This window comes from Argopecten irradians, chromosome 2, assembly GCF_041381155.1.
Source record: "Argopecten irradians isolate NY chromosome 2, Ai_NY, whole genome shotgun sequence".
In the NCBI taxonomy this organism is placed as follows: domain Eukaryota; kingdom Metazoa; phylum Mollusca; class Bivalvia; order Pectinida; family Pectinidae; genus Argopecten; species Argopecten irradians.
The window spans coordinates 2,870,773-3,159,130 of record NC_091135.1 but is presented as its reverse complement, the minus strand read 5'-3'; the positions used below and the strand labels follow the sequence as shown (position 1 = coordinate 3,159,130).

General features: G+C 35.4%; 10 protein-coding genes and 3 long non-coding RNA genes across 17 annotated transcripts; 7 read left to right on the top strand and 6 right to left on the bottom strand.

Moving 5' to 3' along the window:
• Window positions 1-13,794: 13,794 nt before the first annotated feature.
• On the bottom strand, window positions 13,795-40,810 carry LOC138314151 (asparagine-rich protein-like). Of its 2 annotated transcripts, none has more exons than XM_069254327.1 (5): window positions 40,555-40,810; window positions 38,544-38,717; window positions 21,162-21,410; window positions 15,280-15,426; window positions 13,795-13,980 (listed from the first exon to the last, which is right to left on the bottom strand). In XM_069254327.1, exons 2-5 carry the CDS (start codon window positions 38,665-38,667, stop codon window positions 13,955-13,957), a joined length of 546 nt encoding a protein of 181 aa, XP_069110428.1. In that variant the 5' UTR covers window positions 38,668-38,717; window positions 40,555-40,810; the 3' UTR covers window positions 13,795-13,954. The 2 variants fall into 2 exon arrangements, with proteins under 2 accessions (XP_069110428.1, XP_069110427.1); XM_069254326.1 differs by having other exon boundaries at window positions 15,259-15,426; window positions 40,555-40,802.
• A 794-nt stretch (window positions 40,811-41,604) lies between these two features.
• LOC138314150 (uncharacterized) lies at window positions 41,605-48,316 on the top strand. Its single transcript, XM_069254325.1, has 4 exons — window positions 41,605-43,543; window positions 44,359-45,169; window positions 46,070-46,186; window positions 47,887-48,316. Exons 2-4 carry the CDS (start codon window positions 45,052-45,054, stop codon window positions 48,087-48,089), a joined length of 438 nt encoding a protein of 145 aa, XP_069110426.1. The 5' UTR covers window positions 41,605-43,543; window positions 44,359-45,051; the 3' UTR covers window positions 48,090-48,316.
• A 5,837-nt stretch (window positions 48,317-54,153) lies between these two features.
• LOC138314149 (dipeptidase 1-like) lies at window positions 54,154-67,759 on the bottom strand. The gene is made up of 11 exons (XM_069254324.1): window positions 67,616-67,759; window positions 64,049-64,313; window positions 63,405-63,585; window positions 63,037-63,169; window positions 62,180-62,330; window positions 61,546-61,609; window positions 60,483-60,659; window positions 59,716-59,812; window positions 58,909-58,984; window positions 56,036-56,171; window positions 54,154-55,865 (listed from the first exon to the last, which is right to left on the bottom strand). The coding sequence occupies exons 2-11, from the start codon at window positions 64,291-64,293 to the stop codon at window positions 55,773-55,775; spliced, it is 1,353 nt and encodes a 450-aa protein (XP_069110425.1). The 5' UTR covers window positions 64,294-64,313; window positions 67,616-67,759; the 3' UTR covers window positions 54,154-55,772.
• A 24,038-nt stretch (window positions 67,760-91,797) lies between these two features.
• On the bottom strand, window positions 91,798-93,644 carry LOC138314148 (uncharacterized). Its single transcript, XR_011207341.1, has 3 exons — window positions 93,506-93,644; window positions 93,065-93,133; window positions 91,798-92,415 (listed from the first exon to the last, which is right to left on the bottom strand). It is a non-coding gene; the product is annotated as an uncharacterized lncRNA (long non-coding RNA).
• A 3,920-nt stretch (window positions 93,645-97,564) lies between these two features.
• On the top strand, window positions 97,565-121,019 carry LOC138314145 (uncharacterized). Of its 2 annotated transcripts, none has more exons than XM_069254323.1 (5): window positions 97,565-97,772; window positions 115,829-116,444; window positions 117,235-117,307; window positions 118,495-118,643; window positions 119,198-121,019. In XM_069254323.1, the coding sequence occupies exons 2-5, from the start codon at window positions 116,010-116,012 to the stop codon at window positions 119,330-119,332; spliced, it is 792 nt and encodes a 263-aa protein (XP_069110424.1). In that variant the 5' UTR covers window positions 97,565-97,772; window positions 115,829-116,009; the 3' UTR covers window positions 119,333-121,019. The 2 variants fall into 2 exon arrangements, with proteins under 2 accessions (XP_069110424.1, XP_069110423.1); XM_069254322.1 differs by lacking the exon at window positions 97,565-97,772 and adding an exon at window positions 108,864-109,153.
• On the bottom strand, window positions 103,325-114,008 carry LOC138314147 (uncharacterized). Of its 2 annotated transcripts, none has more exons than XR_011207340.1 (4): window positions 113,858-114,008; window positions 106,378-106,431; window positions 104,801-104,949; window positions 103,325-104,477 (listed from the first exon to the last, which is right to left on the bottom strand). It is a non-coding gene; the product is annotated as an uncharacterized lncRNA (long non-coding RNA). The 2 variants fall into 2 exon arrangements; XR_011207339.1 differs by lacking the exon at window positions 106,378-106,431 and adding an exon at window positions 105,352-105,416.
• Window positions 121,020-140,254: 19,235 nt separating the features above from the next.
• Window positions 140,255-160,728, top strand: LOC138314144 (tRNA-dihydrouridine(47) synthase [NAD(P)(+)]-like). Of its 2 annotated transcripts, XM_069254320.1 has the most exons (13): window positions 140,255-140,381; window positions 141,495-141,632; window positions 142,893-142,978; window positions 144,937-145,667; window positions 146,206-146,247; window positions 146,928-147,080; window positions 147,457-147,573; window positions 149,723-149,899; window positions 151,466-151,562; window positions 153,927-154,002; window positions 157,677-157,865; window positions 158,353-158,481; window positions 159,554-160,728. In XM_069254320.1, the coding sequence occupies exons 2-13, from the start codon at window positions 141,502-141,504 to the stop codon at window positions 159,624-159,626; spliced, it is 2,001 nt and encodes a 666-aa protein (XP_069110421.1). In that variant the 5' UTR covers window positions 140,255-140,381; window positions 141,495-141,501; the 3' UTR covers window positions 159,627-160,728. The 2 variants fall into 2 exon arrangements, with proteins under 2 accessions (XP_069110421.1, XP_069110422.1); XM_069254321.1 differs by lacking the exon at window positions 149,723-149,899.
• Window positions 160,729-172,477: 11,749 nt separating this feature from the next.
• Window positions 172,478-180,160, top strand: LOC138314142 (uncharacterized). The gene is made up of 4 exons (XM_069254319.1): window positions 172,478-172,656; window positions 173,734-174,356; window positions 175,562-175,675; window positions 176,985-180,160. Exons 1-4 carry the CDS (start codon window positions 172,636-172,638, stop codon window positions 177,145-177,147), a joined length of 921 nt encoding a protein of 306 aa, XP_069110420.1. The 5' UTR covers window positions 172,478-172,635; the 3' UTR covers window positions 177,148-180,160.
• LOC138314143 (uncharacterized) lies at window positions 179,965-195,707 on the bottom strand. The gene is made up of 3 exons (XR_011207338.1): window positions 195,317-195,707; window positions 182,355-182,457; window positions 179,965-181,156 (listed from the first exon to the last, which is right to left on the bottom strand). It is a non-coding gene; the product is annotated as an uncharacterized lncRNA (long non-coding RNA).
• Window positions 195,708-197,831: 2,124 nt separating this feature from the next.
• Window positions 197,832-198,803, top strand: LOC138313534 (golgin subfamily A member 6-like protein 24). Its single transcript, XM_069253932.1, has one exon. It carries the CDS (start codon window positions 197,832-197,834, stop codon window positions 198,801-198,803), a length of 972 nt encoding a protein of 323 aa, XP_069110033.1.
• A 10,880-nt stretch (window positions 198,804-209,683) lies between these two features.
• LOC138313526 (solute carrier family 28 member 3-like) lies at window positions 209,684-260,466 on the top strand. The gene is made up of 7 exons (XM_069253926.1): window positions 209,684-209,823; window positions 212,891-213,026; window positions 215,774-216,135; window positions 216,270-216,423; window positions 216,596-216,787; window positions 235,769-235,810; window positions 260,284-260,466. The coding sequence occupies exons 2-7, from the start codon at window positions 212,895-212,897 to the stop codon at window positions 260,464-260,466; spliced, it is 1,065 nt and encodes a 354-aa protein (XP_069110027.1). The 5' UTR covers window positions 209,684-209,823; window positions 212,891-212,894.
• A 7,906-nt stretch (window positions 260,467-268,372) lies between these two features.
• LOC138314139 (beta-crystallin B2-like) lies at window positions 268,373-271,571 on the bottom strand. The gene is made up of 5 exons (XM_069254315.1): window positions 271,409-271,571; window positions 270,478-270,596; window positions 270,013-270,124; window positions 268,996-269,138; window positions 268,373-268,680 (listed from the first exon to the last, which is right to left on the bottom strand). Exons 1-5 carry the CDS (start codon window positions 271,436-271,438, stop codon window positions 268,542-268,544), a joined length of 543 nt encoding a protein of 180 aa, XP_069110416.1. The 5' UTR covers window positions 271,439-271,571; the 3' UTR covers window positions 268,373-268,541.
• A 6,394-nt stretch (window positions 271,572-277,965) lies between these two features.
• On the top strand, window positions 277,966-281,612 carry LOC138314140 (beta-crystallin B2-like). Its single transcript, XM_069254317.1, has 5 exons — window positions 277,966-278,082; window positions 278,823-278,941; window positions 279,295-279,406; window positions 280,849-280,991; window positions 281,300-281,612. Exons 1-5 carry the CDS (start codon window positions 278,053-278,055, stop codon window positions 281,433-281,435), a joined length of 540 nt encoding a protein of 179 aa, XP_069110418.1. The 5' UTR covers window positions 277,966-278,052; the 3' UTR covers window positions 281,436-281,612.
• The last annotated feature ends 6,746 nt before the right edge of the window (window positions 281,613-288,358 follow it).

Sequence of the window (288,358 nt, the reverse complement as noted above, 5' to 3'; positions counted from 1 at the left end):
ATCAATTACCGGAAAAGGTACAAAATATGGATCTCAAGCTGTTTAGAATATTATATCATTACAAACGATATGAAAGTAATGTCCATGACTTTTTATTGTTACTTACCATCGTGAATGCTAAAACAGGTTTCCAGCGAGTTGAAAGTTGTTAATTTAAATCTAATTTGAGTTTCCCACAATTTGCATGTTTATAATTCCAATTTTTAACTAATATAAAGACCAAATAAAATTTCACGATGGATTGTTTCAACCTTTTATATGGTTAAAATGATGTAAACATATTTATCGTGCTGTGTACTGTCAACCACGATAAAGTGATAATAAGTATCGAAAAGATGATAGGTATCGTTGGTGATTATAAGGATCGGTAAGGTGATAGTGAGTATCGGTGGTGACAATAACTTAATAAGTATCGATGGTGACAATACATGTAAGTATCGGTGGTGACAATAACTTAATAAGTATCGGTGGTGACAATAACTTAATAAGTATCGGTGGTGACAATAACTTAATAAGTATCGGTGGTGACAATAACTTAATAAGTATCGGTGGTGACAATAACGGTTAATAAGTATCGGTGGTGACAATAACTTAATAAGTATCGGTGGTGACAATAACTTAATAAGTATCGGTGGTGACATGACAATAAACTTAATAAGTATCGGTGGTGACAATAACTTAATAAGTATCGTGGTGACATAACTTAATAAGTATCGGTGGTGACAATAACTTAATAAGTATCGTGGTGACTAAAGCGTGGATAATAAGTATCGGTGGTGACAATAAGTATCGGTGGTGACAATAACTTAATAAGTATCGGTGGCGATAATAAGTATCGGTGGTGACAATAACTTAATAAGTATCGGTGGTGACAATAACTTAATAAGTATCGGTGGTGACAATAACTTAATAAGTATCGGTGGTGACAATAACTTAATAAGTATCGGTGGTGACAATAACTTAATAAGTATCGGTGGCGATAATAAGTATCGTTGGCGAAATAACTTAATAAGTATCGGTGGCGATAATAAGTATCGTTGGCGATAATAATTAATAAGTATCGGTGGCGATAATAAGTATCGTTGGCGATAATAAATTAATAAGTATCGGTGGCGATAATAAGTATCGGTGGTGACAATAACTTAATAAGTATCGGTGGCGATAATAAGTATCGGTGGTGACAATAACTTAATAAGTATCGGTGGTGACAATAACTTAATAAGTATCGGTGGCGATAATAAGTATCGGTGGTGACAATAACTTAATAAGTATCGGTGGTGACAATAACTTAATAAGTATCGGTGGCGATAATAAGTATCGGTGGTGACAATAACTTAATAAGTATCGGTGGTGACAATAACTTAATAAGTATCGGTGGCGATAATAAGTATCGGTGGTGACAATAACTTAATAAGTATCGGTGGCGATAATAAGTATCGGTGGTGACAATAACTTAATAAGTATCGGTGGCGATAATAAGTATCGGTGGCGATAATAAGTATCGGTTGTGATAAGTATCGGTTAGGTTACAATAGGTATCGGTGATGCTATTAAGTACCGATGGTGATGATAAGTATCGATGATGTGACAATCAATGTCGGTAAGGTGATAATAAGTATCGATGGTGATATTAAGTATCGGTGGTGATAACAAGTACCGGTAAGGTGATAAGTATCGATGAGGTGACAATAAGTATCGATGGTGATTATAAGTATCGGTTGTGATGAAAAGTATCGATGGTGAAAAAAGGATCGGTAAGGTTATAATAAGTATTGGTGGTGCTATTAAGTATCGTCAGTGATAAAAAGTATCAGTAAGGTTATATTAAGTATCTATGGTGCTAATAAGTATCGGTGAGGTGAATTTAAGTATCGATGATGATTATAAGTATCGGTGATAATAAGTATCGGTGATAATAAGTATCGGTGATAATAAGTATCGGTGGCGATAATAAGTATCGTTGGTACTAATAAGTATCGGTTAGGTTGCAATAGGTATCGGTGATGCTATTAAGTACCGATGATGATGATAAGTACCGATGGTGATGATAAGTATCGATGATGTGACAATAAATGTCGGTAAGGTGATAATAAGTATCGGTGGCGATAATAAGTATCGGTTAGGTTACAATAGGTATCGGTGATGCTATTAAGTACCGATGGTGATGATAAGTATCGATGATGTGACAATAAATGTCGGTAAGGTGATAATAAGTATCGGTGGTGATAATAAGTAAAGGTGTTGATAACAAGTATCGATTGTGACAATAAGTATCGATGGTGACAATAGGTATCGGTGGTGACAATAAGTATCGGTGGTGATAAAAAGTATCGGTGGTGAAAATAAGTATCGATGGTGATAACAAGTATCGATGGTGAAAATAAGTATCGGTGGTGATAATAAGTATCGGTGGTGATAAAAAGTATCGGTGGTGAAAATAAGTATCGATGGTGAAAATAAGTATCGGTGGTGATAAAAAGTGACAGTGGTGATAATAAGTGTCGATGAGGTGATAATAAGTATCGGTAAGGTGATTATATATATCGATTCTAAATATCGTGATCTAGTTATTAGAAGTTCATTTATTTAATGTACATATGGTATAATCTTTTAGAGTTATCTTGGAATTATATTAGATAACGTAATAAAATGATATTTCATATTTCAATAATAGTTTATTTCTTTATTTTTCGTTTTGATTTTGCAATCGGGAGTGAAAGTGCAACAGACAATTTTTGATGAATAATATGTGCTTGATTTATCTTAATTGTGGTCGAAAAAAGATATTTATTTAGCAGTGTATTGAATTTATTATATTTTCCTTTATCAGCTTTTTGAGTCTTAAACATGCGTGTGTAAATGTAGATTTGTGGATTAGTATGGTGTGTTGAAAAACGTTGGCAAATTGGAAGAAATAGGAGGTATAAGAAGTATTCGTCATTTACAGGTTCTCAATTATAGATTGACCAATTGCCGCTCGTTCTGGTCCAGTTGTATATCACTTGCTTGATTAGAAAACCTTATAACTGTACATATTATGTTTAAACAGAAATAAAATATTATTGATACAATTGGAAATATGCGAATATTTATGCCAAGCATTAAGATTTTGTTGTTTTTGTCATTTAATTTAGCGAAGTGACGTGACAGTGACAGGCGGTAAATTTAGAATACCGCAAAACAAGTACACATACAATATATATATATATATATAAGCCTACATCGCTTTTTACATAATAGAACATAATATCGATGCAAAATAATAGCAAAATAAGCAGGTAACATAAATAATATTCTTATATAAATTCGAAAGTTGAAAGCGGAATGTGGTGTGTTGTTGTAAACTATCATTATCAATGTATTCAAATAGTTGCATGAAATAAAACTTTATTAAATTGCTGGAATGTTTTGATTTGTATTGTCGCTTCAATGTTATTATCCTTTTTAATAGATATATTCATTGTTTCGTCTAAAATATGGATTTAATGTATTTATAGTTGCTTACCATAAAAACATAAAAAAAATCCAGATACATGTATTTGGTTACCATGACAACTCCTTCGAGTCTTAAAGGACATAACAGACGTTTGGGTACGGTGACATCTTCCTCGATTTACGGTAACCATGACATCTCACTCTAGTGTTAAAGAGAGATATGACAACTCAAAAATTTAAACTAAAAATTAAATCTACAATCATCTATATCAGCATTTCCTGTTGATCCGACGCCAAACGGCAACAGCTAAATAAACTTCGCCGCTAATGCCATAGTAAACATTTCGGAATGTCACTTTACTGAAATTGGTCAAAACTTGATTAATGCCCCTCTTGAAATTTCAACATCAAGGCAAACTTGAAGAAGCCATGACGAAGAAGTTTTCGGGAAACAGGGAAATGAAAGTACAAAATTAAAAACGGATTGCAGAAATCAAACACTAAAACAAAAAGCGATTGAGAAGAGTGTTGGTTTTCGGCAAAACTAAAGGAATAAAATTGAAAGTGAATTTCTGTAATTTATCTACGCTAAGAAGGAATGAAATCCATCCACACTGGACAGCTGTAGACTGCGGGCCAGGGGAAGTAACTCGCTTCTCATCTTTAAATAGAAGACAAACACAAAATTCAACACGAACATCTTACATTGCAAAACAGTGTCTCCAAAAAAAATCTTTTACGCCTAAATGCACTGAGACTTGATACTTAATGTTACCTAATCTATCAATATTATGTAATGTAATATGAATGGCAGAAGTTGGTCAGGGCTTCAACATGGAATTTAATAAACAGTAAATATAGGAATAGATACTGGGATCAGTAAATTCAAAAAAATAAAATTTGCTTTATACAATTAAAATTACATGACCTTTACCAGTATTTTATGTTGCTGCTGAGTGAAACACCGCCAAATGACAACATTGAATGTTGTCACCGCCAACGGAAATGCTTTGCAGTCAGGCCAATTCCCCTTCAAATGCACAAATTTCTCACAAATTAAGTGTAATGTCAAACTAAAGCCATGTCCAAATTGGTATTTTAATTGGTAAAACACAAATGTACCATACCAATTACATGTAATGTTGTGAACGAAAACAGAAATATTTTGCATCCAGGACAATTTCAAGTAAAATGCCCAAATTGAAGATATTTTCGCTACCGAGGCAAAGTAATATCCAAACTAGCATTAAAAATGGTAAAATAAAAATACAAATAAGTGAAAAAAATACTTTAAGGAAGGACAGATGTCAAGATGAGCCAATTGCTCTACTAGAAGCGTAACAAAACAAATTCAAAAAATGTTACGTCAATTACATAAAAAACGACATCAACTCAACCAAACTTTGGGTGAATAAGGGTGACTACAAATAATTAACCAGGCAACTCCTCCTCCTTAAAGTACAAATCAAGTGCAGTAAAGTCAAAACAAAATAACAAATATATTAGTAACAAAATATTAAAAAAAAATAATTTTCCTGACCTCAAGCCACCAAACCAACACCAATTCAACAAAAGAAGGAAAAATATATTTTCTGTTCTAGTTAAAAATGTTTTCAAACCTTGCCATAGGCGATAGAGAAACAGATCACCTAACTCCATAGAGTGCATATAAATCTATTTCAATCCAATAGCTGATATATCAAACATATGGTAATCCATGACTTGTGCCAAACTGATAACAAACAAAACCATCTATTCATTTGGTAAGAAGAGAAGATAATTACACTCTTTCCCTGACTGTTGTTTTATGAACAAAGCGAGCTAGATTTACAAAGCCTATGACAATAACGATTATTATTACATTGTGGGTCAATAATGTATGACTTAATTCACTTTTCTGAACAACAATTAACTCACCAACCTGTAAAAAACATAGTAACCACGGACAACAGAACTGAAAAATAATTTTTGAGACCACCTACAAAAACGGGTGATATCCTCAACTGACCTAACAGCGCTGGTGAAATACAAGCGACCATCATCACTCTTTCGAGTTCTGTTTTAAAGCAGTTCTACAAATAATTACATCATACCTATTTTCACCTACTAGTTCATACTAGCCTTCAAACATTCTCTCATTTCAAATATATTCTTTTTGTCGTTTTCGGTGTTGTCTATTTCATTAAAGCATTGATCATGATATCACTACTTTTAAATTTCATAAGGGTTTTTTCTATGCAAATTGTGTAATCCACGTATAGCGATTCTCAGAAAAGTTTTACAAAAGCAATCATGTTTTTGTCATATCCCGATGAAATTATCAATGCTTATATGTTTTTATTCTTTGATGAAACAAAATACGTTCTGATATATGACTTATGGTTTATATGCAATTCGTGATCTATCAATTTGTAAGCAATTATTCCCGATCTATAAATTGATACCCATCAATCTGATTGGTCTGCGCTCTAGGCTATTTGATAATTTGCTAGTCATGTCTAGAAGTCTTTTGAGCTACAATATTGCAGCTATGTTTCAACATTCTCGATTGGATTTTGTCCTTTTAAAGGCTTTTGAAATTCCAAGTTCGAAAGTAAATTGGGATTGATCATTTTGGAGAGTCGCAAAAGTTATTTGTTTAACATTAATACTACGCTATAATCATCGCCTTATGGAATGTTCAATAAGAATAAATTGAATGTTAAATTTCATAACGCGGGTCGTTGAAGTAGATTACACAGGGACAAGTCATTTACGGCAATAAACATAAAATTTCTTGTTATTTTTATATATATATATTTTTTAGAAACGTAGTGTGTCTTTAAATGATCCGATTCGAACCAAGAACAACCTGGTATGGCCAAGTAGAGGTAGAACGTAAAGGGAGACAACATATATATGTATATGCTTCTTACATCTTCTCCACATGACTATACACCCTGCATATGTACAGTTACGTCAGTGTATGACACGCCGTTTTGTCATAAAATACACATAATACTTAAAGTATTAGAAACAAAAGAGATTCATATTTAGTAATTTAACCTGGCAACTGTCATTATAACTAAATGCCATGCATTATAAATATAGACAGAGAAGTAAGAGGCGATCTTCGTTTTGTTTCCCGTTGAATATCATATTTATTTTATTGTCAGGGATTCATAAGTGAGACTTATAAGTCATTGGTTAAGATAAATTGATTATTTAGACATATAAAAATCATAATATCCTAATACGTTTGTGAAGTAACTTTAGAATGTATTTCTTCGTTTGTGTGGTAACTACAAAATCTAATGTAAAAGCTTTTCTGTGTCATTTTAAATGTACACCACACGAATATAAACTTTCACATAATCGTTTTCCTGGTGGATAGTACAGCTGAAACAAGGAATTTTTTTATGTCGAGGCTCGATTTAAGAGTCAATATTTTCGAGTTTCCAGTAAACTTTTTCGGGTTTCGAGTCAACATTTTTGAGTTGTAAAAGTTTCTAGTTCACGTTAACGAGTTTAAAGTTACACTTATATTTTGTTGATATATGATAATTTACTTATTATTATTTTCATGGAGTCTAACACATTGTTCTAGGCTATCGTGATACCATTTACTCCCTCAATATAGACAAAATGTGACGTCATAGGTGCCAGAACACTTGCTTTTAATAATCTAATGAGTCGCAATGATTTAATTGTAATGCAAAATTTGCTATGGAATAAAATACTTGATATTTTTAGTATACTGCACTGAAAATGATAAACAAATCCCATTGACAAAGTAACCAGCGCTTTGAAGCGAAATATGATTGAATAAAAATCTATTTCGTAATAGTTAATGTAAGTAACTCTCCCGGTATATAGCCTTAAAATAACCCAATAAAGATTGAGAATTTTGCTCACGCAGTGATTGGCAGTTTGTTAAGTTCAAACGTCGTCTGATTACAATTTCTTTCGTACCAATAGGTGTAAACTGGCTGTCGGTCAATACACTCACGTCGCCTGACGTTACAGCGTTAACAAAATTACGATTATCTCTATTTAAACATTTTACTTTAAGAGATGTAAACAACGGGATTTGCCTATAAAAATATCACGTAATTATCATTCATGGAGAAATGACATGCATTTTTTTCGAATTCATTTGAAAATGGCGTAATATCATAGAGATAAAATTACAATAAAACGTCGAAGTATAACGAGATCACAAAATGCTGTAAAACCATCGGCAAGCCTCGGGTTTTATTTTTAAAAAATCGGGTAGAATATCACTATCTTTCATATCCACATAAGATAGAGTAAGAATATGGCATTATTTTATTATGTTTAATATAATAGACTATGTAACAACAACATTTATTAAAAATAACGTGAACATCGGATTAAAATGATGAACACATACTTTGCCATTCGAAACTCAAAAATGTTACTCAAAACTTAATAACAAAAAGACCCTCTCATTTGAAACAGAGAAGTAATTTCTAACTACATTTTTTACGTTAACGGAGGGCTGCGGTTGCTGAATTGTTAAAATGTCTCGACATATTACCACCAGCCCTCCACCTTCTGTGCTCAAGTTCGAATCCGTTTGATTAATGAGATTAGAATTTGATTAATAAGTAAATTAAATTATTTGTTTGTTCAGAAGGAATATTATATCTTCTGACCTTTAATAATTAAAGTTCATTGTCGCACACTATATTTACCGCATACCAGACATATCTGCACACTTGTTCCCATTTTTTTATAGATTATCAGCATGGGGATAAATTGGTGTAATATAAATAGTATCGAAGGACGTCACGTGCAGCGTGTAAACAAGGACACGGGTCATTAAGGAAGTACACTCTTGACCTTAGAGCTCAAACGTTCACATACAAAGAAAAAATCTACAGTTAGGAGTAACATACGATGGCCCATATCAGCCGACATGGCAACTGTTTTACTAAACTGTAGTTGTACACACATTTGTGGTGATTGTCATGGCAACTGCTTTAGTAAAAAGCACTTGCCAACGAGTTTTGTCATTTTACTCGTTTGGCAACTGCTTTACTAGAGTAACTGTTTTGTCATCCTTACGCGTGGCCCATATCAGCCGTATTGGCGAGTGTCTGGCTTTTGAGACAATTAACATTCCACGCCGATATCTAACCGAGTTTGACGCTGTACACGTGTACTGATTAAATGACCTTTGAAACCAAAACGATATTTTACGACACTTTTCTTGGTAGAATCATTGGTAGGTAACGCAATCTGTGGCTAATGTTGACGTTTGAATGAAAATAGGCTTTCAGTGAAGTAACTCAATATATTATAAAAAAACCATACTCATGTTTATTCATCTTTAATAATATTAGGTATTATGTAAAAATTTGGGTTTTCCCTAGGTAGGGGCATATAATGAGAGATTTAGGTGAGTTGAATGCCTGCATTAAATTAGCTTCCCTCCTAGACTGGCAACCAGTCCCTAGTATATTGGGAAAAAATCACTGAAATTTGGCTCGTTTTTTTGGTCTCTACTAAATATACATGTCTGATTAAGTTTCAAACGAAGGAGAGATAATCTAGCTATTATTTAATTGTCCCTATCCTAGGGCTGTAACCTCTCCCCATCCGGCTCTCAAAATTAGTTTACCGTTAATTACCGTACAATAACTTTTTACCATCTATGGCTATGTTATTTGAATATAACTTTAATCGCCTTTGTCTTGTGTCGTAAAGTATCGTTTTGGTTTCAAACGTCATTTAATCAGCACACCTGTACGGCATCAAACTCGGCTTGATATCGGCGTGGAATGTTAATTGTCTCAAAAGCCAGACACTCGCCAATACGGCTGATATGGGCCACGCGTAAGGATGACAAAACAGTTACTCTAGTAAAGCAGTTGCCAAACGAGTAAAATGACAAAACTCGTTGGCAAGTGCTTTTTACTAAAGCAGTTGCCATGACAATCACCACAAATGTGTGTACAACTACAGTTTAGTAAAGCAGTTGCCATGTCGGCTGATATGGGCCATCGTAGTAACAGGACTAAAGTATACGGTGATGGTGGAGTACATGGGTCTGTTAAAGACAGATTGAACAGTGATTGAACTATGGCTACAATAGGGGTAAGTAGACATTGATTTACCTATTTACACGATGTTTTTTATTTTAATGCATGTAATTCAAAGGATGTTTTCTTACTTTTGATTCTGATATATAAAAGAAGTGAGAAATTGAATTTCGCCATACAAATGATGCGCATTCTATATACACATCGGTGATTAAATTACTAAAAAGTAAGATTTATAATTAAAATGCAAAGTTTAAAGTCTATTTACACATCGGTGATTAAATTACTAAAAAGTAAGATTTATAATTAAAATGCAAAGTTTAAAAGTTAAGACAAATCTAATAATTATCATGGAATTCAAATCCTTTTTATTACAGCCAAAGAGTTCGATTTTTTTTCTGATTATTCTAACGAGCCAAGCGAATTAGAAAGTCGTGTTTTGTTTAACTAAATTGACACCTTATCACATAATCAACAAAAACGTTAAGGGTTAATATTACTTGACCCGTTAGAACACAATAAAACTTCTCAAGTTTCATATGCAGACACACTTTCAACCTTTGTTGTGTATATCGTATTTTGGGTAAATTGGACCCATTTTACCATTATTTCACAGAAAGCACAAATTTTGTAAATCACTGTTTAGTTAATGCAGCCTTTGATTTATAAGTGACCGATAATTCACCTTTTTATATTTTCTGAAGCTATGACTGAAGCTGTCTTATCACATACCACACTCATTACATATTCACAACGTTTGTATCCTCTGATTCCAAGATGATCAACAAAACGTCTACATTATTGTTAATGCTACGGAATTCAATAATTTCAAACCAGATATATTTCGAGTACAATTATATGTTTTGTGATATGTCTGTATGATACTAAACTTTGAGTTATCACCCTTAGATATGTAATCATATTGATGAATTATGGACTAAATCTGTGTGTCAAAGGAAAGTTGTGACACGTAATCTGTATTGAGTAAAAGACACAAAAAAAACAAAAAAAAACAACCTGAAGTCAAGACCTAGTTACATTGTTATGATATATTTCTGCCGTATATAATCATAAATATGTATGTATTATGTTTACATGTGTAGAATGTGTGGCTACATATATTCATTCCGAAGCTTTCAATTAACACCGAACCACCTTTATTCTATATCTTATCTTGTTTCTTAGCTGGTGGTACTGGCAAGTGTGCTTGTCGTCGCCGTCTCCAGCCAGACCTACACTTGTGATAATAATCCCTTCAACAATGGCTGCACTATCCCGCTGAATCTCGATATCCCGTTTAGAAATTCCTTCCTTCCGGCCTGTAGACGTCACGATATCTGCTACAAATGTGTATGTATATATATGCATGTTCTTCATATGTTGGACGGTGGTATGCCCAAACCCGCAGTAGTTATATAAATAGGGTCTAATTTTCACGATACTATCGTTTCTACTCGCGATTTCGCGAGAAATTGAACTGTGAAGCAGGAACTAGAGGACTCCGTTGGAAAAGTTACGTAACTATCATGTGTCGAGTTTATGTCCAATGAGCAATGTAACACACACATGTATATTTACACTTGCTATGCTTGGTCACTATACGCTAATACTAGCCGATTTTGTTTACCATAACTGCATGGTAACATTGAACTTTGAACTTGCGTAAGAAAATGTTCTATGCAACGTAAAAGGACTACTTTTTTAAACAAACACATGGCTTTGTTTACATTTTGATGCAACATTACGTGTATATTGTTGTTTTTCATAGAATTTTGGAAAAATGTAAACAATAAATACATGTTTTATATTTATATATGATTCAAACAATTTTTAAATTAACAATTGTATAAAGAAACGGAAAAATATCCCGACCGGGGCGACGTGCTTTCATTTTTGTTAAAAATGATGGGTGTCAAATGTAAACATTACCTCTGTGTCTGTGTTCGTCATACGATCGAGTCTTTTGGGTGGACGGGCGTGAGACCTTCTGATAGAGGTCAGTTATAAACATATCCTCTTGTCTTTGTTCTTTGAGAATTTAATCATGTGTATTATAAAACATGCACCGCTAGTAATCCACGTGTTGACAGTTACGCGTCACCACAAATACATTGTATCCATCGAACACAAGTGAAGTTGTTCCATCTATAGCCTAGATGGCGATGGATATAAGCGTAGATTATATAATCACATGGCTCAGAAGGATGTAATATCGTCAAGTCAGACGACAATCTCAAACAAATTTAGCTACTTGAACACTGGTGTTTTGACAACTTCGGAAAACTCCACTATGTAAGCGTGCGTCAGCCTCGCCTCGCTGCACAATAACGGTCACCGAGTTCACACATGTGGCCGAGAACAAATACTTTATGTTATTACGCTATATATGAACTTTTTGCAAAATTTAATACCTACTTAAAGTTCTGATCTGATTAAATAAAATTATCTCTGAAATTTACTTTGTTTGTCATGTTTATTTTACACTAAAATATTGAACTTTTTTTTGTCGTCGCGGATGAATAATTCTACCTTACGTGCAGCGTCATCATTCGCTGTTCAATTGAGTAAGCTCCTCCCACTTTTGACCGACTTTTATTGAATAATTACGTCACTTTCAAATGACGATTTTATTGCATAAAATATAAATAAAAAATCGTGTGAGTGTAAATATAGGGATTGGATTTCGTTTTTATGTTAACCATGCTTGTATGGAGCAATTCCTCTAAGAATATATTCAATATGGGGCGCTAACGCGCCCCATAGAATATATTCTTAGAGGAATTGCTCCATACAAGCATGGTTAACATAAAAACGAAATCCGATCCCTATATAGTAACCAATAGTTTCAATGAATTAAGGACAAAAAACATAGAACATCTGTTATATTTCTTTTTAAATAAGTTTGGAAACTAAAACTATGATTGTGTACACACTTTTGTTGGCGTTCACGCACAAGTCTTAGGGACGATTTATGTCAATATATATGCTTGTTTTAGAATTTTCTAGAAATATCTTGTTATGTTTTCATTCCTTATATACCCGAGAAATTTAATTTACATATATCATGAAAAATCACTGTGAAAAAAGCATGTGTTTTTGTCAGTTTTCTTTTTACTGACCTACTGAATCCTACTAGGGAAGGGAAAACGACTGCAGGTGTTATTATTATTGTCATTATCATTCTATCTGTCAACGTATAACACCAACATTTGTTTGGAGATTGATTAAAGTACAAATTTTATCAAAAGAAGAGACACACAAATGGCTTGGAGAATTAGGTTTTTTCTTGATATTTATTTATTTATCATTGACACAGTGAGGAGATTGAGTAAGAGTTATATACTATATAGCCCTTTGTTAGGCACATAATGCTCTCTTCTCGTTTCGCCCCATAATGCTAGCATATTCTATATCTGACAAACTGACCACTTTATGTTTAAGAAAAAAGGAATGAAAAATAACATAATTTTATAGCATGTTTAGACGCTAAACATAACATTAAAAAAACATGTACATATAAAGTTCTACATGCAAAAAGTATTTCGTTCCAGGGCAACCATCCACGCCATCGGAGACCCGATCCAAGGGAGACATGTGACCGTATCTTTCGCCGAAACATGTACGCAATCTGCCGTCGACGGAGCTTTTTCCGAAGACTGACCTGCGAATTCAACGCTCGCATATTCTATTCCGGGGTCCGTGCTCTTGGATTCGGGCGAATGAAATCTGAAGATCGCGTTCCCAGTTTTTGTACGCAGAGTTGGGTATATTCATGTCTGCAGTGATGTTTGATCGGCTAAAGACATGATCAATTTCTCTATCGACAATACATTATCTTTTTAAGCATGAACCATAATTCCAATATGTGTGTGTTTTTATTGGTGTACTTTGTATCGTATATTACACCATGCAATAGCTCTCAGTTTTATTCGATGCTTTTTTCTGTTGACTATTTCATTTTCATTTTAACAATTAGCTGTCTCTGTGTTTGATATTTATGGAGGCATATCTCTAGAAACTTTTCATTTTTGCCGAAATAAATATTTTGCCTGATCACATGTAGACTTATTTGAATACGTAGGTTGATGTTTCATGAAAAATAAGATGTCGACTTATCGTTGTAGTTTTAGAGAGATCATTAGTAGTGATATACCACCATAGCCATAGAGCCAACAACTTTGGTTCCTTTCCTTGGATATACCTCGTGCATAGTTAAAGAAAGACGTAGACAAGTCATATCTAGTAGGCTGGTGAAACGGACTGATTAGATGGTCTGAGTGAGGGACATAATATTTATAACAAAACAGAACTAGATATTGAGTTAATGGTTTAATAAACATGAACACCAATGGGTATATGGTAGATTTTTACACAGTGCGATATGGTAGCCATCCTGAATAGACACGTATTCCAGGCTCTCTCTTACCGCTGTTATTTTCTCGTTATAATAATACGTCAATGAGTACACAACACTAGGACTGCAAATTAAAAATTGATCCTGAAAAAGAAACACATATAAGTAAACAAGTGTTACTAAAATAAATAGATAATATTCCTCGTTTCTGGGCTGGAAGCTTTGGTATATCATACATGTAGTTTTACACCTCACGAGATTCTGTTTTGTTTGTTTTTTTCAAAACAAATGCTTTCCCGTCAGAACGTTAAATGATATAATCTGATTGGTCAATATTGAGTAAAAATATTAAAAGTGTTATTTATTTACACTAGGGTGTAACACATATATATTTTTACCTTAAAAACTGAATACTTCAATATTATATAAGTGTTCTTGGTTTTAAATAAGAATAGTACAGAACATATGCTGATATAAAGCTTTAACGGTAAGTAGTGGTAGCTAAACAGGAGTTCTAAAAGACAAATAACAGTAACATATTATGTACTATTGAAAATGATTATTTGAATACATCACAGTTTAAACATAACTAGAGTTATACCTGATCAATAGTAGCTATGGAGGAGTAGACACGTGAACATTATAACGAGATTCTAATGAGAAATAAATAGTAACAAATGTCTTGTTGACAAATGGTCACATTAACAAAAGTTTAAAGTGGCGATTGACAATTTTATAATAAGATGTAACCCGCGAAAATGTGATATAATAGTGAGGTTTAAGAAAACTCAATGTCATTTTAACAAAGTTTTTTTTTTATGTTAACACATTGTAACAGTATAAAAGATTCGCTGTAAAATGCTGGCAATATAATAACAATAAGAGTATGCATGGTTATATGACTACTAAGAGGTTTGGTCGTTAATAGACTTATGGAAGGGACAATAACGGGAAACGGAAACTATTGGCCGGAGATAGAAACTTACAGGGATATATTACGAACGCTATTGGCCGGAGATAGAAACTTACAGGGATATGTTACGGAAACTATTGGCCGGAGATAGAAACTTACAGGGATATATTACGGACACTATAGGCCGGAGATAGAAACTTACAGGGATATATTACGGACGCTATTGGCCGGAGATAGAAACATACAGGGATATATTACGAACGCTATTGGCCGGAGATAGAAACATACAGGGATATATTACGGACGCTATTAGCCGGAGATTGAAACTAACAGGGATATATTACGGACGCTATTGGCATGAGAGAGAAACATACAGGGATATATTACGGACGCTATTGGTCGGAGTTAGAAACTTACAGGGATATATTACGGACGCTATTGGCCGGAGAGAGAAACATACAGGGATATAATATGGACGCTATTGGTCGGAGATAGAACTGAGATCTTACCATCCACCCAGGTACGCTTACTTTGGCCAAACTCGCTATGGATGTCACAGCGACACGACGCCTTATTGTAGACCGTCCCAGGGGCGCACTTCATCGTCACCCAGCGTCCGACCGCGTACTGCTGGTAATATCTTGGGCCGTCGGGGGATGTCTTCATTCCAGTACATTCTGGTGACAAACAATGTATTAACTCTTATGGATTATCTATGTCTATATGTATAAAGATATTTTATTCGATTTATTATAATATAATAGTTAGCCTTTTTTTCAAAATTGACAAACATTACATTGCACAGTCCTATAAAGTTATATGTGCCATACTTGTCGTACTGACCAATCCGGTCTTTTTATATATGATTTACCACAGTCAACATGTTGATATTTATAATCCTTACAATGCACAGGTTTTACATTTACACGAACAAATAATATCTCAAAATGATATTGTTCAGTACTGCCAAAATCACCATATCTACATCTACAGCGTAGTGAAATGATACCATACGGTCAGACCATGAACACATTTTCTTTTCTGCAGTGTAGTGCTAGAAGTATTTGCAAAGTTACTTTTTCATGTATATCTTAATTTTATTTAGGCATAAAAACAAGAAAATTTACAATGTATAAATTCTGCACTGTAACTAATGTTTGTAAGACATCATATATATTTTCTGTCCATTTTTTATAACTTTTTAGAACCCTAATCTTTTGTAGTTTTATGTACTGATGAGATTATATTAAAATGTTCGCCTAGTTATGTATGGTACATATAACTTTACACAATATTACGACATACTTGGTCGTGAATACAAAGTCTTCAATTTCTCTATGTGGCACAGACCTCTGTACATATGCAATTTAGTAAACAATCACATGTGTATTAGATATAACAACATGCATCATTTGTATATATATTATTAGGAACAAACTTATTCCGTGCTAATCATGTTAATGAAAGGCTTGTTTCCAAGAGAGCTACATCTGGACACAAATTTATCTCACAGTTATCTTTCTTGAACCTTGCTATTACCCAAATCATGTTATACTCGACTGATTTCTGTCGTGAGATTTATCTCCTCTATATTAGAGGACTTCAACTACGCCGACTAGTAACGAGGCACGGAAACGTTTAAAGTGATAACAAAACCTAGAAGTCAAACTAGTTAACGAAGTATGGAGACACATATGAAGATATGTGTACTGCAGCAAGACAAACTAGTTAACGAGGTATGGAGACACATCAAGACAAACTAGTTAACGTGGTATGGAGACACATCAAGACCTGTGTACTGCAGCAAGACAAACTAGTTAACGAGGTATGGAGACACACATCAAGACCTGTGTACTGCAGCAAGACAAACTAGTTAACGTGGTATGGAGACACATCAAGACCTGTGTACTGCAGCAAGACAAACTAGTTAACGTGGTATGGAGACACACATCAAGACCTGTGTACTGCAGCAAGACAAAGTAAATAACGTGGTATGGAGACACACATCAAGACCTGTGTACTGCAGCAAGACAAACTAGTTAACGTGTATGGGACAGACAAACAAACTAGTTAACGTGGTATGGAGACACATCAAGACCTGTGTACTACAGCAAGACAAACTAGTTAACGTGGTATGGAGAAACACATCAAGACCTGTGTACTACAGCAAGACAAACTAGTTAACGTGGTATGGAGACACATCAAGACCTGTGTACTGCAGCAAGACAAACTAGATAACGTGGGTATGGAGACACATCAAGACCTGTGTACTGCAGCAAGACAAACTAGTTAACGAGGTATGGAGACACACATCAAGACCTGTGTACTGCAGCAAGACAAACTAGATAACGTGGGATGGAGACACACATCAAGACCTGTGTACTGCAGCAAGACAAACTAGTTAACGTGGTATGGAGACACATCAAGACCTGTGTACTACAGCAAGACAAACTAGTTAACGTGGTATGGAGACACATCAAGACCTGTGTACTGCAGCAAGACAAACTAGTTAACGTGGTATGGAGACACATCAAGACCTGTGTACTGCAGCAAGACAAACTAGTTAACGTGGTATGGAGACACATCAAGACCTGTGTACTGCAGCAAGACAAACTAGTTAACGTGGTATGGAGACACACATCAAGACCTGTGTACTGCAGCAAGACAAACTAGTTAACGTGGTATGGGGAAACACATCAAGACCTGTGTACTGCAGCAAGACAAACTAGTTAACGTGGTATGGAGACACATCAAGACCTGTGTACTGCAGCAAGACAAACTAGTTAACGTGGTATGGAGACACATCAAGACCTGTGTACTGCAGCAAGACAAACTAGTTAACGTGGTATGGAGAAACACATCAAGACCTGTGTACTGCAGCAAGACAAACTAGTTAACGTGGTATGGAGACACATCAAGACCTGTGTACTGCAGCAAGACAAACTAGTTAACGTGGTATGGAGACACATCAAGACCTGTGTACTGCAGCAAGACAAACTAGTTAACGTGGTATGGAGACACACATCAAGACCTGTGTACTACAGCAAGACAAACTAGTTAACGTGGTATGGAGACACACATCAAGACCTGTGTACTGCAGCAAGACAAACTAGTTAACGTGGTATGGGGACACACATCAAGACCTGTGTACTGCAGCAAGACAAACTAGTTAACGTGGTATGGAGACACATCAAGACCTGTGTACTGCAGCAAGACAAACTAGTTAACGTGGTATGGAGACACACATCAAGACCTGTGTACTGCAGCAAGACAAACTAGTTAACGTGGTATGGAGACACATCAAGACCTGTGTACTGCAGCAAGACAAACTAGTTAACGTGGTATGGAGACACACATCAAGACCTGTGTACTGTAGCAAGACAAAGTAAATAACGTGGTATGGAGACACACATCAAGACCTGTGTACTGCAGCAAGACAAACTAGTTAACGTGGTATGGAGACACATCAAGACCTGTGTACTGCAGCAAGACAAACTAGTTAACGAGGTATGGAGACACATCAAGACCTGTGTATTGCAGCAAGACAAAGTAAATAACGTGTTATGGAGACACATCAAGACCTGTGTATACTGCAGCAAGACAAATAGTTAACGTGGTATGGAGACACATCAAGACCTGTGTACTGTAGCAAGACAAACTAGTTAACGTGGTATGGAGACACATCAAGACCTGTGTACTGCAGCAAGACAAACTAGTTAACGTGGTATGGAGACACATCAAGACCTGTGTACTGCAGCAAGACAAACTAGTTAACGTGGTATGGAGACACATCAAGACCTGTGTACTGCAGCAAGACAAACTAGTTAACGTGGTATGGAGACACATCAAGACCTGTGTACTGCAGCAAGACAAACTAGTTAACGTGGTATGGAGACACATCAAGACCTGTGTACTGCAGCAAGACAAACTAGTTAACGTGGTATGGAGACACATCAAGACCTGTGTACTGCAGCAAGACAAACTAGTTAACGTGGTATGGAGACACATCAAGACCTGTGTACTGCAGCAAGACAAACTAGTTAACGTGGTATGGAGACACACATCAAGACCTGTGTACTGCAGCAAGACAAACTAGTTAACGTGGTATGGAGACACATCAAGACCTGTGTACTGCAGCAAGACAAACTAGTTAACGTGGTATGGAGACACATCAAGACCTGTGTACTGCAGCAAGACAAACTAGTTAACGTGGTATGGAGACACACATCAAGACCTGTGTACTGCAGCAAGACAAACTAGTTAACGTGGTATGGAGACACATCAAGACCTGTGTACTGCAGCAAGACAAACTAGTTAACGTGGTATGGAGACACATCAAGACCTGTGTACTGCAGCAAGACAAACTAGTTAACGTGGTATGGAGACACACATCAAGACCTGTGTACTGCAGCAAGACAAACTAGTTAACGTGGTATGGAGACACATCAAGACCTGTGTACTGCAGCAAGACAAACTAGTTAACGTGGTATGGAGACACATCAAGACCTGTGTACTGCAGCAAGACAAACTAGTTAAACGTGGTATGGAGACACATCAAGACCTGTGTACTGCAGCAAGACAAACTAGTTAACGTGGTATGGAGACACATCAAGACCTGTGTACTGCAGCAAGACAAACTAGTTAACGTGGTATGGAGACACATCAAGACCTGTGTACTGCAGCAAGACAAACTAGTTAACGTGGTATGGAGACACACATCAAGACCTGTGTACTGCAGCAAGACAAACTAGTTAACGTGGTATGGAGACACATCAAGACCTGTGTACTGCAGCAAGACAAACTAGTTAACGTGGTATGGAGACACATCAAGACCTGTGTACTGCAGCAAGACAAACTAGTTAACGTGGTATGGAGACACATCAAGACCTGTGTACTGCAGCAAGACAAACTAGTTAACGTGGTATGGAGACACATCAAGACCTGTGTACTGCAGCAAGACAAACTAGTTAACGTGGTATGGAGACACATCAAGACCTGTGTACTGCAGCAAGACAAAGTAAATAACGTGTTATGGAGACACATCAAGACCTGTGTACTGCAGCAAGACAAACTAGTTAACGAGGTATGGAGACACATCAAGACCTGTGTACTGCAGCAAGACAAACTAGTAACGTGGTATGGAGACACATCAAGACCTGTGTACTGCAGCAAGACAAACTAGTTAACGTGGTATGGAGACACATCAAGACCTGTGTACTGCAGCAAGACAAACTAGTTAACGTGGTATGGAGACACATCAAGACCTGTGTACTGCAGCAAGACAAACTAGTTAACGTGGTATGGAGACACATCAAGACCTGTGTACTGCAGCAAGACAAACTAGTTAACGTGGTATGGAGACACATCAAGACCTGTGTACTGCAGCAAGACAAACTAGTTAACGTGGTATGGAGACACATCAAGACCTGTGTACTGCAGCAAGACAAACTAGTTAACGTGGTATGGAGACACATCAAGACCTGTGTACTGCAGCAAGACAAAACTAGTTAACGTGGTATGGAGACACATCAAGACCTGTGTACTACAGCAAGACAAACTAGTTAACGTGGTATGGAGACACATCAAGACCTGTGTACTGCAGCAAGACAAACTAGTTAACGTGGTATGGAGACACACATCAAGACCTGTGTACTGCAGCAAGACAAACTAGTTAACGTGGTATTGGAGACGTCAAGACCTGTGTACTGCAGCAAGACAAACTATTAACGTGGTATGGAGACACATCAAGACCTGTGTACTACAGCAAGACAAACTAATTAACGTGGTATGGAGATGGTGTACAATGGAGACAATCAAGACCTGTGTACTGCAGCAAGACAAACTAGTTAACGTGGTATGGAGACACATCAAGACCTGTGTACTGCAGCAAGACAAACTAGTTAACGTGGTATGGAGACACATCAAGACCTGTGTACTGCAGCAAGACAAACTAGTGAACGGGGTATGGAGACACATCAAGACCTGTGTACTGCAGCAAGACAAACTAGTTAACGTGGTATGGGGACACATCAAGACCTGTATACTGTAGGAAGACACGCTAGTTAACGAGGGTTATGATGCAGAATCTCCACAAGAAAACAATTCGTCTAAGCACTCTCAAATATCGAATTGAGGTGTGGTCCTTGTAGAAAATGTGGGTATTTCAAACATTGGTTAAAAAACTAGAGGAGGAACAATTTCAATAATTCTGCAGGAAAGGTATTCTTAGTTGGATTTCGTATAACATACAATCAAAGTGGAATGTTGCTTGTTTAGCTTTTGTATGTCTTTTTTGTTTAATCTTATTTTCAACATTGACAAAATCTCCTCACGATACAATTAGTTATTGTGACTTTCAATGATGTAGAACTAATGAGGAATTAATGATAAATATACTCTGTGGAAGACTAACCGTCAGGAGGGAAGGCGCATGCGCAGTCAACTTCACTGAAAATCAATCTGTCAGGGCATTTTCGTTCAAATCGTTTCCCAAATGATTCCCTGTGGTAGTACATGTTGGGACTCTCGTGTCGCTCCAGGGGACAGTTTCCATAGTTCCCGATGTTGTTGATGTTATTGATGTTGTCCATTGTATCGATGGTATTTGTGTCAAAGATATTGTTGCTATTGTCGATGTTTGTGAGAAGAGGAGCGTTGATAACTGGATTGAGAACAAGGAGAGTTTTAGTTAATATATGACTATACCAATACAATAGAAGGAAACAAAACAACGAAGTATAACGAAGTCATCATCGACATTAGCATTTGTCTTCATTAAATATTAACAGAACATATAGTGGAATGGAGACTTCTGAAATATCAAAGGGTGGGTCCAGATGCCTGGACGCATTTTCTATCTGATCGACAACTTTAACATATCAACGGTCTTATCACACTTTTCCCATCTATTTTAAAACGGAGATTCGAAAACCATACAAGAAGCCTGTATAAGTTTGGTAAGTAAATCATTGTTGCAGTCTTTGCATGTAAACTTTGACAACTGACATTTCTATGGCCACATAAGGAAGTTGTTTTTGCAGCTTTATACCTTAATTTCTACAGTAGAGATGTAAAATGGAGAAAATGCTGTAAACAGATACGATTTCGCGCATATGAATCTCTATTGCTGAATGTTCCACCAAATTTGATAACTAGTCACCGACTAATTTCAGTCCGGCTTAAATTTTGCCCTTTCTATTTCAGAAATCGCTCTCGAAAAGCCAATAGACCCCATACCATCATCGTCGTTCGGTATGTTTATATTGAGTGAATATGTTGTAACTAATTATAAAGATAATACAATTTCACGTAGCCAGGCCAAGTTTAAATTGTGATACCTTTGACCCCATCCTATAACAATACAATAGTACCGTAATACCTACACTGTGTACCCTCTTGTCCTTCCATCTTGTTATAACAATACAATAGTACCGTAATACCTACACTGTGTACCCTCTTGTCCTTCCATCTTGTTATAACAATACAATAGTACCGTAATACCTACACTGTGTACCCTCTTGTCCTTCCATCCTATAACAATACAATAGTACCGTAATACCTACGCTGTGTACCCTCTTGTTCTTCCATCCTATAACAATACAATAGTACCGTAATACCTACACTGTGTACCCTCTTGTACTTCCATCTATAACAATACAATAGTACCGTAATACCTACACTGTGTACCCTCTTGTCCTTCCATCCTTATAACAATACAATAGTACCGTAATACCTACACTGTGTACCCTCTTGTCCTTCCATCTTGTATAACAATACAATAGTACCGTAATACCTACACTGTGTACCCTCTTGTCCTTCCATCTTGTTATAACAATACAATAGTACCGTAATACCTACACTGTGTACCCTCTTGTCCTTCCATCTTGTTATAAACAATACAATAGTACCGTAATACCTACACTGTGTACCCTCTTGTCCCTTCCATCTTGTTATAACAATACAATAGTACCGTAATACCTACACTGTGTACCCTCTTGTCCTTCCATCTTGTTATAACAATACAATAGTACCGTAATACCTACACTGTGTACCCTCTTGTCCTTCCATCCCTGTTATAACAATACAATAGTACCGTAATACCTACACTGTGTACCCTCTTGTCCTTCCATCTTGTTATAACAATACAATAGTACCGTAATACCTACACTGTGTACCCTCTTGTCCTTCCATCTTGTTATAACAATACAATAGTACCGTAATACCTACACTGTGTACCCTCTTGTCCTTCCATCTTGTTATAACAATACAATAGTACCGTAATACCTACACTGTGTACCCTCTTGTCCTTCCATCTTGTTATAACAATACAATAGTACCGTAATACCTACACTGTGTACCCTCTTGTCCTTCCATCTTGTTATAACAATACAATAGTACCGTAATACCTACACTGTGTACCCTCTTGTCCCTTCCATCTTGTTATAACAATAACAATAGTACCGTAATACCTACACTGTGTACCCTCTTGTCCTTCCATCTTGTTATAACAATACAATAGTACCGTAATACCTACACTGTGTACCCTCTTGTCCCTTCCATCTTGTTATAACAATACAATAGTACCGTAATACCTACACTGTGTACCCTCTTGTCCTTCCATCTTGTTATAACAATACAATAGTACCGTAATACCTACACTGTGTACCCTCTTGTCCTTCCATCTTGTTATAACAATACAATAGTACCGTAATACCTACACTGTGTACCCTCTTGTCCTTCCATCATTTGTTATAACAATACAATAGTACCGTAATACCTACACTGTGTACCCTCTTGTCCTTCCATCATGTTATAACAATACAATAGTACCGTAATACCTACACTGTGTAATCTTGTCCTTCCATCTTGTTATAACAATACAATAGTACCGTAATACCTACACTGTGTACCCTCTTGTCCTTCCATCTTGTTATAACAATACAATAGTACCGTAATACCTACACTGTGTACCCTCTTGTCCTTCCATCCTTTGTTATAACAATACAATAGTACCGTAATACCTACACTGTGTACCCTCTTGTCCTTCCATCTTGTTATAACAATACAATAGTACCGTAATACCTACACTGTGTACCCTCTTGTCCTTCCATCTTGTTATAACAATACAATAGTACCGTAATACCTACACTGTGTACCCTCTTGTCCTTCCATCTTGTTATAACAATACAATAGTACCGTAATACCTACACTGTGTACCCTCTTGTCCTTCCATCTTGTTATAACAATACAATAGTACCGTAATACCTACACTGTGTACCCTCTTGTCCTACCATTCCATTTTGTTATAACAATACAATAGTACCGTAATACCTACACTGTGTACCCTCTTGTCCTTCCATCTTGTTTATAACAATACAATAGTACCGTAATACCTACACTGTGTACCCTCTTGTCCTTCCATCTTGTTATAACAATACAATAGTACCGTAATACCTACACTGTGTACCCTCTTGTCCTCCATCTTGTTATAACAATACAATAGTACCGTAATACCTACACTGTGTACCCTCTTGTCCTTCCATCTTGTTATAACAATACAATAGTACCGTAATACCTACACTGTGTACCCTCTTGTCCTTCCATCTTGTTATAACAATACAATAGTACCGTAATACCTACACTGTGTACCCTCTTGTCCTTCCATTTTGTTATAACAATACAATAGTACCGTAATACCTACACTGTGTACCCTCTTGTCCTTCCATCCTATAACAATACAATAGTACCGTAATACCTACACTGTGTACCCTCTTGTCCTTCCATCTTGTTATAACAATACAATAGTACCGTAATACCTACACTGTGTACCCTCTTGTCCTTCCATCTTGTTATAACAATACAATAGTACCGTAATACCTACACTGTGTACCCTCTTGTCCTTCCATCTTGTTATAACAATACAATAGTACCGTAATACCTACACTGTGTACCCTCTTGTCCTTCCATCTTGTTATAACAATACAATAGTACCGTAATACCTACACTGTGTACCCTCTTGTCCTTCCATCTTGTTATAACAATACAATAGTACCGTAATACCTACACTGTGTACCCTCTTGTCCTTCCATCTTGTTATAACAATACAATAGTACCGTAATACCTACACTGTGTACCCTCTTGTCCTTCCATCTTGTTATAACAATACAATAGTACCGTAATACCTACACTGTGTACCCTCTTGTCCTTCCATCCTATAACAATACAATAGTACCGTAATACCTACACTGTGTACCCTCTTGTCCTTCCATCCATGTTATAACAATACAATAGTACCGTAATACCTACACTGTGTACCCTCTTGTCCTTCCATCTTTGTTATAACAATACAATAGTACCGTAATACCTACACTGTGTACCCTCTTGTCCTTCCATCTTTGTTATAACAATACAATAGTACCGTAATACCTACACTGTGTACCCTCTTGTCCTCCATCTTGTTATAACAATACAATAGTACCGTAATACCTACACTGTGTACCCTCTTGTCCTTCCATCTTGTTATAACAATACAATAGTACCGTAATACCTACACTGTGTACCCTCTTGTCCTTCCATCTTGTTATAACAATACAATAGTACCGTAATACCTACACTGTGTACCCTCTTGTCCTTCCATCTTGTTATAACAATACAATAGTACCGTAATACCTACACTGTGTACCCTCTTGTCCTTCCATCTTGTCCTTCCATCCTATAACAATACAATAGTACCGTAATACCTACACTGTGTACCCTCTTGTCCCTCCATCTTGTTATAACAATACAATAGTACCGTAATACCTACACTGTGTACCCTCTTGTCCTTCCATCTTGTTATAACAATACAATAGTACCGTAATACCTACACTGTGTACCCTCTTGTCCTTCCATCTTGTTATAACAATACAATAGTACCGTAATACCTACACTGTGTACCCTCTTGTCCTTCCATCTTGTTATAACAATACAATAGTACCGTAATACCTACACTGTGTACCCTCTTGTCCTTCCATCCTATAACAATACAATAGTACCGTAATACCTACACTGTGTACCCTCTTGTCCTTCCATCTTGTTATAACAATACAATAGTACCGTAATACCTACACTGTGTACCCTCTTGTCCTTCCATCCTATAACAATACAATAGTACCGTAATACCTACACTGTGTACCCTCTTGTCCTTCCATCTTGTTATAACAATACAATAGTACCGTAATACCTACACTGTGTACCCTCTTGTCCTTCCATCTTGTTATAACAATACAATAGTACCGTAATACCTACACTGTGTACCCTCTTGTCCTTCCATCTTGTTATAACAATACAATAGTACCGTAATACCTACACTGTGTACCCTCTTGTCCTTCCATCTTGTTATAACAATACAATAGTACCGTAATACCTACACTGTGTACCCTCTTGTCCTTCCATCTTGTTATAACAATACAATAGTACCGTAATACCTACACTGTGTACCCTCTTGTCCTTCCATCTTGTTATAACAATACAATAGTACCGTAATACCTACACTGTGTACCCTCTTGTCCTTCCATCTTGTTATAACAATACAATAGTACCGTAATACCTACACTGTGTACCCTCTTGTCCTTCCATCTTGTTATAACAATACAATAGTACCGTAATACCTACACTGTGTACCCTCTTGTCCTTCCATCTTATAACAATACAATAGTACCGTAATACCTACACTGTGTACCCTCTTGTCCTTCCATCTTGTTATAACAATACAATAGTACCGTAATACCTACACTGTGTACCCTCTTGTCCTTCCATCTTGTTATAACAATACAATAGTACCGTAATACCTACACTGTGTACCCTCTTGTCCTTCCATCTTGTTATAACAATACAATAGTACCGTAATACCTACACTGTGTACCCTCTTGTCCTTCCATCTTGTTATAACAATACAATAGTACCGTAATACCTACACTGTGTACCCTCTTCTGTCCTTCCATCCTACACTGTGTACCTAACAATACAATAGTACCGTAATACCTACACTGTGTACCCTCTTGTCCTTCCATCTTGTTATAACAATACAATAGTACCGTAATACCTACACTGTGTACCCTCTTGTCCCTTCCATCTTGTTATAACAATACAATAGTACCGTAATACCTACACTGTGTACCCTCTTGTCCTTCCATCTTGTTATAACAATACAATAGTACCGTAATACCTACACTGTGTACCCTCTTGTCCTTCCATCTTGTTATAACAATACAATAGTACCGTAATACCTACACTGTGTACCCTCTTGTCCTTCCATCTTGTTATAACAATACAATAGTACCGTAATACCTACACTGTGTACCCTCTTGTCCTTCCATCTTGTTATAACAATACAATAGTACCGTAATACCTACACTGTGTACCCTCTTGTCCTTCCATCCTATAACAATACAATAGTACCGTAATACCTACACTGTGTACCCTCTTGTCCTTCCATCTTGTTATAACAATACAATAGTACCGTAATACCTACACTGTGTACCCTCTTGTCCTTCCATCTTGTTATAACAATACAATAGTACCGTAATACCTACACTGTGTACCCTCTTGTCCTTCCATCTTGTTATAACAATACAATAGTACCGTAATACCTACACTGTGTACCCTCTTGTCCCTTCCATCTTGTTATAACAATACAATAGTACCGTAATACCTACACTGTGTACCCTCTTGTCCTTCCATCTTGTAATAACAATACAATAGTACCGTAATACCTACACTGTGTACCCTCTTGTCCTTCCATCTTGTTATAACAATACAATAGTACCGTAATACCTACACTGTGTACCCTCTTGTCCTTCCATTTTGTTATAACAATACAATAGTACCGTAATACCTACACTGTGTACCCTCTTGTCCTTCCATTTTGTTATAACAATACAATAGTACCGTAATACCTACACTGTGTACCCTCTTGTCCCTCCATCTTGTTATAACAATACAATAGTACCGTAATACCTACACTGTGTACCCTCTTGTCCTTCCATCTTGTTATAACAATACAATAGTACCGTAATACCTACACTGTGTACCCTCTTGTCCTTCCATCTTGTTATAACAATACAATAGTACCGTAATACCTACACTGTGTACCCTCTTGTCCTTCCATCTTGTTATAACAATACAATAGTACCGTAATACCTACACTGTGTACCCTCTTGTCCCTCCATCTTGTTATAACAATACAATAGTACCGTAATACCTACACTGTGTACCCTCTTGTCCTTCCATCTTGTTATAACAATACAATAGTACCGTAATACCTACACTGTGTACCCTCTTGTCCCACATTCCATCTTGTTATAACAATACAATAGTACCGTAATACCTACACTGTGTACCCTCTTGTCCTTCCATCTTGTTATAAACAATACAATAGTACCGTAATACCTACACTGTGTACCCTCTTGTCCTTCCATCTTGTTATAACAATACAATAGTACCGTAATACCTACACTGTGTACCCTCTTGTCCTTCCATCTTGTTATAACAATACAATAGTACCGTAATACCTACACTGTGTACCCTCTTGTCCTTCCATCCTATAACAATACAATAGTACCGTAATACCTACACTGTGTACCCTCTTGTCCTTCCATCTTGTTATAACAATACAATAGTACCGTAATACCTACACTGTGTACCCTCTTGTCCCTCCATCTTGTTATAACAATACAATAGTACCGTAATACCTACACTGTGTACCCTCTTGTCCTTCCATCCTATAACAATACAATAGTACCGTAATACCTACACTGTGTACCCTCTTGTCCTTCCATCTTGTTATAACAATACAATAGTACCGTAATACCTACACTGTGTACCCTCTTGTCCTTCCATCTTGTTATAACAATACAATAGTACCGTAATACCTACACTGTGTACCCTCTTGTCCTTCCATCTTGTTATAACAATACAATAGTACCGTAATACCTACACTGTGTACCCTCTTGTCCTTCCATCTTGTTATAACAATACAATAGTACCGTAATACCTACACTGTGTACCCTCTTGTCCCTCCATCTTGTTATAACAATACAATAGTACCGTAATACCTACACTGTGTACCCTCTTGTCCTTCCATCTTGTTATAACAATACAATAGTACCGTAATACCTACACTGTGTACCCTCTTGTCCTTCCATCTTGTTATAACAATACAATAGTACCGTAATACCTACACTGTGTACCCTCTTGTCCTTCCATCTTGTTATAACAATACAATAGTACCGTAATACCTACACTGTGTACCCTCTTGTCCTTCCATCTTGTTATAACAATACAATAGTACCGTAATACCTACACTGTGTACCCTCTTGTCCTTCCATCTTGTTATAACAATACAATAGTACCGTAATACCTACACTGTGTACCCTCTTGTCCTTCCATCTTGTTATAACAATACAATAGTACCGTAATACCTACACTGTGTACCCTCTTGTCCTTCCATCTTGTTATAACAATACAATAGTACCGTAATACCTACACTGTGTACCCTCTTGTCCTTCCATCTTGTTATAACAATACAATAGTACCGTAATACCTACACTGTGTACCCTCTTGTCCTTCCATCTTGTTATAACAATACAATAGTACCGTAATACCTACACTGTGTACCCTCTTGTCCTTCCATCTTGTTATAACAATACAATAGTACCGTAATACCTACACTGTGTACCCTCTTGTCCTTCCATCTTGTTATAACAATACAATAGTACCGTAATACCTACACTGTGTACCCTCTTGTCCTTCCATCTTGTTATAACAATACAATAGTACCGTAATACCTACACTGTGTACCCTCTTGTCCTTCCATCTTGTTATAACAATACAATAGTACCGTAATACCTACACTGTGTACCCTCTTGTCCTTCCATCTTGTTATAACAATACAATAGTACCGTAATACCTACACTGTGTACCCTCTTGTCCTTCCATCTTGTTATAACAATACAATAGTACCGTAATACCTACACTGTGTACCCTCTGTCCTTCCATCTTGTTATAACAATACAATAGTACCGTAATACCTACACTGTGTACCCTCTTGTCCTTCCATCTTGTTATAACAATACAATAGTACCGTAATACCTACACTGTGTACCCTCTTGTCCTCCATCTTGTATAACAATACAATAGTACCGTAATACTACACTGTGTACCCTCTTGTCCTTCCATCTTGTTATAACAATACAATAGTACCGTAATACCTACACTGTGTACCCTCTTGTCCTTCCATCTTGTTATAACAATACAATAGTACCGTAATACCTACACTGTGTACCCTCTTGTCCTTCCATCTTGTTATAACAATACAATAGTACCGTTAATACCTACACTGTGTACCCTCTTGTCCTTCCATCTTGTGTACCGTAATACCTACACTGTGTACCCTCTTGTCCTTCCATCTTGTTATAACAATACAATAGTACCGTAATACCTACACTGTGTACCCTCTTGTCCTTCCATCTTGTTATAACAATACAATAGTACCGTAATACCTACACTGTGTACCCTCTGTCCTCCATCTTGTTATAACAATACAATAGTACCGTAATACCTACACTGTGTACCCTCTTGTCCTTCCATCTTGTTATAACAATACAATAGTACCGTAATACCTACACTGTGTACCCTCTTGTCCTTCCATCTTGTTATAACAATACAATAGTACCGTAATACCTACACTGTGTACCCTCTTGTCCTTCCATCTTGTTATAACAATACAATAGTACCGTAATACCTACACTGTGTACCCTCTTGTCCTTCATCTTGTTATAACAATACAATAGTACCGTAATACCTACACTGTGTACCCTCTTGTCCTTCCATCTTGTTATAACAATACAATAGTACCGTAATACCTACACTGTGTACCCTCTTGTCCTTCCATCTTGTTATAACAATACAATAGTACCGTAATACCTACACTGTGTACCCTCTTGTCCTTCCATCTTGTTATAACAATACAATAGTACCGTAATACCTACACTGTGTACCCTCTTGTCCTTCCATCTTGTTATAACAATACAATAGTACCGTAATACCTACACTGTGTACCCTCTTGTCCTTCCATCTTGTTATAACAATACAATAGTACCGTAATACCTACACTGTGTACCCTCTTGTCCTTCCATCCTCTGTTATAACAATACAATAGTACCGTAATACCTACACTGTGTACCCTCTTGTCCTCCATCTTGTTATAACAATTAGTACCGTTCCTACACTCCCTCTTGTCCTTCCATCTTGTTAAAACAATACAATAGTACCGTAATACCTACACTGTGTACCCTCTTGTCCTTCCATCTTGTTATAACAATACAATAGTACCGTAATACCTACACTGTGTACCCTCTTGTCCTTCCATCTTGTTATAACAATACAATAGTACCGTAATACCTACACTGTGTACCCTCTTGTCCTCCATCTTGTTATAACAATACAATAGTACCGTAATACCTACACTGTGTACCCTCTTGTCCTTCCATCTTGTTATAACAATACAATAGTACCGTAATACCTACACTGTGTACCCTCTTGTCCTTCCATCTTGTTATAACAATACAATAGTACCGTAATACCTACACTGTGTACCCTCTTGTCCCTCCATCTTGTTATAACAATACAATAGTACCGTAATACCTACACTACACTGTGTACCCTCTTGTCCTTAACATACAATAGTACAATACAATAGTACCGTAATACCTACACTGTGTACCTAACTTGTCCCTCGTTCCATCTTCTGTTATAACAATACAATAGTACCGTAATACCTACACTGTGTACCCTCTTGTCCTTCCATCCTATAACAATACAATAGTACCGTAATACCTACACTGTGTACCCTCTTGTCCTTCCATCTTGTTATAACAATACAATAGTACCGTAATACCTACACTGTGTACCCTCTTGTCCTTCCATCTTGTTATAACAATACAATAGTACCGTAATACCTACACTGTGTACCCTCTTGTCCTTCCATCTTGTTATAACAATACAATAGTACCGTAATACCTACACTGTGTACCCTCTTGTCCTTCCATCTTGTTATAACAATACAATAGTACCGTAATACCTACACTGTGTACCCTCTTGTCCTTCCATCTTGTTATAACAATACAATAGTACCGTAATACCTACACTGTGTACCCTCTTGTCCTTCCATCTTGTTATAACAATACAATAGTACCGTAATACCTACACTGTGTACCCTCTTGTCCTTCCATCTTGTTATAACAATACAATAGTACCGTAATACCTACACTGTGTACCCTCTTGTCCTTCCATCTTGTTATAACAATACAATAGTACCGTAATACCTACACTGTGTACCCTCTTGTCCTTCCATCTTGTTATAACAATACAATAGTACCGTAATACCTACACTGTGTACCCTCTTGTCCTTCCATCTTGTTATAACAATACAATAGTACCGTAATACCTACACTGTGTACCCTCTTGTCCTTCCATCTTGTTATAACAATACAATAGTACCGTAATACCTACACTGTGTACCCTCTTGTCCTTCCATCCTTGTTAACAATACAATAGTACCGTAATACCTACACTGTGTACCCTCTTGTCCTTCCATCTTGTTATAACAATACAATAGTACCGTAATACCTACACTGTGTACCCTCTTGTCCTTCCATCTTGTTATAACAATACAATAGTACCGTAATACCTACACTGTGTACCCTCTTGTCCTTCCATCTTGTTATAACAATACAATAGTACCGTAATACCTACACTGTGTACCCTCTTGTCCTTCCATCTTGTTATAACAATACAATAGTACCGTAATACCTACACTGTGTACCCTCTTGTCCTTCCATCTTGTTATAACAATACAATAGTACCTAATACCTACACTGTGTACCCTCTTGTCCTTCCATCTTGTTATAACAATACAATAGTACCGTAATACCTACACTGTGTACCCTCTTGTCCTTCCATCTTGTTATAACAATACAATAGTACCGTAATACCTACACTGTGTACCCTCTTGTCCTTCCATCTTGTTATAACAATACAATAGTACCGTAATACCTACACTGTGTACCCTCTTGTCCTTCCATCTTGTTATAACAATACAATAGTACCGTAATACCTACACTGTGTACCCTCTTGTCCTTCCATCTTGTTATAACAATACAATAGTACCGTAATACCTACACTGTGTACCCTCTTGTCCTTCCATCTTGTTATAACAATACAATAGTACCGTAATACCTACACTGTGTACCCTCTTGTCCCTCTTGTCCTTCCATCTTGTTATAACAATACAATAGTACCGTAATACCTACACTGTGTACCCTCTTGTCCTTCCATCTCCTATTAACAATACAATAGTACCGTAATACCTACACTGTGTACCCTCTTGTCCTTCCATCTTGTTATAACAATACAATAGTACCGTAATACCTACACTGTGTACCCTCTTGTCCTTCCATCTTGTTATAACAATACAATAGTACCGTAATACCTACACTGTGTACCCTCTTGTCCTTCCATCTTGTTATAACAATACAATAGTACCGTAATACCTACACTGTGTACCCTCTTGTCCTTCCATCTTGTTATAACAATACAATAGTACCGTAATACCTACACTGTGTACCCTCTTGTCCTTCCATCTTGTTATAACAATACAATAGTACCGTAATACCTACACTGTGTACCCTCTTGTCCTTCCATCTTGTTATAACAATACAATAGTACCGTAATACCTACACTGTGTACCCTCTTGTCCTTCCATCTTGTTATAACAATACAATAGTACCGTAATACCTACACTGTGTACCCTCTTGTCCTTCCATCTTGTTATAACAATACAATAGTACCGTAATACCTACACTGTGTACCCTCTTGTCCTTCCATCTTGTTATAACAATACAATAGTACCGTAATACCTACACTGTGTACCCTCTTGTCCTTCCATCTTGTTATAACAATACAATAGTACCGTAATACCTACACTGTGTACCCTCTTGTACACCACATGTCCTTCCATCTTGTTATAACAATACAATAGTACCGTAATACCTACACTGTGTACCCTCTTGTCCTTCCATCTTGTTATAACAATACAATAGTACCGTAATACCTACACTGTGTACCCTCTTGTCCTTCCATCTTGTTATAACAATACAATAGTACCGTAATACCTACACTGTGTACCCTCTTGTCCTTCCATCTTGTTATAACAATACAATAGTACCGTAATACCTACACTGTGTACCCTCTTGTCCTTCCATCTTGTTATAACAATACAATAGTACCGTAATACCTACACTGTGTACCCTCTTGTCCTTCCATCTTGTTATAACAATACAATAGTACCGTAATACCTACACTGTGTACCCTCTTGTCCCTCCATCTTGTTATAACAATACAATAGTACCGTAATACCTACACTGTGTACCCTCTTGTCCCTCCATCTTGTTATAACAATACAATAGTACCGTAATACCTACACTGTGTACCCTCTTGTCCTTCCATCTTGTTATAACAATACAATAGTACCGTAATACCTACACTGTGTACCCTCTTGTCCTTCCATCCTATAACAATACAATAGTACCGTAATACCTACACTGTGTACCCTCTTGTCCTTCCATCTTGTTATAACAATACAATAGTACCGTAATACCTACACTGTGTACCCTCTTGTCCTTCCATCTTGTTATAACAATACAATAGTACCGTAATACCTACACTGTGTACCCTCTTGTCCTTCCATCTTGTTATAACAATACAATAGTACCGTAATACCTACACTGTGTACCCTCTTGTCCTTCCATCTTGTTATAACAATACAATAGTACCGTAATACCTACACTGTGTACCCTCTTGTCCTTCCATCTTGTTATAACAATACAATAGTACCGTAATACCTACACTGTGTACCCTCTTGTCCTTCCATCTTGTTATAACAATACAATAGTACCGTAATACCTACACTGTGTACCCTCTTGTCCTTCCATCTTGTTATAACAATACAATAGTACCGTAATACCTACACTGTGTACCCTCTTGTCCTTCCATCTTGTTATAACAATACAATAGTACCGTAATACCTACACTGTGTACCCTCTTGTCCTTCCATCTTGTTATAACAATACAATAGTACCGTAATACCTACACTGTGTACCCTCTTGTCCTTCCATCTTGTTATAACAATACAATAGTACCGTAATACCTACACTGTGTACCCTCTTGTCCTTCCATCTTGTTATAACAATACAATAGTACCGTAATACCTACACTGTGTACCCTCTTGTCCTTCCATCTTGTTATAACAATACAATAGTACCGTAATACCTACACTGTGTACCCTCTTGTCCTTCCATCTTGTTATAACAATACAATAGTACCGTAATAATGTGTACCCTATCTTACAATACAATAGTACCGTAATACCTACACTGTGTACCCTCTTGTCCTTCCATCTTGTTATAACAATACAATAGTACCGTAATACCTACACTGTGTACCCTCTTGTCCTTCCATCTTGTTATAACAATACAATAGTACCGTAATACCTACACTGTGTACCCTCTTGTCCTTCCATCTTGTTATAACAATACAATAGTACCGTAATACCTACACTGTGTACCCTCTTGTCCTTCCATCTTGTTATAACAATACAATAGTACCGTAATACCTACACTGTGTACCCTCTTGTCCTTCCATCTTGTTATAACAATACAATAGTACCGTAATACCTACACTGTGTACCCTCTTGTCTCCATCTTTAACTACAATAGTACCGTAACTACCTTGTCCCTTTAACAATACAATAGTACCGTAATACCTACACTGTGTACCCTCTTGTCCTTCCATCTTGTTATAACAATACAATAGTACCGTAATACCTACACTGTGTACCCTCTTGTCCTTCCATCTTGTTATAACAATACAATAGTACCGTAATACCTACACTGTGTACCCTCTTGTCCTTCCATCTTGTTATAACAATACAATAGTACCGTAATACCTACACTGTGTACCCTCTTGTCCTTCCATCTTGTTATAACAATACAATAGTACCGTAATACCTACACTGTGTACCCTCTTGTCCTTCCATCCTTATAACAATACAATAGTACCGTAATACCTACACTGTGTACCCTCTTGTCCTTCCATCTTGTTATAACAATACAATAGTACCGTAATACCTACACTGTGTACCCTCTTGTCCTTCCATCTTGTTATAACAATACAATAGTACCGTAATACCTACACTGTGTACCCTCTTGTCCTTCCATCTTGTTATAACAATACAATAGTACCGTAATACCTACACTGTGTACCCTCTTGTCCTTCCATCTTGTTATAACAATACAATAGTACCGTAATACCTACACTGTGTACCCTCTTGTCCTTCCATCTTGTTATAACAATACAATAGTACCGTAATACCTACACTGTGTACCCTCTTGTCCTTCCATCTTGTTATAACAATACAATAGTACCGTAATACCTACACTGTGTACCCTCTTGTCCTTCCATCTTGTTATAACAATACAATAGTACCGTAATACCTACACTGTGTACCCTCTTGTCCTTCCATCTTGTTATAACAATACAATAGTACCGTAATACCTACACTGTGTACCCTCTTGTCCTTCCATCTTGTTATAACAATACAATAGTACCGTAATACCTACACTGTGTACCCTCTTGTCCTTCCATCTTGTTATAACAATACAATAGTACCGTAATACCTACACTGTGTACCCTCTTGTCCTTCCATCTTGTTATAACAATACAATAGTACCGTAATACCTACACTGTGTACCCTCTTGTCCTTCCATCTTGTTATAACAATACAATAGTACCGTAATACCTACACTGTGTACCCTCTTGTCACCACATGTCCTTCCATCTTGTTATAACAATACAATAGTACCGTAATACCTACACTGTGTACCCTCTTGTCCTTCCATCCTGTTATATAACAATACAATAGTACCGTAATACCTACACTGTGTACCCTCTTGTCCTTCCATCTTGTTATAACAATACAATAGTACCGTAATACCTACACTGTGTACCCTCTTGTCCTTCCATCTTGTTATAACAATACAATAGTACCGTAATACCTACACTGTGTACCCTCTTGTCCTTCCATCTTGTTATAACAATACAATAGTACCGTAATACCTACACTGTGTACCCTCTTGTCCTTCCATCCTATAACAATACAATAGTACCGTAATACCTACACTGTGTACCCTCTTGTCCTTCCATCTTGTTATAACAATACAATAGTACCGTAATACCTACACTGTGTACCCTCTTGTCCTTCCATCTTGTTATAACAATACAATAGTACCGTAATACCTACACTGTGTACCCTCTTGTCCTTCCATCTTGTTATAACAATACAATAGTACCGTAATACCTACACTGTGTACCCTCTTGTCCTTCCATTTTGTTATAACAATACAATAGTACCGTAATACCTACACTGTGTACCCTCTTGTCCTTCCATCTTGTTATAACAATACAATAGTACCGTAATACCTACACTGTGTACCCTCTTGTCCTTCCATCTTGTTATAACAATACAATAGTACCGTAATACCTACACTGTGTACCCTCTTGTCCTTCCATCTTGTTATAACAATACAATAGTACCGTAATACCTACACTGTGTACCCTCTTGTCCTTCCATCTTGTTATAACAATACAATAGTACCGTAATACCTACACTGTGTACCCTCTTGTCCTTCCATCTTGTTATAACAATACAATAGTACCGTAATACCTACACTGTGTACCCTCTTGTCCTTCCATCCTATAACAATACAATAGTACCGTAATACCTACACTGTGTACCCTCTTGTCCTTCCATCTTGTTATAACAATACAATAGTACCGTAATACCTACACTGTGTACCCTCTTGTCCTTCCATCCTATAACAATACAATAGTACCGTAATACCTACACTGTGTACCCTCTTGTCCTTCCATCCTATAACAATACAATAGTACCGTAATACCTACACTGTGTACCCTCTTGTCCTTCCATCTTGTTATAACAATACAATAGTACCGTAATACCTACACTGTGTACCCTCTTGTCCTTCCATCTTGTTATAACAATACAATAGTACCGTAATACCTACACTGTGTACCCTCTTGTCCTTCCATCTTGTTATAACAATACAATAGTACCGTAATACCTACACTGTGTACCCTCTTGTCCTTCCATCTTGTTATAACAATACAATAGTACCGTAATACCTACACTGTGTACCCTCTTGTCCTTCCATCTTGTTATAACAATACAATAGTACCGTAATACCTACACTGTGTACCCTCTTGTCCTTCCATCTTGTTATAACAATACAATAGTACCGTAATACCTACACTGTGTACCCTCTTGTCCTTCCATCTTGTTATAACAATACATACAATAGTACCGTAAATACCTACACTGTGTACCCTCTTGTCCTTCCATCTTGTATAACAATACAATAGTACCGTAATACCTACACTGTGTACCCTCTTGTCCCTCCATCTTGTTATAACAATACAATAGTACCGTAATACCTACACTGTGTACCCTCTTGTCCTTCCATCTTGTTATAACAATACAATAGTACCGTAATACCTACACTGTGTACCCTCTTGTCCTTCCATCTTGTTATAACAATACAATAGTACCGTAATACCTACACTGTGTACCCTCTTGTCCCTCCATCTTGTTATAACAATACAATAGTACCGTAATACCTACACTGTGTACCCTCTTGTCCTTCCATCTTGTTAAACGGCCATCTGGCCTGGGCCTGTTCTAGTCCTGCTGTCAGACTCGCCACAGACAGCCAAAGCAGTACGTAGAGTTCAAGAGACAACGTCATGGCATCAACGTGGCACAAGTGTGAAAAGATACTGTTTCGAGCAAATATCGCTGTTAAAAATAGACAAAGAAATATAATAATGCAAAAGACACGTATACATTATAATGTCCCTATGACATATGTGTAGTTTCGTATGTGTAGTTTATTATATGAAGTAACCACCATAGATTTGATATGTTTTAATCAGAGTAAATTTCCTCGTTTCTTTATCAAACATAAATACTAAACATCGACCTCCTATAACAATGTATAATCCGATGAAAATTATCGAAAAATAAGAGAATGTATAACAGCGATGATTAAGAGTTTTGATGTCGCATTGTTCATTTTGTGCTATGAGCATGATTTAACAAACGCCTTATCTAATATAAAAGGACCTGTGGCTGGGTATCATAAATAAAGACATCGGGATCGGCGATGATGTAAGTTTACAAGGGCAAGGTCATCATTAAAATGGATTTACCGAATCAATTTGGGTCATATATATAGTGCTTCATCAATGCAATAAATATATAGCCTACTATCCCACAGCATGACATTGATCTGTATCACAAACAAAAATTAGTTCAACAATATTTTATCACAAAATAGTACCAATTGGGGTCAAAGTTGTTCTGCGATATCCTAACATTAAAGCAGTTTTATAAATTATACAAAATGGTTTGACCACAAAATAGCATTTGGGTTATAAATAGATCTAAAAGTGATTCCACAATACATACATATATATATATATGTATCCTGAAACATGGTATTAAAGTCAATGATATTCACCATATCAGCAATGTCGATATATAATAATCAAATATTCCTTGATACGATATCGAGTGGATAAAACTGTACTTCAATACATTATCACAGCTATTATCATACTGTTCTCTATCGAAGTGGTTCTCTTATGTGAAGCGTTCTACAATGTAATACGCGCGGTTCATTTATAAATAGCAGTCAACGATTTGACCATCTGTCCAAGGAGACAACAGACGGATGTACATTGAGTTTTTGATAAATAGCAACACTCCTCACTACAAGCGTTATCGGCAGTAGGGATAGCGACATCCTTTATAATCTATTGGTTACTAACACTGTCGTTATATCCATCCCTGAACCCATGGCAAAACTGAAGTGATAGTCAGATATCCTTGCTACTGAAAACATTTTGGCGATATGCATTGTGTTATTTTATCCGCACTGATTTGACGATACTTATATGTAAGAACGTAATTTACTCTGTAAAACAAACTGTCTGTCGGATGTTTTAGAGGATGCAATACATATATAGCTCACATTGTCATAACCGGCTTTTGCCTCGGTAACTATAGTGATAAAGACATGATCATTATAATATGATATACCACTAGTAAATTGCTACTTTAGACAAAACTGTCATGCTTAAAACATATGTGTCCAAAAGATATATGATATTTATGTCTTGATGATCGAAAATGAAATCATTCTATAGGTTTTTTGTTTGTTTTTGTTTTTTAAAATTCCAAACAATATTAAGATATGAATATTTTGAAATCATGATTCATATAAGTTTTAAATAATGGTTGCTGTTTTCCTTATTTTATTATGAAAAGGATAGTTGAGTGTCTGTATCCAATGAGGCCAACAGAAACTTTAAATATATGATTTTAATGAGAATGGTGAACAAACAAGGATCTCTAAAAATACAAATAAGTGATTTTCTTCCATGAATTTGGCGTTACTTATAACATACATGGAGATAGTGTTAATAAATAATTAACATCGCTTGGGGCGCACGGGATTAGTAACACTTTTTACCCACCTTTTACACTCTCATTATTTAGGTTCCGAGAACTGAACGTGTTAGAAACACGTGTCTAATTAAATAGGCCCTAGAGTGAAAATGTTTAAACTTACCAGAAAGGAAATCCCTAGTCCATATATCAGAGTGAAAAACGAGTCATGATTCTTGACTAACTATAGGTGATGGCGAAAGACCCTTTTTCCGCGGTCACGATGTTTGATGGATGACCAGCTTGACCGTAAGTGGACAGGTTGGCTGTGACGACGATCGGCCGGAACAAAAAACTAGCGCACGTATTGTCAGGTGTAAACACTAGACATATTTCTGTAATTGGTTCCTAAGGTGGAGTCGAACATCTAACACGATGTTACTCATATAACCAATCAAAATATACCAATTACACACTTCAAACCAATCAAAATAAAGGTAACACACGGGATTTTGTTTACAGCTTTTTTATTCATTAATGAATATATCTGGTGTAGGTGTAATGGGCTATATCTATGCACGTTCGGCATAGATGCACATCGGTGCCTACTACAATAAATAAGAAATAAACGCCGTACGCTGACGAAGTAGCTGTATATATATTACGTGACCTGGCTGTGATCTGGGGTCAGGAGTACGGTTATAACTGGCACCTTATCTCTATAAATCATAATTACACGACTTCCCATACCTACTCGATATACGTACATAATATACAAATGTACGAAGACTGTCTTATGGACAGAAGTGTCACTTCCGAATCGCTCGCTAGTATGACGGAGACATATACACACCGCATTACTAATCTAGTTATATTCCAAATCATCAAAGCATACATACCTGGAATCTCTATAATAGCTTGTTCTCCTTTGGTCAGTCCACTCATGTATATTAGAAGCCAATCATGAATATTAAATTGAGGTTATGACAAATAAAATATCTGTATCTTTAATGTAGACACTATATATAAATACTATCAATGGATTCTCATTATTTATATATTATAAATCATTTTGAACTATGGAATTTTAAATGAATCTACCATATTGATATTGTTCTTACTGTTTTATAAACATCTACTTTACTTAGGAACTATATAATATTTCATATTTAATCAATTGAAACATGTATATTAATATATTACGTTGAGTAAAAATAAAGTATAGTAGTAAAGGTATAATAAAAGTATGAATATGAAATCGTATTATCGGGTATTTTTGCGGTTTTTTTCGAGACTTGAACTAAAACGATGGAATTAAATCTGAGCAAATTCATATTTTCGATATGTGGCTTTAACGATGTATATGACTTATTAATTTCTAAACATTTCGGGATCAAATTTTCTTCGAGTTTTGATCGGCAAAATGTCTACAATATCATACCTGCGAAGATTCATTGAGCTTTTCTCTTTGTACGTCAGTTGATAACTAAATGGTCAACACAGATTCGAGGAGATGATACCAGACCATTTCAACAAAGGTATTATTTTTAATGAAGATAACATGAATTGGGATGGAATATTCACATAATTATTCGAATCCTATTTTAAATAATGTGAAAGTTTGACTGAATATTATTCATTGTTTACATTGATATCTCTATGAATAATAATATCAGCATTTGTAGATCTTGGCACATCAGAAACATGATCAATTATACCAACACACCAGATGAATACTTTGATGTGGTATGAAGAGCGTAGAAAACTAAGTAGTAAGAAGGTACTAGAATAGGTACTGAAACAGTCACGCTACAGAAAAGTGACTTAAAGATGAACAGGGACTGGATTTACATGTAACACCATAATCAATGAGGTAAAATATATTTGTGTCTGATTTAACTTAAAGTAGCAGGAAGTAGATTTGTTTGAAACTTTGACTTCTCTTTTAATGTATAACAATTTTATTTTATTTCTAACAAAGTTAGCTGCAGTGACCACTGTTTAAAATTACTCGTTCCCAGCCTATCGTGGTACATGTAACCCTATATAATTTATTACATAGGGTCACGCTTGTTCTACTTCATTTCAAAACTTCATATGCAAATTCTATTTATGGTAACACGTTGGTTTTATCAATTTTTAAATGAGCTGTCGGAAAATATTCATCTTTTTGATACTCATTTATAGACAGATTTACGTTACTTAGCACGTATTTTTAGAATGTAACCTATTTCTTTTCCATTATTTCTCTACAGCTATTTTAATTGCACAAGCTTGTGAGTTACATTGCGTGGTTTTATTTTAATGATATTGATTCATTTTGTGAAAAGGAAGTACATGTACTACGTAGAAGAAAGGACAGATACAAACGTTATTATTTCAAACTAGAATAAACATTACGCCCGTTTCACCTACCGCTAGGGGGCGCTTGGTTCGCGCCTTTGATGCAGCTGAGATTGTTAATCACTTCGGATGATGCGTTTGACCTTGGCTTATCTTATCCTATCGTACCACCGCAAGCTTCACCTCGTAAAAAATCAACTCTGTTTCAAGCATTCCAATGATGTTAGAAGGTTGAGAGTCCTCATCTGTAACTATGGGGAAAGTACCCCAGGCATGCAGGTCACAAAGTTATATCACACCGGCGTAGTCAACACGAGTGAGGATGCTAAACAAATACCGATTTAGAGATGAGTATCTACAAAATCTGAATTTGCATATATTACAGAGTTATCTGACCTTGCGGGCAGGTATTGATTCTGACGTCATGTGTTTACGAGCGTAACGTCATACGTTTCGGAGAAAAAAACTAACCGACGTGAATAGCGCCCACAAAATAATGACGTAACAATCGATGCCTACCAACAAGGAAGCTAATTATGTAATATGCAAAACGGAATACGTGACGTCACAATTTTCAGAGAAAACAACGTAATTATCGCTAACAAAATAGTGACGTCACAATGGATACCTACCCTTACTGGAGGTAACTCTGTAATATGTAAGACCAATCGGGAACCTTCGGCACTTTCTGTAAACGAGAAAGCCCGAGGAGTTCCGATTGATTCAAGACAGCGCATGTCCTTATTTCTCTTTCCAAACGGAAACATATAGCTTCGGCTAAAAACCTGGAAAATGTAATAGCGTAGATTGGGGAGTACATTTACATTAAGGTAGACCGTCCCTTCTGGTTTCCTCTCATGGATTTCGTTCATTTTTTGATATTTTGATTTTAAGTATACCCTGATCACAAAAACCGCATAAAAATCATATGTCACCGGGTTAATTTTTCTTCCAGGGTTGCTTAAAGATATGTACAAATGACTTATTAATCCGGATTTTAAGGATTTTTAAATAAATAATATTTCCTCCCTGTAGCATCCGTTAACATATAAATAATATACCTGTAACATGTTCATACCTTCAGTAGGTGATATAGAATTCATTACTATATCCAATAAGCTGGGTTTTCCACAATAAAACGAAATATCGTTATTTTAAAATTAAGTCCGGACCCAATTTTAGTGAAAAGTTGCATAAAAATAGTAATATTTTCTTTTTTTTCTGAAAAAAATGATCTCAGGAAAAATCGATTTTTTAGAATTTCCATGAAGACTGGCTTATTTGCAATACGAAAAGCCAATAAAAAGTATACCTCACCGCATTATTTTTCAAATTATGACCGATTTGCTTCCTACAACCCCTTAAATTTTGGTCTGAAAATGTTAAAAAAATAGGCGAATCTGTAGCACTTTTCAACGTTTTATGTTATTCATCTACCCTTGTTAGTTTTTACCGATTTGCACACCTTTATATTTATACACTTCAAGTAAACACTCGAAAAGGTTCTAGACGAAATACTTGCTCGAATGCCGATTTAAGAAGCGAGTTGTAATAGGTGGGTACGGAGAAATAAAATACGTTTGCCGGGATTCGGATAGCGACGTAACAAACGTATGACGTCACAGAAGGGACGGTCTACGTTAAGAATATATTAAGAGTTATGAAATCGATGAAATAAGACAGTTTGTTTCGGTTAGTAGTGATGTCGGTTTTTTATTTTTTAGATTTTGCTGATTGTTATCGAAATATTAATTATATTACTATTTCCGACCTTGTTTCACCGCAAACAGTTGTCTTTAATACGAAAATTTCCCATGTCATCGTTAATGCTATTAATTTATGTTTTCTTTTCTTACCAGAGAGCCGACTATTCCATGGGCATATCACGTATCGTTATGATAACATTGTCGCATGTTCGTATCATGGGTAATGTCGCCCCTTCTCCCCGCGTTGCACTAAAAGATAGAACCCCACTAAACGTCTCCTCTCCACGTTGTACTAAAACAATGCAATCAAAGTTTTTATAGAAAAGTTGAATTCTAAGAATTGCTCCACGTTCCTTCTTAATCTATAAAAAGTTTAACAAATATGCAGCGTGTGCTGTTATTTCCAACTAAAACCAATTTAATTGAAATGGTGTCGTCGTGTCGCTTATTGCGATAGGTATTGTTTGGCTGTTTTTGTACTAGAACAAATTTTAAATGGCAAAACACAAAATGAACTATCATCTAAATTAGATAACCGATAGGCAACTCTTCTACTCACATCCCACAACAATACAATTATTAATATCAGGAGTTAAAACCTAACGAATATGGAGAAAAATTTGCACTAAAATATGTGGGTGTTGCTCTCCAATAATTTGTGGCCTGTTTTGGAGACCACGTCGTGTTACCATAGAGGATATATAAAGGCTGACGATCAGATTTGTTATAAAACAACAGACACCTTGAAAGGTAAGTGGGCTAATACTCATTTTCAGTATCTACTTCTTGTGGTTATGTTCCAATTTCCATATTTAGATCCGACGGTTTTAGTGGTTCGATAAGTAATCACGAACTTCCTTGTTAGACTTTCTAAAAGGTAACATTGTACACATCTGGAAAATTAGAAATTGGTTATTATCGACCAACATCATTGTAAGGTTTTGTTCAGTCATAGGCTGTTTTGAATTATGAAAGCCTTTTCATGAAATAATCAGAAATCCAAATGGTTATGCTCTATATATGTCTGGTTATAATGCAATCAGAATACGCTTCGCTTGATGTTGTAACTGTTTATTTCTAATTTTAGAATTAATACAGTTTCTTACCACATATGTGATATCAATTGAAATATAGATAAAACGTATACTGTAGGCATAGATTGTGTAAAACATTTTCAAAATATTACAGTTCAAATAACTTGTTTACATTTGTACAAATAGTTTTAGTGTATTTTTTGTCCATGCACTGTTATATGTAACCGTGTTAGATATTGATTATTCAACGGTAGTCTTTCGTATTTCATTTTACCACATAACTAACTGACCAAGTCATACAGCTATGTCATAAACACTATTATTACGGCGTCCACCTGTCTTACATTGTAGTGACGGAACCATCGGATCTCGCCTCTCATACCGACAAACTGTAGGGAGCGTTAACATTGGGTCATTATTTCAATAATATCAGTTGATCAATAAAACATTACAGCCATTGATATGTAAAATGGAAAGGCAAGTGCATATAAAAGTACTGAACGTGTTTGTTTTTTTATGCGATGGATAAGTAATTCTGATCTCTATAGAGATAAAAGATGTTTGTTTGTTCTGAAATATAACTCTCAAATGATTGGTGTATTATTTTCCCCAACAGAAAACATGAGATCCTTATTGGTCCTTTTGGTTACTATGGTAGCCATGGTGCTAGTGACGCAAGCACAGAATGTACCCGTCCAACCATTCAATGCAGTCGCCCCCAAGCCCTCCAAAGGTAAGACATATTTCGTTATCAGGGATCATTTTTTTATAGTAAAAAAATTGGTTAAATATAAATTGGCGAAGTCCGAGAACATTTAAAAAAAAAAAACCGGTCGATTCAATGCAAACACACAAGGACAAGTATATAGTGTATCAAAATGAACATTGCATATCTACAAACCGGACCGATATTTCATTTGAATGGTTTTGTTATGGTGTTACCTTTGAAACACTCCGTGGCCGCTAATAAACGCATATTTTTACATACGAAAGAAGGACGAAATATTCTGTAGAATTATATCCTGCACACTTGACACATTCAAAATACGGGAATAAAAAATAATAATAAAAATATTTATGTCCTAATCATAATATACGTAATAGAAAAAGTTTTGTGTCTTTTTTATGACAAATGAATATTTATGTTTCCGAACGACTAATTAGGAATTCTTTATACTCCATATCCTGTTTAAATGTGTCGTTTTCTGCCATTCTAACGGATCTAAGTTACTTCCAATAGTTTCACTACGTAATTACATTGTGACGGTAGCTTAATAGACTATTGGGGTTAGATAATATTTATAGTTGGCTATGATAGGTGACGGTAATTTAAGGGATTATTCGGGTTCGATATGTAATTCCATAGATGGCTATAATAGGTGAATGACCTATGACCCTTACATGATGAGACGGTAGCTTATATAATTAGTAGACTATTGGGGTTTGGTATAATTCCATAGTTGGCTATGATAGGTGAATGACCTACTAATCTTTCATGATGTGAACACGTTAAAAATCAATATTTTAATTTAATTGTTTAACATTGCGAATGCGAACTTCACAAAAGTCTGTAAATATCGAAAGTATAAAATGTAGAGAGGTGGAAAAATATGTAAAACACTCTAAATACTTTTTCTTTGCCAAAAATACAACAAGTAACAGACCATACAACGTTAAATAGATTATTATTATTACATTAATGGAACGAGAATGAATGAATTCAAATAAGATAATTTACATATTCACCAACAACGACGAACCATCCCTAGTCCCGCTTACTGGCTCTTGACAGCTTTCACTTATGCACAGGCAAAATGTCTTTAAGTACATTTAGGTCAATTACAGGTAACTTTTTTGCACTTGTTACATTTACCTGAAGAGAGTAAGTAATTTAAATTTAAATTGACATAACATATATAAAATGTATGTGATTTTGATATGAATTCACATTAAGTGTAATTGACCTGACATTGATCCTGAAGTTCTTTCATGTAAAATTCATGTAGTTTGTGGGTGGAATTCATTTGAGTGCCAGGTCATGATATTTCTCAGTTTCAGTTGAAAACATTTGCAATTATTTTTCAATTTTTAGTTACATTTTTGTTGGTGTTTTCAAGCCTACTAATGTGCTTGATCAATACTGTGTGTTTGTATCCATATTTAAACTGCTAATAACACTAAAATTACAATCTATCAACGAAATAGACTCTATTCTATCTCGATTTGAACCAACGTTCTGAATATATCAGCTGAAATAGCTAATCATACATAAGGGGCGTGTCTTTAGTTTAGAGACAGAATAAGATGATGATAGTAAACATGAAAGCTCTCTTTTCACAAATCTGTGTTTAAATTGTTGATACAAAATTTGTCTGATAATTAATGGTTTTCAGTATTAAAACGAACATGCGACACTATTTTTCTCTACGTCAGATTATTGGCCTGGACCAGGTGCACTACCACCTCGACCGTTTATGAACTTTCGGCCTGGAATGAGAATGCCTCCGTTCATGATGCCCAGGAAACCTCAGAAAGGAATGTTTGGAGGAAACAACCTTCTCCCAATGATGATGGCTACAAATATGATTGATGAGGATATGTTACCATTCATGTTCATGTCAGGAATGGGTAAATAAACCACGGCGGATTGGAATACCAGCGTCTTTTCCGTGTGATCTGCATCAAATGGTGTACAGTAGTAAATACAGCAACTCTCCCATTGATGGACTTGCTTCGACATGTTTGGAAATTTGTGAGGAAGGCAGCGATTGACCTGATCAGCAAGTTATAAATAACATCATGGACTTTGTTTGTATGGTTTATGCTATTTTCGGTTGTTATAAATAAAGACCTTTTATATGAATTCATATTCTATCTTAATTAGCACCGCAATGGGACACACCAATCTAACAATGTCGGTTGATTTCCAACTTGTGTGGAAACATAAAATTATTGGATACAGTAATGTAAAGATCAAATTAAAATATTATACAGAGAAATAGTTCACGCTGGATATATGTATATAACTAATCTTAGTACTTCTTTTAGACATTTTATAATACTTATTTAGTTGTCGATAGTGATATAAATAAAATCAAGAATATTCTTTTATCAAAAATAAAAATAAAAATCTTAACTATTATATCGAAATCAAGAAATGTCACGGAAAATGATCAACAACAAAATGCTTAGGTAAAATAATAAAAGCTAAAATGATAATTGTAATTTATCAATTCATAAAATAAACATGTTTGAAAGAGGTTGTACATGTTAAAATCGCTTGACGGCAAAAATGAAATGATGTGACGTCAGTATTGGTCGGTGATGAGATGACGGTAGTATTGGTCGGTGATGAAATGACGGTAGTATTGGTGGGTGATGAAATGACGGTAGTATTGGTGGGTGATGAGATGGCGTGACAACAGTATTGGTGGGTGATGAAATGACGGTAGTATTGGTGGGTGATGAAATGACGGTAGTATTGGTGGGTGATGAGATGGCGTGACAACAGTATTGGTGGGTGATAAAATAACGTGACGGCAATATTGGTGGGTGATGAGATGACGTGACGGCAGTATTGTGGGGGTAATGAGATGACGTAACAGCAGTATTGGTGGGTGATGAGATGGTCTGACGGCAGTACTAATGGGTGATGATATCACGTGACGGCACTATTGATGGGTGATGAAATGATTTGACGGCAATATTGGCGGGTGATGAGATGGCATGACGTCAGTATTGTTGGGTGATGAGATGACGTAACAGCAGTATTGGCGGGTGATGAGATGACGTGACGTCAGTATTGGCGGGTGATGAGATGACGTGACGTCAGTATTGTTGGGTGATGAGATGACGTGACGTCAGTATTGGCGGGTAATGAGATGACGGCAGTATTGGTGGTGATGAGATGACGGCACGTCAGTATTGTTGGGTGATGAGATGACGTGACGTCAGTATTGGCGGGTGATGAGATGACGTGACGGCAGTATTGTTGGGTGATGAGATGACGTGACGTCAGTATTGCTGGTGATGAGATGACGTGACGTCAGTATTGGTGGTGATTGGATGGCGTGACGTCAGTATTGCTGGTGATGAGATGACGGCAGTATTGGTAGTGATGAGATGACGGCAGTATTGGTGGTGATGAGATGACGTGACGTCAGTATTGGCGGGTGATGAGATGACGTGACGGCAGTATTGTTGGGTGATGAGATGACGTGACGTCAGTATTGCTGGTGATGAGATGACGGCAGTATTGGTAGTGATGAGATGACGGCAGTATTGGTGGTGATGAGATGACGTGACGTCAGTATTGTTGGGTGATGAGATGACGTGACGTCAGTATTGGCGGATGATGAGATGACGTGACGGCAGTATTGTTGGGTGATGAGATGACGTGACGTCAGTATTGGTGGTGATGAGATGACGTGACGTCAGTGTTGTTGGGTGATGAGATGACGTGACGTCAGTATTGTTGGGTGATGATATGACGTGACGTCAGTATTGGTGGTGATGAGATGACGTGACGTCAGTATTGTTGGGTGATGAGATGACGTGACGTCAGTATTGGCTGGTGATGAGATGACGTGACGTCAGTATTGTTGGGTGATGAGATGACGTGACGTCAGTCTTGTTGGGTGATGAGATGACGTGACGTCAGTATTGGCGGGTGATGAGATGACGTGACGTCAGTATTGTTGGGTGATGAGATGACGGCAGTATTGGTGGTGATGAGATGACGGCAGTATTGGTGGTGATGAGATGACGTAACAGCAGTATTGATGGGCGATGAGATGGTCTGACGGCAGTACTAATGGGTGATGATACATATGTATCACGTGACGGCACTATTGATGGGCGATGAAATGATTTGACGGCAGCATTGGCGGGTGATGAGATGGCATGACGTCAGTATTGTTGGGTGATGAGATGACGTAACAGCAGTATTGGCGGATGATGAGATGACGTGACGTCAGTATTGGCGGGTGATGAGATGACGTGACATCAGTATTGTTGGGTGATGAGACGACGTGACGTCATTATTGGCGGGTGATGAGATGACGGTAGTATTGGTGGTGATGAAATGACGTGACGGCAGTGTTGTTGGGTGATGAGATGACGTGACGTCAGTATTGCTGGTGATCAGGCCCCGATTTCTCGAAACAAAAGTGCAGGCTTAAGTCATAACTTAAGTTTTTCTCCTTATGTAACTTATATGAATACTTTAGACTTAAGTCAGTTTTTAACTTAAGTTTGTTTCGAGAAATCGGGGCCTGATGACGTGACGTCAGTATTGGTGGTGATTAGATGGCGTGACGTCAGTATTGGTGGTGATGAGATGACGTCAGTATTGGTGGTGATGAGATGACGGCAGTATTAGTGGTGATGAGGTGACGTGACGTCAGTATTGTTGGGTGATGCGATGACGTGACGTCAGTATTTACGGGTGATGAGATGACGTGACGGCAGTATTGTTGGGTGATGAGATAACGTAACAGCAGTATTGCTGGTGATGAGATGACGGCAGTATTGGTGGTGATGAGATGACGTGACGTCAGTATTGTTGGGTGATGAGATGACGTGACGTCAGTATTGGTGGTGATGAGATGACGTGACGGCAGTATTGGTGGTGATGAGATGACGTGACGTCAGTATTGTTGGGTGATGAGATGACGTGACGTCAGTATTGGCGGGTGATGAGATGACGTGACGTCAGTATTGTTGGGTGATGAGATGACGGCAGTATTGGTGGTGATGAGATGACGGCAGTATTGGTGGTGATGAGATGACGTAACAGCAGTATTGATGGGCGATGAGATGGTCTGACGGCAGTACTAATGGGTGATGATACATATGTATCACGTGACGGCACTATTGATGGGCGATGAAATGATTTGACGGCAGTATTGGCGGGTGATGAGATGGCATGACGTCAGTATTTTTGGGTGATGAGATGACGTAACAGCAGTATTGGCGGATGATGAGATGACGTGACGTCAGTATTGGCGGGTGATGAGATGACGTGACGTCAGTATTGTTGGGTGATGAGATGACGTGACGTCATTATTGGCGGGTGATGAGATGACGGTAGTATTGGTGGTGATGAAATGACGTGACGGCAGTATTGTTGGGTGATGAGATGACGTGACGTCAGTATTGCTGGTGATCAGATGACGTGACGTCAGTATTGGTGGTGATTAGATGGCGTGACGTCAGTATTGGTGGTGATGAGATGACGTCAGTATTGGTGGTGATGAGATGACGGCAGTATTAGTGGTGATGAGGTGACGTGACGTCAGTATTGTTGGGTGATGCGATGACGTGACGTCAGTATTTACGGGTGATGAGATGACGTGACGGCAGTATTGTTGGGTGATGAGATAACGTAACAGCAGTATTGCTGGTGATGAGATGACGGCAGTATTGGTGGTGATGAGATGACGTGACGTCAGTATTGTTGGGTGATGAGATGACGTGACGACAGTATTGGTGGTGATGAGATGACGTGACGGCAGTATTGGTGGTGATGAGATGACGTGACGGCAGTATTGGTGGGTGATGAGATGACGTGACGGCAGTATTGCTGACGTCAGCGTATTTTGTGAGTGTTGTGATTGGTGGGATTTATGGAACTGTCATGAGTAAAATGACGTCATTTGTTATTTACGAAGGAACCCAGGTGGTATTAGTGTTCCTTTCCTTCGCCATTCTAGCATTAAGTATGACATATTCGTCTTCCGGTGGTATTTGGGTAGTGGCTTCACTTTTTGGATTTCTTTAATCTGTCATATTCCCTTTAACACTGGCATCGACAAATACTACCTTTGTGAAAATCACAGGTAAAATTTCATCCATCTTTTTCACTTCTACAATGGCAGGAAGTGTTACAAATCCCCTTTTACTTGGCTATGTATTGACCAAAGTCTCAAAAATGTGGTTTTGCTACTTCTTCCTTTTTGAATCTTTTCTTTTATTTAAATACTACATGATATGGTGTTTTCATGTTTTTTAGTCGAAGGATATTTTTCACAGAAATTACTTTTCGCGGTATTTACAACCCATGAGATGCAAATAGGAACCGTATGCGGGAATAAGTTTGTTTTAGTACTTTATTTATGGACTCGGTAAATATGGTACTATATCATATAAGTTGTAAGTGTAAGTATAGGTGTATAGGTTAAAGAACATTATATAGTTAACATTAAACATATATCTAGATCCAAATATATCTAAGTTTAAAATTCAATGGTATTGACTGTTGAGACATTATTGATACATCCACTATGTAAAACAGAATAATATCATCACTTGCAGTGTACGCTCAAATCCTTTTGTATAGGTTTAATATTAAAATGTCTGGATGAACGAACATGTCTGTGTAGATGCTAGCTTTAGAATGACTGCAATTGTTACTTTATAGTTACAAATATCAATGTGAAAATGTGAGATGAAATGGTTAGCCACGACTTATTGGATTGACCATGCTTTCTCATTTTACTGTACTGTAGACGTAAATATCATGATTTCGACAGTGAATTCATTTTTTAAGCTTTTATTTGACTTTGTAAAAACTAAAACCTTTGTATTTTAAGTACTGTAATTCTCAAAATGTTAGTATTTTTATGGTTAATATCAAATTAAAGGTTCTTATAGAATCGTGAGTATGCCAATTACGGCACACATTACTTATGGTCTCACTGGTTAACGTAACTATTTAATTTGGTGTCGATGTCATGAACAAGGAGCTCCGATGTACACATTTACAGCGACATTAAGTTTCATGAATTAAACAATTTTTGATCGGATGAAAGATATTGGTAAAGCATATTATGGTGTTATATTAATAATTATAGTATGTGTTTCCACAGATAAATTGACATGTTGAATAAAACAATGTAAGATATATCCTTGTGTATAACATATTACATTTAGCTACATAAAATCCATAAATTGATATGCAATGGAGATTAAGTATGTCTTAGATCACTGAACAATACGTTTAACCAATTCCATATCCTCTCAGATGGACTTACAATTGTGATTTTGGGCAATCAGATGCTATAAAAATGTCGTGAACTATAACAATGGTTCATGCACTGTGTTGTTAAAACCGATAACGAATGACATTTTCAAACTTAATTTAAACAAGATAATTAATCTTTGGATACTTAAATTAGCCTTACAAGTACTTAATTTAGCTGTTATTATAATAACTTCAAATTAACTTTTTTAACTTATAGGTTTATGTATTAAACGTGTTATTGAATATTAGAATGTGTGAAACGGCATTGTCTCCCTTCTTCTTATTTTATACAAGAGTTATCTCCCATACAGTGTATATCATAAAAATTCCAATTTAATTTATAATATAAAATATTTATTTTGAACGAATGTGAATGACTGAGAGGTATAAACGTGTAAGTGCTGTTTATATCTGCAATAAAATGAGAGTGTTAAACAGTAAATAACCAAGTATGGAAAACATTGTGAGAAAAAGGGAAATATCTTGTTATTTGCATAATTTATTTAATAACATTTTTTTGTGTTTTTAGACATTGAACAATGTCTGTTTTAACGTTACGGAATACACGGGTCAATTCATATTATCGAAAGGTGATTATAGAATCCGTTAAAACTCTTGCAAGGAGTGAAAAAGTCATTAGTACCCGAATAGAATTTCATTGACAAGTCAACGTAGTGTAATTGTTTGATGGTTTAATATCAGATTAGGGGGTCACAAATAGATGTGTCCAAACCTAGGTTACATGTATGTAGGTAAAAAGTCAATGGTCAAAACTACAAAATACATCAGTATATCGAGTGTAGCAATTCAATGTCTTTACTTAAAACTGTTCTGCTAACCATGTGATATTTTTACACAGGTTGCAATGCATTAGTATATCGAGTGTAGCAATTCAATGTCTTTACTTATAACTGTATATGTAAGTGTATACTTACTTAGTGCTTATACGGTAGTTGCAATTCAGCATATTTGTTGGTAGCCAACATGTAATCTTATACTTTCTTTCACATTCAAATATAATTCAATAAATGATAGTATTTCTGAAACTTTTATATCTATCTCTTTTTTTATTTTATTTATATCATTATTTTTTGCCTTGTGTTCTCCTTTTTCTTGATATATATTATCTTACTTTTTTGTTTTGTTAGTACCATGCACATATTTTGTTTTCTTATTTGTTCATGTGACTCTTTGTTTACGGAGATATGAATGAATCAAACAACGGATTTCTGAATAAAATCAGTAAAACCATATATTGAAACGCGTTTTTGTCTCGATTCAGAAAAAAACCCAATACTCAATGATGAATTCCTTTCCAATGTCAGAGGGTTATAACACAATCCGTGTAATAATTGCATACACAAGTACAGTAACACATTTGTCATGATAGAATGAAATAATAATACAAAAATACAAATATGATACTACAGGTATACTAAAGCAATATTCTGTTACTAGATTGAACATATAGTTGACATGAAGCCCATCCTGAAGGAAGATAAATAGAATGGCGCCCGTAAGTTGTTTTTATTCTGGATTTAATTCGGATAGTAATAATTACATTGATTTCAAATCTAAGGATTATATCATGTTAAAAATGATAAAGTACAAAATTGTTACAAAATATAAACATATTAATGAACTTTGTTATTCCCCATTTCATTGATAGATGTTATAAATACACATTAATACTGATACATAATAAGAACATTTACACAGAAGTTAGTACAAAATTAACTCGTGTCATCTAATGCATATACATAAAGCTGAAAAGTAAAAATCAGTCATAATAGTCTAAATATTGTCATTGGCTTTGTTGTTCATTTTAGTTAGCAAACAAAATTTATTACATAACCCGATGAAATTAAAAAAAATAGTGACTTACTTTTTTTCAACTATTTGAAAAAAAAATTACGTTTAAAAGTACGATTCCATAGCTTTCCATTAAATTATTTTTTTTTCAAATCAAGACCCAACGTCGACGTTTTCGCGCCATTCTCGGATTTTTTCTTCATAGAGGTATGAAGAAAAAGAGTCGACCAATCAGAAAGTAGGATTTTGTATATGAACAAACTATTTTTAAGAAAAACTAATTATAGAAATGTTATTCTTCACATTGCACAATTGTTGTTATAGTTTGTCACTTTCGGAAGATTTTGCAATAATTTGATTGACATATATCAAATCACTTCTATAAGTGTGGATTCAAAAGTTAGAGTTTATTATCGGAAAACAAGTGTTGTTCGAAAATAACAGTCGGTTGTCTTAATCTCACAATTCCAGCCTACAGTTTTTCCTAGAAGCTAGAGGTACAATTATGTGCCTGTATGTAAGCTTCATCATTCAATATGTCTTCGTACGGTGACATGTTTGATTTGTTCCGTTTGACCTGCAGGAAAAAAAAAAGAGAAAAAATAGTGATTTTTGATTCACATACAAATCTATTAGGAACCTGATCCAAATCCTCTTTTATCATTTACAAATGACGAAGTTTCGACAGGAAGAGGTACAAATGCTTATTTCTGAATACAAATTGACAAACCAGGAGCAGACACTTACCTCTTCTACATCTCTAAACACCCTTAAGAAGTTCTGGCCAGTCACTTTCTGCAACTCCTCTATCGACCAGTTTCGTTTGTGCAGTTCTGCTATTATGATGGGGTAGGTAGATACGTCCTCCAGTGTCAACGGCATCCTATAGTTAGGGCAATCAGTTAAGGTCAATGGTGCAGATGTCAGATGTAAGAGTTACTTCCCTTTACTTACTCTCCTATATTTTTTATTGTAACTTATTAATATCATATGGATTTCCGACCTGTTCATGATGGTGACATTGTTCAGAGTTATTGCTCTGATAAAAGATTAAAGACCCCAATCTTGTAGGCTAATATATTTATATGACTATGATTTCAATAATATAACCCTATCTTTTCACATGTATATACTTTTACATACTTTTACTTTCAAATACATTTACTGTGCATGCATGCAATAGTGACGGTCATTCAAGTATGTTATACGGTAGTCAATCCGCCCAAACATACAAACGCAAAATTGGTTTGTTGAGAATGAGACTTTAATGTTTAACAAAATCACATGTATATGTAGAATTTTCTAGTAAAAATGTGATAACAATTACCAATATTGCTGTATGTGATCAGCATAGTAATGTTAATTAGTGCATCTTACTATAATGGTTTAATACTTACAAAAGACCACCACCGTATCCTGCCTTTATTATAATTCAAAACTTATGAAGGAACACTATCGCAGTTTCACCTTACTATACTTACGAAGGAACAACATTATAGTCTAACCCTACTATACTTACGATGGAACAACATTATAGTCAAACCCTACTATACTTACGAATGAACACCATCGGAGTCTAACCCTACTATACTTACGAATGAACACCATCGGAGTCTAACCCTACTATACTTACGAAGGAACAACATTATAGTCTAACCCTACTATACTTACGAAGGAACAACATTATAGTCTAACCCTACTATACTTACGAAGGAACAACATTATAGTCAAACCCTACTATACTTACGAAGGAACAACATTATAGTCTAACCCTACTGTACTTACGAAGGAACAACATTATAGTCAAACCCTACTATACTTACGAAGGAACAACATTATAGTCTAACCCTACTATACTTACGAAGGAACAACAACATTATAGTCTAACCCTACTATACTTACAAAGGACCAACATTATAGTCTAACCCTACTATACTTACGAAGGAACAACATTATAGTTTAACCCTACTATACTTACGAAGGAACAACATTATAGTTTAACCCTACTATACTTACACGAAGGAACAACATTATAGTCTAACCCTACTATACTTACAAAGGACCAACATTATAGTCTAACTCTACTATACTTACGAAGGAACAACATTATAGTCTAACCCTACTATACTTACGAAGGAACATTATCGTAGTCTCACCCTACTGTACTAACAAAGGAACAACATTATAGTCTAACCCTACTATACTTACGAAGGAACAACATTATAGTCTAACCCTACTATACTTACGAAGGAACAACATTATAGTCTAACCCTACTATACTTACGAAGGAACAACATTATAGTCTAACCCTACTATACTTACGAAGGAACAACATTATAGTCTAACCCTACTATACTTACGAAGGAACAACATTATAGTCTAACCCTACTATACTTACGAAGGAACAACATTATAGTCTAACCCTACTATACTTACGAAGGAACAACATTATAGTCTAACCCTACTATACTTACGAAGGAACAACATTATAGTCTAACCCTACTATACTTACGAAGGAACAACATTATAGTCTAACCCTACTATACTTACGAAGGAACAACATTATAGTCTAACCCTACTATACTTACGAAGGAACAACATTATTGTCTAACCCTACTATACTTACGAAGGAACACTATCGTAGTCTAACCCTACTATACTTACGAAGGAACAACATTATTGTCTAACCCTACTATACTTACAAAGGAACAACATTATAGTCTAACCCTACTATACTTACGAAGGAACAACATTATAGTCTAACCCTACTATACTTACTATTCTGTACTTACAAAGGAACAACATTATAGTCTAACCCTACTATACTTACAAAGGAACAACATTATAGTCAAACCCTACTATACTTACGAAGGAACAACATTATAGTCTAACCCTACTATACTTACGAAGGAACAACATTATAGTCTAACCCTACTATACTTACGAAGGAACAACATTATTGTCTAACCCTACTATACTTACGAAGGAACAACATTATAGTCTAACCCTACTATACTTACGAAGGAACAACATTATAGTCTAACCCTACTATACTTACGAAGAAACACTATCGTAGTCTAACCCTACTATACTTACGAAGGAACAACATTATAGTCTAACCCTACTATACTTACGAAGGAACAACATTATAGTCTAACCCTACTATACTTACGAAGGAACAACATTATAGTCTAACCCTACTATACTTACGAAGGAACAACATTATAGTCTAACCCTACTATACTTACGAAGGAACAACATCGTAGTCTAACCCTACTATACTTACGAAGGAACAACATTATAGTCAAACCCTACTATACTTACGAAGGAACAACATTATAGTCTAACCCTACTATACTTACGAAGGAACAACATTATAGTCTAACCCTACTATACTTACGAAGGAACAACATTATAGTACTATACTTACGAAGGAACAACATTATAGTCTAACCCTACTATACTTACGAAGGAACAACATTATAGTCTAACCCTACTATACTTACGAAGGAACACTATCGTAGTCTAACCCTACTATACTTACGAAGGAACAACATTATAGTCTAACCCTACTATAATTACGAAGTAACACCATTATAGTCTAGCCCTACTTTACTTACGATGGAACACCATCGTAGTCTGCGCCTACTGCGACATGGTCAATACCGATGAGATTCTTCACATAGTCAAAATGATCTATAACCAAACAATACCATTAAACAGATATATATTTTTTTCATATTCCTAGTGATATTGCTATGACATATTCTGTATTCACTTTTGATTTCAAATCGATACCGTGTAATTGTGATCTAACCAATGTAAGTTAATTAAAATAAGACTTGTAATTCCGCTCCACTACGATGCTACGTTACGCTTCAATACAATATCTAACAATGCTCCGTTCGGGGTCACCTCAGCATGACCCATGGCCTAGAATCGGAACATATCTGGACGTACTGTTAGCCATTTATATTTCCGACTGAATGAACCCGTCCGAAGATTCCGTAGGCGACACGCTGATTGGGGTCATGCTGAGGTGATCCTGAACGGGCATTGTTAGATCTTGTATTGGAGCGTAACAATTTCCATGTGATTGGCCTACTACTCCCTCAGCTATGGCTATAAGGTTGTACCTAAGGAGACCAGTAGTATTATTGTTTTAGGCTAGCATGTGGATTGTGATTAACATAACAGCACTGATATGATACATTTAAGCCCTCGCCAGTAGACTCAATTTTATATTTCGATGCAATATTTTTCTAAGCCAATACAACAAACCATAAACTTTCATTCTGTAATGTGACGCTGCTCAGATATAAATGCTTAAATAATTTAAATTTAGTTGTATGTTCGTAGTAAACAAATATATATAATATAACAAAATTGTGAACAATTAAAATATGTATATGTGAAATGCTTCTTACCTGCTACTTGTCCCACAGTCGTAGTATTGGCATGGTCGTCGGTACATTGAATGTAGCCCGTGTAAAAGTTGATCATAATGATGCCGCCATTTTGTTTCTGAAAATCAGATAAATAGAGGTTAGTTATTGTTGGATATGGAATTTATTTCATGCGAATGACTTTCTTTTAAGTTACAAAAGACGAAACTTAAACGAGCGTCTTTAGTACAATGTATCTGTAAAAACAACTTCTATATCCAACAATTCCGATTTGTGTGACCTGTTACTACCACACCTAAATCATGTATAAGAAGACCAGATTCACATGGATGTTTTTTCATGGCCAATTCAAATAAAGTGTAGTGATATCTGCATAAGCAAAAAGATACTCATTAACATTCAAAAATCTTTATAGTAGCTTTGATAACGAATCTTATTGATTTTGAATAACTATTCCATGCATTTCTACTTACTGAATCGATATTTATATAGGTATTTTAACAATAAGCTACGCGTCGTCGAACTACATGCGGGCATCTTTATGGCAAAGTGACTTTTAACTCGCCAAATAATCATCAAACCATTGTAACCAAGTTCAAGCCAAGCATATGCATATCAGTGAATGATATATAAAGTTCGCTCGCTTGTGTTGTATACGTCTGTTTGGTTGTCGTTTCATCCATCTAGCTAATTGTCCGTCTTGCACAATTTAATATCTAATTCGGTGAATCATTATTTAGGTAGCTATTGGACCCTTTGTTTGGTGGTCAGATGTATCTAAAACTTACGAGAAGCAAGAGCACATCATCCTGGACATTTCTGTAGTGGTTACAAAGAGTGAACACTGAGGAGTGACTGAAGATGACGGGGGCCTCCGATGTCAGTATTGCGTCCTTCATAGTCTGATAGGACACGTGGGACACATCTATAATCATCCCCAGCCTATTCATCTCGTGGACCACGGTCTACAAATATCACATTGGATCAAAATCACAGATAAAAGCAGTACAACCATTTTCTTATAGTTTTAAGAAAAATAAAGTTTAACAATAATGATCATAATATTAAATGGTACATCTATGGTATGGACAAATGCAATATTACCTGTGAAACACCATGTTAATAAGGAAGTCATTTAACTGTTTTGCGGTGTGGCGTAGTGAGAGTAAACTACGGTTTGGTTTATAGGGGAAAATAAGAGGACTCGCGTTAAGAAAATGATCGTTTAATTCATCTATTTAAAATGTTAGGTCAACTGAAAACCTCCTATTAATAATAGACAGTACGTCATAATTGTTAAGATATTTTATTCGATTCCATTGTCCATGGATGTATCAAGTTATATTTGCATTTTGGGATTAAATGCACATTAGATACTGTAACAATTGTCAACAATTCAAAAAAATATGTAGATCCAGCGAAAAGTTGAAGCGACTGATATCTTTTCTTTATTTTCCACGTCATCAATTAAATATTCTGGACCAACTAACCGTTTTATTAGATTAATCGCTATTTCAACAACAGTATCAAAATAGTTCATTTATGTCGTGTTTACTGGGTTGATTAATTACTGGCCCGTTTTTGTTTGGGGTCGTTTGACTAAGTCTCCAATAGTTTATATACGAAGATATCCTAAATGACTTAGCCTTCTATAGAGACCTTTTCTAAAGATATTTCGCTTATCGATACATTATGATTTATAAACTGTCACTGACATCCAATACCTTTATACCCTCCATTTTGTCTGGACGCTGAACCCATTTTTTTATACAAAGTTCATTTCGTTTGCCGAGTTCTGATAATAAAAGCACGAATGATAAAAATGTTTGATATGCAGATTGATGACCTTACCCTGCCGAAATCTGTTAACCCCGTCGATACTCCACCATTTAGGTCAGCCTTGTAGTTGTCGGCCCTGACAAAAATATAAAATGTTATTATAATCTAGACCATGGAAAACTAAGTGTTTCCTTTGTACCATATATGACCTAGCTTGCTTTCATAATTGTATTAAATGTGATTTTTCTAAAGGAATATTACTAAAGCATTGATTTGTAGTTGACATATGAGAAATTTATATCTTAGATTCCACATAATTCTGTGTTTATTTAAAAAGCGTACTGAGGCATGTTCTCCTGCCAACCTAAATTCGAACTATTTTAACTTGACATCAACTGACTTTTTCGTTGAACACATTTGGTATCTTCATTTAAAATATGTCAAGAAAGGTGCACCGTGTTCGTGTGATTAAAGACAAGTGCAATGATTAAATTAATATAGTTATGCAGTACAATTCAAAAATATTTTAGGCATCAAACATCTATTACATAATAATTTTTCCATGCATAATCGTCATTTATTATTGCTATTTACTACACTTTAATAAACATACATATATATATCTATACGTGTAGCTTAAACTAATAATTTAATACCGAAAATTGGTAACCATTCACGTGACAGATACATGTACGTAATCGCTTACCAGTCATTGTCACAGCTGTGGGTCAAGGTCATATAGCGAACACCAACTCTATAATACATCCGGAGAACTCCGAGTGTATTTCCGATAGTGTGCCCCCCTTCCAGACCAATCAGACTCGAGATTTTGCCGTCATCAAATGTCGTTTCAATATCTACAATAATAAGTATAATGTGTTTTCGTTATAAATGATAAACCATTTTATTGATTAACTGTCTCCACTTGAGCATTTGTATTTAGATATTAAACCGTTGGCTACTGTTCATTCAACTCCCAATTTCAATTTAATTAAATATCAAACAATGACTTATTGTTATATGAACTTTTGATCAGTTAGACCATAAGAGACCCCCACTACCTTTCCGGAGCAAAATTAAAAAGCTTCCTGAAAATATTAACAACATAAAAATACATATCGATGACCTAAGATGAGGTTAATATAAGCTCTTAGCTTGTTTTCCCATCCTAGCTGTCTGTATGTATTGGTGTATATGTATGTATATATTTGAATAAAATATTGTTTAAACTAAGATTAGGTAACAACACCAGACAAATGCAAGATTTCCTGCGTTATATGTGATGACTGTCAAAATTTATTTCGCTGTTTTGCCGTCTAGCGTAGTAATAGTCAAATACCGCGTGGTATTTAGGACGACGGCAGGAAACATAGGAGGACCCGCGTTATAAAAGTTGACATTTTATTCATCTTAATTATTTTTTTCCCGAAGATGATGATGAGTGTAATATCAACGGTAAGTTAATAACTTTTGTAACTTTACAAAATTTTCGGTCTCATTTTACGTTCCCATTTTAAAAATTAAAGTCGGTAAGGTAGTGGGTCTTTAACGACACTAACTTACCGTGTGCAGTCAAAGCCAGTGTAAACGTTTCTGGGTATTTTGCAGTAAACTTGTGAATAACATCTACCTGGTCAAAGCCTTGTCTAACTGCATCCTTACCCGTGGCACTACAGGACACGAAAGCCGCCCACCACTAAAAACACACAATTTTTTTTCCTTAAAAGCATGCAATTCATTCCCTACACAAAATGCCACGTTTTATATGTAATGTTTAGTATCCAAAAGGATGAAGGCCTTAGTCATCTTCCAGTAACCTTGGTATATCGGATACCAGACACAAGATATATCGTACTTACCACGGGCCATATAAGTCATCTTCCAGTAACCCTGGTATATCGGATACTTGAAACAAGATATCTCGTACTTACCACGGCACCTACGCCACCTTCCCGTAACCTTGGTATATCCGTCTGCGGAGGGAGAAATGGAAACGATTCGTCTGTCATTTCCATATCTCTACGCCATTGTATCCTCGTGTCCTCATTCAGACTAACATTGTAAATGTGGTTTTTTGAAAACTGACGATACTGCCATGGCAGATCATTGTGGCTGCAATCAGAATCAAACGCAAATGATCAAAAGCATTATAAGTACATATTAATCTAGAACAAGAGAGGAGAAAAGTTAATGGTCAGACACTAGCTGGGTGTTCTGCTGGTGAAGCTTCTTTAACTACCTGACAACCGTCCCAGATCTGACACGTTACGTATCTAAACGGCGTCGCAGTTTGTTGGTATTTCAATATCAAATGGAGAAATATCAAAAACAATATTTTATACAATGTGTAAATCCAGTACAGTTAATTTCTTGTCATGAAAGATTGGATATGTGGTGTGGACTTGCTTCTTGATGATATATCAGCATGGTGTTAACAACATCAGCAGCTTTGAAAAAGTGGAACTGATTATCAATATCCTCAGAAAATTTTACAATCTTGACTTTTCTTGCGCTTCTTTTCTCTAAATTTTAGATTTATAGATGTTTATATTTGTGATCCTGTTTTTCACCTTACCCATCAATTAACACATTACTCTGCAGGAACGTTCGGGCGAATGCAATGTTTGGATCATGCGTTGGACCGGGCACAGCGGCTCGTTTGGACAAAGGTATCCCCACGGCTAAACCAATCACCAGGGCGAGCCCGCCTATGATGATCAACCCCAAAATTAGCCGGTCACGACTGCTGCCCTTTTTAAACTCTAACTTGGACGTAGTCAAACCCTGCATAGAACCCTGCATAGAATCTGCAGTCGACATTTTGAAAAACGAGTCTGAACCTGCAATTTCAGAAAATATAAATGCATTATAACAAGAAGGAGACGATTTGAGTAATTATTTTTAGCACATCATAAAACAGTTCCTTTAATTCGGTATATATACATGTAATACATGTACCTATATGTACCATCGCTATTGGATTTCACAACACTCGACCCATATAATCCTATTGGTCATTCTTTAGTATGCATGCCTTAATTCTCGTTTGATATTGCTGAATGTTGTGTTTTTCGGGGTATGTTGGATTTGCTAGTTCTCAGTACCATACGACCCGATAGGATGTTTGGTATCTAACAGTACCGCACTGTACATAATCTATTAAATACGTTATTTGGACAAACAAAGCAATTTGTTAATTTTTTATATTGTTTACATTGATTATGTGTATTTTGTATTTGAATATTTTTTTATTTATATTTTGCTCATCATTTTTCACTGACAAAATATAAATTTCGTACATTTGGTAGAACTAACGAAATCATGAAATGGAGACAGGAGAGTTGTTGGGTTTTTTTTGTCGTTAATAAACTTTAAAGTGGATCTGTTTCATGTGATTACAAATCTATGATACTTCTTTCATTAGTATGCACTTTTGTTTTCGGTTCTTTAAACATGCACTATAGTACCTTGTAATTATCTGTGTAATCAAAGTACCCGAATCACGTACAAACTAATGAAATATGTTTTGTTTATTTGTCAGTATTGTCATGTAAGTCAAGTGTTTCATTGTTGCATATATACGTCCCGAACAGGGTCATGTTGAAAACTAGATCAAAGTCTATATTATGCAACCCTAACTGAATAAAATAATTTATAATTATTCACGTATTTAATTACCATTACGTCTATATAAGGTATCAGCACCTTGGCACGATGGAACTGAAAGTTTTGCAGTTCGTTACAAATGTAGTTACGTATATTAGGACGTTCGACTCTTGCTTCATCGAAACAAAACAACAATTATCAGTAGCTTTATAATTAGACAAATGCATTTAAGGCGAATTGCAGTATGTGTTACACATCATACACGACCTTAATCTGAAAATTATATTAAAGAAATCATTGTCGATGTCTCTTTTCTCACATAGAGGACACAGGATCGTGTTGCTTATCCAAGTTCTAGTTTTGAATAAAGCGTTTGACGTAGAAGTAAGTAGGCGCGTCGACTCCTGCTATTCACCTTGACATATTTAATGACGACGGCGTCTTGTCACAAATATATTCTATTGACGAGCCGGTTTGTGTCATTTTCTTTGTGACCTAGTTTCGTGGTGACACCCAATACTGCAGCGTCGATGTAACTTTGCGGTACAATATGTGTCGGGTGCATAAACTGCTCCGAAATTTTCTAATTTGGGAATGTCTTTATCACTGACTCACGATCCTGTCGCGGCGATGGGCTTTTAGTAGTATTACTGAAATTATATCTAATATAACAAGAAAGTCGATATACACACGGAATTTTATCATTGGTGTCTTGGGTCGTTGACATGTTTTTTCACCCCTAAACTATTTGTTAATTTTCATATCAGACAGCTTTTTATGTTAGCTTTTCCGCTCCATTGCTCATGTGTGTAAGCCTATGTCATTTCTCTGTGGTGTTTGTTCATAACAAACATTAGTAGAATCAAACAGCAGACGAGTCTATTTAAATAGGACGTTATTCAACAGTTATAAACATGCATGGTACAGCATGATTATTCACTACTCAGATACCAAAAGCAATGAGTTTAATGTAAGCAGCATTTGTTGTATTGTGGTGACTTTTTGGAATCACCTAAAATATTGCTTGCATCAGCTTAGTTTCACAATATACAGTAACAATTCTTAAAATACATCATGTAGATCATGGCTATGATTAATTTAGAAAACTCGTTAATACATGTGTCGGTCTATAACACTTCAATATATACCTCATCCACCATTATATGTTATGGGGTGCGGTGTTTGGAAGTACATTATGAATCATTCAGTGAACCATTTTGGCCCAAACAATTAATTATACATTTGTTGATTTAATAGATAAATATTTCACCGAACTATAGGAAGTCATCCTATCAAAGACTTTAATACCGTTGTAAGTATAATGTTTTGATAGCACGATGGTATGTTAGGTATCAGTTTATTCTAACAATATTTGATACGTTATATGGGAGGTTACCCCCATACGATCCAGATAAATCTGGACCGTTCAGACTGTACGTAATACCGTCTCAGTATTTGCACGCGTTGTGCTAGCTTACGTCTGAGTTAGAGAGTTGTAAAACTGTGGGATGTTTGGTTTCTTTGCTTTGCTGCAACACAAAAGATAAATTCAAGAGATAATATCCATGATATCATAAATAACAACAGTATACATACATTATATTGATAGCCCCACCAATCACCAATTCACGGATTTCTAAACATTCTCGAAATTTAATGCGTCGCAAGATTATTGTTCGAGGGTTTACGTTTGTAAACACCATGTCCCTTAAATGACGTTTTTCAGGCTGATTCGCCAATAAATCTCCTCAAATTTCAAACAAATCAAGAAAAAAATTCACCTAAAATACAACAGAGCAATTATCATAATAAAATAAACCAGTGTAAACGGTTTGCTTCATCCCAGGTTAATATTTTACTAAACATTTCCATCAGCAAAGACCTATACCAAGGTGTCGCATGAGTTATTATACAACGAATAGATAGTTTCACGCCATTGAATATCACATGTACATGCAAAAAGCATAAGACGATTTAAGATTTGATAACAGTGTGTAAGTAAGTGGGAAGCATTATGAATAAATGATGAATAATGCATAAACCTAGTCTACAGCCCGGTTTGATGAATGTGTTTATCATTAACTAAAATCTAGCATTGGGTAACACTATTCAATAGGTTCATACTTTCGTTTATAACCTTGGGTTTATATAGAATGTCTTCACGAGTCCTGCGTGTACACATACGATGCACATTTCTTAGTTATTAGGACAAACGAAACTGTACAAATACACGATCTATTTCGATCTCCTTCTAATTTCAAAAGTATCATTCAAATCCAAAGACCGGACCAATGCAAACTCCCTTTTTTATTATTATTATTGCAGTTAAAATTTGGTAGTTTATACAATTAAATTCTTAGTGGCAGGATACCATTCATCTTGTAGCTAATTACAGCGAACATCCAAAAGTAGGGAAGTGTTTATGTATGAGACGATCCCGTACTTTAACATCGAGGTACACATTTGATAAACAATAATAAAATAATTCCACTATGCAAAATGCAAAACGAAAGGAAATCGAGACAAAAATATTTACCTTGCTGTGCTTCCCTGATGAGACAGTATTAAGGGTTTGTAGATACGGCCGTAACGCCTCACTGTATAGCCGTAACTGGTGGAAAGCATACACACATACACATATAAAGCTATGTTAATGGTCACAATAAGAGTGGTTATTGTACATGTTCAGCGTAGGGAACGAAAAAGACCCATTCGACATAAAGAAAAACAAAACCAGATCTACTACAATATGGCCATCGCGAGTCATACAGTACTACTACAGTATAGCGGGTGGCTTTTATGTGTTTGTGGATGAAAGATAGATTCCCGCATACCACTTTAATTTCAATTCTAATTCAATGCCTTACAATGTATACTGCGAGCTACTAGATAATTCTTATCATACCTTATTAAATATGATATGTCTCTTTATTTTCCTTTTTTTCTTTTCAAAATCATAATAAATCAAATCAATTAATTGTAACTACGTGTACTTCTTTTATAAGTTACTATTAACACAATGTGTATGTAGTATACAACTGAGAAAAAATAAAACACTTCAATAAATTTTCTGCGCAAAATGAAAATTGGGCGCAATATCCGAAATAATTAGCTTATATTTACTTGACAAAAAGATCTACACTTAGAAGGGAATTGTTTACAAACAAATGATCAGATTATGCACAGAATGTAGTACACATATTTCCGTATACAGATGTAAAGTATATTGTATATATTGTCCACATGGTCTCAGATGTCACAAACTTAATTTGGACCTAGTCGTGTCTCTCATTTATTTTGTCAACCTCGCCGTACTAAATGACATTTTATCTACTAAGTCTAATGAATAAGTCTTTTGGGATACACTTTATCACAATATAGCGTCCGAATCAAGGCCTACGGTGTAAACAATTGTGACGATGGAGTGACATCGTTATGTTGCAGCTTGTTTCTTACACCTAACATGTCATAGTTTGCCACAAATGAGGAAAAAAGACCTCCACATGCTTTTCAAATGATTTTCATGCAAAGTTTGTCGTATAAATAATGCTGAAAAATATGCCTACAGTACAGTCTCGGTTCTTTACTTTCACTTTATATACATGCACATATTGCATTACAGCGTTAATTTTGTGAAATTTTGGTATCATGATCTTATACAAGTTTTGACATATTCAGTGAAGCGTGAACATATATTTCTTCGCTGACGTGTATTGTACCATTCATGACGCCATGCTGGTTTTCCTTCTACTCCTGCTCTACCCCTGTAGGAAGTGTAGACAGTGTACACCGGCCGCGGGTGTAGCTATACTCGATTCTAGATCGGTGGGAGTTTTAGTGCAGTCAGTGTACACCGAGCGTCCGAATCTAGTCGGCTCTTTCTGACACCTTTAGAGGGTTCCGGAATACATCCATCTTATTTAGAGTTTAAGAGAGTTTCGAAACAGATACCTCTTTCATTCCATGATTTAGCTGAATCGCGAACTACGTAGCATTTATTTGCGATAAAGTTTTGGAATCTCAAGATTAACTTCGCTTCTATAAACCCTGAAGAAACCACATTCATTTGAGTTGAGCTTCATTGTACATAATTAAGTTGTTGCGTTACACATATAACACCAGAAAGTGTAATAAAATGTACAGCGAAGGTTGACGATATGCTGTACCCGGCACCTCTCACAGTTGGAGGCAGTAAGCAGTAATAATTCTGTTTCTTATATACAAATGTAACTATATATAGAAGTGAAATATTTTGGAAAAGGCATATCCGTGTAATCCTATCTGAAAATGTTATAAATCTGTGTTGTTTGTTAATTTGCTCTACCTTGGACGCTATATAAAAATTGAAGGGTTTGCGATACAACTTGCTATTTTAACATTTTCTTGACCCTATAAATGTCGCTGACATAAGTTCCCCGACACGCCGCAAAGCCGTTTATCTCTATACTTAAACAAGAAGAGGGCAATTGCAGCTTCCTGATTTTAAATAATGAGGTAGGTCACGCGAAATGGGAAACCATAAAAGTGATACTTATATTTTAAATATGTTGCTTACATATTGTGAAACTAATTACATCCAGGAAAATACCAACAATAAGCGTCCCCGAGGAAGGAGGTTATACAAGAATACCATTGTCATCAGATTATAGAGTTTCAGATATGCCTTCTTCATAACCCAATCAAAAACCAATAGTGTGATGTTATGATCATTTCTTTCTCAAACATTTAGTATGTTTTTAGAATACTGCAAAACCCTATAACTTGAACAGCAGGGGACCAGATCAATAGCTCGAGGAATACAGGGTATTCGATTCATCCGAGGTTGGTCACGATCGATCATCGATAGTCAAAGTGTACGGTCTCAAACTATGACTAACAATGCATGTCAATGACATTTTAATTACCGCAACTTTTAGCATTTTGGATTTTTCTATGAAAGTGTTTTTTGTAGTTATATCAAGTCGAAAAAATATGTATTACATAAAATAAGTGTATAGCAAATACTGGACCATGTATATAATATAATACAGTATATACATTGTATGATGCTTCCACTGTTTTTACTAATCTGTTTCAAGACTTAGCCCAACCGTCGTCTACTAAATATGAAATATATATTTAGATACATGTATGAAATGGACAGTGATTCGCTTAATTTATGCATATTTAGGATGGTTACCAAGGCAACTACAACTCTAATGATACATTACTATCACACTTATTGTATCAGGGATGTAGTGTAGATACTTTAGATTCAATAAATCAATCATAAAATTACAGGTTTATAAATTTGACGGATTTGGGGCAAACCATGTATAGTCTTTAATAAAAACGTTGAAGTATGATATTCTTTCTAACGTAGATATGAATGATATGTATATTCTATCAGCTTCTGGTATAGAGTGACATTATATATGTCACAGAAATCTCAGCAGTTATAATAGACATACCTTTAATGCAGTTCCTTCCACCTCTTGATCGTGCGATCCCATTCGGTATTTAAGTACATTTAATTCTTTGTGGAAAATATCCTCCAACTTATTCAGCTTTTTCATCACATTTTTGCTTTGTATTTAAATGTTATAAATGATCAAAGGCTGCAAATTTGATATAACACTTTCAAATACATACCTTGCACTGCAGACATTCTACTATCTACGATGAATAGTTTTAAAATCTATTTTCTGTATGAAATATCAAATGTCTCACGTACAGTGGATTTGAGGAGTCACTCAAAGAATCTACATACCTGATATACCTGATATGCGGACTTCTAGACAACATTGACTCTATTCAGGTTTCTACCATTCATAGAATTTTGTCTGATTGCGCATGTTCGATAAAATCAAAGTCATCTCCTTCAGTTTTCGTTCAATCGTCTTATTCTGAATAATTATATATCTGAAATGACAATCTATGTTAAATATTTCTTTGAATTTAAGTATTTAAAAAATATAAAGATTTTTGTTTGTCACTATGAAAACAGTTTACCAAAGTTTTTGACAAAAAACAATATTTCATTTTGGTACAGTTCATTATTAAATATATTTTATATGTTCGCTTTTTTATATCTCGTATTTATAGTTTGCAAAATTTTTGGAATTTTCACAGTGGCAGAAAAAGGATATTACCTACCTACAGTGTAGGACAGGTAAATGTCGAGAATCTTCTCTTTGGGTAGATTTCCCTGCCCCACCCTCAAGGTAAGGAAAGATCATTTTAATCCTGTGGTTGCTTCGCTACATACGAAGACTATTGCAGAAGACGTCATTATTTTTTTCATGACGCATTACATTCTCAATATTCTCAACTGATTTTTTCTTTACAATATGAGAGAAAAATAATCAAGCATTGGTTTTCAAGTGGACAGTAATACCTCAACCTTCATGGAAGATTTTGGCCGCCATCCCTCAGGTTGACCAGAAAAAATCTTTCAGTCGGGTTGACATAATCCTGTCCACTTGTCAGACCCGTATATGATTATATTAATCTACCCCTATCATACCGGCAAACGGTAGAAGGAAGAGTATTCCAGTGTTGTGCACATTCAATTTCCATCATTCATTTGATTAGCCTTTAGTCATTATGTATTCATTGATTTTTTAATATACATTTTTATTTGTATTATATAATATATGTGAATTAAGCGATATTCTCTGTCACAACAAAATCTCGTCAGCCATAATGATATGATTATACTTTATCCGGTATCCTCCTGTAGTTGAGAGGTATCTATGCATACAATGATTATAGATCATTTTATATTAAACAAAATAAAAATATGGAAAGTAGATCTATATCGCTTTGTGTTAAATGAATCTCCTCGTAGGTGAGGACACTTTATGTTATATAATAGATATTGTAAGTATGATTTTGTGAATAAAATTTGATTTAGAACTTAATAAAAATATACAAAAAGTCTCTGTGACAACCGATCTCACATAAGACAAAATCAGACCCACTGACAGTTTTTCTTTATCGTGTGTCAACGCGAGGTTCCAAAACCACGTGTGAGATCATTCGGAACTACTTTCAATAATTTAAACGTAGCCGCCTAACGACATGATAATGGAAACTATTTATAACATAACGTCAACCTGAATTAACGATGAACGCATTTCAATTCTCCAATGGCTTTTTTTGTTATTTTTTACATACACATCGTCTGGTTCACCAACATAATGGATTGAATCCATATATTTAGTAGCGCTCGGCGACATGTCAAGGCTATTTACTTTTTAGATCGAGTGACAGAAATATATTTTGTATATCTATCAAGTTCTATTAAATTACAGCTGAGCAGCAAGGTACACCTGAAGGGTCATAAAATCCTAACAAAACAGAATAAACCTCGTCACATGAATCCTTGATAGGTACACAATGTCTACAATTGCTTCATTGGGTTGTATTGGTTTCGAACCAACCATTTACTTTTAGATAAAAGAATAAGATGACCTACAGTTCTTCTGTATGAGTCAGTAGTGAATTGATGTACACCCATTTAGTATTCTCTCCTTAGCCGAGTTGTACTTTCCTTCTTTTTGATGCCAATGACACTACCATTATTTACAGCAACCGGAAGTCCAAAGTACGCGTTAGGACATCCTCGATACTTCAGGGGTTCCGATCACTTACGATCTCTACACCCCTGGACTAATTCATAGCAAAACTGGAGGCAACAGAATAAAAAGGTAACTTAGTCATTGATGTACATCAAAAGAGCCGTATATCGGTACACTGTGGTTGAATTTGTGGCTTTGATGTAAGGCGTTGGTCTCTCTGTAGTCTTCAAAGGAAATTTTTGCTACCCTGTGATTGGTCAAATGTTTTCCGCTGAGCTGCCTTCAATTTCGCTATGAGAAAGTCCAGGGGTGTTGAGATCGTAAGCGATCGGAAGCCCTGGACTATCGAGGATGGCATTAGGAGTACACTATGCCATTGTTTGAAGAAATTTTAATACATCTCCACAAGCTAGCCTTCGCTTACCAATGATGTCAACTGAGCGAATACTGAGCGAAACGTATCATTAAATAAGGCATGAACCAAACATCATTAATTTATACAATAGCTAACAGAGGAGACTATTTAAAGAACACAAGTGTTGTACTGCAATTAAAGTAAAGGCAGATTAGCGTTACATTCATATCTTAGAATCACGTTTAATGCAAATATTTAATTTCTGATCCTGACCTTTTTTCATTGTAGCCATTTTATTTATTTTTTTCTTATTTAACATAAAGTTATTTATGTGCTATATTTTGGCAAAAAAGACAAACTACACATTTTGGTCGAGGAAAATGTTCAATTATTTAAACAGTTTAGCTCTATATGTGCACGCATTATGAACGAAGACAAACATAAAAAAATATATCTTAACTTTGATGGAACCGCAATTACAACTGAAAAATTTAATTGACACATAATTATTTTAGGATGCAATTTGTTAAGTAGTATCCCATAAAAACTGGTTGGACTTTAGTTACGGACTAACTTGTTAGTGAGGGAACCCAACCCAATTGTCGTGATTTGGAAAAGTAGTTTTAGTAGGCGTGTGTAGTTTAGCATACGGTGAAATATTTTCTATGTATTTGGGAATATCATTTACAAAAATACATACACATGAGTTGTACCTCTGTCTTGAAAAACGAAACCTATTGTATAGAAAAGAATTAAACACACACAAAACCCGTACTTAGAAAGAAGAAGGAAGTAATATTCGTTTCTAATCTAAAGGCGGGTAGAAGTTGACTTGTTGTAACCGGAACAAGGACGTTGCAGTGGAGCGACTTATTCGTAAACCATTCTAAATAGTAAATAGACGTATCAGATGATTATTTCCATTACGCGGGTTGCCCTATAGTTCCCGCCATGGTACTCAATGGCGTAGGAAGATGAAACGTAATGGGTGGGGAGGGAGGGGGCAAAGGTCCTCAATATTTCGTAACAACCCCCCTCGCGCGAGAGAGGTGAGAGATACTTGATATACGTTTTTCATATATCATTACATATAATCCTTGCACACATCTATAGACAGTGGCGTCGCTAACAGGGAATTAATGAATACGCAAATTAGCGTCCGAGTTTGGGGGGTCCGGGGTATCCCCTGGAAAAATATTACGATTCAGAATAACTGAGATGAGCTTCACGATGTATTTTGTTGAATTTGCGAGCGCCGAAGGAGCGAGATTTTGGTGTTTGTGGGGTCCGGGGGTCAACCCCGGGAAAAAATTACAATCTAGAATGGCTGAGATGAGTTTTATGATGCATTTTGTTGAATTTGCGGGTGCCGAAGGCGCGAGATTTTGGTGTTTACGGGGTTCGGGGGTCACCTCGGGGAATTTTTTTTACAATTTAGAATGGTTGCGATGCGTTTTACGATGCATTTTGTTGTATTTGCGAGCACCGAAGGCGTGAGCTTTTGTTGTTCTGGGGGTCCTGGGTTCTCCCCCGGGGAAAATATTACGATTTTGAATGACTGAGATGAGTTTTACAATATATTTTGATGATTTTAAAGCGTTCTTAACACGGTAATTTTTCGATTTAAAGTTACCTGCATTTAGAAATGATAATTTTGAGTGTCGTCATATCATTATGCAACCGAGCTCGATCTGAACACACCGGATTCACACCACCGGCACATTGTTATGTAACTCAAAATAATAATAAATTAATTGTCTTGCTAAGATATATTAACAAAATAATCTTTTTAAAAGCATTTTTTGAAATAGTATAATCTCTTGATGGAAATTTTTAGTCTAGTTCGTGTGTATTGAATTTCCATTATTAAAGGTTTGAACATTACGTGCTTGAACGTTTTAGGAAACGTGCCGCGCAGCGGAAAAATTTCAAAAATGAAGTACAAAAATATGTAGGAGGACCCTTTTTTCTTTCAAATGTGCATATTTAGAACATTTTACTAGGCGAAAATGGGGGGGGGGGGGGGGGGGGCAAAAGACATGTTTGCCCCCCCCCCGTCCTTCTTCCTATGCCCCTGGTACTTATTCCACACGGTAGCTGACAATCGTTACCCCAAGAGAAATCGTCCATTTTTCGGTGTTATAACTTCATCTTAGGCCATGAATTGAACGATTCTACAAGACTTCGAAAAGCGAAAAGGAATGCCGTGTTGATATTTTTTTCAGTATCTACTGATGCCCAACGTCTTTAAAAAGTTTTAGTATATTATAAGGCTCTTTCATATGTGGATATGAAGGGTAGGGATATTCTACCCGAGGGTCACAAAATGTAGTAAAACCCGAGGCTTGCCGGTGGTTTTGAAACATTTTGTGATCCCGAGGGTAGAATATCCCTATCCTTCATATCCACTTATGAAAAAGTATTTTTCTTTCATACTTCGACGTTTTATTGCAATTTTACAACTGTAATATCCCGCAAATTTGAAATAAATTCACAGAAATCCACGGCTGAAAGTCAATTTCTCATGCATGAAAAATTACGTGATATTTTCAACAAAAATTCCGTTGTTTGCATCTTTTATAGTAAAACCAGTCAAGTTTGTGAAAAAAGTGTTAAAATTTTACCGAGTAAATAGTAATTTTGTTGACGCCGTGACGTCACGAGGCTTTATTGCATGGGTAGCCATGCATGCAATACAGCCTCTGGCGGCATGAGTGTATTGCCCTAAACCAGCCAGTATTGCACCCGTAGGTATGAAAGAAATATATATATATATGGACACCTCTATACAATTATGTGTAGCAGTATTACACATATATAGAGGTGTCCGTATATCAAGAGCTACTAGCCTCTGGTTGAGCAAACTTCACTCAGCTGTTAAATGTTCCTATCATAAATATATATAAATATATATATAAGCTTATCCTTTTGGTTATGAAGCAATATAGGACTGGACATAGAACACAGATAATAAATGATTAATAGACATGGTTTGTATTTCTATCAAACATAAAATATGAATATGCTGTTTTGCCTTTCTAAGTTTTAACATGGAAATGATCATGTTGCATAACACGCCAATTTTTGAATAATTTCATACTACCATCTATAATGTGTGATATAATCTATGTGGAATAGGATGCTTAACACCGTGCAGAGATCGTTACTTTATCTGAATAGACTTGTGACTGCGGTTTGAAAAAGAAGCCTGTCCGCCATCTCGAATTTCACTAAAAATTGAAAAAATAGTCTCAACATTAACATTTTTCAACCGAAGTAGACAAATGAGGTGTCAAAATGACAACAATAGAACAACAAATACATATCAGGACCAAAAAAACCCAATATATGTAGTGATTTCTACGCAGGAAATTAAAAAATCGGATTTAAAGCTCAAAAATGGTTTGACGCAGCAAAAAATGTTTCCCAACAGCAATCTATTATTTCTAATAGGTTTTTTGACCACTTATCAATCAGTGTAAGCAACGGAAACAACCAAAACCAATGTTAACATCGTGTAAGTTCCGGTTATGACGTCATCAAGATGGCCACCATCTCGAATTTCACTGAAAAATGAACAATAGTCAAAACATTGACATTTTTCAACTAAAGTAGACAAATGAGGTATCAAAATGACCACAATAGAACAAACAAATACATGTCAGGACCACATAATCCAATATATGTAGTGATTTGAACGCAGGAAATGAAAAAAATAATATTTTTAGCTCAAAAATAGTAATTTTCAGCATTTTTTTCATATTTGGCTTGACGCAGCAAAAATTGTTTCCCAACAACAAATTATTATTCACAATCAGTTATTTGACCTCTTATCAATCGGTTAAAACAACAACAACAAAAATATATAGAAATGCAAAAGAGAATTGTTATACCATCATTTGGTTTAGAAAACATCACCGGATGCGGCATATGATTGTTATTTTTTCCAAACCGCTAACACTACATTTTCGTGGGTGTCTTGGAATTTCCTGAATATAACATTGGCTATTGACGATTTATATCTTAACAAATTTGAATTTAAAGTTGGCTGAATATCTAAGTGGGACTTCAAAATAATCCATTTTCATATTCGAAATTTTGTAGACTAGTAGCCTCTCAAACTGAATTATTACAGCAAAAACGCTAACTAATAGCTATAGGGTATCAAATTAAAGTTCCGTAAATACCATGACACTTTTCTAAACATATTGTGTCTTTTAGAATGAGCACATCCATTGTTTATTTCCTGTGTATAACGCAAGGAAATATAAGATGGTTACTACAGTGTCACATATTTCTTAATGGTAATCATTTTCGTTGTGCGTGCTTTCTCGCCAGAGTGTCGTCTTCGACCTCGGTGACCTGATGTGACATTACATTAACCGGGTTACCATCGTGGTTCTAACTTGTCAACTATCCATGGTCAGAGTTAAGATCAGAAACATCGGCTTCAGGGATGTGGGAGCTCTTCCTTTTTCCAACGTAGTTTACCTAGATTCACATATCGTATATGATGTTCCAGACTTCCCTGGCATGATGGAAAATACACCAGATCAACATTCTGCGGAGGGTTGAATTGGTTCTCCTTAATTCGTATGAAGCACAATTCCTCATTCTTGTGAACCTCAGTGACCATAAGTGGCACAGGTGGATTCTTTGAGGTCATAAATGAGGTATGCAGTGAAGTTTCACTCTTTGCCAAGTCTGGAAAGCACTTTAGAGAACTCTCTACTGGAGAGTCTTCAATGGTCTCTTTGCGCATACACCAGATGTGACACAACCAGCACCTTCAAGGGAGTGGGAGAGAAGTCAGACCAATGAAAAAACATTTAACATTTATGCCCTCATTAATGACCTCGATGATATCACCTGTGTCATTTATGGTTGCACGAGGGTCCACAAGATTCTTCATACGAATTATGGAGTTATGTGCTAAGGAGAACCAATCCACCATTGGAAGAATGTGCATCTGGTGTAATTTCCATTATGCTGGAGAAGTCTGAAACAGCATATACGTACGATATGTTAGAATCTGAAAGAGATCCCACATCCCTGAACCTGTTGTTCCTGATATGAACTCTGGCCGTGGATGGGTCATAAAAGGCTAGAAAAACACTGGTAATGCAGTGTCACATGAGCTCATCGACATCGAAGACGTCGAATCTGGCTTTCGACGAATTGGATACTGATATCTCGAGTACTCTGATTCGGCTGCATGTACCAGCTACCAGTATGCCGTGTCTCTTCAATGGATAGGTCAATGAGGCGAGAAAGCACGCACAATGATAATGGTTATCATTGAGAACCAGTGAAAGACATATTAGTGACATTGTAGTAACCATCTGACATTTTGCTTATGCTATGCATAGGAAATAAACATTGAATGTGCTCATTTTCGAAGACACAAACGCTTTGGGAACCGTTAATGATATTAACGGAAACACAGGCTTAGCTTAGGTTACATTTGTCAGTAGGTGTTGTGTTTTTTTTGAGACGCTGCTAATCTACAAAATTGAGGGTATAACAATAATTCTTTTTTTGCATTTCTATATATTGTTGTTGTTGTTTTTGTTTTTACTGATTGATAGGAGTTTAAATAACTGAATACGAGTAATAATTTGTTGTTGGGAAAACATTTCTGCTGCGTCAAGCCAAGTATGAAAAATTTGCTGAAAAAATCACCATTTTTTGAGCTTAAAAGCTTATTTTTTTATTTTTTTCCGTACATATCACTACACATATTGGATTATTTGGTCCTGATATGTATTTGTCGTTCTATTGTGGTCATTTTGATACCACATTTGTCTACTTTAGTTGAAAAATATCAGTGTTTTGACTATTCTTCATTTTAAGTGAAATTCGAGATGGTGGCCATCTTGATGACGTCATAACCGGAACCTATACAATGTTAACATTGGTTTTTGTTGTTGTTGTTGTTTAAACTGATTGATAAAGTGGTCAAAAAACTTTTTTGAAATAATAGATTGTTGGGAAACATTTTTGCTGCGTCAAACAAAATATGAAAAATTTGCTGAAAAATCCACCATGAGCTTAATTTCCTGCGTAGAAATGATCATTGTTGCATAACACGCCAATGATTTTTGAATAATTTCATAAGGGTTCAGAAAAATATTGGTACGGAGGTTTGGGGGGGGGGGGTGCTACCATCTATAATGTGTGATATAATCTATGTGGAATAGGATGCTTAACACCGTGCAGAGATCGTTACTTTATCTGAATAGACTTGTGACTGCGGTTTGAAAAAGAAGCCTGTCGCGTTCTCGATTTGGGACAACCTGTACATATAAATGGTTTGACTGCTTGTGAGTCTGCTATTTAGCAGAAACATGTTTCTGCATTTACATATACAAAGGTTATTGTATACTTCGAGTGTCATTTGACAGGTGGATGCCAACACTACATAAAAGATAGCTTGATAATAAAACCGGTTTGCCTACTTAGTCAATTTAAACGCAGCTTTTAAAAATATTCAATGGTTAAAAACTGGGTCACGTTGAACTTCTCATATTCTTTACATAGCGCTCAATTTGACGAGTGTCGTTCACATTCAAACTACTATTACGGTTATAAGATTTTATATTTTTTTAATTTTGATCACGTGTTTTAATTAAAGGCCCACTATCTACCTTTCCCAAACAAACAAACAAAAATAAAAAAAAATATCTTTAAAACAATAATAACGACGACTGCATCAAAAACCAGTATCGCGTCGGCAACTCTATCTACAAAATCAGAGAGAAAGTATCAATATTACCTCTAGGAAAGGCAGATTTACTCCGAATGAACCACAAGCATACAGTCGAAAAATCGCAAGAAACCAAAGGTATAATGTTAAACCAAAAAATATGGTCCGTCAAAGAGGAACAACATTCATAGGAAGAAATATCAGACATTATTACGCGGAAACAAACCAAGCCAAGGACAGAGATACAAAATGAACTAATTGTAACATCTCAAAAAGAAAAACGTATCGACCACAAAACCATCAATCTATCTAACACAAATTTGAACGAAACGGAAATTTAACTTTCATAAAGGGACTCAAATATACACCAACTCCAAAATCCAATCCACAAGAACTGAAAACTGATGTCAAGGAATACACTCGAAAGTCAAAATTAAAAGAATTCGTCCACAGCAACAGCAATGAACACCACGTGGATTTGGTAAGGAATAAATCAAAGTTTAATCCAAACAAAAGTCGGAACAAAGTACTAGATTATATCTGTGAAAGTCTTGAAAAGGTCACATCTGAAGAAAATAACCTAAGAAATCAAAATTTCAAAAGTAATTTGACAAGAGAAGAAGAGAAGGCACCGAAGGACTTATCCACCAATGATAGTATAGTAATAAGGAGGCTGACAATGTCATAATGAACGCAGATTTTTATAAGATTTTTTGTTTGTTTGTTTGTTTTATTAACGTCCTATTAACAGCTATGGTCATGTAAGGACGGACTCCCATGTATGCGGTGTGTTGTGTGTATGTTGTGCGAGGTGAGTGTACTGGGAGACTGCGGTATGTTCGTGTTGTGTCTTCTTGTATAGTGGAACTATTGCCCTTTTTATAGTGCTATGTCACTGAAGACGTATTACGGAAATGTTAATGGATACACAGTTTTACAACAAAAATCAATGAAAACAACAACAAAAAAGCAATGGCCAAAATTTGTAAACTTGTGAAAGATTTTCATCACTAACGCACAATGAACAGGATTACCTAACAAATTTTACCAGAGAGAGTATTTTTACGGCCTACCAAAAAGTCATAATTCAAGCAAAATCAAAGAAGCTATTGAGTCTGAAAATGCTGTATACGTTACGTTTCCTAGCCCGGATAAACTCAAGTTCACACCAATTGTAGGAGATTCAAATTCTCCTACACAATGATTAAGTAATTTATTAGATATGCTACTAAAATCGTTGTGTACTATTTTAAAAATGCTAAGCTATATGTGCGTAATGATTTGGTTTTTTTAGCCATCATCCAGAAATATTGGATACTCACGATAACATCACAAGCGAACTTGGACTTAAAGCATCAGAATATTGGTTAGAAGCAACGGAATTTTGAAGAATAACTCATTCTCGTTCAATGAAGAATAGTATGAATAGATAAAGGGTACTGCCATGGAACAAAAATGGCGCCAACGTATGCTAAACTCATACTGGGCTACCTGGAATACCAACTTTACCAAGAAATCAGTGACTTTTGGAGCGCGGAAGCAAAAGCATTTGTTTAAAAACCATGGATTGTGTCCTAATTTGGAACATGGAAAAAGAAAAGTTCAATACGTTACTGACTTTGCTAAATACGCTGGATAAAAGTATTAAATTGACAATGGAAAACAGCTAAATATGTAAAGACATATATTTTAAGGTCGATACCTTACAATCTAGCCAGTAGAATACTGTACATGTATGTACGGACATAAGCGACGATTCCAAAAGCCAATCCCATTAAATGACTTAAAGCAATTTCTTTCATACCTAGGAGTGTAATACTTGCTGGTCTAGGACAATACACTCATGTCGCCTGAGGCTGTATTGCATGGCTACCCATTCAATAAAGCCTCGTGACGTCATGGCGACAATAAAATTTATATTTCCTCGGTAAAATTTTAACATTTTTTTCCCACAAAATTAACTGGTTTTACTATAAAAGATGCAAACAACGGAAGTTTTGTTGAAAATGTCACGTAATTTTTCATGTATGGAAAATTGACTCTCAGTCTTGGATTTCTTCGAATTTATTTCAAATGGTCTACTACTATTATTGTAAATGCAATAAAACGTTGAGGTATGAAAGAAAAAACTCTTTCATAAGTGGATATGAAGGATAGGGATATTCTACCCTCGGTATAACAAAGTGTTGCAAAACCCTAGGCAAGCCTCGGCTTTTACTACATTTTGTGACCCTCGGGTAGAATATCCCTATCCTTCATATCCACATATGAAAGAGTCTTATAATCTTACACCTCAAGGATATCAAGAACGCATTATTGAAGATGGAATCAAACGGACAACAGAACTAGATAGAACAGATCGAATCAATCCTACCCGAATGAACAACAAACAAAGAATCCGTAATAACACTGGTAACGACCACGAAATAAAAATATATCTTCTACCGGTGAACCAACATGCTTAACATGCTAAACATGATGAAACCATGGAAGTAATATTAAAGACAACTAAATATATCAACAGCAAAAGACAACCTAAAAACTTGTAAAGGCTATTATGCAAATCAAACTTTAAAGAATATACTCAACATAAGGTAAAAAAAATGTGGAGATCTGCGCTGTGGAACTTGTCAGTATCTAGTTGAAGGAGGATCATAATGTTTTAAAGGCTTCAATTCACTGTGAATGCGAATATAACTTTTGATTAAAAAATGATATACTGTATATCATGCCCAGGTTTCAACGAGTACTACATTGGAGAAAATGGTACATTAAGAGCTCAGGTTAGATTGCACAAACAGCACATTCAATCTCCAGAGTACAGGAAAATTGAATTAAGCGAAAAGTTGGACATTTGCGGAGGGAAAGAATTTAACATATTTCCTTTTGATAAACTATATTCTGAAAATTTAATTGAGAGAAGAGAAAAAAAACTGTTCAAACCTAAATTAAACAGTATTGTTTGATATAATAGGTATATTTATCTCCTATTCAGCTATGACGTCACATAGTCGCCTTGGTATGACGTCATAAATTACCGTCCAGTAACAGTGTATCTAGGCATTATAAGCATCTTAAAGATTTTAAAACGAAAGCGCTAATTGCTTATGTCTACGTATTGTTCGATGTTATTCGGATACATTTTACCGGTGAATTTATCTTTAAACAAAGAAAATCAGCTTAAAAAATATTAAATCTTAATGATCTCATTAGACCATAATAGAAAATGGCACAGCTGTATAATAAGGTTATGTAAATGCGTGTATCTTGTGACGACACTTTTTTGTGACGTCATTGATTTATTCTTGAAAAAATGATATATTTCCGGTTCACGTTGTCGTATCACCGATCACTAGGAAATTGTGGCATTGCGCGGTATTTTGTAGTACCTTATAATCATACGTAATTCATAGGAATAACAGTATAACTTGAATGTTTTTTTTTCAGAATTTGATTATTAAATTTGAGTACATCTTATAGGAGTTGATATTGGATCACTTAAAGCATTTACATAGACGCCGCTTCATGCTATGGTTCCCCGGGGTCACCATATATAATAAATGTTTAAAACAATGATTCCCCGGTTCACCTAACTTTACTTTCGTGCTTAAAAGTTTTCACTGTTTAATGCAATCAATGGTTACCAGGGGTCACCTCATTAATATATCCTTACTGTTTAATAACACAGTTCCCCAGGGTCATCGTCATGATATATACTCTTATCAATAACATGGTTCCCCAGGGTCATCACTGTGATATATACTCTTATCAATACAATGGTTCCCCAGGGTCATCGTGGTGATATATACTCTTACCAATACAATGGTTCCCCAGGGTCATCGTTGTGATATATACTCTTACCAATAACATGGTTCCCCAGGGTCATCGTTGTGATATATACTCTTACCAATACAATGGTTCCCCAGGGTCATCGTTGTGATATATACTCTTACCAATACAATGGTTCCCCAGGGTCATCGTTGTGATATATACTCTTATCAATAACATGGTTCCCAGGGTCATCATTGTGATATATACTCTTACCAATAACATGGTTCCCCAGGGTCATCGTCGTGATATATACTCTTATCAATAACATGGTTCCCCAGGGTCATCGTCGTGATATATACTCTTATCAATACCATGGTTCCCCAGGGTCATCGTCTGTGATATATATACTCTTACCAATACCATGGTTCCCCAGGGTCATCCTGTGATATATACTCTTACCAATACATGGTTCCCAGGTCATCGTCGTGATATATACTCTTATCATCAATGGTTCCCCAGGGTCATCGTTGTGATATATACTCTTATCAATACAATGGTTCCCCAGGGTCATCGTCGTGATATATACTCTTATCAATAACATGGTTCCCCAGGGTCATCGTTGTGATATATACTCTTACCAATAACATGGTTCCCCAAGGTCATCGTCGTGATGATATATACTCTTATCAATACCATGGTTCCCCAGGGTCATCGTCGTGATATATACTCTTATCAATAACATGGTTCCCCAGGGTCATCGTCGTGATATATACTCTTACCAATACAATGGTTCCCCAGGGTCATCGTTGTGATATATACTCTTATCAATACAATGGTTCCCCAGGGTCATCGTCGTGATATATACTCTATCAAATAACATGGTTCCCCAGGGTCATCGTCGTGATATATACTCTTATCAATACAATGGTTCCCCAGGGTCATCGTCGTGATATATACTCTTATCAATACCATGGTTCCCCAGGGTCATCGTCGTGATATATACTCTTATCAATACAATGGTTCCCCAGGGTCATCGTCGTGATATATACTCTTATCAATACCATGGTTCCCCAGGGTCATCGTCGTGATATATACTCTTATCAATACCATGGTTCCCCAGGGTCATCGTCGTGATATATAACTCTTATCAATACCATGGTTCCCCAGGGTCATCGTCGTGATATATACTCTATCAATACCATGGTTCCCCAGGGTCATCGTTGTGATATATACTCTTATCAATACCATGGTTCCCCAGGGTCATCGTCGTGATATATACTCTATCAATACCATGGTTCCCCAGGGTCATCGTCGTGATATATACTCTTATCAATACAATGGTTCCCCAGGGTCATCGTTGTGATATATACTCTTATCAATACCATGGTTCCCCAGGGTCATCGTTGTGATATATACTCTTATCAATACCATGGTTCCCCAGGGTCATCGTTGTGATATATACTCTTATCAATACAATGGTTCCCCAGGGTCATCGTCGTGATATATACTCTTATCAATACCATGGTTCCCCAGGGTCATCGTTGTGATATATACTCTTATCAATACCATGGTTCCCCAGGGTCATCGTGTGATATATACTCTTATCAATACCATGGTTCCCCAGGGTCATCGTTGTGATATATACTACTCTTATCAATACCATGGTTCCCCAGGGTCATCGTTGTGATATATACTCTATCAATACCATGGTTCCCCAGGGTCATCGTCGTGATATATACCCTATCAATACCATGGTTCCCCAGGGTCATCGTTGTGATATATACTCTTATCAATACAATGGTTCCCAGGGTCATCGTCGTGATATATACTCTTATCAATACCATGGTTCCCCAGGGTCATCGTCGTGATATATACTCTTATCAATACAATGGTTCCCCAGGGTCATCGTCGTGATATATACTCTTATCAATACAATGGTTCCCCAGGGTCATCGTCGTGATATATACTCTTATCAATACCATGGTTCCCCAGGGTCATCGTCGTGATATATACTCTTATCAATACAATGGTTCCCCAGGGTCATCGTCGTGATATATACTCTTATCAATACCATGGTTCCCCAGGGTCATCGTCGTGATATATACTCTTATCAATACAATGGTTCCCCAGGGTCATCGTTGTGATATATACTCTTATCAATACCATGGTTCCCCAGGGTCATCGTTGTGTGATATATACTCTATCAATACCATGGTTCCCCAGGGTCATCGTCGTGATATATACTCTTATCAATACCATGGTTCCCCAGGGTCATCGTTGTGATATATACTCTTATCAATACCATGGTTCCCCAGGGTCATCGTTGTGATATATACTCTTATCAATACCATGGTTCCCCAGGGTCATCGTCGTGATATATACTCTTATCAATACCATGGTTCCCCAGGGTCATCGCTGTGATATATACTCTTATCAATACCATGGTTCCCCAGGGTCATCGTTGTGATATATACTCTATCAATACCATGGTTCCCCAGGGTCATCGTCGTGATATATACTCTTATCAATACCATGGTTCCCCAGGGTCATCGTCGTGATATATACTCTTATCAATACCATGGTTCCCCAGGGTCATCGTTGTGATATATACTCTTATCAATACCATGGTTCCCAGGGTCATCGTTGTGATATATACTCTTATCAATACCATGGTTCCCCAGGGTCATCGTTGTGATATATACTCTTATCAATACCATGGTTCCCCAGGGTCATCGTTGTGATATATACTCTTATCAATACCATGGTTCCCCAGGGTCATCGCTGTGATATATACTCTTATCAATACCATGGTTCCCCAGGGTCATCGTCGTGATATATACTCTTATCAATACCATGGTTCCCCAGGGTCATCGTTGTGATATATACTCTATCAATACCATGGTTCCCCAGGGTCATCGTTGTGATATATACTCTTATCAATACCATGGTTCCCCAGGGTCATCGTCGTGATATATACTCTATCAATACCATGGTTCCCCAGGGTCATCGTCGTGATATATACTCTTATCAATACAATGGTTCCCCAGGGTCATCGTCGTGATATATACTCTATCAATACCATGGTTCCCCAGGGTCATCGTCGTGATATATACTCTTATCAATACCATGGTTCCCCAGGGTCATCGTCGTGATATATACTTTTATCAATACAATGGTTCCCCAGGGTCATCGTGGTGATATATACTCTTATCAATACAATGGTTCCCCAGGGTCATCGTTGTGATAATATATACTCTTATCAATACCATGGTTCCCCAGGGTCATCGTTGTGATATATACTCTTATCAATACCATGGTTCCCCAGGGTCATCGTTGTGATATATACTCTTATCAATACCATGGTTCCCCAGGGTCATCGTCGTGATATATACTCTTATCAATACCATGGTTCCCCAGGGTCATCGTTGTGATATATACTCTTATCAATACCATGGTTCCCCAGGGTCATCGTTGTGATATATACTCTTATCAATACCATGGTTCCCCAGGGTCATCGTTGTGATATATACTCTTATCAATACCATGGTTCCCCAGGGTCATCGCTGTGATATATACTCTTATCAATACCATGGTTCCCCAGGGTCATCGTTGTGATATATACTCTATCAATACCATGGTTCCCAGGGTCATCGTTGTGATATATACTCTTATCAATACCATGGTTCCCCAGGGTCATCGTTGTGATATATACTCTTATCAATACCATGGTTCCCCAGGGTCATCGTTGTGATATATACTCTTATCAATACAATGGTTCCCCAGGGTCATCGTTGTGATATATACTCTTATCAATACCATGGTTCCCCAGGGTCATCGTCGTGATATATACTCTTATCAATACCATGGTTCCCCAGGGTCATCGTCGTGATATATACTCTTACCAATAACATGGTTCCCCAGGGTCATCGTTGTGATATATACTCTATCAATACCATGGTTCCCCAGGGTCATCGTCGTGATATATACTCTTATCAATACAATGGTTCCCCTGGGTCATCGTTGTGATATATACTCTTATCAATACCATGGTTCCCCAGGGTCATCGTGGTGATATATACTCTTATCAATACCATGGTTCCCCAGGGTCATCGTCGTGATATATACTCTTATCAATACAATGGTTCCCCAGGGTCATCGTCGTGATATATACTCTTATCAATACAATGGTTCCCCAGGGTCATCGTCGTGATATATACTCTTATCAATACCATGGTTCCCCAGGGTCATCGGGTGATATATACTCTTATCAATACCATGGTTCCCCCGGGGTCATCGTTGTGATATATACTCTATCAATACCATGGTTCCCCAGGGTCATCGTTGTGATATATACTCTTATCAATACCATGGTTCCCCAGGGTCATCGTTGTGATATATACTCTTATCAATACCATGGTTCCCCAGGGTCATCGTCGTGATATATACTCTTATCAATACCATGGTTCCCCAGGGTCATCGTTGTGATATATACTCTTATCAATACCATGGTTCCCCAGGGTCATCGTCGTGATATATACTCTTATCAATACCATGGTTCCCCAGGGTCATCGTTGTGATATATACTCTTATCAATACCATGGTTCCCCAGGGTCATCGTTGTGATATATACTCTATCAATACCATGGTTCCCCAGGTCATCGTCGTGATATATACTCTTATCAATAACATGGTTCCCCAGGGTCATCGTTGTGATATATACTCTTATCAATACCATGGTTCCCCAGGGTCATCGTTGTGATATATACTCTTATCAATACCATGGTTCCCCAGGGTCATCGTTGTGATATATACTCTTATCAATACCATGGTTCCCCAGGGTCATCGTTGTGATATATACTCTTATCAATACCATGGTTCCCCAGGGTCATCGTTGTGATATATACTCTTATCAATACCATGGTTCCCCAGGGTCATCGTTGTGATATATACTCTTATCAATACCATGGTTCCCCAGGGTCATCGCTGTGATATATACTCTTATCAATACCATGGTTCCCCAGGGTCATCGTTGTGATATATACTCTATCAATACCATGGTTCCCCAGGGTCATCGCTGTGATATATACTCTTATCAATACCATGGTTCCCCAGGGTCATCGTCGTGATATATACTCTATCAATACCATGGTTCCCCAGGGTCATCGTTGTGATATATACTCTTATCAATACCATGGTTCCCCAGGGTCATCGTTGTGATATATACTCTATCAATACCATGGTTCCCCAGGGTCATCGTCGTGATATATACTCTTATCAATACCATGGTTCCCCAGGGTCATCGTTGTGATATATACTCTTATCAATACCATGGTTCCCCAGGGTCATCGCTGTGATATATACTCTTATCAATACCATGGTTCCCCAGGGTCATCGTTGTGATATATACTCTTATCAATACCATGGTTCCCCAGGGTCATCGTTGTGATATATACTCTTATCAATACCATGGTTCCCCCAGGGTCATCGTTGTGATATATACTCTTATCAATACCATGGTTCCCCAGGGTCATCGTTGTGATATATACTCTTATCAATACCATGGTTCCCCAGGGTCATCGTTGTGATATATACTCTTATCAATACCATGGTTCCCCAGGGTCATCGTTGTGATATATACTCTTATCAATACCATGGTTCCCCAGGGTCATCGTTGTGATATATACTCTTATCAATACCATGGTTCCCCAGGGTCATCGTTGTGATATATACTCTTATCAATACCAATGGTTCCCCAGGGTCATCGTTGTGATATATACTCTTATCAATACCATGGTTCCCCAGGGTCATCGTTGTGATATATACTCTTATCAATACCATGGTTCCCCAGGGTCATCGTCGTGATATATACTCTTATCAATACCATGGTTCCCCAGGGTCATCGCTGTGATATATACTCTTATCAATACCATGGTTCCCCAGGGTCATCGTTGTGATATATACTCTTATCAATACCATGGTTCCACAGGGTCATCGCTGTGATATATACTCTTATCAATACCATGGTTCCCCAGGGTCATCGTTGTGATATATACTCTTATCAATACCATGGTTCCCCAGGTCATCGTCGTGATATATACTCTTATCAATACCATGGTTCCAGGGTCATCGTGTGATATATACTCTTATCAATACCATGGTTCCACAGGGTCATCGTGTGATATATACTCTTATCAATATGGTTCCCAGGGTCATCGTGTGATATATACTCTATCAATACCATGGTTCCCAGGGTCATCGTCGTGATATATACTCTATCAATACCATGGTTCCCAGGGTCATCGTTGTGATATATACTCTATCAATACCATGTTATCAAGCTAGGTCATCGTCGTGATATATCCTCTTATCAATGCCATGGTTCCCCAGGGTCATCGCTGTGATATATACTCTTATCAATGCCATGGTTCCCCAGAGTCATCGCTGTGATATATACTCTTATCAATACCATGGTTCCCCAGGGTCATCGTTGTGATATTTACTCTATCAATACCATGGTTCACCAGGGTCATTGTTTTGATATTTACTCTATCAATACCATGATACCCCTGGGTCATCTTTTTGATAATACTTTATCAATGCCATGATTCCAATAGGTCATCGTAGTCATATACACACTCAATCAGTACTATGATTTACCTGGAGCATCGTAGTTATAGATATACTATCGGTACTATAATTGTCATGATTGTTATAAACTTTGTATATAATAGCTCCCCGGGACATCGTAGTTGACATATTGTAACAATATCACGATACCCCCGGGGAACCATCATTGTTACCCCGGGTAGTCTAATTCATTTCCAGTGACATATTCCCGGTCTGATCATAAACTTGACCTAATGATACTACTGTTATATGCAATGTGTCATCATTTGTTTTATTGGAGTGAGGACTGCCCATACCAAAAAGCACAAAAAATTATACTGATTTAGGCACAAAAAGTCATAACTTTTTAATGCTAGATTGATACCATATCTGGTTAGGGGTTCCAACCTAGCACTAAAAAGGCACCAAAAAGAAAAAAGAATTACAATCAACACATGTCATGATCATCTAATCAGTTATTTTATTACAGTAAAAAAACAACACAATTTAGGTACAATTTTACAAAGGCAGAAAATAGGCACATAAAAGGTACACTCGCCCAGTCTTAATTCAAGTACTGAATCATAGAAAAGCACAAAAAGGTATACCATAATACCCCTTAATTATGACAGTAAAAAAATCTAAAATGAACAGTAAATGTTCAACTTTTTGTGCATTTCACAATTTACTATAATTATGATATATATATGCCAGTCATAAAATACATAAACATCTATTTTAAGAAAAAATCAAAAGTGTTAGAAAAATAGAGAATGTTTGAATAACTGGAATTCACATTTCTGAAATCCATTACCATTAACTAAATAATCTGAAAAGGTAACATTTAACTGTACAATCATACCCTCTTAAAATTTGCTTGACAAATGTGTAAAATAAATGTGAAATATTTACTATTAGGAGACCTTATACGGAACCATACAAATAATCTTTAAAAGTCATTCTTACTAAAACATTGCATATATTTAAATATGATTTGATAAATAATCGTGAAAAGTAACTATTAAATATTTATAAAAATAAAAGTAAGATTTAATCATTTCAATAAATCATGTAAAATAGTTTAATAAAATCATACTCTCTTAAAATTAACTTACTTAAAATTAGTTACTGTTATTACTAGATCACCTTACAGAAACAGTAAAATAATCTTTAAAATTCATTCTTACATCGATGCACTCTTACATTACACTCCTCAATTTCATTCTTACATAAATACATTCTTAATTTACACTCTTACATTTTATTCTTACATCAATATATTCTTAGATTAAATTACACTCTTAAATTTCATTCTTACATCAATATATTCTTAAAGGTTTTTTTACATCAATATATTGTACACTGTATACACATAATTATGTATGACTTGATAATCTTGAATAGTTACTATTACATATAAATACACTTTTAAAATAAAATTCATTTATGGTCACTATGCAACACCTACTATATATTCAGCTCTCAACAAAAATTATATTTATGCACATTTTACTGGTCAATGCTTTTCTTGTGTGAAAGTACACATGTATGTTTATTTTTCTATTTATTTATTTTTAATCATTTTTGTCAAATGAATATTCTTTTTTATTTTTACTTTAAATTGTTTAGAAAGAAAATATCTGATATAATTACTATAACTAATACTACACAACTTTTATCTATAATATATATGACAGATATGCATTCCTATTTTTATATATAGCTTTACTTGTAAATCATAAGGATTTTAAACTAAAAGTTTAAGTTGAAAACTTTGTATATATAATTATAAGAACAAAAATATGGTAAATATAGTCTGACAAATCAAAAATGCTTCATATTCACATACATATAAAATACATCAGAATATATCTGCTGTCTTCTTTCTCTCCAAGCTCACCAGAACACGGATCTTCGTTGTCATAGAATACTTCACCTCTGCCACTGAGGCTTTGCCGTTCATAGCGATTTATGTATTATTAATGTTTGTTTCTTTTATCAGTGCAATTTCTCTATACATATACTCAGTCATATTAGATTGTAGGCTATAATGATGATTAGAAAAATGTGATATCATTATACATGTATATTGTTTTGCTGCATATCTAAAAAGACATTTCTTTCTTTCACTTACCAACAATTACTCCTGCAATGGTAGGGTTCATACCTTCCTTACTGTGGACCCCAGACAAGTTCCCAAGAGCAACCAACTCTGCATTCGTATAGAATACCGATATAGCGTACCGCGCTACTTGGGTTCCCTTTACTTTCTTTTGTGCCATCTTGACGTGTTTTGGGTACACATATGCACCGGTACGTGGCAAATGCTCAATCATCTACAAAAGGCAGAAAAACATTAAAGGGACAATTCAGTCTAAGAGAACATTAAAATTTGTACATATATCGGAAAAAACTAGTTCTAATGGAAATTAGATCAGTCGGTTTTACTGTGATATGCATGAAATGCCCATGATGGTGACATGTGTGTGAAATGTTCAAACTCGCTCGCTGTCCGCCATTACACATTGTGGTCAAACTTCTTGTATGCCGAACCCTGTCCCTTGCTCGTAGAGTAATGCAATTTTTGTCCAGAACTGCTCAAATCGCTCTGACGGTAGTGTGTTTACCTTGTTAGGTGAATTGTCTTGCCTAAAAATCATTTTATCACCTTCTCAGTGGTTATGTAGTTCATTTGTTTAACGTGCGTGCCTTTGACTCGGGTATGGGTACAGCGTCCATATTGTACCTGCTTAATTGTATTGATCAACGATTTGATATTTGAACGATATTAATTAAAATACTTAACAATGTCGAGGAATTTGTCAATGTTTTACGTTATATATTTCATAAGAAATGTAGAACAATACATTTATGCTATATTTGGCTTCTTGGTTATGTAAAAGAATTAGCCTGAGTGAATTGTCTCTTTAACATAATCATAATAAAATATTATTATCAAGCTTCAGAAGAGTTAACTTCATATACCTTGGTATGCTTGACTAATGGTATACATCACAGTTCCATACCTGCATTTTCATTGGTATGTGTTTTCATCTGTGAAGTCAAAATAGTCATAACTAACATTTTAAGTATCTATGTACACCATAAAAATAATACTTCAATGTTATCACTCTAAGTGAATGTCACATGGTAATGGTATCTATACTTTACATTATGGAAACGGTATTGACTTCAGTATCCATAACATGTACATGTATTGCACTAGGCAATAGAGGAAATTTGGGAAACAGTTTTTAGGCTATTCTGTATAAGTGAGTGTCTTAATTTTACTGACACCTATATTAAGATATCTCAGTAATTCGGAAATGGCCAAAGATTTGTCTGGTTCAACTACATGGTTTGATCATAAAAATGCAACTAAAGATTATTATAAGGTGACATTTAAATCGCATGTTTTAATAATACCATTGTTCTTCAATTGCTGAATTTAATCTCTAGCCTTCTTCAGCTGTGCAGAGACCTTCCGGCATCTGTTCTCGGCTTTCATTAGGTCCTCACAGAGAGACTTTACCCCATATCGGGTTCCAATGCAGGATACGTTGGAACACTGTATATTCACATAACATTAGTATTAAAATCTATATTCACATATTAAAAGATCCTCTACATCTTACTACATATTATTAAATTATCAAATTATTAACTCATTTGACTTTAAAATTATTTGTAAAGACTAAACAAAATCATTTATCTAGGTACTTACTCGACAAATGTTCAAATGACAAATGTAAAGCGACGAGATAATTTAATATCAAATTTAAGTGAACTTATATTAACATTTGCAAGTTTTTGAAATGTTCATTAGGAATGCATTGTCATTCAATAATAGTATGTCTGATGATCTGAAATGGCATATTTACATAAATAATCATACAATGTACTGTTTTGCTATGCAAAATGTAGTAATGATTGTCCAACACTGTCTGCATTGTTATATTGCATATGTTTATTCCAACTCTACAATGTTTTAAAAACAAGGAAATAAAATAAATAATATAAGTTTCGGACCAAATTAGAAAGAGATTCTTTAATTCCTACAAAAGAAGAAGGATTTTAACTGGCCTTCATGCCAGGTGAGCTAACAAGGCCATGTTATATTCTTGGTGCTTGATCTTTTCCTATCTTTAAAACTCAGTACTTATCATTCTAATATTTAATGTTTTGAAGAAGACAGTCTTTTATTGTTACTATAACTAATAACATTGTATCTGTACACAAAACTTATTACAAATGATTATGAAGTACATAACTTCATGATCTTACATCTCTCACAGATGAACTTACATCTCTCACATCATCATTTAGCACCCTGTTGACTGGATTTAGCACCCTGTTGACTGGAGTTTTCTCTTGATGTTGCCTTTGCTTTGGTGGCGTGCACATGCATGGTTGGCATCTGGCCTTAATCCTAAAAAATGTTAAATTTCAATATTAAAAAGAGATATGAAACATATGAATACTGTATAAGAAGTAATATAGACTTTTTCTAAAAATTCCTTGTGTTTCATTAAAAAAAATTCAGATAAACATCAATTGGGGGATTGAAAAGTGCACCAGTTTATTGATAAAGAATTATCGATAACAATTGTTTTTTTGTGAAAATTAACATATGAGTACCTGCTTTTTTTTCATAATAAAGGGACTGATATGTAACAATGTTTTGTAAAAACTATAGCGAAGAATGCGGGGAGTAAATATCAAAGAACTTATATTGCTTCACAGCTATATATTATTACCCATAATCTATACAGATATATATATACACGGGTATACAGATAATGTATCATATTCCTATAAAGACACTTGGCATGTCACTTCAAAGAATAGACAAGAATCCAACATGGTGATTATAATATATACGACCTTTCCTAAACCCAACTTTACTTCAGTTCACTGCCCTCTCTCATTCCCATACACCATATAAGGTATTAGATATAATTTAATTCAATTAACATACCATGGCATGTACTGGGGTGAAGAAAATCAGTGTGAGTTGGCGGAAGTACATGTACATCTGTCTGAAAGACTGCCCTGGGTCTGTTTGGTGTCTATAAAAGCAAGCAATTAATTTCATATATATATACCAGATCAATTGTTTTTGTAGTTCAGTATTGATTTTTTTTTCTAAAAGATCTGAAAAGTTTGTGAGTAATGTCTGTAGTGGCAGTAAAGATACAGATATCGCTTGATGTGGTGCAATGGTAACATTCTGAAAAGAAAGTTATTTATATAGATAATCAAAATGTGTGTCAGTATCTCCATAATAGTATATATTTTAAAATATGATAATAATAGATGAATTATTTAAGTAAGTATATAGCTACGATGACCCGGGGGCATGATGGTGTGACTATGATGCCCCGAGGGAATTGTGATATTGATAGAGTCTGTATAACTATGATGACCCTGGGGAATCGTATTATTGAAAGAGACTGTACAACTATGATGACCCCGGGGAATCGTTTTATTGATGGAATCTGTATAACTATGATGACCCTGGGGAATCGTTTTATTGATAGAGTCTGTATAACTATGATGACCCCGGGGAATCGTTTTATTGATAGAGCCTGTATAACTATGATGACCCCGGGAATCGTTTTATTGAAAGAGGCTGTATACCTATGATGACCCGGTGGAATCGTTTTATTGATAGAGTCTGTATAACTATGATGACCCTGGGGAATCGTATTATTGAAAGAGACTGTACAACTATGATGACCCCGGGGAATCGTTTTATTGATAGAGTCTGTATAACTATGATGACCCTGGGGAATCATTCTATTGATAGAGTCTGTATAACTTTGATGACCCCGGGGAATCGTTTTATTGATAGAGCCTGTATAACTATGATGACCCCGGGGAATCGTTTTATTGAAAGAGGCTGTATACCTATGATGACCCGGTGAAATCGTTTTATTGATAGAGTCTGTATAACTATGATGACCCGGGGAAATCGTATTATTGATAGAGTCTGTATAACTATGATGACCGGGGGGAATCGTTTTATTGAAAGAGTCTGTATAACTATGATGACCCTGGGGAATCATTCTATTGATAGAGTCTGTATAACTTTGATGACCCTGGGGAATCATTTTATTGATAGAGTCTGTATAACTATAATGACCCCGAGGAATCGTTTTATTGATAGAGTCTGTATAACTATGATGACCCGGTGGAATCGTATTATTGAAAGAGGCTGTATAAGTATGATGACCCGGGGAAATCGTATTATTGATAGAGTCTGTATAACTATGATGACCGGGGGGAATCGTTTTATTGAAAGAGTCTGTATAACTATGATGACCGGGGGGAATCGTTTTATTGATAGAGTCTTTATAACTATGATGATCGGGGGGAATCGTTTTATTGAAAGAGTCTGTATAACTATGATGACCGGGGGGAATCGTTTTATTGATAGAGTCTGTATAACTATGATGACCGGGGGGAATCGTTTTATTGAAAGAGTTTGTATAACTATGATGACCGGGGGAATCGTTTTATTGATAGAGTCTGTATAACTATGACCCCAGGGAATCGTATTATTGATAGAGTCTGTATAACTATGATGACCCCGGCGAATCGTTTTATTGATAGAGTCTGTATAACCACGATGACCCGGGTGAATCATGATATTGAGACTATGATGACTTGGGGAAATCATGGTAATTATATACCTATAACATATAACTACGATGACTCTTGGGAATCATGGTATTATTAGAATCTGAATAAGAACGATAACCCGGGGGAATCATGGTATTATTAGAATCTGAATAAGAACGATAACCCGGGGGAATCATGGTATTATTAGAATCTGAATAAGAACGATAACCCGGGGGAATCATGGTATTATTAGAATCTGAATAAGAACGATAACCCGGGGGAATCATGGTATTATTAGAATCTGAATAAGAACGATAACCCGGGGGAATCATGGTATTATTAGAATCTGAATAAGAACGATAACCCGGGGGAATCATGGTATTATTAGAATCTGAATAAGAACGATAACCCGGGGGAATCATGGTATTATTAGAATCTGAATAAGAACGATAACCCGGGGGAATCATGGTATTATTAGAATCTGAATAAGAACGATAACCCTGGGGAATCATGGTATTATTAGAATCTGAATAAGAACGATAACCCTGGGGAATCATGGTATTGATTGAAGTATGCATCACTATGATGACCCGAGGGAATCATAGTATCGATAGAGTATGTACATTATGTATCAATTCGATGAATATGGGGAATCTTGGTCTTGATGAATAAAAAAAGCAAAAAGTGAATTTAGTGTTATGACAGGGAAATGATGTTTAAATATGCTTAAAAATTCATTATCACTTAATTTATGAGAGTAAGCGGCAGGCGTAGAAAAGTAGGGCAGATTACATTTGTCATCCACAGTTACGATAATTAAACGATATTCATGCGCCGCATACTTAATGCCCCTGGGTCACCGAACGGCGAGAAAATTATTCTTCTGCTATCAGCACCCTCTTTCCATCGCAGTTGATTTTTCCATGAGACAAATAACAATTAGAAGTTTGTTCAATGAAGTCAAGGGCTACTTTTTAAGCGGAAGATTTCGGTAAAGTGAACAGATGTTTTTAAAGTGACTGTGGAAGCGAAAGGTTATATAATGGACCAAATTCTTTGTGTTCAGAAGGTATGTGATAATTTATTATAATTAGTATTATAATAAGTACTCAATTAATTATAATTCTACATACAGATTGAATTTACGTTTTATTTGTCTTCAAACGACTAAAAAGGGGTGTGTGTTTTAGCGTGGTTCCAATGTGCGAAGTGCAATTGTATCAGTGTGTGTATACATTGTATATAAACCTATTTTATAGTTGAAATGAATGACACCCGTATATTATTGATGACATACTTAAGTCGTTTAACTTACTGTCAAGATCAATGCTTACGGTTAATTTAGTTAATTTAATTTACGGTTGTTTTGAGGCGTTAATGGACTTCAAACAACACAGTTCATGTTTATTGTCGGAAATCATTAACGTAGTGCATGCATTATCATGTGTACCTCATGTGCTGTTCGTACCTATGATTATATGTGTATATCTAATACTTACATATTACGCATACAATCTGTATAACACACTGTATAGATATTACTCATCTCTCTAGAAATACATTTACTTTGTATGAGTTAACACAAATCTGTAAATACATGTACTATGTGTTCTCTTTCTGTGATATATAATTGAACCTGTGTTTAGAGTTGTCAGGCGTATATTTGGCTCTACAATTTAACTAATTCTATAGGCTGTTTTGGTTTTGATTTTACACTATAGATATTTTGAAAAAAATAACATCAGCTTCACGTTAGCGTTAGAAAACAATAAACATTGTTATACCCCTATAAAATAGTTCCTATATAAACTCTATTAACAAAAATGCCAACAAATGAACTGTTCCGTCGAGCGGTCCAAAGAACTGTTAAAATCGACTGTTAAAATGTGCTGTTGGACCGGAGTGACGTCACAATGGGGTATAACAAAACAGTTATCGACTGGGTTTTCGGGCAACAGATGATTTGTTGGACCCTCAAACAAACTGTTAACAGTTTGTCTTCGGGTCCAACAAATCGTCTGTTGCCCTCACCCCCAGTCAACAACTGTATACTATATGATGTTGTTCTGCTGTAAAATATGTGTCAATCTTAAATTAATGACAAAATGTATACATTCTTGTCCGAATCCTATACATTCATAATGTAATTAACATTGATATATTTCCATTGACCAACAACATAAATTAACGATTATGGAAGAACACTACAGAGACTCCAATAGAAACTTATAGCCTATAAAATCTATTTTAATTTACTTAAGGCGTTGCATACATATAGGTAACCGCATTACATTAAACCTATCTCGTATAATACTAAGGATGTTCGAACAACTGTTACATTTGCATCTGTCTTGATAATGATCAATACACATTTTGGTTGATTATTTCTAGCCTAAATCCATATACAGTAATTGAACCGATCCAATAACACTAAATGCTTACTAGGAACCGTTTTGGATATACCCCCAGTATATGTTTGTTCAGTGTAACCTTGCACATAGTAACATGCATATACATGCTTTTTGTACTTTAAAAAGACAACGTGATATAATGATAACATGTAGTGGTACTTATACGACTGACCTACATTTATCAGGAATTGCAAATACCTGTGGTCTATTATATGACATAAAGTATGTTTTCAGGGTATATGCAATACACACGGGAGGTGCAGATTTGTTGATATGAGGTTGGTAAGACTTAAATCCGTATTATTACAAAGTACACAGTACATTCTACTTCAAGTACTTAGTTTGGAACTAAATGCAGAGATAATACTCAATATAAAACACGGCAATAAGACATTGTGAAATGTTTACAAAATCTAATTTATGTACAACTTTACACTTGTGGTGGCTAGGTATAAAACATTAATGTAAACTGAAGATGAGTAAACATTCATAACTTCATCTATAAAGCAATGAAAAGGAACATTTGAATGCTTATACTAGAACATACTAAAGTGATTTGATTAGTTTGTTTAGTTTGTTAGTTATCAATGGTACAACTAAAGGTATTAGGGCAAAACTAATGCAGGAAAAATAAGGTAAGGTAATGAAATAAATATTCAGTAAAAAAGTAAACCATATATGGTCTCCAATGGCTGCTGTTTAATTTAAAATATTCTGAGCTGTAAATAAAGATTCCCCAACAAGTGGCTGTTGTTTATCATGTTTATCAAACTCGAGTTAGTAATTTTTTTAATTTCAAAAAGACATGAGATTTAGCGAGTGTCTTTTGAAAATTTGAAAATTAACTAACGAGGGCTAAGATAAAATATGTTATTCAATTAAAAAAAAGTAGATATGGTTCTTACTGAACAGATAACAGTGAAAATTGATGAAGATGAACAAATGATCCATTATATCATTAGCTAGCATTTATAGCAAGCTTACAAAGATTGAGATAAATTTGTTATGATACGTCATATTAATTAGCTAGCATTTATAGCAAGCTTACAAAGATTGAGATCAATATGTTATGATACGCCATATTAATTAGCTAGCATTTATACCAAGCTTACAAAGATTGAGATGAATTTGTTATGATACGTCATATTAATTAGCTAGCATTTATAGCAAGCTTACAAAGATTGAGATCAATTTGTTATGATACGTCATATTAATTAGCTAGCATTTATAGCAAGCTTACAAAGATTGAGATGAATTTGTTATGATACGTCATATTAATTAGCTAGCATTTATAGCAAGCTTACAAAGATTGAGATCAATTTGTTATGATACGTCATATTAATTAGCTAGCATTTATACCAAGCTTACAAAGATTGAGATGAATTTGTTATGATACGTCATATTAATTAGCTAGCATTTATAGCAAGCTTACAAAGATTGAGATCAATTTGTTATGATACGTCATATTAATTAGCTAGCATTTATAGCAAGCTTACAAAGATTGAGATCAAACAAAGATTGAGATCAATTTGTTATGATACGTCATATTAATTAGCTAGCATTTATAGCAAGCTTACAAAGATTGAGATCAATTTGTTATGATACGTCATATTAATTAGCTAGCATTTATAGCAAGCTTACAAAGATTAAGATTAATTTGTTATGATACGTCATATTAATTAGCTAGCATTTATAGAAAGCTTACAAAGATTGAGATCAATTTGTTATGATACGTCATATTAATTAGCTAGCATTTATAGCAAGCTTACAAAGATTGAGATCAATTTGTTATGATACGTCATATTAATTAGCTAGCATTTATAGCAAGCTTACAAAGATTGAGATCAATTTGTTATGATACGCCATATTAATTAGCTAGCATTTATACCAAGCTTACAAAGATTGAGATGAATTTGTTATGATACGTCATATTAATTAGCTAGCATTTATAGCAAGCTTACAAAGATTGAGATCAATTTGTTATGATACGTCATATTAATTAGCTAGCATTTATAGCAAGCTTACAAAGATTGAGATCAATTTGTTATGATACGTCATATTAATTAGCTAGCATTTATAGCAAGCTTACAAAGATTGAGATCAAACAAAGATTGAGATCAATTTGTTATGATACGTCATATTAATTAGCTAGCATTTATAGCAAGCTTACAAAGATTGAGATCAATTTGTTATGATACGTCATATTAATTAGCTAGCATTTATAGCAAGCTTACAAAGATTAAGATTAATTTGTTATGATACGTCATATTAATTAGCTAGCATTTATAGAAAGCTTACAAAGATTGAGATCAATTTGTTATGATACGTCATATTAATTAGCTAGCATTTATAGCAAGCTTACAAAGATTGAGATCAATTTGTTATGATACGTCATATTAATTAGCTAGCATTTATAGCAAGCTTACAAAGATTGAGATCAATTTGTTATGATACGCCATATTAATTAGCTAGCATTTATACCAAGCTTACAAAGATTGAGATGAATTTGTTATGATACGTCATATTAATTAGCTAGCATTTATAGCAAGCTTACAAAGATTGAGATCAATTTGTTATGATACGTCATATTAATTAGCTAGCATTTATAGCAAGCTTACAAAGATTGAGATGAATTTGTTATGATACGTCATATTAATTAGCTAGCATTTATAGCAAGCTTACAAAGATTGAGATCAATTTGTTATGATACGTCATATTAATTAGCTAGCATTTATACCAAGCTTACAAAGATTGAGATCAATTTGTTATGATACGTCATATTAATTAGCTAGCATTTATAGCAAGCTTACAAAGATTGAGATCAATTTGTTATGATACGTCATATTAATTAGCTAGCATTTATAGCAAGCTTACAAAGATTGAGATCAAACAAAGATTGAGATGAATTTGTTATGATACGTCATATTAATTAGCTAGCATTTATAGCAAGCTTACAAAGATTGAGATCAATTTGTTATGATACGTCATATTAATTAGCTAGCATTTATAGCAAGCTTACAAAGATTGAGATCAATTTGTTATGATACGTCATATTAATTAGCTAGCATTTATAGCAAGCTTACAAAGATAGAGATCAATTTGTTATGATACGTCATATTAATTAGCTAGCACTTATAGCAAGCTTATAAAGATTGAGATCAATTTGTTATGATACGCCATATTAATTAGCTAGCATTTATAGCAAGCTTACAAAGATTGAGATCAATTTGTTATGATACGTCATATTAATTAGCTAGCATTTATAGCAAGCTTACAAAGATTGAGATCAATTTGTTATGATACGTCATATTAATTAGCTTGCATTTATAGCAAGCTTACAAAGATTGAGATCAATTTGTTATGATACGTCATATTAATTAGCTAGCATTTATAGCAAGCTTACAAAGATTGAGATCAATTTGTTATGATACGTCATATTAATTAGCTAGCATTTATAGCAAGCTTACAAGAATTGAGATCAATTTGTTATGATACGTCATATTAATTAGCTAGCATTTATAGCAAGCTTACAAAGATTGAGATCAATTTGTTATGATACGTCATATTAATTAGCTAGCATTTATAGCAAGCTTACAAAGATTGAGATCAATTTGTTATGATACGTCATATTAATTAGCTAGCATTTATAGCAAGCTTACAAAGATTGAGATCAATTTGTTATGATACGTCATATTAATTAGCTAGCATTTATAGCAAGCTTACAAAGATTGAGATCAATTTGTTATGATACGTCATATTAATTAGCTAGCATTTATAGCAAGCTTACAAAGATTGAGATCAATTTGTTATGATACGTCATATTAATTAGCTAGCATTTATAGCAAGCTTACAAAGATTGAGATCAATTTGTTATGATACGTCATATTAATTAGCTAGCATTTATAGCAAGCTTACAAAGATTGAGATCAATTTGTTATGATACGTCTTATTAATTAGCTAGCATTTATAGCAAGCTTACAAAGATTGAGATCAATTTGTTATGATACGTCATATTAATTAGCTAGCATTTATAGCAAGCTTACAAAGATTGAGATCAATTTGTTATGATACGTCATATTAATTAGCTAGCATTTATAGCAAGCTTACAAAGATTGAGATCAATTTGTTATGATACGTCATATTAATTAGCTAGCATTTATAGCAAGCTTACAAAGATTGAGATCAATTTGTTATGATACGTCATATTAATTAGCTAGCATTTATAGCAAGCTTACAAAGATTGAGATCAATTTGTTATGATACGCCATATTAATTAGCTAGCATTTATAGCAAGCTTACAAAGATTAAGATCAATTTGTTATGATACGTCATATTAATTAGCTAGCATTTATAGCAAGCTTACAAAGATTGAGATCAATTTGTTATGATACGTCATATTAATTAGCTTGCATTTATAGCAAGCTTACAAAGATTGAGATCAATTTGTTATGATACGTCATATTAATTAGCTAGCATTTATAGGAAACATAGTTTACAATGATTGGAATCTGTTGGTTCATAATCATTATATGTTTTAGTTCAGCGATGGCATCCTCTTTTGAAGTGGTTTACAATTGTACTTAAGGACAGGGGAAGAACAATTCCCCATATGGATTTGGAAGAGTATGTTTTAACGCAAAATGTTTTGAAATATGTTATAACTAGATAAAGGTAAAGGTTCAAATCGATGAATTTGTAAAATATTTAATTATAATTCAATTTTGCTTGTTACGATTATTTTCATTGGCTTTAAAATTTACTTAATCAGCCCATAAAAGAAAAAATGGCGTCGCCATCTGTGACGTTGCTTCTGATTGGCTGAGATAACAGCATAATGATTTCATATACAAAAGAGTCCCAAAATGAATTTTGAGTATTGAAGAGATTATCTTTAGTAAATTGAATTATAAGGATTAATTTGAATAGATTTTTTATGTTATGGAGATATAACACAAAAATCTGAGTGTACTCTCATCATAAACAGCTTCGCGGTCCATTTAGAGTACACTCAGATTTTTGTGTTATATCTCCATAACATAAAAAATCTATTCAAGTTAATCCTTAAATATTTTATTCAAAAGTTGTACCGAAAGCGAAAGTGTCTGTTCTTTCACCATTCTTCGTCTTGAAACATGATAGTTCCTGCAAAGTTCCATCTGATTACGATTAGTCCGATTACTATGGTGTGGGTTTCAACAGTTATCTGTGAACCATGTACATGGATATTACTAAATGAAGAGGTCCCAATGGCCTGTTTCTAAACTTAGATTGCAGTCGGTATCCAGTGTTTCAATCACACGGTCGTACTGTTTCAGTACCATGCCGACCAGTTCATCCTCCGCAATGTCTCATGTAGCAGTTGCCTTCAAAATGAAATATATACATTTGTATTGAAGACGAAGTAAAGGCAGTTTTTCTAGATTTATTATTTTATTCGCTACTTTTGAAACTAACACGATTATCATATAAGAAATCATTTAAATCTGCTTTCATTATTTATATAAATTACATGGTGATATTTTTTTTTAATTCAAAATACTAATACCATCCATTACTATATAAAAGGCGATATGCTATTCGTTTATGTTTCTATCTTTTATTTTATATTATTACATGAATTGATAATTTTTATCTTGAAGTTACTGAAGTATCTTGTTTATTATATGATCATTAACTATTGCCTTACCTTCCTCACAAATTCGTCAGACCGGATAAACTCGGCCACTGATGTGCTTTTCTTCACTTGGAATGAAACCTGTGATCTGCGAAAATGAACCCTAACAAATATCCACTCTCTCCGTCTTTCTTGACAATGTCTGCCATCTAATAAACCCGCTGAAAATAAAGAGCATTCAAAAATACAATTGCATCTGTTGATGCACTGACTTTAGCATGCAAAGAAATTCAATGTGGTCAATAGTTGCTGATGTAATGATGGCTATACATAATCTTAATTCAATGTTTTAATATTTACCTTGAATATTGTTTTAACATAATTAAAATGTACATGTAAAGATCTTTGAAGACAGTGTTTTAATATTGATTTTGTTTAAATGTTAAATTATCTTGATTTAAATAAAGTATTACCATCAGGATATTTAAGGGTGAAACATATACTTAGAGTTGTATATTACATCTCATGTTAATAAATTTCATCATTTTGTACTTCATAATGGATAATATCAAATATATTTACTCATATGTGCAATGCATAATAAGTCTAAAACGAATTATTACCTTCTAAACGTTCTGTATCCATACTACTGATGTTATGTACGTATTGACCGTTATGGATACCATTCCTGTCATGGAATCGGAGTTATAACCCTCATTGTTGATAACCATACCATTCCTGTTAGCCGCACCACTCCTGTTAGCCGCACCATTCATGTTAGCCGCACCACTCCTGTTAGCCGCACCATTCATGTTAGTCGCATCATACATGTTAGTCGCACCATACATGTTATCCGCACCATACATGTTAGCCACACCATACATGTTAGCCGCACCACTCCTGTTAGCCGCACCATTCATGTTAGCCGCACCACTCCTGTTAGCCGCACCATTCATGTTAGCCGCACCATACATGTTATCCGCACCATTCATGTTAGTCGCACCATACATGTTAGTCGCACCATACATGTTAGCAGCACCATTCCTGTTAGCTGCACCATTCCTATTAGCCGCAATATTCATGTGCTCCGCACCATTCATGTTAGTCGCACCATACATGTTAGTCGCACCTTACATGTTAGTCGCACCATACATGTTAGCCGCACCATTCCTGTTAGACGCACCACTCTGTTAGCCGCACCATACATGTTAGCTGCAACATTCATGTTAGCCGCACCATCAATGTTAGCCAATACGTTCACCTCCGGTAAATAAGGTCACAGCAAAATGCATAGTAGAGTTTACCTGCAGTACTTTGAAAGTATAACCTGATACCAGTAAGTCATCCCTTGTAAATAAGGCTAAATAACTGATACATTCAAGGGTAAACACCTACCTATATAATACGTATGTTTGTAGTAGTGCGAGTAACTCCCAAGAAACTACACGCTAATGTATTTAGTCATAGTTCAGGTTGTAGTGTTTTTATTTGTATACATTGTATCTCTTGGTATGATCAAGTTTTGCTATATTTTTTTTTCTCACATAGGTTTTTTGGAAATAAGAGATCCTACCATAGCAAAATGGAGGAAAAAAACAACATATGTCTGTGTGCTCGTTTTTCAGCTATTATCACTCAAAGATACTTACATTTTGTAAGTGAGGTGTTTAATATGTATGGGTGTATGGATGGAGTAGTCGTCTCTGAAAATATAGCAGTTATGATTAATAATATTGACTTATATATTTTCTCAGAATAACAACATATGCTACCCCTACCCTTAATTTTGAGCAAAAAAATACCATTTTCAGCCATTTATGCCAAAATAAAAAAAGTTCTGGCATTAAACTGCAGTATTTTGTATATCAATAGAGAAAAGGTTGTTCTTTCTATATAAGGCAGAGAAATTGGAGGTCTGTGTGCTTACTTTTCGACCTAATTAAATATTTGTTATTTTTCAATATTTTAGAGTAAAAAATGAAAGTGCTCAATTTACAATTGAATGTGAAAACAAAGGGACAAAAGTGTATCATTTCACACGTAAAGCTTAATATTGTAATTGCCACGAACCTTGTAAAATGCAGCAAAAATAGCTCTTTGTAGCTAAAAAATACTGGCGCAGTGATGATTTTAGTAAAAACAAATGAATTTAATGAAACTTTGGTTCCACTCAGCTGCAAAGCGAAAAAAATGCACATTTTCAAAATGGCCGTAAAAATGGGTCAATTCTTAAAATCACCTTATAAAAAATCTACTAAGAATAGAAATGTTTTTTTGACAAAATTTGCGACTGACAACTTGCTTCAGATATTGATGAAATATATTTTAACATCTCCTAACTTCTTTGATCTATGTCAAAACGAGACTTCAACGGGACTGAAACCTCAGAGGTCTGTATCCCTAATTGCTTTGGAGAAGGACGAAGTATTAGCTGTGATAAACAATTAAACTATAATCTTGCCTCATTGTATTGTGTGTATAACTATAGCTAGTAACGTTTTGAATGCCTATAAAGCACGCCTTCGGTGTACTTGAACACAACTAAGTTGATAAAAGTGTGCTGTAAACACTGGTAAACAGAATGGCAAGGTTATTTGGTGACAGAAATATCTGAGGACTTGTTTTCTTGAAGTGTACAAGCTTTACAACAATTTGACAACGAGTCAAATGCAATACCAAATGATAGACTCGGGCCATGCGCATGTTTTATCGTCTTAATTACGCTCAAGTACACCTAAGAATGAAATATAGACAAAGGACGACATAGCCATTATCAGATGATAATCAGCAATAACTGAGTTACAGGAGATTATCATGAAGCAAATTACACTTCAAATAATATTTGAATTTATGTATATCAAGTCAAATATATGAAACAAGTTTTTAAATACCATTTGCTCACCAAGAGGACCAAATTTAAAAGAAAACAGCTGTATAAGTTAATAACAAAATCTCCAAGATTTAAATAGGTGTTATCACTATAATTATAATTCCCATTAGAGATATCACATATGCAAATGGATTATATCACTAAATAGTTATTTTTTAGTGAAAATGCACTCCATATATACTGCAGTATCAATTTTGAATGTTTTTATATACTTTATGACATGCATCTAATTCGTACTTTCCTCCGTAGTTTAGATAGAAATATTCGTGGTTAGTCAGTTGAACAAAGATAATAGTGATTCATAAAACATGATTCATTATTTTTATATTCAATAACATGGTTCGTTTACAAGTAGGAAAACAACAAAATTTCTGTACAGCATTTTAGTGTTATAAAATAAGAAGACAGTCATCTAACGCAATCGTATGAAATGGTTTTAACGCAAGTCTTTATGCACACCATTCAATTAACAGTATCTAAACCTGACATTCAAATACGTGATGGAACATGTACATGGTCACTCATGTGTCTGTATCAAGATTGAATCATATGTATGTGACCTAACTTAAAACATTATTTTAGTACCTTTGGCAATTATAAAAAAACAAAAGATAGGTTTTCAGTTTACACGCAGAACAGCTGAATACTTAAATCATATTAAGTTGATTCTGTCATATTTGTAATTTCAACATACTCGCAAAACAGTGTAGATAAACAGTGTAAATTACAAAGCATAGCCTCTTATTTCTTGATGATACCCGGTATAAGGAATAAAAAAACTAAAATGAGTCTAAATGCCATCAACATCAAAATACTTTATGCCGTAAATCTGCCATAAGCCATAATCTGTCAATAAAAGGCCTAATATTAGTATGTTTTTATGACATGACCTTAAGTTATCTAAATTAAAAGTATAATCGACCTTCCATAACTTATTTTAGATGATTTTGAAAAGCGGCTAGGTCTAAAAGGCAAAACAGATCAAATGTTATCCCAGTAAAAGTAAAGATAATTCTACGATTAAACCGTCATTTAGATGAAAATGATTTTGTTATTTCATTGTTTCATAAAAACGGTACTCACTACTTTAACATGTTTCATTTCTAATTGTTTTATAAAAAAAAAGAGAAATTCTAACGGTACAAGTTCTTGTTATCATTATATACACCTGATAGTCATGTAATAAACATAGCTATTTAAATAGCTACATGTATTTAGTCACTTCCGGTTTTCCTGGAAAGACAATCGAACCAAATCCTTAGAACCCGAGGTATAACTAACTTCAAGATCTTTACGAAAAAATTTCATTGTTTTCTTTATCAGGAACTTTAATATCTTTAACGAATACTTAACTGCTTTCTTTATCAGTGTTTGCTGTATAATTCATCACTTGGATACATTCACATGTCCGACGGCTAACGACGTAGTGACCGACATTTGTGGTAGTTTAGTAGCCCATGTCACAAATGTCACATTTTTTATTGACTTTCACTCAAGTATTTTATTGAATATTGGAAGAGTGTGTCTTTGTTACGGTAAGTTATTTAATGTGTAATGTTATTGATTTCAACAAAGGCTGTTTTAATAAATAAGTAACCACAAACAAATAAAGTCATTTATATATGTCATGGTTTGTATAGTACACCTCTGATGTGTCAGTCCCGTTGAAGTCTCGTTTCGACATAGATCAAAGAAGTTATGAGATTTCAAATAAAATTCATCAATATATGTAGCAAGTTTTCAGTTGCAAATTTTGTCAAAATATTACATTTCTATTCCTAGTATATTTTTTGATATTTTTTTTTTTTTTTTTTTTTTTTTTTTTTTTTTTTATAATTTTTTTATTTTTGAAATCATTTTCATTTTTACAGACAATACAGACAAAGACAATTAATTTAACATCATAAACACAAAAACAAAAGTATTTCATTTGTATCAATTTTACATGACATTCACATTTATACTTTTACACATACAAACACACACCCTCACACATATACCAAAGAGTTTACTTAAATTATTATATACATTCAAAGGTTTCCATACACCCACATTCGTTCAGACATACATGACATTTATAAGAGGTTAAGAAAGATAGGTTAGAGAGGAAAAAGTTGTATAGGAGGATAGAGTCGAGATGTGGAAATATGTATTTTTTATTTAATGGTAGAGAATTTGTTGAAAGTAATACCGGTAAGTTGTCAGGATTTAAAATTAATTATCCTTGGTTCTTAATTTATTTTCGTAAAAAGAGTTCATATATCAAATTGTATAAACGGTGTCCACTTACTCCAACTTTTTATAAATTTTGCTTTCAAAAAATCATTTTGACCATTTGATATGTGTCTGTGAATATTATAATATTCTTTTATATTTTTTGCCAATGTGTTTATATTTAAGGTTTTATGAAAACATCTTGTTCTGTAAATGTATTGTTTAATGATTAAAAGTATAACATTATCAACTGGTGCATTAAGGTTGTTAGTTGTAAGACCAAGAAGAAAGGATTGTTTGTTAATTGAAAAAGGAATATAAAGAGCATCTAAAATAGTTTCAAAGTTTTGCAATAGATTTTGTACTTCTCGACATTCCCACATTAAATGAATTATTGTTTCTCTCTCTGAATTACAGAAAGTACACATAGGGCTAGCTACTATACTATACTTAAACAATTTTGAATTGGTGGTCAGAATATAATGAGAAATACGAAACTGAAGCCATTGAAGTTTAGTGTTTTTTGTTACTTTAAAAGGAATGTTATAAATATGCCTCCACTCTTCTTCATCTAATAAAAATTCTTCTTGCCATTTCTGCTTACCTGTAGGTTCAGTTTCTGACTTATTAAGAATAGCATATAGAAATTTTGAATTTTTTATATTTGAAAAGAAAATCTGTATATTTAGGGGAACATATGGACGTATAAGTGGTAATAGATTTTGTGGCTGAGGGTTAGGCAGACGTTTACGAACAGCAGATATTAGTCCTTGAAATTGAAGGAAGTTGGTGTGTAAATTATCATATTTTTGTAAAAATTCTTCAAAAGAGTAAAAATTTATGTTTATTTGATCTTTCAGAAGATCAGCAATTGTGTGAACTCCTAATCTATACCAAGCCCTGTAGAAAACGGGTTTACCACCAACAGTTATGTTTTTGTTATGCCAGATACTTTCTGTTAAAAAGGATTTATTTTGTAAATCTTTAACTTCTTTGGAACTGTTCACTTTATACCAGGCTTTAAAAGTATCTTTCCAAAAATCATTTGTACAAAGGTTAATACATCTTAAAATATATTCACCACCAACATTTAATAGTAAATCAAAATCAATGTGTTCCTTTAAAATAGATTTCCATTTCCCTTCGCAGGTGTATAATCTCCTGATCCAACCTAATTTAAGGGAATTAATAAAAGCATTTAAATTTACCATTTTCAAGCCACCATTAAAATATTCTTGAACGATATTGGCTCTTTTAACTTTGTCTGTTTTACCATCCCATAAAAATTCAAATAAAATTGTATTTATTTCTTTTATAACCTTTTCACTTGGGTTGGGAAGAGATATGAATAAGTGGTTAAATTGAGAAATCATTAGTGATTTTATGATATGAATTTTACCAATAGGAGTCAGTTTCCTTTTTTTCCAGGAGCTGATCAGACTTTTTAGTTTAACAATTTTTTTGTCAAAATTTAGTTTTGGTATATTATCCAGATTTATATCAAAGTCAATCCCAAGTAGCGTAAATTTAGTTTTTCCCCAATTAAAGTTGAATTCCGGAAGCATCCTTTCGTTACTGTATTTCATACTACCAATCCAAATTATTTCAGTTTTGTCTACATTCATTTTTAGACCAGATATTTTTTGGAAAGAAGTTAGTTCTGTTAGAGTCTCACGAAGTGATTTCTCAGACCCATCTAATGTGAGAAAGGTATCATCAGCATATTGTGATGTGAGAATATCAAAGTTCTCTGTTATGATTCCATTTATATTCAAATTTTTTCTTAGTCGAATTGCTAATACTTCTGCGCAAAGAATAAAAATATAGGGAGCTATTGGGTCACCTTGACGACAAGATCGTTTTATATCGAAAAATTGAGAAAGATTTCCACCTTGATTAATTGCAGATGTAACATTGTTATGTAGAGTATTAAACCATCTTAAAATATCACTACCAAAGCCAAAAAAACTTAGAACTTTCCGAATGTAATTCCAAGACACGGAGTCGAATGCTTTTTCAAAATCGATCATTAGAATCATACCAGGAATATCATTATCTTCAGTGAATTTCATAATATCATACAGTAGACGTGTATTTTCACCAATATATCTCCCTGATAAAAACCCAGTTTGATCGTGACTTATAAGTTTATCTAAAACACTTCTCATTCTGTAAGAGATCACCCCAGAGGCAATTTTATATGTGATATTCAGCAAAGAGATTGGACGCCAATTTTTCAAAAAATGTCTTGGTTTATCACCTTTTGGTATGCATGTAATAATTCCTTGCCGCTGGGTTACTGATAATTCTTCCTTTGAAAAACCAAAATTTAAAGATCGAACTACAAATTTACCAATTTTGTTCCAAAAAAATTTAAAAAACTCTACTGTGAAACCATCTGATCCTGGACTTTTGTTATTCTTCATGTTTTTTAAAAAATAGCTTGCTTCTGTGAGAGTGATCTCCCCTTCTAGAGACTGTGACTCTGACTCTGTAAGTTTTGGTAGATCAGGGAAATTTAGGTAATTATCCAGATCAACATTATTTATATGTTTGTTCTCTTTATAGAGATTTTCATAAAACTGTTTGGTATTTTCCAAGATGTCTACTTGTTTATCTATTACTGTTCCATCTTCTTTTTGTATTTTGGGAATTATTTTAGAAACAAAGTTTCTATTTTCTAAGTTTAAAAAGTATCTGGTAGGTTTTTCTCCCTCTTCCTCCCACTTAACTTTAGATCTTATCACACTACCTTTTAATTTATATGACCGAATAGCTTCTAATTCTTTCTTTTTGTCTTCTATTTCTAAAATATCAGTATCTTCACTGTTTTCTAAATCTTGTATGGTCTGTATCAGTTTATTTTCTTTTAAATTTCTTTGGGTTTTTTTATGGGAAGAGAAGGAGATAGTTTTACCTCTAATGTTCATTAACAGAGTTTCCAAGAATAATTGTTCATCTATATTAAACTGTAAAATTGAATCATCTATGTCATCAATAGCATTTTGATTGTAAACAATATGGGGATTTTAACAAATGAAAATCTTTCTTTTTTCGCTTTGAGTATAGCCTAAGTTGTACCATTTTTTGCTTTAATTGTTTTTACTTATCATCACTGTGCCAGCACTGTTTGCTGTGTCGAGCTAATTTTGGCTGTAAATACTAGATTCGTGGTAATTAAAATATTTAACATATATGTGTGAAATGATACCCTTTTATCACTTTATTTTTACATTGAATGGTAAATAGCGCACGTTTCTGTTTTACTCTGAAATGTTAGAAAAAAAACCTGAAATATTTCAATGGGGCAAAAAAGTAAGCATATCGACCCCTATTTTTCTGCCAGATTTAGAAAGAGCAACCTTTTCCCTAGTATGCAAAATATTTACAAAAGTTTAATATCTGAACCTCTTCTTATGCTATTATTTTGAGAGAAAAAATCCTCATTAATCATGACTGCTAATTTCTAAAGAAGACTACATTTTCCAAAAATCTATATTAGAAAAAAAAGGTTTAATACAAGAAAGATTTTTACTTCTCAGCTAGGTACAGCCTTAAAGAGAAATTTTAGAGAAGCGAATATTCACATATATAGTTATATTAAACATATTCAACCAAGATACAAATTATCATATAAAATCATTGTTCTACATTTCGTATCAAAATTTTAAAACAAATAGATATTGACGAATTCAACATTAATGTGTTATAAAATGTAAAACTCTTATTTCGCACCGTTGAAATTCCTGATCATATAGCTCTAAACAATTAAGCTGATCTGATATGTAAGCTATACACAGAACACTATGGTATAATAAACTGAAGTTATTTTTCAAATTGTAATTATTCACTTTTTGATAATAAACGAAATTGAAGTATAATGGAACATGCTATCACTTGTATAAAGTGTCATACAAAGTCAAAATAGTAATAATAATAAAAACATCTTGTTATTAACAAGATTGTTAATGATTGTGTATGAATAGTTATTCAGACCCGATATAAGATGATTTGGAATACAATACCTTATTAGAAACGATAGTAGCAGATGTGTCAAATTTCCAAGTCCCAAACGTTCATATACTTCCAGATTTTAAGAAGAATAAATCTGCTGTCTATACACGATTACAGTCGTTATATATAATACGCATATACATGTACGTTCGGTGGTTTAAATATAGGACAATCGTGTGACATACGCAAGGCGCATTGTGTATATAATCTTAGCTATTGATTCTATATGTCCTTTATCTGTATTTAAAGCCTTTGTCAGATAGGGTGTATTACATTACCTATTGACAGTACACGGAATGACATAATTGTATTTATGTTAAATCACCGTAAACTGCTTGTTCGTGGGATCTTAATAAAATGACAAATTATGTATGTATGTATGTATGTATGTATGTATGTATGTATGTATGTATGTATGTATGTATGTATGTATGTATGTATGTATGTATGTATGTATGTATGTATGTATTTATGTATGTATGTATGTATGTATGTATGTATGTATGTATGTATGTATGTATGTATGTATGTATGTATGTATGTATGTATGTATGTATGTATGTATGTATGTATGTATGTATGTATGTATGTATGTATGTATGTATGTATGTATGTATGTATGTATGTATGTATGTATGTATGTATGTATGTATGTATGTATGTATGTATGTATGTATGTATGTATGTATGTATGTATGTATGTATGTATGTATGCATGCATGCATGCATGCATGCATGCATGCATGCATGCATGCATCTGCCATCACCTAGCGAGATATAGTCAACTGAAGTAAATAGTAAGTCGACTTGGCGAGAAAATTATGTCGACTCAACATTATATGTTTTTCGTTTTCATTAAATTATCTTATAGAAAAATGATAACTCATCAAGTGACTTGTCCCATTTTGAAATTTGGAAAGGCCATTTCAAGCGGTGGACGTATACGGCAGTATGAACGCATACATAAATATCTCGCCAAGTCGAATTATTATCTCGTCAAGTGGACGTAACTAATTATACAAGTCGACTTCATTGCATGTCACGCTATGTGATGACAAGTACCTGCTGCCATATAAAGACAGTGAAGTTGACATTGAATTGCAGCTGGAAATATATGTTATCAAGCTGCCAATGGACGGAATTAAATAACAGTGTACACATATTCTTATACACATGTAATTACTTCTTTAAAGTTCACATAGAAACCTCTCCAATATCCAATAGGTATAACCGTATCGATTTTTGTACATAATTTGAAATATTTTGAAATTGCACTACCATCACATGTATCTAATTCTAAACTCCAGTTCAAAACTGTTTACGATGTATTGAAGAGACCTGTAAAAAAGCAGAAATACCAGTCAGTGCCGTCACAATTGTCGTGCCAACGATCACATGCACAGAAGATGACTGTTCAAATGGCTCCGTTCTTGACGATAGTGAATTGGTTATTCACTATAGATGCAAAATATCTATCCATTATCTAATCATCGTTACCATGACAAATGTAAACAAAAGCACTGAACTGCATTAAGTTTGCAATCATTGGACTGGATAGCGGCATATTCAACATGAAAAACTAGCGCGCTTCATCAAATTTGTTGTTGCCTAGTTGTGATTCATTTTAAATGAAGGCGTCATTTTTAAACTATGATAGCATACCTCTGTGGAAGAAGGTACTTATGCACGCAACTAAAATCTTAGCTTTCGATAATAAAAGTAATTCTCTATTACTAAATATACGAAAATCGTAAATCGATGAGATACGTTACGGGACCATGAATAGTTATTTACAATGGAAAATGAAATATCTATATGATCGCATATATATATGTAGTTGTGCTGGGAATTAGTGAGTTATCATTTTATTGTTCATTGCTTTCTAAACTTTAAGGATTTGTGAAACCATTTATGAAGCTGTATGTGGATATATAACTGGAATTGTGAAGAATTTATGTGATTCATTTTTCTCTGTATTTCAGAATTTAGTATGTGAAGGCAAGTCTCCGATTTCACTTCAGTGGACAAAATCAGATGATATATATTTACATTTGGAATATTAATCAGTTGGATAAACAAGGAAAACCTAGTAAAATTGTGTAAATTAATTATTTCACTAATGTGTACCCCCTGAAAGCCCAATTTAAGGATTAAAACAACAAGATGAAACATGACAAAGTAAACCAAATGATAACTATTGTTTTTGCAATATGGATGTTTTACTTATGTATGTCAACCTACAAAGAGACGGTCAACAGTATGACTGTGATCAAACCAAAACCTTCCATTGTCAATTGTATGCATCCATACATGGAATATACTAACATGTCACAGAACAAAAGAATTATACAATTTTTGGATAGACGACATGTACAAAATGTCATAATTGTTTACCCTGCGCGTCTTCCTCCAAGACTGCACGTTAACAATGGAGGCCAGCGTCATGATGGAGTGTTTCCTCGCATCCTACCAGCCTATCAGACAGAAGGGGTACTGAGGGTCGTCTTTCCTGTCCATTTCCAGAATCCTGACAACCCTTATACAACTGTACGTGTTCGGATTCAAACCATCGACGGAGGTACTGGACCAATGATATCGGTGAGAAAAACGACCTAATCAAGCTGTTTAATACACAAGTTTAATCTATAGTTTATCTATAAAATCACATGACATTGTTAAGATAATACAGCATTACATTATCGTAGTCAGATATTTGTTATATTACTGATTTTGGTTAAACATATTCTGATATATTTGACCAGTAGCTGCATCATAGCCTTGTTGCTTTAATTAAGACATTATCCAGGCGAATAATGACAGTGAGTCACGCTGAAAGGATATAAGCATGACCGCTACGTATCGTTTTATTTCCCCTTCTCCGTTCTGCACGCATGTCATCGCGTTAAAACATGGTTTCCATGGTGGCAGTGCTAGGATACAGACGTCAGCCTCATTTGGACACCATTTTGCCCCTCACATCGCTGAATGGCTTTGTCTTATGAAACTGCATCCTCGAAATTCCAGGGTTTATTTTCCATGGGTTTATACAACTGTCGTGATATTAACCCCTGGCCTATGTCATAACAAACTGAAGGTTCTGTGTTTGACGGCAAACCAGTAGAAAAAGTTAGAATTTAATAACGGTACACTGTGGTGGACTGTGTGGCTTTGAAGTAGTTAGACATTACTTTCCCTGTGATCTTCAAAGGAAATTTGCCTTCTATTTTACTATTGGTAGTCCAGGGGTGGATTTTACAATAATGAAAGTAACTCCTGGGGTATCAAGGATAATATGACTGCATCATGATGATAAATATTATTGTTTATCTACCCCCAAGAAAATCAAAGTTAATATTAATTGATGTCCTTTCTACTTTCATTCTTGTAGAATGTACACTATAGGAGTGATGAAAACAACGTCAATTTGGCCCATAGCGACCATGGCGGCATGGGATATACAGGTAACATAAAATATTATTTAAGTCGTTTGAGGATACGAATTAGAATGGAATTATTTTCTCCTTTACTGAATGTGTGCCGCTAGAGGGCGCGTATGTTATCCGTGTTGATCAGGGCGACCACAATGCATAGTCAACACGTTAATTTTAAAGGTAGTTTTGAGGTATAATAGGTTAGGATATTAATGTGGTAAATGAGAAAGACGTACGCTGTAGTGAATTTCATTGTACATTATCTGTGTAATGCGGTAGTGAGGTGTGAAGTTGTTTAATATATACGTATTGTGGTATTATTCCGAATTTGCATATTACAGAGTTATCTGCACTTGCGGGTAGGTATTGATTGTGACGTCATGTGTTTGCGAGCGTAACGTCATACGTTTCGGAGAAAACGACGTGAATTGCGCTCACAAAATAATGACGTAACAATCGATACCTACCCGCAAGGGAGCTAACTCTGTAATATGCAAAGACGGAATACATGTATATGTAGTTAATAAACTCAGTCCGCGGCGTGGTCCCGCTTTTTGCAATTTACATGTTTTGTTGAGTTATTTTTGTTATTAGGCACAAATGGGTTAAAGGAGAAATACTTATCTTTCGGATGGTAAACATATCCACTTAAATATAAAAACAACCCTGCTGCAAATAAAAAATGTACGCATATGTATTTGAATTAAAAGTCAAATACACAAGAACATAATGTACAACGAATTGTAGGGTAAATCCGGTTCGTATCCAGTGTATCTATACTAGTATTTGCTTATAATATAAATTTTGAAAATCAAAATTAAATGATAACATACAGTCATGCTAATGCCCATTTTTTCAAAGTCCTATGACAAGCCAGAATAATTTCAGTGTCATAATGAAAAGAAAGTTATAGTAGCACTTGACAATCATACTGAAGTTACAAAAGCGAACTAGCAAGCCAGGTAATACGTATGGTTATGTGTATGATTGTATCCATGCATCATTGGCAAATACTTATCAAAATAAATTTAGATATTTACTGAATGCAAAACCATAAATGTAGTTTAAGATGATCCAATCCAATGACATTCAATTAAAATAAACACTTGATCCAGTGATAAGAAGTGTCTATTACTGAGTTTGTAAATCAAACGGTGTATTTGAACTGAATATCATGTAAGATAATGCATTAATAATGCGGTACGGGGATATTGCAGCAAATCAAAGAAATGGTATTAGCCGGGAAGGAAGACATATAGGTAGAATAACCGTCAGAGTTCACTGTGGTGGATCGCATATTCAGCTCAAAGTATTAATGGGCACGTCTGTCTCTGGGTTGATAGGCTCCAGAGAATTTGTGAGAAAGGTATGACCCTAATCTGTATCTATAATGATAATAGATTTAAAATGCTGCTTACAGATGGACAAATATATGAAATAAAGAAAACTCAACACATTCTTTAACGTTTTCTCCCTGTCTAGTCGTCTAGGCACGGCGAAAATGTTAAAGTCTTTATTTCATCTATATATATAATAGATATTGTTATCTATATAGTATATATACATTATTGTAAACATTCATATTTTAGCAGGAATCAGATGTCAGTATCCATACGACATTTTGCGGGATAATATGATTGAATTAATTCAATATTATGTATGTTCTTAGTGTAGCCAATACAACTTCCTTGTTCTGGATCTTACTTGTTCATGATAATCGCATTATAATTTTACAGCACCAGAATAATCACGTTTACAATGCTTTATTTCAAACATTATTTCAATTATTCAACATTTAAAAACAAAACTGATATGTGACTAAATAAATACAATCTTTATTCTTTGAAAATTTGAAAACTATTTAATGAGAAATTAGATTGCGTTTCGTCTTTTAAATGTATTTTAACTTCTTGTATCAAGGTATCTGCTAAATGGAACATACCTGAGAATGATTTGAGAGGTATGGTACTGAGACAGCAAGGCCGATTGATTGAGACCCTCGAAAATGACTGTGATCTACATCTAAGTACAGGCCACTGGGACCTCTTCATTTAACTGATTAATGTTTGTTACCGCTATTTCTCATAAAGTACTCAAAGGGTTTATCTCAAATTTTATAGGTAGGTTCCCCTAAGGCACTCGTAGTGTCATGCTGTTTTGAGACTGATCGAAAAAAACCAATATGGCTACCAGGCAGCCATCTTGGATTTTGGCAGTTGATGTTTGTTACCGCTAATTCTCAGAAAGTACCAAAGGGAGCTATCTCAAATTTCATATGTAGGTTCCCCAAGGGCACTCAGAGTGTCATGCTTATTTTGAGACTGATCGGAAAAAATATGGCCGCAAGGCAGCCATCTTGGATTTTGATAGTTGAAGTTTGTTACCGCTAATACTCAGAAAGTACTGAAGAGATCATTCTTAAATTTCATATGTAAGTTCTCCTAGAGCCATATTTGTGCATATTGTATTTAAGGACTGATCAGTTAACAAGATAGTTGAAGTTTGTTACCACTATTCCGCAGAAAGTACTGAAGGGATAATTCTCAAAAGTACATGTTGGTTCTTCTAGGGCCCTAGTTCTGCATGTTGCATTTTGAGACCGATCGGTCAACAAGATGGCCGATCACCATCTTGGATTTCGATAGTTTAAAGTTTTAAAAGCAAAAGAAAGAAGTTTTAAGCTTGAAAAACAGAAAAAAGAAGTTTGAGTTTGAAAAGCAGAAAAAATGAAGTTTCAGTTTGAAAAGCAGAGAAAAGATCCATCTTTCATTTGTCAGACATAGATCAATCTTTGGTGGGCGCCAATATACCTCTGGGATCTCTTGTTATGTTGATAAGTTTACAAGGGTTATCTCCCTTTCACAACTGATTTTCAAGAAAGAAAAATATACACAGTTACTCCCCTTTTGAAAGTAGCAATGAAGCATGAGAAGTATTCTTTCTTTGCATAAAAATCAGTTTGAATTTCGCCTTGGTTAAAAGTTATCCAATGGCTTTTACTCACACACTACCCCCTAAACTCTTCATACAATTAGAGTAAAATGTCTCTTGAATGACATAAATGTTGCTTGTTTAGTATATATCTTATCGTCAGAGATTCACTAGAAATAGTAAACTATTAGCCATCAGGACTCGGTTGTTCAAAAGATGAAAAGCGTGATCACATATTTAGTGAACTTTTCAAATGTTTTATTTTCTGCAATATCTGTGATTACACTGTATATCTTTTTTTTCAAACAAATCATTAGGTAAAAAATGTGATACACACAATTTTATACAATTTTGTCAATTTTTTTACAAGATATAGTTTTATCTTAATAAAAATTGTCCTTAAACTGTTATTAGCCCAATAACCAATAAGCCCAAACATCTTAAAGGGCGAATATAATCATATGAAATACCGAGAATCACTGTGGTGAAAACTCACAAGGAAATCTCTATCAGGCATAAATTATGCAAATGTGACAGTATTGGCTATTTTTTGTTTTTCATCAAGAATCCAAAGAGCGCATCCTTGAACAAACTTAACGCTGCTGGTTATAAAAAAGTATAATAAAAATGAATGGGGATATTATTCGGTGTCCCTGACGGCACGCTTCAGCTCGATAGCAGCATGAAGTGGGCAATGGTTTCCAATTTTTCAGGGAGACAACATGGATATAACACAGCCTCCTAAAACATTTAGACGTAACACACACAACAAACTGCATGCAGGAAAAATCTTCATTAAATTACATTAGCTGTTTAAAACTTAAAGATGCTCCACCGCTGACAGAGCAAAAATCATATTCGTCATTTGAATATTAATTGGTGTCTAATCGTGTATATATATGCCTAATTAACACAAAAAAATATATAAAATAATTTATTTCGCCTTTGGTGCATGCGCAATCAGTACTTCATTCCATATAGGATATAGTGTCACGGAATTTTTTCGGGATGCAAATAATTATTTTTGATATTTTTAACTTGAAGTAAAATTAGATGCTCCAACTTTTCAGTGGTGGTAATTGTGTAAAGTAAGTAACTTTTGTAACTGAAGAAAAATACTTAATCGTCTGCTTCTGATTTTGATAGTGAAAAAAATACCATTTGTCGGCGGTGGAGCATCTTTAATAAGACGTTAAGTCTAAAACCCGACCAATCATTTAAATCGTAATTTCAAGTCTATGACCCGTTTAGCTCTAATTTCTATTATGACTTATGCAGCAATTATGTTTTAGCTATTCTGTAATGCACTGAAAGTGTAACACGACAAACGAAATAAGGTGTTAGATATTAATTATAATGTACTTTATATTTCAAATACAATAACTCTTGACACCAAGTAAAAATTTTGGATTTAGTAGGTCAAAAAGGCCCACTCCATATATTGTACTTTGTCGTTTTGGCGACGTAGTATATATATTTGTAAGTGTTAACGAAAATCGAATTCCGATATGTCATAGCTTTTAACAAGAAAGTTTAATAAAACATGATTTGATGTAAATGACATATTTCGCTCTTGATGTGTAGAAATGTTTCAGTATCAAAATAAATTATTGTTAATTTTGTGACACCCAGCGTATAAGATCTTTTTCTTAAGATTCATTCATGAAAGAGTAGTTTTTATTTCATAAGGGATTAAAATTCCTTGGCTGACAATGAGAGTATTCATCATATAAAATATGAATATCTTTGCTTCAAATTTTCTTGCTATAAGTTCACGCGGTTGTGCCATTTAAGAATATTATGTTGGAATAAACACAAACAGTCTTACTAACATTGAGTAATTAGTAAAGGGATACTTACAATAAGCGGTATAGGTATACTCATACGTATATGTATTGGAAGACGACGATCATTATTCTTAAAATATACTAAGTATTGAATTTAAACTAGAATACGTTTTCGCGTGTCAATGAATATGTGTCATATTTTTGTTCGGACATAGCAGCTAGAGTATACAAGTCTGATTATTCAATGTGTGCTCATTTTACACAAAGAAGGACAAAACATGCATTTTTCACGTTTAAATGAACATACATGCGCTTTCTTAGCTGATTTTTGTAGACGCAGAATAAAAAATGTGGAATTTTTGTATATTAATTATGTTCGCTCCCCTTCCAGTACTATGCGTATACCGCTTATTTCAAGTATCCCGATAAAGAGGATTATTAACTTAATACACCAGAAAGATACAAAATAATAAAACTAAATTATTTGCATTTCATAAACCATAGATATATAATTTACAGAAATTCTAGTTATGTTGATTTGTTAACTATTTGCCTTTAATGTTCAGGCTCGGTCACGGTATCTAAGGTTAATGAAGTGAGGTAAATCTATATTGATTGTTGACTATACACATTTATTCCGTATTTGCATATTACAGAGTTATCTGCCCTTGCGGGTAGGTATTGATTGTGGTGTCATGTGTTTGCGAGCGTCACGTCATATTTATCGCAGAAAACGACGGGAATTGCGCCCACAAAATAATGACGTCACAATTGATACCTACCCACAAGGGAGCTAACTCTGTAATATTCAAAGACAGAATAGGCAGCTTTAAATGTGTTATTAACGAAGACTAGAACAAACTGCTTGAATGAAATGTATTGATCAACTCCACACATATTCAATATGCAATACTTGCAAAACATATTTGAATAAAAAAAAACTATATAAACCAACAAAAGTGTGTTTAATTATGAACCGAGGCAGCCTAATGTTAAAACGAACTAAGGACCAGATCATTGAATACATATCTTCTATCATACGGCATTCAATGAATATATTACGTAATGTTAACTATTGATTGAAGCGATACAGCGATTTTGTATTATCATAGGGACAGGTATACTAAACATGTTTACAGGTAAACAAACATGTCGTGTACATCATCAGGTATAATGAAGAAAACACCAGTAAGAGGTATGTAACTTATATTCATATTCATGAAAAGTTGTTGAAAATCACTATGATACCATGGCATTTCCAGCAGCAATATGATTATCATAAAATGCAATTGTGGTAGCTTTGTATTAATCATTTGGTCAGAAACAGCGAAATCAATATAGTCAAAACTTACTCTGATGGGATTATGTTCAATTCGAGTTATACGAATCTGTATTATTATTAAATCCTTCTGTACATTTCACAATAAACAAAGATTGCAAGAAAACTTCAGCTATCTGCCAGTCCTGTGTAGCAAACATACACCAAATCTAATTCAACAGCTTTGCTTGATATTTAGATATAACCATCTAACATGCATTTCTAACAAAATTACCGCTGCCCGCTATTTTAAGTTCCAGCAATACAATTTGGTATGGTTATTTAAACAGTGAAGTATCCAATGGAGGCGGTATTATTTAGTCACAAGAGACATAAGACTTTTACAAAATAGAAACATCACCATCGACTCGGTTTCAGTACATAACTATGAAATTAATCAATCGTGCGAGTTCACAAGGTAGGGGACGTTATTACAATCATTTCGCAATCGAATTTTAAATCCCAATTTTGTAAATGTAACACATATTTAAACAATTGAGAACTACTTCAGCTTAAATTGAATTGAATAATCGTTAGTATTTATGGAGATATTACACAAAACTCAAATGGACACTCATCACAAACCGCTTCGATATGCGTGTAGAGAGCACATTTACTTTTTGTGTTATATATAGTAGTAGTACATAAATTAAAACCTATTCAGTTTAGTCATATACAGGAGTCAATAGCCATTTCTTGACTTACATCTATTGCTTCAGGATACCCTGATTACCACAGTTACACTGGACACCATAATAAGGCAGAGAGGATGAATACTGTTGGCCACCTATTATTGGTCATACTAACTGTGAGTGTCATTAGTGCTGGAGTTATCCTGCGAAACCAGTTAATGCAGATGCATGTTGGTGAGTTTACGAAGGATACAGCAGGTGGTCGGCAGTATCGCGGCCCAAAAGAACTGCTCACTTTCTACTGATTACACAGATATTACCAGCGAAATAGCTGTAAAATTATCAGAATTGTTTGAAGATCAAAGTCGTCTATCAGCCAGAAAAATATGTAACGTACCAACTTTTACTATTACACAAACGAATGAGGAATTTGCTGAGTCAGACGAAGGAGGTGAGGTCGATGTTGCTTACGGTGTCTCCGTTTTTATGAGCTAAATTGAAGATATTTAATTTTGCATTTAACTCCAATAACAAAGTCTTATCATCCCAATAAAACATTATCCCTATCGTTACTAATAAATAAATAATTCGATTAAGATTTTTTTGTCCATTTTGACATATCCATAGATATAGATGCTACTTTTGTCAACATATCAAACCATGAGCTATTAAAAGTATATTAAAGAAATAAACTACTTTATTTACTTCTATATAACAAATAAAGACAAATAATACCATAACCTACATGTACTTGTCGCGTATATATTTATTTACGATACGCGATTGGATCCGTATCACACGATCATAGAGTGTTTGTACAACATTTCCCGAAATGATGAATAAATAAATGAATTAATTAATAACAGGATTGCCAAAGATCAGAATGAAATGTTCAAAATTACATTTGCTTGACCAAAATTGCAAGTTTGTATTCAATATTGATAGTTTATCATGAGTATCAACCAAAATAAAATTCCAAACTAACTTGCTTTTGTTGATTTCAGATTCTGATCGAGAGGTTACGTACGTGGATATGGTTGGTTGCGTGGTACCATGGTTATACTTGACCGGCGTGTGGATTTACCGTCTTGTCTTCGTGTTTGTAATAGGATTTTTTGTACTTGAGGAATTGCCCTCTCAATTTGGACAAGGCGATGGCCGGACGTTTATCGTAGATACAGTTTTTATATTAGTACGTGTGTTGGTTATTTCCCACATGTGCTGATGGACGTGTGTATATCACACTGTATGGCTTGGTACTTCAGTCTCGGTAAAGCCATGTCCCGTCTACTGTGGATTATAATAGTTTTCTTAGTGAATCATGGCATTTCCGAAGACATGGGTCTTTTGGTACCCGCGTATGTCGTTTTTACATTCTCAAGTATTATATGGATGTACAATGGTTTTTATCCTGGGAGAATGTTCACATAAATGACTTACATTTAAGACTCTATGTACATATATATGTATCCATATACATGTATGTAGAGTTGGAAAACTTTTTCAATAACAGAAAACCGGAGTCAAAACAAGATTCAGTGTTGAGTAAGACCATACTCAAAGTCAAACTCAGAGTACCTGTGTTTTTTTACATAATAAAGGGACTTATATGTAACAATGTTTTGTTAAAACTATAGCGAAGAATGCGGGGAGTAAATATCAAAGAACTTATATTGCTTCACAGCTATATATTATTACCCATAATCTATACAGATATATATATACACGGGTATACAGATAATGTATCATATTCCTATAAAGACACTTGGCATGTCACTTCAAAGAATAGACAAGAATCCAACATGGTGATTATAATATATACGACCTTTCCCAACTTTACGTCAGTTCACTGCCCTCTCTCCTTCCCATACAACATATAAGGTATTAGATATAATTTAATTCAATCAACATACCATGGCATGTACTGGGTGGAGAAAATCAGTGTGAGTTGGCGGAAGTACATGTACATCTGTCTGAAAGACTGCCCTGGGTCTGTTTGGTGTCTGTAAAAGCAAACAATTAATTTCATATATATATATATCAGATCAATTGTTTTTGTAGTTCAGTATTGATTTTTTTTCTAAAAGATTTGAAAAGTTTGTGAGTAATGTCTGTAGTGGCAGTAAAGATACAGATATCGCTTGATGTGGTGCAATGGTAACATTCTGAAAAAGGTTATTTATATAGATAATCAAAATGTGTGTCAGTATCTCCATACTAGTATATATTTTAAAATATGATAATAATAGATAAATTATATAAGTAAGTATATAGCTACGATGACCCGGGGGCATGATGGTGTGACTATGATGCACCGAGGGAATTGTGATATTGATAGAGTCTGAATAACTATGATGCACCGAGGGAATTGTGATATTGATAGAGTCTGAATAGCTATGATGACCCGAGGGAATTGTGATATTGATAGAGTCTGAATAGCTATGATGACCCGAGGGAATTGTGATATTGATAGAGTCTGAATAACTATGACGACCTGGGGGAATCGTATTAAAGAAAGAGTTTAATGACCCTTGGGAATCGTATTATTGAAAGAGACTGTATAACTATGATGACCCCGGGGAATCGTTTTATTGATAGAGTCTGTATAACTATGATGACCCTGGGGAATCATTTTATTGATAGAGTCTGTATAACTTTGATGACCCTGGGGAATCGTTTTATTGATAGAGTCTGTATAACTATAATGACCCCGGGGAATCGTTTTATTGATAGAGTCTGTATAACTATGATGACCCTGGGGAATCATTTTATTGAAAGAGGCTGTATAACTATGATGACCCGGTGGAATCGTTTTATTGATACAGTCTGTATAACTTTAATGACCCCGGGGAATCGTTTTATTGATAGAGTCTGTATAACTATGATGACCCCGGGGAATCGTTTTATTGATAGAGTCTGTATAACCACGATGACTCGGGGGAATCATGGTTATTATACACTTAGTACATATAACCACGATGACTCTTGGGAATCATGGTATTATTAGAATCTGAATAAGAACGATAACCCGGGGGAATCATGGTATTATTAGAATCTGAATAAGAACGATGACCCGAGGGAATCATAGTATTGATAGAGTATGTACATTATGTATCAATTCGATGAATATGGGGAATCTGGGTATTGATGAATAAAAAAAGCAAAGAGTGAGTTTAGTGTTATGACAGGGAAATGATCGCTGAATCGCTGAAATGACATCTTTGGTAAGCTTCTGGGCTTGTTTGATGTACGTTGATACCTTCTTCAACTGGTATAGTACTATACATGCGCGTACTATTGTACTACATGTTGCGTTAAAAGATGTCTATATTTGACACTTGGTAATCATTCGGTAATTCCTGTAACGTTGATTTAGTACATATACGGTACATCATGGTGACCCTATTGGGTGTTAAAAATAACCTCTCCATTTAAAATGTTAGTGGTTGTTTCACAGTTCATACACCACTATATAGTTCAGTTGACTAACTCACTAGTAGAACGATGGTCGAAATTTGGTTGGGTGGTTGACACACAATTTGTTCAGTCTGGATTTGAAGCAATTAAGCGTTGGTGATGTAACCACTTCCTCTGAAAGCGAGTTCCATGTCTTAATTACTCGATTACTGAAGAAATTTCCGGTTGAGTTTAGCCTAAATCGTTTTTGAAGTGTTTTTTCGAGTGTCCTCTAGTTGCTATACCCGTTAGTTCTTTGAACATAGTTGTTTGATCCAGAATGTCTATTTTGTTTCAAATCTTGTAGACTTCTTGATTCTAAACTTGGTAGCCCAAGTTTCTTGATACGCTCTGAATACGATAAGTTTTGAATTGATGGTATCCTTTTAGTTGCTCTTCGTTGTACGTTTTCCAGTGTAATTTTATCACGAGTCAACATTGGTGACCAGATTGTGGTTGCGTACTCCAAATGGGGACGAATTAAAGTTTTGTATAGAGTAATAAACATGGTCGGACTCATATAGGTGAAGGTGCGGAACACTATTCCCAACATCCTATTCGCTTTTAAGGCTGCTGCATTACATTGTGCTGTGAATTTGAGTTGGTTGTCAATAGTGACTCCAAGATCCTTATCCATGGTTACTCGAGAGATGGCAGTAGTGTTGCCTTGTGTTGTAGGGGTATAATTGTGGTTTCCCAGATTGTTTCCAATTTCCAAGAATTTACATTTGTCTGTGTTTAAGCACATTAACCATGTCGACGTCCAGTCACACATTTTGTTGATATCATCTGATGTGATTTTTGCTGATAGTTGGTGCCGGTTCACTGAAACAGATATCCCCAGGACTCCTTTGATCCCTGGACCTACCACCAATTTCCAAATATAAAGTGGGGAGGAATGTAGTAAAATTGCCCAGGGATGTCAAGCGTCCCGAAGACCCCTGACCGGACACTACCGGAAGTGACGTTGGGGCTCCCGCTTGAGCCCCAGTTCCAGACCTAGCCCCAACCTAAACGGACGTGTGAGTTGTTGACCACCCCTGTATTGGAGCTATTTGGAGCCAGACACAGCCCAACGATGGCCTCTACGCTTGCCGTCGAGCCCGCGACGCGGAGTAGGTGAGCCAGTCATTCAGCGGACTGTGTTACATTCAGTTTTCACAACATTGGCGACGAGGATAAACTGGTCGGGGACGACTATGTGTAAACCACGTACGATTTGGAAGTTCTCAGGAGTCTTGATATTAAGGTATTTGTACCAATTTTGTCTTTTCAATGCTATTACTGAACGAGCTTCCTTGTCAATTTCTGGATTGTGTGACGTGGTCGACTGGAGTGTTGTACCCTACTCACTGGTATATGTTTTTCTATAATGGTTTATAGATGTTCAGTACGTCCAGGCGTTCTCAATACCAATTATATTGTTTAGGAAGTCACAGTCAATGGTGTACAAATCTTCATTGATAGCTTCGTAGTCTCCTCTCTGGAAATTTAGCTTCCTCACAATGATGCTATTGTTTACCGGATTGGTGTAGCATATCATTTTAAATATGATGTTTGCCAATACTATCTAGGTACGCGATGTCTTCTATCATTTCCTCTTCATTTGTGAATATTAAGTCTAGTAGAGATGGGATTTGGTTTTCCCGAAGTCTTGTTGGTTGTCTTAGATGTTGATGCAGGAATTTGTTCCTAATATTTTCAAGAAATTTACTTGCGGGGTTGTTCGGACCTGCCATTGATATTTGAAGTTCCCAATTAATTTCCTTGTAATGAAAATCTCTTAATCTCTTCTTCAGTGCTATTCGGGCTCTTATAAATACAACATTATATGAAGGATGTCTCTGTTTTGTAGCTTCATCTAGCATTTGACATAATCTAGACAATGGTGTTCCTTAATTTGTTCTGCATTCAGATTATTGGTAATATAAATAATGGTTCCCCGCGATTCACTACTTCCGAGGTATGACGTGTACCCGTCAATGTTGTACAAAGCTGTGTCGATAGGTAACGTTGTAAACTTTGGGAAGATTTCAGTCAGGCATATGATTCCAGGTTTTTCTCTAGAAATGAGGTTTTCCAATTCAAGTATTTTGGTAGTGGTTAGAGTATCCACATTGGAGTAGTAAATTTTGATGTTTTGAATTGTTTCAGGGGGCTGTAATTTCATTGTTAACTTGTCTCCTAGTCTGTTTCCTCCCTATTGCCAGGAGGAGACATTGCTGTCATCTCTATTCATACGCCGCATACTTGATGCCCCTGGGTCACCGAACGGCGAGGAAATTATCGGTGGAGGTGATTTCGTGTACGCCGTCCCCGATACCGTACCCGATCCCCGTACCAGAAATTATGTTTATTACAGATTTCTCGACAATAAAACAAGCTGCAGTAATGATTGTGGTACGGTTAGATTTGGAATCCTTTGTACTAAAACGTATATTGTATAAACATTTTTTTTTCAAATGTCATTGCATAATTAATTTGAGAAAACGAAGCACTATGTTACCAGATATCCACTGCGTTATCTCACAAACGAGTGCAATAAATTAAGCGCAATACGGCTTATATCTGTATAATCATTTATTTGTCTTTTCAAGATCAAGTCCAATTAATTAATATTTGCTATTGGAAGTTATTACATTACTATTTATATGTTCAATATGTATGTTTGTTTCACAATTTGTCTTTGTAACTTTTTACTTTTTTTTAAAAGGATGTGAACTTTGCCGTGTACACTGTATGTCAATCTCACAGAGTAGTTTGTAAGGTACTTTAGCCAGGATCCCTGCAATTAATTGAAAATATTTTCTCTCCTATTTGACTGTATATATTAACGAAGAATTGATAATTAATTACAATATATGTTTAATTCTCAGTACTCATAACAGTGATACTGTTAGATTCTGCATTCTTCTTTTTCTGACGACATAAATAATAACATGGAATGAAATTTGTACACCGAATTAACATTTTTGTGATAATTCAATATGAAATGTGTATATTTGCTTAACATATCGTTTGTTTTGATCCCAAATTGTGCAAAATAAAAAGTTCAGATGTTCCTTTGAAGATGTATTTGTGTTTGTGTTACTTTTGTCCCTATTTATTGTCTCTAAAGCATTTTTTCTTTTGACTGAAAATACAGATTATCAAAAGATGTAACGGAAGACACAAAAAATCTGAAAACATTGATAAACCGTTTTCTATGCATATATTTTCGAAATAGAAATTCTGAAAAATCTGTAAAAAAATATATATTTACTTCTGTGGCATACTGAACTAAGAGATCATCAAAAAACCGGCTGTAAGTGTACTAGAGTTAGCTCCCGTGGTACGGATTCGGGGATCTTGAGACTGGTTGAACGCCATCGCCATGATACATGATAAAGGCAAGATTTTGCATATGCATCAACTAAATCTTTAAAATTCCTTTGCAATTTCAATCATATGTGTATAATTTATTACGAGAAAACAATAAATATCATGAAAAGTCTTTAAATAGCTAGTATGCATCAAAATTAATGAAATTTCACGGTTGATTACGGCGTACAAGAAATCACCTCTCGAAAAACGAATATTCGCAATTATTAGAAAAATAAAGAAAATTGTGCGTTGATATTTGACACAGTGATGTAAAATTGGATTCCAAATCTAACTGTACCAAAATCATTATCGTAGCGTGTTTTATTTTTACTGGTACGGGGATCGGGTACGGTATCGGTGACGGCGTACACGAAATCACCTCCACCGAAATTATCCTTCTGCGAATGGACCTTGCAAGTCGCAACGCCGTACTATATATCTAAATACGAAATATTTCCACTATTATATAATAAAAACATTATGAAAACAATTTAACATATGTCCATATTATTTATGATCAACTGCAAACTTAAAATATTTTAACCGGAACTAACAACAACATACCACTTTACGGCAATGTAATGTAGTGAAATTGCCCAGGGATGTCAAGCGTCCCAAAGACCCCTGACCGGACACTACCGTAAGTGACGTCGGGGCTCCCGCTTGAGCCCCAGTTCCAGACCTAGCCCCAACCTAAACGAACGACCACCTCTGTATTGGAGCTATTTGGAGCCATACACAGCCCAACGATGGCGTCTACGCTTGCCGTCGAGCCCGCGACGCGGAGTAGGTGAGCCAGTCATTCAGCGGACTGTGTTACATTCAGTTTTCACAACATTGGCGACGAGGATAAACTGGTCGGGGACGACTATGTGTGAACCAGGTGCGCGGTAGCACGTCGTAGTAGCACACACGTGTACCCCAAGGACTAGTATATTGCGAGTTGGTACTGTTGTTATTTGTATAGGTTTATTTTTTCATTAATATTTACAAAGCAACCATTTTTCGGCCCTGTATTTTGTATTACGGGTTTTTTTTTTGTGTGTTAAATTAATTTTGGAAGGTGAATATTTAGTGGCATCTCAGAGCGAGACTCGCACTGGGTACTTCCGCTAATAAACTTCCTGTTTCCGGTTGCTATATTCAGCTGATATTGTTTACATTTTGACATATCTGAGTGTGATTGCTGTGATACTATGATATTGTAGTATTTATTAACTTTTGTGCTCATATTTTACTGGTTGGTTTTCTAAATTGAACTAACTGTTTATGAATATACCGCAGTCTCCCGAAACACGCACCTCGCACAACATACACGCAACACAGCGCATACATGGGAGGCCGTCCTTACATGACCATAGCTGTTAATAGGACGTTAATTAATCAAACAAACAAACAAACAAATAATAAGAGAGGTGTGATATTCACATATTTCTTCTTAGAATTTCTGTCGATGTCGATAGGATTTTGACGTTATTTTATTTTTTATTTTTTTTATCAAACCATCCAGTAACACGCACCACTCACTAGGGGTAATTTTTCATTATTTATACTTGACACTGTGTTTATATTTTTTTTGTATGAAATAAAACAGTATACACTTGTATAATCTGTCGGTACCGATAGCAGTTATACTTCTATAAAGTGTTATCTTTATTTCTATTACAATTGTATTTATAATCGGGTTACGATTATAAGAATTGGATAATTTGTTTGTCGGTGTCGACATCAAAATTTCCTTACATTATCTGTGATCGGTTTCCATTAAAGACGATTACAGTTATTTTCCCCACATTTTGTCAATATAAGGAGGGGAGGAGTGTGGTGATATCATTTCAGCACTCTACTCTGTACCTTACACAGAACTCCTGGGATATTGTCTTCATTTTTGGGTTAACCTTAAATATACATATTAGTCAGCATGGCTAGAAGACCGACCCCAGTCTATCCATTACGAATCAATTTCTGTCAGGAGGAGGATTTCCATATACTTCCCCGTGTTGGTAAAAATATGGCAAAGGAGATCAGTAGGTTTAAGGACCTCTACGGCAACATTACACCGAAGTCCCTGTCACAGATACCCAATATGAAGATCACAAGGTCATTGTTTGACCTGATTGACTTTACACCAAACCCTAAACTATCTGGTCTCGATGTCGAACCAGGTATTAGAACAACATCCAAGACTTTTGCGGAGAGGGTAAATGCTGTATTAGATAGCTGGGAAAACAATGCACAGAGCAAAAGTCGAAAAGTGTTGGATGTGACAGATGAGTGTACACACAGTGACAACCTTTCATTCAGAAAATCCACCAAGCCATCCAGCAAGTACAATCTCGACAGCGAGGATAATTCATCATCACGTATGTCACACTTACGTCGACATACATCCAGACGATTCCAGTCACCTCTAGTCTCCACTAGACGGTCTCGTCGAGTGGATTCATCTCACTCAGATTCGGACTCGGACTGGGACAGATGCTATCGCTATTCGCACAGAAGGCCACGTCGGGATACGACACCATCTGGTAGCGATAGTGATGATGATGATGTTGATTATGGTCGGAGATCAACCAAATCTCGAGACTGGGATACACGCTATAGGAGCAGAAGGCCATATCGGAATATGACACCATCTGATAGCGATAGTGATGATGATGTTGATTATGGTCGGAGATCGACCAAATCTCGCAACGGGGATAAACGTTATAGGTGCAGAAGGCCACGTTGGGATACGACGCCATCTGATAGCGATAGTGATATTGATTGTGGTCGGAGATCGACCAAATCTCAGCGAAGTCTCCATCCCCCGACTTTACCTAAGGCATTGCAATTCAATGGGACCTCTGATTGGTTATTATTCAAAAAGAGGTTTACCAGATATGCGGATAATGCGGGATTGAGCAACCAAGCACGCAAAGATGCATTGTGTGGGGCCATGGCCGGTAAAGCTAGGGATTTCTACAGTGCAGTCATGAAAATGGATGACGAGATTTCCTATAGAAGACTCCTCCGTCAATTTGACTGCCGGTTTAAATCGGATGAATCACCAGAGACCGCACAGACCAAGTTTCAGCTTGCGGAGCAACGCAAAGACGAAGACCTATATGATTTGGGGGATAGGATCCTGTCACTAGCATCAAAGGCATTTCGTGATCGACCTGAAGTGTGTGTTGAGAACCAAGCAATATTCCATTTTTGCCTTGGATGTAGAGATCAAGAGGCTGGATTGTATGCAGGCATGGGTAAACATAAATCCATTGATAAGGCAATAGATGCGATGAAGCGGTACCAATGCACACATAGAAGGCAAGAGAGGCAGATGAGGGACTCTATCTCAAACAGGTACAAGACAGCATCTCGCCAGCCATGCAGCAGACAGACTAAACTTGAGGACAGCTGGTCATCTTCAACATCGTCTTCCAGTGAGGACGAAGATACTCCATATCCTTCAGCAAAAGATGTCAAATCACGACACAGCGATCTACGCCACGGTGACGTGACAAAAACTAAATTGCAGTCCTCTATGAAACCGATGACGGGTCATGAGAGATGCTTGGCTGCACCAGAGGATAAATTAACCAAAGCTAGGGATACAATGATTACCAAGATCCCTGCAATCCTCGACAAGTCAGAGCGCAATGCAAAGAATGACCGGAGTCGGTCATCTGCACCAGCAGGACAGGGTTATGGATCTGGCCAGCCCCGATATTCTAGTAAAGAATGTCCCAGTAAGATGGGACATAAACTAAAGTTATCAACAGTTGACGAGCTAAAGGTTGAAAATATTATTGTGGCTGGTTCCATGGTAGATTCCACAGGAAATGGTTCAGAGATTGACTCTAGACTCTCACTAAGTTCAAAACAGAGGTTAAAAGAACAGTTTAAGAGAATTGCAGAATATGCTGGTATCAGTGATATGTGCAGGATCAGTGTCACTCCAGAGGAGGTTGCTCCACCGGACTCGGAGGCTAAAGTACACAGCCAGACATGTCTATGCCCAAACAGTTACATACATTTTGGAGTCCCTCACATCTGAAGAAATTGGTGGGGGAGGAGATAAGGAGGTGATTATGTTTTATAGTTATAGTCCCAGACCAACTCTGATGAAATTGGTAGGGGAGGAAGTGAAGGATGTCATTATTCATAAGGACACTCGAGTGAAGGCCAGTGTGGTGGTCAGCCTACCTGATGAGGTACAGGATCGTGGAAAGGAGGTCATTATTCCTGTGGACATTCAAGGAATAGTCAGCCTTAAGGTAAATAGGCCTGAATATGTTCATGGTCGTGAAACTGTCATTCAGAGGCTGCTAGCTCTGGTGGCACCCTCTCATATGAAAACCATAAGTGCAAACCCAGAGCCGGTGTCGGTTTTATCCCTGCAGAAGGGTCCCCCACTTATGTCAGGATATCCAATGATTCTCATACAAAAGAGTCCAGCTGCACTTCTTCATGACCTAGATGGCTCATATGTCCTTGATATCGAGCCTATTGCTCCAACATACAAGAGGGACCCCCAGAGATATCTCGCCAGATTGTTGATGTCGGAATGGCAGAGCCCTATACTATGGAGGCCTCGGGACCGAGAAGGGTTGTTGAGCTGCAGTCATTTCGGCGTACTCTCTATGCTAGTTTAGCTAGGGGGTGTCCAGCTTCCCCTGACATCTCGATGGATAAGGCTTCATGTCCAAGCCCTGCCGGGGCCAAAGAACCACGAAGCCTAAATAAGGCTCACCAGGAAACTGTGTCGTATTCCCGAGGGCGGGAACACAGATCAGATCCTGCGGTAGCAGTGACCTTGGTCTTAAGACAAGGTTAGGTTCAGCAGACTGAGGGAAGACTGATCAGTTGCTATCAGAAGAGATCGCCTGAGTATCTGGGATCAAGGCCTGAACAGAACAAAGCAAAGGAGTGTTTGGAACCGTTGTCCACGCAACAAGGTAATAGGAATTGCTGTGTCCCCTTGAAAGGATCCAAGAAGGACTGCTTGGGTTTGACGGCAGCGTTAAGGCCTCAAGTGGCAATTCATGATTACCTGAATCACATCAACCAATACCGACTGATTTCTCAGGCAACAAAGGTACGAAGGAAAGCCATAATCAATGTATGTCGGACCCTGGACAAACCAATACCTGATTGGGTCATTACGGACCTGTTGAACAGTGCAAAGGCCCTAATGCACCGGCAATACCCGACGGTGACCACCACAGCTGAGCCAAATACTGCAGTACCAGAGCTCATGGAGACTTATGGGCCAACCATCTCTCAGCCAGCCCTTTTATCATCGGTACACGATGACATATGTTTCCACCCTAAATATGTTGGGGTATCACTAGAAGAGGAAATGGAAGACTATCAACCTATGACAGCCCCTTCCCTGTAGACAAGACCTGTGGTAGACTTTGGTTATCAGAAACCACATTGGTACTGGACGTAAAGGATTCCCTTGAGGCTGGTACCGCCCGAGGGTATCGGGAGAGTAGCGGTGTTCTGTAACCTTAACAACTACCCTACCAAAGTTGAGATCTCCCAGACCAACAGGGAGGGTTTCCACGGGGACGTTCGAGCCTTCCTGAATGGGCCGTTGTCATCTGAAGATAATCAATCTATCCCGAGGCTTACAAAGCAGCCAGGGTTAAAGTCTCAATTGAAGTCGGTATCGACCTAGTCGTGACTTTCCCAGATCTCCAATATAAATGGGAACGTGAACCACAGGTTAGCCAGCCCTACCAGGTTATGAGGTTGCACCTCCCGGTATTGTGTGACCCAGTTCTCCCAGGGCAGTTTGCATACCTGTACACCCTACGGTCCAGGACTGAGCTTATACTGCCAAGCCCAAAAATACAATGGCACTGCATCAGCGGAACCGGTTTGGCAGTTCATTCATTGCAGAGACGGTTCATAAATACCCACTGTAGTATGTCTGGAAGGACCAACCCTTACCATCACAATGGCACTCATTGTCGGACCCTGTGGGTCATTGCCTGGGGTCAGCTTGTCCGGGAAATGGACTTGACTTACTCCCGGGTAACTCGAGGGCACCCATGCAGTTACCCATATCTGTTGGGCTATGCCGCTCAGCGGATAGCAGAGATCCTCAGGGACCTCGACATGGAAGTCGTCCTAGGACTGACAGATGAGAACCCTTCCCATCTGTCTGACTAGGATGACTAGCGCACAACCCCGGAGACGGTGGTTCCCTGACGCCCGGAGACGGTATCAATTGGATATCTCTGGACCGATAACGGTCCAGCCAGATGTATCATCCGAACCGGTGCCGCTTCACTGAACAGATATCCCCAGGACTCCTTTGATCCCTGGACCTACCACCAATTCCCAAATATAAAGTGGGGAGGAATGTAGTTAAATTGCCCAGGGATGTCAAGCGTCCCGAAGACCCCTGACCGGACACTACCGGAAGTGACGTCGGGGCTCCCGCTGGAGCCCCAGTTCTAGACCTAGTCCCAACCTAAACGGACGTGTGAGTTGTTGACCACCCCTGTATTGGAGCTATTTGGAGCCATACACAGCCCAACGATGGCGTCTACGCTTGCCGTCGAGCCCGCGACGCGGAGTAGGTGAGCCAGTCATTCAGCGGACTGTGTTACATTCAGTTTTCACAACATTGGCGACGAGGATAAACTGGTCGGGGACGACTATGTGTGAACCACGTGCGATTTGGAAGTTCTCAGGAGTCTTGCTATTAAGGTATTTGTACCATTTTCGTCTTTTCAATGCAATTACTGCACGAGCTTCCTTGTCAATTTCTGGACTGTGTGACGTGGTCGACTGGAGTGTTGTACCCTACTCACTGGTATATGTTTTTCTACAATGGATTATAGATGTTCAGTAAAGTACGTCCAGGCGTTCTCAATACCAATTATTGTTTAGGAAGTCACAGTCAATGGTGTACAAATCTTCCTTGATAGCTTCGTAGTCTCCTCTCTGGAAATTTAGCTTCCTCACAATGATGCTATTGTTTAACGGATTGGTGTAGCATATCATTTTATATATGATACCCACATGGTCGCTTTTACCAATACTATCTAGGTACATGTACGCGATGTCTTCTATCATTTCCTCCTCATTTGTGAATATTAAGTCTAGTAGAGATGGGATTTGGTTTTCCCGAAGTCTTGTTGGTTGTCTTAGATGTTGATGCAGGAATTTGTTCCTAATATTTTCAAGAAATTTACTTGCGGGTTTTTTTCAGACCTGCCATTGATATTTGAAGTTCCCAATTAATTTCCTTGTAATTAAAATCTCTTAACAGCAATATGTGGGTTGGTTTGTTGTTGTGTATCCCATCAATAATTCTGTTCAGAAGCATGTTGTTTTCTTCAGTGCTGTTTGGGCTCCTATAAATACAACATTATATGAAGGATGTCTCTGTTTTGTAGCTTCATCTCGCATTTGACATAATCTAGACAATGGTGTTCCTTAATTTGTTCTGCATTCAGATTATTGGTAATATAAATAATGGTTCCCCGCGATTCACTACTTTCGAGGTATGACGTGTACCCGTCAATGTTGTACAAAGCTGTGTCGATAGGTAACGTTGTAAACTTTGGGACAATTTCAGTCAGGCATATGATTCCAGGTTTTTCTCTAGAAATGAGGTTTTCCAATTCAAGTATTTTGGTAGTGGTTAGAGTATCCACATTGGAGTAGTAAATTTTGATGTTTTGAATTGTTTCAGGGGGCTGTAATTTCATTGTTAACTTGTCTCCTAGTCTGTTTCCTCCCTATTGCCAGGAGGAGACATTGCTGTCATCTCTATTCATACGCCGCATACTTGATGCCCCTGGGTCACCGAACGGCGAGGAAATTATCGGTGGAGGTGATTTCGTGTACGCCGTCCCCGATACCGTACCCGATCCCCGTACCAGAAATTATGTTTATTACAGATTTCTCGACAATAAAATAAGCTGCAGTAATGATTGTGGTACGGTTAGATTTGGAATCCTTTGTACTAAAACGTATATTGTATAAATATTTTTTTTTCAAATGTCATTGCATAATTAATTTATGTTACCAGATATCCACTGCGTTATCTCACAAATGAGTGCAATAAATCAAGCGCAATATGGCTTATATTTGTATAATCATTTATTTGTCTTTTCAAGATCAAGTCCAATTAATTAATATTTGCTATTGGAAGTTATTACATTACTATTTATATGTTCAATATGTATGTTTGTTTCACAATTTGTCTTTGTAACTTTTTACTTTTTTTTAAAAGGATGTGAACTTTGCCGTGTACACTGTATGTCAATCGCACAGAGTAGTTTGTAAGGTACTTTAGCCAGGATCCCTGCAATTAATTGAAAATATTTTCTTTCCTATTTGATTGTATATATTAACGAAGAATTGATAATTAATTACAATATATGTTTAATTCTCAGTACTCATAACAGTGATACTGTTAGATTCTACATTCTTCTTTTTCTGACGACATAAATAATAACATGGAATGAAATTTGTACACCGAATTAACATTTTTGTGATAATTCAATATGAAATGTGTATATTTGCTTAACATATCGTTTGTTTTGATCCCAAATTGTGCAAAATAAAAAGTTCAGATGTTCCTTTGAAGATGTATTTGTGTTTGTGTTACTTTTGTCCCTATTTATTGTCTCTAAAGCATTTTTTCTTTTGACTGAAAATACAGATTATCAAAAGATGTAACGGAAGACACAAAAAATCTGACCACATTGATAAACCGTTTCCTTTGCATATATTTTCGAAACAGAAATTCTGAAAAAATCAGTGAACATATTTACTTCTGTGGCATACTGAACTAAGAGATCATCAAAAAACCGGCTGTAAGTGTACTAGAGTTAGCTCCCGTGGTACGGATTCGGGGAGCTTGAGACTGGTTGAACGCCATCGCCGTGATACATGATAAAGGCAAGATTTTGCAAATGCATCAACTAAATCTTTTAAATTCCTTTGCAATTATAATCATATGTGTATAATTTATTACGAGAATACAATAAATATCATGAAAAGCATTTAAATAGCTAGTTTGCATCAAAATTAATGAAATTTCACGGTTGATTACGGCGTACAAGAAATCACCTCTTGAAAAACGAATATTTGCAATTATGAGAAAAATAAAGAAAATTGTGCGTTGATATTTGACACAGGGATGTAAAATTGGATTCCAAATCTAACCGTACCACAATTATTATCGTAGCTTGTTTTATTGTCAAGTAATCTGTAATAAACATAATTCCTGGTACGGGGATCGGGTACGGTATCGGGGACGGCGTACACGAAATCACCTCCACCGAAATTATCCTTCTGCGAATGGACCTTGCAAGTCGCAAAACCGTACTATATATTTAGCTATCTAAATACGAAATATTTCTACTATTATATAATAAAAACATTATGCAAACAATTTAAAATATGTCCATATTATTTATGATCAACTGCAAACTTAAAATATTTTAACCGGAACTAACAACAACATACCACTTTACGGCAATGGAATATTGCAACCACGTTGGGAAGAGTTACACCAGATTGTCTTGTTGACGTTTTCTGCAGTTTTCTAGAGACCAAACCAGTGTCATTAGAAAAGAGGAAGGCTGCGAACGTAGGTTTAGGTCTGTATATCTGATAAGGTGTATAATCTTCAAACTTCAGAAAGGTGAAGAATCTTGGTTGTGTAACATGACTATAGACCGAATGATTCTGTCTCTTAAAATGAACCTTTTAACATTTTTATTACTTTGTATCTCTGATTTGAACATATCAATAAACAAAAATTATTTTAGAGACAGAATCATTCGGTCTAATATGACTACACTGATCCGCAGAGCTTGTAAGAAGCACAGCAGTGTGATGCGATCATTTACCGATGGAACATTGCTCAGTTTTCATGTTTTCTGTTACAATATACTGATATAGCACCCAGCGTTTTTCCTGGGTATTTTGGGAAATTGCCACCTAGTGAAAATTGGGAATTTTTGTGCGATAAAAGTAGGAAATTGGGAAAAAATTTAACGATGTTTATGGAAATTTTGGAAAAGGTAGAAATAAACAATTATCCTTCTCTAAGAATCATATAGAATGTATACTAAAATACGATGTTCAAACTTGGAATTTCCAGATTTTTTTGTTTCGTCACACAAAATACGCTTCAACTCACTGTTTTGGGAAATTTAGACATAGATTTGGGAAAAAATAACAAGAAATACAATTGGGAATGGGGCCGAATTTCGGCCCCAAATATATAGGCAGGAAAAACACTGGCACCATTCCATCTGTTAACTTATGTCATCAGTATTGCTCAAAATTCACACTTTCTTATGTCACATTTTTATGTTATTCATGCCAAAAACATGTTGCAAGTTGTTTTGTTTTTTTTGTGAGAAGAGAGGCTTTGCTATCACTTTTAACATAAATGAATATTTTTAGAATATTTCTTACTGTTCAGTGTTCATGCGATTTATTTTGGCGATCGTTAATTTTGTGATTTGCCGTCAGAAGTAACTATATTCAAATTACAAAACTGCTGAGCGAACTTTTCTTATTGGCAGAAGAAAATTGTCAACACCATAATTATTATGCACCATGAACAAAAGAAACAACTGATTTTAGAAATGAAAAGTGAAAAATGAAATAGGTGTTCAAGCAGTGTCCTGTTCGAGCACTGGTCAGGTGAGTCTACATGTAAACAGTAAAATGTACGTTTATTTGTTGAGTGTATATTTCAGCATCTTAATGATGGCCTCTGCTGAGGACGGAACTAATGCTGGTGATGCTGCCCAGGAAATGAGTCGTACATCAGCTGAAAAAGATGTCTTAGCTAGACAGATTTTAGATAGACCAGGAATCGCACAGATTAAACCTGAGTAAGACATTTTTATAAACATGTATAAATAAGAGCGCAGCTCGCATTATTTTCCTGCGATAGCAGTAGTCTGCATGTTGTCAAAGTGATTGGTAATCATTGGTACTTTCTGTGAAAAGTGACGTATATCATGAAACCAGAGGTTTAAATTGCCACTGATCATGATTCCTGTGCAATTCTCAGCTGTAGCACTCTTGATACCTGAGCTACTATTATAATTATGTACTCTCAAAAGAATTGCATGTGGAATAAAATCTTTTCACAATAATGATAAACACTTTTATTAAGAAACCAAAATGATCAAATTAAGTTAGCAAAATTAACACACTTGAAAAGTCCTGACTTAATTATTTTGCAGTCCAAAAACAAAATAAAATACTGAATCATTTAAAAAAATTCATATAGACAGTATACAATGTACGTACATGTACATGTATGTACACAAATGTACACACTTACTACACATAGTTGGGCGCAGATCTAGATCCTTCATTATATAATTGAAATGTATAATAATATGATTCATGTAAATAGCGAATATAATATTAATGTGACATTAAAAAATATAACACTATCCATGTTATTAACATTTTACGCAGGCCTGAATCTATAATATTAGAGTTTTGATTTGTATATGTACAAGATTGTGGCTGTGCTTTATAAGCTTTGCTGTAATTCATATTACATGTGATTAGATGTAATGGATATTCATACACGGTACTGTACATTATATACAAAACAATACAGTATCAATTTAATACCTGTGTTGCATAGCATCCAAAGCAAAAACCAGACAATTAAAAGATGTATGTGTATCAGGAGAGGAGAAAATATTGTGGCAATTAATACTGGCGCTCAAGCCCGGGAGGTCCAAATACTAGGAATAGCTGGATGCTGTATCAATTGAGCTATAATGTACCTGGTTGCTGATGTCCTAGTCCAATTACATCATTAATGGACTCCTTAATTCATTAAAATTTAATATCAATGTCTGGCATATACTGTATCATTTGATAATATTGATTCAGAAAAACACATTTTCTGATAATCTTAGATTAATCAAGATAGACCTCTACATGTTAATTATTACAAATGACCAATATAAAATTTGAATCAAAATGTATTTGATTATTCCTACTCAATAAGATTGAATCTGAAAGTACAATATAGCAAACAGGAAATGATGTTTTGATAGTGTTGGCTAACAGGACCTGGTATTGTCAGTGTATTTCTGTGATCAAACTGTTATTCTCCGTTTTAGGTTTCTACTGCTTGACCACAAGATTAAAATTTCAGAAGAATTTCTATCAAACAAAACAAAAGAGAAATTGGAAGCAAGCAAAGAAGGTAATAACATACATTATGTAATAGACTTTGAAACCAACAATTAGCCATAACATTTATGTTATATATGATATGGGCAATTCTTTTGATGATAAAGGATGTTACTGGGAGGAAACTTTATTTATTTAAAGAAGGTAATGGCATATAAATACTACCTGCATTAGAGGATAAATACTACCTGCATTAGAGGGTGACAGTACTAGTGCCTAGTGTCACCCTGAGGATATCACTGTTACCCGAGGCGAAGCTGAGGGTGACAGTGATATTCCGAGGGGTGACACTAGGCACTGTCACCCTCTAATGCAGGTAGTATTTATTTTATTATACCAAAAGTCTAGAAACAAAACTAGTTTTTAAGTATTTGCAATCTGTTGAAACATTTTAACTGATTTTAGCAAAAGTCGAACAGTCACCATCGGCAGTAGAATAGCATATCAGCTTCTACTCAGTAGCGCTAACTATCATTGCATTATAAAAAAAGAATACTCACAATAAACATTTAGTGAAAATTCTTGTTGTCTTGTCTCCTGCGTTTGTTTAAATCTTAACGTTTTTGTAAATCTCAATGAATTTTTATTTTGTCCCGTCGTCTGTTTACAATATTAGCAACGTCACGAAGACGCTTGAAATCGCATGTCTTCCGTTCACCTAATCACCAACGGGTTCATAAAAACCAACATATAGCGCTTTGACGGTAAGCGAAAAGATGTGAACGGAAAGCTCCATCCGTAATATGATTTTTTTTATTGATAAACAGACTTATTTGGCAAAACTATTACAAAATAATTCCAGATAAATTTGGAGCGTCGCTTCAAGAAAAAAAGATGGCGACGAAAAAAGAAACGAGTGCGCATCTTTTTCGGGCGGTTAATATTTTGCACTGTCAAAAATACACTATCACCCGTTGCTAGGGGGTTGCTACGAACGTGTCTATTGTTTCCTATTGTTCTAATGTTACCTGCCGTGTGATGTCTTGTAAAATACCAAATATCTCTCGACCAATCAGAATGCAGGATTCTCACTTGAGGTATGATAACATACATTATTAGTGGTGTTCCCATTAATCAAGTTCTTTGAGTATCGTTGGTTTGGGGTGTTTGACCAATTCAATTAATTGAGTAAGCAATTTGTAATCAAGTTTTGTTGAAATTTTCCGACATCATGATAAACGAAAGTGTATAAATAGCCGATCAGTAAAACAGGCAAGAAATGTCATTGAAAACTTGTCACAATAAATTGCTTTTGTGTGTTGTCACTCATATCATTTCAAATATCAAACGTCTAAACGATTTGAAAAGCGCATAAGCACTACGTAGTAATCTAAACGTTCAGACGAGTATGATTGTATTTGTAAAAACATTAGCGATCTGGGAACATGGCAACATTAGTAGAAGAAAGTTTGTACGATTTTCTTGAAAAATGTACATGGTCTTCAGTAGGACCAAAGAAAAAAATAATCAATTTTAATTGATCATTAATTGGTTACACAAAGCTGATGATTGATCATAAAATTTCAACTGATTCCCAACACTATACATTATAGACTTTGAAACCAACGATTGACCAGATATATGTATCTTTTTTTTTCTTGTATGATGATAATAAGATATCAAGCTGAAAACACTTATATAATAATCAGTATTTTATCGCAAACATAATAAAGCAAGTTCTGCAAATTGATATCATCTTTAAGTCATAGCAATATTTAAAGATTTGATGTTCAAATAATATTAACTTGGCAAATGTTGAAAAACTTAATCAGCTGCCTGGACTTGTATACCAAGCTCCTTTAATTTTGATTTGTCTGGATAGACTGTTTTAGTGTGGATGGGAATGAAGTGCAATGCAAGTAAAAGTAAGTTAAATTCATGTAGTTAACTTAAGAGATATTTGAGTTGTAGAAATGCTGAAACTCAAAGGCCAAAATAGAAAATAAAAAAGTTTTTGTAATTCATTTCTAGAAAAGACAGAAAATGGAGACAATGAAGGGGGCCCTCCACCAAGTAAGAGAATGAAAATGAAGCTGAAGGGAAGAAATAAAAACCGACCAGTCCATCAAAAACAGGATAGTTCTCTAAAGATGTGTCCTGCCATTCTACACGAGCAGGAATGTCGCTTTGGAGACAAGTGTAAGTTCAGCCACGATGTGAAGAAATTCATGGCTGACAAACCAGAAGATTTAGGTCCAACTTGTGTCAATTTTCAAAAATTTGGAAGGTGCCAATATGGAATATCATGTCGCTTTGGGAAAAGTCACATGACAGAAGACTTTCGTAATATTATAAATGAGAGTTTATATGCAGAAATGAAGACGAAGAAAGTAGTAAGGAATGTTCTAGACAAAGATTTGCAACATAAATTGTGGAAAAGAAAGTACAACTTTGAAAAGGCGAACAAAAACACAGCACAAATACAGAAAGAAGTTAGAGAGAGAGTTGAATTAGAAAAAGTGCAAAGAGAAGGAAAGAAACGTGTAGAATGTACAGACACAGCAGAAACAGACCATGGAAACAGTGTAGAAAAGGTGAAATCAGAAATAGGTAGTGACATAGAAAGCAAAACTGATAATCAGACAATATCTACAGAATCTGATGTACTTCTGCAAACATCAGATGGAACAAAACAGTCTGAAGCATCTGTTTGTCTCTCAGATTCTGAAGGAATTCGATTAAGGCCACAGGAAAAAAAACTGGTAAGTTGAGCATTATCTGTTTTTAGTATAATTTTTTACCTTCTTAGCTTTGTAACCTAGCTACAATACCAGAGCGTGTATAGTGTGTGTCTGCATGATTGAACTTAAAACTTTTGAATATATTCTAATATTGTACTTTGAAATTTCACACACATGTTTGTCGCATATATATATGGAAATATCTATAGAAGTTTGTAACTTGTAAAATTTTGGCTTATTAATTATAATGTGTATATAGGTTACTTGTTTATTTCTCCTGCAGATGCTAATTACAGATTTTTCTTTGCTTATTAATATGTAATAGATTACTTGTTTATTTCTCCTGATGTTAATTACAAATTTTTGTTTGCTAATTAATATGTATATAGATTACTTGTTTATATCTCCTGATGGTAATTACAGATTTTTGTTTGCTAATTAATGTGTATATAGATTACTTGTTTATATCTCCTGATGGTAATTACAGATTTTTGTTTGCTAATTAATGTGTATATAGATCTCCTGAAAGTAATTAATTACTTGTTTTTGTTCCCTACAGATTGACTTTTCCAATAAGCTGTACTTAGCACCTTTAACCACTGTGAGTATATTATGTATCATTCAGTAACTATTAGTTTACAGAGTGGGGTATTTACCACTGGTTATGAAGAAGAATATATATATAATTGGTTTGAAGTTTGGATAAATTACTATTCATGAATTTATGAATTAAAAGTAAAAGCAAATAGTGTATACTACTATAGTGTAAATTCAAAAAAAGTTGAGATACAAAATAATTTGTAGAATCTTATATTTTAACTTGATTGAAAGATTTTTGCCTGCTGGTTGAATATTGACAGTCAAAATCTTACAAATGATTTGATATCCTTGTTCATATGACAGATCCAAGTTCAATCCTTGTACGCTTATACTTGTACAAAAATGATGGAATTTCAGCTGTTTATAAGAAGCATTTTCACCATACCATCATTACAGAACATCATAATGCGTCAAAGTTCATGACATTTATGACAATGGCGTTGCATGTATTGATGACGTCATTTCATTTTCTAGCATTTGTGAGCTGTTTTTCTTTACCTTGGTAATTAAACAGTTATCTTTTCCTTGTTTAGCAACTGCATAATAACCCTAGCTATGAGATTTGATATGATCTCCGGTATTGATTTATTCAATTTTGGTTGAAAGTAAACATCTGAACCCTTGGCCGTCATTGTGTTTGCTATAATTATATATAATATGATAAATAACATGTATTGCCAGGTTGGTAACTTGCCTTTCCGTAGAATCTGTAAGGGGATGGGAGTTGATATCACGTGTTGTGAAATGGCTTTGTCAACAAACATCCTCCAAGGTCAGATGTCTGAGTGGGCACTACTGAAACGACACGAGTCTGAGGACCTTTTCGGGGTTCAGGTATGTCAAGAAAAATTTTAAAGGATTTATGCTTACAAAACTTTTATTTAAGCCCAGTGGTATAATTTATATATATGTGCCTTTTTGAAATACCGACTTTTGACTATATAGCAATGCTGTTTGGAGGGAGGTTGTTGAATTAATTGATAATCAAGGTTATAGAAATTTAAAGCAAGAATAAATATTGTACAGAACCTATTTACCTATGAAAGGAAGTTGTATCTTCTCCCTTTTCATTATTAGGGTTATCACCCTTTGATTAGGAAGTGGTACTTCTACATTTTTTGAACAGTTCATACAAATGACTTTTATTTTGTGATTAAAATCTATAAATTAATATTATATTGCCTTAAATCCTGCTGAATGTATTTGATAGATATGTGGTGCTTTCCCTGACACCTTGACTCGGTGCTGTCAGCTGATCAATGATGAGCTGTCTGTAGATTTCGTCGACCTCAACTGTGGGTGTCCCATAGACCTTGTCTTCAAAAAGGTACAATTTTAACTAGTAATGCTAGGTGTTTGATTGACAGTATTTCCAATATCAAAATAATTACCCAAATCATGCTCCACTGCTGACAAATGGTATATTTTCACTATCAAAAACAGGAGCAAGTGATTTAGTATTTTTATTCAGTTACAAAAGTTATTTACCTTACACCATTACCATCATTGAAAAGTTTGAGCTTCTAATTTTACTTTAAGTTGGCCCGAAGGGCCGGTGAGCTTATGTCATGGCGCGGCGTCCGTCGTCCGTCCGTCCGTCCGTCCGTCCGTCGTCCGTCCGTCCGTCCGTCCGTCAACATTTCCTTTAAATCGCTACTAGTCATAGAGTTCTGCATGGATTGTAACCAAATTTGGCCACAAACATCCTTGGGGGAGGGGGAACAGAACTTGTATAAATTTTGGCTCTGTCCCCCCCGGGGCAGGAGGGGCGGGGCCCAATAGGGGAAATAGAGGTAAATCCTATAAATCGCTACTTGTCCTAGAGTTCTGCATGGATTGTAACCAAATTTGACCACAAACATCCTTGGGGGAGGGGAAACAGAACTTGTATAAATTTTGGCTCTGGTCCCCTTGGGGCAGGAGGGGCAGGGCCCAATAGGGGTAATAGAGGTAAATCCTTTAAATCGTTACTTGTCCTAGAGTTCTGCATGGATTGTAACCAAAATTAGCCACAAACATCCTTGGGGGAAGGGGAACAGAACTTGTGTAAATTTTGACTCTGGTCCCCCGGGGGCAGGAGGGGCGGGGCCCAATAGGGGAAATAGAGGTAAATCCTTTAAATCGCTACTAGTCATAGAGTTCTGAATGGAATGTAACCAAATTTGGCCACAAACATCCTTGGGGGAAGGGGAACAGAACTTGTATAAATTTTGGCTCTGGTCCCCCGGGGGCAGGAGGGGCGGGGCCCAATAGGGGTAATAGAGGTAAATCCTTTAAATCGCTACTAGTCATAGAGTTCTGAATGGAATGTAACCAAATTTGGCCACAAACATCCTTGGGGGAGGGGGAACAGACCTTGTATAAATTTTGGCTCTGACCCCCCGGGGGCAGGAGGGGCGGGGCCCAATAGGGGAAATAGAGGTAAATCCTTTAAATCTCTACTTGTCCTAGAGCTCTACATGAATTGTAACCAAATTTGGCCACAAACATCCTTGGGGGAAGGGGAACAGAACTTGTATAAATTTTGGCTCTGATCCCCCAGGGGCAGGAGGGGCGGGGCCCAATAGGGGAAATAGAGGTAAATCCTTTAAATCGCTACTAGTCATAGAGTTCTGAATGGAATGTAACCAAATTTGGCCACAAACATCCTTTGGGGAAGGGGAACAGAACTTGTATAAATTTTGGCTCTGACCCCCCCGGGGGCAGGAGGGGCGGGGCCCAATAGGGGAAATAGAGGTAAATCCTTTAAATCGCTACTAGTCATAGAGTTCTGCATGGATTGTAACCAAATTTGGCCACAAACATCCTTGGGGGAAGGGGAACAGAACTTGTATAAATTTTGACTCTGGCCCCCCGAGGGCAGGACGGGTGGGGCCCAATAGGGGAAATAGAGGTAAATCCTATAAATCACTTCTTGTCCTAGAGTTTTGCTTGGATTGTGACCAAATTTGGCCATAAACATCCTTGGGGGAAGGGGAACAGAACTTGTATAAATTTTGGCTCTGACCCCCTGGGGGCGGGAGGGGTGGGGCCCAATAGGGGATTTAGAGGTTAATATTAAAATTCCTTCAGAAAAGAAACAATGAACCTGTATTCAGAACATTACTTGGCATTACAAACCAGGTGAGCGATACAGGCCCTCTGGGCCTCTTGTTACTTTAAGTTAGAAACATAAAAAAAATAATTATTTGCTTTCTCAAAAAATTCTAGGGCACTATGTCCTACATGGAATAATCGAAGTACTATTGCGCATGCACCAAAAGCAAAATAAATTAATTATATCATTTTTTGTGTTAATTAGATATATATATACATGTATATATACATGATTAAACACCAAAAATTGTTCAAATGATGAATATCATTTATGCTCTGTCAGCAATTGAGCATCTTTAATAGGAAATAATATGAGACGAAATAAAAATATTACTGATTTCATTATTCAATAAAAAAAAAAACCACCTTGTGTTTCATAGGGAGAAGGATGTGCATTGATGGGGAAAAGTAACAAGTTTGAACAGGTAGTTCGCTCCATGAAGTCTGTGCTTGATATCCCTCTTACTGTGAAAATGAGGACAGGGATATTTGACAATAAGAATATCGCCCATTACCTTATACCAAAACTTAAAAGATGGGGAGTCTCTCTCGTAACAGTGAGTATATAGATTATAGATTAAATGCTTTTATTAGCTCACCTGGCCCGAAGGGCCGGTGAGCTTATGTCATGGCGCGGCGTCCGTCGTCTGTCCGTCCGTCCGTCAACATTTCCTTTAAATCGCTACTAGTCATAGAGTTCTGCATGGATTGTAACCAAATTTGGCTACAAGCATCCTTGGGGGAGGGGGAACAGAACTTGTATAAATTTTGGCTCTAACCCCCGGGGGCAGGAGGGGCAGGGCCCAATACGGGAAATATAGGTAAATCCTTTAAATCGCTACTTGTCCTAGAGTTCTGCATGGAATGTAACCAACTTTGGCCACAAACATCCTTGGGGGAGGGGGAACAGAACTTGTATAAATTTTGGCCCTGACCCCCCGGGGGCAGGAGGGGCGGGGCCCAATAGGGGAAATAGAGGTAAATTCTTAAAATCGCTACTTGTCCTAGAGTTCTGCATGGATTGTAACCAAAATTAGCCACAAACATCATTGGGGGAAGGGGAACAGAACTTGTATATATTTAGGCTCTGATCCCCCGGGGGCAGGAGGGGCGGGGCCCAATAGGTGAAATAGAGGTAAATCCTTTAAATCGCTTCTAGTCATAGAGTTCTGCACGTATTGTAACCAAATTTGGCCACAAACATCCTTGGGGGAAGGGAAACAGAACTTGTATAAATTTTGGCTCTGATCCCCCGGGGGCAGGAGGGGCAGGGCCCAAAAGGGGGAAATAGAGGTAAATCCTTCAAATCGCAACTAGTCATAGATTTCTGCACGTATTGTAACCAAATTTGGTCACAAACACCCTGGGTGGAAGGGGAACAGAACTTGTATAAATATTTGCTCTGACACCCTGGGGGCAGGAGAGGTGGGGCCCAATAGAGGAAATAGAGGTAAATCCTTTAAATCGCTACTATTCATAGAGTTCTGCATGGAATGTAACCAAAATTGGCAACAAACATCCTTGGGGGAAGGGGAACAGAACTTGTATAAATTTTGGCTCAGGCCCCCCGGGGGCAGGATGGGTGGGGTCCAATAGGGGAAATAGAGGTAAATCCTAAAAATCGCTACTTGTCCTAGAGTTTTGCTAGGATTGTGACCAAATTTGGCCATAAACATCTTTGGGGGAAGGAGAACAGAACTTTTGCTCTGACCCCCTGGGGGCAGGAGGGGTGGGGCCCAATAGGGGACTTAGAGGTTAATATTAAAATTCCTTCAGAAAAGAAACAATGAACCTGTATTCAGAACATTACTTGGCATTACAAACCAGGTGAGCGATACAGGCCCTCTGAGCCTCTTGTTAGTAATTTTACAAAAAAATTAATGCTATAAATATAGCAAATGGACTGTCAAAGAAGTGGTGTAGCTATATAGTACATGGACTGTCAGAGAAGTGATGTAGCTATATAGTACACTGACTGTCAGAGAAGTGGTATAGCTATGTAGTACATGGACTGTCAGAGAAGTGGTATAGCTATGTAGTACATGGACTATCAGAAAAGAGGTGTAGTAACTGCATATGATACTCTTTCAATATGATCATATAAGCATAAATGCATTTCACAGATCCACGGACGGTCGAGGGAGCAAAGATACACTAGGCTTGCTGACTGGGAATACATTGATGAATGTGCCAAGCTAGGAGCTCCTATGCCAGTTTTCGGTAAATTGTGTTTTCTTCTTCAAACATTTTCATTACATAAGTGGGTTTTTTGCTCACCTGGCCCGAAGGGCCGGTGAGCTTATGTCATGGCGCGGCGTCCGTCGTCCGTCCGTCCGTCCGTCCGTTCATCCGTCCGTCAACATTTCCTTTAAATCGCTACTAGTCATAGAGTTCTGCATGGATTGTAACCAAATTTGTCCACAAACATCCTTGGGGGAAGGGGAACAGAACTTGTATAAATTTTGGCTCTGGTCCCCCAGGGGCAGGAGGGGCGGGGCCCAATAGGGGTAATAGAGGTAAATCCTTTAAATCACTACTTGTCCTAGAGTTTTGTTTGGTTTGTAACCAAAATTAGCCATAAACATCCTTGGGGGAAGGGGAACAGATCTTGTATAAATTTTGGCTCTGATCCCCCGGGGGCAGGAGGGGCGGAGCCCAATAGGTGAAATAGAGGTAAATCCTTTAAATCGCTACAAGTCATAGAGTTCTGAATGGAATGTAACCAAATTTGGCCACAAACATCCTTGGGGGAAGGGGAACAGAACTTGTATAAATTTTGGCTCTGACCCCCCGGGGGCAGGAGGGGCGGGGCCCAATAGGGGTAATAGAGGTAAATCCTTTAAATCGCTACTTGTCATAGAGCTCTGAATGGAATGTAACCAAATTTGGCCACAAACATCCTTTGAGGAAGGGGAACAGAACTTGTATAAATTTTGGCTCTAACCTCCCGGGGGCAGGAGGGGCAGGGCCCAATAGGGATAATAGAGGTAAATCCTTTAAATCGCTTCTTGTCATAGAGCTCTGAATGGAATGTAACTAAATTTGGCCACAAACATCCTTTGGGGAAGGGGAACAGAACTTGTATAAATTTTGGCTCTGGTCCCCCTGGAGCAGGAGGGGCGGGGCCCAATAGGGGAAATAGAGGTAAATCCTTTAAATCGCTACTTGTAATAGAGTTCTACATGAATTGTAACCAAATTTGGCCACAAACATCCTTGGGGGAAGGGGAACAGAACTTGTATAAATTTTGGCTCTGGTCCCCCGGGGGCAGGAGGGGCGGGGCCCAATAGGGGTAATAGAGGTAAATCCTTTAAATCGCTACTAGTCATAGAGTTCTGAATGGAATGTAACCAAATTTGGCCACAGACATCCTTTGGGGAAGGGCAACAGAATTTTTATAAATTTTGGCTCTGACCCCCCGGGGGCAGGAGGGGCGGGGCCCAATAGGGGAAATAGAGGTAAATCCTATAAATCACTTCTTGTCCTAGAGTTTTGTTTGGTTTGTGACCAAATTTGGCCATAAACATCCTTGGAAGAAGGGGAACAGAACTTGTATAAATTTTGGCTCTGACCCTCTGGGGGCGGGAGGGTTGGGGCCCAATAGGGGATTTAGAGGTTAATAATAAAATTCCTTCAGAAAAGAAACAATGAACCTGTATTCAGAACATTACTTGGCATTACAAACCAGGTGAGCGATACAGGCCCTCTGGGCCTCTTGTTGTATCTTCCATCTGCAAAATGCTTATAGGAATTAGATCATTAAAGTTGCATAATGTAAATCAATTCTATTTTGGTGTGCGATTCAATTTCATGTATTTAGTGGAGGAAAATTAATCACTGAGAAAAAGTCTGAAGAATGTTTTAATAAGTAGATCTATTCAACAATAAATGGGAATTATCTCTTGTGTTTGAAGTTTTATGTTGTATTTCTACATTTTTGAGGGAAAATTAATGATATAACATTCCATACTCAAGAGCAGATAACTCCATTTATAATATGACAAAATATATGTCAACATCCTGGTATCAATAGTATATATACCAGGCATACAATTACCTAGCTTTTTCATTACATAGGCTAAAGATGAGCAATACCAAATGTAAACAGCAGTTGTGATAACAGAAAAAGAGAACAATACCTTTGACTACATTTTTGGTGAATATATAAGCAATTATATTTCACTCCAGCTTTTGACCAATTGGAATGCAGCATTGACAGTAAAAATATAATTATGATTGTTACATCATTAGTTTTTGCATGGTTTTGTAGAAATATGTTGTTATACTCACAAAATTACGGCGTAATAATTGCAAGGGCAAATAACTCTGTAAAATACAATGGTGGAATAACCTTTGGCAGAACTAGTGGTGATGGTCTTCTATAAATGGAAGCAAGAAAAAATGTAATAAATATAATATTCCTTGTTTCTTGATGAATACCAATAATATTTCATCTTGTGAGGTGGAAACTTTCTTATTTTTCACTCATAAAAATATCAAAGTTTCAACGTGGCTCGATGAAATATACATGTAACTGGTATTCACCAAGAAAGAAGGAATATCCTGTATGTGTTTGGTTGTCAGGTAATGGTGATCTTTTATCATACGAAGACTTGGATGCCTGCCTTAAGACTAATGCGAGTGGAGGAATGGTGGCTAGGTTGGTATATAAATGTTAAAAATTCATTTTCGATTTTAATTTTTAGCTCACCTGGCCCGAAGGGCTGGTGAGCTTATATAATTATGTCATGGCGCGGCGTCCATCGTCCGTCCGTCCGTCCATCCGTCCGTCAACATTTAATTTAAATCGCTACTAGTCATAGAGTTCCGCATGGATTGTGACCAAATTTGGCCACAAACATCCTTGGGTGAAGGGGAACAGAACTTGTATAAATTTTGGCTCTGAACCTCAAGGGGCAGGAGGGGCGGGGCACAATAGGGGTAATAGAGGTAAATCCTATAAATCGCTACTTGTCCTAGAGTTCTGCATGGATTGTAACCAAATTTGGCCACAAACATCCTTGGGGGAAGGGGAACAGAACTTGTATAAATTTTGGCTCTGATCCCCCTGGGGCAGGAGGAGCGGGGCCCAATAGGGGAAATAGAGGTAAATCCTATAAATCACTACTTTGTCCTTGAGTTCTGCATGGATTGTAACCAAATTTGGCCACAAATATTCTTGGGGGAAGGGGTACAGAACTTGTATAAATTTGGCTCTGACCCCCCCGGGGGCAGGAGGGGCAGGGCCCAATAGGGGAAATAGTGGTAAATCCTTTAAATCGCTACTTGTCCTAGAGTTCTGCATGGATTATAACCAAATTTGGCCACAAGCATCCTTGGGGGAAGGGGAACAGAACTTGTATAAATTTGGCTCTGACCCCCCGGGCGCAGGATGGGCGGGGTCCAATAGGGGAAATAGAGGTAAATCCAATAATTCACTACTTGTCCTAGAGTTCCACATGGATTGTAACCAAATTTGGCCACAAACATCCTTGGAGGAAGGGGAACAGAATTGGTATAAATTTTGGCACTGACCCCCCAGGTGAAGGATGGGCGGGGTCAAATAGGGGAAATAGAGGTAAATCCTATAAATCGCTACTTGTCCTAGAGTTCTGCATGGATTGTAACCAAATTTGGCCACAAACATCCTTGGGGGAAGGGGAACAGAACTTGTATAGATTTTGGTACTGACCCCCCCCGGGAGCAGGAGGGGCGGGGCCGAATAGGGAAATAAGAGGTAAATATTCAAATTCCTTCAGAAAAGAAACAATGAACCTGTATTCAGAACATGACTTGTCTTTACAAACCAGGTGAGCGATACAGGCCCTGTGGGCCTCTTGTTTTTAATTGCTTCCTTATCTTTAGATCATTTTTAGCTCACCTGGTCCGAAGGACCAAGGTGAGCTTATGCCATACCGTGGCGTCCGGCGTCCGTCGTCCGTCGTCCGTCGTCCGTCGTCCGTCCGTCCGTCCGTCCGTCAACAATCGACTTCTTCTCCATAACCGCTGGTCGGATTTCAACAAAATTTGGCTGGTAGCATCCTTATGGGCTACTCACTGAAAATTGTACAAATGATGGGGCTGACCCCCCAGGGGCCTGAGGGGCGGGGCCAAAAGGGGTCAATTTGGCTATTTCCATATAAACGACTTCTTCTCTGAAACCAAGCATGGGATAGCACCCATAATGCAATGGTAGCATCCTTATAGGGTGGGGATTCAAAATTGTACAAATGATGGGGCTGACCCCCCGGGGGCCTGAGGGGCGGGGTCAAATGGGGTCCATTTGGCTATTTCCATATAAACGACTTCTTCTCTGAAACCAAGCATGGGATAGCACCCATAATGCAATGGTAGCATCCTTATAGGGTGGGGATTCAAAATTGTACAAATGATGGGGCTGACCCCCCGGGGGCCTGAGGGGCGGGGTCAAATGGGGTCCATTTGGCTATTTCCATATAAACGACTTCTTCTCTGAAACTAAGCATGAGATAGCACTCATAATGCAATGGTAGCATCCTTATAGGGTGGGGATTCAAAATTGTACAAATGATGGGGCTGACCCCCCGGGGGCCTGAGGGGCGGGGTCAAATGGGGTCAATTTGGCTATTTCCATATAAACGACTTCTTCTCTGAAACTAAGCATGAGATAGCACTCATAATGCAATGGTAGTATCTTTATAGGTTGGGGATTCAAAATTGTACAAATGATGTGGCTGACCCCCGGGGGGCCTGAGGGGCGGGGTCAAAAGGGTTCAATTTGGCTATTTCCATATAAACGACTTCTTCTCTGAAACCAAGCATGGGATAGCACCCATAATGCAATGGTAGCATCCTTATAGGGTGGGGATTCAAAATTGTACAAATGATGGGGCAGACCCCCGGGGGGCCTGAGGGGCGGGGTCAAATGGGGTCAATTTGGCTATTTCCATATAAACGACTTCTTCTCTGAAACTAAGCATGAGATAGCACTCATAATGCAATGGTAGTATCTTTATAGGTTGGGGATTCAAAATTGTACAAATGATGTGGCTGACCCCCCGGGGGCCTGAGGGGCGGGGTCAAAAGGGTTCAATTTGGCTATTTCCATATAAACGACTTCTTCTCTGAAACCAAGCATGGGATAGCACCCATAATGCAATGGTAGCATCCTTATAGGATGGGGATTCAAAATTGTACAAATGATGGGGCTGACCCTCAGGGGGCCTGAGGGGCGGGGTCAAAAGGGGCCAATTTGGCTATTTCCATATAAACGACTTCTTCTCTGAAACTAAGCATGGGATAGCACCCATAATGCAATGGTAGCATCCTTATAGGATGGGGATTCAAAATTGTACAAATGATAGGGCTGACCCCCCGGGGGCCTGAGGGGCGGGGTCAAAAGTGGTCAATTTCCATATAAATAACTTTTTCTCTGCAACTTAACATGGGATTACGCTCATAATGCAATGGTTACATCCTTATAGGGTTTGAATTCAAAATTTTGCAAATGATGGGGCTGACCCCCCGGGGGCCTGAAGGGTGGGGTCAAAAGGGGTCAATTTAGCTATTTCCATATAAACGACTTCTTCTCTGCAACTAAGAATGGAAGAGCACTTATAATGCAATGGTAGCATCCTTATAGGGTTGGGATTTGAAATTGTACAAATGGTAGGGCTGACCCCCGGGGCCTTAGACGGCAATAGATGCGAGGTCAAAAGGTCAATTAGGCTACTATTTTCATATAAATTACTTTGTCTCTGAACCTTTGTATTGGATAGCATATTTGTATGGTATCAATAGCATCATTGTATGGTTGTGATTCAAAATTAAACTTTGGGGGTCAATTTTGCTTATTTTTCTAATTGTCTGAGTCTTGTGATAATTACTAACAAAAAACCAGGTGAGCGATACAGGCCCTCTGGGCCTCTTGTTATTACAAAGTCATTATACTGTTTAAAAGATTTGCTTTTCGTTGACTTAATGACAATGAAAATAAACATTTTTTAATCTATATCGATTGCAAAACAAGTTAAACAGCTTATACAAATCACTTTTGATGGCCCATATGATAGTGTGCAATTAAATGCAAGGGGTGTTAGAGTGGGAGGAAACAGGAGTGCCCAGAGAAAACCCATGTGATCGGGCTGGTGCCTCCTGACCTTTTCACGTCCATGCTGGGGGTTGAACCCCGGCCGACTAGGCGAGAGGCAAATAGCTAAGCTACTACACCACATTTACAGTACACTCAAAGAGAAGTAACTGGAGAAGAACGGCCTGTCACTTGACTATAACTAGGTCCTCTATATACACACTACATAATTACAATTCTTAAACCAAATGTCATCTGGTTTTTAGGGGAGCTTTGATAAAACCTTGGATTTTCACTGAGATGAAGGAGAGACGCCATTGGGATATATCTGCCAATGAAAGATTTGATATGCTCAAGTCTTACGTCAACTTTGGGCTGGAACACTGGGGGTCTGACCTTCAAGGCGTGGAAAACACACGGAGGTTTCTGTTAGAATGGCTGTCCTTCTTATACAGGTCAGTCCCTCTTAGCTTGGTTTGGCTGTTTGATACACCACAGAGGTTTGGTTTATTTCAATTGTTACATCGTTATTTAACGTCTGAATTCATCTTTGTTGTAAGAGATTATTACATGACCATTTTGATATATCTCATCCGTTATCAGCTGTACCCAGGGTCCAGATATGTGAATAGAACTGATTTCAATAAATATAGTTTAAATGCCAATTTGCTTGCCAATCATTAAAATATATAATTATCTTCTTTATTCATCACTCTGGGTGTATGTAAAATAGCAGAATAATTCGCTAAATTCAAACTAATTTGCGATATTTACAGAGGCAGATGCGTAGAAAATGATGGTTTTAGAAGATACTTTAATTAAAAGAAGATTCCTTATTTTCAAATTCCTATCAATGAATTCAGATTATACAAACTTTCAGCAAAAATCAAATGGTAAACTGTTAAATTTAAGAGATATCTGCAAGATGAATTGAACTTGCAGGTACATACCTGTGGGGGTTCTGGACCAAGTGCCTCAGAAGATCAATGAAAGACCACCGTACTATGTTGGAAGGAATGACCTGGAAACTCTCCTGGCCAGCTCCAACTGTGGTGATTGGATCAAGATAAGGTTGGTTAAAAAAGAAGTTCATCTGGGTTAAGGTTTTATTAGTTTGACGTTCTCTTAACAGCCTTGGTCATATAAGAATGTGCCAGGTTTGTTGGTGGAGGAAGGCTGGAGTACCCAGAGGAAAACTACTGACCAGCGGACATCTTGGATTTTGGTGGTAGGAGTTTGTAACTGCCATTTCTTAAACGGTGAAATTTCCCTTTGTGCTTTCATTATTTGAAATGGAGAAAGAAAAGAAGAGAAAAGCTGAAAAAAATATTACTTTTTCTATTATCAGACATGAATCATTCTTTCGGATCTCTTGTTATTAAACAGCTACCTGTAGAACAAGTAAAATTCAAATGTATTGTTTTGTTCCAAAATTCAAGATGGTCACTTTTACCACCATCTTGAAAACACATTTTGAACTCTATAAGTTTAACCAGTGTGATTAAGCTGAAACTTAGCTGAAATGATCCTGTTATGGTCCCGACCAAGTTTTACTCTTTTTGTGTCATTCCTAAATCCAAGATGGCCACCATGACACCATATCTTATTAATTTCCTATGCAACTGTTCCCAAGGTTGTCAAATGATCGTTAAAAAAAATATGTCTGTTTAGGGTTACCTGACCAACCCTAATTTTTTACCCCAAACCTAATTTTTTACCCCAACCCTAATTTTTTTCCAACTTTTCTATGAAAATGAATTAAAAGTCTGATTTTGATCTCAAACTCCGGTTCCAAAGATTATTTTAAAGTGAAAGACACTGAAAAAAATGTTTGCCAATGTAACCCAAAATCGACATTTTTTTTGGCCTTATGGGACATTTGTCCATGCATGCATGGTGTTTACACGCTTGAAAAGATTTGTATGGTTCTTGATTATCATAATGACATTTATTAGAGATTTAGAAAATTGGTAGACAAAATACTATGATATCAAAGAGTTTCATATATATCTAATATTACAAAAGGATTATAAAATCAGTATTTCTTTGTCCTTGTCTGTGGTGTTACGATGAATATAGTGTTACCTAGACTAAATGACATATCATTCAACATAACTTTATTTCATATTTGTATTTTTTTCAGTGAGATGTTGCTTGGCCCTGTTCCTGAAGGATTTAACTTTCTTCCTAAACACAAGGCCAATGCCTATAAATAAGGAGAGATCATCACAATTATATTATTGATATTACTAAGCATACAGAATTACCATCAATTCATTGTGAAAACCAAAATAAGTGTCTTGCAAACTGGCTGTGGAAACTGTTATAGAATAGAATGAACTTCCTTTTATTCAATGCACTCGGATATAAACCAGGATTTTATTGGCTGGATGCACTCGAATATAAACCAGGATTTTATTGGCTGGATGCACTCGAATATAAACCAGGATTTTATTGGCTGGATGCACTCGAATATAAACCAGGATTTTATTGGCTGGACCCTTACAGAAATATAAGGCCTCTGGCACACAGTTGCAGCAATATTGCAGCAATATAGCGGCAATATTGCTGCAATACATACTTTTTGTATGCAAATGAGTTTGCTGCACACACTTGCCGCACCATAGCCGCACACACTTGCTGCAGCAAAGCAGCACACTCATTTGCCGCAACAAAGCCGCACATAGTTGTGGCACCATTGCCGTTATGCTTCCTGGTTTATATTTAAACAAGTACAAAGGTAAAAACAGAAAAGTTTGAAAAATCACAAGACTCATTCTTTTGATTCTTGGTACATGTACATGTATTACGCAATGACCTTTTGAATTCATTTGATGATGAAATTGGTCTTAATCTTGACCAAGAATTACCTTGTCAGCTTCAAATAAGAATAATTGTTTTGGGAAACATGATAAGAATAAAGATAAATTTACATGCACATTTAAGTGTTTGTGACATAAAATGACTATTAACCAATAAAAACAATTATATTGCTTAAATTTCACCAACAAACCTTATCAAATCCAATGGCACTATCAGACTACATCCACTTTTAACTTTTCATAAATCCAATGGAAGAAGTTTCCATTACCTCTGTCCTTCATACACCACAACCTCTTGAATCAATGTTTGAATTGAAGGTCAACTGATTTTAACCTTAAGCAAAGGATTATGGGAGTACCCATAATTCTTTGTTATACTGCGGCAATATAGCAGCAATATTGCCGTAATATTGCGGCAACCTTCCTAAGGTTTTCTGTGTAGAATGCTTCTAGTACAATTTGCGGCACTATTGCTGCACACAGGTTTTTAAAGAAAACTTTCTTGCACAAAAGCCGCAATATTGTGGCAATATAGCTGCAACAAAATATTAGTGCTGCAATAGAACCAGAATGGTGCGGCTAGCCGCCCTAACCTGCTCAATTGCCGCAGTAACTTGCTGCACACAGATCAGTGTGCCGCAATATAGCTGATATATTGCTGCACACTTAAGCTTTCTGTAAGGGGATGCACTCGAATATAAACCAGGATTTTATTGGCTGGATGCACTCGAATATAAACCAGGATTTTATTGGCTGGATGCACTCGAATATAAACCAGGATTTTATTGGCTGGATGCACTCGAATATAAACCAGGATTTTATTGGCTGGATGCACTCGGATATAAACCAGGGTTTTATTGGCTGGATGCACTCGAATATAAACCAGGGTTTTATTGGCTGGATGCACTCGAATATAAACCAGGATTTTATTGGCTGGATGCACTCGAATATAAACCAGGATTTTATTGGCTGGATGCACTCGGATATAAACAGATGTAATTGGCTGGATGCACTAGAAACATTTTCGTTATATTGCTTACCAAGGACATAGATAATTATGACATACATGTACATGTATATACATAATCCTTGTTGCTAACAAATCATTGATGTGATTTCTAGAATGTGCTGATCTATCAGAATTGTGAATTTGAAGACTGCGTTTATGATAATAAAACTGAATTAAAATTAACTTTTTTTTAAATTATTTTTTTATTTTAACCCACCATCATACAATAATGAGCCATTCAAACTACCTTTCGGCTGTTGTACTGATTTGATCCGTCCATCCTCCCATGCTTTAATGTATAATTGTTGACTTAGTTTTAGGTTACCGTATGTGTTTCTATGTTGACGTAGTTTGAGGTCAGTATGTGTTTCTATATGTTGACAGAGTTTAAGGTCAGTACAATGTATGTGTTTCTATATTAACCGAGTTTAAGGTCAGTACAATGTATGTGTTTCTATATTAACTGAGTTTAAGGTCAGTATGTGTTTCTATATTAAACGAGTTTAAGGTCAGTACAATGTATGTGTTTCTATATTAACCTAGTTTAAGGTCAGTATGTGTTCTATATTAAACGAGTTTAAGGTCAGTACAATGTATGTGTTTCTATATTAACCGAGTTTAAGGTCAGTATGTGTTTCTATATTAAACGAGTTTAAGGTCAGTACAATGTATGTGTTTCTATATTAACCGAGTTTAAGGTCAGTACAATGTATGTGTTTCTATATTAATCGAGTTTAAGGTCAGTACAATGTATGTGTTTCTATATTAAACGAGTTTAAGGTCAGTATGTGTTCTATATTAAACGAGTTTAAGGTCAGTATGTGTTTCTATATTAACCGAGTTTAAGGTCAGTACAATGTATGTTTCTATATTAACCGAGTTTAAGGTCAGTATGTGTTTCTATATTAACCGAGTTTAAGGTCAGTATGTGTTTCTATATTAAACGAGTTTAAGGTCAGTACAATGTATGTGTTTCTATATTAACTGAGTTTAAGGTCAGTACAATGTATGTGTTTCTATATTAAACGAGTTTAAGGTCAGTATGTGTTTCTATATTAACCGAGTTTAAGGTCAGTATGTGTTTCTATATTAACTGAGTTTAAGGTCAGTACAATGTATGTGTTTCTATATTAAACGAGTTTAAGGTCAGTATGTGTTTCTATATTAACTGAGTTTAAGGTCAGTACAATGTATGTGTTTCTATATTAAACGAGTTTAAGGTCAGTATGTGTTTCTATATTAACCGAGTTTAAGGTCAGTACAATGTATGTGTTTCTATATTAACCGAGTTTAAGGTCAGTATGTGTTCTATATTAAACGAGTTTAAGGTCAGTATGTGTTTCTATATTAACTGAGTTTAAGGTCAGTACAATGTATGTGTTTCTATATTAAACGAGTTTAAGGTCAGTATGTGTTTCTATATTAACTGAGTTTAAGGTCAGTACAATGTATGTGTTTCTATATTAACCGAGTTTAAGGTCAGTATGTGTTTCTATATTAACCGAGTTTAAGGTCAGTACAATGTATGTGTTTCTATATTAACCGAGTTTAAGGTCAGTATGTGTTTCTATATTAACCGAGTTTAAGGTCAGTACAATGTATGTGTTTCTATATTAACTGAGTTTAAGGTCAGTATGTGTTTCTATATTAAACGAGTTTAAGGTCAGTACAATGTATGTGTTTCTATATTAAACGAGTTTAAGGTCAGTACAATGTATGTGTTTCTATATTAAACGAGTTTAAGGTCAGTATGTGTTTCTATATTAAACGAGTTTAAGGTCAGTACAATGTATGTGTTTCTATATTAACCGAGTTTAAGGTCAGTATGTGTTTCTATATTAACCGAGTTTAAGGTCAGTATGTGTTTCTATATTAACCGAGTTTAAGGTCAGTACAATGTATGTGTTTCTATATTAACCGAGTTTAAGGTCAGTATGTGTTTCTATATTAACCGAGTTTAAGGTCAGTATGTGTTTCTATATTAACCGAGTTTAAGGTCAGTATGTGTTTCTATATTAAACGAGTTTAAGGTCAGTACAATGTATGTGTTTCTATATTAACCGAGTTTAAGGTCAGTATGTGTTTCTATATGAACCGAGTTTAAGGTCAGTATGTGTTTCTATATTAAACGAGTTTAAGGTCAGTACAATGTGTTTTCTATATTAACCTAGTTTAAGGTCAGTATGTGTGTTTCTATATTAACCGAGTTTAAGGTCAGTATGTGTTTCTATATTAACCGAGTTTAAGGTCAGTACAATGTATGTGTTTCTATATTAACCGAGTTTAAGGTCAGTATGTGTTTCTATATTAACCGAGTTTAAGGTCAGTATGTGTTTCTATATTAACCGAGTTTAAGGTCAGTACAATGTATGTGTTTCTATATTAACCGAGTTTAAGGTCAGTATGAGTTTAAGGTCAGTATGTGTTTTCTATATTAAACGAGTTTAAGGTCAGTACAATGTATGTGTTTCTATATTAAACGAGTTTAAGGTCAGTACAATGTATGTGTTTCTATATTAAACGAGTTTAAGGTCAGTATGTGTTTCTATATTAACCTAGTTTAAGGTCAGTATGTGTTTCTATATTAACCTAGTTTAAGGTCAGTACAATGTATGTGTTTCTATATTAACCGAGTTTTATGTTAGTATATGTTTCTATGTTGATGGAATTTAATGTCCGTATATATTTTTATGTTCACTGAGTTTGAGGTCAGTATGTGTTTCTATATTAACCGAGTTTGAGGTCAGTATATTTTTATATATTTACAGTCAGTGGTGAATTGATAGTATAAACCCCGTTGATTTCAACCAAAGGCTACTCAACTTTATTTCTCGATAAATTGAGTATGTCACGCGCAATTTGGAGCCGCGCAGATGAATTTATGATGGTCCAAATCAGAAACTTTTGGTGTTTTCAGTACCAAACGTACGTTCGATGAACATGTACATGTATCAAAATAGGTTTGAACACATATACATGTACGTGTGTAAATACAAATGTAGAAAAGTTACATTGTTTATGTTACTACCGTACCTCTTTGAGCAATGCTTCCGTGCGTATAAATAAACAATGTTGAACAATGTACAGTTTTGCACATTCCGATGACGTTGCAATGTTTACATATTGTGTGTTGGTGAGTGTGTGTTGTTCGCAACAACATGTAGATCTACATCCTATTTGTATTTTTAACATCTTTGGTTGTACGCAAGTGAATAAGATATGTCAGGACAACATCAGTCTTTCAGTTCCATAAGTTTAACCAAAACGGCCTAGCACGGTAACGCATTTTTATTCAACTCGGGGGACAGACAAGTCCTGTACGTAAGGCTATCTACTGTGAATCGGCGAGAGTAGGCCTTACATACACAATGTACGTTTGGGTGTTTCGAAATATCAATGAAACGGAATCCTTCAATTGTAGCTTTACAATACTTGTAATAGATATCTCTAATATTTATTGAAGTGTTTGAAACAACAATATGAATATAAGCTAACATTTTGAGAGCGGTAAACGTTTACAATAGTGGGCCTACATGTACCTGTGTTTGTACATGTTCCTCGAAACGACGTGCGATACATTTGAAAATCCGGAAATAATGACATGGAACTATGTAAACATCCGTGTGTTCAAGTAATTTCAAAGGTGAACTGATTAAGTAGAATTCAAGTGATCACAAAATTGAAGAAACTCTCTGTTTGTCACACCTCCTTGACACAGGCGGTTTGAATCGGACGCCGCGTCACAACTACGTTAAATATCCTGCCACTTTATGAATTTTGTAAGCGTGTGTAATCATACGAAGTAAAAGATTAAAACCAAACGGCTTTGCACCATGGTGTTTTTAACAACATATAAATAAAACGATTTATAGTTCCATACCGGGAAAACCCCAGATGCATCATCAGACGGAACTCATTTTATTTGTATGTTCATCGATAAATTGGCGGGAATTTCCGCCACTTCGAGTGGCTGTCCCAAATGCCTTTCGGAACCAAACGATATAATTCAATTTTAGTCTTATAAATGCCATATACACTATTAAGGGTAAATTTGGAGCTATGAAAATAATAGTAATATTCAAATCTTTGATAATGAAAAATTAATACACACGAACTAGACTAAAAATGTCCATCAAGGGATTATACTATTTCAAAAAATGCTTCTTAAAAGGTTAATTTGTTTATATGTCTTAGCAAGACAATCAATTCATTATTATTTTGAGTTACACAACAATTTGCCGATGGTGTGAATCCGGTATGTTCAGTTGCACAATGGTATGAGAACACTCACAATTATCATTTCTAAATGCAGGTAATTACTTTAAATCGAAAATTTACCATGTTAAGAACGCTTTAAAATCATCAAAATACATTATAAAACTAATCTCTCCCATTCAAAATCGAACCTTTTTTTTCCGGGGGTAGACCCCCCCCCCCCCCCCCCAACCACCAAAATCTCGCGCCTTCGGCGCTTGCAAAATCATCAAAATTCTAAATCGTAATATTTTTCCAGGGGATACCGCGGACCCCCCAAAACGCCATGCTTTAATTTGCGTATTCATTAATTTCCTGTTAGCGATGCCACTTTCTATACATAACTGATGTGTACAAGGATTATATGTAATGATATATGAAAAAATCAAGTATCTCCTGTGGCGCACGAGGGGGGGGGTATTACGAAATATTGGGGACCTTTGCCCCCCCCCCCCCCCCCCCTTACGTTTAATCTTCCTACGCCACTGCTTAAATGTTGACTCAGATTAAGGTCAGAAATTGTGTTTCTATGAACTATCCAGTATCAATTATACTCTTTTTGGCTGTACACAGAACAATAGAACAAAGTGTTTTTGGTATGGCACCGTACATGTACAGACACAGATGCTGAGAAGTGATGAGTTCCCTGTTTGCCCATACTTCATTTTAGGCCACAATCATCAGATGGTGGGCTATTCATTTGCCTTTTGATCGGGGTCTGTGGTCTGTCCATCCTTCCGTCTGTTACAGTTCTTGTTACCGCTAGAACCCTATATTGCATTTTGAGACTGATTGGTTAACAAGATGGTCGACACAGCCATTTTTAATTTTGATAGTTGAAGTTGTTAAGAAGTCTGTCTCGAATTGCATATATGTAGGCTTCCTAGGACCCTAGTTGTGCGTATTATATTTTGGGGCTGGTCGATTAAAAAGATGGACAACAGGCTGCCATCTTGGATTTTGATAGTTGAAGTTGAAGGATCTCTTGTTTGACAGATAAGAGCAACACAAGAAGTTTGTTATCACAACAATTTAGAATGTAAGGAGAGCAACACAAGAAGTTTTTAGGTCATTTGACCCAAACCTCAATAGCACTATGTCCTATATATGGAATGAATTACTGGTTGCGCTTGCACCAAAAGCAAAATAAATGCTTTTACATGATACATGTTTATACACGATTAAACATCATGATCACTTATTGTCTAAATGATGAGTATCGTTTATGCTCTGTCGGAGGTGAAGCTTCTTTAAATTGCGCAAACGTTTTGACAATGAACCTGTTTTCTGTACATATCAATTTATAAAATCTATTTACTGTATATAATGCTAACTCAAACTAGGCAGTCCCTCATTTTTTTCACGCAGCGATTCAACATTAAGAAGCAACTAAAAAAAAACTTTTCACGTCAGATGTGTGCCATGCTGTATTCTAAAGCATGAGATACCACTACCAAGGAAACTCTGTGGACACCAGTAAGAAAGCAAGCAATACCGACAAAACAAAGGGAATGATAAGCAAAACAATGCACACAAAGCAACAAGAAGACAAAAATCGCGATATAACTTAAAACAGCAAAACAAGCACAAAATAGTAACACACAAAAGTAAAGTCTCGTCAAAACAGGTAAACTGTTGAACCACAGCAAAGTCTCGTCAAAACAGGTCAACTGTTAAAACACATCAAAGTCTCGTCAAAACAGGTAAACTGTTAAAACACATCAAAGTCTCGTCAAAACAGGTCAACTGTTGAACCACAGCAAAGTCTCGTCAACACAGATAAACTGTTGAACCACAGCAAAGTCTTGTCAAAACAGGTAAAATGTTAAAACACATCAAAGTCACGTCAAAACAGGTAAACTATTAAAACACATCAAAGTCTCGTCAAAACAGGTAAACTATTAAAACACATCAATGTCTCGCCAAAACAGGTAAACCGTTAAAACACATCAAAGTCTCGTCAAAACAGGTAAACTATTGAACAACATCAAAGTCTCGTCAAAACAGGTAAACTGTTAAAACACAGCAAAGTCTCGTTAAAACAGGTAAACTGTTGAACCACAGCAAAAAGTCTCGTCAAAACAGGTAAACTCTTAAAACACATCAAAGTCTCGTCAAAACAGGTAAACTCTTAAAACACATCAAAGTCTCGTCAAAACAGATAAACTGTTAAAACACATCAAAGTCTCGTCAAAACAGGTAAACTGTTAAACCACAGCAAAGTCTCGTCAAAACAGGTAAACTGTTAAACCACAGCAAAGTCTCGTCAAAAAAGGTAAAATGTTAAAACACATCAAAGTCACGTCAAAACGGGTAAACTCTTAAAACACATCAAAGTCTCGTCAAAACACGTAAACTGTTAAAACACATCAAAGTCTCGTCAAAACGGGTAAACTTTTAAAACACATCAAAGTCTCGTCAAAACAGGTAAACTGTTAAAACACAGCAAAGTCTCGTCAAAACAGGTAAACTGTTAAACCACAGCTAAGTCTCGTCAAAACAGGTAAACTGTTAAAACACATCAAAGTCTCGTCAAAGCAGGTAAACTGTAAAACACATCAAAGTCTCGTCAAAACAGGTAAACTGTTAAAACACAGCAAAGTCTCGCTAAATGTGAACCATTGAAGCTTTTTCAAAATCATAGTTCTATTTAAAGCCCGCAAAATTAGGGGTATCAGATCTAGACATTCCTACGAGACACTGCGAAATGTCCAAATATATATGCAGCTTTCTTGATCGTTTTAAAACTTCACAAATAGCTTTGATTATCTGTTTCTTTTGTATATTTAAAAAAATAACATGTAGCGTTTAATATCTGGTAATTTATGAAAGCGGCATACTGAACCGTAGCGAAATGCAATACTGGCATAAGTTAACAGCTGGTAGCTGGGTTTCAATATTAGAATCATTTCCCTATATATAGCATAGGATACATTTAATAGCAAAAAAGGGCTTCACTCCCTTGTACAAAGATATTTTGTTGACTCTTACAAATTTTCCATTATATCTGAGTAACACTCACAAGTAACTCGTCAACCATTTTGATTGTATCGCTTTTAAAATTCCATGATTGATTTTCTTTTACAATTCTCCCGTTACAAAAATGACAATTTTTGTTTTTGCGTTTTTAACAGTCATGTCTCGCTTACATGTAAATTTATAGTTTTCTAGAGAGTCAAGCATTTTTGTAGCCAAGCAGGTGTTTCTAACGATTGAAGAGTTATCCCCTCTGACCCATCCGGCGATTGACTAGCTGAGAGCACAGCATGCAGTTAATCCATTCTTTTGTTTGTTGGTTTTTAAAAACTGTTACCAAATAGAAATATATGATTGTTATGAATGCAGTTTATATGCTAAAATAGCGGATTTCTAACGATTAAAGTGTTTTCTCCCCTGACCCATCCGGCGATTGAACTCTTATCGATGTTATGTGTTTTGTCTTATTGCTTATTGTGTGCATTGAAGGCACGAAGAGCTACGCACTGAATATGAATTTAAATTTAAGGCAAAGCCTCAGAAGAGCTCAGTTATATGTAAAAATATGCAAATGTATGTAGTTAGGATTATAACATCAGAACGAGATTGGATGCAAATTCCTTCAGTTCAACACTATTGATGGATGTTTTATATCTAGTAATATACATGTATTGACAGTCGTTATCTACATATCAGGAAAAAAAAATATTCAACTGGAATAATCTCTCAAAGGCGGAAAACTTTGCACATACCATATAAAAAAAATCTGAGAGCGCAGTAGTTAATTCATTCTTTTGTTTGTTGTTTTATTTAAACTGTAGCAAATAGAGATACATGTATACATGTATATTGTTATGAATGCAGTTTAGATGGCAGGTAAATAAAGGATTTCAAATGGCGAAAGTGTTATCTCCCTTGGCCCATCAGACTTATCGATGTCATTAGTCCGCTAAACCTGCCTATATTATTAGGCTTTTTTTTATATTTAAATTGCCTAATATATATTATGCAAAAAAGCCTAATAATATAGGCAGGTTTAGCGGACTACGATGTCATGTGTTTTGTTCTTATTACTTATTTTGTGCATTGAATTACTGGCATTGAGTTTATAACCAAAAAAAAAAAAATATATTTGGCATATTTCACTTCTACTTTTTAAAGGTTCGCTACCTTTCCGGAGCAAAATATAAAGGTTTATTAAAAACATAAATACTATATCAGAAAATACATATCGATGGCCTAAGATGAGGTTACAACTCCAAACACTATATATGCAAGATTTCCTGTGTAATATATGAAAACAGCTGAGAGTCATTTCGCTGTTTTGTCGTCTGGCGCAGTGATAGTCAACTACTGCACGGTATTTAGGACGACGACGGGAAACATAAGAAGACCCGCGTTATGAAAATAAACGTTTTATCTATTTCAATCAAATTGTTCAGGAGGTGATGATACGTGTAGTATTAACAGTAAGTTAATAACTTTTGCGACTCTACAAAATTATTGATCTCGTTTTACATTCCCATTTCAAAAATTAAAAGCCGTTTCGGAAAGGTAGTGGGCCTTTAATGCATATTATCTCAACGTCAATCTCTGTAACCAGGCGTAAAATTCCGAATCAAATAGTCACGTAAAACAGCTTTTTAGTTAAGATTCAGGACAAAATGTAAGCGTTATACTCAGTTAAGCATTTAATTGGAAGGTTTATCTTTCACCGATGTTTCATTTTGATTTTTTTTTCAACGTGTAATTTTGTAATTCGCGAGAGTGTGACTTTGGATACTGTCTTGCGCAATGCTGGATCTTGTGGTGATTTCCGTTTCCTGTTTCCTGTTAGACAGTGTTCCAAATCTACACATATTATACCATGGAATTCTTACTGTAATTTGCCCTACAATAATTTACATTTACTCCGTTACGGAATGAAACCATATACCTTAACACCATGTCAAGTAATATATGTGAAATTATATACCTTAACACCATGTCAAGTAATATATGTGAAATTATATACCTTAACACCATGTCGAGTAATATATGTGAAATTATATACCTTAACACCATGTCGAGTAATATATGTGAAATTATATACCTTAACACCATGTCGAGTAATATATGTGAAATTATATACCTTAACACCATGTCAAGTAATATATGTGAAATTATATACCTTAACACCATGTCAAGTAATATATGTGAAATCATATACCTTAACACCATGTCAAGTAATATATGTGAAATCATATACCTTAACACCATGTCGAGTAATATATGTGAAATCATATACCTTAACACCATGTCAAGTAATATATGTGAAATCATATACCTTAACACCATGTCAAGTAATATATGTGAAATCATATACCTTAACACCATGTCAAGTAATATATGTGAAATCATATACCTTAACACCATGTCGAGTAATATATGTGAAATCATATACCTTAACACCATGTCGAGTAATATATGTGAAATCATATACCTTAACACCATGTCAAGTAATATATGTGAAATCATATACCTTAACACCATGTCAAGTAATATATGTGAAATCATATACCTTAACACCATGTCAAGTAATATATGTGAAATCATATACCTTAACACCATGTCGAGTAATAGATGTGAAATCATATACCTTAACACCATGTCGAGTAATATATGTGAAATCATATACCTTAACACCATGTCGAGTAATATATGTGAAATTATATACCTTAACACCATGTCGAGTAATATATGTGAAATTATATACCTTAACACCATGTCGAGTAATATATGTGAAATTATATACCTTAACACCATGTCAAGTAATATATGTGAAATTATATACCTTAACACCATGTCAAGTAATATATGTGAAATTATATACCTTAACACCATGTCAAGTAATATATGTGAAATTATATACCTTAACACCATGTCAAGTAATATATGTGAAATCATATACCTTAACACCATGTCGAGTAATATATGTGAAATCATATACCTTAACACCATGTCGAGTAATATATGTGAAATCATATACCTTAACACCATGTCGAGTAATAAATGTGAAATTATATACCTTAACACCATGTCAAGTAATATATGTGAAATTATATACCTTAACACCATGTCGAGTAATATATGTGAAATCATATACCTTAACACCATGTCGAGTAATATATGTGAAATTATATGAAAAAGTTGGATTAAATGTTGATTTGTAAGTAAATTTACTTCTGTCCGTGAAACTTGTCCAGTCTCAAACTGCCGATCGCATGGTCTTTCAGAATCTGCAGAATGTTCTCCAAAATGGATGGTTTTAAGCGATTGAATGATAATATAAGCTGTTCTGCTTGGAGAAAACGTCTGAAGTGGAAGGATTTGTCGCCATCGTTCTATGAAACATCATTTCGAGTGGCGTGGTCCCCCACCCTGATTACGAATCCGATAATGAAATAAAAAATAATAAAAAACAGTGTTCCGTTTAAGTGTACAACTTACTATGTACAAACGCCCAAAAAAGGTTATTAAATGTCAGCCGATTAATATTATGACTTATTCATAATTTCATCAGAATATCATACATTTTCTTCAAAAGAATCTTTCCTGGGTATTCCGATGAATGTACGAAGTGTGATATTGCTATCTTGACGTAAAATGAATCTAATAAGCCAATCAGTAGGTACGTAAAACTTGTTATTTTAAACACATCCGTAAAATATATGTAGAATCAATGTAAGGACTAGTAACTTTACACAGAGTTTTAAATATCATAGCTGTGATATTCATCATTAGTTTTGTTTGAGACAACTTTAATGATAAGTATCTATTTAGCGATACTCACAATGAAATATCTATGATAATTTGTTCCATGCAGTATAGGATAAATAACAAAGCTTGTGTTAGATACTCAATCAAGCTACCCAAAAGCTAACCAAGCCTTTTAAATAGGATATATGACTTGATCACTACGTGTATTCCCACTTGAGAGTCATTCACTAGCGCATCACGAAAAAGGAAAGGATATCACGTGACATAGAAAATAAACATTCAATCAGTGTTGCTTTAATCTTATGTGGAAATAACACCAATTAAGGAATTTCCCTGGGGTTTGGAATAAATACAAGAAATCAGCTAGGATGAAGCATTTGTTTATGAAAGAAGGTGAAGAAGGATATGAATTCAGAGGACATGAAGGTTTGTATGCTGTTTGTTTCGATTCTACAATATTCTGACAATATCATGTGTTCCATGAACTTCAAGTGTAGTGGTCGATGGTCAACATTTTGTAGGATAGCAGGTTATACACTATATACATTAATTCATCGGAGAAGGTATCGATGATATTAATGATTTAGTTATTGTCTGTAAGTATATAAGATTACCGAGGGTATGTTATGGCCAATGTATTGTCTTACTACTGGACCCCCAACTCACGTGCGTTTTCGTGGGTAAGTCGGCTGTTTCTCTATCCCATTAATAGCCGCATTCTTAACTCCAATCCCAATTGTAAACAAGATGTGAATATTGAGAGTAATAGATATGGGAAATAAATATAGTATGATTTACCATATATGTTAGAACATGATATCAATGTTCCGGAAAATGTAAAGAAAATATTGCAAATTGGTACTTGACAAATGTTTATTAAAATATACATGCATTCACGGATATATCATTTATGTTATGTCAAAACTATATTAATGATCAATAAGAATATTGAAATAATATTTGTTCAACTAAATTAAATATAAAAAAACCCATTATAAGCGAGGTGTAGCTATTTATGCGTATTGTATATTCATCTCAAATGCTATATAATACATATGTAGTATCATTACGTTGATAAGAAAATTAGTTTATAATGAAATTTTCTGTTCGTGTATGTTTTTCACCGACCCATTTTCATATTTACCAATCTAACTTTTTGGATCTTTGAACCATAGCCTTGAGTTTGAATGCAGTTTGATGTTATTTTCCGAGAAAACCTTAAGTTTGTGTTTTAGTTTGATCATACAGATATTTATTCCATCAATGCAAGCTTTCTTAATTATTTTTAACATCGTAGCATTTTTACGAACATTTTATAAATATCTGATTCGTTTATTGCAATTGTTGGCGCTATACTGGTTAATTATTTATACATTGTGCCATATTTTGAAAACAAAATATGAAAAACAAATTTATATCTCCAAACTCACGTTAGATATAAAGTTATTTAAAACTTCTGATATAGTTTGCTAATATGTTTTGTTTTGCTAATTTACTTTACAGTGGGTGACGCTCATGGTATTTTTGTTCATACGAATTTCCTGTGTGATGCTGGCAGAATGTGATACTACTGAACTCGATCAAGGAATTGTTTCATCTTGTGATTCAGATGCTGAAGTACTAGCTTTGAAAAATATATCTAACAATGCTGACCGTCACGAAACTGATTCTGACGATCACAGCACACTGCCAATGACTGATGCCATGGAAACGTCCCATTCAGATACTGCTATTGTTATAGACGATGGCAGCAACCAACCTGACACTAGCATTGTCAATGGAATTGAAAGTCATGAAGGAAGCACAGATCTTGACATTGAAGGCAAACATGACGGACTAATGGATAGAGATGGGAATATATACACAGAACACATGAATAAAGGTGACATTTCCAACCACTCTGATAAAATGGATCCGATCAAGGTCATGAAGACTTTTCCAGGTCTTTTCCATACTCGCGAAGAAATCGAGGAGATGAACATCTTAGAGACTAGATCAAATCTCAATTTAAACGCTGACTTTGGGTCCATTCGAAGCGATAACTTTGGGTCTATTCCGGCCGACAACGCCAGGTCCGTACGAGATGACAGTGACAACGACCATGACCATGACAACTGTTGCCCAACGTAAGTACTTATTAGAGAAATAACAGGCAGATCATTTAGCACTATATCTAAAATAAGCAGCTACCTTTTGTAACACATAATTTTAAGTACTAATGTAATATTCGAAATTACAATTCGTTTCCGATTTGCAACGGAAATTTCAAAAATTTGACCCGAAAAAAATAAACGTGTAAACGGTATGTAATTTTTAGTAGGTCACCTGCGACGAAGTCTCAAGTGAACTATTCAAATAGCATTTTATCCGTCGTCGTCCGTCATCTGTCGTCCGTCGTGCGTCGTCCGTCTTGCGACGATAAACAATTTACTTTTCGACTTCTTCTCTAACACCACTGAACCAAATTCGTCGAAAATTTGCAGTAACATTCCATGGTCAACAGTTAACCAAAATTGTGAATAACAGTTTTTTTCTTACCCCGGACAGTGATATCCGCCATTTTACCGGTGTGAGGTCTTTCTATCTCATACGAGGGTACAGATATGTACCACGTGCAAGCACGAACTGGTAATGGGTTTGTTAGACGACTAATTTTTACTTTGGAAATCTATTTAATATAGACAATGACTTCTCTTAATTCTGACACCTGACTAAATCGAAAACTTCAAAAAGCCGATGACCCCCCCCCCCCCCCTCCAAAATCTGGTCAAGTGTCTGGTGTTGTTACAAATGGCTTCACAAAAATGGTTACTACCGTTGGAAATGGCGATAATGTTCCTTTCAAATCATCCTACACAACTATTGAAAGTGCCTTTACTAAGACGATAGTAGCCCTGTTTCAACAAAAAATGGTGTCTCTAGTGTGATGGTTACGCCAAAGATAAATTACGTGGTGTCCTGAAAGGAGCATAACAACTATCCATTTCAGTCAGCCAATGAGATTGAATGAGGTCTCGCTCATGCATAACGTATGAGAAAGTGTTGTTGGGCAGGGCTACAATCTGTATTGATATTGATGGCAATATTTAAACGGAGATGGTGCAAATTTAAGCTATGAACATGTAAATAATTATTTAATGAATACCAACTGATAAATAATATTGCTACTTCCTTTATGTCTTCCAAAAATAGAGTTTAGAGATAAACCATTTAGCACCCATTCGCTCTACATAGCATTTACAACAAATCCCCACATGTTAATACTAACATATATTTTTTCTTCTGAAAATTAATTCAATAATTATATTGTTGGGATTGTTTTATTTTCCAGCAAAACGAAATACGAGCTAGTGGAAGGGGAGAGGAATAATGTCGACGGTGTCAAAACAATGATCGTCAGTCTTAAAAGTCTTTTCCAAGTCATCCCTGTCCCGCAGGAGTGTAGGTAAGTTAAACACTTTGTTGCGCCGTGTCCGTACATGGTGAGATTGAACCTTTCCATTGTCGCCTATTATATAGAGGATATTCCTTGTTTTTTGTATGAATATCAGTTATATTTCGTCTGATATGTCGCACGAGTTAAAAATATCAATATTTTACCTCGCGAGCCACTACTTTCGAAGAAAATTATCATAAGTAATATATTACCACATATAAATGTTCCAACAATTAAAAATGAAAAATTACGTAATATTACATTTTTGGTTTGATTTTTTCCAAGAGAAGGTATTGCCGCCAAAACGATATTTTCATTATATGGAGAGAAATAATGTGTTCTGGTTGGTCAATATTGAGTGAAAATATCAAAACTGCTATGTTTACTCGGATGAAAAATACCACATATACATGTAATTTCACTTTTAAACCTTATTTTTCATTCTGAAAAATATAATAAAAACCTATATTTATCTCCCCTAGCGGGTATGCAACGATTAATTTTAAAATTGAGGCAAATATAATCGTTTCTTTGAAAGATATGACGTTACGCTTACATAAATGTGACGACACAGTTAACGACTACCTACGAAGTCAAACAACGTTGTAACATGCTATATAGACTACACATGTTTCCTACTTATTATAGAACAACTGGATTTTGTTACAAATTGTAACTACAATTATATAATGAGAAGATTTTAGAGAGCTGTTTTTAATTGCAGTATCAAAATATTAAGACTTTTCCCGGCGGTGTGTACCAAAAGAAGACGACTAGCATATCTGGTTGTAGTACATTATAATTAGCGACCTATTTTATTACAATGATTACAGATGATAAACATAGATTTACTGTTAAATTTAAGCACATATTTTGTTTTCTTCATACATTACTAGTAAGACTTTTATTGATTAAAGAAAACATATTTTAAAAGGTGATGCCAATTGGACGCTAAACAAAGTACATAATAAACCTAAAAATGAAATAACACGATACCAGACTGTAGAAAAGATACCGCGCAGATAAATTGTAGTAGAAACTTCCTCCATTGCGGACGTCGTGGGGATCATTAGCGCTCTCGATTTATGCCAGGCAACGTTGGCTAATATTCCAATTATTGTTGTTATTGAAAAGGTAAAAGCGAACATAAAAGCGAACAGCACCATCGATACCATAGATAAAGAACACTGCCATTACTTTTTATATATGTTTATTCCTTCGCCGTTTGATCTTCTCTATTAAATGTATTTACCAAAACTAGTTACATGTATGTATGTCTAGCTCAACTTGAATTTCTAATGTGTGCCATTATTTTCAGGAACGGAACATGTAAAGAATGCCGACAGGAATCAGTTATCCTGTGGCTACTTGTACATACAGATGGAGCAAACGAAGAAGGACCAAACATGAAATTCGATAAATTCAAGTTGCCCATGTACTGTTCCTGCAAAAAACTGAATTGTACCAATCAAGATACATGACAAATGAAGTCATTACATCGAAAAACCAATCGGTTTTCAGATCTGATATGAAACATAACATGGTTTCATTCACGTATAAAAGCATTAAACAAAACAGCATTTATTGTGATTGGTGGGTTACATTTAGGCATTAGCGTCTTCTCAACTTAAAGGCCCACAACATTTCCGAAACGGCTTTTATTTGTTTAAAATGGGAATGTAAAGGAGATCGATAATTTTGTAGAGTCGCAAAAGTTATTAACTTACTGTTAATACAACACTCATCATTTCCTGAAGAAAAAAATATTGAAATAGATAAAATGTTAATTTTCATGACGCGGGTCGTCTTAAAATTCCCGCAGTCGTCTTAAATACCGCGCGGTAGTTAAAACTCACTGCGCCAGACATCAAATTAAATCAGCGACATTAATCTCCACAGTTATCATATATCACGCAGGAAATCTAGAATATGTTTGGTGTAGTTACCTCATCTTAGGCCATCCATATGTATTTTCGAATGTTATTATTGTTTTAAGGAACCTTTCAATTTCGCTTCGGAAAAGTAGTGGGCCTTTAACATCCATGATGAGATTGTAGAAGTGGAAAAGTCCAGTTCCACATTGATTCTTTGTAAAATTCATAATTTCTTAATTCTAACTTCTGTCAAAATTTCACGGAAAATTGAAGATGTGCAAATGTTATTTCAAAGGATTAATGAGTTAAAAGCAAGATATTATATAATTCTGATCTGGTAGAATTTTCTTTTCTTTCATTTTAAATAATGTAGATAATTGATATTGTAATTTTTTTAGATTTAGTATCTAATTTATATTTTGTAATGAAGATTTAAGATAAAATATGTTTTATGTTATTTGTTAATCATTTACATATAAAATAATTAGAAATAAAACCAGGATAGTTTTGAAGGTTACGTTAGTTTTTCGGTCGACAAAGTGCTCCCACTGGTTATTACACTGGCGTGTTTAGTGATTTTGATATTCAAATATCATGGACTTATCACAAAAAGTATGGTGTCGTGCATGAACGCAAGTCTAGTGAATTTATTTTTTGCAGAAGTGTCATGCTTTGTGTATATTCTCCATTGTGTTTTTAATTATTAATTTTGCTTTTTATTTTGCCTATGGTACTTAATATATATGATGATTTAGTACATCACATGATAATTACTAGGAATACGATTGGATAACAGCCATGGTCTCTTTTGCGACAGTTCTCTGTCCTTCTTGACAACGGGAGACTATACCTAGCTAACTACGGGAACTATACTAAAGTATATGGTCCCCCGGGAATGAACACGCGTCCAAATTTATGACGTCATAATAAATGTCATGTTATATACTAAATCTATTATGGCCCTTTCCCTCGGGAACAGTTCTCCTATTGTGTTGTCTTGCGAGGCATAGTCCCCTCGTCTTCGACACGGGGACTATACCTCGCCAGACAACACCATAAGAGAACAGTTCCCTCTGGAAAGGGCCATAATAGAATATTAGAATACACGTCATACCATATTTCACTCAATGTAATCATTTCTCGTTCATTCAGGCGTGTCTCCTTATTTGAAGGAAGAAGTATTTGATGTACCAAACTTTTGGTTGGTTTATACCTACATATATGTATCTATTTTAAACCTTTCTAACTTAGAATACTTATGCTTCGCTAAACACCAAATCTTTGGCATAATAATTGCGTTAATTATACACTTTCGCGTAGGAATGCAGTTGTGGTGAATGGTATCAGGACCCAAATTACCAGATATAAGATATTTCATCATATTTTTTATGATTTGATCTTGTACAAATCAACATAAACAATAATGTTTAAGACCGCTTTTGGTTTGGAACTAAATGAAAAAATGACGATATTTCAAAGGTAATTATTTTTGTTTATTTACAGAACTGAAAAAAAAAATCCTGCAAAGGTTTTAGGCTGTTACTTTAACCAACGAATACCCCGGGTACCATACACACATTACATTAAAGATTAAACAAAACTGCTTTGAAGTAGAATATCAGAACCGACTTTAGGTGTGCAAACTGTTTTCTAAGCATTAACATTGTCTGAATTTTTATAGCTTGTAAAATAAAGCCGGATGTATTTATTTATGGCGATATTTATCATTTAATGTTGTTTTAAATTTAAAAGTTTAAAATTCATCCATATTCGTTTCGTGGCAGTTTTTTGATAGGTTAAGCATACCTTGACCCTAGCACTCTGACGAGCCTTAGATGACACTGTATTATAGAATGTGTGTCTTAGAGTAGTGCTTGTATATAGAATATGTAATTCGTTATGGTTATCTTATGACAGATATACATATGTTCCCCTACTACAAGTGACTGTTGTCTTACATTTTTATCAAACTCGAGTTCAAATTTTGAAAGGACACGAGCTTTAGTGTCTTTGTAAAATTTGAAAACAAAAGTTAAGATAAAATGATAAATAACAGTCACGCGATGGAGAACCTGTTTATCCCATAACATTAGCTCTATATGTATACCCTGGTGATCAATATTTTTTCGACATAAAATATAGTTCCTAAATAGAGACCCAATTTTCTGGTATTTGATATTTTAAATAAGCAACTCTCTTTTATAAGTAAATGCAATGCAAATTAAAAGAAAATGCGGCATGAAAAATGAAAGCCTATTGGAAACAAGAGATTTTGTAGTTGACCAATCAGAGGCGCCGTAGGTGTGTAAACACAAACGATAACCAAACGCTATGGAATTAATCATATGAATATTTCCCCAGTGAAACATGCATAGTTATAGTATAAACTATCGTATATAACAATTCCAGAATAAACTCAACAGAAACTGGAACACGTTTTATTGTAATGACCAAATATCTTAACACATTGATACAACTCATGTGTGATGTATTTTCATGTAGTTTTGTAATTCGAGATAACTTTACTAAACAAAGGATTACGTGCAAACTGTTGAAATATGGGATATAAACTCTAGGAGGGTTGAATGAAATAAAACTAAAATGCATCAGATTGAAATAAGTTTTGTTTTGATTTTGTTGAATGGTTTTGTCTTTGTTTCAAAAAACATTTACAGGTAGGTGTAGAGATAAATAAAGTGACCGGAGATATACCGCTGACGGTCAAAGATGAAGATGGGGTACGATCAAAATATTCGACCTAAAAATAGGAATATGAACTGATGCGAAATTATAAGGACGGATTGAAAATCATAAAATAGCGCAGAGAAATGTTTTTCCCCCAAATTTCTGTTCGAACTTCGTTTTTGAAATAAATTAATATTTATACAAAACTTGTTGCTCCTTAATAATCCGTCGTGCCCGATAAAATTCTCGACGGTTCTTTTCAATCCTACAGTAGAAAAACGTAATTACAATACACATAGAAATGAGTAAAAATCCAGGAATTCCGGCGATTAACCAGCTATATAAATCAATCACATAAATCCGTACAATCAGGTTCATTTCAGCTATGATGGTACTGTCCGAGGTCTCAACCACACATTGGTAAATTCCGGAAAATTCTGGCTGAACATTCTTCATAATTAGAATGGAACTATTTGGGGTAATAAAAGCACCTGTTGCATCCTCGGAATGTAGTTTATCATATGACGTCACAGGAACTGAAAACGGAATTGTCCACGTGACTGTGACGTCATCACTTGAGATGTTAAATAAGCTAGGAATGCATTCAAATACAGCTGTGCTTTCTTTAAATGCTACGTAAGTCTCCGGTGGCCTTTTAATGAAAGCGTTGTGTTGAAAGTCCTCACCCGATGGTAAAATGCAGTGAATACAGCGGTCTGCTTGAGTGGAATGTGAATGGACCGCCGTATCGTTGAAATGTGTGACATTTTGCTTCACAATACTTGGTAACGGTATTGCTATGGAGACACAGTTACCGATGAAAACGAAGATCGCTATAAGCACAAGGGATCCCCTTTTGACGCTCTCTCCGGCTGAAAACATCACGCCTGTGACTTAGACATCCAAAGGCTGTATATAAAGGAGGATTTTTCTACAACGAAAGTAATTGATGAAGCCATACATGTAATACAAATTACCAATATATGAATACTTTTTTTTCAATTTTAAATAATTAGTTAAGAATAATAAAATTTGTTCAGTACTAAGTAAGACAGGGCATAATTCTACAGAAATTAGAAAAATCAGAATAATCAACAAAGATTCGTGTAAGCTTATCATAGTATCTACTTTAAAACTGCTATATAGTGGACAGAAATTCTACAGAAATTAGAAAAATCAGAATAATCAACAAAGATTCGTGTAAGCTTATCATAGTATCTACTTTAAAACTGCTATATAGTGGACAGAAATTCTACAGAAATTAGAAAAATCAGAATAATCAACAAAGATTCGTGTAAGCTTATCATAGTATCTACTTTAAAACTGCTATATAGTGGACAGGTGTGTCTTCTTAAACAATTACAATGTGTATCTCTGGTTTTATTATTACCTTTCAAAAGTCTGTATAATTGTTCTGTTAATTCAGTCTACAATTGTCATAGAAAATCGAATTGAGGATCTACTCTGGTGAAAAGTAAAAAATTTCTGATAACTATCTTTTTTTTTTTTTTTTTGTAATACAGATATTTGGAAAAGAAATTCATACCAAAGTAAAAAATGTAATAAACATAATATGGTGAAGCGCTTAATTTTTAATCTATTTTGAATCAAAGATGGCTATTTGACGTCAATTGTGATTTACAGCAAAAACTAACATGATAAAGCTAAATATTTTGCAGCACCGGCGAGTTAAGTAAGAATATTGAAGTAAAAAAGTGTGAAATTTCATCTCTCTACAAAGCGTAAGCAATCAAACTTTTCAAAATATTCGCCATATTAGTCATTTCTTAAAATTTGGGTATAAACAATTCTACAAGCATGAGAAGTCCCCCCCCCCCTTTTTTTTTTACATATTTCTTTATAGCAACTTGATACAAATTGAGACAATTAGTTTTTGAAAATCACAAACACACTTTGATTAAAATTGAAACGAGACTTCAACGAGACTGAAACCTCACCAGAGCACAGAGCAGATCCTTGAACAATTTTAAACAAATTTCCCAGCTGGGTTATCCAAAGGAAAGAGTTACAGAATAAAAGAATATGTTCTTTGACAGTTTGGTGATTAGCTAACTGTTTGCCGTATAAAATGGTTAATAAATGTTCATTATTGTCAGAAGTGCCCTTACCATCACGGGGAGTTCACGCATGACTACACTACGCGCGGGTTCACATGACGTCATCGTGTGAGGGGCACCTCGTCATTCTTGTGGCTGGCGTTACAGCTGTGAACTGTAAAACAAGTGATAACAAACCAATAAGTTAAGTCAAACCTGCATATAAAGATCACTCAAGTTGTCATTAAAAGTAATACATAAACACGTAGTTCCTGAGGCGGGATTTACCGTATATTATGTCCCGCCGTCCTCGAAATCCTGACGTCACGTCATTATTTCCTGGCGTTTTGTTTGTTTGTTTGTTTTTTTAACTTGTTACTGTCATGACGTCATAATGAATTTCCGGTCAATGGAAATCGTTCCAGGTTATATTGTACTAGTAATGTATGCAAAAATATCATACGTGCAAATTTATTTGAAATCAGGTGGATTATGTGATAAAATGTCCTACATAACTACAGTAAACTTCATCTGCTACATTAAGTTTAGGGTTCAAGAAGTCCAACGTCAAAATATTCCTCAAAAATCCACCAAAGGCCCCATTTTTTACGACATCTTCGAATCCTGACGTCACGTTGTTTTTACTGATGTCCAGTCATGATGTCACAATGTATTGTCTGCTCATGAGATATTTCTCAGGTAATACAACACTAGTGACGTATGCAAACCTATTTCTCTTTGTTCGGGACTGACACAATATAACCTTACCAAACCAAAAGGGTGTTAATGATATCATTATTCTCCATAGTTCACATTGGTTTGGTGTAGTGGTATGTAAAACATGTTTTTGACGTCGTTCTGACCTACGTCTTGACGTAATGGCACAATGCACACTTTTGTGTGTATTCTTGCATGCTACCGGAATGAAAAAAAACACAATTTACTCTATATTATTCCCACCAATATCTGAATTTGAAATGTCGAATATCCTAAATATGGAACGTATTGATTAAAATGTTGGAAGTTTACAGATGATTTTATGTTTATTTATGTGGATTTTCTTACCACGAATGTCGTCGGAGCTATTATGATGTCAGAGGTACCTATGACGTCACAAGAAGATGCTCCACTGACGGAGCAGCGAAAAATTTGATTTATCAATAACGATGACAGCATGCATTACAGATTGGGTTAGAAAAATAACAGAAAACATAAATCTAAGGCTTAAACTGCCTTTTGGGGGGATTTATGATATTTTAATTCTCCCAGGATTGCAGACAAATTTATCATAACGCGCATAATTCAATTTGTGTGCAATCCTGGGAGAATTGTAGGACCATAAATCTATCACAGGAAGCTACTGGATATCAGTCGAATTCTGTGATAAAAATATAACAGATATTGAACTAGTTACTTTGTATACGGAACGCTTGTAAACACATTGTCCTTATCCGTGTGAAGTTTTTGTTTGTAATTTCTTTATGAATCCATAATTTACTAGGCGACGGTAATATGATATATGACAAATTATTCATGGTAGGTCTATTAGGAAGTTTTAGATAACTGTGGTTATCATCACGAGGAAAGCAACTATGAATGCAATACAATATTTATTCAAATGATATATATATATATCAAACCTTTATTTCTACACGTAGTATGGATTACATATGAAGACGTATGTGATAAATCACATGTGCAATAATCACCTACAGATACTGTGATTGTGGGCTTATATATATATATATATATATAAATATATAGTTACGCTATGTTTAGCAGATATGAACAGGAAAACTACACTTTGGAAGTAGGAAACAATATCAGTCGAGTAAGGTCAACGACTATACACACCATATATATTTTTGTTTCTTAAATAAATTCAAGTGTAAGTATATTTTTGAAATAGCAACGGTATATGTTAATTTAGTACTGAATCCTTACAAACATATATTTGTTAGATACATATTTGACATATCTGTCCCTCTACCAAGACACACTAAATAACAAACAAATCCATATGTTATATTGTATGTTATATTGGTCACAAAATATTTATATAAGGTTATCTTAAGATGTACTTTAATACGATTATTAAACGGATATTATCTCTAAAAATGAATACTTAACGGGACAATTCAGTGAAGCTAATTCTGTTACATAACCACGAAGCAAAATATGACATAAATGTATTGTTCTACACTACATTCTTTATGAAACATATAACAAGAAATATTGGCAAATTCCACGACATTGTTAAGTATTTTGATTGATACCGTTGAAATTCCGAATCGTTGATCAATACAATTAAGCAGGTACAACATGTACGCTGCACCCATACCCGAGCCAAAGTCACAAACGTTTAATAAATGCAATCATTTTGAAATGCATCTAATAAGGTAAACACACTACTGCAAGAGCGATACGAGTATTTCTAGACAAAAAAAATAAATAAATAAAAAAAAGAAGAAGAAAAAAAAACCTTTAATACATGTACACTTGCAAGGGCCAGGGTTCGGCATACAAGACATCCGAACACTATGTGTTATGGCGGACAGTAAGAGAGTTTGAACATTTCACATACATTTCACTACAGTGGGCTTTTCTGGCATATCACAGTAAAACCAACTAATCTAATTTCTGTTAGAACTGGCTTGTTTCTGAAATATGTGCAAATTTTGATGTACTCTTAGACTGAATTGTCCCTTTAAAAGAGTATATTTTTTCTTGAGACTTTAAGAAGTTAAGAAAAATTACAATCCGTACATATGCCTCTGTCTAGCCATATGTTCAATGAGAGCGTATATTACACGTAATAAACAGAGTTTGTAACCTGTAAGTGTAAGGTTGTACTATACATAACGATATAGAAGAGGAATCTGGAAGCTTTTCTTCAGCATATTTTCCAACATTGATGTGATAAATCTGATGATCCATTTATTTGCGCAATAAAGTGTGATTATCTCAAGGATATTGCCCTGTATACCTGTATAAAGTATGCCATACTCTGTGGCCGTCTATAATGACATGGTACTGCCGCGATGATACTGAGAGACATTAAGTCATAGACATGATACACGACCAAACGGATTTACTATACACACACGTGATGGAATGTCTTAATATTACTTATAAAAGAAAACGTCGTGGTAATAGAACCGCACTTTCTTTATCAAAATACGAATTTCGTCAACATAGATATACACTTGTAATTCATGCCAACGTCAGTCAATAGCCACTCGATTCTTAAAACGTTTCACTGTTCTTTGAAGATAATCAGGGTGACACCCTTATATCCCTACGGCCCATTGGTCCGAAGGCCCAATAGTTCGAAGGCCCGTTAGTCCGAAGGCCCAATAGTTCGAAGGTCCGTTAGTCCGAAGGCCCAATAGTACGAAGGCCCGTTAGTCCGAACGCCCAATAATCCGAAGTTCCTTTAGTCCGAACGCCCAATTGTCCGAAGGCCCTTTAGTCCGAACGCCCTTTAGTCCGAAAGCCCAATAGTCCGAAGGCCCTTTAGTTCGAACGCCCAATAGCCCGAAGCCTCGTTAGTCCGAACGCCCAATAGTCCGAACGTCCAATAGTCCGAAGCCCCGTTAGTCCGAACGCCCAATAGTCCAAAGCCCCGTTAGTCCGAACGCCCAATAGTCCGAACGCCCTTTAGTCCGAACGCCCAATAGTCCGAACGCCCTTTAGTCCTAACGCCCAATAGTCCGAAGCCCCGTTAGTCTGAACGCACAATAGTCCGAAGCCCCGTTAGTCCGAAAATTAGTAAATACACTTGTAATTCATGCCAACGTCAGTCAATAGCCACTCGATTCGTAAAACGTTTCACTATTCTTTGAAGATAATCAGGGTGACACCCTTATATCCCTACGGCCCATTGGTCCGAAGGCCCAATAGTTCGAAGGCCCGTTAGTCCGAAGGCCCAATAGTTCGAAGGCCCTTTAGTCCGAACGCCCAATAGTCCGAAGGCCCTTTAGTCAGAACGCCCAATAGTCCGAAGCCCCGTTAGTCCGAACGCACAATAGTCCGAAGCCCCGTTAGTCCGAACGCACAATAGTCCGAAGCCCCGTTAGTCCGAAAATTAGTAAATATTGCAAGTTATAGAGTTGTTATTTTTCGGCACTGCTGATCTGACAATTTCTATGGACAGCAAGTTGTCATTTCTTCATGGAGGTCAAAATAACATCAGAATGAAAAAAATTAATAAAAAAATAATAAAAATAACATCTTACATTTTATAGGATATATCACAAGCATACATTTTACGGATTATCTTACAAACATGCAAGCTTTAAAATTGTTAGCCTTTTGTACACTGTATTGCATTAGGATTAACATTGCTCCATGCATAAATGATGTATATAATCAAATCTTACCGAAAATGACTTTTATTATACATGTAAACATCGTTTTCATTGTACAATATATACATGTATTTAACGACTTATTTTTGCTTCCCCATTCTTTGAATTGTTTATTCTACCCATAATGATGGAAATGGTCCGCATAATGATATTTTTTTTTTTTTGGGGGGGGGGTTATTAAACAGGATTGCATTGTACATATAAAAAATAATACTCTTTAATATCAGATACGTTTATGTATTTCAAGATTATGCTTTTTTTGAAAATACGCTACATTTCGTTGTTTCATATCATTTCCCGTATCAATTACATAGTCACATACATGTATGTATACCTTAGCAAGTTTACAACAAATCGTGTGTTTCATTTCAAGTACTGTTCGCATATAAATTCCAATTATATTAACTGTTTTCGAACTATCGGGCCTTCGGACTAACGGGCCTTAGGACTAATGGGCCTTCGGACTGCCGGGCCTTCGGACTATTGGGCCGTAGTGATATAAGGCGGTCACCATAATCAGTGGTCCGAAAGGACTGCTTGTAACGCTTCTTCTTTCTATGAGTCCTATTCACAACAACACAAAATATTTAGGTTCTGATATATAATATTGATGGTATTGTGCATCTAAATTAACTTCACGATTCTTTTGTTCTTTCTTTCCTTTTTTCTTTCTTTTTGAAATGTGGTATTTCCTGATACGCAAGACACATTTCCGTACATATCCGAGTTATACAGGTAACATGATTAAGTATTATGAATCTTACACAGACTGTTGTGTCTTGATTAAACTTGCTTGGTTTGGTGTTGATGGCTGTAAACAGTATCTTTGGCCGAGGGTATTGACTATCTTCAATACCTTTGTCCATTTTACCCTACCGATTTTTATGTTATTATTTTGGATAGAGGTTCTCGACAAAGTTCTGTTGTGTGATCATTTGACTGTAATGCAATGGTAGGAAACCTATCGATTTCCATCCATCAATTCACGAAGAACTTACAGTGGATGTTGATCGTACTAATAAATTCATAAAAACGTATAAATTGACGATAACAATTGAAACTCATTATTACCGTAGTAATAGCCCTCACCATATTCAGTAATTCATTGCTCAGCAGAATTGTTTGTCGGCTAAACGACAAGTGCTTTCGTAATCACGTGCGACTTTATGACCTGTCATCTAAACAAAAGTCATAGACCTACACGACATCCCTCTACATATCATATTAGTCAACACCCAATCGAGATGTGTCGACACTTGGGTAAAGTAATCGGCATCGTATACTAGTCAATGTCACGTGATAAAAGTAATTACCTTTAATTAACGCTTAATTAGTAGCTTACCTGATTCTCGAGAATTAAGTCCACGTTTGACAAAAGACCTCCAAACTAATATGTCAAATTAAGCCATTCGACATCATCCGTTATATAACATCTATCAGAACAACATGATGGCGATGGGGCTCACAAGGGGATGCTCCGCCGCCGAGAAATAAGAGTTACATGTAGCCGATATGTACTATAAAGTCTAGCAATGACACACCAGCCTTATTAAAACCAGATTGCAGAAAATATTTTCGAGGCAAATGCGAGAAGAAAACGACTGTAACCAAGTGATATGTATTAATATGTGCGAATCTATGAATGCTGGAGTTAGATGCATTGTCATGTACTGACACACGACTGGTTAGCTTGTATGATAGGTAACCATTGCATCATTTCGTTATAGAAACATCTAAAACTAACAAAAAATAACACATTGATAATTCACTCTAATCGATGTTAATTTATATTCAGAAAATGCTTTTGTGCATTTAGAAAACAAAATATTTTAGACAAAGCATGCTAACTAAGCTTTTTCCAGGGACGGTTCAGAGCGGGCAGAAATGTTCGTGCATTATATCATAGCTGGGAGGATCCTGTCTCGTTAGTGTTCGCTCCAGGGTCAACGTCACTGCACACATCACGTGCATTCACGCGCACACATTATCATGCCAGTAATATATACATACAGTTATCGGGTCATTTCCAGCATATTGACAAACTTGGTTAATGCATCTAATTAATGATGTTTACATGATAAATAATAGTGTTTAGAAGCAGTCACATGTTTATTTAAATAGACAGGAGTTACTAAGTGATTAAGGTGACTGCCATTCTATGATTATGTTTGTGATCTGTGTGAGGTATTAACAAGACCGGGGCCGAAAGTCGATGGTTGTTCCACGGTAACTCGAGATTCCATTTACTATAATGGAACTAATTCATGTATGGTATTTGTATCTCCAGTGACCCAGCATGATTTCGTCACCAATAGAAACAATAGTCCCGCACATACATTATCGCGTATCACGTTGTACGTGAATTAGACCAATTATAAGTTAATATGTGAATAGGATAATGATTAAAATCGTTTACTGAATTGAAATAAAAATAAGTGAAGGTTTGCACGAGTTATCAACGAAAGTTAGTCTTTTTACGCCCCAATATACCTGTAGCATAAAACAACGCCTTAATCAGCCAGTGTTACTAATTATCTTTTGATTTATTTAATTGTTTGATCTTAAAAGTTATTAAAAGAATAATCTACTAACAAACAATTTCTATTTAAACATTGGCTATGCAGCCACTATACGTGCCTAAAAGTTATATGTGCCGTAATTTTGATACTCAAGAACCAAGACACCACCAACAATTACCAACATTTTGAGAATTACAATATATTACACAATGGGGACAACCTACGTCATCGGAAGGGATATCGGGCACACAAAAACAATGAAAAAACGCCCGCTTCAAGATGAAAAGCGGCTGAAATTATCACATAAAAGCAATGCATCTTCTAAACCTATCGTGCGTCAAAGACAGTGTATTGTTACAGACTCTGTGAAACTATTAGATATCGTCAAACTAGCTCAAATAATGCAAACACCTCGACACAATATTTTTCGACAGCAGGGATATCGGTCACATTTTTTCACAAACACGTTATAAGTTGTAAATAAACAAATTTTGCTGTCACAAAACTGTCCCGTTTACTAAAGTGTAATATATGAATGTTGAAAGAAAATATTTCAATCGTTATATCTGCTAGTGGAGAAACATAGACGGTGCTTTATTAGAAATTATAAAAGGGATATTGGTCACACTTAGAACTTTAGGGGTAACGGTCACATCCAAAGTAACTAAAACTGAATATAAAAGCATTGTACATGTAGTCGTTATTTAAGCAGCATGCGACTCCATTGAATTAATCTGATCTTGAAAGACGACTTTTAACCCACTATCAGCAAATGGTTGGCGAGCTATTGAAATCGCCTTTCGTCCATTGCTCGTCATCCGTCCGTTTTTTGTTTCGACAGCGTGGCGTTCGGTCACAATTTTTTCACTGAAAATATGTCAAGTGTAAATTTCGTAATTTTATTGTTATTTACTGATATAAATTACCTTATATTTCAAGTAGTAACTATAGTTCATTTTATCCGCTTCAAAAGTGACGTACCTGTATAATTGGCGTTTTGTTGTTTTTGAAAAGAATGTCGTTCACATGGTAACGGTCAAATCCAAAGTTTTTGAAATGGTTTGTCGCTTTGTAAAGATTGCTGAAATATTGCAGCTTTGTTTTCCTTGTCTAATCATTCAAGAGGAAATACTACCGAGATACATGAAACATCATTAACTATTATCGTAACTATTTTTTTGCTGAATACTTTGGTTATTCGTACACTGTATATTGTTTTGTTTTTGTTTATACATGTATTTGTACATACCCATTTGTTCTTGCATTGCCTTTGCGTGGAATGCTTGCTGAAGCAAAGTGGAACTGGGGCAACCCTTACCAAGACAAATTACATCTCCATGTAGTACCATTGTACTATTTTGAAGTACGTTTCTGTGTTAAAGTAATTATAATTTAAAAACTTCGCATTGACAATATACACGAAACTACATAAAACTTAAAGATGTAAAGGCATCCGTTGTAAACAAATGGAAAACCACACTAATCTATAAGCAACAGAGATACGTGAATACATGATAGACAGGATCACTGAGGGTTTTTAGCTGATAGCGTTTGTACAGTTCTTCATGACAGTTCACTGATAGTTTCATCAAAGATTTTCAACTCAATAATTTGCTTTATACAAATAAACACACAATAACGATTGAAAAGGTAAATAGATTATATCTTAACAACAATATCACAAATGATCATATGCAAACAAATTATAAAAGCAAATCAGTCGATAACAATAGCCCCAGGAAATATCGTGACGTCTACCATTGGATTTGCAAATTAGTCAGTTTGATATGTGGGTCCAATATCTTTAGCGCTTCATGTTGAATTAGCCGATGTCCAGTTGGCATTCATGCTCCCCTAATTTTCAACTGGACGCATTTTCATTTGATAACAATTGTATGATAACATTTAAAGATATTTGCATATCTAAGGAAAAAAGCAATATCGTCAAGGACGAAACAACTATAGTTTATGTGATCGATGGCACAAAAATTATGACGTTACATGAAAATAGGCGGATAGCAGATCATGCACCCCTGAATGTCAAATGCACTTGGTAAGTATAAATAGTGGGGGTGCAGTGAAAAAGTAAATATATCTACATGTATATGAATGCTATTAAGCACCGTGGTAGTCAAAAATTTCCAATATTATTATTTGATAGCCAAATATTCATTATTTTGTAATATTATCTGTCCCAAAAATGAGCATTAATAAATACAACCCTATGACATAAATGAATATCAAAATAACTATATCAAACAAGATATTTAATAATTGTATGTCTACATGGCAACGAACTTCAAGTTGTCGACTACCGCGCTTTAATTGTTGCATTATGCACAACAATGGTAAAGAGAGAGATAGTACTTATAAAATTCCAGAAAGGTCCATTAAGTACATAAATATGGGTAATAACTCCTATATGAAAACAAAAGATGACTACCAGTTGGCCATTGTGTCAATGGATCGGTCCCAAAATGAAATATGCATAACTATGCTTACATGTGGAATTTGAACCATAGCAGCATGTTCAGCTATTAGAATCAAGAAAGATGACTTTCTAAACATGGAATTTAAAATAGATCCTTAATACTCTCTGGCAAATACATGTATTTGTATCGAAACAAATTATTTTTTCTTGTTTCCCATCTCGATTTCTGATTGATCCCGAAATATTTTATACATAACTGGATCTACATATGAAACCCCTCCAGTACTTTCAGAGAAATAACAGAAACAAAAGACGGATGGATGACAATGGGGGAAAGGTTTTTTATAGCTCGCCAACCATTTGCTGATAATCGGTTAAAAAGTCATCTTTCAAGATCAGATAAATTCAATAAAAGTGTATTGGCGCTTTTCCACTGGAGTTGCATGAATGCGTAAATAACGACTACATGTACAATGCTGTAATATTCAGTTTTCGTAACTTTGGATGTGACCGTTACCCCTAAAGTTCTAAGTGTGACCGATATCACTTTCATAATTTCTAATTAAGCGCCGTCTATGTTTCTTCACTAAAAGATATAATGAATGAAATATTTTCTTTCAATAGTCATACATTACATATTAGTAAACGGGACGGTTTTGTGGCAGCAAAATTTATTTTTTACAACTTGTTACGTTTTATTGAATAAAATGTGACCGATATCCCTGCTGTCGAAAAATATTGTGTCGAGGTGTTTGCATTATCTGAGCTAGTTTGACGATATCTAATAGTTTCACAGAGTCTCTAACAATACACTGTCTTTGACGCGCGATAGGTTTAGGAGATGCATTGCTTTTATGTGATAATTTCAGCCGCTTTTCATCTTGAAGCGGGCGTTTTTTCATTGTTTTTGTGTGCCCGATATCACTTCCGATGACGTAGGTTGTCCCCATTGCATCATATTAGTTTTAATTCTACAAGTACAAATAAGAACTAAACACGGCAGTACTACCAAAAATCCGTATATTTATATCAGCCGTGTAGTGAATTGAGTACATACGGTCTGACCATGAAGTCAAGTTGTGGTATAAAAATTAATTTCACGTTTCTGTAGTGTCATTAGTATTGTAATTGATTTCTGCAGGTGCTTTTCCATCAAACACACATAAGGCGTAACAAACAAGAATTTTATAGTTTATAATTTCGGTGCTGTAACTAATGTTTATAAGGCATCATACACGTTTGTCTGTCCATTTGAATGATTTTCAAACGTAATTCATCACATCTGATGGTTTTTAATAGATTACTGCAAAAAATATTTTTTATAAATTTTCGCCCACTTACGACACATATAACTTTAAACGACTGAAATTTTAGTACAAATAATAAACAACAGCTGTAATAAGTAACGTGTCCTCTGATATCCAGACACGACACAATTCAGTGTGTCAACTATTGTGCGCAAATATTCATAAAGGGCAATTATTTATTAACAAATTGGAATAATATCTAATAACAAATATACACATGGTGCTGGCATAAGATTCGGCCAAAGAGTCGGTATGTAATGTTCTTTTACTATAATGTATTAAGTTGACGATTGAATGAATTAATAACAAAACTACAACATTGTCAAAATGGTAAACTTCTAGAAGTATAATAGGTATATAGGGGGTTTAATAAAGAACACTCAATGGTTGTTAAACAAGAGAACATTTAAGTAGCTTTGACTTGTATGGATTCATAAAATGTTTTACAAAAGACAAAGTTGTATTTAGCAAAACTAGTAATTTTTGGCGACACCACTAATTTGTTTGGCTATTGTAAGAGTCATTAGTGATGACGAAGAACTTTTTGAAAACTACATTTCAAAATATTGTGTAATTTTATTACACGGATTTACAGTATCGTAAGATCATGTGCGTTTTCTGAACCACTTAATTAGTTAGTATGCATGTATTTCCCAATGAAATCACATTGAAAGGAAAATTCCACACACAATCTTAATCAGAGTCTCATATTACAGATCGTACGATATTACATATTCAGGTGATGCCATTGTAATAACTTGAATTACTTAAGTGTTGTTATATTAAGATTAAAATCTGTTTTCATTTTCCCCAATTTGAAGTACATATGTATATACTAAGTCTCCAATAAAGATCCGGTTTCCCCTCCAATCTTAAATGCTGGTTCAACATAAGTCATATTTCACTCTACATAATACAATATTATGATACAATGACAACTTCTACATGACTTGTACATTTGTAGACTCTCTCATCCTGTGTGTCCGTCATGAACTTTAATTTCCCGGTCCTTGTATTGGAAGAGTTCAAACGCGTACTCAAGGTAAAATCACAGTTTGTGTCAATATGAAAGTGCTCCAGTTTCCACCTTCACATTTCGACAACGTTCTATAGATTGAGTATATTACTTCAGTATATATCAAACTAGTGGTTATTGATATACTGGCAGTGTAAACTAAAGAATATCACTTAGAAAAGGACGTTGATCTTAATTAATACTACAAGGAGAAATAGGTTTCCGTTTTTTGGTATAAGTCTGGACTCAAGTTTCTGGATATGAATTTCGATTTAAACCATCATCCGATTTTCATTTGAGAAGGGAATTAATTGCATCAAATTGACCTAGATCTGTGAGAATAATGCTGCCGATTACGGAGCTGACGCTCGCTTGATATAACTCCCGGGGTTATCATATTTGAATATTACGAAGTTGTTTTGTAATGTCTCATTAGTATCGCCATCATTACATTTTGACTTAGGCACAAATAAGAAGTAATTTTATGTTGCAGTTTGATTTTAAATGAAATTATTTTCTTTCGTTGTTTATCCCTCTTTAAACTGGTACTGCATTATTGTCTTAAACATCACAATTCTTTTATTTCATAGATTTCTTATTTTCATTTTCCCGTACAACATCAATATATTTAACGGAAAATATATCTGACCTACCACAACACTCTCGCTAACATTACATTTTATGACGCAATATTCATTGACTTACACAAGTCTTAAATCATTATTGTTAATAAAAAACCGGTGACAAAAATTTGTATGTTATGCACAAATGAGAAAGGGACATAAAAGCACGCACGATCAGTATTTGTCAAACATGGGTCACTATCCATTGGGCCACTATCAATTAGCCAGAGTTAATTGTCCAATATTATGAAGTTTTCCACACTATTGTTACACTCTGTGTTTAGTCATCGCATTCTACATTTGTGTGATAAAGTATACATCATATATCAAATATTATAAACTAATAAAACATATAAGCACTAACGTAAATAATAGAAATTGTGGTATCGAAATTAATATCAAAATTATTTGGATGCATCATTATACAATTATAGTACTGTTGAACAGATGTGATGGGAGCCTACAGTGTATTACGTAGTACAGCGGTTAGAAACTCTTATTGAACACCCCTTCAATATTTATACTGGACAATCAACCTGGACAACAACAGGGCGTGCAGTACGATGTTGTTACTATATAAATAGCGGATCTGATTGACCAAAATAAAAACAAAGGAGCTTTGAAATAAATATTAAAATTCTCCAAAACTGATATCGCATATATTATGTACAGTACAGAATTCTATAGTAGAATTCCAGAACATTCACTGATCGTCCCTGTGTCGTGTGCTGTGGTATAAAATATACAACAAAAATAGAAATGGATTTACCTCTCAGCGACGTCATACGCCAACGCCAGATTTCCAGAGAATGTTGTCCATCAAGATTAATAAAAACGTTTTTTTCCAGTAAACTTTATGTCAGTCTGTATGTTTTGAGGTTTTAAGACACTCTCCTGAGATAACCTCAAACACCTCAGTAGTTAGTCGTAAAGAATGATGTGTGTATGTGTATATAGTCCCGTCATAATGGTTAGTTCAGCAGTAGGATGGGAGGGGGAGGCGAGGGAGAATATGTAAAAAGATGTGAAGTCGATGTATGTAAAGAGGGACAGGCACAGGGTAGATAGAAAACAAGATATCACGATGATGAAGATCTGGAAATGAATAGCGAGATCAAAGGAGCTGAAAGGACAATGAAGGGAATGGACGGTTCAGAGTGAGAAAAGGCCAATTCAAAGGATCTGGGGGTATGAGAGGGAGGAGGGAACAGTCATAAATGAAAGGGAGACGGGAGGAGGTAACTGAGGGATAGCAGGAGCGCCAGTCAATAGAACAAATAAAACGGGCGGGAGAAATCAAAAGCGAAAGAGAGAAGGTAGTTCTAAATAGAATGGGGGTAAAATGAGAGGAAGGGACAATAGAAAGATACATTGGGATGCGACGGGTGTTACAGCATAATGTAAAGGGCCTGGGGGTCAAAGGAGGAAGTGGAGAAAATGGAAAGGACGTGAGGGTCAAAGGAGGAAGTGGAGAAAATGGAAAGGACGTGGGGGTTAACGGAGGGAATAGAGAAAATGGAAAGGACATGGGGGTCAAAGGAGGCAATGGAGAAAATGGAAAGGACGCGGGGGTTAAAGGAGGGAATGCAGAAAATGTAAAGGACGTGGGGGTTAAAGGAGGGATTAGAGAAAATGGAAAGGACGTTTGGGTCAAAGGAGGAAATGGAGAAAATGGAAAGGAAGTGGAGGTCAAATGAGGGAATTGAGAAAATGGAAAGGACGTGGAGGTCAAATGAGGGAATTGAGAAAATGTAAAGGACGTGGAGGTCAAATGAGGGAATTGAGAAAATGGAAAGGACGTGGAGGTCAAAGGAGGGAATGGAGAAAATGGAAAGGACGTTGAGGTCAAAGGAGGGAATGGAGAAAATGGAAAGGACGTGGAGGTCAAATGAGGGAATTGAGAAAATGGAAAGAACGTGGATGTCAAAGGAGGGAATTGAGAAAATGGAAAGGACGTGGAGGTCAAATGAGGGAATTGAGAAAATGGAAAGAACGTGGATGTCAAAGGAGGGAATGGAGAAAATGGAAAGGACGCGGGGGTTGAAGGAGGGAATGAAGAAAATGTAAAGAACATGGGGGTTAATGGAGAGATTAGAGAAAATGGAAAGGACGTTGGGGTCAAATGAGGAAATGTAGAAAATGGAAAGGACGTGGGGGTCAAAGGAGGGAATGGAGAAAATGGAAAGGACGTGGAGGTCAAATGAGGGATTTGAGAAAATGGAAAGGACGTGGAGGTCAAATGAGGGATTTGAGAAAATGGAAAGGACGTGGAGGTCAAATGAGGGAATGGAGAAAATGGAAAGGACGTGGAGGTCAAATGAGGGATTTGAGAAAATGGAAAGGACGTGGAGATCAAATGAGGGAATGGAGAAAATGGAAAGGACGTGGATGTCAAATGAGGGAATGATTTGAGAAAATGGAAAGGACGTGGAGTCAAATGAGGGAATTGAAAAATGGAAAGGACGTGGAGTCAAATGAGGGAATGGAGAAAATGGAAAGGACGTGGATGTCAAAGGAGGGAATTGAGAAAATGGAAAGGACGTGGAGGTCAAAGGAGGCAATGGAGAAAATGGAAAGGACGTGGAGGTCAAATGAGGGAATGGAGAAAATGGAAAGGACGTGGAGGTCAAATGAGGGAATTGAGAAAATGGAAAGGACGGAGTCAAGAGGAATGAGAAAATGGAAAGGACGTGGACGTGGACGTGGAGTCAAATGAGGGAATGGAGAAAATGGAAAGGACGTGAAGGTCAAATGAGGGAATTGAGAAAATGGAAAGGACGTGGATGTCAAAGGAGGGAATTGAGAAAATAGAAAGGACGTGGAGGTCAAAGGAGGGAATGGAGAAAATGGAAAGGACGTGGATGTCAAAGGAGGGAATTGAGAAAATAGAAAGGACGTGGAGGTCAAAGGAGGCAATGGAGAAAATGGAAAGGACGTGGAGGTCAAATGAGGGAATGGAGAAAATGGAAAGGACGTGGAGGTCAAATGAGGGATTTGAGAAAATGGAAAGGACGTGGAGATCAAATGAGGGAATGGAGAAAATGGAAAGGACGTGAAGGTCAAAGGAGGGAATTGAGAAAATGGAAAGGACGTGGAGGTCAAATGAGGGAATGGAGAAAATGGAAAGGACGTGAAGGTCAAATGAGGGAATTGAGAAAATGGAAAGGACGTGGATGTCAAAGGAGGGAATTGAGAAAATAGAAAGGACGTGGAGGTCAAAGGAGGGAATGGAGAAAATGGAGGGAATTGAGAAAATAGAAAGGACGTGAAGGTCAAATGAGGGAATGGAGAAAATGGAAAGGACGTGGAGGTCAAAGGAGGGAATGGAGAAAATGGAAAGGACGTGGAGGTCAAAGGAGGGAATGGAGAAAATGGAAAGGACGTGGATGTCAAAGGAGGGAATTGAGAAAATAGAAAGGACGTGGAGGTCAAAGGAGGGAATGGAGAAAATGGAAAGGACGTGGATGTCAAAGGAGGGAATTGAGAAAATAGAAAGGACGTGGAGGTCAAAGGAGGCAATGGAGAAAATGGAAAGGACGTGGATGTCAAATGAGGGAATTGAGAAAATAGAAAGGACGTGGAGGTCAAAGGAGGGAATGGAGAAAATGGAAAGGACGTGGATGTCAAATGAGGGATTTGAGAAAATAGAAAGGACGTGGAGGTCAAAGGAGGCAATGGAGAAAATGGAAAGGACGTGGATGTCAAATGAGGGATTTGAGAAAATAGAAAGGACGTGGAGGTCAAAGGAGGCAATGGAGAAAATGGAAAGGACGTGGATGTCAAATGAGGGATTTGAGAAAATGGAAAGGACGTGGAGGTCAAAGGAGGCAATGGAGAAAATGGAAAGGACGTGGATGTCAAATGAGGGATTTGAGAAAATAGAAAGGACGTGGAGGTCAAAGGAGGCAATGGAGAAAATGGAAAGGACGTGGAGGTCAAAGGAGGGAATGGAGAAAATGGAAAGGACGTGGAGGTCAAAGGAGGCAATGGAGAAAATGGAAAGGACGTGGAGGTCAAATGAGGGAATGGAGAAAATGGAAAGGACGTGGAGGTCAAAGGAGGCAATGGAGAAAATGGAAAGGACGTGGAGGTCAAAGGAGGGATTTGAGAAAATGGAAAGGACGTGGAGGTCAAAGGAGGCAATGGAGAAAATGGAAAGGACGTGGATGTCAAATGAGGGATTTGAGAAAAATAGAAAGGACGTGGAGGTCAAAGGAGGCAATGGAGAAAATGGAAAGGACGTGGATGTCAAATGAGGGATTTGAGAAAATGGAAAGGACGTGGAGGTCAAAGGAGGCAATGGAGAAAATGGAAAGGACGTGGATGTCAAATGAGGGATTTGAGAAAATAGAAAGGACGTGGAGGTCAAAGGAGGCAATGGAGAAAATGGAAAGGACGTGGATGTCAAATGAGGGATTTGAGAAAATAGAAAGGACGTGGAGGTCAAAGGAGGCAATGGAGAAAATGGAAAGGACGTGGATGTCAAATGAGGAATTTGAGAAAATGGAAAGGACGTGGAGGTCAAAGGAGGCAATGGAGAAAATGGAAAGGACGTGGATGTCAAATGAGGGATTTGAGAAAATAGAAAGGACGTGGAGGTCAAAGGAGGCAATGGAGAAAATGGAAAGGACGTGGATGTCAAATGAGGGATTGGAGAAAATGGAAAGGACGTGAAGGTCAAAGGAGGCAATGGAGAAAATGGAAAGGACGTGAAGGTCAAAGGAGGCAATGGAGAAAATGGAAAGGACGTGGAGGTCAAAGGAGGCAATGGAGAAAATGGAAAGGACGTGGATGTCAAATGAGGGATTTGAGAAAATAGAAAGGACGTGGAGGTCAAAGGAGGCAATGGAGAAAATGGAAAGGACGTCGGGATAAGAGAGTAAGTATCCTGTAAATATCATTAATACAATCCGTGTTATACAGAAACAATCAAACAGTTGAAACTTTGAGTGGAGTAGTATTTAATACTGACTTTAGAAATAAATATATTTCTGTTGTGCTTATTACGTAAATTCAAGTCTTACCCTTTGGAATATTTGGATTGCGTTAAAAATCAATTTACATTTTGTTGTTGTCAAAATATGGTATTTTCCATGTTAACCTAGCAATCGAGTGTTGGTCCTGGACAGTCAACTTTGATGTTCAAGGTTATCAAATGTGATAAAACGATGGTAGGTATAGGCCACCATATATCATTTATAATGAAAATAGTAATGGCATAACATTCTTACAGACTATATCTCATTTATAACGGAACGATGCAAACGTTATTTTTAAAATAAGTGAGATATTTTAAAGATGTATAAGATAACTGATAAACACATTTCATGACTTTGCCTATAAATATGTACTATGTATATCGTATTTAATCGAGTAAGTAGTATCTTTTATTTGATTAATCATTCTGCTCTGATGATAAATATACATATATCATAGTGTAACTTTTGTATACTATATGTTTGTAAGATTCAATATATTAGCTACAATTGTGATATGTAATACATGTATTATTGTCTGAATATTGGATAATTATTGGTTAGTTTTCATTAATACAATGCTATTTATATCATAAATATAATCAATGATCATGCTCTCTCACTGATGTAATAATCCTATCGGTTCAATTTAATCTTGTCTTGCCGTTTGCCTCTCCGGGCCTCCGTATTATTGGCTGTGATAACGTGTTGCCAATACAACTGTTAACAGCTGGTAATTGCCAATGGTATTGTATATATGCAGAACACGTAAAGCCCTTCACAATGGATTACGTCACAGCCGAAAACATTGTCAGAATTCTGTCCATCTCGATATCAATGATGGAGCAGGTATAAACACATCATAGAAATATACGTCATGAGGCAGGAATAGTGACTGCTCAGAATATCGTTAAGTTATTTCTTATTGCACTGTTGTTAATGTAATTGGTGATTTTACAATCTGTCGTTAAGATAATAGGTGATCGTTATATATGTCGTAAGTGTAATATGTGACTATATATTCTGTCTTTAGGGTAACGGTAATATGTGATGGTACATTCTGTAGTTAGGGTTACGGTAATATGTGATTGTACATTCTGTCGATAGGGTAATAATTGATTATACTTTCTGTCGTTAGGGTAATAATTGATTATACTTTCTGTCGTTAGGGTAATATGTGATTGTGCATTCTGTCGTTAGGGTTATATGTAACTATACATACCGTCGTCCGTCGTTAGGAGAATATGTAATTGTACATTGTGTCGTTATGGTAATATGTGATTGTACATTTTGTCGTTAGGATAATATGTGATTGTACATTCTGTCGTTAGGGTAATATGTGATTGTACATTTTGTCGTTAGGGTAATATGTGATTGTACATTCTGTCGTTAGGGTAATATGTGATAGTACATTCTGTCGTTAGGGTAATATGTGATTGTACATTTTGTCGTTAGGGTAATATGTGATTGTACATTCTGTCGTTAGGGTAATATGTGATTGAACATTTTGTCGTTAGGGTAATATGTAATTGTACATTCTGTCATTAGGGTTATATGTAACTATACATACTGTCGTTAGGGTAATATGTGATTGTACATTCTGTCTTTAGGAGAATATATGATTAAACATTATGTCGTTAGGGTAATATGTGACTGTACATTTTGTCGTTAGGGTAATATGTGATTGTACATTCTGTAGTTAGGGTAATATGTGATTGTACATTTTGTCGTTAGGGTAATATGTGATTGTACATTTTGTCGTTAGGATAATATGTGATTGTACATTCTGTCGTTAGGGTGATAGGTGATTAAATAATCTATCGTTAGGGTTATATGTGATTCAATATTCAATCGTAAGATATTTTATGATAAAACATTATGATGTCACGTTAATTTGTGATTAAAAGTTTTGTAGTTGAGGTAAATTGTATTAAACACTCTGTCGTTAAGGTAAATTGTATTAAACACTCTGTCGTTAAGGTAAATTGTATTAAACACTCTGTCGTTAAGGTTAATTGTAATAAACACTCTGTCGTTAAGGTAAATTACATTAAACACTCTGTCGTTAAGGTTAATTACATTAAACACTTTGTCGTTAAGGTTAATTGTACAAAACACTCTGTCGTTAAGGTAAATTGTATTAAACACTCTGTCGTTAAGGTAAATTGTATTAAACACTCTGTCGTTAAGGTAAATTGTATTAAACACTCTGTCGTTAAGGTAAATTGTATTAAACACTCTGTAGTTAAGGTAAATTGTATTAAACACTCTGTGTATAAGGTAAATTGTATTAAACACTCTGTCGTTAAGGTTAATTGTATTAAACACTCTGTCGTTAAGGTAAATTGTATTAAACACTCTGTCGTTAAGGTTAATTGTAGTAAACACTCTGTCGTTAAGGTTAATTGTATTAAACACTCTGTCGTTAAGGTTAATTGTATTAAACACTCTGTCGTTAAGGTCAATTGTATTAAACACTCTGTCGTTAAGGTTAATTGTATTAAACACTCTGTCGTTAAGGTTAATTTTATTAAACACTTTTTCGTTAAGGTAAATTATTATTAAACACTCTGTCGTTAAGGTTAATTGTATTAAACATCTGTCGTTAAGGTTAATTGTATTAAACACTCTGTCGTTAAGGTTAATTGTATTAAACACTCTGTCGTTAAGGTTAATTGTATTAAACACTCTGTCGTTAAGGTTAATTGTATTAAACACTCTGTCGTTAAGGTAAATTGTATTAAACACTCTGTCGTTAAGGTTAATTGTATTAAACACTCTGTCGTTAAGGTTAATTGTATTAAACACTCTGTCGTTAAGGTAAATTGTATTAAACACTCTGTCGTTAAGGTTAATTGTATTAAACACTCTGTCGTTAAGGTTAATTGTATTAAACACTCTGTCGTTAAGGTTAAATTGTATTAAACACTCTGTCGTTAAGGTTAATTGTATTAAACACACTCTGTCGTTAAGGTTAAATGTATTAAACACTCTGTCGTTAAGGTTAATTGTATTAAACACTCTGTCGTTAAGGTAAATTGTATTAAACACTCTGTCGTTAAGGTTAATTGTATTAAACACTCTGTCGTTAAGGTTAATTGTATTAAACACTCTGTCGTTAAGGTTAATTGTATTAAACACTCTGTCGTTAAGGTAAATTGTATTAAACACTCTGTCGTTAAGGTTAATTGTAGTAAAACACTCTGTCGTTAAGGTTAATTGTATTAAACACTCTGTCGTTAAGGTAAATTGTATTAAACACTCTGTCGTTAAGGTTAATTGTAGTAAACACTCTGTCGTTAAGGTTAATTATATTAAACACTCTGTCGTTAAGGTAAATTATATTAAACACTCTGTCGTTACGGTAAATTGTATTAAACACTTTGTCGTTAAGGTTAATTGTATTAAACACTCTGTCGTTAAGGTAAAGTAATGCACAATTATTTTCCCTAACGTGGGTTTTATTTTAGAATAGAAAGAAAAAATCAATTACATTGTATGATAAGATATACTCTTTTATACTGTGTGTATGTAATGTACTCACGGGACCTCGAAGTGTAGTAAAGTATGTGCCTCTAACGGAAGTCTCAAAGACTCCTTAAAATGTGACCGTTTAGTGTTTAAAATGTCAGATTGTTTAGAAAGTTTGTGTATCTTATACATATGTAGATCACTTTGAATTCATCTATACAGTATTTTCCAGCTAAACAACTGGTTAAGGTAGTATCCAATCGTAAGATAATGGACTTCCCGACTGTGTATATTAGTCATCCTTCAGATTTCAAGGCCAGCAACGAAAGTATTTACAGAAACATACATCGTGCACGCGGAAGTTTGTACTTGACATGACCTTATAATGAAAATATAAACAGCAATTTCTAGGATGGACTTTGCGACTTCACTAATGCTATGTAGTTGACCGATTTCGTCGTGCTACATAGTGTAGTAAGATAAAGCTACTTTATGATGACGTAGACAAAATGTGTACCTATTTACATGTTATAGAAATAGCATTACCCTTAAATCATCGTCGAAATGTGGTCACTAACATAGTCTATATTATCTTAAATTAGTGTTTATTTCATATGACAGATTTGCAAATAGTTTGGGAACTTGTTTTATTCAATTTTTCATTCAATTTTATTTATATATATTTTTTTATTTTTCCTTATCATAATGTTATTTTTCTTCAACATGTATGCCTCATGTGTAGAACTGAATAAGAATATAAACAATATAAACTTAATTCATTTTACATCAATTGCGACACAAGTTAAACAACTTATACAAATCATTTTCGATGGCCCTAATAAAAGCGGGCTTGGTGAAAGGCGAGCGGCTTAACCACTACACCACTCAATCACACTGATTTAGAAAGCGGGGAAATAACGATTGATTGAAACAGTGTATAATGGAAGTACAACACGTGCGGCGATTCAATTGATACGGGAATAGTCGTAGCGTAGCAACGTGGGCTTATGACCCCACTTTTGGTGGGAACATATGAATGACTCGATTGCACTCAACTATTCAATCGATTTCGTTGACAATGATGAGAGAGAAAAAATATGGGTATTTGATAAAAAAAAATATGCAACTGTCGCGAGAATAAATAACATTCATTTACGTGAAAACTGTAAATAGAAGGAATAGATTTTTATTTTGTTGAGGTTATGAGGTTATAATGATAATGGAGCCCATGTAAATTTTATGTAACCCGGCTCGCCGGGGTTCCATAATTTACACGTACTCCATTATCATTATGCCCTCATAATCTCAACAAAATAAAGATCTATTCCTTAAATATACGCAAAGAACAGGTATGGACACCTCAAGCGTACACAATAGTGGCACTACAGTCATGTGGTAAAGTTGTATATGCCTAGGTTAAAGGGAGAACATAATCTGATACATGGGCAATATTAGGTTCTCAGAAATGTTATCATCTAGTTACGTCTACCATCGAACATTGCGTATTGTCCGCAAACATATTTCATTCTCTGTACTTGTATAAATTGTGGAAATGAATTCTGCGTTGATAACTAATCTGTAAAGTAATTAGCAGTGAATGTAAATAATCTAGTGATTTACTAATTTGTTTTTAATATGGGTTTGGAATTTTAGTTCAGAAAAATGAATCAGATAATGTTGAAAGTAATAATAAAGTTCCTTGCTCCTTTCACCCATGCAAATTATATCAAAATAAAATTAATCCTATACATGTTTCACAATGAAGGAATGAATGGTGCTTGTGGCCTTCTTTTAGAAATAGTCAAATATGACCCATATTAGCACACAATGAAATGGGTTAGGGTTCTGACAATACACTAATATCGGTTGGCCTAGCTAGATTAGACTAGAACAGAGACTTAAAATGGTAATAAATATAATATTCCTTGTTTCTAGATTAATTCAAGTTCTATTTCATCTCGTGAGGTGGAAATTTTAATATTTTTCACCTCACTCGATGGAATATAACTGTTATTCATCAAGAAACAAGGAATGACCTATATCTTTAGGACTCTTTCTTATGTTATCGAGACCACAAAACGAGAAACAAAATAATAATAGGTATATGAAAAAGATCTTGCTAAAGAACTGTAATATAAAAGATATTTAGAAATTGAAGTCATTGATTTGAATCTTTATTCATTGTCATTAGGAAATATATTGGTGGACTAGGCTCTACCAGATAAAGAGGTTACCGATGTATTTATTTTGTCTATTTCATTAAATGGAAAAATAACTAACATTTAATATCATGATCATATTTCTTTGAAGATTGATAGAAAATCCTCCTTACGATACGAGCCGTGTCCGCTATCTCCTTTGTGGACACGGTGAAAGCCTAACGATCGTATATCCCATAGCGTATTCGAGAGTAAACATGACTCAGTGTGATATATGTACGTCACATACACATGACGACGGGTGATTGGGGACACAAAATCAAAACACTTAGAAAAACCAAACTCAAAGTCAAATAAACAAAGAAGACAGCCATACACAATACAGATTCTTACATAGGAAAGTACTAAAATAATGAATGATACAAAGAACAGGTATGGGAACCGCAGACTGTCGCTTGTCATTAAATAGTTACATTCCACGGTAGAGAGAGACGATAACAACAGATTAGTTTCAACTTTACCTCAAGCGTACACAACAGGTTGCACCACATTCATGTTGTAAAGTTGTATAAGCCTATGTGAATGGAAGAACATAATCTGATACATGGAGCATGGGCAATTTTAAGTTTCAGAAATACTACGACTTTTGAAAAAACAATCGTCTACTATAGAACAGAATTAAGCACATTTTGGATATTGTCAGCAAACATATTTTATTCTCAGTATTTGTATGAATTGTGGAAGAAATAAATTCTGAGTTGATACCTCATTTGTAAAGTAATTAGCAGTGAAAGTGATTAATCTAGTGATTTATTATTTTGTATTTAATATGGGTTTGTAATTTTGGTTAAAAAATGAATAAGGTAATTTTGGGAGTACTATAAAGTTTTTCGCTCATTTCATCCATGCAAATTATATAAAAAAATAACCTCATGCATGTTTCATAATGAACGAATGGAGAATGGTGTTTTTGCGGCTTGACTTTTTTTATAAATAGTTAAATATGACCCATCTTAGCACACAATGAAAATAGGTTATGGTTCTGAGTTACAAACTTCAAGCATGGATGAATGTATTCTGAATCCTAAAAAATGTACAAATGTATTCTGAATCCTAAAAAATGTACAAATGTTGTCTGAATCCTAATAAATGTACAAATGTAGTCTGAATCCTAATAAATGTGCAAATGTAGTCTGAATCCTAATAAATGTACAAATGTAGTCTGAATCCTAATAAATGTACAAATGTATTCTGAATCATAATAAATGTACAAATGTAGTCTGAATCCTAAAAAAAATGTACAAATGTAGTCTGAATCCTAATAAATGTACAAATGTAGTCTGAATCCTAATAAATGTACAAATGTAGTCTGTATCCTAATAAATGTACAAATGTAGTCTGAATCCTAATAAATGTACAAATGTAGTCTGAATCCTAATGAATGTACAAATGTATTCTGGATCCTAAAGAATGTACAAATGTAGTCTGAATCCTAATAAATGTACAAAAGTAGTCTGAATCCTAATGAATGTACAAATGTATTCTGAATACTAATAAATGTACAAATGTAGTCTGAATCCTAATAAATGTACAAATGTAGTCTGAATCCTAATAAATGTACAAATGTAGTCTGAATCCTAATAAATGTACAAATGTAGTCTGAATCCTAATAAATGTACAAATGTAGTCTGGATCCTAAAGAATGTACAAATGTAGTCTGAATCCTAATAAATGTACAAAAGTAGTCTGAATCCTAATGAATGTACAAATGTATTCTGAATACTAATAAATGGACAAATGTAGTCTGAATCCTAATAAATGTACAAACGTAATCTGAATCCTAATAAATGTACAAATGTAGTCTGAATCCTTAAAAATGTACAAAGAAGTCTGAATCCTAATAAATGTACAAATTAAGTCTGAATCCTAATAAATATACAAATGTAGTCTGAATCTTGGTTAATTTTGTCTTGACTTTGTAACAACAAAACCAATTACCAAACTATTGTATTTTATAACTAATTTTCTTAATTTCTCAGGACCGCTTCTATACGTCAAAATCATACTTGACATGCGACATTCGTCATTCGTTAGTCGAGACACACACCACCGAATACGTGGCAGTTATTTATCATGGTTAGCTAAAGTTTCGTTATTTTGCAAAAACTAAAAAAAAGTTGTTAAATAAGCATGGTCAATAACAGTCACGTGTTATGAAATAAATATGTAAATTAGGGCGCAATCATTAATTGTTAATTCCGCATAGAGCATTACTTTACAAATAAAGATGTTATACCTTGATACAATATTGGGTAATTTTTACGCACATATACTTGTTCATTAAGACAAGTATAATCTCACGTATTAAGACAAATGGGAAATTGTTTTTCACTTTAGATTAAGCTAATGTTATTTTGAACATCTGAGTTTTGAATGACAAATAACGAGGGCAAATAACCGTAACATCACATCAGCGTCACAACTCTAATTATCGGACCAACACAACAAAATTCAATGATACGATTGGCGTTCGTTTGACCAATTAGGTCAAAAAGTGTTGAAAGTAGGAAGTGTGTTTACTCTTTGACCTGTTTATGTTTATCTTCTGTATCTAGAAAAGTATAACCGGACATACGACAATCCAAGAATACTTGTGTACTCAAGAGGTCGGGTAGTACAGTTGTAACACACCCACATAGTGTCTTTCATTTATAAAACCATGGGGGTGATTGTTTGGGGAGGTACTAAAGTTTATATTATGCAGAAACAGAAACTGGACGACGAATTTTGGAGCAAACAATATCTGCACACCAAATTACATGTATAAAACAGTAAATGAGTGCTGCAAAAAAAAAAAAAAAAAAAAAAAATATTTTCATTGATCTCATTGTTTTCATTGATCTCATTGTTTTCATTGATCATATTATTGTACTATTCAACTAATTTATATTTACTAATTTATTTATACATACAACAATTTTAGGCTACAGGTGTTTTATCGCATGTAAATATAGCATTGTAATCCATATCAGGTAAACTTTTAATCTTAAAATATAAACATCAGATAAACTACCCGGCAGATTGCTATTTAAATCTTATTTGAAACTACAGCACTAAGGCAAACATTTCTATATGACTCATTCCATATACAAGGGCAAAACAGAAAGAAAAAAAAACAGAAATGAAACAAATATATTAACGTTTGTCTGGTGCGCATGTACATATCGGCCGGAGCATGCGCAGAGTCTTGACCGAATTTTGTATTTGTTTGTAATGTCGGTGTCAACAAGATTATATAGCTATCGTCAAACAAGAAGTCCCTGATATCTGTTGCGGTCTATTTTATAACACGTGCATGTACTTTGTTGTTCTACACGTTGAAGCTACCGGGTTGACATCAGAAAATGTTATTAAAACTTTTTGATACTTCATATTTATACTAATTATGTGAATAGAGAACAACGCTTAATCATTCATTAGTTCGTGGAATATTTTTCTCTAATTTGCGTGAGTTGTAGCAGCGAAATCGCTTCTACATCAGATCCCAAAATCACGAAACAGACTTAGTCTGAAATTGCTCTATGTTAAGACTTAACTAATGATCATTGAAACTACAAAATGGTTTATTATTGACTAGTGTTTTACTGTTTTCTCAAAATTTATCAAATGTAATATCAACTTCGAAATCAGCGGCGAAAGGCACGCGAGGTTACTGAACTGAGTTCTTGCCCCAGAATCATGAAACAGTCTTGGACAGAAGCTTTTGCTTAGCCAATCAAGAATGACGTAATGTTTTGTAACGTTATCTGTGATTTGTCAAATTTAAACTTAAGACTGTTTAAGACTTAAGACTATTTTATGATCTTGGGACCAGATACCTCTCGCAAGAACAGTATCCTGTGACAATAATGAGTCGAAGGAATCCCCTAAATGTGACGTCAAAATCCCTTTGACGTTGATTCGCACCCAGATATGTGTAAAGGGACTTTCCGATTTCAATGACGTTGGGGGCTTATATCATAGTGTAAATGACATAGTAAATGGATACGGTGAGTTATCAACCTTCGAAAGTGATAGATATTACTCGGGTTAATTATGTCAAATTTGATTGGCTCAGCAAAACCTTCAGTGTAAGACTAGTTTATGATCCTGGAGCCAGCATTTAATAAAGTTTAAAAAATGAAAATAAAGGCGAAGACTAAATAGGATTGGTGTAATTGACTGAGTACATGCCACTTCATAGATCAACACTGTACAGTAATAAAGGAAGAATTCTACCTGATCAAAGTATCGGACATTTTACTAATTTCTCTGATGGAAACTTAACCAATTCAAAAGGAAGGATACAATCCTCTAGGTGATAATTGTAGAAACAATATATTTAATCCATATCAGGATACAAAGATGATTAAATTTTTGAGTTTTAATAGTTAAAAAAACCCACTAAATACAATGAAATATGTTTGAATAACAAAAAAAAATGAATGTAGCAAAAACACAGACTTAAAACAGATTATCACTTAAGGCATGCACCTGACTAAAGTCGATTTGTGTAAGGCAATGTTTACATAAACAGACCGACGACCAGGTATATATTGCGCACATCTCCAGTACCGGCAGTGATATACCAGGACGCGTTGCCATCTATATATAGTGTAGTGTCAATACAGGTATGTAGTTTTAATGATACTGTCATTATTTCTAATTAACGCTTTTGCTAAAAATGAAGAACACGTAATCTTGCTATAAATACTCTGCCGGATGTCCTTTTTTATCTTCATTTACGTGCTAGACTGACATTATGTTTTATTATTTGTTTCGGTCAACCTCTTTTCATTTTTGAGATATTACTAGACGTTATGTCGGTTCAATATGTATTATCACAAAATTGTTATATATAAATGTTAAAGATTAATGTGTTAATGTAATATACAAATATTGTAAAAGAATGTCTATTGTTCTGATAATTTTATCTTAGAGTACGAAAAAGCATCTCATTTGATCTAGGTCCTCCGTAGTGGCACAGTATCATATTCATTCAAATTACATCGATTTAGACACTACATATGCCATATTTTGTTAATATGAATAGCAGGGACAATCCATGCATATATAAAAATACCAAGATATCAGTAATTTTATAAGGTTTGCTCTATAAAATCTTATTTAATCATCAAACCCTTTTAAATTCAATCTAATTAATTTAAAACCTAATCTATCAAACAATGCATAATTCTCTGACATTGAGTATATCTCAAATAAAGTCTTCTTATTATGAAAGTGCTGCCGTCGTATTAAGGACCACTATATTTCCGAAACGGCTTTTGATTTTTAAAATAGGAATGTGAAACGACATCGATAATTTTGTAGAGTCAAAAACAATTATTAGCTTACCGTTCATATATATTTATCATCGCTTTATGAACAATTTAATAAAAAATAAATTAAATCTTAATTTTCAAAACTGTTTTCCACCGTCGTCCTAATTACGGCGGGTTAGTTGATTACCACTGCGCCAAACGGAAAATAGCGAAATCATCCTTCACTGCTAACATTGATTACGCAGGAAATCTTGCATTATTTATTTTATTTGATGTTGTAACCTCATCTTAAGTCATCGATATATATTTCCATGTGCTATTTTGTTCTTAAGATTAAAGAAAATGTTTCGGAAAGGTAGTGGGCCTTTAAAAACTTGGGTATAGCGGAAAGCACACTGTCGACTTATCTTTCCCATGCCATAAGGCAACTGGCCCTGGGAGCCATATTCGTTTATGTACTGCGAGAAAGCACCAGAAAGCAATAACAACATTGTTTTAGAAATCTATATGTCTAGGTCTGTACCACAGTTAGTGCTATAGCCACAGTAGTGGGCCACAGTAAGCCATTCAGTAAGTACATGTGTAGACATGTCTCTACCGCATACATGTATTTTACCTTGTTGTTGATATAAAATGTCAAAGCAAAGCGCTTTTCATTATGGTGTCAAAACATCAACATATATATCAGGACCATTTCAGCAAATTCAGGATGAATTCTGTAAATTTTAGATAGGACTTTTCGAGACACATTGTATTTTCTTTGTTCATTGTGGACTATTTAACATAATGTGGACCCCACCAGGGTGTGTATAATGTATTTAAAAGGCATGAAAAAATATGCAGGTACAGACATCGCACATTCCGAGCGGTTGATAGAGCACTCAATGTTTAATATAATCTAATTAATTTGGGGTTTATTACATACACTCTACATAGTCCTGACTTGACGTATTTTATCTTCTTTGATGTAACAGAATATATTTCATTAATAACAAACTTACATTTTAAACAAAGCGATGCTATAACATTTTCCACAAATTGTTTTCTCTTCACGGATTTCATACGTATGTAATTGGAAATTAAGAGGTATTTTGTATATTTTGTAATACTTAAATCTCTATATGTCAAATGGTAATCAAACTATCCGATGATCACTTATTGAGGAGCCACAGTTAACAATATAAATTGGTTGGACATTTTACTTTATTCCTCATCAGCTGTGAGACACAGCTAATAATATTGTGTGTTGAAAGCATGTGTTTTGGAAGATTGTGGTAAAAGTGGGAATTATTACCGTTTTAAAGTATTCCCTCAATGCTATATACAAAAAAAGACACCGAGCAACACAACCAAGCTATATTCTATTGTCTAGGGATACCAGGTCATTCCTTCGTCCCTAGATTTAAATCATATTAAAACGTTTGTTCAGCTCCCATAATTATGCAAGGTCACCTAAAACGACAACAATGGGATTTTTGTCTCATGGAAACAACTCAGTTGTTGACGACAAAAACAAAATTTACTTGTCTTACTTAGATTTGCTTATCAAGTGTTGAAATTATCGTTTATCTGTACAATCAAGTTTACATCTTATGAATTGCTGTAATTTTGCCAATCAAAACAAAATTAATTTGAAAATTAATTAACTGATATTATAGATGCCACAATGCCGAAGACCGTACAATTCGAATTAAAGATGGATTGTGCAAATCTGCATGATCTATCAATTGTTATATTTTTGGCATAGAAAAAGTATTAAGAGTGCTCTACATATTTTCTCCGCCTCTCTAATTTTTAAACTTTCGATATTTACCGACTTTTGTACAGTTCATATCGGAGAGGTTCCGATCTATACGGTTATCGCCGATGTCGGTCACATGGTGCAACTCGGTTTACCGATATTACCCGAAAATTTGAAACATGGCGTTGACTGTGGTGGTTCTTTCAAAACGTGTTATATTTCATGCGACATTTACCGCTTTGTCATATTGGTAGTTTCATGTATCTGAACCCTCATATTATAAGCATCCATATTCACACATTGTCTGTTTAATTAGAGTTGGTGATGGTGAAAATTACAAGAAATACAACTTTCAAGGACGTGAAACCAGCATTTTATGAATAATGCGCGTAGTCTAGATCGATAGATAACATCAGGATCAGTCCAATCTTAAAACACGAATTAATAGTCAAATGTTCTCTGTTTACGTAATTGTTTCAAATTATGCTAGAATGACAAATTTTTTGTATAGCATACACTATGTGACTGACTCTTATGTATCAATATTATGCATATCACAGAGGGGCCGTAGAACGACCCAAAATGATATTCATCCAAACCGATATTCAATAAACGCATGTTTCTGTTATACCCGTCCAGACAAAATCTAATTGATATTTTAATAATTTGTTATAGAGTAATGGCAGTTGAACTAACAGATATCAAAATCCGGAATGGTGACGCTGGGGACCACGTGACTGAAAGTGGTGGACATCATGACGAGTTGAAGGGTACTTTTGATAACCAGGCGTTTGTACCTGACCCCGACAGGGTTCGTATATATGATACATATATGGATGACATATATAGACAGTGTATAACAGACCATTAATTACACTGTGTATACACACCATACAAGATAATATAAACGTATTAGCAAACAGAGCTTTCTTTTCACATTTAATCGGTTATCTCATTTGCATTTGGACCAAAAACCGCACATAAAGTACAAAATCCAAATAAATAAACATGTATATAATTATATACACGTACCTTATCGAGAACATTACGTTCAAAGTTCATATTACAAATATGTAGTAAAACATTTCGCTCCTTTAATTATCTTGAACGGTAGCTGATGTTTTGCTTCAATACAGGATAGTCAAAAATAACTGAAGAGACGGTTGCCACTCACACTAAAACATCGTTATAATTATGAAAGTGTTGATTGAGGACCTATGAATCAAGCATACGGTGTGTTTACATACAGATGCCTTAGTTTGAGGACAGCGATGAAAACAAAACAAATACCCAAAACAGTAGTACCACTGTGGTAAACACAATTTGTATGTAACCTACATATTTCCATGTAGTCAAAATATAGAACAGAACCAGGGGTTGGGAAATAATCAGCGTTCTATGACAAATGGACACAAAGTTATAAAAAAAACTAGGCCAAGTACAGGAGTAGATAATGGCGGTGAAAGAACGTCATGGTACTCCCGAACACGGGGTGGAATTAACGACAAAACAAATACCAGGGCTAAATGGCTAATGGTAGCGTCTAGGACACAATTAACCATTGGCAATCTGACGTAGCGGTAACGGGATAGTGATACAGTACCGGACAGATGAGATGTAGAGATAGCTATTGTTGAACCCTACAGGTCGCCACAATCGTGACAGTTAACTGATATTGTTCGTTATATCAATATCATATTAATATTATACTGACCTGCTATAGATAGTGATGACACACATTTATAGCTAAAATAAACACCAAATTTACAAAAGCGACGTAGTCGGAGCTGAGTTTTGTTGTGATAATGTGCTAAAGTTTGTGATGGTCTCAATTAAATCTAGTCGCGGCGACAAAATATGTCTGACCCAATCTGACCAATCCGATGACGATTCCACCAGATATCCATTATATACGGTTAAAAATAGGACGTACGGAGGAACTAGAGAAAGTATTGAATCAAGGACTTTTAAACATGAAATTGACACGACTGGTTCAGGAAAATGTGGGGTGACTGACCGGGACGAGGTACATGTGTGCACTTGTAAGGTATATTTCTTCCTTTTATAATTGTATGTGTATGGAAACACAATCTTTGCATTATCATAATGTTGGAGACCTGTAATACGTTTCAAGTGAGTTTACCATTACGTAATCCATGAAGAAATCAGATAAAAGCGTACTATGTGACCGCAGTGACAATCAGATTATAATCTGATAAATTACGGTGTTATCAACAACTGTATGATACGGTAGTTGCCAGGAGAAACTGTCAACCACGTTGGGACAGGTGAATGTTGTTTACATCCGGCAGCAAAGTTACACATTGGAGCAAATATTTTTTGTTGAACTATTACATAATAGATCATTTCTGGTGAATGTCGTATGAGACACTCAGCAGATCTGTCGATTTCCAACAGGCAAGGGAATACAGAATTATTTGTTGATTGATCGGTTTCAGGGTCTTATAACCGAGCCTAGGTAACAGAATCCTACATTACATTAACACGTTTGTCACACGTATTACCCCTGATAAAGACTACAGATAACGACGTTTTAATATGATACTAATCACAACTTTACACAAAATACTTACAACGCTCTGCTTTAAGAATTGTCTGAAACTATTCGTTATTTTTTCTTCAAAATTATGACTACATCTCCAATGGCGATTACAAAGTACAGAACTGGCTTATGTTCTACCACAAACTTTTGTTACATTACTGGGTTGTGAGCCTGTTGCTACTACAACCAAAGACCGTGATTTTTCCCGTGTATTACGGTACATCATACAAGGACACGATTTCCAATTCAGAGGGTAGGATTAGCATGGAATTATCTCTGAGACGTGAGACATATATATCTACAGCACATGTAGACTTTATAATAGGTATAACATTGGCTTATGACTGTGCATATTGACTCATTTACTACGTACTCAAAGCTTCAATATGTTTCCATTTAATGTACAACAGCAGCGCGGCGACGTCGATACAGTAGTTGAAGCAATTGAAACCTATCGTTTGAGGCTTTAAATTAGAAAAGTTAAATTTGTAGAAAATGGCGTCAAATCTACATCTTGTTTACGTGATCTGTTTTATTTGATTTATCTCTAAAATGTACAAATATTCAAACTTTTATTAGATTTCTCACTGAAATTCTATTTAACAACACCTTATATTATTTTGTAAACTGTTTCTGATGACCATTTGATGATACTGTTTACGTTGGATGAAATTTCGAGCAGTTCTTGGGCAATCAGAATTCGCGAAATGAAAACCTGAGATTTATTATTTAGAGTAAAACCTGTGTCGAATCACTGTATTGTGAACCAGATGTTTCTAAGCGTGAATCACATGAATATATAAATATGTCTACATTATAATGTGTATGATGCGTACTATATCAAACGTTTTACAACCCTTTCTGTTTCCTGTTGTAATTATCAGAACCGTTATGAATTTATAATGAAATGATAGTTAACTCCTGATCAGTTTGTAAAAATGGTATGTGATTATTGTCAAACCTTACAACGGTTGTTTACATTTCCTCTGAGGTAGGATGTCGACAGAGAACGTAAACAAGAGGACATCAAGTTTGCCGAAACAGACGGTGATGGAGACAATGGATGTTCGCGATGTGTGGGAGCCATTCAAACTTCACTGCATGACGCCTACTCAAACAATAAACAGATCGTCCATGTCGTCTGCTACATTATTTTGTTACTGCTCTATCTTTCGTACTTTTCCTACGCTATGTACTTCCGGTTTGATGATGAAGGCTCTGTGCGGCTACTTGTCGTTACAATTGTGGTAGCAGTAGGACTGTCTCTTAATTTTCTACTCGGAATCTACGGAGAAAGACTTGGCACGTCATGGCATAACCTCACCAACACAAAAGCAGTGTCGAACATTTCCAAACGGTAAATACATGATAGTAGTTTTCTTATGAACGGAAATAAACGCTTAAACTTGTGACAGCTTTCGATCGATATACAAATGTTCTTTAAGGAGCTAATACATATTTTACTTATTTTGCCTTTATTCTAAATTTCAGCATCCATATTTTACTTGCGGTTGGACTTTCCATTTTTGTTGTTGTATACGTTATCGTGGAGATTGCGCTAGAAACTCCCCGTAATTTAATCTCTGCTGGGGGTCTTGCTACGCTGGTTCTCATTTTCTATGTCTTCTCCGTCAACCCAGCCAAGGTAAGAATGAAGGAATGAATTCCTTCATCGTCTTGTACTATTTGTAATATTATGGAACCTTTTCAAACATAACTCTAAAGAAGCCTTTTTTGTCAGTGATCGAATGTCTATTTACTACTATCTTAATTATCGTTACTTAAAATTAATTGGTTTTAATCAACGTTTTTTTCAGGTAAAATGGCGGCCAGTGTTTTGGGGTCTCATGCTACAGTTTATTTTTGCTCTCATCATACTGAGAACCCAAGGCGGGTATGATGTATTTGAATGGATAGGAAACAGAGTTCAGGAATTTATCAAATATTCGGACAAGGGAGCTGAATTTGTGTTCGGAGCAAACTACACTGATCATTTCTTCGCCTTTTCGGTAATTTTCATTTACGGAATGGAAAGGGAATATTTATTTCATAACGGTTAGGTCAGAAAACTAAGCTTCAATATTAACCCTAAGAACGAATAATCCTATTGCAAATTGTTTATGCACATCATTGACATTTTTGTATTTATAGTAAAAATTGTCTATAATATGTGTATAACAAACTTTAAATGTAATGAAGTAATTTCGTTGGTCTCCAGAGGTTCGATATAACAGTATTTCATTTTATATGTTAGAATTCTTTATATGTCTTTCTTTAAATTATAATATATTCCACCTGTCATAGTTTTTATATGTTATCATCCCCAGGTTCTATCTGTCATAGTTTTGATATGTTAACATCCCCAGGTTCTACCCGTCATAGTTTTTATATGTTATCATCCCCAGGTTCTACATGTCATAGTTTTTATATGTTATCATCCCCAGGTTCTACCCGTCATAGTTTTTGTATGTTATCATCCCCAGGTTCTACCTTTTATAGTTTTTATATGTTATCATCCCCAGGTTCTATCCGTCATAGTTTTTATATGTTATCATCCCCAGGTTCTACCCGTCATAGTTTTTATATGTTATCATCCCCAGGTTCTACTTGTCATAGTTTTTGTATGTTATCATCCCCAGGTTCTACATGTCATAGTTTTTATATGTTATCATCCCCCAGGTTCTACATGTCATAGTTTTTATATGATACCATCCCCAGGTTCTACATGTCATAGTTTTTGTATGTTACCATCCCCAGGTTCTACTTGTCATAGTTTTTGTATGTTATCATCCCCAGGTTCTACCCGTCATAGTTTTTATATGTTATCATCCCCAGGTTCTACCCGTCATAGTTTTTATATGTTATCATCCCCAGGTTCTACCCGTCATAGTTTTTTGTATGTTATCATTCCCAGGTTCTACCCGTCATAGTTTTTTGTATGTTATCATCCCCAGGTTCTACCCGTCATAGTTTTTATATGTTATCATCCCCAGGTTCTACCCGTCATAGTTTTTATATGTTATCATCCCCAGGTTCTACCCGTCATAGTTTTTATATGTTATCATTTCCAGGTTCTACCCGTCATAGTTTTTATATGTTATCATCCCCAGGTTCTACCCGTCATAGTTTTTATATGTTATCATCCCCAGGTTCTACTTGTCATAGTTTTTGTATGTTATCATCCCCAGGTTCTACCCGTCATAGTTTTTATATGTTATCATCCCCAGGTTCTACCCGTCATAGTTTTTATATGTTATCATCCCCAGGTTCTACCCGTCATAGTTTTTATATGTTATCATCCCCAGGTTCTACCCGTCATAGTTTTTTTATATGTTATCATCCCCAGGTTCTACCCGTCATAGTTTTTATATGTTATCATCCCCAGGTTCTACCCGTCATAGTTTTTATATGTTATCATCCCCAGGTTCTACCCGTCATAGTTTTTATATGTTATCATCACCAAGTTCTACCCGTCATAGTTTTTGTATGTTATCATCCCCAGGTTCTACCCGTCATAGTTTTTTTGTATGTTATCATCCCCAGGCTCTACCTGTCACAGTTTTATATGATATCATCCCCAGGTTCTATCCGTCATAGCTTTTATATGTTATAATTCCCAGGTTCTTTCCGTCATATTTTTTATATGTTATCATTTCCCGGTTCTACCCGTCATAGTTTTTATATGTTATCATCCCCAGGTTCTACCCGTCATAGTTTTTATATGTTATCATCCCCAGGTTCTACCCGTCATAGTTTTTGTATGTTATCATCCCCAGGTTCTACCCATCATAGTTTTTATATGTAATCATCCCCAGGTTCTACCCGTCATAGTTTTTATATGTTATCATCCCCAGGTTCTACCCGTCATAGTTTTTATATGTTATCATCCCCAGGTTCTACCCGTCATAGTTTTTTGCATATGTTATCATCCCCAGGTTCTACCCGTCATAGTTTTTTGTATGTTATCATTTCCCGGTTCTACCCGTCATAGTTTTTAATATGTTATCATCCCCAGGTTCTACCCGTCATAGTTTTTATATGTTATCATCCCCAGGTTCTACCCGTCATAGTTTTTATATGTTATCATCCCCAGGTTCTACCCGTCATAGTTTTTTATATGTTATCATTCCCAGGTTCTACCCGTCATAGTTTTTATATGTTATCATTCAGGTTCTACCGTCATAGTTTTTTTATATGTTATCATCCCCAGGTTCTACCCGTCATAGTTTTTTTATATGTTATCATCCCCAGGTTCTACCCGTCATAGTTTTTTTATATGTTATCATCCCCAGGTTCTACCCGTCATAGTTTTTTGTATGTTATCATTTCCCGGTTCTACCCGACATCGTTTTTAATTGTTATCATCCCCAGGTTCTACCCGTCATAGTTTTTTGTATGTTATCATCTCCAGGTTCTACCCGTCATAGTTTTTTTTATATGTTATCATTTCCAGGTTCTACCCGTCATAGTTTTTATATGTTATCATCCCCAGGTTCTACCCGTCATAGTTTTTATATGTTATCATCCCCAGGTTCTACCCGTCATAGTTTTTATATGTTATCATCCCCAGGTTCTACCCGTCATAGTTTTTGTATGTTATCATCCCCAGGTTCTACCCGTCATAGTTTTTATATGTTATCATGTTATCATCCCCAGGTTCTACCCGTCATAGTTTTTATATGTTATCATCCCCAGGTTCTACCCGTCATAGTTTTTATATGTTATCATCCCCAGGTTCTACCCGTCATAGTTTTTATATGTTATCATCCCCAGGTTCTACCCGTCATAGTTTTTATATGTTATCATCCCCAGGTTCTACTTGTCATAGTTTTTTGTATGTTATCATCCCCAGGTTCTACCCGTCATAGTTTTTATATGTTATCATCCCCAGGTTCTACCCGTCATAGTTTTTATATGTTATCATCCCCAGGTTCTACTTGTCATAGTTTTTGTATGTTATCATCCCCAGGTTCTACCCGTCATAGTTTTTATATGTTATCATCCCCAGGTTCTACCCGTCATAGTTTTTATATGTTATCATCCCCAGGTTCTACCCGTCATAGTTTTTTATGTTATCATCCCCAGGTTCTACCTGTCATAGTTTTTATATGTTATCATCCCTAGGTTCTACCCGTCATAGTTTTTTTGTATGTTATCATCCCCAGGTTCTACCCGTCATAGTTTTTATATGTTATCATCCCCAGGTTCTACTTGTCATAGTTTTTGTATGTTATCATCCCCAGGTTCTACCCGTCATAGTTTTTTATATGTTATCATTTCCAGGTTCTACCCGTCATAGTTTTTTGTATGTTATCATCCCCAGGTTCTACCCGTCATAGTTTTTTTTGTATGTTATCATTTCCCGGTTCTACCCGTCATAGTTTTATATGTTATCATCCCCAGGTTCTACCCGTCATAGTTTTTGTATGTTATCATCCCCAGGTTCTACCCGTCATAGTTTTTTGTATGTTATCATCCCCAGGTTCTACCCGTCATAGTTTTTATATGTTATCATCCCCAGGTTCTACCCGTCATAGTTTTTATATGTTATCATCCCCAGGTTCTACCCGTCATAGTTTTTATATGTTATCATCCCCAGGTTCTACCCGTCATAGTTTTTTTATATGTTATCATCCCCAGGTTCTACCCGTCATAGTTTTTTTATGTTATCATCCCCAGGTTCTACCCGTCATAGTTTTTATATGTTATCATCCCCAGGTTCTACCCGTCATAGTTTTTATATGTTATCATCCCCAGGTTCTACTTGTCATAGTTTTTGTATGTTATCATCCCCAGGTTCTACCCGTCATAGTTTTTATATGTTATCATCCCCAGGTTCTACCCGTCATAGTTTTTATATGTTATCATCCCCAGGTTCTACTTGTCATAGTTTTTGTATGTTATCATCCCCAGGTTCTACCCGTCATAGTTTTTATATGTTATCATCCCCAGGTTCTACCCGTCATAGTTTTTATATGTTATCATCCCCAGGTTCTACCCGTCATAGTTTTTTGTATGTTATCATCCCCAGGTTCTATCCGTCATAGTTTTTATGTATGTTATCATCCCCAGGTTCTACCCGTCATAGTTTTTTTGTATGTTATCATCCCCAGGTTCTACCCGTCATAGTTTTTTGTATGTTATCATCCCCAGGTTCTACCCGTCATAGTTTTTTTTATATGTTATCATTTCCAGGTTCTACCCGTCATAGTTTTTATATGTTATCATTTCCAGGTTCTACCCGTCATAGTTTTTATATGTTATCATCCCCAGGTTCTACCCGTCATAGTTTTTTGTATGTTATCATCTCCAGGTTCTACCCGTCATAGTTTTTTATGTTATCATCCCCAGGTTCTACCCGTCATAGTTTTTTATATGTTATCATCCCCAGGTTCTACCTGTCATAGTTTTTATATGTTATCATCCACAGGTTCTACCCGTCATAGTTTTTTTTGTATGTTATCATTTCCCGGTTCTATCCGTCATAGTTTTATATGTTATCATCCCCAGGTTCTACCCGTCATTGTTTTTATATGTTATCATCCCCAGGTTCTACCCGTCATAGTTTTTATATGTTATCATCCCCAGGTTCTACCCGTCATAGTTTTTATATGTTATCATCCCCAGGTTCTACCCGTCATAGTTTTTATATGTTATCATCCCCAGGTTCTACCCGTCATAGTTTTTATATGTTATCATCCCCAGGTTCTACCCGTCATAGTTTTTATATGTTATCATCCCCAGGTTCTACCCGTCATAGTTTTTATATGTTATCATCCCCAGGTTCTACTTGTCATAGTTTTTATATGTTATCATTTCCCGGTTCTACCCGTCATAGTTTTTATATGTTATCATCCCCAGGTTCTACCCGTCATAGTTTTTTATGTTATCATTCCCAGGTTCTACCGTCATAGTTTTTATATGTTATCATCCCCAGGTTCTACCCGTCATAGTTTTTTGTATGTTATCATCTCCAGGTTCTACCCGTCATAGTTTTTTTTATATGTTATCATCTCCAGGTTCTACCCGTCATAGTTTTTTTTTGTATGTTATCATTTCCCGGTTCTACCCGTCATCGTTTTTAATTGTTATCATCCCCAGGTTCTACCCGTCATAGTTTTTTGTATGTTATCATCCCCAGGTTCTACCCGTCATAGTTTTTTTATGTTATCATCCCCAGGTTCTACCCGTCATAGTTTTTTATGTATGTTATCATTCCCAGGTTCTACCCGTCATAGTTTTTTTATATGTTATCATTTCCAGGTTCTATCCGTCATAGTTTTTATATGTTATCATCCCCAGGTTCTACCCGTCATAGTTTTTATATGTTATCATCCCCAGGTTCTACCCGTCATAGTTTTTTTTATGTTATCATCCCCCCAGGTTCTACCCGTCCCGTCATAGTTTTTATATGTTATATGTTATCATCCAGGTTCTACCCGTCATAGTTTTTATGTTATCATCCCCAGGTTCTACCGTCATTTTTTTTTATATGTTATCATCCCCAGGTTCTACCCGTCATAGTTTTTATGTATCATCCAGGTTACCGTCATATTTTTTGTTTATCCAGGTTCTACCCGTCATAGTTTTTTTATGTTATCATTTCCAGGTTTCTACCCGTCATAGTTTTTTATATGTTATCATTTCCAGGTTCTACCCGTCATAGTTTTTTTATGTTATCATTCCCCAGGTTCTACCCGTCATAGTTTTTTTATGTTATCATCCCAGGTTCTACCCGTCATAGTTTTTTTGTATGTTATCATCCCCAGGTTCTACCGTCATAGTTTTTTTATATGTTATCATTTCCAGGTTCTACCCGTCATAGTTTTTATATGTTATCATTCCCAGGTTCTACTGTCATAGTTTTTTTATATGTTATCATTTCCAAGTTCTACCCGTCATAGTTTTTATATGTTATCATCCCCAGGTTCTACCCGTCATAGTTTTTATATGTTATCATCCCCAGGTTCTACCCGTCATAGTTTTTATATGTTATCATCCCCAGGTTCTACCCGTCATAGTTTTTATATGTTATCATCCCCAGGTTCTACCCGTCATAGTTTTTATATGTTATCATCCCCAGGTTCTACTTGTCATAGTTTTTGTATGTTATCATCCCCAGGTTCTACCCGTCACAGTTTTTATATGTTATCATCCCCAGGTTCTACCCGTCATAGTTTTTAAATGTTATCATTCCCAGGTTCTACTTGTCATAGCTTTTGTATGTTATCATCCAAAGGTTCTACCTGTCATAGTTTTTATATGTTATCATCCCTAGGTTCTACCCGTCATAGTTTTTTTATATGTTATTATTTCCAGGTTCTACCCGATATAGTTTTTTGTATGTTATCATTTCCCGGTTCTACCCGTCATCGTTTTTAATTGTTATCATCCCCAGGTTCTACCCTTCATAGTTTTTTGTATGTTATCATCCCCAGGTTCTACCCGTCATAGTTTTTTTTATATGTTATCATTTCCAGGTTCTACCCGTCATAGTTTTTTGTATGTTATCATTTCCAGGTTCTACCCGTCATAGTTTTTATATGTTATCATCCCCAGGTTCTACCCGTCATAGTTTTTTGTATGTTATCATCCCCAGGTTCTACCCGTCATAGTTTTTTGTATGTTATCATCCCCAGGTTCTACCTGTCATAGTTTTTTTATATGTTATCATTTCCAGGTTCTACCCGTCATTGTTTTTATATGTTATCATTCCCAGGTTCTACCCGTCATAGTTTTTATATGTTATCATTCCCAGGTTCTACTCGTCATAGTTTTTATATGTTATCATTCCCAGGTTCTACCCGTCATAGTTTTTATATGTTATCATCCCCAGGTTCTACCCGTCATAGTTTTTATATGTTATCATCCCCAGGTTCTACCCGTCATAGTTTTTATATGTTATCATCCCCAGGTTCTACCCGTCATAGTTTTTATATGTTATCATCCCCAGGTTCTACTTGTCATAGTTTTTTGTATGTTATCATCCCCAGGTTCTACCCGTCATAGTTTTTATATGTTATCATCCCCAGGTTCTACCCGTCATAGTTTTTAAATGTTATCATCCCCAGGTTCTACCTGTCATAGTTTTTATATGTTATCATCCCCAGGTTCTACCCGTCATAGTTTTTTTTTATATGTTATCATCCCCAGGTTCTACCCGTCATAGTTTTTATATGTTATCATTCCCAGGTTCTACCCGTCATAGTTTTTATATGTTATCATCCCCAGGTTCTACCCGTCATAGTTTTTTTATGTTATCATCCCCAGGTTCTACCCGTCATAGTTTTTTTTTATATGTTATCATCCCCAGGTTCTACCCGTCATAGTTTTTTATATGTTATCATTCCCAGGTTCTACCCGTCATAGTTTTTATATGTTATCATTTCCAGGTTCTACCCGTCATAGTTTTTATATGTTATCATTCCCAGGTTCTACCCGTCATAGTTTTTATATGTTATCATCCCCAGGTTCTACCCGTCATAGTTTTTTTATATGTTATCATCCCCAGGTTCTACCCGTCATAGTTTTTTTTATATGTTATCATTTCCAGGTTCTACCCGTCATAGTTTTTATATGTTATCATTTCCAGGTTCTACCCGTCATAGTTTTTATATGTTATCATTCCCAGGTTCTACGCGTCATAGTTTTTTGTATGTTATCATCCCCAGGTTCTACCTGTCATAGTTTTTTTATATGTTATCATTTCCAGGTTCTACCCGTCATAGTTTTTATATGTTATCATCCCCAGGTTCTACCCGTCATAGTTTTTATATGTTATCATCCCCAGGTTCTACCCGTCATAGTTTTTATATGTTATCATCCCCAGGTTCTACCTGTCATAGTTTTTTTATGTTATCATCCCCAGGTTCTACCCGTCATAGTTTTTATATGTTATCATCCCAGGTTCTACCCGTCATAGTTTTTATATGTTATCATCCCCAGGTTCTACCCGTCATAGTTTTTATATGTTATCATCCCCAGGTTCTACCCGTCATAGTTTTTTATATGTTATCATCCCCAGGTTCTACCCGTCATAGTTTTTTATATGTTATCATCCACAGGTTCTATCCGTCATAGTTTTTATATGTTATCATCCCCAGGTTCTACCCGTCATAGTTTTTAATATGTTAATCATGTCATAGTTTTTATATGTTATCATCCCCAGGTTCTACCCGTCATAGTTTTTTTTATATGTTATCATTTCCAGGTTCTACCCGTCATAGTTTTTATATGTTATCGTTCCCAGGTTCTACCCGTCATAGTTTTTATATGTTATCATTTCCAGGTTCTACCCGTCATAGTTTTTATATGTTATCATCCCCAGGTTCTACCCGTCATAGTTTTTTTGTATGTTATCATCCCCAGGTTCTACCCGTCATAGTTTTTTTATATGTTATCATTTCCAGGTTCTACCCGTTATAGTTTTTATATGACATCGATTCCAGGTTCTACATGTCATAGTTTTTTGTATGTTATCATTCCCAGGTTCTACCCGTCATAGTTTTTTGTATGTTATCATCCCCAGGTTCTACCCGTCATAGTTTTTTTATATGTTATCATTTCCAGGTTCTACCCGTTATAGTTTTTATATGTTATCATTCCCAGGTTCTACCCGTCATAGTTTTTATATGTTATCATTCCCAGGTTCTACCCGTCATAGTTTTTTTTATGTTATCATCCCCAGGTTCTACCCGTCATAGTTTTTTATATGTTATTATCATTTCCAGGTTCTACCCGTCATAGTTTTTTTATGTTATCATCCCCAGGTTCTACCCGTCATAGTTTTTTATATGTTATCATCCCAGGTTCTACCCGTCATAGTTTTTTATATGTTATCATCCCCAGGTTCTACCCGTCATAGTTTTTATATGTTATCATCCCCAGGTTCTACCCGTCATAGTTTTTATATGTTATCATCCCAGGTTCTACCCGTCATAGTTTTTTATATGTTATCATCCCAGGTTCTACCCGTCATAGTTTTTATATGTTATCATCCCCAGGTTCTACCCGTCATAGTTTTTTTATATGTTATCATCCCCAGGTTCTACCCGTCATAGTTTTTATATGTTATCATCCCCAGGTTCTACCCGTCATAGTTTTTTTATGTTATCATTCCCCAGGTTCTACCCGTCATAGTTTTTTATATGTTATCATCCCCAAGTTCTACCCGTCATAGTTTTTTTTATATGTTATCATTTCCAGGTTCTACCCGTCATAGTTTTTTTGTATGTTATCATTTCTCGGTTCTACTCGTGATCGTTTTTAATTGTTATCATCCCCAGGTTCTACCCGTCATAGTTTTTTTTATATGTTATCATCCCCAGGTTCTACCCGTCATAGTTTTTTGTATGTTATCATCCCCAGGTTCTACCCGTCATAGTTTTTTTTATATGTTATCATCCCCAGGTTCTACCCGTCATAGTTTTTTATATGTTATCATTCCCAGGTTCTACCCGTCATAGTTTTTTGTATGTTATCATCCCCAGGTTCTACCCGTCATAGTTTTTTTATATGTTATCATTCCCAGGTTCTACCCGTCATAGTTTTTATATGTTATCATCCCAGGTTCTACCTGTCATAGTTTTTATATGTTATCATCATTCCCAGGTTCTACCCGTCATAGTTTTTATATGTTATCATCCCAGGTTCTACCCGTCATAGTTTTTTTATGTTATCATCCCCAGGTTCTACCCGTCATAGTTTTTTTATGTTATCATTCCCCAGGTTCTACCCGTCATAGTTTTTATATGTTATCATCCCCAGGTTCTACCCGTCATAGTTTTTATATGTTATCATCCCCAGGTTCTACCCGTCATAGTTTTTATATGTTATCATCCCCAGGTTCTACCCGTCATAGTTTTTATATGTTATCATCCCCAGGTTCTACCCGTCATAGTTTTTATATGTTATCATCCCCAGGTTCTACCCGTCATAGTTTTTATATGTTATCATCCCCAGGTTCTACCCGTCATAGTTTTTTGTATGTTATCATCCCCAGGTTCTACCCGTCATAGTTTTTATATGTTATCATCCCCAGGTTCTACCCGTCATAGTTTTTTGTATGTTATCATCCCCAGGTTCTACCCGTCATAGTTTTTTTTATATGTTATCATTTCCAGGTTCTACCCGTCATAGTTTTTATATGTTATCATTCCCAGGTTCTACCCGTCATAGTTTTTATATGTTATCATTTCCAGGTTCTACTCGTCATAGTTTTTATATGTTATCATCCCCAGGTTCTACCTGTCATAGTTTTTTTATATGTTATCATTCCCAGGTTCTACCCGTCATAGTTTTTATATGTTATCATCCCCAGGTTCTACCCGTCATAGTTTTTATATGTTATCATTCCCAGGTTCTACCCGTCATAGTTTTTATATGTTATCATCCCCAGGTTCTACCCGTCATAGTTTTTGTATGTTATCATCCCCAGGTTCTACCTGTCATAGTTTTTTTTATATGTTATCATTTCCAGGTTCTACCCGTCATAGTTTTTATATGTTATCATCCCCAGGTTCTACCCGTCATAGTTTTTATATGTTATCATCCCCAGGTTCTACCCGTCATAGTTTTTTGCATATGTTATCATTTCCAGGTTCTACCCGTCATAGTTTTTTGTATGTTATCATCCCCAGGTTCTACCCGTCATAGTTTTTTTATATGTTATCATCCCCAGGTTCTACCCGTCATAGTTTTTATATGTTATCATTTCCAGGTTCTACCCGTCATAGTTTTTATATGTTATCATCCCCAGGTTCTACCCGTCATAGTTTTTATATGTTATCATCCCCAGGTTCTACCCGTCATAGTTTTTATATGTTATCATCCCCAGGTTCTACCCGTCCGTCATAGTTTTTATATGTTATCATCCCCAGGTTCTACCCGTCATAGTTTTTATATGTTATCATCCCCAGGTTCTACCCGTCATAGTTTTTGTATGTTATCATCCCCAGGTTCTACCCGTCATAGTTTTTATATGTTATCATCCCCAGGTTCTACCCGTCATAGTTTTTTTTGTATGTTATCATCCCCAGGTTCTACCCGTCATAGTTTTTATATGTTATCATCCCCAGGTTCTACCCGTCATAGTTTTTTGTATGTTATCATCCCCAGGTTCTACCCGTCATAGTTTTTTTTATATGTTATCATTTCCAGGTTCTACCCGTCATAGTTTTTATATGTTATCATTTCCAGGTTCTACTCGTGATCGTTTTTAATTGTTATCATCCCCAGGTTCTACCCGTCATAGTTTTTTTTATATGTTATCATTTCCAGGTTCTACCCGTCATAGTTTTTATATGTTATCATTTCCAGGTTCTACCCGTCATAGTTTTTTTTATATGTTATCATTCCCAGGTTCTACCCGTCATAGTTTTTATATGTTATCATCCCCAGGTTCTACCCGTCATAGTTTTTGTATGTTATCATCCCCAGGTTCTACCTGTCATAGTTTTTATATGTTATCATCCCCAGGTTCTACCTGTCATAGTTTTTATATGTTATCATCCCCAGGTTCTACCCGTCATAGTTTTTATATGTTATCATCCCCAGGTTCTACCCGTCATAGTTTTTTGTATGTTATCATCCCCAGGTTCTACCCGTCATAGTTTTTTTATATGTTATCATCCCCAGGTTCTACCCGTCATAGTTTTTATATGTTATCATCCCCAGGTTCTACCCGTCATAGTTTTTATATGTTATCATCCCCAGGTTCTACCCGTCATAGTTTTTATATGTTATCATCCCCAGGTTCTACCCGTCATAGTTTTTATATGTTATCATCCCCAGGTTCTACCCGTCATAGTTTTTATATGTTATCATCCCCAGGTTCTACCCGTCATAGTTTTTATATGTTATCATCCCCAGGTTCTACCTGTCATAGTTTTTATATGTTATCATCCCCAGGTTCTACCCGTCATAGTTTTTATATGTTATCATCCCCAGGTTCTACCCGTCATAGTTTTTATATGTTATCATCCCCAGGTTCTACCCGTCATAGTTTTTATATGTTATCATCCCCAGGTTCTACCCGTCATAGTTTTTTGCATATGTTATCATCCCCAGGTTCTACCCGTCATAGTTTTTTGTATGTTATCATTTCCCGGTTCTACCCGGCATCGTTTTTAATTGTTATCATCCCCAGGTTCTACCCGTCATAGTTTTTTGTATGTTATCATCTCCAGGTTCTACCCGTCATAGTTTTTGTATGTTATCATCCCCAGGTTCTACCCGTCATAGTTTTTATATGTTATCATCCCCAGGTTCTACCCGTCATAGTTTTTTTATATGTTATCATTTCCAGGTTCTACCCGTCATAGTTTTTATATGTTATCATTCCCAGGTTCTACCCGTCATAGTTTTTATATGTTATCATCCCCAGGTTCTACCCGTCATAGTTTTTTGTATGTTATCATCCCCAGGTTCTACCCGTCATAGTTTTTTTTTTATATGTTATCATTTCCAGGTTCTACCCGTCATAGTTTTTATATGTTATCATTCCCAGGTTCTACCCGTCATAGTTTTTATATGTTATCATCCCCAGGTTCTACCCGTCATAGTTTTTTTGTATGTTATCATCCCCAGGTTCTACCCGTCATAGTTTTTTTATATGTTATCATCCCCAGGTTCTACCCGTCATAGTTTTTTTTATATGTTATCATTTCCAGGTTCTACCCGTCATAGTTTTTATATGTTATCATCCCCAGGTTCTACCCGTCATAGTTTTTATATGTTATCATCCCCAGGTTCTACCCGTCATAGTTTTTTTTGTATGTTATCATTTCCCGGTTCTACCCGTCATAGTTTTTTATATGTTATCATTTCCCGGTTCTACCCGTCATAGTTTTTATATGTTATCATCCCCAGGTTCTACCCGTCATAGTTTTTTGTATGTTATCATCCCCAGGTTCTACCCGTCATAGTTTTTATATGTTATCATCCCCAGGTTCTACCCGTCATAGTTTTTATATGTTATCATTCCAGGTTCTATCCGTCATAGTTTTTATATGTTATCATCCCCAGGTTCTACCCGTCATAGTTTTTATATGTTATCATCCCCAGGTTCTACCCGTCATAGTTTTTTTATATGTTATCATCCCCAGGTTCTACCCGTCATAGTTTTTATATGTTATCATTCATAGTTTTTTTTTTATATGTTATCATTTCCAGGTTCTACCCGTCATAGTTTTTATATGTTATCATCCCCAGGTTCTACCCGTCATAGTTTTTATATGTTATCATCCCCAGGTTCTACCCGTCATAGTTTTTATATGTTATCATCCCCAGGTTCTACCTGTCATAGTTTTTTTATATGTTATCATTTCCAGGTTCTACCCGTCATAGTTTTTATATGTTATCATCCCCAGGTTCTACCCGTCATAGTTTTTATATGTTATCATCCCCAGGTTCTACCCGTCATATTTTTTTGTATGTTATCATCCCCAGGTTCTACCCGTCATAGTTTTTATATGTTATCATCCCCAGGTTCTACCCGTCATAGTTTTTATATGTTATCATCCCCAGGTTCTACTTGTCATAGTTTTTGTATGTTATCATCCCCAGGTTCTACCCGTCATAGTTTTTATATGTTATCATCCCCAGGTTCTACCCGTCATAGTTTTTATATGTTATCATCCCCAGGTTCTACCCGTCATAGTTTTTATATGTTATCATCCCCAGGTTCTACCCGTCATAGTTTTTATATGTTATCATCCCCAGGTTCTACCCGTCATAGTTTTTATATGTTATCATCCCCAGGTTCTACTTGTCATAGTTTTTGTATGTTATCATCCCCAGGTTCTACCCGTCATAGTTTTTATATGTTATCATTCCCAGGTTCTATCCGTCATAGTTTTTGTATATGTTATCATCCCCAGTTCTACCCGTCATAGTTTTTATATGTTATCATCCCCAGGTTTCTACCCGTCATAGTTTTTTTTGTATGTTATCATCCCCAGGTTCTACCCGTCATAGTTTTTTTTATATGTTATCATCCCCAGGTTCTACCCGTCATAGTTTTTATATGTTATCATCCCCAGGTTCTACCCGTCATAGTTTTTATATGTTATCATTTCCAGGTTCTACCCGTCATAGTTTTTTGTATGTTATCATTTCCAGGTTCTACCCGTCATAGTTTTTTTTATATGTTATCATTTCCAGGTTCTACCCGTCATAGTTTTTATATGTTATCATTTCCAGGTTCTACCCGTCATAGTTTTTTTTATATGTTATCATTCCCAGGTTCTACCCGTCATAGTTTTTGTATGTTATCATCCCCAGGTTCTACCTGTCATAGTTTTTATATGTTATCATTCCCAGGTTCTACCCGTCATAGTTTTTATATGTTATCATCCCCAGGTTCTACCCGTCATAGTTTTTATATGTTATCATCCCCAGGTTCTACTTGTCATAGTTTTTGTATGTTATCATCCCCAGGTTCTACCCGTCATAGTTTTTATATGTTATCATCCCCAGGTTCTACCCGTCATAGTTTTTTTATGTTATCATTTCCAGGTTCTACCCGTCATAGTTTTTATATGTTAATCATCCCCAGGTTCTACTTGTCATAGTTTTTTGTATGTTATCATCCCCAGGTTCTACTTGTCATAGTTTTTTGTATGTTATCATTTCCAGGTTCTACCCGTCATAGTTTTTTATATGTTATCATTTCCAGGTTCTACCCCGTCATAGTTTTTTTGGTATGTTATCATTTCCCCAGGTTCTACCCGTCTACCGTCGTAGTTTTTATATGTTATCATCCCCAGGTTCTACCCGTCATAGTTTTTATATGTTATCATCCCCAGGTTCTACCCGTCATAGTTTTTATATGTTATCATCCCCAGGTTCTACCCGTCATAGTTTTTTGTATGTTATCATCCCCAGGTTCTACCCGTCATAGTTTTTTATGTTATCATCCCCAGGTTCTACACCGTCATAGTTTTTGTATGTTATCATCCCCAGGTTCTACCCGTCATAGTTTTTTTATATGTTATCATCCCCAGGTTCTACTTGTCCATAGTTTTTGTTATATGTTATCATCCCCAGGTTCTACCCGTCATAGTTTTTTATATGTTATCATCCCCAGGTTATCTACCGTCATAGTTTTTATATGTTATCATCCCCAGGTTCTACCCCTGTGTCATAGTTTTTGTATGTTATCATCCCAGGTTCTAAACCGTCATAGTTTTTATATGTTATCATCCCAGGTTCTACCTGTCATAGTTTTTGTATGTTATCATTTTCCCAGGTTTCTACCCGTCATAGTTTTTTATATGTTATCATCCCCAGGTTCTACCCGTCATAGTTTTTTTTATATGTTATCATTCCCAGGTTCTACCCGTCATAGTTTTTATATGTTATCATCCCCAGGTTCTACCCGTCATAGTTTTTTTATGTTTATCATCCCCAGGTTTTCTACCCGTCATAGTTTTTTTATGTTATCATCCCCAGGTTCTACCCGTCATAGTTTTTATATGTTATCATCCCCAGGTTCTACCCGTCATAGTTTTTATATGTTATCATCCCCAGGTTCTACCCGTCATAGTTTTTTATATGTTATCATCCCCAGGTTCTACCCGTCATAGTTTTTATATGTTATCATTCACAGTTCTACTGTCATAAGTTTTGTATATGTTATTATTTCCAGGTTCTACCCGTCATAGTTTTTATATGTTATCATCCCCAGGTTCTACCCGTCATAGTTTTTATATGTTATCATCCCCAGGTTCTACCCGTCATAGTTTTTTTATATGTTATCATCCCCAGGTTCTACTTGTCATAGTATTTTTGTATGTTATCATTTCCCAGGTTCTACCCGTCATAGTTTTTTATATGTTATCATCCCCAGGTTCTACCCGTCATAGTTTTTATATGTTATCATCCCCAGGTTCTACCCGTCATAGTTTTTTTATATGTTATTATTTCCAGGTTCTACCCGTCATAGTTTTTTGTATGTTATCATCTCCAGGTTCTACCCGTCATAGTTTTTTTTTATATGTTATCATTTCCAGGTTCTACCCGTCATAGTTTTTATATGTTATCATTTCCAGGTTCTACTCGTTATACTTTTTATATGTTAATATTTCCAGGTTCTACTTGTCATAGTTTTTTTATATGTTATCATTCCCAGGTTCTACCCGTCATAGTTTTTGTATGTTATCATCCCCAGGTTCTACCTGTCATAGTTTTTATATGTTATCATTCCCAGGTTCTACCCGTCATAGTTTTTATATGTTATCATCCCCAGGTTCTACCCGTCATAGTTTTTATGTTATCATCCCCAGGTTCTACCTGTCATATTTTTTTATATGTTATCATCCACAGGCTCTACCTGTCATAGTTTTTATATGTTATCATCCCCAGGTTCTACCCGTCATAGTTTTTTTTGTATGTTATCATTTCCCGGTTCTATCCGTCATAGTTTTTATATGTTATCATCCCCAGGTTCTACCCGTCATAGTTTTTATATGTTATCATCCCCAGGTTCTACCCGTCATAGTTTTTATATGTTATCATCCCCAGGTTCTACCCGTCATAGTTTTTATATGTTATCATCCCCAGGTTCTACCCGTCATAGTTTTTATATGTTATCATTCCCAGGTTCTACCCGTCATAGTTTTTATATGTTATCATTTCCAGGTTCTACCCGTCATAGTTTTTTATATGTTATCATCCCCAGGTTCTACCCGTCATAGTTGTTTTTATATGTTATCATCCCCAGGTTCTACCCGTCATAGTTTTTTTTATATGTTATCATCCCCAGGTTCTACCGTCATAGTTTTTATATGTTATGTTATCATTTCCAGGTTCTACCCGTCATAGTTTTTATATGTTATCATCCCCAGGTTCTACCCGTCATAGTTTTTTTATGTTATCATCCCCAGGTTCTACCCGTCATAGTTTTTATTATGTTATCATCCCCAGGTTCTACCTGTCATAGTTTTTTTATATGTTATCATTTCCAGGTTCTACCCGTCATAGTTTTTTTGTATGTTATCATCTCCAGGTTCTACCCGTCATAGTTTTTTATGTTATCTCATCCCAGGTTCTGACCTGTCATAGTTTTTATTGTATGTTTTATCATTTCCATTCTACCCGTCATAGTTTTTTAATATGTTATCATCCCCAGGTTCTACCCCGTCATAGTTTTTGTATGTTATCATCCCCAGGTTCTACCCGTATCATAGTTTTTTATATGTTATCATTTCCCCAGGTTCTACCCGTTCATAGTTTTTTTTATGTTATCATTCCCCAGGTTCTACCCGTCATAGTTTTTTATGTATGTTATCATCCCCAGGTTCTACCCGTCATAGTTTTTTTTGTATGTTATCATTTCCCAGGTTCTATCCGTCATAGTTTTTTGTATTTGTTATCATTTCCCAGGTTCTACCCCGTCATAGTTTTTATTTGTCATATGTTATCATCCCCAGGTTCTACCGTCATAGTTTTATTGTTGTTATCATCCCACAGGTTCTACTCTCGTCATAGTTTTTATATGTTATCATCCCCAGGTTCTACCCGTCATAGTTTTTTTATGTTATCATCCCCAGGTTCTACCCGTCATAGTTTTTAATATGTTATTCATCCCCAGGTTCTACCCGTCATAGTTTTTTTGAATGTTATCATCCTCCAGTTCTACCCGTCATAGTTTTTGTATGTTATCATTCCCCAGGTTTTCTACCCGTCATAGTTTTTATATGTTATCATCCCCAGGTTCTACCCGTCATAGTTTTTATATGTTATCATTTCCTAGGTTCTACCGTGTCATAGTTTTGTATATGTTATCATATCCCAGGTTCTACCCGTCATAGTTTTTTTGTATGTTATACATCCCCAGGTTCTACCCGTCATAGTTTTTTATATGTTATCATTTTCCAGGTTCTACCCGTCATAGTTTTTTGCATATGTTTATCATCCTCTAGGTTCTAGGCTTTCAACCCGTCATAGTTTTTTGTATGTTATTCATTTCCCAGGTTCATACCCCGTCATAGTTTTTATATGTTATCATCCCCAGGTTCTACCCGTCATAGTTTTTTGTATGTTATCATCCCCAGGTTCTACCCGTCATAGTTTTTTGTATGTTATCATCCCCAGGTTCTACCCGTCATAGTTTTTTTTATATGTTATCATTCCCAGGTTCTACCCGTCATAGTTTTTGTATGTTATCATCCCCAGGTTCTACCTGTCATAGTTTTTATATGTTATCATTCCCAGGTTCTATCCGTCATAGTTTTTATATGTTATCATCCCCAGGTTCTACCCGTCATAGTTTTTTTTGTATGTTATCATTTCCCGGTTCTATCCGTCATAGTTTTTATATGTTATCATCCCCAGGTTCTACCCGTCATAGTTTTTATATGTTATCATCCCCAGGTTCTACCCGTCATAGTTTTTATATGTTATCATCCCCAGGTTCTACTTGTCATAGTTTTTGATATGTTATCATCCCCAGGTTCTACTACCGTCATAGTTTTTATATGTTATCAATCCCCAGGTTCTACCCGTCATAGTTTTTATTATGTTATCATCCCCAGGTTTCTACCCGTGTCATAGTTTTTGTATGTTTATGTTATCATCCCCAGGTTCTACCAGTCATAGTTTTTTTTTTATATGTTATCATCCCCAGGTTCTACCCGTCATAGTTTTTTTATGTTATCATTTCCCCAGGTTCTACTTGTCATAGTTTTTAATATGTTATCATTCCCCAGGTTCTACCTAGTCATAGTTTTTATATATGTTATCATTTCCCAGGTTCTACCCGTCATTAGTTTTTATATGTTTATCATCCCCAGGTTCTACTTAGTCATAGTTTTTATATGTTATCATCCCCCAGGTTCTACCCGTCATAGTTTTTATATGTTATGTTATCATCCCCAGGTTCTATCGTCATAGTTTTTTATATATGTTATCATCACTAGGTTCTACCCGTCATAGTTTTTTTGTATGTTATTATTTCCAGGTATCCCGATATCCCCCATTTTTTTTTTCAGGTTCTACCCGTCATCGTTTTTTTATATGTTATCATATCCCAGGTTCTACCCCTCATAGTTTTTTGTATGTTATCATCCCCAGGTCTACCTGTCATAGTTTTTATATGTTATCATCCCCCAGGTTCTACCCGTCATAGTTTTTATGTATGTTATCATTTACCCAGGTTCTACCCGTCATAGTTTTTATATGTTATCATCCCAGGTTCTACCCGTCTCATAGTTTTTTGTATGTTATCATCCCCAGGTTCTACCCGTCATAGGTTTTTTATATGTTATCATCCTAGGTTCTACCCGTCATAGTTTTTTTTTGTATATGTTATCGATTTCCAGGTTCTACCCGTCATAGTTTTTTGTATGTTATCATTTCCCGGTTCTACCCGTCATAGTTTTTATATGTTATCATCCCCAGGTTTCTAACGTTCCCGTCATAGTTTTTTGTATGTTATCATCCCTAAGTTCTACTACCCGTTCATAGTTTTTTTTTATATGTTATCATTTCCAGGGTTCTACCAGTCATAGTTTTTTGTATGTTATCATTCCCCCTCCCAGGTTCTACTACGTCATCGTTTTTATATGTTATCATCCCCCAGGTTCTACCCGTCATAGTTTTTTTTGTATGTTATCATTCCCCAGGTTCTAAAGCCCGTCATAGTTTTTTTATGTTATGTTAATCATCCCCAGGTTCTACCCCGTCATAGTTTTTATATGTTATCATTCCCCCAGGTTCTACCGTCATAGTTTTTTTTATATGTTATCATTCCCAGGTTCCTACCGTCATAATTTTTTGTATGTTATCATCCCCAGGTTCTACCCGTCATAGTTTTTTTTTTATATGTCATCGATTCCAGGTTCTACATGTCATAGTTTTTATATGTTATCATTCCCAGGTTCTACCCGTCATAGTTTTTATATGTTATCATCCCCAGGTTCTACCTGTCATAGTTTTTATATGTTATCATCCCCAGGTTCTACCCCGTCATAGTTTTTATTATATGTTATCATCCCCCAGGTTCTACCCGTCATAGTTTTTTTTTGTATGTTATCATCCACAGGTTCTATCCGTCATAGTTTTTTATATGTTATCATCCCCAGGTTCTACCCGTCATAGTTTTTTGTATGTTATTATTTCCCAGGTTCTACCCGTCATAGTTTTTTATATGTTATCATTCCCACAGGTTCTACCCGTCATAGTTTTTATGTATGTTATCATCCCCCAGGTTCTACCTCATAGTTTTTTATATGTTATCATCCCCCAGGTTCTACCCGTCATTGTTTTTTTTTATATGTTATCATCCCCAGGTTCTAACCCGTCATAGTTTTTATATGTTATCATTACCAGGTTCTACCCGTCCATAGTTTTTGTATGTTTTATCATCCAGGTTCTACCTGTCATAGTTTTTTGATATGTTATCATTCCCAGGTTCTACCCGTCATAGTTTTTTTATATGTTATCATTCCCAGGTTTCTACGCCGATCATAGTTTTTAGTTATGTTATCATTTCCCAGGTTCTACCCGTCATAGTTTTTATTATATGTTATCATCCCCAGGTTCTTACCCTCATAGTTTTTTATATGTTATCATCCCAGGTTCTACCCGTCATAGTTTTTTACTATGTTATCATTTCCAGGTTCTAACGTCATAGTTTTTTGTAATATGTTATCATTTCTAGGTTCTACTCGTCATAGTTTTTTTGTAATGTTATCATCCCCAGGTTCTACCCGTCATAAGTTTTTTTATGTTATCATCCCCAGGTTCTACCCGTCATAGTTTTTTGTATGTTATCATCTTTCCAGGTTCTAACTCGTCATAGTTTTTATATGTTATCATCCTGGGTCCCCAGGTTTTTATATGTCTTCGTTTCCATACAGTTTTTTATATGTTATCATTCCCAAAGTTTCTACCCGTCATAGGTTTTTTATATGTTATCATCCCCAGGTTCTACTCCTTGTCATAGTTTTTTTATATGTTTATCATTTCCCTACGGTTCTACCCGTCATAGTTTTTTATATGTTATCATCCCCAGGTTCTATCCGTCATAGTTTTTTATATGTTATCATCCCCAGGTTCTACCCGTCATAGTTTTTATATTATGTTTATCATCCCCAGGTTCTATCCGTCATAGTTTTTTTACGTTATCATCCCCAGGTTCTACCCGTCATAGTTTTTATATTGTTATCATCCCCAGAGGTTATACCCTGTCATAGTTTTTATATGTTATCATCCCCAGGTTCTACTTGTCATAAGTTTTTGTATGTTATCATCCCCAGGTTCTACTCGTGTCATAGTTTTTTATATGTTTCATTTCCAGGTTCTATAACCGTCATAGTTTTTTATTGGGGCATATGTTATCATCCCCAGGTTCTACCCGTCATTAGTTTTTTGTATGTTATCATTTCCAGGTTCTACCGTCATAGTTTTTTAATGTTATCATCCCAGGTTCTACCCGTCATAGTTTTTGGTATGTTATCATCCCCAGGTTTCTACTTGTCATAGTTTTTTTATATGTTATCATCGCCTGGTTTACTACCCGTCATAGTTTTTTTATATGTTATCATTATCCTCCCGTTTCAACCCGTCATAGTTTTTTTATATGTTATCATCCCAGATTCTTACCCGTCATCGTTTTTAAGTGATATCATCACCATGTTCTTACCCGTTACATAGTTTTTAACTTCAATGTTATCATCCTACAAGTTCTACCCATCATAGTTTTTTATGATGTTATCATTCCCTAGGTTCTACCCGTCATAGTTGTTTAGTGTATGTTATCATCCCCAGGTTCTTCCAACGTCATAGTTTTTTATTATATTATCCATTTCCCAGGTTCTACCCGTCATAGTTTTTTATATGCCATCGATTCCCACGGTTCTACATGTCATAGTTTTTTATATGTTATCAATTCCCTAGATTCTACCCGTCATAAGTTTTGATTTTTTTATCATCCCCCCGGTTCTACGCGTCATAGTTTTTTGCATGATATCATATTCCAGGGTTCTACCTGTCTTAGTTTTATGTAATGTTATCATTTTCCCTGGTTCTATCAGTCATAGTTTTTATTGTTAACATCCCAGGTTCGATTCGTCATAGTTTTTTGTATGTTATCATTTCCAGGTTCTACCCGTCATAGTTTTTATATGTTATCATTCCCAGGTTCTACCCGTCATAGTTTTTATATGTTATCATTTCCAGGTTCTACTCGTTATACTTTTTATATGTTAATATTTCCAGGTTCTACTTGTCATAGTTTTTATATGTTTATCATTCCCCAGGTTCTACTCCGTCATAGTTTTTATGTTTTCATCACCAAGTTTCTATGTTATCATCCCCAGGTTCTACCTGTCATAGTTTTTATATGTTATCATCCCCAGGTTCTATCCGTCATAGTTTTTATATGTTATCATCCCCAGGTTCTACCCGTTATAGTTTTTATATGTTAATCATTTCCAGGTTCTACCCGTCATAGTTTTTAATATGTTATCATTCCCAGGTTCTACCCGTCATAGTTTTTTATATGTTATCATCCCCAGGTTCTACCTGTCATAGTTTTTATAATGTTATCATTTTCCAGGTTCTACCCGTCAATAGTTTTTATATGTTATCATTCCCAGGTTCTACCCGTCATAGTTTTTTGTATGTTTATCATCCCCAAGGTTCTACCGTAGTGTCTACCCGTCATAGTTTTTATATGTTAATATTCCCCAGGTTCCTACCCGTCATAGTTTTTATATGTTATCATCTCCCAGGTTCTATCCGTCATAGTTTTTTATATGTTATATCATTCCCAGGTTCTACCCTGTCATAGTTTTTTTATATGTTATCATTTCCAGGTTCTACCCGTCATAGTTTTTTTGTATGTTATCATCCTCCCAGGTTCTACCTCCCTGTCATAGTTTTTATATATGTTATCATCCCCAGGTTCTACTTGTCATAGTTTTTTTATATGTTTATCATCCCCAGGTTCTACCCGTCATAGTTTTTTATATGTTATCATTTTCCAGGTTCTACCCCGTCATATAGTTTTATATATGTTATCATCCCCAGGTTCTACCTTGACATACACGTTTTTAATATGTTATCATACCCCAGGTTCTACCCGTCATAGTTTTTGTATGTTATCATCCCCAGGTTCTACCCGTCATAGTTTTTTTTTATATGTTATCATTTCCAGGTTCTACCCGTCATAGTTTTATATGTTATCGTTCCCAGGTTCTACCCGTCATAGTTTTTATATGTTATCATTCCCAGGTTCTACTCCTGTCATAGTTTTTTTGCATATGTTATTATTCCCAGGTTCTACCCGTCATAGTTTTCATATGTTTAGTATATCATCCCCAGGTTCTACCCTGTCATAGTTGATTTTTTATATTGTTATCATCCCAGGTTCTACCCCGTCATAGTTTTTTTTATTATATGTTATTCACATCCCCAGGTTCCTACCCGTCATAGTTTTTTTTGGTATATGTTATCATTTTTCGCAAGGTTCTACACGTCCATAGTTTTTATATTGTTATCATTCCCAGGTTCTACCCGTCATAGTTTTTTATATGTTATCATATCCCAGGTTCTACTTGTCATAGTTTTTGTATGTTATCATTCCCAGGTTCTACCCGTCATAGTTTTTTTGATATGTTTATCATTCCCAGGTTCTACCCGTCATAGTTTTTTTGTATGTTTATCATCCCCAGGTTACTACCCTCGTCTATAGTTCTTAATGTTATGTCATAGTTTTTATATGTATCATCCCAAGGATTATCCGTCATAGGTTCATAGTTTGCATCCCGAGGTTCTGTACCTGTCATAGTTTTTATATGTTATCATCCCCAGGCGTTCTACCCGTCATAGTTTTTTGTATATGTTATCATTTCCCAGGTTCTACCCGTCATAGTTTTTATATGTTATCATTTTCCGAGTTCTACCCGTCATAGTTTTTTTTTATGTTATCATCCCCAGGTTCTATCCGTCATAGTTTTTAATATGTTTATCATTTCCCAGGTTCTACTTGTCATAGTTTTTTTTTTATATTGTTATCATCCCCAGGTTCTACCCTGTCATAGTTTTTTATATGTTATCATCCCCAGGTTCTACCCGTCATAGTTTTTAATATGTTATCATTCCCCAGGTTCTATCCCGTCATAGTTTTTATTATAAGTTATCATTTCCAGGTTCTATATACCTGTCATAGTTTTTTATATGTTATCATCGAAGTTTTCCCAGGTTCTACCCCTTCAGTCATAGTTTTTTTATATGTTATCATCCCCAGGTTCTACCCCGTCATAGTTTTTTTATATGTTATCATCCCCAGGTTTCGTACCCGTCATAGTTTTTTTGTATGTTATCATTTCCCGGTTCTACCCGTCATAGTTTTTTTATATGTTATCATCCCCAGGTTTCTACCCATAGTTTTTTATATGTTAAGTTATCATCCCCCATTTCTAACCTGTCCATAGTTGTTTGTATGTTATCATCCCCAGGTTCTACCCGTCATAGTTTTTTGTATGTTATCATCCCCAGGTTCTACCCGTCATAGTTTTTTTATATGTTATCATTCCCACAGTGTTCTACCCGTCATAGTTTTTTTATGTATGTTATCATTTCCAGGTTCTACCCGTCATAGTTTTTTATATGTTATAATTCCCAGGTTCTACCCGTCATAGTTTTTTGTATGTTATCATCCCCAGGTTCTACCCCGTCATAGTTTTTTATATGTTATCATCCCCAGGTTCTACTTGTCATAGTTTTTATATATGTTAATCATCCCCAGGTTCTACCCCAGTCATAGTTTTTATATGTTATATCATTCCCAGGTTTCTACCCGTCATAGTTTTTAGTATGTTATCATCTCCAAGGTTCTACCCGTCATAGTTTTTTGTATGTTATCATCTCCAGGTTCTACCTGTTATCAGTTTTATAGTTTTTTACCTCCCAGTCATATCATAATTTTATTGTTCATCATCCCCAGGTTCTACCCGTCATAGTTTTTTATATGTTATCATTTCCCAGGTTCTACTCGTCATAGTTTTTATATGTTATCATCCCCAGGTTCCTACTTGTCAGATAGTTTTTTTATGTTAATCATTTCCCAGGTTCTACTCGTCATAGTTTTTATATGTTTATCAATTCCCCAGTTCTACCCTGTCCATAGTTTTTTTATATGTTTATCATCCCCAGGTTCTACCCGTCATAGTTTTTTTTATGTTATCATTTCCAGGTTCTAACCCGTCATAGTTTTTATATGTTATCATCCCCGCAGGTTCTACCCGTCATAGTTTTTTATATGTTATCATCCCCAGGTTCTACCCGTCATAGTTTTTTATATGTTATCATCCCCAGGTTCTACCCGTCATAGTTTTTATATGTTATCATCCCCAGGTTCTATCCCGTCCATAGTTTTTTTATATGTTTATCATCCCCAGGTTCTACCCGGCATAGTTTTTTATATGTTATCATCCCCAGGTTCTACCCGTCATAGTTTTTTATATGTTATCATTCCCAGGTTCTACCCGTCATAGTTTTTAGTATATGTTATCATCACCCAGGTTCTCACCCGTCATAGTTTTTTATATGTTATCATCAGATACATCCCAGGTTCTACTTGTCATAGTTTTTTATATGTTATCATTCCCAGGTTCTACCCGTCATAGTTTTTTTGTATGTTTATCATCCCAGGTTCTACCGTTGTCATAGTTTTTTATGTTTTATCATCCCCAGGTTTCTAATTCCGTCATAGTTTTTTTATATGTTATCATCCCCAGGTTCTACCCGTCATAGTTTTTTTGTATGTTTATCATCCCCAGGTTCTACCCGTCATAGTTTTTATATGTTATCATCCCCAGGTTCTACCCGTCATAGTTTTTATATGTTATCATCCCCAGGTTCTACCCGTCATAGTTTTTTTGTATGTTATCATCCTCCAGGTTCTACCTGTCATAGTTTTTATATGTATATTATCATTCCCAGGTTCTACCCGTCATAGTTTTTATATAATTGTTATCATTCCCAGGTTCTACCCGTCATAGTTTTTTGTATGTTATCATCCACCAGGTTCTACCCGTCATAGTTTTTTATGTTATCATCCCCAGTTCTTAGCACCGTCATAGTTTTTTCTATATGTTATCATCCCCAGGTTCTACCCGTCATAGTTTTTTTTTTGTTATGTTACTATTTGCATAGTCTTGATAGTATGTTATGCATCCCAAGGTTCTAAACCCTGTCATAGTTTTATATATGTTATCATCCCTCAAGATACTACACCTTAGTTTTTATATGATTATCTGGTTCTACCCGTCATAGTTTTTTTTTATATGTTATCATCCCCAGGTTCTACCCGTCATAGTTTTTTGTATGTTATCATCCCCAGGTTCTACCCGTCATAGTTTTTATATGTTATCATCCCGCAGGTTCTACCTGTCATAATTTTTTCTATATGTTATCATCCCCAGGTTCTGACCCGTTCATAGTTTTTTATATGTTATCATCCCCAGTTCTACTATGTCATAGTATTTTTGTATAATGTTAATATTTCCCAGGTTCTACCACGTCATAGATTTTATTGTTATCATTCCCAGGTTTACCCTTCATAGTTTTTCTATATGTTATCATCCCCAGGTCTTCTACCCGGTCATAGTTTTTGTATGTTATCATCCCCAGGTTCTACTTTGTCATAGTTTTCCATATGTTATCATCCCACAGTTCTACCCGTCATAGTTTTTATATGTTATCATCCCCCAGGTTCTACCTGTCTTCATAGTTTTTATATGTTAATCATCCCCAGGTTCTTTCCGTCATAGTTTTGTATATGTTATTATTTCCTAGGTGTCTACCCGTCATAGTTTTTTTATGTATGTTATCATCCTTCCCAGGTTCTACCTTCTCACAGTTTTTTGTATGTTATCATCCCCAGGTTCTACCCGCGCGACATAGTTTTTAATATGTTATCATCCCCAGGTTCTACCCGTCATAGTTTTTTTAGAGGTATGTTATCATCCCCTACATGTTCTACCCGTCATAGTTTTTTGGATATATGTTATCATCCCCAGGTTCTACCCGTCATAGTTTTTATATTTGTGTATCTTATCCTCCAGGTATGTTTCTACCTGTCCATAGTTTTTTAATATGTTTAATCATTTCCAGGTTCTTTACCTGTCATAGTTTTTTTTATATGTTATTATTTTCCAGGTTCTACCTGTCATAGGTTTTTTATATGTATTAGAGGTTCACTCATTCTAGTTATTCGCTACCTTAGACTATCACCCTCAGGTTCTACCCGTCATAGTTTTTTGTATGTTATTCATCTCCCAGGTTCTACCCGTCATAGTTTTTTTTGTATATGTTATCATCCCCAGGTTTACCCCGTCATAGTTTTTATATGTAATCATTCCCAGGTTCTACCGCGTCCATAGTGTTTTTTATATGTTATCATCCCCAGGTTATCTACCCGTCATAGTTTTTATATGTTATCATCCAAGGTTCTACCTGTCATAGTTTTTTGTATGTTATCATCCCCATGGTTCTATCCGTCATAGTTTTCATATATGTTATCATCCCCAGGGTTCTACCGTCATAGTTTTTTTGTATGTTTATCATCCCATGTATCTACCCGTCATAGTTTTTTTATATGTTATCATTTCCATGGTTCTATTCCGTCATAGTTTTTATATGTTATCATCCCCAGTGTCTTATCTGTTATAGTTTTTGTATGCCAATATGTTATTATATAGTTTAGTTCATAGTTTTTTGTTATAATATTTCCAGGTTCTACCGTGCATAGTTTTTTATATTTGTTATCATCCCCCAGGTTCTATCCGTCATAGTTTTTTGTATGTTATCATCCCAAGGTGTCTAAAACCTGTCATAGTTTTTTTTATATGTTTTATCATTTCCCAGGTTCTACAATCGTCATAGTATTTTTATATGTTATCGTTATTTCCAAACGTTCTACCTGTCACCACATAGTTTTTTATATGTTATCATTTCCAGGTTCTACCCGTCATAATTTTTTTATATGTTATTATCATTTCTAGGTTCTACTACCTCTTCGTCATTTGTTTTTTTATATTATCATCCCTAGGTTCTACCACCCTCATAGTTTTTTGTATGTTTACTCAGCTCTCCCCATAGGTTCTATCCCGGTCATAGTTTTTTATTATGTTATCATCCCCAGGGTCTACCCGTCATAGTTTTTTTTTGTATGTTATCATTTCCACAGGTTCTTAACCCGTCATGGTAGTTTTTATATGTTATCATATCCCCAGGTTCTACCCGTCAGTTTGTTTTGTATATGTTATCATCCCCAGGTTCTACCCCTGTCATAGTTTTTTTATATGTTATCATTTCCAGGTTCTACCTGTCATAGTTTTTTGCGTATGTTATCATTTCTACCCCCAGGTTACTACCCGTCATAGTTTTTTGTATGTTATCATTCCCCCAGAGTTCTACCACCGTCAATAGTTTTTGGTATGTTATCATCCCCAGGTTCTACCGTCATAGTTTTTATGTATGTTATCATCCCCTAGGTTCTACCCGTCATAGTTTTTTGTATGTTTATCATTCATCCAGGTGCTATCCGTCATAGTTTTTTTATATGTTAGTCATTTCCAGGTTCTATCGCATTGTTATACTTTATTAGTGTTTAATATTTCCAAGTCAGTAGTAACAAACAAAAGACAGTTATCATTATAATTGTATACCTATCATTTTGCAGAATACAAATAAATCTACACAATATAAGGAAGTAAGTGGTGTTTTGATTGGAAACATTCGAGTTTCGTGCTTCCATAGGTACTCTCCGTAATACCGTATACTAATTTTCGTCCGGTAACGGACAAACAAAGTACAGAAATAAAATTGCTGGAAAATATTTTCATTTTTTTTGTTAGAATCTTTACTTATTTGAAAAATGCTATTACGGAAAATAGCCCATTTTAATACAGTATCATACAGAGCAAAGTATTTGTCTAAAAAAAGCTGATATATTTCCTGCTGAATTAGACTCTTCTAGAAAGTTTGAGGTCAGGCTTGCATGTAACTTGCAAAAATCATTAAGATATGTATTTATTGTGTTATCTTGTATATAATATTATAAATATAGAAAACTAACAAGGGTAAATGAATAACATAAAACGTTGAAAAGCGCTAAAGATTCGCCTATTTTGAACGTTTTCGGGCCAAAATTTAAAGAGTATTAGAAAGCAAATCGGCCATATTTTGAAAAATAATGCGGAGAGGTATACTTGGTATTGGCTTTTCTTATTGCAAATAAATCAGTCTTCATGCAAATTTAAAAAAAAATCGATTTTCCTTGAGATCATTTTTACGGAAAAAAAATAAAAACGTGGCTATTTTGATTCAATTTTTCCCAAAATTGGGTCCGGATTTAATTTTAAAATGAGGACATTTCATTTTATTGTGAAAACCCAGCTTATTTGATATAGTTGTGGATTCTATATCACATACTGAAGATATGTACATTTAAGGGCATATTCTTTATATGTTAAGGGGTGTTACAGAGACGAAATATTATTTATTTAAAAATCCTTTAAATCCGGAATATTAAGTCATTAGTACATATCTTTAAGTAACCCTTGAAGAAAAAATAACCCGGTGATATATGAGTTTTATGTGGTTTTTTGTGATCAGGGTATGCCTAAAATCAGAATATCAAAAATTGAACGAAATACTTGAGAGGAAACCAGAAGCAAAAACGTCACATCTTATTGAAAATCTTTAAAAGTCACTATCTGATACAACTATATCTTCTGATAAAAGGTAGAGAATTGCCACATAATGTTTAAGGTATCAATAACAATCCACTTCTATTCCCCATCAAGATCAACTATGTCTGGTAACAAACTTGCTGGACCAGATAGTAGAGCGGAAAAATCGTGCATTATTTGAAACAATCATTTATATATACATATTAACTTAATTAGTTACAGTATATAGTGATAATAAAATCAATAATTAGTAATTAGAGGGGGATAACTCCAATTTTATTTTTAATAGAAAATGTTTCAGAACAAGATAAGTTATCTGGATTTCATATTCCTAATGATTGTAGTTTTTGGATAGGGATAAGAATCATGCTCATTTATTGACAGACTAACATACATACACACCATTAGATATTAGGCCAAAAAGTCCCTGTGCTTATGCACAATGACCCATCCCCTTGGAATATGTATGAGAGTCTGACAACAAATGAGCATTTTGTCTTCAGTTGAATATGAAAAAAAATTGGTAGGAGATTGAATGCAATTTTTTATACAATTGGAGTTAACCAACATTTATGGTTCTAATATGTACATAGTTTGATTATTCAATTAGATAATTATTATAGCATAAAAAGATTCTCAATATTCAATAAACAGTATTCAGTATCCATCCAGCCAGGGTAGTTTAGAGTAAATTACGAAATAAATATTAACATATGCAATAGTGTAAATGTTTAATTGCACTGCTACATAGTAGTTTTGACTATCAAGTAATTAGATATTTGTTACTTGTTACTTGTTATTTGCTTATATATTGTGATCAGGGTATGCCTAAAATCAGAATATCAAAAAATTGAACGAAATACTTGAGTAGGAAACCAGAAGCAAAAACGTCACATCTTATTGAAAATCTTTAAAAGTCACTATCTGATACAACTATATCTTCTGATAAAAGGTAGAGAATTGCACATAATATTTAAGGTATCAATAACAATCCACTTCTTTTCCCTATCAAGATCAACTATGTCTGGTAACAAACTTGCTGGGCCAGATAGTAGAGCGGAAAAATCGTGCATTATTTGAAACAATTATGACACTTCATGAAATTTGGCATGTTAATGGCCAAGGCTAAAAAAATCAGATTAAAATCGGGATCCATTGAAAAATATGCTTATTTCTGTTTCTTTTTTTTCAAGGTGGCATAGGTATTTTTTCAATTTCAACAATATTTTATTGATATTATGTACATCAATAGGATCGGACATCAGGCTACGCCTATTTAAGTCCTCTCCAGATCATATTTTAAAGTACAAACATGAATCAATTCTGCAATTCATTAATACATATATTTATATATACATATTAACTTAATTAGTTACAGTATAGTGATAATAAAATCAATAATTATTAATTAAAGGGGGATAACTCCAATTTTATTTTTAATAGAAAATGTTTCAGAACAAGATAAGTTATCTGGATTTCATATTCCTAATGATTGTAGTTTTTGGATAGGGATAAGAATCATGCTCATTTATTGACAGACTAACATACATACACACCATTAGATATTAGGCCAAAAAGTCCCTGTGCTTATGCACAATGACCCATCCCCTTGGAATATGTATGAGAGTCTGACAACAAATGAGCATTTTGTCTTCAGTTGAATATGAAAAAAAAATTGGTAGGAGATTGAATGCAATTTTTTTATACAATTGGAGTTAACCAACATTTATGGTTCTAATATGTACATAGTTTGATTATTCAATTAGATAATTATTATAGCATAAAAAGATTCTCAATATTCAATAAACAGTATTCAGTATCCATCCAGCCAGGGTAGTTTAGAGTAAATTAGAAATAAATATTAACATATGCAATAGTTTAAATGTTTAATTGCACTGCTACATAGTAGTTTGACTATCAAGTAATTAGATATGGGTACTTGTTACTTGTTATTTGCTATGATACATGTATATAAAATATGTTTATCAGAAATCAAATCTTTTAGTATGGCGGATATATTCAATCACGCATTGTAAAATATCTTTGTTAATATCATTATTGCAAAATTTCCATCCATATAATAGTGTTTCAAAGTTTAAATGATTATGATTATCTGGTAAACCTAAGTTCTGTATTCCCTGTATAAGAACTGCTCTCTGTTCGTAGAAGTGCCTACAGTCAAAGGAAAAGTGATATGAATTTTCATTGGTATAATAACAGGAACAGGCTGGAGATTCTCTTGAATGATCGCGACAAAGATCAGAGTTAAAATTACTTGCTTGGTTTCGTAGCTGGCACAGAATAATGTTATATATACGGTCGCCATGACATTTAAAGATATTAGAAATTTCTGTAGTAGGAATATCATTATCAATTTTGATACTTTTTAGCTCACTTGCCCGAAGGCTATGGTGCAGCGTCCGTCGTCCGTCCGTCGTCCGGCCGTCCGGCGTTAACTTTTCCATTTAAATAACTTCTTCTCCAAAACTTGGAGACCTAGAGTCCTGAAATCTGACTTATAGCATGCTGGGATGAAGGGCTATCAAGTTTGTTCAAATGAATGACCTTGACCTACATTCAAGGTCACAGGGGTCAAAAAGGCTAAAATCTTAAAATGACTTCTTCTTAATATCAAAGAGGCCTAGGAACCTGGTATTGGGCGTGTGGCATGCTGGAATAAACGACTACCAAGATTGTTCAAATAAATGACCTTGACCTTCATTAAAGGTCACAGGAGTCAAATAGGTGAAAATCTTTAAACAACTTCTTCTTAATAACAAAGACGCCTACGGACCTGATATTGGGCTTGTGGCATGCTTGGATGAAGGGCTACCAAGTTTGTTCAAATCAATGACCTTGACTTTCATTCAAGGTCACAGGGGTCAAATAGGCTGAAATATCTTGTTAAGACTTCTGCTTCATAACCAAGAGTCCTAGAGACCTGATACTTGGCATGTAACATGCTGGGATCAAGAACTACCAAGTTTTTTCAAATGAATGACCTTGACCTTCATTCAAGGTCACGGGGGTCAAATAGGCTAAAGTCTTTAAACATTTTCTTAATAAACCAAGAGGCCTAGGGACCTGATATTGGGCATGTGGCATGCTGGAATAAACGACTACCAAGTTTCTTCAAATAAATGACCTTGACTTTCATTAAAGGTCACACAGGTCAAATAGGTGAAAATCTTTAAACAACTTCTTAATAACAAAGACGCCTAGGAACCTGATATTAGGCCTGTGACATACTGGGATAGAGGGCTACCAAGTTTGTTCAAATGAATGACCTTGACCTTCATTCAAGGTCACATGGGTCGAAGAGGCTCAAATCTTTAAACGACTTCTTCTTAATAACCAAAGAGCCTAAAGACCTGATATTGGGCCTGTTGCATGCTGAGATCAAGGGCTACAAAGTTTGTTCAAATGAATAACCTTGACTTTCATTCAAGGTCACGGGGGTCAAATAGGCTAAAATCTTTAAAGAACTTCTTTTTAATAACCAAGAGGCCTAGGAACTTGTTATTAGGCCTGTGACATACGGGGATAGAGTTTACCAAGTTTGTTCAAATGTAAGACCTTGACATTCTTTCAATGTCACAGGGGTCAAAAAGGCTAAAATCTTTAAACGACTTCTTAATAACCAAAGAGCCTAGGGACCTGATATTGGGCATGCTGAGATCAAGGGCAACAAAGTTTGTTCAAATAAATGACCTTGACCTTCATTTAAGGTCACATGGGTCAAATAGACTAAAATTTAAATTAAACAACATCTTAATAACCAAGAGGGCTACACACCTGATATTGGGCATGTGACCTGTTGGGATGAAGCGCTACAAAGTTTGTGCAAATGAATTGTCCTTGACCTTCATCCAAGGTCACAGGGGTCAAAGAGGCTAAAATCTTTAAAAGACTTCTTCTTAAAAACCAAAAGGCATAGGGACCTGATATCGGGCTTGTGGCATGCTGGGATAAAGGTCTACCAAGTTTGTTCAAAAGAATGACCTTGACCTTCATTCAAGGTCACAGAGGTCAAACAGGCTAAAATCTTTAAACGACTTCTTTTTAATAACCAAGAGGCAAAGAGACCTCTAATGCGCTTAGGGATGATATAAATTCTTATTTACTCTATTTGTTAAGTATGAACCATGTATGATTACCAGATTGCAGGTGAGCGATTCGGGCCCATTGGGCCCTTATTTTAAATTGTTCTAATGCACTATCTGATACAACAATATCTTCTAATAAAAGGTAGAGAATTGCACATAATGTTTAAGGTATCAATAACAATCCACTTCTATTCCCCATCAAGATCAACTATGTCTGGTAACAAACTTGATGGACCAGATAGTAGAGCGGAAAAATCGTGCATTATTTGAAACAATCATGACACTTCATGAAATTTGGCATGTTAATGGCCAAGGCTAAAAACATCAGATTAAAATCGGGATCCATTCAAAAATATGTTTATTTCTGTTTCTTTTTTTCAAGGTGGCATAGGTAACAATAACAATCCATCAGACCATCATTGACCCTCTGTAGCCAGGGAGGCCGAGGGAAGTGTTGCACTCGGCTCGCCCTGCTACCTCGGGTCACATATTTAATTCGTTGACCAGAACCGTTGAATTAAAAGTTTATCACCCCGATATAGCTGTCTGTATCCAGTACACAATAATAACAATAGCCTAATGACATTACATCGTACTACAATTATCGTCATCTCCGTGCGAACGCTGTGGCGGTTATGATAAGATGTCGTGCCATAAGCCCTTCACTTCTGGGTCGCGAGTTCGAATTCCACGTGGGAGAATTATCATTATGTGGTCAAGAACCACATATTGTAATGATTGGCACTATACAATAAAAGCACCTTACAGAAGTAAATACATCCTAGACATACAAACCCGCACTTATCTGACAATGATTTGAATTAAATATTTACCAGAGGAAATGGGGAAAAAATACAAAAAATGCACAGTCAGCACACCTGCAGGACCCCGTCTTTCTTAACAACTACATATCGATAGCAGAGAATAGCTGCTCAAATGCCAAACATGTAGTATGTGTTTTCCTTCCTGAGTCAGGTTGTTCAGAAGATGCTTATCTTAATCACTACATGTAGATTAGTGATTTTTTTTATTTTTCATTTGCTGCAAAATAAGTGATTATATCTTCACTCAAACCAGCGAGGATGTAAAATTCGAAGATCTTAGTAATCTTGTAAAAGTTTGTAAAGTTGGTATTACAACAAGTTATTTTATCTTGATTTGAAAATTGTCGTTAAATTGTGACTAGCCTAACCAGCCTTTGAATAACAGGTCCTGGAGAGTTGAGTACGATTAATATGATGATATGTTAATGTACATCTATGGAAGATATATCGTTTTACTGGGATTTTTTATTTGTTTTGTTTTTTCGTTTATCGACATGTACTTACTTTTATGAAAATGTTTCCAGGAAGGCGACAAAAGCTTCGTTAACACTTTAAATTTGAATATGAATGTACGCTTTATCCGTATCCAACCATAATATTCAACTCTCAGGGTATCAAACGATGCAGTTGTTGATTAACAATCTGTTTATACCACAGATTTCATTTAAACATTATGGAGATTGTGTGCAAAACTCTGACATTTGATAGAAAATCGAGTTCCTAAAAGGCAAGTTTAAATCTTATATGTACATTACTTAATCATTTTGGGGATCTGTTAAGGTAAGATCAAGAAAGCAGTTTATCAACGATGACAGTATCAATATTTACTTTACTTTGGCTTGGGTAGTTTTTATAGTAATTGTGACGAACGAATGCAAGAACTGTATTAATCATCTTATGGAATGAATATTTTCAAATAATTTTTATCGAAAGTAACTACAACAAACTATGTTTCTAGAAATAAAATATAGAAATATGTTGCAGAAATTCTAAACGTGCTCTGCATCCACGCGTAGTGTAATGTGTTTTTACTAGTTATAATATATAAGTCAAGACATTCGTTGTAATTATGCAATATACCAGGCAAGGTAGCGGGAAATTTCCCATTGAGAGGTGCGTCATTTCGTAATCCTCACGACGAGCACCGCCTTATTATTATGTCTGTATTCTTGTCAGATAAAGGAGACCACTCAAATCACTATATCCACTTACGTGACCTTGTGGTACGTACCATGTGGTACTGAAACAAGACAATTATATAAAATGTCAAATAAACATTTCTCGCCCACTTATATTTTGTTATTTACTGCGAATCCAATATGCCATCAGATCGACAAGGTGTAAAATATCTAGGAACCCTAATAACCTGCACACCACACCGGAGAATACATTCATTGCTATGCGACCACCCGCAACACATCGCCTACAGACAGAAAAACCGTCTTGTTATTGTTCCCGAATATACCTACATTGTAATACAAACACTTAAGTGTTCCACCAGCTAATACAATATTGTAAATCAACTTTCTCTCGTGGCTTCTTAATTTCGCGAATTGACTTGGATCGCGAAATTCGCAAAAGAAAATCGCACGCGAATGGAAGTTGATATACAGTATTAACGTTTATATCAACTGATTTTTCAAGTTTCGAATATATTAACACTCCATGGCCATATTTGGCTTATATCAACCTAAATTTAAGTTTCGGATATATTAACATTCCATGACCATATTTGTCTTATATCAACCTAACCTTCAAGTTTCGGATATATAAACATTCCATGACCATGTTTGGCTTATATCAATCTAAACTTCAAGTTTTCGAAATATTAACATTTCAAGGCCATATTTGGTTTATATCAACCTAATCATCAAGTTTAGGATGTATTAACATTCCATGACCATGTTTGGCTCATATCAATCTAAGCATTAAGTTTCGGATATATTAACATTCCATGGCCATATTTGGCTTATATCAACCTAACTTTTTAGTTTCGGATACATTAACATTTTATGGCCATATGTGGCTTGTATCTATTAACATTCCATGGCCATATTTGGCTGATATCAACCTAACCGTTAAGTTTCGGATACATTAACATTTTATGGCCATATGTGGCTTGTATCAACCTAAACTTCATGTTTCGGATATATTAACATTCCATGGCCATATTTGGCCTGTATCAACCTAAACATCAAGGTTCGGATATATGAACATCCCATGACCATATTTGGTTTAGAGCTAGCTGTGCCTGATACAATGTTTTAAGGTATGTGTGTTATGGTCAGATGCTGTAAGTATAAACAATGACATTTTTCACTGCATAATTGAAATGAAGATTCAAAATCAACATAATACTTTATACATGTTTAATTATATATACATATTGATGCAAATAGTATTGCGGCAGCATGGGGTTTTAATTACTATCGCTAAGGGCTTGTTGCAAATTGGTGTTATAAAAGTGTTTTGATATTTCGTGGGGTTTTTTGTTTTGTTTTTGTTTTTGCAAAAAATTCCCATATAGAAATATATTTCTTCTATTATTTTTTTTTTAAATCAATCTGCAGATAACTACTAACAACAGTGTTGTCTGTGATGGTGCCTGGAAGGTTACCTCCATCTTAGTTTTTGGGGGGTTAATATTCACGACTTTAACCTTCAATAGAAAACTCTTAATATTTCACCATGTTACACCAGATACAAATTTCTTTTATACCCAATATTTTCTTATTAGGTCCCTAACGCCCTGTGTAACTTATCATATATTGCCTTATCCCATGCTGTTTGTATTTTCAACAGTAATATGTTTCTATTATCTAATTGATCGTTTTTTAATTTGTTATAGGATTGATATAGCCCTGATATCTTTAATAGCGTATACTTTGACTTACATAAGCTTCCTCTCAATTCAAAATTCATATCTTATTATTCATGGAAAGAATACAAAAAAAATCTGAGTTAAGTTATCGGTGTCGTAATTTTCATACTTACCAAACAAGGAGAGGTTTTAACTCATCTGGGTGTCTAGGTCGTCCTCAGTAAAACGATATTAACACGGAGTAAACAATGAAATCATTGTATCATGTATTGTTTGTTTTATTAGGATCAGGTCCTAATAATGGCTAGGGTCATTTAGGATGTTTTCTGGTGTCGTAATTTTCATACTTACCAAACAAGGAGAGGTTTTAACTCATCTGGGTGTCTAGGTCGTCCTCAGTAAAACGATATTAACACGGATAAACAATGAAATCATTGTATCATGTATTGTTTGTTTTATTAGGATCAGGTCCTAATAATGGCTAGGGTCATTTAGGATGTTTTCTGGTGAGAGGTAAAAATAAAAAAAGTAAATGCAGTTCTTATGACGTTTTTGAAAGAAAGGTCAACGAGAAACACAAAACGCCATAATATAGGTGTACATATATGCGTATCGATGTAAATATGTACCAATTTCTTCTTGAAAATGTCTACTTGGTTTTTCATCAGCTGCTTGAAACATTCCATTAACACTAATTATTGAAATAAAAAAGTATTAGTACTTGTATCAAGTTCATTTTTTTTCATTTTTTAATTGATTCATGGATATGGCATTGGCAAAGCGTTAAGAAAATTCGAAAAAACACAGATACATATGTTTTCATTTTTTTTTATTTTCATACCGGTATGAATGGTCATATATCACATGATTTTAATACATGTTTCACCTTATGAACAAACAAATATCAGAATTATTGTAAATACATCATCTCCAATTTGTTCAGATGGTAAAAGATGAAAATGAAATGAAAAAAATATAAACAATAATAGGCTAGTGTTGAATCTTTAGAAAATAAGGGGGAAAAGATGAAACCAAATAATGATTCATCTCCCCTTGCCCGATTTATCAAATACATTACATTCTTTATTTTTTCGAAAAGATCTTTTGGCTTCAAAAAAGAAGATAAATTCCACCGTGATTAATTGTAGATGTGACATTATTGTGTGAAGTATTAAAACATCTTAGAATGTCATTGCCAAATCCAAAAACATTAAAGACTTTTTCTAATATAATTCCAAGATACAGAGTCAAAGGCTTTTTTAAAATCATTATCTTCTGTAAATTTCATAGTATCATAAAGTAAACGTGTGTTCTCGCCAATATACCTCCCTGATAAAAATCCTGTCTGATCATGATTTATAAGTTTATTTAAAACACTTTTCATTCTGTACGATAACATACCAGAAGCAATTTTATAAGTTATGTTAAATGAAATTGGACGCCAATTCTTTAAAAGACGAGGCTTATCACCTTTTGGTATACAAGTAATTACACCCTGACGCTGGGTAACTGATAATTCTTCTTTTGAGAAACCAAACTTCAAAGAACGTACTACAAATTTACCAATATTCGTCCAGAAAAATTTAAAAACAAAACTTAACCGTAAAGCCATCAGACCTAGGGCTTTTGTTATTTTTCATACTTTTAGGAAGTTACTAGTTTCTTTATAAGTGATTTTACCTTCTAGAGACTGAGACTCTGTAACAGTAAGTTTGGGTATATCGTTAAAATTCAAGTATGTATTAAGATCAATGTCATGTAAATGTATGTTCTCTTTATACAAGTCTTCATAAAAATGTCTGATGTTTTCCAAAATATCTTCTTGTTTCTCTATTACGATTCCATCATCTTTTTGAATTTTGGGGAATAATTTTGGAGGTAAAGTTTCGATTCTCTAGACCCACAAGTTTTTTTCTTTTTTCTTATATGATGCAAAAGATATTGTTTTACCTCTAATGTTCATTAACAGAGTTTCAAGTAATAACTGATCATCAATGCTAAATTATAAAGCCATATCGTCATTTATGTCATTTATTTATGGTTAAGATTATATATAGGTAGACAGTGTTCTTTTTTTGTGTCTGTAATGACGTCTTTAATTGATTTAGCATATTCTGTATCATATTCTGTATCATAAAGAAGAGAATTATTGAATTTCCATAGACCCCTCCCTTTTTTGAATGTATTTAATTTTAAAACTAGTTTAGTGATAGAATGATCTGACCGGTTCAATAGTGGAAGAGCTCACATTAGGTAATAAACAATCACTTGTTAGAAAAAAATCTAGCCTAGATTGCTTGAGAGGATTTATTTTTCTCCATGAGTATCTTTTCGATTTGGATGGTATTCTCTAAAAATGTCTATCAGATTATACTCATCTATCATGTTAAGAACCTTCTCCATGGCGTGTGGATTATTTATATTTTTGTAAGACCTATCATAATCAATGTGTTGGTTAGGAACCAGGTTAAAATCACCACAAATAATAGACTTTTGATTTCCGAATTTCTCTATTTATCTTAGTTATTATATTTACTAAACAAATAATTACCACATAACGTAATTTAAGGAATATAAAATATTCCTTATATTTACAGTTTTCCACTCAAATGAATATTATCTATCCCCGCGACAGTTACATATTCTTTTATAAAGTACTCATATTTTTTTTATCTTTCGTCATCGTCAACGAATTCGATTGAACGCCAGATTGTAATCAAGTCATTCATGTCGACCCCACGTTGCTAAGCCAGCGACTATTCCTGTAACAACAGAATCGCCGCACGTGTTGTACTATCATTATATACTGATAATTATAATACTAGAAAGCGTGGTTCTATGTCAGTGCAAACTGTAAATATTCAATGTTAAATATATTAATTTATCAAATAAATGAAAATGTAACCATTCGATGTAAATAATAAATAAAATGTTATGAAATAAAAGTTATTAATAATTTCATTTGTATCTCATTTGTATTTCATCTCCATCTACATGACGTACACAACTTTTGCAATTGCTACATAGTTCTCAAATTTGGACATGTAAATTATTATGGTTCTTTACGCCTGTGGAAATTAAGGTAACCAAAAATCTTTTTTAAACAATTGTGATTTTTACCCAAAATTCCAACCGTTCAGATTTGATTTAAACATATTTTATTGTGTAATTTTATATATAATTGGATTTGGCACAAGTTTTCCAACTTACATAAAGCTCTCTCCCCGTCTTAATAGGATGTATATTGTTAATGTCTCGATAGCAGAATGATCCTGTTTTGATATAAATATACTGTAGGCCGTACTGTACACTGTTCACCTACGAATTAGAAAGTACCAAAAACGGTTTGGAGGTAAGGAAGACATCTCGGTTTTTTATTCAGACGTTTGAACACATGTGTTAGATTTGCAAAATAATGGAAGATAACTCCGTAAAGTCCTACATGATTTATGACAAGGGCCTAAAATGCTATATCTGAATAAAATTAAAGTGATCGATTTGTATTATATTAGTTTAATGTAATAATTGAGAGAATGGTTAACAAAGATATTCTTTTATATCACAAATGTTAAATGATATATCATAGATTTTTTTTCACAGCTGTGGGATTAATCGGATAAATTTGCTATAATCATTTGGCTGGTCGACATAATACTGTGTCTGTTATTGTCACGGCCGCCATATTAGTATTATCTATACGGTATGCCTATATGTCGGATATTGAAAATATACAAAAGTTACGGTTATTTTGGCGTGAAACGATAGAATCGAGCAACCATGTTTGCATTCTTGGCCATTTTTGGAAGAATTCGCAACCCCGTTTCAAACATGGCCGCCCGAAGGCTATTAAAGCCTAAAGGCGAGCGCATTTCATAATTTTATCCTTCGCCTAAGACAAATTTCATACCTCTGCCTATGTACGTAGATAGTGAAAGGTAAAGGGAAATAACTCTTATGTAAATATCGTAAAGCGTTACATAGAATTGTATTGTAAAGTTATAAGATTAATAAGTAGATAGTTGGAATCTCAACGTATGACTACTAGTTTCGTTAAAATATGTTCACAGTGGCACAAAGTGAAGCTTTCAACGCTGTATGCAAGAAATAACTGCGACATGAGAGTCCGCTTAAACCGGTACGAATAATCAGAGAGACGACTTGTTACTGTTGCGGTTTCGATTAAATAAAACGCTTAATTCGCCGCTGATGGCGTCTTATTCCATTACTCTGAGACAACAAACAGCTGGTTATTGACGCTTCTTCTCGGACAATGTAGCAAAGTTTGAGTGAAGCATTAAACACTATATAACGCGTTAAATGCAGTTTTAACGCATTAAAAGCGTGTTTAGAACGTTGAATTTAACGCGTTAAATTATCTCGTCTCTGACATGAATGACCCTTGATTCTCTGACGGTTTTCTGTCTACAAGCTATCTGAAAAAAGTAAAAAAAAAATATTAAAGCAAACGTTTTGTTTATTTTTTATTTTTATGTGCACGCCGTCCCATGTATGTCCGAAATAAGAATTAGGAATTTATAAATGATAATCGCAAGTCAGAATGTAAAAATCATTAATTTTGTATATTTACAGTTTGCACTGACATGGACTCAATAACCATGCTTTCTAGTATTATCATTATCAGTGTATAATGCTAGTACAACACGCGCGGCGATTCTATTGTTACGTGAATAGTCGATGGCGTTGCAACGTGGGGACATGACCCCACTTTTGGCGGGAACATATTAATGACTCGATTCCAATCAGTTGTTCAATCGAATTCGTTGACGATGACAGAAGAGAAAAAAATTGGGTATTTTAATAAAAAAAATATGCATCTGCCGCGGGAAAAAAATAATATTCAATTACCTGAAAACTGTAATTATAAGGAATAGATATTTATTTTCAATTCCTTAAATAAACCTCACTCCTGTATGTCCAAATGTTAACCTTTGGGCAGGCCGTAAAATATCATTGCAGACACTGCATTTGTTAGCAAATTCCGTTTTCTTTCCACGTATATACATACATGTATATCAATTATGGATCATTGTTTCGTTCCATATAGTGCTATATATACTATTTAAATTCTACAAGGGCGATATAACACCGTATGAACGAAACAAAGGACTTTAATTTTTTAGATTAGATATGTTTTTCTTTAAAGTTATATTGCATGCTAATTTCACTGTAACGATATGTCACTTAAACATTTGATATTTGAACATTGACATGCAACACGGGGAAAAGCTGTAATAATTACCTATTCCAATGTTTCTCTTATAATTATAGTCACGTGCATTGTAAAACGATGGATACATTACGATGCAACATGATTTTTACAATGTGTGCATTCTCGTAAGAACCCAACGTTCCGCTAATTCCAGCTGGAAACAATATGGTGAGTCGAAAAATATGTTCGTGTTTAGTTTGCCAACATATGACATATATGTGTAGCAGGATTGGACTGGGGCGATCATCGGTGACCAGGTAGCTTAGTCGGTAGAGCACTCGGCTGGTTTTCGGAGGGTCCCGGGTTCGAATCCCGATCTGGCCGCTACATTTTCTCCTATTCTGTTGCAGAATTGGCGCACAACTAAATAACACACGGTGGTGGTGGTGTTTGTAAGGGTCTTGTATGTCTTCGGGGGCGAAGACTTCGAGAAAGGAGGGAGGAGTGTAGCGGTATTGGACTGGGTAGATCATCGGTGACCAGGTTGCTCAGTCGGTAGAACACTCGGCTAGTGTTCGGAGGGTCCCGGGTTCGAATCCCGATCTGGCCGCTACACCCCATTTTCTCCTCTCGTATTTGGGGTTGTGATTGCTATGGGACTGGACTGATCACATCAAATGTTCTGACACCATTTTCGACATGTAGAATAAGTATGCGGGTTAAGATCGTAATTCGTTCGTCATGAATTGTACCATTTACAACGCTGGCTCGCAAAGGACATGAATATTCAAAACGTTCCGTTATCAATGAAATACTCTGAGAGTCTCTTGGATGAAGGGACTTTGTGAATATATTGCATTTGGTCATATGAATGTTTGAAGCGCTATATTGATACCAAGGATACCTGTTTTACTAACAGTGTTGGCATCAGCCTCCAGACCTGGACAGTGATTGGCCCTCTGCTGCTGCTTATGGTCACGTTAAAGAGTTCTCTGTTAGACGAGGATACACGTACTCTACACGAGTACAGGGTTATCGTACGTAACCAGCGTCTTCTTGATTGATGTATTGATTGATTTGTTTGATCAATCTGTTTGATTGATTGATTTTTCTGTTGATCGATATAGACACGATGGCACACATATAACAAATGGGATGGCGCGAACTTAAATATATTCTGAGTGAAGTAACTTTAATCAATTAGCAAGCAAAATTTCTAAATCATCTATGGAAAAGAATGCCTGCCCGTTTGTTGTTTATTGCTTCATAAGTAATTTGAATAACTTAATGAGGTACTAATTAGGCATGTCTTTTCCATTATTTTACTAATTTTCACAATAAAACGAATTCAGATGTGGTGCATTGATGCACTGTGTGTCATCCTCGATGCTCCAGGGATTACTATCACCGACGTTTTATCTCGTGGGAAAACTGGAAGCAATTCAGGAGAAAAAAACTGACTAATCACAGGTCTACAGAAAATTTCTTCGAAGATTAAAAAGAGGGCGACCCCGACTTGAAAGCAACACAGTCAAACACAGTGTACCGAACTTGTAACTTACATCAAAGGACCAAATTCAGCTAAAATTGCCCGTGTCTTATGTTGCCTTCAGTAGTATTATCACATGGTCCAGGGGTGGATATAAAGTCAGTGATAGTAACCCCCCGGAGTATCAAGAATGACTGTATCTTATAGTTTAGTTTGGCCAATGCCGTTTTTTACAATTCCTTCTGAAAACGTTCTTGATTATGGCGTCGTAATACTTGACGTAGGCCTACATTTAGCAGAAATAAGCTCAGAAGATTCCTCCTATATAACATGCAGAAGAAGCCTATGGTTTAGACCAATTCACTGGTCTGTACACAACACCGTTACTTTTGCAAACGCATCAGTTCTACGTTATAGAAGTAAGTTATACTATTTAAGTATCTATGGTCTATATAATTGCCAGAGCTTTGCAGACAGTCTTCATAATGCGCGCGATCACCGAAGTGATGGTATCCTGAAAGTTAGTTCCGACGAGGTTTGCGTCAGCTTTCTTGAAATGTTTTCTGTTGTCCTGTAAAGGATGGCCCAGTGTAGACAGTCATCTCTGGCTTTTCTGTGAAATCCTACAAGACAAATATCAAGACTATATTTCCATATTAATGTTAACTGCGTGGTTTATAACACAATGCAAACATTACTGTTTTGTGAGATTAAGAATATACTATACTTGCAATATTAGCAGGTGAGTTAAGCAAGTCTAAATAATCTTGCCACCAATTTTCATGAGAACTATTTTTCAACTTTATTTATTAATTTATTTTTTTTGAAAATTATTGTGAAAATAAATAAAGGATATGTGTGTAGGAGATTAAGTTATACTTTCTCATTGTCAATCAATTAATCAGTCTTTGTTCTCTGATACTTGTTATAACATCATTTCATTGTGGTTATACTAGCAACACAATTTATTATATCCAAGAGTGTGTGATGCAATTAAGCCGCATATGTTTGTTAGTATAATGAAAATATCCTTTTTCATTTTCTTTCATAAAGCAAACAGTTTGATTTTAAAACTATTTAAGACAAAAAACAGAAGGACATTCTTCCTAGACGCGAATGTACGTCCTTTTTTTATCTACGACTTCATAACCCCAAAAGATAGTGAAAATAAAGCCTATGATTTAATTCAGATAACTCGCTCAGGTACTAATAAGGCATAAATGTTTGCAATTTTACTGCCTTTACAGTAAAATAAATTGAGTTGTGGCGCATTAATATCTTATCCAATAATTTAGTTTGGCCAATGACTGCCGCTTTTAAAATTCCCTGCGAAAACATTGTGTTTATGACGTCATAATACGTGACGTACAATTCTTTTCGGTGTATGGAAAAATAATCTCAAAGAAATATCATCCCAATAGAAATCGGTGTAACATATGAAATTAAATTATATGTCCAGATTATTGTTAACTGCCTGATATATAATAGATGACAAAGATTACTATTTTGTAAGATTAAGAACAAAAATCACTTGGATTTCGAACGCAAAAACAATATATCATTGCTTACAATATTAGCATGTGAAATAAGCAATAGTAACTTTGCCAACGAGTTTCGTAAAAGATCAAATTTCTTTTCAAATATGGTGAAAATAGGACGTGTTTAGGAGATTAAGTTATAATTCTCAATGTCAATCAGTTAATCAGTCATTGTTTTCTGACGCTGGTTATTACATTACGTCATTGTGGTCTTACCCGCAAAACGCTTTACAGTATCAGATAGTGGTGACGTAATAAGCCGTCTTTGTTTTCTAGCATAATCAAAATATCCTTTTCTTTTTCATAAAGATCCTAAAATATAATTCTCATTGTTCATTTACATATACTTGTTTTATCTTTTTTGATTTCACACTAAATCTAGCTTTCTGATTCGCTGACCGAGTTGACAAATCCGAAGATGGCGCAAAATCCGACGTTATCGTGACGTCACAATAGAAATATTTACACGTTGCGTATTGATTTGAAAAAAAAGCCCTCGGAAAGTTTATGGAATCGTGTCCGTAAATGTATTTTATTTATCAAGTATATTGTCTGGAAAATTAATTACTGATTTCACTATATTTAAATTTCCTGAATGAAATGGGTATGAAACAAATTTTGTTTGCTACGCATATTTCACACAGTTTGCAATAAAAAAATAATATACCACCATGAAATAAAAAAAATAGTGATATCAATGCTTAAGAAAACCCTTGAAATTTTATAACCATTGACACCACGTACAGATTTGCGTTACTTACCACTTCGATTGGTTTGAGAGATGACGTACAAAACTCGGGTAGATTTACAGTTTGTCCCTCCCAAACCACATAAATATTTCCACCAAGGTTGCACTCCTTGAAAAGCACCCATCTGTAAAATATTGAAATAATACGAATACGAAATTATACGAAATACACAAAGAATATCAACCAACACAGTGCAACATACTATAACACAAAAAGAAAATAAGCCCTGTCATTTAAATGTAGATCAGTGTTCAGAAGCAGTAGTGAACGCCGTAGATGACATTTTTGTTTGGGTTTTTTAATATACAATGGAATTTAGAGTTTTGTAATGCCTTGGCATTTCTAGATATGCATTAATGTTAATATAAAGCCACAATGAGTCAACATGTTACATGCCAAAATTATAATTCTAGAACGTCAGACAACAAGTTAACATTATGATATTAATATGTGATTCTATTACTTTGAATGATACAATATTTACACCCCGCGAGTAACCTTGACGGAAGAAACCTTTCTGAACCCAGAAAAGGCCAAATCATACATAGGTCCGGAAACATCCTTCAGGGCACCTTCACAATCAAGTTTGTCGTAAATGGTTATCTGGGAATAGATAATAATTTCAATAATGTATTGAAATACATTTTTATAATATTTATTTCGTAAGCATCACAGTAGATCAAATTACTCTGAAAGAACGACATCAAAGTTGAAGCCTTTTTGATGATGCATTACATATAGCAAATGGTCATCAATGAACATTAAAATTGGTATTATAAGGTAGCTTCTTAATTAAAAGCGGAAAGAAAGCATGCAGATTGAAAACATTATATATCCAAAAAGGTAAAGCGAATAATCGGCGGTGTTTAATATCAACAGATGTATTTAAATCAAAACATCATATATTTTAAATCATCATTATTTATGATTTTATATTAACTATTATTATGATTGAAGCAGTTCCAGTGGTAAGCAAAGTTAGAGAGACCACCCAGTAAGAGAGTACCCAGCTTTCAGTTTATGAGAATAGTACGTGCTACATTTGTTTTTGATAATTGTTTGATATATTCGCTGCTGTCTGAATTATTCATATAAAATTTAAACATCCATATGATACATGAACCAATTTTATTCATCATATCATGCTATGATAATTATACAGTCCTTTATGGTCTCAAAAGGTATACTTATAAGAACGGAAATGTTTGATAATGAATATATGGTTTAGCAAGTGTCGAACGAACACACTAGTCTTTAAAAAGAAAAGAAACGTTTGGTATTTACTAAAGGTGTAACAGCTGATAGAACACTCATTTTCGAAATCGGGTATGATCAGACAGCAAACAAAGGATTTTGGTATATTTAGCTCTCTAACGGCTACCAGCAACAACTTGTGCTTTCTCAACTGTAGTGTGGTGTCCGTCAGGTAGTGGTCCATTATATACCTTGTTGCCCAATGGTACATTTTATATCCGGGACTCTGCTGATAAGGCGGAAGTAGGCGGAAACTGATTGTCCAACAACTTTGTTAAAACTTGACATTTGGATCATTCCACAATGTTGAAGTGTTGGCTATACGGAATAAGTTTGTATCAAAGCGGATGTCCTTCTATTTTGTATAATTTTTGTGATCCATCATGTTCGCACGGTGTCGAGTGAGATTTGTAAGTCCATGAAAATGTCAGTACCGGTTCCGAGTCTGGCGTTTCTTAGTACAGCTGTCAGCATGGATACTATAAGAATTTTAATATTTGTACATATGGTAAGTTCCACGAAGCAATTTTCTTGAAATGATGTTTCCATTTCTAGTTTCTCTGCTCTCAGTTTGGAGTTAAGGAAAAAAATCAGCCCTCTCCCCTCTGAGTTTTCAATGTTTTTGCTTACGATCTTGTAGTTCAAGTTCAACATCGTATTATGTTGCTTTCATATTTTGTATTCTTAATTTTGGCTTAACTTCTGTCCGGTTTCGAGTCATTGATTCTGATATATAGTTCTGTTAGTTTATTTAATGTTTTCAATTGAAATTTAATTATTTCTGGACACTTTTTCACGGCCAATAGAGAAATTTCTGTGTTAGTTCGTAGTGGAAAGACCAGCGTCAGAATATATATGATTCTTTTTCTCTAACTGGATTTTACTGGTGTTACTGTCTTCAGCCTTTTCCTTGCCCACGGAGGCCGTCTTACATTGTATTACAGTAGGCAAGTTCCACTTATAAATACCGCATGTTGCGACCACCGAAACGAGAGATTTGTTTAGAAAACATAGTATGCATGTGATTAAGGTCAAGTTTTCGATACTTTCGCACGATTACGAAGGTTATCGCAAAATATATATTATATACATGTATAAACATTAAAACTTTGATACAAACTTATAATTCTTCGGAAATGACACCTAAAATTACCTGAAAATAGATCGACTCAGTGCCAGTAGTACTCTCTGTGGCCGATAGTGTCGCAAATTGTTTGAATAATCAACTCGTAGATCATCTTTCACTTACAGTTTACGTTTTTTCCTCCATTTAATTATGCATTAATTTAAAGTACTTCTCGAAGAAAGCATTCGAATTATAAACAACACCCTTGGGCACGGTACTGTATGGCTTGTAGCGAGAAGACTGTATTTTGATAGCGATTTTGGTTTTATATGACTGTATGCACTGTTAGATTAATCTTTTTGTCTGTTAGTGAATTAAGACTTTTTTTTCCCACACAGATTGATAACTTGGATAATGGAATTATTTCCCAGAGAGTTGCGAAGATTATGATGTCATCATTAACCACTGCATAAAAGAGCACTGTTCTTAAAATTACATTTGTAAAAATTATATATTTAGGAAGAGAAAAGGAAAAAAAAAAGAATTTTCAATTAATTCCAGAGGAAATCAGCCTTCAGGGAAAGCATAAAATCTCGTTTTGATGAAAATTGTGGTGTTTATGTACACATTCTTGGTTCGGCATCCCTCAAAACCCCAATTTTTAACTGAAAACAGAAAACAACAATATCTGATTGTTAATCTACAGGACTTGAAAATGGAATTCCCAACAAGAATCTTCATTGGCTTGGTAATTTGATAGATATATTAGAAGTAGTGTAGTGGATAAAGCGATTTATCTATGGGTCCCATGCACGTTGTTGTTCGATGCGCGCGAAGAGATTATTATTTTTTGGTCATTTTTTATCAATGTGTTTTCAATTAAAAATGAAAACTGAATCGTTACAGTAAAAAATCCTTATAATTTAGATGTACCTTCTATATTAATACGGTATATTATTATAACAAAATAGTTTCATTTTTAAGAAACTTTCAACATCAAACAATATATATATACACACTTTGATCATGTTTCTCCCAAACTCCATGAAAGCTTTATTCTGATTAGTCGGAATTTCCGAAGAGTCTTTCTTTCAAGCAAATGTGTTACCATTGAGAAGAAATAGCTGATCTAGATGGTGAATAGAAGTGGATTTGTTATTGATATATTAGATATATTGTGCAACTTTCCACCATTTCTTAGAAGGAATAGTTGTATCAGATAGGGAGTTTTTCATATTTTTCATTATGTGATTTTTTTTCCTTCCCGTACCTTACTGATGGTTTTCATATCTTTTGAATCTATAGGTTTCCCATCGGACTGCAGAATTAGTTTATTTTGCTTTTTTGTGCGTCTGTTGTTCGTTGTTGTTGTTGTGAAGATACCAGTATGTTTATTAATGAAGTTAATTAAATTTTGTTATTAGTATACCAAGATGGCAGTGTGGATGTAGATTGGCCATATTGATATTTATCAAGTAGCTTCATCATGTCCTGGAGTTGTAAGTTATCGTGGTAAAGATCTCGCACATTTACTTATCGTCATCATGTATGAATTAGTATATCAACTGGTCGCGTATACCTGCTAAAGAAATATTTTGAATATTGTGTAATCAGATATTTTTATAATTCATTTCATTTTCAACGAATCTTTTTATTAAATATGCCTACGATCACAGTAACTAATTAAGCCATATAATTTACAGGGAACATTTCTGCAGTGTACCCTCATCTTACGCAGTTTTACATGCTTGATTCCAATGTCTGTAGATCTCTTTGCATATGACTAACGCTCAAAATTTTGCTTATTCGAAACTCGTTATCTCAAAATTCAAAGACCAACGAAATTAATTCGACTGATCCGGAATTCAACTCTTGAAAAACATAATGTCATTAGGTTTGATCAGAACGTGGTTTAAACAGTCCTTATCTTATGATTAATACAGTCGGGTACATGCCTATTACCGTGATCAGCATAATATCGTGATTTTCCAACTTATAAGGTTTGTATTAAATGTGATTTTGTTTTTCCTATGATTTCAGATATTTTTCCGGATTTTTTTAAATACACAAAATAATCTCACGACTCTCTAAACCCTCCACGATAAACCAGTGATCGTCAACGAATAATCGAGTCTCAATCCAGTGGACTCATCTCGTTCTACACAGACATCTACATTAAAACACGCAACCCCCCCAAACCACTGCAAAGCCAGTTCAAAACAAATTACCAACACCCAGATCCACATCAGGTCATGATACAGATCCCCCCACGTCGGCACGCTAGTCCGCTCTGCGAATATACAAGCCACTAAACTCCCCCGGATCATCGGCCCCCGCTGTAATATTACAGCATAAAGCTAACACACTACCTTATTATGCACGTTGCGCACAAATCACAGAAGCCTGAATTTAAACATCCTCGCGTTTGATACCTGCATTGTGTCATATTCCTGCGTAATTATTGTTTTTTAAAAATTTGATATTTTGACTGAAATTAAATTCAAGATAGCGACTGTTTTTTTCGCTGAATATCCGTTCTAGGGACCAGGAATTGACTTTGACTCAACCGGAGTTTCGAATCATCGAAATTTGAGGTATCCGCTCTTAAAATACATATACAAAGAAGGGGGAAAAAAAGCGGACTTCAAAATTAATTCGACTCAACCGGAATTTCGAGTCAAGTGATTTTGAGACAACGAGTTTAGACTGTATTGTTATAAGATACGATCTTCGGCGGTTATACCAGAAAAATATCCGTCTATTCTGTGTACACATTTCTACGTAATTTTGCACCGTCTTCATATAGGATCTGGGTAGCTTCAGTTGCGCTGATCCGGATCCCTGAGATTAGTGGCAAAATAAAGAAAAGAAATCTAAAATTGAACAGTCTTTTATTGATATACTAGTTTTATGCGGTAACGTTGTCAAGAATGTCATCAGTACCACGCTTTAAGAGGTCATTGGTGATTTTAGTTTATAATCATCAATCACATCGGATATTGAATAAACTTGCTGGTTTGTCCTCATCCTCATTACGTCCATCTTAGCTATCAAGAGCAATAGGCTTCAGGGATGATATGGCGTTGTTCTGGAAGTGACCCTCAGACGACGTTCCGTTGAAAGCTCCTCTGGTGAACAGGTACTGGGGTCCTTCGTAATTGGCGTCACGGTAGGCTATCCAGCTACATGTAGAAGAGGAACAATCAAAACAGTTAGTATCACTTCACAAACATATTCATGTAATAAAAATGAATCTATTCTTCATCAATCTAAGGGAAAGGAAATTATTGTTTGGTAAATAGCTGATATAGTAAATTAAACATATACTCCAATATGGGTGTGAGATTACAGCGCCCACAAAACGGCGATGGCATGAACACTGAAACGGAAACTGTGTATTCCTACAGGTATGCAACTGAAGTGATTTGTCTTCAGACGGATTTTAAATACATTATAAAGATATATTGTATCGCATCCATATTTGTATATACACTTACGCTCCGCTCCTGACGGTCACAGAAATGATGGTATCCTGAAAGGGAGTTCCAACGAGGTTTGCGTCAGCATTCTTAAATGTTCTCTGTTGTCCAGTAAAGGACGACCCAGTGTAGACAGTCATCTCTGGCTTTTCTGTGAATTCCTACAAGACAGATATCAAGACTATATTTTCATGGTTTATGATAAAATACAAAGATTACTATTTTGTGAGATTAAGAATATAAAACACTTGAATTTCGACAAAAAAAACACACACACACCCATAAAAAACGCAAACAAGCTATACTTTCAATATTAGCAGGTTTTTAAGCATGTCTAAATAATCTTGCCACGGATTTACATGAAATTTCGTATTCATTTATTTATTTATTCATTTATCTATTTATTCATCATTTATTTTTTGCAAATTATGGTGAAAAGAAAACAAATAAAGGACATGTGTGTAGGAGATTTAGTTATACTTTCTCATTGTCAATCAATTAATCAGTCTTTGTTCTCTAATACTTGTTATTACATCATGTCATTATGGTTTTACTAGCAAAACAATTGACAATATCTAAGAGTGTTGATGTAATTAAGCCGCATTTTTTTCTAGCATGATCAAAATATCAATTTCTTTTTCATGTATAAGTATTTTTCCTTAAATCTTAAATTTCATTAAATCTGGCTTTCTGAATGGCTTACTCTTTTTTGATACCACTTTGAAAAAAAATCCGAGAACTGCGCAAAAACCCAACGTTATTGTGACGTCACAATATGAATGTTGACGTTGCGTATTGATAAGAAAAAAATCCCTTGCAAATTAATGAAATCGTGCGTGTATACGTATTTCATTTTATCAAGTAGTCTGGAAAATTAATTATAAGCATTGATGTCACTATTTTTAATTTCATCAGTTTGCAAATACAATTTCTTACATCCCCCAAGTAAATGATAAAAAATAGTGATATCAATGCTGAAGATAACCTTTGAAATTTTATAACCATTGACACCACGTACAGGTATGCCTTACTTACCACTTCGATTGGTTTGAGAGATGACGTACAAAACTCGGATAGATTTACAGTTTGTCCCTCCCAAACCACATAGATATTTCCACCAAAATTTTGCTCCTTGTAAAGCACCCATCTGTAAAATATTGAAAATTAATACGACTGTATCATAAAAATACACAACGAATATCAACCAACACAGTGCAAAACACTATAACACAAAGGAAGATAAGACCTGTCAAGTAAATGTATATCAGTGTTCAGAAGCAGTAATGAACGCCCTAGCTGACGTTTTATTTGGATTTTTAATGCAATGGAATTTAGTGTTTTGTCATACCTTGGTATTTCTAGATATGTATCAATGTTAATATAAAGCCATAATAAGTGAAGATGTTACGTACCAAAATTACATTTCTAAAACGACAGACAACACGTTACAGTTATGGTATTTGTATATGATTTTATTACTTTAAATGATACCATACTTACACCCCGCAAGTAACAGTGACGGAAGAAACCTTTTTGAGCCCAGAGAAGTCCAAATTATACAGAGGTCCGGAAACATTCTTCAGGATACCTTTACGATCAGGCTCCTCGTAGATGGTTATCTGGGGTGTATTGGAAAATATCATTATAATATGTAATATTTATTTCGTAAGTATCGCAGTAAATCAAATTACTCTTCTTACCTTATTATCTACCTTCTCTGAAAGAAGGACATCAAAGTTGAAGCCTTTTAGATGCATTACATATGTGAGTGTGAATGGACATCAATGGACTTAGAAAATTGGTATTTACAATGTAGTATTTTAATTAAAAGCGGAAAGAAAACACACAAATTAAATACATTACATATCCAAATAGGTAAAGCGAATAATTGACAGTGTTAATATTAACAATTATCTTAAAATCAGGCTTGTACAAAACACCCTTTATTTGTAAAATAATAAGAACTATTATTATGATTGGACCATCCGTAAGAACAGTTAGAAAGAACATCCGGTAAAAGAGCACCGAGCTCTCAGTTTATGAGAACAGTATATTTAGTTGAGACAATGTCGTATACGGAAAAATCGAAAAAAAATAGATCTGGAATCATATTACGTAATTACTGAACTGACTAAGTTCCATTTATTCCACTACGCGCTACATTTGTTTTTGATAATTGTTATATGTTAATCGCTACTATCTGCATTATTCATATCAACTTTAAATATCCATATTATACCTGAACCAACTTAATTAATCATATCATGCTGAGGCAGCTATACAGTCTTTTAACGTCTCAAAAGGTAATACTAATAAGAACGAAAGTGTGTGATAATGAATGGCCAATTAAATCAAAATCGAAAATATATGGTTTAACAAGTGGCGATTGAACACACAGGTCTTTAAAAAGGAAAGAAAATTTGGTACTTACTAAGGGTGTAACAGCATTATGAGCACTCATTTTCGTGATCAGGTATGATCAGACAGCAAGGATTATGGTATCTTTAGCTCTCTTATGGCTACCAGCAACAGCTTGTGCTTTCTCAGGTGCGGTGTGGTGTCCGTCTGGTAGTGGTCCGTAATATACCTTGTTACCCAAGTGTATATCCGGGACGCTGCGAAGAAGGAAACACAAGTGGACGGAAACTGATTGCTCGACAACTTAACATGGGGAACAATTTCACAATTCTAGTCTAGTAACCACATGATATGTTAAGTGTTTGCTACACGGATTTGGTTTGTATCGAAGCGGATATCCTTTCATTTTGTATATTTTTTGTGGTCCATCATGTCCGTACGGTGTCGAGTGAGATGTGTAAGTCCACGAAAAGCTCAGTACCGCTTCCGAGAGTTTCAGCATGGATACGCCTTTACCTAATTACTTTACTGGATAAGTAATATCTCTGGATAGTAAATACAGGATTATTGTGCATGTGCCCTTGTTTTATGTATTTGTAAAGATGTTTTGACTGTAAAATCATATACATTGTCCTATATTGAAATATAATGTGGTAAAAACGGTACAAAGTTAGTATATTAATAATCCAAAATAAAAGGCCAAAATTTATTCAAAGTAAAATCAAAACCATTTCTATGGAATATATATATTCAGCCACTATAGGGCCTTCTTCAGTCAAAAATAATACTAACACAACGTGTTCGTCTACTATATTAGACAGATCACGATAAAATACTGGCACCGGATTCGTTAATCAAATTGAATAGCGAAAAAGATCTAAGGAGGTGTTCTACGGTTTTCAAGTCTTGAAATGATGTCTATATAAGTTTTACTGAATCACGAATACGGTGCTGGCATCAGATTCGTTATTCAAACTCAAACTAATTTATCGAGGTATATAGTTTTTTCTGAGGTTGTGAAATTATGTTTTGATCTGTTTTTATGTTTTGAAATTGTTATCTATTTGTTCATTTTTAAATACGAATAAGGTACTGGCACCGGATTCGTTATTCGATTCCCGAATCCTGAATCCCAAATCCGATGCTAACTTCACATCGCGAAACCCGTGAGCTCGAACCCATTATGACCAACCCGATACCCTTAGACTTGCTACCAGCCTTTAAAATATTGAAAACATCACTAAATTTTAGCTTGATTTGGCAGATATTGTTTGTCTCCAAGAGACACATTGTACAAGTGCAGTAGAACAGATTTGTGAAAGATAATGGGGACATCAGTGTACTTTTAATAATTTAAATTCTAGATCTGCAGACGTTGCCATTCTTTTTAGGAATACCCTTGAGTATACAATACACTGAAATAGGTTAGATACATGTAATGATGGTAGGTTTATAATACTTGATATTACAGTCAACAACAACATTTTCATTTCGACTTGCATCTATGGTCCTAACAAAGACACCCCAGATTTTGTTTGAAAATAAAAACAGAACTCTAATGGGCTGGGAAGATTTGCCAATGATTATTTGTGGTGATTGGAATACTTTTCAGGATAGGAATATTGATACTTGTAATATCATTAGAAACAATAATCCAAAGTGTCAGGAAAGTATAAAAAATATATCATAGAAAATTGATGATAGAGACCCATGGTGAAATTGTAACCTAGAACAAAGAAGCTTTACATGGCGACATACAACCCCTATCAAACAAAGCAGGTTAGACTACTTGTAGTTTTTGGTAACACATGACATATGTACTATAAGACCATATCATCATATATCCCTACAGGCTATCGAACAGACCATTCATGTATCGTGTAAGACAGCAGTCTTGATTATAGTCAGAGAGGAAAGGGCTACTGAAAACATAATGTTAAACTGTTAGGTGACATATTTATGTTATGTTGATTTAGTAAATATGTTAATGAAACTTTAGATATATGTATTATGTGTTCGGAAAAACATGATTTGGAGACTGCTGTAACATTTCGAATAAACTCGCAATTACTCTTTGAAATACTGAAAATAAAAATCAGGTCTTTGACTATCTTTTATTCTGGAAATAAAACACGTGAAATGAAGAAGATGGAGAAAAACTTTAGAGAGTGATATTGCAGAAGTAGAATAAGAAGTTAACCAAAGACCATCAAGAGATGTTTTATCTAAATTGGAGAATATGACTAGTTAACATACGCACAAATAAAATAATAGGCGTCATGTTTAGACCTAAAGCCACGTGGTATGATGGTGAAAGAAATTCCAAGTACTTTTGTAATCTAGAGAAAAGAAATTATGTAAATAAAATAATTTGTGAATTGATATAATAATATCGAAATTTGTTTGAAGATATGGGTGAAATTCTAAAGGGAGAATCTAGCTTTATTTAATAATTTGTACCAATCAAATAATAGGGAGACTCAGGACATTGAGAACTCATCAATTTTTTAATCATGCAGTGTAGCTAAGTGCAGAAGAAAAAGAAAGTTATAAGGGTTTTTTGAATTTAAGGGAAATATCTCTATCTTTGAAAAATATGAAAAATAGTAAAAAGTCCCGGGTTGGATGGTTTAGGGCAGAATTTTATAAATAAAAAACTAATGGAAGGACTTAGGAACACTGCTTTGTAAATCTGTTAATAATGCATATGAAAATGGAAAACTTTCAGACTTTCAATGTCAAGGTATTATTACATATTTGCCGAAAAGAAGGAAAGGGTTATTAAAAATTGAGACCCATTATTAAAAAAAAGACTACAAAATAACAGCAGCAGCAAATAGAATAAATTCAGTATTACCTCATATAGTTAGCATATAAAACAAATATTAAGGGTAGGTTTATAGAGGAAAACACGAGAAAGCTTTATGGTATCATGCACCTTTTAGAAGAAGAAAACAAGCCAGCTTAATTATCCATGATCGATGTTGAGAAAGAGTTTGACACTATACAATGGGATTCATAGATGAAGCCATGGGAGATTTTAACTTTGGGGATTCAATTAGAAGATCGTTTAAAGTTTTATATAATGATTCAAAGAGTTGTGTTATAAATAATGGAAATAATTTCAGTCTTCATCGTGGTTGTCGTCAAGGTAATCCAATCTCTCCTTATATTTCATTATAGGTGTCGAAATTCTTTCTTTATCTCTTAAAGCAAACCTAGATGTCAAACCACTTAGAATTACGGGTAAAACGCTTTTTTTTTAGGCCAGTACGCAGATGACGCTTACATGTTATTACATGGTTCCAGCCAATCTCGATAATGTAGAAAACTTGTAGAACTAGTAGAAGCACTATGCATAAAAGTTCAATGTCAATTTGAAATTAATTGAAGAAAAACCTGTAAACGAATGACGAGTCAAGAAAAGAAGAGAATTAAATTAAATTTAAGGGATACCTTCAACATGGATACATATATCTGTATTTCAATACACACAAGAAACAAAGTTACAAGCTTTACAATATAAGATTCACCATAGAATACTACCAACAAAATCCTTTATTTTTTAAAATAAAATTGAAGAACGATAATTTATGCTCATTCTATAGTGGAGAAGAAGAATCAATCGAACACATCCTCTTCAACTGCTATTTTTCTAATAAATTTATACAAGAATCTAATGTATGTTACTGTGAAAATGATGAACTTGAATATTATTTAACTTTAAGTGAATCTCATGTTATGTTTGGAAGTGCTAATTTTGAAAACAGTCTAACCTGCTTTTTGGTACTAATAAAATACCATGTTTATACATGCAAATGTTAAAACATACTTCCTCACTTTCTGTTATGCAAATTGTCCTCCACAGAAGTCATCAAATTAGAAAAATACATTAAAAAAAGAAACAAACTGAGCAAGTTTTTTTTCTGAGAAAATGGGGGCCATTTGCTTTAATTTAAGTAGTTTATGAATTTTCCATGTCAGAGTGCTTTCATCTTAAGTTTGTAAAGTAATAGCTGAATAACACTATGCGCCTGTTATGTATGATTAATTTATGATCATGTTTTGATGATTTTTGAAGAATATTTACTAATTTTCTTAAAGATTAGTGGAATTATATGGATCTATATATATATGTCAAAGTACTGATATACATATGTAATAAACAGTCATTTACCTTTAGTTATATTTGTGATGTATACAAGATACATTGTACATAATTGGCACAAACTTAATATCTTTTCTGTTGTTATATATTCTTACCATTAGTCCAGAACATGTTACCTGTACCGGAAAGGGTCAGAATCATCTACAATCAATCCACTTATAATTTATATATATATGAAGACATTGTCTAAAAATAAGAAAGAATACCGGCTTTTACACGAAGAACAATTGATAAGGTTGTTGGACACAAAGACTCCAAAAGGATGTAATGTAAAAGCAGTGTGATGCAACAAAGACTGAGTACGGGAAAATTCATTACGTCATTTTGGCGTATTATTATGGAAGACGTCATAATGTTGTTATGACGTCGTGGATAGTGAGACGTTCTATTATCAAGATGATAGCAAGATTGTGACTTGATCAGTAGACTGCGATTCATTTCCCAGACGAAGGCTACGTAGCCAAAAATTTGGAACAGAGACTGTTTGTATTATGTAAATATAATTATATCTTAAGTAACCATGGCAATTATTTATTTATTTATCTATTTATTTATTTTATGAATTTATTATTTAGTTATTTTCATACTATTCATTTGTTTATTTAATTACTCATTTATGTTTTTTGTTTTGTGTAAACATACAGCAAATATATAATAAGAAAAGTTGATCTGGTACTATAAGAAAATTGATAGTGAGAATCAGATGGAGTGAGACCTAGGATGACTGTTTGTTGATGTTAGATATATAATTTTATGCACTTAATAATGAAAGGGTGGAGAGATGTTTCTGTGTTTAGGTGGGGATGGATGTATATGTAGGTGTGATGATCGAGAGCCCTCGTGTGTGGGGACATTTGTTTGTGAGGAGGCTGACCCCAGGGCCCCAAACATGGCAGTTTCTACAGAATATTCTGGGCAATAAAAAGTTTTTTTCACAAAAAACCTAAATATTGTCGTCTATGGAAAATTACTTGGTTCTGCGGTCTCTCTAAGTTACATATCTACAACCAAAATCAATTTATCGATAGATATGGAACGTAAATATTGTTGATGTCTTGTTGCTTTTGAGTGAAAAATGAATGACACCAAGAATAATTTTAAAAAATGTTTCATGAAAGTTACTATAATTATATAACAAAAATCCATTTGAGTACTGTATAATTACCACTGAGGATAGTGACCAGACACAAATATTTGAACAAACCATATTATTATTATTTACTTCTTACATTTTTACAAATTTTCATAGTTCGTTTTTCAACAAATCGTCCAGAATCTTTGGACAAATCAAGCTGATTTCAAGAGATATTTCATATTACATTTTTATGAATTTCGCCAATTGAATAACGAAGTTAAAACAAAGAAAATAAATATTTGTTACAATGTATGTAATTGTTCATTTTCACAAAAAAAGAACCCAAATTAAGGAGAAATTTTTCAATTTAAAAAAAAAAATTAAAATAGACACTTTTACAATTTCACAAAAACCTGGTTATACTTAATCGCAAGGCTATTTGATATGGAATTTATCACAGGAGTTCATTAATTTCATATGCCTCGAGCCGTATGGCTTTGTGTCTGCTCACTATAAGTCAGTAGTAATAATGGTTCACAAGTGAATTTTAGGTCTACATGTATTGCCCAAGACACATTAAACACTTGAAATTGATGCACCCTAAATACCTAACCAGAAGGCTAAGAACTATTCATCTCTATAAAATCATCTGCCTAAAAGGGAAGGTCAAAACGGGATCGCCAGAAATATGTTTTTAATTTGATTGTAAGTTTCATTTATTTAATGACTCCGTAGCTATTGAATCTTGTCTACAATCTGATTTTGTAAATGTCAAAAAAATGATATGATATCAACAAAATGTCATTAATAATGCAAAAACTCAAATTTATGTTAAATGACAACTTTGCTAGTTGATTAATATGGGAACAGAGATTTTGACTCAAAATCTGAAAGGAATTTAACAGAAAACAATAATGGGTGTATAATGTAATTAATATGATATATGACTAATGGGAAGCATAAATACAAATACATAAAACTAGGGCACAGGCACAATAATCATATATTGACTATCCAGAAATACATATCCAGTAAAGTAATTAGTTAATAACATATTCATGCTAACAGCCGTAATAAGGGATTCGACTTAGAACCGGTACTGATATTTTCATTGACTAATCAATCTCCCTCGACACCGTACCGACATGACGGACCACAAAAAATGCAATATGGAAGGACATCCGCTTCGATAAAAAACCAAATCCGTGTAGCCAACACTTACTTATCCTCTGGATACTACACTAAAATTTTGGAATTGATCCTAATGTTAAGTTGTCGAGCAATCAGTTTCCGTCCATTTGTGTTTCCTTCTTTGCAGCGTCCCGGATATACCCTTTGGTAACAAGGTATATAAAGGACCACTACCAGACAGAAACCACACCGCTCCTCAGAAATCACAAGTTGTTGCTGGTAGCCGTACGAGAGCTCAAGACATCAGAATCCTTTCTTTGCTGTCTGAACATACCTGATCAAAATGAGTGCTCCAGATGCTGTTTCACCCTTAGTAAGTACCAAACTTTCTTTCCCTTTTAAAGACCGGCGGTTTTGATTTAATTGGTTATTCATTATCAAACATTTTCATTCGTATTGGTGTTACATTTTGAGACCTTAAAAGACTGTATAACTGTCTTAGCATGAGATGATTAATTAAGTTGGTTCAGGTTAATAAGGATATTTAAAGTTGATATGAATAATGCAGACAATAGCGATTATATAAAACAATTATCAAAAGCAAATGTAGCGCGTAGTTGAATAAATAGAACTCAGTCACTTCAGTAATTACTTAATATGATTCAAGATCTATTTTTTTCTCGATTGTTCCGTATACGACATTGCGTCAACTAAATATACTGTTCTCATAAACTGAGAGCTCGGTGCTCTTTTACCGGATGTTCTTTCTATCTATTCTTACGGATGGAACTGCTTCAATCATAATAATAGTTCTTATTATTTTAAAAATATAGGATGTTTTGTAGAAGCCTGATTTTAAGATATTTTTTTAATATTAACACTGTCGATTATTCGATTAATCTTAAGTTTTACTGATATTTCTATTATTAAAAATTATGTGACCATGTGATATGGAGATTATCAAACTCGTTCAATAATCTGATATATGCCACTCGCCTAAAGGCTCGTGGCATATCAAATTATTAAACTCGTTTGATAAATTTAAGATCACATAGCCACTCATGTAAAATCCTCTATCTACATAATACAATAATGGTTTCCAATACATCCCAGATAACCATCTACGCCAAATCTGATTGTAAAGGTGCCCTGAAGGATGTTTCCGGACCTATATATGATTTTGCCTTCTCTGGGTTCAGAAAGGTTTCTTCCGTCAAGGTTACTCGCGGGGTGTAAGTATTACAATTTCAAGAATTGAAGTAACATATTAATATCATAATTATAAATTCTTGTCCGTCGTTCTGAAATTGTAATTTTGGTACGGAACATGTTGACATTGTGGCTTTATATTAACATTGGTACATATCTAGAAATACAAAGGTATGATAAAACACTAAAATCCATTGTATTAAAAATCCAAATAAAACGTCAGCTAGGGCGTTCATTACTGCTTCTGAACAGTGATATACATTTAATTGACAGGGATTATTATCTTTTGTGTTACATTGTATAGCGCGATGCACTGTGTTGGTTGATATTCGTTGTGTATTTCTTTAATGCATTCGTATAATTTTCAATTTTACAGATGGGTGCTTTACAATGAGTGCAACTTTGGTGGAAATATCTATGTGGTTTGGGAGGGACAAACTGTAAATCTATCCGAGTTTTGTACGTCATCTCTCAAACCAATCGAAGTGGTAAGTAAGGCATATCTGTTACGTGGTGTCAACAGGTAAACTATTGCAAGGTTTTCTTATAAAGTTACATGTGCTATAAATGTCATACTCACGAATCATAGAGAGCTTTAGATATATTATTCTCCACCAAAAGTTACCAACATTGTGAGAATTTTAATTTCATCTTTCAATGCATAGGTTATATTTTTATAGTAGCTGAAAGAGCTGAAAGTGAATTTTGGCATTACTACCAAAAATCATTAGTTTTACAACTATGATACAGTCCTATAATGAAGCCAATTTGTCGTATACAATTTCATGTCAAATTTTACAGTATTATTAGTAATTTTAAAGTGATTTCTGTAGGTATGTCTGATTCCAAACATATATAAATTATAAAAAGCAAGATTTTACTTCGCATAAGTTCTGTGTTGTGACTAACCTTTATAAGGCATCATATACCTGCTTGTGTATCAATTTCAATGATTTTCACAGCTTAATTGATCAACGTCTTAGCTTTCGATAGATCATTGAAGAAAAGATGTCAAAATTTTCGCCCAGTTACGGCATATACTATTATATCTAACTCTAAGCATAGATGTATTTTTTTTAAATTTTATCGGGGTAAGAAAGAAATTGTGTTTGGAAGCTGTGAAACCGAGTAGCAACCAAATTATATTTCATTACCAGATGAAATTAAAAAGGATAGTGACATCAATGCTTATAATTAATTTTAAAGACTACTCGATAAAATTAAATACGTTTATACGTACGATTCCATTGATTTTCCAATGAAATATTGTTTCCAATCAATACGCAACGTCAATATTTCTATCGTGACGTCACAATAATGTCGGGATTTTGCGCCATACTCGGATTTTTATATAGTGGTATGAAAAAAAGAGTAGGCAATCAGAAAGCCAGATTAAGAGTGAAAACAAAGAAAAATATCTACATGTGTAAGAACTATGAGAATACTTATCTAGCATATGAACGTAATCAAACTGTTTGCTTTATGAAAGAAAACGAAAAAAGATATTTTCATTATACTAACAAACATATGCGGCTTAATTGCAACAACACTCTTGGATATAGTAAATTGTGTTTCTAGTATGACCACAATGAAATGATGTAATAACAAGTATTAGAGAACAAAGACTGATTAATTGATTGACAATGAGAAAGTATAACTAAATCTCCTACACACATGTCCTTTATTTGTTTTCACAATAATTTGGAAAAAAAATACATGAATAAAATAAAAAACAAATTAATAAATAAACAAGTTGAAAAATAGTTCTCATGAAAATTGGTGGCAAGATTATTTAGACTTGCTTAACTCACCTGCTAATATTGCAAGTGTAGTATATTCTTAATCTCACAAAACAGTAATGTTTGCATTGTGTTATAAACCACGCAGTTAACATTAATATGGAAATATAGTCTTGATATTTGTTTTGTAGGATTTCACAGAAAATCCAGTGATGACTGTCTATACCGGACCGTCCTTTACTGGACAACAGAAAACATTTAGGAAGGTTGACGCAAACCTCTTCGGAACTGAATTTCAGGATACCATCAATTCGGTGATCGTCGACAGCGGAGCGTACGTGTATATACAAATATGGATGCGATGCAATATCTATTTCTTTAAAATCGTTTTGAAGACACATCACTTAGTTTGAATAGCTGTAGGAATCCAAAGTTTTCCGTTTCAGTGTTCACGTCATAGCCGTTTTGTGCGCATTGTAACCTCACACCCGAATTGGCTTATATGTTTATTTACTACATCAACTGTTTACCATGCAATAGTGTTCCTTTTCCTTAAATTGTTGAAGAACAGATTAATTTCATAACATGAATGGTTATGTAGTGATACTAATTGTTTGATTTATATTTCTCTTAATCTTGTAGCTGGGTAGCCTACCGTGACATCAAGTACGGTGGACCCCAGTACCTGTTCACCAGAGGAACTTTCAACGGAACGTCGTCTGAGGGTCACTTTCATAACAACGCCATATCATCCCTGAAGCCTATTACTATTGGTTGACCTTGCTGGGATAGACGTAACAAGGACGAGGTCAACTCTGAAAGTTTAATCAATATCCGATGTGATTGATGATTATAAACTAAAATCACCAATGACCTCCTAAAGCGTGATACTGATGTTATTTGGACAATGTTACCGCATGAAACTAGTATATCAATAAAAGTCCATTGAATCTCAGATTTGGTTTCTTTCTTTTTTCTTACTTATGGAAAATGAAATGTTTTACTAGTATTTCATTTAAAAAAAATTATTGACAAAGTCTCAAATTTCAAGTCAAATGGATTAAATAACAGGCAAAGCCTAAATAAATTCTCTCCAATTGTGGCAAAAGTAATAGTTTAAACTTACATTAATTATAGATATTATATCTAAGTTTTGAAATGAAAATTTTACAATAATTAAAGGGAGATAACTCTTTTGCATACTCCATTCACACATCACACATAATATAGATACAGCTATTATTTTATTACAAAAACATGTTATATTACTAGTTAGACCACATATTACTCAGACAATGACCAACAGTCCATGTATATATATATACACTTGTCATTGCTCTCAATACTGTTAACTTTCTTGAAAATAATTGAAAATATACATGTATATACTTTTAATATAATATGTATATGCTGTATAAATAATATAACAAAGTAACAATATTAAAACAACCATGCTCAACAAAATATTCCAAGTATATCTTTGTCAGAGGATAATTAGAGTAGAATATATACAATGTTATTCAAAAGTTATATAGTGAACATTGCATAATTCTTGAGAAAAAAAATCTTTAAATTTCAAAAGCTTATTTCAAAAGCTAATGTCATGGCTAATTTAATCCATATAGAGATTAAAACGTCTTGATTTACAAATATATAGGTGAACATCATGAAGTAATTGTCTGTTTATAGTTTCATCACAGTCAGGACAGCCTTGAAGAAGAATATTGTTATCAATATGGTTATGATTTGCATAATTACTAATGGAGGTGAACAGGGAAAGTCTATGTTGGTCATATAAAGGGCATTCGGGAAAGTAGTGGGATATAGTGGAGGGCTGAAGTTGGTTGGAACTAGGAACTCGCAACCAACTTCAGCCCTCCGGATATAGTTTCATTTTCATAAAAAACAAGCACAAGATGTATCATCAGATAGATGGTCAGTATATAGGTGGGAATTAACATTACTACACAAATTTCTAAGTTGACAAAGAATAATATTAGCTCTTCTATCACCTTCTGTTTTAAAAATTTGGGTTGATTCAATTACAACTGGGACATCTTTATTAAGTTGGTGTTTAAAGGCTGAAAGAGAAGGAGAGTTAAAGAGATTGTTATCAGAAGCGTTAATAGTGCGACACATTAGTGGGATGAAACTATCAAAATAATTATTAGTTCTGTATATTGGTGGATTAAATATTCTTGTTTGTCTGAGAGCGTAGCCATTATTGTTTTGATTGTTCATGAAAGGAATTAGGACATCTTGTAAGTATTGTTGTGATAGGCCATGCATTATTTTGTACATCATTGTTAGTTTGTGTTTGTGTCTTCTTACTGATAGTGTTTCCCATCCAAGTTCTGTATAAAGTTTATCGTGAGATGTTCCAGACCTAAGTCCTGTTATAATTCTGACTGCTTCTAATTGGACAGATTCTAAAAGTTCTTTTGATTGTTGAGTGCAATTATCCCATATGCATATACTAAGATTGGCCTAATAAATGCTGTGTAAATTTTAATTAATGACTGACGATTCACTTTATTTTTAATGTAAAGACGAATGTTTAATCTACTGTATGCTTTTTCATATATGTTAAGGATGTGTTGTTTCCATGATGCATCGTCCTTAACCCTAGGTGTTAGTGTTCTGATGTGTCAGTGATTTGATTGTTTTGGAAGTTTATTGGGGGCTGTTTTTGTTATGTTGTCTGGAAAATAGCACTAATTTGGTTTTGTTAGGGTTAAATCTGATGTCCCATGTTTTTGCCCAATCACCAATGTTAGAGAGGTCAGTTGTAAGTGCCTGAGCTGCTTGTGCTGGGTTTTATCTATAATTACATACAAGGAGGTGTCATCTGCAAAAAGTTTGATATTAGTTGAAAGATTATCAGTGATATCGTTGATGTAAAGGAGGAAAAGAAGGGGCCCGAGTACTGATCCCTGGGGTACATTTCTATCACATCTCCATAAAAACGGCTACTACCGTTGGAAAGAGCGATAATTTCATTCTACACATCTTTACAGAGTGCCGACGTAACGTTGAAAATGGACCTCCGTTGAAAATTGACCTCGGATACCGTTGAAAATTGACAGTGTCTAGGGTCAATTCTCAACGGCAGGTCTGTTGAAAAATGACCGTTGAAAAATAACCTTGGCAAACTATTAAAGATGCTCCACCGCTGACAAATGGTGTTTTTTCACTATAAAAACAGGAGCAGACGATTTAGTATTTTTATTCAGTTACAAAAGTTACTTACTTTACACCATTACCACCATTGAAAAGTTTGAGCTTCTAATTTTACTTCAAGCTAAAAATATGAAAAATACATATAATTAATTGCATCCCGAAAAAACCCCGTGACACTTTATCTTATATGGAATGAAATACTGATTGCGCATGCACCAAAGGCGAAATAAATTATTTTGAATTATTTTTTGTGTTAATTAGGCATACATATACACGATTAAACACCAATTATTGTTCAAATGATTAACATCATTTATGCTCTGTCGGCGGTGGAGCATCTTTAACGGATGGTCTATTGAAATATTACCCTAGTACATTCACATATATAACTGTTGCACAAACATAATTCTCGAATTCTGTTACCGCCATTCCTAATATAAGCGACCCTTCTGTGCTGGTATTTAAATTATGTAATCACTTCGATTTGAATTGAAATTTGGTATTGCAATCATCGTAACAATACCTCAATTAAATATTTAGGTGCTTGTATGTTTATTATGGAGAATACGGCACTACAAGACTTTCGTTTTTTCTATAGTCATTTTGTTCGTCCGTGTAGATAATGTTAATTTAATTGTTCTCAAACTGAGGAATTGCTATATAACACTGAGGTAACGTAGTAAATTAAAATGAATTGTTGTTATCAACTGAATGCAAATTTTGTACTATGTGGTGTTCACTTTGGAGTACCAGTGGATAGTGTTACAAAACTATATTATGGGATATTATTAATTTGTTTCTAAATGATTTTTATTATTATATTTTCGACGATTTTACGTTTGTCAGATATTCAATAATTGTTTGTATATATTTATTCCCTGCAATACAAGAATGCATGTATAATATATCTGCGCATGGATCAGTTATGTTGTGTTCTACGTTGGTTGTGTTGTGTTGTGTTGTTTTGTGGCTGTGTGTTTTGTATTGTGTGTTGTTTGTTGTGTGGTCTTGTTTTGTGTTGTTTTGTTGTTGTGTGATGTTGTGTTGTGATGTTGTGTGGTGTTGAATTGCTGTGTGTTGTGTTGTGTTGTTTTGTGTTGTTGTGTCATGTTATTGTGTTGTGTGTCATTTGTGCGTTGTTGTGTTGTTAGGTGGTGTTGTATTGTTGTTTTGTTGTGTGTTGTTTTGTTGTGTTGTTGTGTGATGTTTTGTTGTGTGATATTATGTTGTGTTATGTTGTGTGATGTTGTGTTGTGTGATGTTGTCGTGTGTTGTGTTGTTGTGTGTTGTTTTTGGGTGGTGTTGTATTGCTGTTGCGTGGTTGTGTGTTGTGGTTGTGATGTGTGTTGTGTTATGTGTTGTGTTTTTGTGATGTTGTGTGTTGTTATTGGTGTTTTGTTGTTGTTGCGTGTTTGTGTGATGTGTATTTGTGTTATGTTGTGTAATGTGCTGTTGTGTTATGTTGTGTTGTGTGATTTTGTGTTGTGTGATGTTGTGTTGTGTAGTGTTGTTGAGTATTGTTGTCTTGTTGTTGGATATTGTTGTATTGTTGTTGCGTGGTTGTGTGTTGTGGTGTGGTTGTTTTGTGTGTTGAAGTGTTGTATGATGTTTTGTTATGATGTTTTGTCGTGTTGTTTTGTAATGCTGTCTTGTGTTTGTGGTTGTTTGTTGTATTGTGTGTTGTTGTGTTGTGTGATGTTGTGTTATTTTGTTGTGTGATGTGTTCTTGTGTGGTGTTGTGTTATGTAGTGTTGTTGTGTTGTTGGTGTGTTGCTGTGCTGTGTGATGCTGTGTGGTTTCGTGGTGTTGGGGTGTCGTGTTGTGTTGTTGTGTAAAAACGAGTTCTTATGGGGTCACTTTTCAATGGGGTCTATTTTCAACGGGTCGGTGTAAAAAGTGCACTGAAAGTTCAGTTTTCAACGGTTTCGGGGTCATTTTTCAACGTTGAAAAATGACCCGAGGTCAGTTTTCAATGGGGGTCCATTTTCAACGTTACACCGGCACGAAGACTATTTGCACAAATATAACCCTAGATTTTAGAAAATCGCCTAATTAAAATTAATACTATCGGATCCTGCTAAAATATGCATGAACGAGGCACCTGCTGCAATCTCATTGGCTTGCTATTAAAACGCTCTCTTCTACATGTACAGTGCTGTCGTGAGTATGTGTTTGAATACTAACGTCGAAATCTATATAAAGATGTAAAAATTCCCATTTTGCGATGCGTCTCTGGTGTGCTGTTTACGCAAGAGATGAACTACGATATGCAAATGCAGAAGCTATAAATAATTACTGGGTGATAATTAGAGAAAGATGTAATTTTGTCCGTAATATCAGTGGTGTTGAATAACTAGCGATGTCTGAACCATCCAAGCAGCACGAAAAGTTCTGCTGGTAAGTATTCCTTTTGCGTCAAGAAAAGGGAGCCGTTTCATTGCAATGTCCAAATAATGTCGTTGAGAGGTAGTCGTTTAGATTTTGTATAAGTATTTCAATTTTAACAAGATTTTATTGACATTGATCAAACGGATTTGATTTTAGGCTACGTCTTACATCTGTATTAAGTTACAGACATGTATCTTCGATCTTTATGAATAAAAAAGATATTTACAAGCTATTAGTTAATTATTCCTGTATAAGAAGGGTTAATACATTCATTAAAAATTCAAGAGATTCGTTATTTTTTAATTTTGAATACCAAACGATTCATGATATTTCCATCTGTAAGCTAGAAGACGTAATCCAACTTCGGGATATTAGTGGTGTGTGTCCTGTGTTGATGTAGTGACGTGTGTCCTGTTTGTGGATGTAGTGATATGTATTCTTTGCGTGGATGTAGTGCTGTGTGTCCTTTGTGGTTGTAGTTGTGTGTGTCCTTTGTGAATATAGTGGTGTTTGTCCTATGTGTGGATGTAGTGCTGTGTGTCCTGTGTGGATGTAGTGGTGTTTTGTCCTGTGTGTGGAATTAGTGCTGTGTTTCCTGTGTGGATGTAGAGGTGTTTGTCCTGTGTGTGGATGTAGTGCTGTGTGTCCTCTGTGTGGATGTAGTGGTGCGTCCTCTGTGTGTGGATGAAGTGGTGTGTGTTCTCTGTAAGGATGTAATGGTGTGTGGCCTGTATGTGGATGTAGTGGTGTGTGTGTGTCCTGTGTGTGGATGTAGTGGTGTGTGTCCTTTGTAAGATTGTTGTGATGTATGTCCTGTGTGTGGATGTAGTGGTGTGTGTCCAGTGTGTGGATGTAATGTTGTGTGTTCTCTGTAAGAATGCGTTGTGTGTGTCCTATGTGTTGATGTAGTGGTGTGTGTCCTGTGTGTCGATGTAGTTGTGTGTGTCCTGTGTGTGGATGTAATTTTGTGTGTCATATGTGTGGGTGAAGTGGTGTGTGTTCTCTGTAAGGATGTAGTGGTGTGTGTCCTGTGTGTGGATGTAGTGTTGTGTGTTCTCTGTAAGGATGTAGTGGTGTGTGTACTGTGTTTGGATGCAGTGTTGTGTGCTATCTGTAAGGATATAGTGCTGTGTGTCCTGTGTGTGGATTAAGTGTTGTGTGTTCTCTGTAAGGATGTAGTGGTATGTGTCCTGTGTGTTAATGTAGTGGTGTGTGTTCTCTGTAAGGATGTAGTGGTGTGTGTTCTCTGTAAGGATGTAACGGTGTGTGTCCTGTGTGTGGATGAAGTGTTGTGTGTTCTCTGTAAGTATGTAGTGGTTGTGTCCTGTGTGTGGATGTAGTGTTGTGTGTTCTCTGTAAGGATGTAGTGGTGTGTGTACTGTGTTTGGATGCAGTGTTGTGTGTTCTCTGAAAGGATATATTGCTGTGTGTTCTGTGTGTGGATGTAGTGTAGTGTGTTCTCTTTAAGTGGTGTGTGTCCTGTGTGTGGATGTAGTGCTGTGTGTTCTCTGTAAGGATGTAACGGTGTGTGTCCTGTGTGTGTTAATGTAGTGGTGTGTCCTGTGGGCGGATGTTGTTGTGTTTGTCCTGTGTGTGGATGTAGTGGTGTGTGTCCAGTGTGTGGATGTAATGTTGTGTGTTCTCTGTAAGGATGCAGTTGTGTGTGTGTCCTATGTGTGGATGTAGTGGTGTGTGTCCTGTGTATCGATGTAGTTGTGTGTGTCCTGTGTGTGGATGTAATTTTGTGTGTCATATGTGTGGGTGAAGTGGTGTGTGTTCTCTGTAAGGATGTAGTGGTGTGTGTCCTGTGTGTGGATGTAGTGTTGTGTGTTCTCTGTAAGGATGTAGTGGTGTGTGTACTGTGTGTGGATGTAGTGCTGTGTGTTCTCTGTGAGGATGTAACGGTGTGTATCCTGTGTGTGTTAATGTAGTGGTGTGTGTTCTCTGTAAGGATGTAAGGGTGTGTGTCCTGTGTGTGGATGTAGTGTGTGTGTGTTCTGTCAGGATGTAGGGGTGTGTGTCCTGTGTGTGGATGTAGTGCTGTGTGTTCTCTTTTCAGGATGTAACGGTAGTTGCCTGTGGTGTTTATGTTGATGTGTCCTGTGGTGTGTTGTTTGTGTGTGTGTGGTCCTG

Coding starts and splice junctions, on each gene's coding strand:
- LOC138314139 (XM_069254315.1), bottom strand. CDS start 271,438: ATGAGTGCTCATAATGCTGTTACACCCTTA. Junction 270,597..271,408: donor ATAATGCTGTTACACCCTTA/GTAAGTACCAAA, acceptor AATACACCCCAG/ATAACCATCTACGAGGAGCC. Junction 269,139..270,012: donor CTCTCAAACCAATCGAAGTG/GTAAGTAAGGCA, acceptor TCTGTCTTGTAG/GAATTCACAGAAAAGCCAGA.
- LOC138314150 (XM_069254325.1), top strand. CDS start 45,052: ATGTGGGTGTTGCTCTCCAATAATTTGTGGCCTGTTTTGGAGACCACG. Junction 45,170..46,069: donor AACAACAGACACCTTGAAAG/GTAAGTGGGCTA, acceptor TTTCCCCAACAG/AAAACATGAGATCCTTATTG. Junction 46,187..47,886: donor CGCCCCCAAGCCCTCCAAAG/GTAAGACATATT, acceptor TCTCTACGTCAG/ATTATTGGCCTGGACCAGGT.
- LOC138314149 (XM_069254324.1), bottom strand. CDS start 64,293: ATGTCGACTGCAGATTCTATGCAGGGTTCTATGCAGGGTTTGACTACG. Junction 60,660..61,545: donor GGTTAACAGATTTCGGCAGG/GTAAGGTCATCA, acceptor TGATATTTGTAG/ACCGTGGTCCACGAGATGAA. Junction 55,866..56,035: donor TGTTTAGAGATGTAGAAGAG/GTAAGTGTCTGC, acceptor TTTTTCCTGCAG/GTCAAACGGAACAAATCAAA.
- LOC138313526 (XM_069253926.1), top strand. CDS start 212,895: ATGGCAGTTGAACTAACAGATATCAAAATCCGGAATGGTGACGCTGGG. Junction 216,136..216,269: donor GTGTCGAACATTTCCAAACG/GTAAATACATGA, acceptor TCTAAATTTCAG/CATCCATATTTTACTTGCGG. Junction 216,788..235,768: donor ATCATTTCTTCGCCTTTTCG/GTAATTTTCATT, acceptor TTTTTTTTTCAG/GTTCTACCCGTCATCGTTTT.
- LOC138314145 (XM_069254323.1), top strand. CDS start 116,010: ATGAAACATGACAAAGTAAACCAAATGATAACTATTGTTTTTGCAATA. Junction 117,308..118,494: donor TGGCGGCATGGGATATACAG/GTAACATAAAAT, acceptor GGGATATTGCAG/CAAATCAAAGAAATGGTATT. Junction 118,644..119,197: donor CCAGAGAATTTGTGAGAAAG/GTATGACCCTAA, acceptor TCTTGTATCAAG/GTATCTGCTAAATGGAACAT.
- LOC138314144 (XM_069254320.1), top strand. CDS start 141,502: ATGATGGCCTCTGCTGAGGACGGAACTAATGCTGGTGATGCTGCCCAG. Junction 146,248..146,927: donor ACTTAGCACCTTTAACCACT/GTGAGTATATTA, acceptor ATGTATTGCCAG/GTTGGTAACTTGCCTTTCCG. Junction 147,574..149,722: donor TAGACCTTGTCTTCAAAAAG/GTACAATTTTAA, acceptor TGTGTTTCATAG/GGAGAAGGATGTGCATTGAT.
- LOC138314140 (XM_069254317.1), top strand. CDS start 278,053: ATGAGTGCTCCAGATGCTGTTTCACCCTTA. Junction 278,083..278,822: donor CAGATGCTGTTTCACCCTTA/GTAAGTACCAAA, acceptor AATACATCCCAG/ATAACCATCTACGCCAAATC. Junction 279,407..280,848: donor CTCTCAAACCAATCGAAGTG/GTAAGTAAGGCA, acceptor TTTGTTTTGTAG/GATTTCACAGAAAATCCAGT.
- LOC138314151 (XM_069254326.1), bottom strand. CDS start 38,667: ATGACGTTGTCTCTTGAACTCTACGTACTGCTTTGGCTGTCTGTGGCG. Junction 21,411..38,543: donor AGGACAAGAGGGTACACAGT/GTAGGTATTACG, acceptor TTCTCAATCCAG/TTATCAACGCTCCTCTTCTC. Junction 15,427..21,161: donor ATGCGCCTTCCCTCCTGACG/GTTAGTCTTCCA, acceptor GTTTGTCACCAG/AATGTACTGGAATGAAGACA.
- LOC138314142 (XM_069254319.1), top strand. CDS start 172,636: ATGAATTCAGAGGACATGAAG. Junction 172,657..173,733: donor TGAATTCAGAGGACATGAAG/GTTTGTATGCTG, acceptor TTTACTTTACAG/TGGGTGACGCTCATGGTATT. Junction 174,357..175,561: donor CATGACAACTGTTGCCCAAC/GTAAGTACTTAT, acceptor TTTATTTTCCAG/CAAAACGAAATACGAGCTAG.
- LOC138313534 (XM_069253932.1), top strand. CDS start 197,832: ATGGAGAAAATGGAAAGGACGTGGAGGTCAAAGGAGGGAATGGAGAAA.